Source organism: Aythya ferina (genome assembly GCF_964211825.1).
Source record: "Aythya ferina genome assembly, chromosome: 16".
In the NCBI taxonomy this organism is placed as follows: domain Eukaryota; kingdom Metazoa; phylum Chordata; class Aves; order Anseriformes; family Anatidae; genus Aythya; species Aythya ferina.
Window position 1 is genome coordinate 2,977,165 of NC_140315.1, and position 285,319 is coordinate 3,262,483.

The 285,319-nt window shown below is 44.6% G+C and overlaps 7 protein-coding genes and 8 long non-coding RNA genes across 21 annotated transcripts in view; 5 read left to right on the plus strand and 10 right to left on the minus strand.

Annotated features, from left to right (window-relative positions):
* The first annotated feature begins 8,936 nt into the window (after positions 1-8,936).
* On the plus strand, positions 8,937-23,013 carry LOC311445940 (death-inducer obliterator 1-like). The gene is made up of 10 exons (XM_084538554.1): positions 8,937-9,478; positions 10,379-10,538; positions 11,202-11,318; positions 11,533-11,639; positions 12,199-12,362; positions 12,491-13,034; positions 13,568-13,721; positions 14,753-14,842; positions 15,476-15,671; positions 18,768-23,013. Exons 1-10 carry the CDS (start codon positions 9,105-9,107, stop codon positions 21,884-21,886), a joined length of 5,025 nt encoding a protein of 1,674 aa, XP_084394680.1. The 5' UTR covers positions 8,937-9,104; the 3' UTR covers positions 21,887-23,013.
* LOC311445946 lies at positions 22,860-25,958 on the minus strand. The gene is made up of 3 exons (XR_014698680.1): positions 25,819-25,958; positions 24,277-24,382; positions 22,860-22,940 (listed from the first exon to the last, which is right to left on the minus strand). It is a non-coding gene; the product is annotated as an uncharacterized lncRNA (long non-coding RNA).
* On the plus strand, positions 24,781-31,900 carry TCFL5 (transcription factor like 5). Of its 2 annotated transcripts, none has more exons than XM_084538560.1 (7): positions 24,781-25,453; positions 25,571-26,356; positions 27,068-27,254; positions 27,865-28,027; positions 28,653-28,893; positions 29,349-29,490; positions 30,161-31,900. In XM_084538560.1, exons 2-7 carry the CDS (start codon positions 25,614-25,616, stop codon positions 30,272-30,274), a joined length of 1,590 nt encoding a protein of 529 aa, XP_084394686.1. In that variant the 5' UTR covers positions 24,781-25,453; positions 25,571-25,613; the 3' UTR covers positions 30,275-31,900. The 2 variants fall into 2 exon arrangements, with proteins under 2 accessions (XP_084394686.1, XP_084394685.1); XM_084538559.1 differs by having other exon boundaries at positions 24,782-25,453; positions 28,650-28,893.
* Positions 31,901-32,045: 145 nt separating this feature from the next.
* Positions 32,046-68,284, minus strand: COL9A3 (collagen type IX alpha 3 chain). The gene is made up of 32 exons (XM_084538558.1): positions 66,608-68,284; positions 65,303-65,371; positions 62,004-62,039; positions 61,444-61,515; positions 60,607-60,660; positions 56,703-56,738; positions 55,396-55,419; positions 54,813-54,866; positions 54,096-54,149; positions 52,953-52,994; positions 51,510-51,566; positions 49,966-50,019; positions 49,445-49,498; positions 48,869-48,922; positions 48,048-48,101; positions 46,905-46,958; positions 46,030-46,083; positions 45,673-45,726; positions 44,960-45,013; positions 44,228-44,272; positions 43,730-43,783; positions 43,293-43,346; positions 40,610-40,663; positions 39,845-39,916; positions 38,006-38,041; positions 37,162-37,206; positions 36,526-36,558; positions 36,157-36,303; positions 35,694-35,748; positions 34,661-34,843; positions 34,309-34,386; positions 32,046-32,283 (listed from the first exon to the last, which is right to left on the minus strand). The coding sequence occupies exons 1-32, from the start codon at positions 66,671-66,673 to the stop codon at positions 32,108-32,110; spliced, it is 2,028 nt and encodes a 675-aa protein (XP_084394684.1). The 5' UTR covers positions 66,674-68,284; the 3' UTR covers positions 32,046-32,107.
* A 142-nt stretch (positions 68,285-68,426) lies between these two features.
* On the minus strand, positions 68,427-80,351 carry OGFR (opioid growth factor receptor). 3 transcript variants are annotated; one of them, XM_084538555.1, is made up of 9 exons: positions 79,975-80,351; positions 78,042-78,095; positions 75,591-75,638; positions 74,824-74,886; positions 74,430-74,514; positions 73,978-74,056; positions 73,427-73,493; positions 73,004-73,152; positions 68,427-71,876 (listed from the first exon to the last, which is right to left on the minus strand). In XM_084538555.1, the coding sequence occupies exons 1-9, from the start codon at positions 80,182-80,184 to the stop codon at positions 70,523-70,525; spliced, it is 2,109 nt and encodes a 702-aa protein (XP_084394681.1). In that variant the 5' UTR covers positions 80,185-80,351; the 3' UTR covers positions 68,427-70,522. The 3 variants fall into 3 exon arrangements, with proteins under 3 accessions (XP_084394681.1, XP_084394683.1, XP_084394682.1); XM_084538557.1 differs by lacking the exon at positions 79,975-80,351 and adding an exon at positions 79,271-79,327; XM_084538556.1 differs by lacking the exon at positions 78,042-78,095 and having other exon boundaries at positions 79,975-80,341.
* A 428-nt stretch (positions 80,352-80,779) lies between these two features.
* On the minus strand, positions 80,780-84,840 carry MRGBP (MRG domain binding protein; the record flags this gene model as incomplete). Its single annotated transcript, XM_084538561.1, has 5 exons — positions 80,780-81,700; positions 82,486-82,560; positions 83,339-83,420; positions 83,991-84,112; positions 84,588-84,840. 5 exons carry the CDS (start codon positions 84,838-84,840, stop codon positions 81,510-81,512), a joined length of 723 nt encoding a protein of 240 aa, XP_084394687.1. The 3' UTR covers positions 80,780-81,509.
* Positions 84,841-84,974: 134 nt separating this feature from the next.
* Positions 84,975-97,607, plus strand: LOC311445593. The gene is made up of 5 exons (XR_014698527.1): positions 84,975-85,419; positions 87,656-87,774; positions 88,243-88,383; positions 92,127-92,240; positions 96,814-97,607. It is a non-coding gene; the product is annotated as an uncharacterized lncRNA (long non-coding RNA).
* Positions 97,608-111,757: 14,150 nt separating this feature from the next.
* On the minus strand, positions 111,758-124,794 carry LOC311445855. The gene is made up of 2 exons (XR_014698654.1): positions 124,640-124,794; positions 111,758-113,677 (listed from the first exon to the last, which is right to left on the minus strand). It is a non-coding gene; the product is annotated as an uncharacterized lncRNA (long non-coding RNA).
* Positions 124,795-135,048: 10,254 nt separating this feature from the next.
* Positions 135,049-186,972, minus strand: NTSR1 (neurotensin receptor 1). The gene is made up of 4 exons (XM_084537876.1): positions 185,732-186,972; positions 152,381-152,582; positions 142,873-142,963; positions 135,049-140,628 (listed from the first exon to the last, which is right to left on the minus strand). The coding sequence occupies exons 1-4, from the start codon at positions 186,392-186,394 to the stop codon at positions 140,379-140,381; spliced, it is 1,206 nt and encodes a 401-aa protein (XP_084394002.1). The 5' UTR covers positions 186,395-186,972; the 3' UTR covers positions 135,049-140,378.
* Positions 176,123-203,470, plus strand: LOC311445592. 2 transcript variants are annotated; one of them, XR_014698525.1, is made up of 4 exons: positions 176,123-176,922; positions 179,803-179,931; positions 200,813-200,901; positions 201,971-203,470. It is a non-coding gene; the product is annotated as an uncharacterized lncRNA (long non-coding RNA). The 2 variants fall into 2 exon arrangements; XR_014698526.1 differs by lacking the exon at positions 200,813-200,901.
* A 2,006-nt stretch (positions 203,471-205,476) lies between these two features.
* Positions 205,477-207,502, plus strand: LOC311445591. The gene is made up of 2 exons (XR_014698524.1): positions 205,477-206,910; positions 207,411-207,502. It is a non-coding gene; the product is annotated as an uncharacterized lncRNA (long non-coding RNA).
* LOC311445594 lies at positions 207,414-211,917 on the minus strand. The gene is made up of 2 exons (XR_014698528.1): positions 210,628-211,917; positions 207,414-208,148 (listed from the first exon to the last, which is right to left on the minus strand). It is a non-coding gene; the product is annotated as an uncharacterized lncRNA (long non-coding RNA).
* A 2,476-nt stretch (positions 211,918-214,393) lies between these two features.
* Positions 214,394-237,685, minus strand: SLCO4A1 (solute carrier organic anion transporter family member 4A1). 3 transcript variants are annotated; one of them, XM_084537873.1, is made up of 13 exons: positions 237,558-237,685; positions 229,376-229,463; positions 225,157-226,088; positions 223,956-224,046; positions 223,025-223,146; positions 222,642-222,753; positions 218,727-218,881; positions 217,846-218,041; positions 217,109-217,274; positions 216,309-216,475; positions 215,937-216,001; positions 215,242-215,390; positions 214,394-214,602 (listed from the first exon to the last, which is right to left on the minus strand). In XM_084537873.1, the coding sequence occupies exons 3-13, from the start codon at positions 225,953-225,955 to the stop codon at positions 214,453-214,455; spliced, it is 2,172 nt and encodes a 723-aa protein (XP_084393999.1). In that variant the 5' UTR covers positions 225,956-226,088; positions 229,376-229,463; positions 237,558-237,685; the 3' UTR covers positions 214,394-214,452. The 3 variants fall into 3 exon arrangements, with proteins under 3 accessions (XP_084393999.1, XP_084394001.1, XP_084394000.1); XM_084537875.1 differs by lacking the exon at positions 229,376-229,463 and having other exon boundaries at positions 237,558-237,577; XM_084537874.1 differs by lacking the exon at positions 237,558-237,685 and having other exon boundaries at positions 229,282-229,438.
* A 10,545-nt stretch (positions 237,686-248,230) lies between these two features.
* LOC311445559 lies at positions 248,231-250,341 on the minus strand. The gene is made up of 4 exons (XR_014698507.1): positions 250,023-250,341; positions 249,857-249,928; positions 249,476-249,626; positions 248,231-249,160 (listed from the first exon to the last, which is right to left on the minus strand). It is a non-coding gene; the product is annotated as an uncharacterized lncRNA (long non-coding RNA).
* Positions 250,342-278,831: 28,490 nt separating this feature from the next.
* The window catches only part of LOC311445595, a 23,884-nt gene continuing 17,396 nt past the window's right edge, over positions 278,832-285,319 (minus strand). The window contains exon 3 of the long non-coding RNA XR_014698529.1: positions 278,832-282,928. This is a non-coding gene — a long non-coding RNA (uncharacterized lncRNA). The remainder of the gene's footprint in view (positions 282,929-285,319) is intronic.

Consider the following 285,319-nt stretch of genomic DNA (forward strand, 5'->3'; position numbering starts at 1 on the left):
TTGGGAGATAATAGAAACAGAAGAGAAGTCAGTGTGAGTCCAGCTCAACATCCCCCTGGGTTTGTGTTCAGTTTGTCAGTACTTGAGACCAGTCCCTAGGGAAAAGTACGGGAACAGTGGGTGAACAAGAAGTTTAATCTATAGTAAGATCTTCACGCTCTTTGGAATGATTTAATGTAGTGTGTTTCATCTTACACTTCAGATAATTTTCACTCAGAAACCTTTGGCAAGGCATCCACTCACAGTGGATCCACATAGCTAGTGCTTCCGCATCCTCCACTTCACTTTGTATTCCAGGCAACGTTTAGCACCCGCTTCTCTGCCTAGCCTTATGAAAATTCAGGTACAGCATCGGTTTTATGGTTCATCTTAACCACCAGCTTGTGTATTGGTGGTGAAACATGCTGGCAGTAAGAGGCAGTGTAGTGCAGCTCGTTACAAGCTTGCGTGCTGCTGGAGGTGCCTACTACAAATGCTCAGCGTCTAACAGAATTTAACGACAGGCAAAGGTGGGAAGGCTGTTTCACTCAGAAATGAGTAGTTGCATTGTTTCTTAGGTAATCCAAATCTTCCCCTTTCTGAGGTGTATTTCTATTCAAGCTTTATGCTGTTAGAGGATTTCTTGAACTGGGCTTCAGAAGGGTGCTCCCTACCTTTGTCCCCCTCAAGTCTGAGGGAAATCGGTTGTTAGACCCTTCCTGATAATGTCTGCTCTCACTGTAGCAGGTATGGAAGACCAAAAGGGTCCGTTCGGTTTGTGGTGAAATTAACCAAAGTTAAATTTCTGCATCCTTCCCGGGAAGCACATAGCTCTCTGCAGACGGGGCTGTGGGACTAATTCTGATTACAAAACCTTGCTAGCTGAAAACATCAGATAATAATTAAAAAATAAAGAAGTCACTAACTGGTCAGTAGTCAAATGCAGATTTAGGAGGAGAGAAAAGACTTTTGGGGAAGTAACTTTAGCTTTCCTAATCAGAACAACTTCATCTCAGGAGTTGTTGGACTGGTGAGCTGCTGCCAGAAGAGGCAGTCATGCTACTTCCCCTGTGCTCTGCTGTGTGCTCCTGCCCTCCTGTGCATTGGATACAAGACCTGTGCAAGGACAGCGTGAGTTGGTGCAGCTGGATTGTCTGGCAGAACACTAATCCTGTCAGTAAACCAAAAAATCTGTCAGGGCCGATCCATTTTGTCATAGTCAAAATGGGATGTGAGGGTGTTTTCTTTTTTTTTTTTTTTTTTTTTTTTTTTTTGTTTAAGATGAGGTACCTCTGTCAAAGGTTGTTAACATATGTAGGATGTAAGTACCTTCGATACTTTGTCAAAACACACACACCACTTCACTATCCTTCAAATGTAGTGAGGTGTCGTGCAGATTTGAGAAAGTACTTCACAGGTGTTCTGAAGCACCGAATAGCCTATGTAGTGTAGGTATCTTTTACTACACGCAGAATCCCTGCCATCAAGTAGTTAGGTAGACAGTTGTAATTATAAAGTAGTATTTTAGTTTGTGAGACTGTTAGACTTCCACGAGGCTGAAATATCTGCACATTTTCTGTTGGCTAAAGAAGCATTGAGTTATGTGCTCTACTGTAGAAACATTTCAAAATAGCCATGACGTGAACTGTCAGAATAAAGGATGCTTGTGCATCTTTCTTCTTGAACCTGTACTGATGCTGCTGCCTATCAACCCTGGGAACTTCAATCTACCTTTGTGCTAGTGCCATTTATTTATTTATTTATTTTATGTGTATATAGTTTTACTGTGATATTGCCATTGAAACACAGGAAGGTTTGGGGCATGGATATCTTAACTGCTGTTCTTAGTTCTATCAGCGTGCTTGTTAACTAATTTGAACAGATGATCAAACTATAAGTATGGAATGTAAGCTTAGTATTTCATGTTTTGTACTTCTGCTGCGACCCAAAAGAACTAAAATCATAGCACCGAGGACCGAATTGTACTGTGGTCATTTTGAACCCTGAGCTGTGCTGTCCTGCCGCTCCGTAGTGAGACAGAGGTGCGCTGTCCCACCGGCCTGAAGAGACAAGTCTGGGCAGAAGATAAACCAGGAACCAGAAGTAGAGAAATTCTCACAACCTTATCGTACGCATATTTTGGATATTCATCTTCTAGCTTTTCGAGACTGTTAATTCAAAGTAGTTCAGCTTTTTACCTCAGTGTATTAAGTTCCAGGTGCCTCATTTGACCAAACTGAAAATGTCACTGATAGTTTCTGATCCCTGTTCTCCTTCCTGGGATAGCTCAATGCCTCCTGACAGATAGTGTAAGGTTTGTGGGGTAGGCTTTGGGAGATAATAGAAACAGAAGAGAAGTCAGTGTGAGTCCAGCTCAACATCCCCCTGGGTTTGTGTTCAGTTTGTCAGTACTTGAGACCAGTCCCTAGGGAAAAGTACGGGAACAGTGGGTGAACAAGAAGTTTAATCTATAGTAAGATCTTCACGCTCTTTGGAATGATTTAATGTAGTGTGTTTCATCTTACACTTCAGATAATTTTCACTCAGAAACCTTTGGCAAGGCATCCACTCACAGTGGATCCACATAGCTAGTGCTTCCGCATCCTCCACTTCACTTTGTATTCCAGGCAACGTTTAGCACCCGCTTCTCTGCCTAGCCTTATGAAAATTCAGGTACAGCATCGGTTTTATGGTTCATCTTAACCACCAGCTTGTGTATTGGTGGTGAAACATGCTGGCAGTAAGAGGCAGTGTAGTGCAGCTCGTTACAAGCTTGCGTGCTGCTGGAGGTGCCTACTACAAATGCTCAGCGTCTAACAGAATTTAACGACAGGCAAAGGTGGGAAGGCTGTTTCACTCAGAAATGAGTAGTTGCATTGTTTCTTAGGTAATCCAAATCTTCCCCTTTCTGAGGTGTATTTCTATTCAAGCTTTATGCTGTTAGAGGATTTCTTGAACTGGGCTTCAGAAGGGTGCTCCCTACCTTTGTCCCCCTCAAGTCTGAGGGAAATCGGTTGTTAGACCCTTCCTGATAATGTCTGCTCTCACTGTAGCAGGTATGGAAGACCAAAAGGGTCCGTTCGGTTTGTGGTGAAATTAACCAAAGTTAAATTTCTGCATCCTTCCCGGGAAGCACATAGCTCTCTGCAGACGGGGCTGTGGGACTAATTCTGATTACAAAACCTTGCTAGCTGAAAACATCAGATAATAATTAAAAAATAAAGAAGTCACTAACTGGTCAGTAGTCAAATGCAGATTTAGGAGGAGAAAAAAGACTTTTGGGGAAGTAACTTTAGCTTTCCTAATCAGAACAACTTCATCTCAGGAGTTGTTGGACTGGTGAGCTGCTGCCAGAAGAGGCAGTCATGCTACTTCCCCTGTGCTCTGCTGTGTGCTCCTGCCCTCCTGTGCATTGGATACAAGACCTGTGCAAGGACAGCGTGAGTTGGTGCAGCTGGATTGTCTGGCAGAACACTAATCCTGTCAGTAAACCAAAAAATCTGTCAGGGCCGATCCATTTTGTCATAGTCAAAATGGGATGTGAGGGTGTTTTCTTTTTTTTTTTTTTTTTTTTTTGTTTAAGATGAGGTACCTCTGTCAAAGGTTGTTAACATATGTAGGATGTAAGTACCTTCGATACTTTGTCAAAACACACACACCACTTCACTATCCTTCAAATGTAGTGAGGTGTCGTGCAGATTTGAGAAAGTACTTCACAGGTGTTCTGAAGCACCGAATAGCCTATGTAGTGTAGGTATCTTTTACTACACGCAGAATCCCTGCCATCAAGTAGTTAGGTAGACAGTTGTAATTATAAAGTAGTATTTTAGTTTGTGAGACTGTTAGACTTCCACGAGGCTGAAATATCTGCACATTTTCTGTTGGCTAAAGAAGCATTGAGTTATGTGCTCTACTGTAGAAACATTTCAAAATAGCCATGACGTGAACTGTCAGAATAAAGGATGCTTGTGCATCTTTCTTCTTGAACCTGTACTGATGCTGCTGCCTATCAACCCTGGGAACTTCAATCTACCTTTGTGCTAGTGCCATTTATTTATTTATTTATTTTATGTGTATATAGTTTTACTGTGATATTGCCATTGAAACACAGGAAGGTTTGGGGCATGGATATCTTAACTGCTGTTCTTAGTTCTATCAGCGTGCTTGTTAACTAATTTGAACAGATGATCAAACTATAAGTATGGAATGTAAGCTTAGTATTTCATGTTTTGTACTTCTGCTGCGACCCAAAAGAACTAAAATCATAGCACCGAGGACCGAATTGTACTGTGGTCATTTTGAACCCTGAGCTGTGCTGTCCTGCCGCTCCGTAGTGAGACAGAGGTGCGCTGTCCCACCGGCCTGAAGAGACAAGTCTGGGCAGAAGATAAACCAGGAACCAGAAGTAGAGAAATTCTCACAACCTTATCGTACGCATATTTTGGATATTCATCTTCTAGCTTTTCGAGACTGTTAATTCAAAGTAGTTCAGCTTTTTACCTCAGTGTATTAAGTTCCAGGTGCCTCATTTGACCAAACTGAAAATGTCACTGATAGTTTCTGATCCCTGTTCTCCTTCCTGGGATAGCTCAATGCCTCCTGACAGATAGTGTAAGGTTTGTGGGGTAGGCTTTGGGAGATAATAGAAACAGAAGAGAAGTCAGTGTGAGTCCAGCTCAACATCCCCCTGGGTTTGTGTTCAGTTTGTCAGTACTTGAGACCAGTCCCTAGGGAAAAGTACGGGAACAGTGGGTGAACAAGAAGTTTAATCTATAGTAAGATCTTCACGCTCTTTGGAATGATTTAATGTAGTGTGTTTCATCTTACACTTCAGATAATTTTCACTCAGAAACCTTTGGCAAGGCATCCACTCACAGTGGATCCACATAGCTAGTGCTTCCGCATCCTCCACTTCACTTTGTATTCCAGGCAACGTTTAGCACCCGCTTCTCTGCCTAGCCTTATGAAAATTCAGGTACAGCATCGGTTTTATGGTTCATCTTAACCACCAGCTTGTGTATTGGTGGTGAAACATGCTGGCAGTAAGAGGCAGTGTAGTGCAGCTCGTTACAAGCTTGCGTGCTGCTGGAGGTGCCTACTACAAATGCTCAGCGTCTAACAGAATTTAACGACAGGCAAAGGTGGGAAGGCTGTTTCACTCAGAAATGAGTAGTTGCATTGTTTCTTAGGTAATCCAAATCTTCCCCTTTCTGAGGTGTATTTCTATTCAAGCTTTATGCTGTTAGAGGATTTCTTGAACTGGGCTTCAGAAGGGTGCTCCCTACCTTTGTCCCCCTCAAGTCTGAGGGAAATCGGTTGTTAGACCCTTCCTGATAATGTCTGCTCTCACTGTAGCAGGTATGGAAGACCAAAAGGGTCCGTTCGGTTTGTGGTGAAATTAACCAAAGTTAAATTTCTGCATCCTTCCCGGGAAGCACATAGCTCTCTGCAGACGGGGCTGTGGGACTAATTCTGATTACAAAACCTTGCTAGCTGAAAACATCAGATAATAATTAAAAAATAAAGAAGTCACTAACTGGTCAGTAGTCAAATGCAGATTTAGGAGGAGAGAAAAGACTTTTGGGGAAGTAACTTTAGCTTTCCTAATCAGAACAACTTCATCTCAGGAGTTGTTGGACTGGTGAGCTGCTGCCAGAAGAGGCAGTCATGCTACTTCCCCTGTGCTCTGCTGTGTGCTCCTGCCCTCCTGTGCATTGGATACAAGACCTGTGCAAGGACAGCGTGAGTTGGTGCAGCTGGATTGTCTGGCAGAACACTAATCCTGTCAGTAAACCAAAAAATCTGTCAGGGCCGATCCATTTTGTCATAGTCAAAATGGGATGTGAGGGTGTTTTCTTTTTTTTTTTTTTTTTTTTTTTTTTTTTTTGTTTAAGATGAGGTACCTCTGTCAAAGGTTGTTAACATATGTAGGATGTAAGTACCTTCGATACTTTGTCAAAACACACACACCACTTCACTATCCTTCAAATGTAGTGAGGTGTCGTGCAGATTTGAGAAAGTACTTCACAGGTGTTCTGAAGCACCGAATAGCCTATGTAGTGTAGGTATCTTTTACTACACGCAGAATCCCTGCCATCAAGTAGTTAGGTAGACAGTTGTAATTATAAAGTAGTATTTTAGTTTGTGAGACTGTTAGACTTCCACGAGGCTGAAATATCTGCACATTTTCTGTTGGCTAAAGAAGCATTGAGTTATGTGCTCTACTGTAGAAACATTTCAAAATAGCCATGACGTGAACTGTCAGAATAAAGGATGCTTGTGCATCTTTCTTCTTGAACCTGTACTGATGCTGCTGCCTATCAACCCTGGGAACTTCAATCTACCTTTGTGCTAGTGCCATTTATTTATTTATTTATTTTATGTGTATATAGTTTTACTGTGATATTGCCATTGAAACACAGGAAGGTTTGGGGCATGGATATCTTAACTGCTGTTCTTAGTTCTATCAGCGTGCTTGTTAACTAATTTGAACAGATGATCAAACTATAAGTATGGAATGTAAGCTTAGTATTTCATGTTTTGTACTTCTGCTGCGACCCAAAAGAACTAAAATCATAGCACCGAGGACCGAATTGTACTGTGGTCATTTTGAACCCTGAGCTGTGCTGTCCTGCCGCTCCGTAGTGAGACAGAGGTGCGCTGTCCCACCGGCCTGAAGAGACAAGTCTGGGCAGAAGATAAACCAGGAACCAGAAGTAGAGAAATTCTCACAACCTTATCGTACGCATATTTTGGATATTCATCTTCTAGCTTTTCGAGACTGTTAATTCAAAGTAGTTCAGCTTTTTACCTCAGTGTATTAAGTTCCAGGTGCCTCATTTGACCAAACTGAAAATGTCACTGATAGTTTCTGATCCCTGTTCTCCTTCCTGGGATAGCTCAATGCCTCCTGACAGATAGTGTAAGGTTTGTGGGGTAGGCTTTGGGAGATAATAGAAACAGAAGAGAAGTCAGTGTGAGTCCAGCTCAACATCCCCCTGGGTTTGTGTTCAGTTTGTCAGTACTTGAGACCAGTCCCTAGGGAAAAGTACGGGAACAGTGGGTGAACAAGAAGTTTAATCTATAGTAAGATCTTCACGCTCTTTGGAATGATTTAATGTAGTGTGTTTCATCTTACACTTCAGATAATTTTCACTCAGAAACCTTTGGCAAGGCATCCACTCACAGTGGATCCACATAGCTAGTGCTTCCGCATCCTCCACTTCACTTTGTATTCCAGGCAACGTTTAGCACCCGCTTCTCTGCCTAGCCTTATGAAAATTCAGGTACAGCATCGGTTTTATGGTTCATCTTAACCACCAGCTTGTGTATTGGTGGTGAAACATGCTGGCAGTAAGAGGCAGTGTAGTGCAGCTCGTTACAAGCTTGCGTGCTGCTGGAGGTGCCTACTACAAATGCTCAGCGTCTAACAGAATTTAACGACAGGCAAAGGTGGGAAGGCTGTTTCACTCAGAAATGAGTAGTTGCATTGTTTCTTAGGTAATCCAAATCTTCCCCTTTCTGAGGTGTATTTCTATTCAAGCTTTATGCTGTTAGAGGATTTCTTGAACTGGGCTTCAGAAGGGTGCTCCCTACCTTTGTCCCCCTCAAGTCTGAGGGAAATCGGTTGTTAGACCCTTCCTGATAATGTCTGCTCTCACTGTAGCAGGTATGGAAGACCAAAAGGGTCCGTTCGGTTTGTGGTGAAATTAACCGAAGTTAAATTTCTGCATCCTTCCCGGGAAGCACATAGCTCTCTGCAGACGGGGCTGTGGGACTAATTCTGATTACAAAACCTTGCTAGCTGAAAACATCAGATAATAATTAAAAAATAAAGAAGTCACTAACTGGTCAGTAGTCAAATGCAGATTTAGGAGGAGAGAAAAGACTTTTGGGGAAGTAACTTTAGCTTTCCTAATCAGAACAACTTCATCTCAGGAGTTGTTTCTTGGTTTCCCTCGGAACCTTTGCGCTGTCACAATGAATGTGTCACGGTAACTCTGCCCACGGCAACTCTGATCTGTAAACGATGCTTCTGGCAAACTGAAGTGGAGCACATTGCGTTTGCTGGTTGGAGAATGTGTTTTGGCTTATTATGTTTTGCTGAATTGTTCCTGTCAGTGCCAAAATGTGGACAGGTGAAATGCAACCTACAGAAATGCTTGTTTTTAAAGTCCTGTGCAATTATAACTTCATTATATGGAGCCTTCGCTTGTAATTTGTAAATTTTCTTGTGCATTATGTGTATTGTCAATATATTGATGTTAGAAAAAACATTAAATGGCAGTTTTGGATATTGTGAATGGAATAGTTGGTGGGAATTAAATAGCCGCAGTTTGAGCAGTGGTTTTAATATTCAATTATTAAATATTATAGTATTAAATCTAGAGTTGAACTGGGAAGTAAATGAGAAGATCTGATAGTTTATAGCGACAGTGTGATACTCATACTAGCAACCAAATGGCTTGAATGTACGTTTAAAATTTTAAGCAATTGATTTGTTGTTTAACTTGACTCTCTTTGCTTGCTCCTTAAAGTAGAAAGTTTGGAGTGAGGATTTCTGCTTAAATGTGAGATATGGGTTGTGTTGCTTTTTTTTTTAAAGACTTTGTGAAAATGTGTTTTTTTTTTTTGTTTGTTTGTTTGTTTGTTTGTTTTTGTTTTGTTTTTGAAGCTTAATCATGAAGTCCAACTCAGGAATCTTTGAAGGTGGTGTCTTTTTTTTTTTTCAAATTTCTTGCATAGCTTGTGACTAAGATTTTCAACCTTTACAACCAAAATGCAACTCTTTTAAACTCTTCAGACAGTCTCTGAGAAGTGCTCTCTGCAGGATCAAAGGCAAATTTCTTCTTAAAAAAGTCAACTTTTACACATTTTTTAAAAAGGCTTTTAAAAAGGCTTTAAAAATGAATGGCTTAAATTATATACTTGGTAGTTCTCCAGAGGTATTTCACAGACTTCCTTATAGATTGACAGCTGGTCTTCATAAACAGGAAGTTACAATGTTAAGTATTTAATACTGCATTTTCTTCTTTGTTTTAACAGCTCAAAAGGAAGAGAAGAGAAAGAAAGATAAAGCGACAGAGTTTATAGGGGCATCAAAGAAAGCTATTGCTTCAGCATCTATGGTGGAGAAACATGCATCTTCCCTCACTAAAAATCTTCCAACAAAGAAGTCCCCTTCCAATTCTAGCACATCACTAATGAAGCAGACACTGAAACCTGCTGGGAGTTTCAAAGGTGTAATTCCCAAGAAACCATGGCCTTCAACAGGCGGCGTTCCTTCAAAACAAGCAGCTTTTTCTCATGACTCGCCAGTTTCCAAAAAACCAGCTGCATCCAGTTTGGCTGGAGGACTCAAAAGGCCTTCGCTGTCTTCCGTTTCTACTGCATCTGGAAGTAGTCAAGCAAAAACACAAGCTAGCCCTATCCAGTCGCAGCCCAACTCACAGATTCGACAAAATATTCGTCAGTCCCTAAAAGAAATTTTATGGAAGAGGTGGGTGGGAATTCAAAGCACTTATTTTATATAGGAAGCTACAACTAGAAGCAAAGGGTTAGCCTGCAGAGCTTTGTTTCTTTCTTGCTAAGTGATACTAAGGGATTTAATTTGTGCTAGAAATTACTACAAGTATTTTTAGCATTAGAGCTTTATTAAAAATAAAAAATCTGATGTCAAATAATTGGGCATGTGAAAAAGCCTTTAAAAAAACGTCACTATCCCATTTGTAGTGAGAGACAATGACAGTTGAAGAATTAAATCACAACATAGAAATGTTTATAATGCAGGTGACCTGAAGCTGATATCTGGCAATGGTGGTGTTTGGAGATGTAGGGGTTGTACGAAGCATAGTGTAGGGCTTGCTGAGGCAGAGGTTCCTTCTTCTCCCAAAGTTAGCAACTGTATTTCATTTTTTTTTTTTTTTTTTTAAAAAAAAAAAAGCTGAAACATTGTCCCACAAATATTAAAGCTCTTGTCAGCTGTCAAGGCTTAGGCCACTGTGCTCTGGTAGTGTCTCTGAAGTAGAAATGCTGTTCACAGTGGAGGGTCTAAGATTAAAACTGAAGTGTTTTAGCTCCCTCAGTAGCTCCTGACAAAAAAACAACAACAAAAAACTAATTACAGTGTCATGAGTAGGAGTATTTGTAAGGACTGACCTGACTTGAGTTCATTAAGGCTGTCTTCCGTGGTCTTCTGTAGACAGTAGCAAAAGGTTGCCATAGTTGACATTTTGAGGTCCTGAGATAGACTTTGGCTTTGAAATGTGTTTTAAGGAAGTCCTCACTGAGTGAATAAAAGCGTGGTTAACTCCTTCCTCTGAAAATTTAATTTTTATGAATGCTGCCTGAAGAATTCGTGCCTAACGTAAATGCGCATACCCTTTCTTGTTTTTAACAGAGTCAATGATAGTGATGATCTGGTCATGACAGAGAGTGAAGTAGGGAAAGTAGCACTCAATATTGAAAAGGAGATGTTTAATTTGTTTCAAGTTACGGACAACCGATACAAGAGTAAATACCGTAGCATCATGTTCAATCTCAAGGACCCAAAAAATCAGGTTTGGAATTTACTTATACAGTAAACGTACTGAAATATATTCTGTTTTTTAAATAATACATCAAAATCTATCCTCAATATGTAGTTTCAAGAGAGAGACTTATGAATTATGCTACAAAAAATTGTTTTAAAGCCATTCAAATATTAAATAATCCAGTTGGAATGGAAGTCCAGTTGGATCGCGTGTATTTATTAAGATTGGCCTTTGTAGTGAAATATTTGTTTATTGAGTGGCATTCTTAGGAAAAAAAAAATGTTTTCTTCTGTGACGTTCTGTAGTTTGTATGGGATACTACTTGTGTACATGATAATTTATCTTTTAAAGGAAAAAGAAGCTGGTGCAGATGGAAATAGTGACTAGACAACGTAATTTTTTTAAAAAAAATCTACTATAGATAAGAAACGGGAGTGGCAGTTCATCTCTCGAAATTCCTGTTCAGTAGAATTGATAGTATATTTTATGGTAATATGGAAAATTCATACTTCATGATGATTTCATCATTAGTTTCTGGTTACTGCACCATTCTAAGTTTTCTTAAGATTAACTTGCATTTTTAATAGGGAATTAAGAAACCTGAAAGGGTTTTGACAGTTCAGCACTGCAAAACATGTTAGTTGCTTAAGCTATTCAGCATGGCAACAAAGTGTGGTTTGTTTTTTTTAGGGACTTTTTCATCGTGTTCTTCTTGAAGAAATCTCACTGTCAAAACTAGTGAGAATGAAACCCGAAGAACTTTCATCTAAAGAACTGTCTGTATGGAAAGAGAAACCAGCCAAAGCGGTAAGCAATACAATTCTCCAGTGTGTCCTTAGATATAAACTAACAGTAACTTCACCAGCCCTTACCACCCATAATTAATATATGGTTTTCTTCCTAATGAAATATGAATAACGTAAGCTGTTTCTCTTCCACTAGCCAACTGATAAGAAAATACAAAATAAAATTATAAAATCAGTATGCAGACTTCTTACTAAAGTGTTTTTGTTTCTCTCAGATGTTAGAGTCAAGAACCAAATCACACGAGATCAAGAAAGCAGCTGTAAAACGGGAACAAGTGCCAGATGTAAATATGGAAGATTCTCCCCCGGTGTCTGATTCTAAGTATTAGCTATTGCTTTAGCGTGGAGGTGCCAAGGGAGATAAATGCTAACTAGAGCCTCAAATTTTGTATCAGAAATGCAGGTTGTTTCAATGAGCTGTGAGAATATCACCTAGTAGGTGTGCTATGAGCATTTTCCTTTTGGTTTGAAGGAATGCAACAGCCTAGTATCAGGCATATATATAAGCATGTGCTTCTAAAATATCAGATGATGCGTGTTTTTCAGACCTTTGTCTCAGTTTACAGCAAAATCTTAGCCAATTGTTTTCCCCCCCAAAAATGTAATCAGTATTACAATTCCGTATTCTCAGGAAGCAGTTAATGTGATAGTATCTACTTCAGAATTACATGAAATGAAATGAGGACAAATACTATTTGAGAACTCTGTTTGACATGATATTCTTGAACAAATGACAAAAGGGGAAGAATATTTCAAAATTCTATCTTTTTATAAGTGCTGCTCAGAGCAGTAGTTCTGCACAGCCCTTAATATCTTTTTAAAGAACTGGAATTAACGGTTTCAAAAGTATTTTTTTATGATTGAATTTAGCAATCAACCAGAATGTTTTCTGTGTTTGTTCACTTCCAGGAGAAGCAGAAGTCAACCCGAACTGTACAAAATGTAAATAGTGCTCCTTCTCTAGATGTTTTTAGCAGTGTGTTGAAGGATACAACAAATCAACATCGAGCCCATCTTTTTGACCTGAACTGCAAAATCTGTACAGGTATCTACTGTGTTGACTTTGTCTGAAGTAAAAGAATTGTTAAGAGCATTGCTTACTTACTTGTTTTTCTCTTCAGACCTTTTCATTGTTAAAAAGTAATCAAAAACACTTTAAAATTAATTTTGTAGGTCAGATTTCAGCATCTGAAGATGAACTACCACCGAAGAAGATAAAATTAATGGCTTCTGCTAAAAAAGCAGAGTCAAAATCTAAACCAGAAGTTCAGCCGAAATATGAAAGTTCTGCACCATCAGCAGCAGCGGAGCCTGCTAAAGAGGCAGCCTCTGAAAACACAGAGGAAACCGAAGTTGGACCTGCAGCAGAAGCAGTTTCCCAGTCAAGCTTAGAAAGAACTTACATTCCTACAACCCAAGGCCATAACAACACAGATTCTTCATCTGAAGAACCTTCGACTTTTCCTGCCTCTTGCACTGGTGCAGTTGTCACAACTGTAACAGTTTCTGGCCGAGACTCTAGAACAGCAATGAGCGGCTCCTCTGGTACTACGACGACAGCCCTGCGCTCTGGTACTGCATCTGATAAAGTTTCAACAGGGGAGACAAAGCAGGAAATGTCAAAACCAGTTATGACTGTCCCCAAATCAATATTGACAAAACCATCATCCTCACCAGATCCAAGATACTTAGCTGTTCATCAGTCACCCAATATCAGGTGTGTATATTTAATAGTAAGCTAAGCCACTGAATCTTTAGTCTCGCTATGTTCAGTTTGTTTGTCCCCCTTTGCTTCTTACCCTCCCCTACCAATAATCAAAAGGCATGTTCAACTTTAAATCCGATTACCTGAACTTTAAATTTTTAATTCATCATCTCCTTGTTTACCTTCTCTAGTTGGTAAAATTTTCTGAGCATCGTTAGATATTGACAGTAAAAATTCTTCAATGTGTTGAAGAATTAAAACTTGCAAGATATTTGAAGAAATAAAACTTGCAAGATATTTGACTTTAAATCTGCACGTGCATTCAAATATATTAAGTGTTTGTGAGGGTTGGTTTAAAGCTGCTCCAGACTTTCATCCTATATTGGATGAAAGTGGAAAACATTAACAAAGCACTTACTAAGGCTTCTGTTACTTTATTTTAAAAAAAAGCAAGTAATTGATCAATAAAAGGTGGGAAGAAAAGAAGAAGAAGGAAGCATTCTTACTGTGCTCTATAACGTTTCTCTTTTGGATTTGTTTTGCAGTGTTGCCGAGCCACGCTCACCTCAAGGCAGCGATACTTCTCTCTTCCTCTCTCGCCTCAACACCATTTGGAAAGGATTTATTAATATGCAGAGTGTGGGCAAATTTGTCACTAAAGCATATCCTGTCTCCGGGTGCTTTGATTATTTTAGTGAGGTTAGCACTGACACGTTTATGCGTTTAGATTATATTGCAGTTCCTGTTGTTAGAAAGGCTGGGGTCACTGCGTATGTTGTTATATTGGAAGTGTAACAAAAAAAAAAAAATTGCATCCCTTTAGTAATCTCCTTTAGTAATAGGAACAGTAGCCCAAGGCGGGGGGAAGGAGAGAGAGCCTTTTAAAAAAAATTCCTCACATATTTGTGAAGAATTCTCACGTCTGTTAATATGTTTATATATATGTTAGTATCTAACATAGAATAATAGCTTGATTTCAAGATCAGTTTTTGACGAGAAGTTCTAGAGCAAGTGTTTTGAAATAGATGCCTTGTTCTGCTCACAAACAGATGGATCACTGATGTGATCTATTAGAAAAGTTTGGCCATTTATTAAAAATATCATCCTTTGATTAACTTTGATGCAACTGCTTTTATATTTTGGGAGGGTGTACATTCAACTAATTAGGTAGTATGACAGCTTGTGATGAAACAACTGAGCAGTTATTTAACTTCTCTGAAGAAGTGTATTTGTTGTGACTGGGGGTTTCAGGCGTGTGGTTTAGGTCTTTTCTTAGGAGGGTTGGTGGCTCTCTTGTTGTTTTTGCTAAAACAGGTTTCACTGTCATCATGACAGGAAGCTAACTAGAATTCATATGGGTGCAAAAATTTCAGATAAATTGAAAGTGTAGGTAAAAGCTATACTACATATAACAGGTTCCCTGTAAAAGCAAAGCTAACAAATATAATCGGCTGATAGGCATACAAAAGTATTTGACCTTCCACTGCTATCTTCGTCAGGCAGTGCTTTTTCTGTTTTGTGTGTACTGCCAGCCTTCCAGTAATATGCCATAATGAACGCCTTGCATTTTGGAAATAGCCCATCTGAAATTAGGAATGTATATGTGCAAGTTTAGTAAAATATAGTACTGCATTATCGCCTAAGCTACTGGGATGGGGCAATCTGTGCTGGTTCGAAACTGTAGCCTCTCTTTCCTTTTCTTATACGACCATGTAATGCTTCTTGTTTAGGATTTACCAGACACGATTCATATTGGTGGGAGGATCTCACCGAAGATGGTCTGGGATTATGTTGGCAAACTCAAATATTCACTTTCTAAGGTATTTACTTAAAATCCTTTGGAAAACCAGGAAGAAACATACAGCAGCTTTTAATAGAATTTCCTTTTTACTAATTTATATTGATGTTGATCATACCTAGAAAACTACTGCTACCACTTATTCCATTGAAATTTTTGATTTATTGAAGAAACTGGTTTGCCTGTTGAGCTGCCAATCATCTTTTCCCTGTGTAGTAGTTAAACATTCATACAACCTATTGTTTTTTAATGATTGAATATAAACCATCTATTTATTCAGTTACTGAAGATAGAAATTCAATTTTAAAAGACGAGGAAATTATTAGTAAGTGTATGTAATAAGTTTTACTACTTAAACCCTTATGGATTTAGTAAAAATGAAGCACAGTATGCAAACATAATCTAAGAATTTTCCATTTCTTTCATAATTATTTGAATATTCTGAACCTAAAGAGGTGTAGCTTGATGTGAGATACGTAAATAGTTGGTATTTCTGAAAATGACAAAATTAATTCTGGTTTAATATTACCGATTGAATGACAGTATTTTCTTAAATCTTGAGTATTGTGTTGGAAAACAATAGTTGAGTACTTTTACGATTTTATTTGCTGATATGTTACAGGTTGAATTTTTCCACTTTGATTTTGTATTTCAGAAATTGTGTTTGATTCGTTTCCATCCTGCCACAGAAGAAGAAGAACTTGTCTATATCTCTCTCTACTCCTATTTTAGCAGTCGTGGTCGTTTTGGTGTTGTAACTAATAACAAAAGACATGTCAAGGATCTCTACCTGATCCCACTGAGTTCTAAGGACCCAATTCCTTCCAAACTCTTGCCCTTTGAGGGACCAGGTAAGCACAAAATTTAGGGGAGGTTAACTGCTAGGTAAAATTACAAAACGAGTAAATCAGAGTCCAATTGGTTTTGAATGTTTAATGTAAGCATAATTAAAAAAATATAATTTTATAAAAACATTTTAAAAGTATGCGTATAGGAAAAAATTGCAAAGTCAATCATCTCAAGGTGACATGGTCTGAAACTCACATAGCCTTTCCAACAAGATAAATATCTGCTGTTAGGAGGATTTGTTTACCCATAAAATGGAGTACATAGAACAGCCACTATATTGAGACAAACAAGCAAACATTACCAGAACATTAAACCGACCCTACTTTCAACAACCCATAAATCCACCAAGTTTTAGGTCCCTACAAGCCATGTGCTGTCCCTTATATCACGTAGGAGACTCTTATCCCACGGAGCAGTCAAGAAATCTGTGAAGACAAAGGTAACGTTTATGGTTTCACTACATTGTTGTTATCTCATGGTGTGTATTACGCTGTGCATGCAATATGCATGTACACGGGGTCTGAAATATTCTGTGCTACCTGGATCAAGTTCCAGACAAATCCCTGACTTCAGAACATTGGTTTTGCCTGGGAGTAGGCAAATTCCTTTTGCGTAGGTGGCAGACAGTAGGTGGTATAGGTTGGTATATATTACAATCTTCTATTTTTAGTTAGTTATCAGCAGTAATGTATGGCTTGAATTTGCTCCATCTTTGTGCGTTGAACATGGAAACAGAAGAAATGAGAACAAATTCAGACGTGAAACACCTTTATATTACAAAATTTGAAGTCATCTTCATCTGAGGATGGAGGCGGTGCATATGCTTAGTTTCCAAATAAGTACCTTTTTTCATATAGAGTAACAGGTTGAGGAGCTTAAGAGCTACAGGTTACAATGAAGGCAAAACTTCATTGTTGTAAGGATGGTTTGCAAAATACTAAACAGTGCAAAATAATTACACATTAAAACACGTAAGGAGCTGACCTTTCTGACAAGCTGACTGTCCTCTACTACCCAAATACAAGTTTAGGACTAAACTCAATAAAGCATTCTCAGGGCTTATATTCATAAACAGATGTGTGTTCTGCCTGGCCAGGTTTTCACATGTTAATGGCATGCAACTTAAAAAACAATAACAAAAAAGCACCACCAACAAGCAATGTAATGCTAGGAAAATACTCTTCTTTCCTGCATGAAATTGCAAAGGGCGCTTGCTTTGTGTTCTTGGACAAGATTTTTCTCATACACTCTGAGCCTGTCTTATCCATCCCTGAACAGTGCACAGTCTACGTCATTGTTTTTAGGCTACAGCTAAAAAGGCAGGCTTGTTGCTACCTCAAGTCATCATGTAGTCTCTATAAACTGAACGTAAGCACCTGGTAGTCTTTAATTTACCCAGTTCTTGAAAAGTAGGCAAAAACTATTATTCCTGTTTCATAACCAAAAAACAAGAACATGCAAGTGTTAACACTTGGCACAGGGAGGCAGACAGAGTCCTAAACTGTGGGCTAGATTTTCCAGCCCGAATAAATGAACTACATTCCTTTCTGGACAGTAACATATAAGAATGAGTTTGCCATTGAATTGGCTACGTCTGCAGTCTTCCGCTGTGCTTTTAACCTGCTCTAGGGAAGCATTTAAGTGATCTTCCCCTCCTTGCATTCTTGAGCAAACATAGGCTGTCCTTTTATTAGCGATGATCTCTGTCTCTTACAGGGATTCAGAACAGTTTTTTTTTTTTTTTACTGTTAATTTTAGATACACATCTTTTTTTACTGTTAATTTTAGATACACAGTCCAATAGATTTTTGAAACCTGCTCGTTTCAATTATTCAGTGTTTGAGATGCATGTTGTGACTAGTTGGATAAATCACAGGTCTCTGCAGAAGAGCAGATAACCAATACGTTAATGACAGAAGAACAGTGAATGCTTATGAGGAGTTTTAGGGTGAACACAGATTTGAGAGATACTCTGCACGGGTCAATGCTGACCAAATGTGGAGTCATTACTCACATGCTGATAAAGAAAAAATGTAAAGCAGTCACTCAGAGTGAATCATACCTAACTATTGAGTCTCTTCAGAGTGTACACAGTCTTCCCAAGTAAGCTGTCTTTTGAGCTATGCCCTGATGTTATGTATTAATGTAATTTCATCTGGGGTAGTAAACTATAGTGATCAGAATTGCTAGGATTGCTTTTAGGCAATGGGTTGAAAGGAGTTTTTAATTGGGTGAATCAAGGATTTTTGATCCTTTCCAAATAATCTTAGATTCACCAAAGATAATTACATGTTTAGTTCCTGTCCTGCCTCCTTTTGTTGTACATCTTGCCGTCCCTGCCCTCTCACAATGGAGTAATTCTGCTCACATTTCTTACTTAGGGAAGGGTCTGTGGCATCAAACTCAATTCTACAACAGTGTTAAAAGTCACCTTGATGGAATGGTGTAAATGTCAGTCCGGTGTTTTAGCACAGATTAGAACAGAAATGTAATTATTAAGTTTAACAATGCCTTGTGCTTTTTTTGTAACAGAAAGTGAAGTGTTTGTATTTTGTTGTTGTTGTTTGTTTGTTTGTTTGTTTGTTTTAATAGCATTAGTTTTTTTCTCTTTATTTCTGGTTCTTCAATTCCAACATAGCCCTACAGAAAGTTAGATTGCTTGTCCAGGTTTTCTCACTTATCAGTATCTCTGTGTATATAAGGTATTTGCAAAGTATTTTGAAAGGCAATATTTGATTGGGGGGGAAGTGGACAACAATAAGTAGAAAGTAATAATACAAAAATAGGAAAACTTTAATTTTTGAACATTAGAGACATTTGCAAGGACATCTTTCAGTAATCATACCTGTTACTGCAATATTAAAGAATATCAAGGGAAAGAATTAAAATATTTTTTAGTTACTGTATACAAATTTATATAAATAGTAAATAAATATAGATACATATGCTTATGAATTAATGTCACTGCGTGAAATTTAGAAGAACTGTTACTGTTATGACTCTCATAGCTGCCATTATATAAAATGATAAGTTCCTATTGAAAACACAGATAAAAAATAGTAGTTTTTTACATATACAATCTTTGTGTTTCCTTTCAGGTCTGGAGTCTTCACGTCCAAATTTAATTCTTGGATTGGTTATCTGTCAGAAAGGGAAGCGTCTTGCTACTAGCATGGATACAGTCAAAATAGAGGAAAAGCGCAGCCGAATTCAGGTGCAAAAGGGAACAGAAACATCGCTGTACTCTAAGGGGCCAGCAGCTTCTTCACAAGAAAAGAAAACTCCAAAATACACACTGTATTCGGGAGATTCAGCTGTAAGTACAACACCACCTGGATTTCCTCCACCTCCACCCCCACTTCCCGTTCCAGAAACCTCATCAGTTACACCTTCAGTAATACTGTCCTCAATTAAGAGTGGAACCACAAGTACCGTAACGCCACCAGTTTCCGCTACTGCTTCTACAAGTGCTACTGCTACACATTCTTCATCCTCAAAAACTGCCACACCTCTTGAGCACATCCTCCAGATACTTTTTGGTAAAAAGAAGACTTTTGAACCTCTTGCTAAGGAGACTGAAACTGTCCAGTCTTCAAATCAGGAAGCTCAAGCAGCTGTGGATGGAGGTGTGTCAGCTGTTCCTTTGCTAGATCCCATTGTACAACAGTTCGGACAGATGTCAAAAGACAAAGCTATAGAAGATGAGGAGGATGACAGGCCATACGATCCCAAAGAAGAATATGATCCAGAGAAAGCTTTTGAAATGCAGACTGGTGAAAGCAAAAAACTGTATAGTGTGGAGAAGCCCAGTAACACAGCAGAACTAGAGGTTGAGGCCTATGATCCGGAAGACAAAACTATCTTGGAATCTATCTTGGAATCAAAAGTTACTGTTGATGATTTACCTAACAAAATGTATACAGACACTAAAAACACTTCTGTGGAAACACCTGCTTTGTATGTGCCAGATTTATTTGTGCCTTCATCCTTGGTGGAACAGCAAAAAATGTTAGAAGAATTAGACAGACAAATAGAAGAGCAGAAACGACAAATAGAGGAGCAAGAAGAAGCCCTCAGACAACAACGAGCAGCTGTTGGTGTTTCAATGGCTCACTTCTCGGTGTCTGATGCTTTAATGTCACCTCCACCAAAATCTTCCCTACTAAAGACTGAATTGTTCCATCAGGACCAACAGGCTGCGCAAAAAGTAGATTTACCTTCCAATCAGCAAGAACAAGTTTTAAACCAGAGCTGTGACACTCAAGCGAGTTTTCCAAACACTTTGCAGACTTCACTTGGTAAGGAAGATAAAACTTTAATTCCTGCTACTCAGCTTAATTACGGTGGTGATAATTGGGTTTCCAGTGAAAAGGCTCCTGCAGTGCTGCAGGAAGAGGCACCTAATAGCAAATTTGAAAATACTGTTCAAGTTACTTTGGAAAATGTGAGTCAAGCAGTTTCTGCAGAACCTTCTACATCCAAGCCTTTACGTAAAGTGCTGCTTCCGACACCTCCAAGTACGTCTTTTCAGCCTAATTTCTCCACATCTAATGACGGTCAGTCTTTGCAAGATATGCACAAAGTATCCTGGTCAAATGAGGCAAATCCAATGTTTACTTCTCAGGAAAAGGGACCTGGTCACTTTGAACCAGACAGGGGTCTTTCTGCGGTGCAATACGAAGAACAGAGAAACCCTCAGCCTCATCAATTTGTAGAACAAACTGAATCTCCACCAGTTCAGGGTGAGGGTGGACCTCTCCCACAGCACTTTGAGGAGAACCGAGCTGGAGGTCCGTTTCCTTTGTCTGGGCAGAAAGGAGGACCTCCAGCACCACTGATGCTCAACGCACCCGGAGGACCTCATGGACCTAATTTTAGAGGCCCAGCGCCACAGTTCTCAGAAGAGCATGGTTCTCCAAATAACGATGGACAAAGAGGATCTGCCCCTGGAAGATTTGGAAGTCAAAAGGGTCCCATTCCTTCCTTGTTTTCTACACAGCATGGACCACCATCTCTGTTTGGTGATAACAGGGGCCCTGCTCCGTCTTATCACGGTGTTCCAAGAGGAATGTCACCATCTCAGTTTGAAGATCATAGGGAGCCTCACATGGAACAAAGGGAATTCTCAGATTCCCAATATAACGAGATGATCAGGCCTCCGGGACAGTTTGAAGGCCCTGATCAACCTCAGTTCATGGGAAACAGAGGACCTTCGCCTTTTCCTTTTGGAGGTCAAAGGCGACCCCCACCAGCTCAGTTTAAAGGACAGAGAGGAGGTCCGCAGTTCGGAGGGCCTAGAGGTCCAGCCCCTAGTCATTTTGGGGGACCAAGAGGGCCTCACCCAAATCAATTTGAAGGGCAAAGAGGTCCGGCTCCAAACCATATACCCGGCCCACGAGGACTTTTGCCACAGCCATTTGAAGAACGGAGAGGAGGGAGTCCACCACCCAGGTTTGCCAACCAGAGAGGTCCAGCTCCGCTTCAGTTTGGAGGACCAAGAGGAGCCACACCTCCAATGTTTCCAGAACAAAACAAACCTCCCCTTTCCAGATTTCATTTCCAAGGTCAGTCGCCACAAAACATGAAGCCAACCCCAAGACCACTCCTGGACCTTCCCAGTCATCCACCAGGCCACAGAAAGGAGATGTGGGAGGAAGCTGGGCCGTCTGCACCTCTTTCTGGTATTCCTGGGCAAGGGCCTGAGTCAGAAGGACAGTGGTCAGGATCTGACTTCCGAGAAGGCAAAAATCTTGAATTTAGAGGCCAGACATTTGAAGGGAGACAGAGAGAGAGATACGAAGGAGGAAATAAAGACAAGGTTTTAGATCAGCCAGAGCCTCAGCAAGCAGATAATCGACAAAGCAGACCCTTTGAGGAAAGACGAAGGGATCGAGAACATGGCAGACCTTGGGAAAGAGACCGTGGCAGAAACTGGAACAGAGACAGGGACTGGGAGAGACACAGAGACAACACCTACAGGAGACGTGACAGAGAACGATCAAGAAGCAGAGACAGCGATCGTGACAGAGACCGAGACCGGGATCGAAGCAGGGAGAAAGAAAGAGATCGAGACAGAGATCAAGATCGTGAAAGAGGAAAAGATCGGAAAGATCGGAGTCAAAGTAGGGAGATCGGTAAAGAGATGAAGCCAGAAACACCTAAGGAAGGTCAGAAACCAACAGAAGCAGAAGCTTCATCTTCCACTAATCAGTCATAGAACTATAACTGCTGTTATATTTCCCATAGATAATATACAACACTGCAAGGACTGAGTCAATGTCTTCTGTATATACTGTATATTCTCACCTTTACAAAAATGCTGTTGTAAATCTAGCCTTACAAAATGTACTGACAAATTAGCAATTTTTGAACAACTGTGAATGAAAATATTCAGGTAGGTAAAAGGCAAGAACATACTGGACTTTCACTTGCTGCATTTTGTGCATAATGTTTTTCTTATAAAAATTCACAGCGTTACCTGTTCTGAGATTTTGTTTTTTCTACTTGCATCTTTATCTTAAAATTTCCATTTACAGTACAGAAATAGAAAAAGTCTAAGAAGAGCATATTGCTTTTTAAAATTATAAGGTTATGTTTTCCAGTAACTTGAATTGTAATTTTATAAGAGAATTTAATCAAGACCTTAGGAGCCATACCTTTACATCTCATGTATGTGATATTTTGGTGTCAAAGTTGTTCCTACAGCACACGCTTTAAAAAAGGAGTCAAATATTGCTGTCTTGTTTATTTTACAATGGAAGGGTCATGCGTATTTAGGAGAAGGCTGCAGAAGAACAGTGTTACTGATTATTGGATGGAGGATTTGAAAACGGAATGTTATAAGCTTAAAGTGCACTATCTTCCTTTTTATATACAGGTATTTTGTGTTTTGAAATCCATCTGTTAAGTGTACAACAACGAAACGAACCGTACCTAGTTTTTCATGTGGATGAGGGGTTTTTAATTTCACATTTTTACAAACCTGCAATTAAAGAGTATATAAAAGTAGCACCTTTATAACCAGCAAAAAATTTTAAAAATCAGACATCTATTGGCAAAGAGCTAAGACTACAAATGAATTGGTATACCAAAGGAAAGAAAAAGAAGTTTGTTAAATAAAAGAAGTTTATTAAATGGGCCATTGAATTTATTTCTTCGATTGAAATTAATTATGTGGAGCATTTCTTGGGTTTTCTTTCGGCAGAACTTTGCTGGAAATTTAAGAAATGTCTCCATTTTCCTGTACTTTCGATTCTAAAAGTGTTTTTCTCCTAAAAAAAAAAAAAAAAAAAAAAAAAAAGTGTCACTGTTGTCAGACCCTGCTTATGCTGGTAGTGTATATAAGACTGTCCACTGAAAAAGGTATAAAACTGCACTAAGTTTGAAAAGAAGATTGGTAATACTTAATGTGATTCAAGAGGGAAATTTTTCACTGTGAAATACATTACTCTGCTACTTTTCATGTATTCTTCAAGTATGTAACTCTAAAGAATGAAATAAAGAAAACCCTGCTGGTTTACATTTTGACCATGTAAATTACAGCTGCAGAAGTATTTTGATATTTTTATAAAATAGTTTTGCAAATGTAAAATTAGATTCCTATAAACATTTGCATCTTGAAGTCTACATTACAAGTAGCAAGTATGTCATGTATCTCACTACAGATTTTACAGTTCACATTGGTGCGTCTTACAAGTCCTTATACATCGAGGATTTGCTGGTTGAAATGATCGTCTGTATTCTGAACCTGTAGACAAAATGTTAAAATGCAAAGAGGCGGTATTAAATGCAAACATCTACTATGGCGTAAGATTTTTCTTAATGAGATGTTTCTAATTTAAAGACACATAAAAGTATGCAAAAAGCAAGTGTGTTTGTTTAGGTTTACTTGATAGAAATTTCTGTAAATTGTATTTTATATGACAAAACATATCACTGTACATTAAAATATGGGACTTCACAGGTTTTTGTTACTCTAAGTAGAATAAACATCTACAGTGAAACGTTGTCCATTTCTTAAATCTGTACATGTGTATTATTTTCTAACTAGCTTTGCTACTTCTCAACATGCCACCACAAGAGGCTGATGGCACACAAGTTTCATTTCCATCTGTTTAACAAAAGATATTTTACACGATGCCACCACGCCCAACTGATACTTACTTGTAGGTGTTCTGAAAAACATGTGAAAGTCTGTTCTTGTGATTTTTTCTCTCAGTTCTAACACGTGCCCTAATTTATTCGGAAGATTTTGTTGTTTGAGTTACTTTCAGATTTTACACCAAAAAGATCTGGAGAAATGAATAATTAAGTAATTTATTTTGGCTTTGAGCTATGGAAATACTAGATTCCCGGACCTTTCATTGTTGTGAAATAGATGGGTGAAAGTTTTCTTTTTCCTTATAGGAAACACTCTTTTATCACAGATTAGTTTGGAGAATCTGTTCACCATTAAGGAACCGTAAATGCACCTCGCTCATTTTCATGGCATGATGCAGTAATACCACTTGACAACTTCGGAAGACTGGAAAGGGGCTTTTGAGTCGGTTTACATCAGAAAAGTTTTTACACACAGGTGCATTACCAAGGCGTTTACCTCCACCGTACCTGCGTGTAGCAGGCTCCTGCCTCCAGTGCTGCGGAGACGTGCTCCTCGGGGGGGGGGGGGGGGGGGGGGGGGGGGGAGAAAGGCAGAAAGGGAGGAGAGAGCATCCTGCGACAAAGAAACAAAACACACGTGTTAATTTCAAAACATCCTGGCTTTTTTCTCCCACGATTTCCCCTCCTGATGGCTGGTGCGCGGGTGGGCAGCTGAGGCAGCCCCGGGGCCGTGTGTGTAGCCCCAGCTGGGGCCGCTGAGCTCCCATACGGCTTTTTTTTTCTTTCTTTCTTTCTTTTTTTTTTTTTTTTAAATAATTTTATTTTTATTTTGGCTTTATTTTGGCTTTATTTTTAGGCACCGGGAGCGGCTGAGGCCACACAGCCGCCGAAATGAGCGAGCTTCGTTGTGCTCAGCAGCTGAGGTTCCCTCAGCGAAGGCTTTGACGTTCTCCGACTCGTGTTAGGCGATGCGTTCCTGCACCGTTCGCATCGAATGGGGAGGCTTGACGCAGAAAAACAAAAACGAACAAAAAAAAAAACCTTAAAACCTTTGCAGCCCTTTCTCCCCTCAGCGCTCCCCTGCCTTCCCCTCGCCGTTCCCTCACAGACCGCGCTCTGCGCGCCCACCCCGCCACTTTCTCCACAGCCTAAACTGAAACAAAACGCAAAGCCCTCGAAGCCGGGACCAGCAAGGAGGGCTCAGCACCCGTCCCTGCGGGGCTCGGAGCCCGATGGTGCCCGGCAGGACAGCGAGGGGCCGAGCCGCCGCCTCATGGCGGTTGGCGAAGCCGCCCTCAGGCCGCAGGCGCCGGGAGGGCGGCGGTTGAGGGGCGGTTGGCGGCGGCTCTTTGGTCGGCCGGGTGGGCTTGGAGCTGCCCCGGGGGAGCCTTCGGTCCCCTCAGCGCTAGAGTGGGCTGAGGGGGCGGCGGGGACCCTCCTGGACCGAGCCCGGGGGTTCCTCGACCCCTCTCCGTCCCTCCACCGAGGGGCTCCCCCCGGCTGTCCTCAGCCGGAGCCCGTCTCTTGGCGTCCCCCAAGGGTCCCGGAGCGGGGGCTGCTGTGAGGGGGCTGCGGGCGAGCAGGCATCCCGGAGCCCCCCCGGGTGCTGGCAGGTGAAATCCCTCCCGTGAGCAGCGGTGTCTGGAGCTGGGGGTGCTCGGAGCTGGAGCCTTGAGTCCTCGTGGTACTGGAGTTACAGAATCTGTATTACGTTTATGTATTGCTATTATTGCTTTTTTTTTTTTTTTTTTTTTTTTTTTTATGGCTGTTATTGATAATTTTTACGGGTTTTACGGTTTAGCGTTTGAAAAAGGTGTTGGTAACTGGTTAGGCGCGCTGTAGGCATGTCAGGATCAGGATCGGCCCCAGAGGAGCCTCGGACCTCCAGTCCTCCCAGCACGGCCAGCGCTCCCCAGCGCGCTCCGGCTGCTGGCGGACCTGGAGGCTCAAGCAACGTTGCCTTTGGTGAGCAAAACCTTAGCTTTACCACCACAGACCTCAGCCTGGTGGAGATGACAGAAATAGAGTACACCCAGCTCCAGCACATACTTTACTCACATGCGGAGGGACAAGCTGCTGAAGGTGAAGTAGAAGCCAGGGTCGGTTCTGCTTTCTTAGCTGGCAGCTCTGCAGAGCTGCCTCTGCCCCAGGCCTCGGCGAACCCCGGTCAGGATGGGTGTTCCTCAAACAGCTCTGGGAGCCGGGCGGTTTTCCCGGTTATCTGCCAGTCAGCATTACCCCCCGACGGCAATTTGCTAAGTTCAAACCCGTGTGTGGGCCACGTTGACTTCCAGGAGCTCAGAATGATGTTATTCAGTGAGTCCAACCCCCCTGCGAACCAAGCAGATAAAACGCCCAAGGGTAGTAGCTCTGCAGAAGTCGCAGGACACAGTTTAGTAAAGGTTAAACATGGTGACAGTTCTGTTGGGACGAATAAAGAAAACATTCCTGTCGAAAATTCGGCACTGCCGTCAGAGTCTAGATCTAAATCTGCAGTCAGAGTTCGATTGGAAGACAGATTCAACAGCATCCAGACAGAAAACCCCAGATGCCAAGAACCCCAAGAATCTGGAGTAACTCTTAACAAGTGTGTTGTAATTAATTTTAGCTTATGTTATTAAGATACGTATTTTCATAGAGTTGAAAACTGTTTTTCTAACTAAAAGTACTTCAGTACTTCTTTAATACACGAGCTGATGAGTTGGGCTTTTGTAAACTGTGCCAGTCACACGTGGCTGCAACTCCACTGACCTCTGACTACTTCCTTCCCTATATTGCATAAATGGCACAGAATGTGGTTACAAAATTAGTTAATTTACAACTTTATTCTTGATAACAACACGTATCATAAATAGAGGCGAGAGAAGAACATGACCTACTTTAACTTGCACCTTTATGAAAGCAAGGTAGCTTTTGATCCTAATAAAACGAGGAGAAGTTGGTTGTTATAATTAATGATATAACTTGGAGGCCTCACTGTGAGGAAAAATTTCCAGCAATAATACTGCCCTGTAACTGTATTAGTGTGCTGATAAAGTGTTTTATTGAGCCATAAAGCAGAATAAGATACCTTGCACAGAATAAAATGCCTTGTCAGCTGATTTTATTTTTTTTTGTCGGTGAGGTAGGAGATACAACAGCAGTAATGATTTCTTTTTACAGTAAATGGAAGTGGGTTCTAGGTGATAGTTACTAGACCATGTGTAGCTATAAACTTTTCTATGCACCTTGTTTTTCAAGTAATCAGTCTTGTATGTTTTTTTTGTTTGTTTGTTTGTTTGTTTGTTTGTTTTTTAAGTTTAGTAACATTGATTCGACAGCCAACAGAACTGATAGGTGTTCCTCTTCATCAGCATCAAAACAAGTGTGCTACATTGGTGAAAAATAAGACCGTACCTACCGCACCTTCTTTACAGTTCACGTATCCATTGTTTACTATGAACACGTGTTCTGCTTCTGGGAGTGCTAATCCTTCACAAGCACAGGTAGGTAGATAATATATTCTGCACTGGTTGTACTCTCCTGATTTCCAATGCTAATAGTGTTAATCTTTTGAATGTCATAGACTTCTAAAGTCTTGTGTTAAAGTGTGCCTTGGTTTCAATAGGCATGAGTAGTATGATCTATAATTTAATTAATTTATTAATGTGTTAATCTGTAATGCTATCTAAAGTAATTCAAGCCATTGTGTGGTAGTGTCATTTGTAAGTGTGCATCGGATATTAATCAGTAGGCCATTAGATTTCTTAAGATCTTAAGAGAAAGATTTTATTTTAGTATATTGGCTTCACTTATTCAAGAGGAGAAGATGTTTAAAAAGTACTTTTTTTTTAAATAAAAAAAATAGAAAAATACTTTTTTTTTTCCCCCCAAACTCACAGTAAGCTCTGAAGCAAGAATGATAGTATGGCACTCAGGAAATCTCAGAGTTGTATTAAAAAAAATAAATCATTCTGTTAAAATCCCATGCAGAAGTAATTGAGATTTCTCATACGCCATTGAATCAGGAAGCCAAAACTTAAGAAATTCACATGAAGATATCAAAATTCTCCTTTTTATGTAATCCTCTAAATATTTCATTTTTGGTTTTCACAGACCTCTGGAACATCTTGCACTATCTTGGAAGCTGCCAAACATCAGGACCTTGGGATACCCAGAACGTTTTCTTTCTGTTACCATCAGGAAATTGAATCCACAAAGCAGACAGTAGGTGCTATGAATAAAGCTTTGCCTGAGGAAGTTTGGATTAAAGTTGGAGGTAAAACATTTGTCTTCTTTATACTTAGGTTTCTCTGTCCTCCAAATCTGTATTTTTTTTCCCGAATTTGTGTATTTTCCACGTTTAATGTGATTGTAGTTATTCACATGTGCTGTGGTCTTTGTCTGAAATGTACTGTAGGCAATATGGAACTAGATTTCTCCCCACCCAAAAAAGTTCAACACCTGTAATTTTAGCTATACTTCCAAAATCGTGTAGCACTTCTAGCTTGAAATGAGAAAACTTGAGGCTCTAAAGTATCTCTGAAAGGCTTGGCCTAGAGTATGTAATTGGATTCTTTCTGCATTTTTGGCCCCAAAGTTGATATAACAGGTCCAGTTACCCAACTAAAGAACAGTTAAATTACTTCTTTAGGTGCTAATCCAAAGGCAGGCATGATCTCAGGAGGTTGGCTGAGAAAACAGAAGCTAGGTGGATTTTGGAACAGCAAGCAGTGCTTTGGGGCATAGGACACGTGTTACTGTAAGAGGCAGTCTAGGTTAGCCATAAAGCTTCGGAGATTATTCCACATAAAACAAAAAAATAAATCTTCAATGATCAATATTTTCCATGATCAATAGGAGGGTTTTCAATGGGGTCTTTTCCTCTTTGTTTTGCAAAGAAGACACGTTATGCAAGCAAGCACTAAGCAAAAGAAGTTGCAGCCGAGTAAGCCCACTGGAAGCAAACGTAGATCGCAAACCTCTTAGTGACATTCAAAATATGTGTGATAGCCAGAGCGCTGCGCCTGCACAGGGCTCCTGGCAGTCAGCACAGTCCAACCCAAGCGTGCAGGTGCAGAGTGGTCCACAGGAAGGAGTTGCTCAGCGAAGAGAAAGACATAACCGCATGGAGAGAGACAGAAGGTAATTTCTATGAGAGGCTGCAATACAAAGTTTTTGAAGGCTAAAATACTGATACTGTAATACTCCCATCTTTATCCAGAGGTAGAGGTAAATCTGACACATTTGTTTTACTCACAAGAAAAGCGATGCAAGTGGTGAGGGTTTGGTGTCAGAGGAAAGAAAAATTATGTTTAATTGTGGGCTGCTTTGTTGTTTTTTTGCTCTATAAACAAAAAGAGTATTTTAAAACATTTAACCAGCTCTAGAATGATAAGGAAACTAACATGCACATAACATGACTAATTTACAAATGTAAAGTTTGTAGTGAACAAAAGATAGCTAGATTAAAATAGAACAAAATGCAGTCCCCAAAGTTTGTGGCTTGTGGCAGATGCGAGTAGTCTTCCTTCTTTATTTTTTATTTTTTTCCTTCCTTCTCTCCCATCTGGATGATAACCTCTTGTATTTGTCTTTAGGCGCAGAATCCGGATTTGCTGTGATGAACTGAATCTGCTGGTTCCATTCTGTACCGCTGATACTGATAAAGCAACAACATTACAATGGACAACAGCATTTCTCAAGTACATTCAGGAAAAGCATGGCGATTCGCTGAAACAGGTTCGAATCCAGTTTCTTTTTTGTTATTGATAGAACTGTGAAGCATTTTAAAGTTATTGTAATGTAGCTCATAGTATATGGGATGCTTCTGTTGGATGCTATTTGTGAAGGATCATTGAGCTCTCCTTTTTGGTTTGTTTTTGACCAGCTGCCCTCAGAACAGTTTCAGTACAGTAGTGTGGTGTCCTCAGGGTTTTCAAATTTGATTATTTTTTAGCTAGTGTCACGCTTAGGAATTGTGCTGTCTGGACGTTGTAGAATTAGGGTCTTGAGTCCTTTCTTTTTTTCGCCCCTCCCTTTTTCTCTATTCCCCTTTTGTTCACAGAGGTATCATCTAGCTAGCTTGCATGAACAGGTAGCTACATGGTGGGGTTCGGGAGCTGAATACCAATGGTATCTCAGAATGGATGAGAGTAGGAAAGGGTTATATGCACTATAAGATTTCATGTTCCTACTGCAGTACTTGCAGCCCATGAGTAATTCTGCCTCTGCCAAGTATCTTAAGAGAGTAGCTGGACTGTGTATAGGAAAACCTTGTCAAGATACTGGCATAGCCGCTCAGCAAAGAAGGTGTATCTGGGTCTTTTCAAGACACTAGTGAAACAAAAACATGCGTCTCAAGTAAATACTTACGTTAAGCATAATTATTTTTTATTATTTTGATTTTTAGGAATTTGAGACTGTGTTCTGTGGTAAAACAGGCAGGAGACTAAAAATAGCAAGTTCAGACTCGTTTGTAACGTGTCCACTGCAGGAAAACATGCATGGAGACCAAGTAGCTTGAACTGACTGCTTTGAACTGTATGGAAAGCGTGGATAAATAAGTGACCCCCGTTTTTTTTTTCATGTTTACATGCTGGGATTCATCTGATTGTGATGAATTTGATATGCTCCAGGAGTGACTTTCAAAATATAACTTGTAAAAATGCATAAATAGAGCTTAACAGAAAACAGTCTTCATTCAAAATGGAAATGAAAATTGACTGCCAGCAATATAAATCAGTGTTCTGTTAAAGGGGCTTTGGGACTAGAGGCAATAAGAAATTGTCGTGATGCCTTATTTTTCTCTTTTTGCTCTTTTTCTGTTTGTGGTTGTGCTCTTCTTCCTTTATTTCTTTTAAGCTGATACATTACAGTTAGGACTTGTAGAACATCAACCTATTCTGTTATTTTAATGACTAGAGGCAAATGTATTCTTTAAATGTAAAAAGGAATTAAAGGTACCATATTATAATGCCCTTTTTTTTCTGATTAAAAGTTTAAAGGTTATGTTGGTTAATCGAGTAAGTGCATAGTTACAACTGTGCTGCTATTATGGGGTTCATGTTTGCCATGCATAATTTAACATTCATCACTCCAAAGAGTAATGTAAAGCTATTACCATTGTTTTTATAGTGGTGCATTACTTTAATGCCTCTCACACAACTGCCCAGCAGTTTCTTGTACTGGTAAGTCCAAAAATGGCACATTGTAACCAGCAGATTATTAAATGCACAAACTATTTTAGTATTTAAAGATTAATATGTCTCTATTGTTCATAAGCTTCAGCATTTAGGGCAGAGATAGACTATTGTGTGAGCTGAAAGTGGCTTTATTAATTTTGGTGATAATAGATGATGCCAGCAGGTTTTAAAGTACAAAAAGATCTCAAAATAAATACTATTTTAAATCACGGATATTGACAATTTTGCAGCATTTTATTTCCAAACAGTCCTAGTAAAACCAGTTTTGTAATATAGAGTTCATCTGAGCATTTGATGTGTATAACGACACTTATAACAGCACAAAGAAAAGGTTAAAAAAAATCTCCTTTTATTTTTACAACAGTTCATACAGTTGTTTTTTTTGGCTGAACTTTAGAAGAGCATCCTTTCTTATTTGGGGTTTTATTCACAATTACTGTGCAAATAGCTTACGTAGAGGTCGTGAAAATGCTGTTACTTAACTTCCTTTATTATTATATGGAAATGTACAAAAGCTCTCCCCTGTAAGTTAAAATATATACATTGCACCTTTTGCAGAATTTGATTGCAAGGGCTTAGTATTTGCTATGTGAGATGCAGTCTGAAAACAGACAGCGTATCCATAAGCTATGTTCTTTGCCCAGAATATTAAGATATTCAAATACTGGCTATTTAAATGCCTAACTGCCACTGATGTAAGTAGCAGCCAGGTGCTTGAATACCTTAATGGTGCAGACGTAGTGCACAAACCTGTGTAACTGAAGTCAGTAGGAGCAGCACCAAGAATTCAATTGCCAAGGCTCAAACTTTTATGCAGAATAGCCATGGTGATCTTTAGGACAGCTAGGGAGATGATGGTGGAAAGGAATGCTTCCTCTCGCAGGTCTCTTCAGCAAAGGGAGAAAGGGAAGGTGAGGTTGTTTAGCAATAAAAATTCTGGAAAATAATCGGGGGAGGAAAAAATACTCATAAAGCATCTTTAATTACAGTTGTCATCTGATGCTTTCTTTTTCATAGAACTGAATGACTGTGTCAAAGTCTCCACTTAATATAATAGAAGGAACATCTGTCCATTTATCACTAGGAAGATTCTGTTTTCTTACAATGCACTCTTTATTTAAATATTCAGTCACTTCTCCACTTCTTGTACTGTTTTATGATTTTTTGGAAGTTGATGCTCCAACAGCTCCCATGCAAGCCGATGTGTCGCATATTCCTGGAGTTCCCTGAGCCCCAATAGCACCAGGAGTACCAGGATCCCCTGGAAGACCGGGTTCACCCTGAGCACCGTCACGACCATTTTTACTAATTCCAGGTACACCAGGAAGTCCTAAACAAGAAGGGGAAAAACATTAAATGAAATATTTCCTGCCTTTCATCTAAAAAAAGATATATACATACATATATAATTATATAAACTTATATATACATATGTAAAAGTAGTATAAATATATATTACTTTTAGAGTTCTTAATATACTTGGAGTGTCTGTTTATCAGACTTGTTACAGCCTGTTGAGTGCAAGGTGTTGAATAAATTTGGCCTGAATCTGGAGTACATGTGTTGGATTTTTTCAGGGTATCTTTTGGTTTACTGGAATTACCCGAGTACAGCTGAAGGCAGATGTTTAGCATTGCACTTTTGTCACTGCATGTGTCTGTTTTGACTTTTGCTGACCAGTGTGTTTACCTTAGTGTGTGACTTCATGAATGACAATGGTTAATTTGTAATCAGAATTATTTTGCAGGGTCTCTGAAAAGTTAGCTCAAGGGATGCTCCCGCTGTGTGAGCTCACAGCTTGCTGACTGTGCCAATAGGAGCGCTCGTGTCTATCCCTACTTCCCAGTCCCTAGTAGGAGGCAGCGGCATTTTGCTGCTTCAGTTCATTGCACCTCTCAAAGTCTAATCATAATTAAGACTCTGAATAAGGGAAAGAGAGTAGTGAGTGATGATACAGAACCTCCTTGGTACTACAGATAAGTAACTTCCTGTATACCTGTGTCTAATTTCAAAAATTTTCTTAGGGTGAAATACATTTTGTTTATTGGCAAAAACTAGTTTTGCTTTGGGAAAACTTGAGCTATTTTTTTTTTTTTGACAAGTTATTTCTATAACAAGAAGCTACTGAAACTTTTTTCAATACTGTAAAATAAGATTCTGTTTCCTCAAAGGACAGCTATATGAACAGATGATCTATAAACCTGCATTCTCATCTTAATTGCGATAAAGAAATGGTGCCTGACTGTTCCTTAATTGCATCTACTATTCTTATACTACATCTTACATTTCATGAATAGGACAAATGCTCTCAATATCTAATATATAAAAATAGCATCTTTTTACTCGCTTTGGAAAAGAAGATATTTATGTATTAATGCAATTATTCTATGGAAAAATCTGAGAGAAATGAATATATATATTCTGTTTTTATGAAAGTATATGGATGCAGAGCCTGGTTTTGGTGCTTGTAACTTATTCATTGCGAAGATGTAATCACAATTAGAAAAACTGCTTTAATAGGCAAGCAAAATAAAAAATATACTTTCAAACTTTCTAATAGATATTCATTAATTTGCAGAAATGAATCTTTGAGTCCTCTGATAAAGGATTTATGGGACTATAGCCAAATACAGAGCAGTAACACCACTGTACTCTACAGCTGTAGACTAAGAAGTTATATTTATTTTTGGCAAAATGAAGTAACATCCCTGATTTCTCTGAAGAACTTGTTTAAGCCAGAGACATGAATTCAGTTTTGCAGGACTATTGCTGCTAGTCCTGCATGCTGTTTTCACTGCAGGCAGTCTGTATCAGAGCATTGCAAAGACAAATGTCCCTCTAGACCCAGAGTGCAGGAAACAGGCAGCAGGAATGATTCTAATCTGAAGCCAGAACCTCGCTGGTGTTACACACCTTTAAACCAGATGATAAGTAGTATATCAGCTAAGTGATTATTATGTATGAAGTGCCACTGACAATAATAACCTGCTGATACTGGCAACCACTTGAGAGTAGTTCTGAAAGGTCCTGACCTTCAAATCTATAAAAGCTCCTGACCTTTCACAGCCATTAGTGGAAGGAACCAAGAACAAATGAGGAGTCTGGTTGTCCCAGCTGCCTTTTTTCTAAAACATTCTCCAAAACATTTAGGACTAGATGGGAATGGTGCAGAGAGGGGATGTACTAGTTAAATTCCACTGTTCAAATTGTGTGCACCTGCTGTACCCAGAGGAAAACAACCCTACTGTAACCGTTACATGGACAAAGGGACTACAACATAGTGCCAAAAACATGCAGACCTGTTCTTTTGCCTTTACTTTAGTTATGGTTCATTAAATTATTTGCACAGCCTTACCTTGAAGTCCTTGATCGCCGTCGGGTCCATCGATACCTTGTCCAACGGGTCCTTTATCTCCCTTTTCACCAGTGTCACCTTTAATCACAAACAGACAATTTCAGCAAAGAGTTGTATACAGCAGCCAGATCTGAGGACAGGGAGGGAAAAGATGAAGAGGAACTCAAAATCCTCAGGATACTACTAAGATCTCTGCTCGCATTGCATCCTAAAAGGTGCGAGCAGAACTGCCCTCCAGAACTCAGGCTGCCAAAGGCCTGATTCATTCCTCTCCACTGCTGCAATCAGTACAAGTTTGTCATTTTGTTTCAGTGGGCATCAAAGAGAAAGGGCTTGGTTCAGCCTCACTTACCTCTGGGACCAGGATCCCCGAGCTCTCCTGTTGGCCCCCTGTAGCCAGGAGGCCCACGAGCACCAGGATGCCCAACGCTTCCCATCGCCCCAGGAGGACCGGGGGGCCCAGCCGGGCCAGGCCGACCCGTCATTCCTGGAGACAAGGGCTTCCTCAGGTTAGCAGCTAACTGGGCAATTTGATCTGAAAAAGGAAAAAAAAAAAACAAAACACACCTAAATTAAAAACTGCATGTCCAACATTTTCACCCTTTGCTCAGCTAATTATCATTTACCCTCAAATGTGCTTAATTGAGGGAGCAGTTGAGAACTGGATATCTGGCAACAAAGCAGAGCTGCACGCTTGTGCAGATCTTGCCCCCTGCCACTCCTCCACACTTGGAGCTTCTGGCAGAAAGCAACTAAACACTGCAGAATCTGTCCTGTCAGCTCATCTGTAACATTTTAATATCCACTGAGGGAGATTTTGGTCAGAAATCTCTAGGTGTTTTAAGCCATTAATATTTTCCTGGTTCCTAAACCACTTAAAAAGATAATGAGTGTTCTGGAAAAAAATACTCAAAACAAATTTTCTGAAACAAGCAATGCTGAATGTAACCTCTAAAAGAAATACATTAAATTCAAAGAAAGAAGGCCTCTTCTTGGGAGCTGGCACCTGCCTGGTGCCTGCTCCAGGGAGGCACAGTGGTGCCAGGGAGAGGCAAGCTGGAAGGAGAAGGTAGGAGCTGAAGTGCAGAATGATGCAGGCTGGGGGACACACTTGCCCACATGTACTGCCAGCTCTGTCAAAGATTCTTTCAGCATGCTTTGTGTATTGCCCTGATGAATCATTTAAAAAACACTAATTTCAGAATAATGAGACAACCCAGACAAATGGTGACCTCCTGAATAATTTCTCTACATTAAACATCAGCACATTTTTCCTAATTAAAGTAGAAAAAATAACAGATCTCAGCAGCTGTCTTATGTTTGGGATCTCCTCATCTTCAGCTAAATATGGTAATTGAAGTGAGTTTTCTCCCAGTAATACTCACCATTTATCATCTCCCCGCAGAGTTCTCTTATATGTTGTTCACTGGCCTCTTTGCCCTGCAATTAACAGAAGAATGTTGCCTTATAAAAAGCACATTGTTGATAATTATCACTGCCAGAAGCTTCAGGACATGAAACTCATTTCCAGCAGCTCAATAAGAAGCGTAGGATCCTGCATGAAGATGAGTTTTTGTTCCTCCTCTTCAAAAGATGATGGCTTCAATTTAGGAGCTTTGTCACAACATTAATGGCAGAAATTAATTTTAATGTTTAAGGCCAGATATTTAATCTGAGGCTTACTTGGCCTTTCCTGAGTAATTAAACATGCTCTGGACTGAGACAGAAGCCTAACATTTGAAGTACTGGTTAGGAATTGTATATTTAAACTTCTAATTCACTTTTGCAATGACCACTGTGACTTGCAGCCCCTTCCAATGGACGCAAATAACACAAAACAATACTTACAGGAGGCCCAGGTTTTCCCGTGATGCCAGGAACGCCTTGCTCCCCCTGATGGCCCATGGGCCCTGGGTGTCCTGGAATCCCTGGAACTCCAGCTGTCCCGTTAGGTCCCTGGACACCTTTGGGACCAAGTTCTCCTCTTTTTCCTGGCTGTAATAAAGAAGAAGAATAAAATTAAACAACGCAACATGAGACATGGCCCATTATTTTCTCATGGGGATTAATTAAGCCTTTCTTCAAGTCTCTCTAACTGATCAGGCTGACCATGTGTGTTTAGAAGATAGTTTGTGGAGATACATCACGGAAAGATACAATAACCATGTTTATAAACAAAATGTTACTGGGCGCAAGTCTGCAAGGCATGATACATACCTCTCCTTTTTGGCCGGGGGGACCATAGGGACCCTGTTAGAAAGGAAAGGGAGATATGAAAGAACAATCCTGCAGAAAACATGCACCCAAAGTCAAATCTCCCGCTCTGCAAGATGCAGGAAGCAGCGATGATGATACACACGTGCTGGTCCCTAGCAAAGGGGCCAGGAGGCCTGATCCAGCCCTTACACGACTGGACCCGGCACCCTGACACTAACAGGCTGCCCTGGGTGGCAGCACTGAACGCAGCCTGGCCACTTCTCCAGATGGACAAAACCTCCCAGGGACAGAGCAGTGCCCATGGTGCCCTGTGGCTTTGAGGAGCAAAATGACAAAAAGTGCTGATGTGCCGCAGCTCGGCGAAGGCCACACCATCTGGCTACCCAGCCAGTTCCTCCTGAAGGGACTAGGGGAGCTGACGTGCCCAGAATATTATGGCAGGAAAAATCATAAAATCATAGAATATCCCGAGTTGAAAGGGACCCACAGGGTTGGGTTGCCTTCTTTTTGCAGTCAGTGGTCTGATGATGGTGGTTGGAGCTCTTGGATGGTTAATTCTAACTGATCTTATTGGTTCTTGAGCCACGGTTCTCCAGACCCCTCTATTATTTGAGAATTCAATGCAAGGACACCTACCAGTTCTCCTTTGTCACCTGGGAGGCCGTCTGCTCCAGCAATGCCCTGAAAGGGAGATAAAAGAATTAACGTGGTGACAGCAGCACGTGCAAGTCAGGCGTCAGTGGAGGCAACACAAACCACTGCACTCTCCTTATTACACGGCAATTAGAGCAGATGATGAACATCGTTATGGCGACTATATGGCTTTAGAGAGGAAGTTATTTCAAGACAAACAGAGGTCAGCTTGGTCTTTGCCTTAGCAACACAACAGACCTCACAGGCACTGAAGCTGGTAAACAAAACACGCAACGCTTGTTGGCAAAGCACTTGTTTTCTGCAAAAACAACATCAGGCATTGCTAAAACAACGTCAGACATAAGCTATACATTTGATGAAAACTGTCTCAAAAGCTCATCACTGAGATGGATCCAGCTGTGGAAGCTAAGCAGCACAAAATAAAAGATTAAATTAGTCTATTAGCCTGCCAAGCTCCGAGGCTAGGACAAATCCTCTCCATTAGTCACAGGAACAGCCCTGGTGAAAAGCTGAGCTTCCAAACTTAACTCAGGAGGAACACTAACGTGAGGAGCTTATATACGGCGTGCCTTGTGGTTACAAAATAAACAAGAGTCCAGCATTTTTATTGCTGCATTTTCTTATGTCTCCATCAGAACAGACTATATCTCTCTTGCCAGCATCAAAAAAATAGAACAAAAAGTGTTTTATTGGTGTCTGCTCCTGAATACTTTAGTTTGAGGGAAGGAAAAGCAGGCTGTGGTCTCAAAGGCTGCACCTCAGCTATGGTTTGAATGTCTCTGTTGACTGCAGCATGAAATTCATCACAAAGATCAGCTACACTTACCTGGTTACCTTTGGGACCAGTAACACCGGTAGGGCCCTGAGAATAAGTAAAAGACGACAAATGAGCTCAAAGTGCTTTTCTCCTCACCCTTCACACATTCATTCACACAGCAAGGGGCTGGGAAGGAGCCTGCTAACTGAAGTAGAAGGGATCAAATCTCATTCATACTTCTCAGAAATAAAGGGATCGTGAGCATCCCTGTTAGCCTTGTAGCGCACTCTGCAGTCACCAGTGCGTGCTGTAGGGCAGGTCCTCAGCCTCATCCCACCGCAGCCCAGGCAGGATCCCACTCAGGCCTGGTGCTCCTCTCCTCCCTGAGTCCTCATCCTTCCAGGCCCTTCCTGAAGTGTTTTGGCAATGCACTGCTCCCCCTTGCCTAGCGTGGGTTATCCACACTGACCTTTTTTCATACCATCTTCCTCCGTTTCCTAAATGAAGCTAAAATTAATTCTGTGCTTTACATCATAGTCTTTTACACCCATTTCACAAAACTAATCTTTCTTATCCATCCTGGGGCAGGAATTCCGTTTTTCTTCTGCCCTTCTGTTTTTCATCATTGTCATCTTGCTATCACGACTGAAATAGCAACTTTACAAATCTGCATATTAAAAAGTGAGGTCCCGAATGGTGCTGGTGGGTGACTGATCTCTGCCTTCCACACTGGATGATGTCAGAAGGAAAGTGAATTTACTCATGGTATGAAATAAATGAGAACATTCATTTTATATTGAGAACATTCATATTATGTTTTCTGGGGTTATCCTAACTTGCTGCAGCATGTTTTCCTGGGGAAAACTGTTAAAGAACTGGGGGCTTAAGAAACAATGAAGAATTACATCTTAGAGTAATTACATTTAACTTCAGAGCCAGAAATAAAGCCTAGATTTTTATTTGCTCCTGGCCCCCCTTTTTTTTAGGCATAAAATGTTCTCTCCCTGTGCTCGAAGCAGCTTTCTGGATAACTGGCAGCTCTGTGCAGGGGCCTCTGACCCTCTGAACACACATTTTTCACCACAGCAAAGCTATGAATTTGGGCAGGACCCCACGGCTCCACAATGACCCTCCTGTTTTACACTTCTAGGCTCACAGTCCCTCCGACTAAGGGGCTTTTTTAAACCTGCCCGGAGCCTGCACAGAAGGGTCTTTGTGAAATCCCCGTGGTGCCGCAGCGATCGTTTACACAGAAACTTCACCTTAAAGCTGGAGTCAAGGCTGCTGACGAACACACAGCTACTGTTCTCCTGCAAGCCCTGAACAAATGCCATTCACTCTGCTCTGCTGGCTTCTTTTAAATGAGAATGAATTCATTTAAATAAAAAGTTGGATTTATTCTGAGGTGTGGGGCCCAGGTGTGTTGCTGTTTAGAACAAAATCTCTGAGCAAAACGTAATTTAAAAAAATCCAGAAACCCTAATCAAGCATCTGAAAAACAAAAATGCGTGAATCAGCTCTCATATGTCCATGTGGAGCTAGTCGTTGGTGAAATAAGCACACAGAGCAGAAAAAACAATTGTCTTTTCTGGCTAGGATAGGATTCCAGAGTCTCTTTTAAGCAATCCATCCTGTCTAAAAATAGTGGGAGTTCCTGAGCTTAATTGGAAACAAGGACAGGAATATGAAGTGAGACAAAAGAGGGGATGCATGAATTCTGTTCCCTGCCATCTTGGTCTGCCTTGGGCATTCAGCAGTTAAAGGGTGGGCTGGGATGCCCCCAGTGGACCAGCCTTTTACCAAGTCTACTTGTGCATGATGTAATGACACCAGCTACATCGTGTCTGTTATGCTCTGATTTCACATCACCCACACAGGAATTAGGTACAGATATTATCTTCTCCTTACCCTGTCACCAAACTCTCCCCGAATTCCAGTTGGACCAGGAAGGCCAGGTTCCCCACTGGCACCTTTAGGACCCTGTTAGGAAAACAACAAAAAAGAGAGTTAGAGCTTAAAGTGACGGGAAACCCTGCACATCTTGACATCCCTGAGTTCAGCAGTACCCATAAAAGGTCTGAAAGGGTTGTTTGTCTCAGTTCTTCCCTCTCCTTGATTCCCCAGGACCTAGGGACTGCTTGCATGGTTGGTACAACTTTGACTTCTGCCCCACCATGCGTCGCAACTGGTCGACCACACTGACAAGGTGCTCCAGCCTTCTGCTGGTAACTTCACACCTGTAACCCCTGATTGAGATGATCTCAGATGCAAACACCATTTCTGAGCCTGTTCACAGGGGAATGGAGAGTGGTTGTGAACACTCCTTTGGAGAGGGCACGAGGAAATAGAGCCCCCAGAGCAACAGAGGGGGAAAGGAGTTCACTGAAGAAATACAGGCTGAGGGTGGAGAAGACAGTAAGGTGTCCTCACGTAGATCAAGCTCAAACCCTTCTTATATAAAAATACTAAATATCACTGGTTCCAGCAGGCAGCTTATCTGGTCGTGTTCTTTCTACTGCACGTGTTACAAAGGTGGTAACCTGGTCCTGGCAAGGTGAGACATTTCTTCCCATCAGCTGTTGCCACCAAATAATTGCCTTGCCAAATGTTTGCAGGAAGCAGCAGCCCACCAGAAAGGGATGCACGGCAAATTGCCCTGGTCAGCATACCAACCTGGAAGCCTCGGACACCAGGAGCTCCTATCGGGCCTTGGAGACCAAGTGGGCCCTGCAAAGAGAAGGATAAGCTTTGGTAAGGAGCCATTCAGGGCCAGATGTGTCAATTGTGCAGTTAAATTGGCTCAGTTCTACCAGACAGAAAGCATGCTGTGACGTACTGCAGAACACTCTTCCCAGTGGCGTTGCTGATACAGCCATTACAGTGGTGTTGGTGTGAACTGAAATTTGTATTTTACTAAATAAAAATAATGCTGTTAGTAAAAATATGATTTTGTTACTAAATAAAAATGCTTGTCTATATATATGCTAATGATTAGGAACATACCATACACCTGAATAGTACAGATCAGTGTCAGCAAAAGATGTAGGCACGACAGAGCACAAACAATATACATTAAAGGGGATCTGCTATCCCAATGTTCTGCTTTTGGTCGATCCAGTTCTGTAAGGAACTGCTGTAAAATGGGCTGCATGCACTTAGACATGAAAAATGACAATTGCATCCACTTGCTTGGACCATTTCACAGCCATCTCTGCAGTGTGAAGGGACACAAATCAATTCCAAACTGGCTGCTGCAGATGGAGGATCAGTCAGCACAGCCTGTCCACTGTACCCAAGAACCCAGCCTTCTACTGGATTGCAGCAAAGGTGTGCCCTGTGCAAAATGGCATCGGTATTTTTTCCCTAAGTATTTTTTCTCTGATTGTTAGCCCTACAAATTCACACTGGTATCTGAACACCCAGTGTTTCACATAATTTTTTTTTCTGGTCATCACCAAGAGGAAGAGGAAATCCTCTTGTGATGTGTGACTCGATGTACAACCTAACCCAGTTGCCCTTATCCCTGCCTGGGTCTTGAGACCAACTGTGGTTGTAGCTGTGTACAAAAAGCAGGGTTTGTCCAGAAGGAGCCCATCTGCTGGAACAGCACAGCATCATCTTCAATGAGCCAGACAACTGCTCAGGTATGTCTGTGGCTGCTTCTGTTTTCTGCTTGTAGTTTAAAGACAAACTTTAAGAATTATAGACAGAGCTCTAAGACAGTTACATTAAATTATGTCAGAAATGACTCTCTTGTACTCCTGCTTTAAAGTTGTGGTACCGGATAAAATCTGACAGCCTCTGAATGGGAAGAAACCCTTGATTTGCTCTGACAGATTCAAATTGTTCTGAGCCAGACAGTCTTAACACAACACTGGACAAATCCTGCATCTCTCTTAGAACAGCCTAGGCTTAACGACATTTCGTATAAATTAGAACTCTACCAACACAAATCAGAAATTAGAAAGAAGCATGGCTCAAATGCTATTGCATCCATGTCAGAAGCCTGCACCAATGTAATCAGCTCAATTGCATTTGTTCTTTAGCTATAACAATCCAATACCTTGTGTGGGGCTGGTGATTTTGATGAAAAATTGCCAACATAAAAGCAAACATTATTAATTGAGTTTATTTCTAAGGCTGATTTTTTCCCTCTCCCTGGCCATCTAAAGAGCAACTGCTCACAAACCATAAATCATTATACTGTTCAATTTCTTTCAAGTGGCACATACCAGAAATCACGTTAGACCTGCTGTAGGCTTCTGGATTTCAAAATGAGATTAATGAATGAAAATAAAATAAAAAAAAAAGCCCAACAAAACCACTGGAAGGTCAGGTCCAACCACAATGGCAGCACTAGCTGGGGAATGAGAAAATAAATGGTACCCTCGAATCTTCAGTATTATGAACAAAATCAAGTTTTTATCATCCTTATATCACTTTTTTATGATCCTTGCTGTTCAGATGGGACACAACAGGCAGCCATGCAGTTATTTTCAGGTTTACATTGCAACTCCCGTGGCTTTTTATTTCTTTAGCTCTGGGTTGATGCAAGAAACGCAATGAATGTGGGAACAAAATGCTCCATTGAGGACCACACTGGTTTCTAGCCCAGAAGTTTCACAAAGCTGTCAGTTCAGAGAGTAAACACAAAAATTGCTAGAGCTGTACATGGGTTGGTTTCCTAGTGGCTCACACCTACAGGCTCTCAGCAAGATAAAGCTGCTGCAGTATTGGGGGTGGGTGATGAAATGTGTGAGCAGATTCCCACCTGAAAACTGTTTTGGCTTTGCACCGTATGTTTGAGAGCTTCAGGGTGTTTTCAAGCAGTTGTGAAAAGCTTTGCAGCTATGTGCCTTTCTGGCAAGAGATTCCCAGCAGGTCTACCAACTTTTTAACATGTTTTAAGCTCCTGTCATTCAGGGTGGCAATTTGCAGGCTTTCCAGTGCTTGCATGGGTTTTGGTTTTGCCATACACCTCTACTGCTCCAAGGAAAGTGATACGGGAATGGGACAGATTTCATATGTTGGTGGCTACGTACATTGAAATAGCTTAACAGTTTTGCTTCATTAGCAACTGGCATTCAGCTCAGGCTGAACTTCATTATCACTGTTTAATCAGGGATCTGCTCACTGCTCAGTGTCTCCTCACTAACTGCTTGGGCAGCTTCAGCTTTCTTTGCCAAAGGAAATTGAAGGAATCGCTTTGCATTTGCACAGGGCTGTCAGCAAGAGCAGAATCTGACCCTTTTACAGGATCATAATTCCTCTGCTGCTGAAAGTCCCCAGGGACAATACAATTAAAGAATGTGGCTCCTTTAGTATCTGTTTGGTTTACAAGCAGCGTTGTACTTACAGTTGCTCCTCTGGGTCCCGGCAGACCTCTCTCACCAGGAATACCGACATCACCCTGTCAACCAACACCAAAGTCAGACGTGTCATTTGGGAGCAGCAAATCCACCTTCCCCATCCCATTGAAGAGCCTCAACGTGAAATCTTGGATCCCAATTATTTCAATCCAGTAGGTTACACCACCTGCCTTGGTGGGCTTTGACCTCAGTGTAGTATCTGTGCATGGAGGTGACCACGCGTGCTGGGTAGCTCCTTGCAAGCATAAAACTGCCTGCGAGTGCCCATCACCATGGACCTGCATGGGTTATAAGCAGCACAGCACCTTTCTTGTCACTAAAAGCTTTCTTTCTGCAGAGCAGCAGTGTGTCAGCTCCAGCTTCACAGTTTGCTTTAGAACACTCAGCCGAGCTCATGATAAATGTAAGCGATGGGGATACGTACAGGGATGCCTGGCTCTCCAGAGGGACCTGCCTCTCCCATCTCTCCAGGACTGCCCTGCAGAGGAGAAAGCAATCACTCTGTTAGGGAACAGCTTCAGAGATTCATTTCTGTTCTACCTACAGCAACAAGCTGGAAAACAGAGAAGTTAAAATGTGAGTCAGGAAACAAGAAAAGCTTTAAGCTTTTACAGTTTCAGGACAAGAAGAGAAAATTAAACAATGAGCATTTAAAGAACAGGTGACCAGTATGTCCTGTCCTGGGACCAGCGGCCAGGGAGGGCTGTGAGCTCCAGGACAGTGCAACCATACCCCATCTCAGGCTGATGTGGTCCAGTGAGACAGGGATGCTCTTTTGGAGCCACGTTTAGGGTGCCCATTTAAGTCATTGCTGTGTCACCTTTACGCAAGGTTCCTGGTATTCCTGTGGGCTCCGATCCCCCTTGCTGTGACAGGCTAATGGCTTCCCCACCAGAACCCATCATTAGAGACATTCACTTACTGGTTCACCCTTTGAGCCTTTAATACCTGCTCTTCCAGGCAGTCCCTGAAAGAAAAAAATGAAAGAAAAAATAAAAAAGTAGTGTCAGAAGAAGTAAAGTTATTAAATTTGTTATTCTGGTCTGACTTGACACACAAGAAGCAATGTTTGCTTGAAGCAATGGAGGATTTACATTTCTGCAGCTTTCACCATGAAAATGATGCCTTCAATTTTCGTCTTGTTCACTGTCCTAGCTGCTCTACATACACTGCTCCTTGACAATCAGAGCAAAGAGGAAGAATATACAAATAAAACAACAGCAATAACATTCTCCACAGTGGAAACCTCCCTCGAGGGGTGTTCAAAATATTCTGTAAGACAGGAAGAAAGGAATACTTTACCTCTGTTTAAATAGTTGAAAGATAAGAGACATTAAATATTTTGCCAATAAGCACTAGTAAGTCAGGGGCAGAGCTCAGCATACTCTTGAATCATGGTCACTTGTGCCCCAAATTTTATCTCCCTGCATAAGGGATGCACATCACTGGGACGGGAAAGAGAAAATCCCATTCAGACTTAGATTTTAAATTGGCCCAGAGTGGCCAGAAGCCAGGGTATTACTATTTGATGCTACTCCAGATTTTTCCATCCTGTCTTGTACACTGCTCCCCATCCGTATGGTGGGGAATGCACATTTCCTCTTGGTTTAAAAGGGGCCCTTTGAAAAGATGACCATCGAGGTGCCATACTCACAGGAAGTCCGTTTGGCCCCTTCTCTCCAGGAGCACCCATGCGAGCTGCATCACCCTGTGGATATCGAGAAGTTAGCAGGGACCCTCTGCTACTGGAAAGTGGTCTGACACAGGCAGGGAACAGATTCCTATAGAGACATTTGTAATCTTCTCCCTCCCTGTATGTGCAGGACCTGTTGTGCCTACAGGAGGTGGACACCCACTGGACACAAAGGCTGTTGGGTGCTCAGAGCTCCCAGGTGTTTCCCAAGTCCCCTCGCAGCTCCCAGCCTCAATAATCCCAGAACTTTCATTCCTCTGCAGCACATGGTGCACGTTCCTGTGGGATCGCTGTTCAAAACCCAGGCAACTAGTACCTGACAGCACTTTGTCTACAGGCAATTAAAATAAACAGATGCCTCTGCAGACAGCTCTGAAAGGCATCTCTGAAGGCCCAAAGTCAGCCAATGGGAACCATGAAGTATAGGGGCAAAACTGAGTTTAGATCATATGTTTGTGGCCCATATGTGCATCTTCTTTCTTTAGGGAATTTCCTTGGGATTAATTAGTATAAGCAACTTCACTCTTCTTCACTAGTTACACTGTTGGAAAACTCTCTAGAAGCAAAAGCTTTCCAGCAGTGCTTTTTCTTGACAAGCATCAGAAGCTTTGCAACTCACATGGGACATTAACAGAAACCTTTCCTGCACAGTGTGTAAGTAGGATTTTACAAACCTTCTCACCATCGAGTCCAGGAGCTCCATCCCGTCCATCCTTGCCTGGTATGCCCTGCAACCATACACAATGCAGGTTAAGGTTACAAGGCAGATACTGGTTTGCAAAACACATTCACAAAAAAAGAAGCTTTTGGCACTGGGTCCATCTCCAATTGTACTGGGAAATGGGGAAATTTTTCATTAAGAGCAGTGCACCTAGAGCTCATTCCAATCAGGATTATTCTGAAGGTTACATAGACCCACGGAGCAGAACCTTGATAACAAAGACTTTATGATGCAAGATTTCTCCTATCATGTTTTATCTTGTCATCTGCAAGCAAGAGAGTGAGATTTACATCCTGCTTAATTGACTTACAGGTTCTCCTATGAGTCCACGTGCCCCTGGGTTTCCTTTTGGTCCAGGTCTACCCTAGAAATCAACAATAAAGCTTGTGTTATCCAGGACACAACCCTTACGAACAATCAGTAGACAAAAATAATACTCAAACTCCTCAGGGACATTTCATTCACTTTGCACAGTCCCCTGTCCTGTTCATATAAGTACAGTGGTTCCTTCAGCACGCACCAGAAAACTGAGCCCTGGTGGGGCTGCGGCACCTGGGAAAATTCTTGATTGTTTCTAGTGATGGGGATGAAAGATCTGATCTCTGTGCTCAGGGCTGTAAGAAGCACTTAGGCATCTTACTGCTTAGACATCTTTAGTAAGACTTAAATATCTCATTTCTGCGAGGAATACTTTCATCTCTTTTACCCAGGCTGTTCTTGAGAGGAAATATCTAAGATTAAATATCAGCCAACTAAAAGAATGAATTAAAGGATCTTCTATTTTGAAGAAAAATAACAATTCATTTTACAAATGTAATACATGTAGGAATATCATTACCACTATTTAATTTTTCCTGTTTAAAGTGCCCCCAGTACTTTAGAAGGATACATAAGAAAAATTAGTCCCTGTTTACAGAGAGATAAAATATCAGAAAACACAAAACACTGAGCACAAAACAATCTCCTAGCTACGACTCCAGTTAGCCCCTGCCAACATCATCTCCCTGCACCAACTTCTCAGCCAATAACAAGTTTTCAAATTTTATCATGCTTTAAGAACAGACACTGCAAAGTGCTAAAAAAAAACCAACAAAATAAGGGGGACAAGTCATAAGGAAGTGCCAGACAGACTGCTTTGAATGCCACATCCAACACTGCAGCAGACGGATGTTTTACTGCACTTACAGTGTCACCTTTGGGTCCTCTGAATCCTTGAGGTCCTTTGTTTCCTTGGTCTCCCTAGGACAAAAGGGGAAAAGCCATCAAGCATCTTCATCACAGCGACAAAGACAAATGTTTCAAGAGTGTACATGATGAAGTTTTTTGTGCTGTTTGCTGGCATAAGCAGAAGAGTGATCGAACACATTCCCCTAGGAGCTCGGCTACACTTTCTCAGTTACACTCTGTAATTCCTGACACTCGGATGAATTGCAGCAACGGCCTTGCAAGCAATCCCACAGGGCAGAGACCATCTTCCCCTTCAATTACTGAAGCATTTTCTTTTACCAGAAACAGGGCAGGAGAAAAACTTTCACGTTTGCTGTCTAGATTCTGCCTGTTGTAATTAAATGTTCAATGGACAGTAAGCTCCTCATTTTCTTTCAGTTCAGATGAATTTCCTCCATAATTGCCAAGACTAGGGAACGGTCCCCAGGGGGTGGTACTGCTTTTGGGTCAATACAGATTGCAGCGTTGGCTGCTATAAATAGGTGAAGGTGACTGGTGTGAAGTGGATGTCACATTATCCGTGCTGAAGAAAAACTAGGTGACAGGCCAGTGGTAAATGTTCTTAGGCCATAATTCTGGAGCTGCAGCCAGTATTTGGGCACTCTAAGGAGGGTACCGGGGTCTAACCATAGGTAAGTCTACAGATTGTGTTCTCTTGTGCTTCCTCCCAGAGCTTTGCAAAAGGATGAGGACTGCATCTTTAATACACGACTGACTAATTCTGGCTGTGGCAAAAGTTCTTGTGAGCTGTGGGTACCTAAGCATGGACCAGGCCCAAAGGGGGTAAACTCAGGATAATTCTTACTGATTCTTCCTCACTACTCTTCTGCAGCTGCTGATGCTCAGGGAAGAAAAGAGAGCAATGGAAATGTGGTGAACTTATTCTAGCAGAATTAGCATGGGGAAAGTGGAAAGACATCATGAAATCTGGGTCAGGTGAAATATCATTGCTTTAACTGGGGGGGGGGGGAAATGTGACAGCAATAATCTGATGGAACTGGTATATATTCTTCCTGTTCATTGGCAGTGAAGGGTTTAGTGCAGGAAGGATCAACTTTAGGCTTTGGTTGTGGAAGGTGGGGCCGCAAAGCAGATACATACAGCTTTCCCTGGAGGTCCTGGGATTCCAGGTGGCCCTCTGAATCCAATGTCACCCTGCGAAGAATAATACATCACTGTAAGGCTGGTGTTGGCAGAGGGTAAAGTAACAGTATCCCTACCTTATACCGCAGTCTAAGAAAGCACACAAAACCCTGGAAAGATGGCCCATATTTCTTGATAGTTTGTAATACAGTCCTGCAAAAAGATCCCCCTCCGAACAAGCAGGTTTTTACTCTGGATCTCCCCACCATTATGTCTGCAATACACTGATATCATTCACAGGCTTGATATCTTGCTAACACACTTGTTCCTAAATAAATGCACGACTTTATCAAACTCAAAACCATTCAGTCTCTAGGCCAATGGTCAAGGGAACCTGGCAAATGTCCAGAACCATAATGAGACAGAGATTGACCCTGTTCTCACTGATGAGGCTTTCCATGTCCTGAAAATCTTTGTACATCAGTTCTTTGGCTTTTGGTTGTAAAGAGACAAAACAAAAAGTGAAATATTCATGATATATTTCTCTTTTTTTTTTTTTTTTCAAGATTCTTTAGCACTGTCAGTCCTGCAAGGACAGAATGTTGTCCTTATCTGAATGTTTAAATCAACACTGGGCTTGACCCTGTCAATTCCTCAGGTCTGTAGACTCATCCTGCCTTTGGATGGTTGTTTTGTTTAGTGGGTGTGCAGGAAAGAGACTGAACTTTGCATCTCTACAAGTTCCCCAATGCTCTTCATTCAGGACAAATGGACACCTGCCATCTGGACAGGACAAATTGGTGGTGGAGGGAGAGAAATAAGAAGAAAGTTTTTCTTACCCTGTCACCAGCTGGACCCATTGGGCCAGGGAGGCCTCTTAGTCCTCTTGGGCCCTAATTAAGAAAACAAATCAGTTAAAACATAATCACTGTTATAACACAAAATGGTGGAACAGAATGATACAGCTACTCATCAACACACAAAACCTTAAGACACATGGAGGTGTAGCAGAAAGTTCAGCTTTCCCCCCTCACTGATGATCTTGGAGCAAGTGACACTGGTGAGATACTCCACGTGGACATGCTTTCAGCATTCCTCTTCTCTCAAGCCCACTTGCCAGGCTGTCAAGCCAACCCAGAGCTCAGCCTCAGACCCAACCAGAAGTGTCCAGGGCTCTACCAGAGTACCAAGACAGTGGCTATTGTTCAGATGTTTCATCCAAGGTGAGGTGCCAAAAGCAAGACCTGAATTAAAGCTCAGCGAATCTACTATGATTTTACTCTTTTATCAGCAACAAATTTCACATATGTTTTAATGGAGAGGCAAGAGTTGTTTGTGCAATGCAAAATGATCGATGGCAGCATTCAATTTCATAGCAAAAAGGTCATGGGAACCAGTCTTAAAATAGGTGTTACCTGCAGGCCAACACTGCCAGGAATGCCTGGAGGACCTGGAGGGCCAGGGTTACCCTGTGAGAGAAAAATTAATTAGACAAGAAGAGAAACAGCATCAGCCTGCCAACCTGAAGCCAGGTTCCTTCTCATCTTATTCCTTCTTGAGCTCCCTCCCATCCAGATTTCTGCTTCAGTTTTTTCTTCTACATGATATGCAATTTCTTTTACGTGCAAGAACACTGGATCAGTCAGGAATTTACCTGAGTGATTAACGCAGGGTTTTTTTCCTGAGCTGACACCACTGCATATGAAACAATAGGAGTTAACTTGTTGAACTGATCTTAACATTATTATTAATGGGAATGTTCTTGAAGCATTAGCACACAGACATACATGCAGAGCAATGGAAGCAAGTACATTTTAGTCACAGCTTCCCTTCCCAGTTCAGCCAAGTGCCTTACATCTCCCTGTCTTCTGAAGAAACCATTTAGTACGGTGCTTTTAAAGAGAAAAGTCCCCCCACCCCTTAGATTGAAGTTTACCTTCTCTCCTTCTTTTCCTATCTCACCAGGTTCTCCTTTGTGACCAGTGTGTCCCTAGAAATAAGAGCTCAGATTATCCACGTGCCAGTACAGACTTGTCTCAAAATTTAGATTTTGTTAGATAACTGCAAGACCTAAACCCACATGACATAAAGGACTAGGAAAATAATCTATATACGTGCTGTAAATATGTGAATCAAGGTCAATTCTAGTCACGCACCATTCCTGTTCATCCCTTTAAATATAAGTGGGTCCGAATTTATCTTGTTTCAGAAAATACCCAGATTTGGTTTTCAAGAATGCAATGCCTTGAGAATAGGGTCAGGTCTCTGGATGCAATCCTCAATTACAGGTCAGCCTCCAGAACCCAGTTTCTATCACTTTTGAAAATGGGGCTGCGACATTTCTGAAAATCGTGTTCTGCATCTTTAGCCTCTCTTTTTGTTAAAGGCATCTTTAATGTTGGCATCATCAGGCTTGCAATGAAATCTACGTCCCACTGAAATCTTTTATATAAGCCCAGATTCAATTTGCTTCTTGGCTCCCTTCCTATTATTGTTGGGAGAGACCCAGACTAATTTCAGCCACAGTAGATGTTATTCCTCACTGTGCAGGAGGTCCTGTGCATCATTTGCATCATAATTGGAGAGTTTCACATATTTTTTTCCATTTCATAAGCTATGAATTTTGAATAGTTATACTCTAAACGTTGTGTGCTTGTAATGAAATCAATGACTCAACGAAGAGGCCAAACAGACATTCAAAAGCTCAGTTCACGGGGAATTGAGACTAAGTCCCAGGTGTTCCAACTTCTGCTAAAACCCGATAAAAAACCCTAGTAACTACTACTTCAGCTGGAGTGTATCTGCTGTACGGAATTCATAGGAATCATGACACAGGGTGCAGAAAAGAGAGGTTTAAGTGCTGAGTGAGGTTTCCTGAGGGCTAGAATTTATGTACTGGAATCAAACAACAGAAAGCTGACTGGTGCTACACTGGGTATAAAATGACAACTAGGTTTTACTTAATCATATAAGTTATATCTTGCTACAGTAAATTTAATTTTTAGGAATGAATGTCAGTAGTCCAAATCAGTAGTCATAACCCATGTCTAACAAAGGCTTGTGGTCCTGCAGTGGATGGAGCCACAAAACAACTCATCCTGTAAGCACACGCAGGTACTTTGAGGATATAAAACCTCTTGCTGAAGGAAGAGCACTCACAAACTTGTTGGGCCTTAGCACTTTGCAGGATTTATTTTGGTGGCAGAGCATCTATTGTTATGAGTGAGGGAACAGCATGAAAAAAGGACAGGATCAGGCGCCCTCATCCTCTTGCTACACACCCGGTTGCTTTAGGGGTTTTCTGCTTTGACACCATAAAACCAAGCAAATGCATGGCTGGTTTGGAGAGGTGTGGAGTCTACAGGAGACATGTACAGCATGTAAAATAATTTTATCCCAGGAGATATATTTGATAATATAATTTTATCCCATTTATTTTGGGAGGTAGACCCTTGTATCTGCAGATGGCATTTTTCTTACCTTGAACCCTGGCATTCCCGGAGGACCTGGAGGACCCGGTGGGCACAGGGCTGGGCACTGCAAGAAACAGAAACAATCTGGTTTGTCAAATACACACAGTGCATCCATGGAAGCTGGTTTTGTTGCTAAGAAGGGAAAAGGCCATGTCTGGAAACAAACATTAGTGGGTTTTGGCTCTAAATCCACTAATTCATTCATAGGATAACATATTCACTGGCATTTCCCTATGGTAAGGGGATCCTAAACAGGTCCTCAGGCCCCTCATAACCCAAAAAATCATGATTTATGCTTGGTCAGCTTCACTTTGAGCATGCTTGCATGGACAGTGAGAAATTCTGAAGGCTGACAGTTGTCCACAGGCCAAGAATTCCCCAGTAAAGCTGGATGGGTACCTTGCAAATCATCAGGAACACATTTAATTCTGTGCACACATTGACCCCTATTGATTTCCACGAGGTCACTCACCTAACCAAAACAAGGGCAAGTATTAGAGCCTATCAGAAGGGGACCTATAGAAAATTAACCCAAGTACCAAGATACTGGTGTCTGCAAATGTCTAGGGCTGGTTGAGCGCCTGGTGGGAACTCTAATTTAACTAGAAACAAATCAGAGCATGCAAGGAAATTTAATGGGGGTTCCAAAGGCTGAATAAATAGGGAACAAGATTTTCTTCTGCAGCTTTTCTTTCACTTGTTTATTTTTTTCTTTTAATAAAACTTCAGGCTACATGTCTGTAGCAAGAATTTAATTTTCTAGTATATTCCACAGGGTAACATAAATTAAAATTGCAGAAGTGGTATCCTTTTCTATTAACTTTCATGTGACTTGCCATAAGGTAGCCTAAACCAACTCTGAGTTTTTTTGGGGCACGCCAATTAGAAAACCAAAGATGCTGTCACAACAACAGCTGCGAAATCTGGAAATGTCATTTCCATCGTTCATGGACTTAACGCTCCCTTCTCTCCCTTGGAAGAAAGGAATCAAGACATTCTCATAAGGAAGGAAGTCTAAACAAAGCATATGCCCACAGGAACCCAGTGCCACCATCCATGGAAATAAACAGTGCCACACGCATGACCTTTTCTCTTGCAAAGCAGGATTGGAAACAGATGCGTGAAAAGCTGTTGTCACTTGCCAACTGCTAAAGTTGTTTTGTAGATGCAGAATGTACGCAAAACCTGCACTTTAGGAAGCAAACCGGAAAGCAAAGATCAAGCAAAAATTCAACACTAGCATGGCTACCTTCTTGAAAGGACATTTCAGTCTTGCAAACACCTACTCATGCAACACTTCTGCATCCTGTGATATGGCAGTTTAGACCCTTGTCTGCAGGGCTGAACAGTGCACGTTAAGAGCTCTGACCTTCACCCAAGTATGTCAATGAAAAGCCACATCAGGGATTATAACAAAAAATATTCTCATGTTACATAAAGAAAAGCCTACCTGGATGTCCCCACCGCCATCAGGAAAGATGCCTGGAAGGCCCTGAAATTCATAAAATGTGGTCTTTTAAATATATCTAGACAACCACAAGGAAGAAATATTATCTCTAGAAAATGCAGTTTGCAAACCCAGATCAGCTGAATCAGCACAAGGCAGGTACCTAATCACGTGGTGTAAAATGCAGTCCCAGAACTGTTATGAGCTGCACTGGTCCTCAAAATGGTCAGACATTAACTATCCCCTGGAAATGCACAGATGAGCTTGGGAAAGATCCTTGAGCCTCATGCCAACAATTCGAGGAGAGCAGCTGTGCCTGGCCCTCCTTTGGGTTTGGGGGCAAACCCTCCTGATCCTATTTGGCCCTCCAAAGAAACTCCTGGAAATCCAAAACAGAAATTTGCTATTTTCCAGACCCCTTAGTAAGGCACTGCAAGAAAACACCTATGAACACACCTACAGGCTCCTGGTGGAGTCTGTACCTGTAGCAGGGGCTCCCAGTCAGGGATGTCTCAGGCACACAAGTTACCTCTAAGGGACATGCCAGCAATAAATATTTCCCTGTTTGTCCTCTGAAGGACATGGGAAACTAGGCTACAAATGCTGCCCAGATGGCTGAATGTCTGTCCAGAGCCCAGCATCATCAGCACAGTGGGACTACACAATACCGCTCTAGGATAGCAATTTACAAGCTATCTAGGCTTAGATAGTACTAAACTGGCAGATACATGACCTTTTGAGAGTGTGGAATAGGTCACTACATTAAATGTGGTCCCAGGACCTGATATTTTGAAAGGAGGTAAAGATAAATCCCATAATGATCCAAGCAACCATATAAATTTTACTTGAGAGAACTAAAAGGCTATCCTGTGATCTCCCTATGCCATAAAGCCTGGACATCATTGGGTTCCTCCACCCCTTACAGAACAAATAATAAACAGGAGATAACCCACACACCGAAGTGCAGCCAGTGAAGTATCAGTACTCTCCTTGAGGCTTAGTGTTTAGAGACTGCTGAAACTTAGCCCAGAGAGGGAGTGCTTGTGGCAATTTCAGCAAATGAAACACACACATGCTGGCAGCAAGGTGAAAATTTTGGATTCCCCATGGCAAGTTTCTCATATTTATTTGTAAGTCTCAACTTACGGGAGGTCCGGGTGGTCCAGGAGGCCCTGGGAATCCTGGAAGGCCATAAGGACCCTAAAAAAGAAAAAGAGAAAGAATTTATTTTCTTAAACATTTAGATAAAAATGTGAAAGAAGAGGAAGGATAGCTACCAAATACCACTGCATACTTGTGAATGTGAGGCAAGCTATTTCTAATTGGACTAAATTGTACCCTTTAGTCTGCAGAGGCTTTCACAGCTGTGAAGAGAATAGCAAATAGAAGTATACAGAGGAGGACGGAAAAGCATATTGTGTACCTACATCCCAGCTTCTACTGTCTCTGTACCTCTCCAGTGGAGCTGTGAGCATACAAAAATGATGGTATCCTTCTGCAGAATGGGTTCCCTCAGACCAGACCCATTCTGCTCAACAGCTTCTTACTGAGGATGCTGAAAGCACACAGCAGTGGTGACTGACCTCTGTTCTCATGACATTGGCTGCTCTTTTGCTGTTACTCATCGTTGATAAAAGAAGACAGGGCTGCAAGCAGCTGCGTGTCTTTGGCACGGCACTGGTTGACTGGAGTGACACCGCACAAGCTCGTACAAGGAATAGCATCGCCTGTGGGCATATGCAGAGCTCGCAATGCCTTGTGCTTCATGCTTCCAGATCAGTGGAAGTAACCTGAAATGAACCTTATTCCTCTGTGTTTGTGCTATGTTCAGTGAATGGGGATCAAACGGTGGGAGAAACTCACAGGAGGACCCCGAAATCCATTTCCACCTGGAAGCCCACTGGGTCCTGGAGGCCCCTGTTGAACAGAGAAAAAAGCCTTACACCATTGGCGACCTCACAGCTGCCAAAGCCCAGCAAACAGTCTGGCTGTATCCATTTTTCTAATCCCCCAGAGGAGCCCGCACCCACACAACCGGTTTGCCAATGCACATCTTTCTTTTTACCCCACCTTTCCATGGGACATGCTACTGTCATTGTCATACATTGCCAGCATCTATCCCCACTGACTCAGGGCAGCCCTGAGACACCCCAGCAGAACAAAAGCTGCTCCAGAAAAGGCCACTTACAGCAATAACAAGGCTGCTCTGCCTTGAATTAACATCAGTGGCCAGCTGCCTTGGGGTTAAAGTACATATAACAAGCCCACAAGGCTGCCAACGTGCATGACTTCATATCCTGCTGCCCAGCAGAAAAAAGGGACCCAAGACCTGGGATGGGTTTGTAACATTCAGATTAAAAAATAAAATAAAATAAAATCAGAGTATCCAATAAAGCTAGTATAGTAATTTAAATATCTTTTTTTAAAAAATAGACTCATTACTTACTGGAGGTCCTGGTAGTCCTTTACCCTGGAAAGGATATTTGAAACAGTAAAAGATCACTTAGAAACTGAACATACAGGAAGAAAAGCAGCATCTCAGAAAATGCTTCTTATTTTTTTTCCTTCAGATTTCATAGCACTCTCTTGCCTCCCAATTAATGTAATTTGCAATCAGAGCATAGCTAAAGTCTTAATGTATCCTTTTGTTACCTCTAATAATTTGTATTCCCTTTACATCCTCGTTACCTATGAGACATCTATAAAGAAAGCCACATATGGTGGCATGATAGTGGGACACAGACATTTGTCTGCTTTTCCCGTTTTCACGCATTTTTTTGTTTCCTGAGACCTCATCTCAGCTGACACCCCCAGAAGTCGTGCAATGCAAGATCCATGCGTGGTGACAAGGAAGCGGGCTGCCGAGTCAGCCGTGGCCAGGCTTCTAACAGAATAGATGCCTGGACATGCCATGGCACCACGCTGGTGAAGGACTTGTGAGGCTCTCCCTCCTGCTCTGTTCCTCTGCCTGAAGAGCACATTTATACTAGCAAGAAACAAGATGTGGTGACATCTGCTCATGGCAGCAGAGGAATGTGAGTATTTAAATCAGCACAGCAAGCTCTGCAACTGAGCTCAGCTTCATGAAGAAACAGGGGTGTTAATAATTGTTGGAGAAGACTGTCAGCTTGTTTAGCATTAATTGAAGATCTTTTTAGATGCAACACTAAAAAAAGATTTAGCAGAGCAGTTGTATTCAGAAATCCCTAGGCTTGATGTTGAATGTGGATATTCAGTCATCGTTCAATTTGATGGAAAGGATTTAAGAGGGGCTTTCTTTACAGAGACATCCGTTCTGGTCATTATGAACCTAACATGGTATTCTATTATTCCATCAATACAGACATCAAAGACTAAATGTGACTTGCCAATAGCTAATGAGATGTTTAACAAAGCAACATGGATTTCAAAATGAGCACAGAATGGCTAGTAATGTCTCTGCAGCCAAATAGCTTAATATACAAAACAGTCTATTCCTTTTTCTTACACAGCACAAAAGACATCAGCTAATAGAAGGAAGGTTTGATATGTGAGTATCTCAAGCTAGTTTGCTTTATAGCATCTCAGAGACTAAGAGCAGACTCTGTGTTACCAGAGCAGCTCAAGCATACATATTTAAATACTTAAACAGTATTTTCACTCATTCAGGCTTTGATCTCTTTGTTTGGGATAGGCTTCCCATCTTCTCTCAGTGCAGGTTCAGGCATGGTCGCACACACCACCTCTACAAATGCAGTTCCAGGAGTTACTTACAGCTTGTCCAGGTGGCCCGGCAGGTCCTAATGCACCCTACAGGAACAAAACCACAGACTGCAAATTAGCAGGTCAATCAGAAGTAAAACTGAAGCTTCCATTTGATAAGACATCAGTGTCTGCTCTGCTTGGAAGCTCCAGCAGTGTCTTATACAAACAGTACACAACTGGAGATGCTCAGCTGCATTAAATAATATAAGGACAGAAACTTATGGATCATGATTCTGTCATTCCCAATTAATTACTTGATGGAAGAACATTGTAAAATAGTAGGGATGGATGCTCCAAACTGGCCCCAACAACTTGCTTCGCTGTTTGCGGGACAAGATAGAATAGGGCTTACAACACGAGCTGCTCCTAGAAGACTAAATAGACACCTCTGCAAGTTGCAGCAGGCCTCAGATGAGCCTCCATGAATATCTAAACATTCATAAAATGAATTTAATTAATTGGAAATATTCCCATTCATAGTACTTTCATGATGTAGATACAGTGACTGAATTATCTGGAATTATTTGCAAGATTTGGATTTGTTCTAGTGAATTTTATTAATTCATACATTTCCCTTCAGTCTTGGCAGCTTCTGCCTTTTCACTTAATTTCCTTGGCAAATCTCAGATCTCCTTTTCCCATTTGTATTTTCTCTCTTTAGCTTGACTAGAGTTTGGTGTTCTTAAGTCTTAGACTAGAATTAAGTAAGTCCTGAAATTGCTAAATTCCTGCTTAACCAAAGACAATAAGCCAGCCAGAACTCCTTAATCCCTTTGTTGCACCATAAAGCCTTTCTCAGCCTCTTACCAGCTGGAATGACCAAACTTGTTTCCTAAAAGTTCTCAAAATGCTCTACCAAAACATCCTGAGAATGATTTCCTGAGCTGGAAATAAATTCTATCTATCCCTAGGGCCACAAGAGCCAGGCAGATGGGCAGAGCTGGAAAGTTGCCGATTCCAGTGATGACTCCAGCCCTTTCCTAGTGTTGTGCACACCAAATGAGATTAGAAACGTTTTCCCTTGTTAAATCTAACGAGAAAGATACCGAGGACCCAACTGCCTCATTAAGAATAGTCTCGTGGGGAAAGAACGATAATCCAATAAAAATCAACTCTGTTCAGAATGTCAGCTCATTCATTTTTCTTGCTGCGAGTTACTCTGGTTTTTCTTCCAGTCACTTTTATCTTTAGGCTGAAGTCTTTATAACCGCTGATGCCTATGGGACAAGCTGAGATCTCTTCCTGTAAAAACACAGAATTCCCAGCACCTACTGGTTTACACCCTAATCCTGCACTCCCCACCCCAAAAGAGCTGCATTTCTCCCTTTTGCTTTGGCCCACGTGCCAAAAGGTTGGCAGCGTACCCAAAGCGCCAAGTGTTGGCACTTTGCTCTCCTTAATTTTGATATATTTTAGGTCGTAGGGTGGAATATTCAGCAGTGAAAAGTTTTGCTACAATAACAGATCACTGCGTCCCCAAGCAAGCTGCTGTGACTCCATTAAGTTTCAATGAGAAACTCTCTAATTTACACCTCTATTTTAATAACAGTCTGACTCAACTCATTCTCCTGATAACAATGTTCTTTCTCTTCTGATTAGAAAACAGTCTTACCATAATTTTCCACTTTAATATGTTTTATGAATATACAACGATTGAGCACAGGAAATACTTGATTAATATGGCATTATGAGTTCATAAATAAATATGAGCAATTATGTGATTTTAGAGCACCAGCACTGCCAGTTGCTTTGAAAGCCACTGATTTGTTGATGTTTGCCTCATTGTTCTTAGTGTAAAGCATCAAACTTCAAAATGGCTTTTGAAAACTTTCCAATGAAAGCCATCAGGATCTAGCAGCGAGGTTAAAACCTAGCTCATTCCTGGCTGACAATGAAGCATTTTTTAATTGCAAACAAAACAAAACACCAAAAAAAAACAAATAGGCCTGATCTGCTCAGTCTGTAAACAGCACCATGAGAAAAGCTAATGCATGCTGTGAATGACAGGAATATCTAAGATTAAAGCCATTTTGTTATGCCAGCTGCACAATACTTTGTCCCTGGACAGTCATGAATCACTGACGGACTGAAGCGTGGCATGCAGAGGAAGGAAAATGCTTAGCAATAATATATTACTAAACCCTGTCTTCTAGGAGCCCACTTCCATATGCCAAATACCTTCTGTCTCTTTCTGTCTCCAGTTCAGAAATACTTATCAGAAGAAGTCATAGCGTTAAGTGTGAATTCAATCCCACAACAGTCAGTAGACACCTGCTTATTTCAGCAATTCCTGCAAGACCTAAATACGTTCTTAAACTTGGGCAAAAGGAAGTCACTCAGGATAATGATGCTGCCCTTTTAGAGTGCTAGAGCTTTTAGAGCTTCTTTTCTTTTTCCAGGCTTTTATTAGACCAATTAAAATAATTTTCCAGATGGACCGTTGACCTTGAAAAGCTCCCATAAATGACAAGTCCCAAATTTGCCCCATGCTGACAGATTGAGTTACAGGACAAGGGAAAGCATGTCAAATCAGAGCACACAGCTACATTAACTCTGTGTGCTAAAGCAGCGTTTGTGTGCTTTCACTAAAGAGTTGAAGAGGAAGTTCTTGTACCCAGAAATTATCTGCTCCATTACCCTGCAAACTAGGAGTTTGTGTGCTAAAGTGGGCATGGGCAATTATTACCACCGAACATGAAACGAGCACAGAACTCCTCAGTTTTCTGCGTGTGGTCCCAAATCATTCTGTTTCAAAAATCAAAAATCAGTTCCCAGAAGATACTGGACTCTTGCCACAGACAGTCTGAGGCATCGGGGTCTGGCAGCCCTGGATCTCTGGGAAGAAAGGTGGGCCTAAGGAGAAGTGCAGGAGATGGTTTTCAGTGCAGTGCTGACGGGTGGAGGCTCAGAGCTGTGACCAAGACGTTTGGGTTTGACTTCCCCAGTGGCCAAGCAAACAGCCTTTCACATGGGAAAGGAAGCAGTGTATCAAAGAAACGTGGCTCTACCACACATTCCTTCAACTAAATGAGATAATTTCACAGTTTTGAACTTTGGGTGACTCCCCTGGGGGAAAAAAAAAAAAAAAAAAAAAAAAAAAAAAGAGAGAGAGAGAGAGATTTTGTCAGCCCATCACTACAGCCCCAAGTTCAAGAGGACCAGCACTGGATGCAACCCTTATCTCCCTGAGCTGGGAGACAAGCAGATAACCATGCTGGATAACACCTGTGCTGAATGGCTCACTTAGGTTTTGTTCTCAGTGTCATAACAGAGGCCTAAGTGTCCTCCTTGTAATGTCCCATCATAGATGATCTGAAGGACATCTTTAGCATCTCAGGCAGGCAGTTTATCTCTGTGGTGTTCCCTCAGCAGAGCTGTAATGTGCAGAAAGCAAGCAAAACCTCTTCTTGCCGTGCTGGCTAGGGAAGTCTGTGCCAAAGGAACTAAAAATGTCAACCATATCGACAGCCCCAGAATTAATGAAAGGTAGAAGTTCAAACAGTAATACACAGCAGCAGTAACTATAATCATAACAGAGCTGCATACTCAGACTGAAAATAAAGGCCAGAATAGCTTCACTTTGGTAAACTTTTAATTAAGTCTATCGACTACTTCAAGGAAATTTTTAGATGCTCAAAATACCACAAGAGCTGTTCTGCATCAGTATTTCCACCGAGGCTATCCAAGCACATTCAAAACCACATGAAAGGAAGATGGCTATCATGCCCTGCCTAGAGAAAAGCCACCTGGGGCTTCATTTCAAGGGTCCAAGCATTCTGTGAGGGTTTACAGATAAAGAAGCCACTGTCATCAACACCCAAAAGTCACCAATTCACAAAGGAATTAGAAGTCATCAACACAGGCAATGACAATGTTTCATTTAAAGAGACTTGAGATCTACTGTGGTACTCACACGGTCTCCCGGAGGCCCATTTGGGCCAGGTGGGCCATCAGTTCCTGTTAAACCCTGTGGAAATGAAAGAAAATGTCAAGGTGGAGAAGCACAGCAATAAGAGCTGTAGCAAATCCCTGTCACTATCACAAATCACCCATATGCCAAGCTCTCAGCTAAGCCTTACCACTTTATTTCTCTCTGTAATTAAGCACAAGGGAGAGGACTAGAAGCAAATTATCTGTACCTTTCCCTACGTACTTTAAGCGTGGATCAGCACTACTAAGTGCTCTTGTTACTGGAGTTTATTGAGCTGTTGTCCTCCAGCTTAGCTGTGGAAGCTGCCTAAACGCTTTCTCCCAGCCTGTGTACTACAGAAAGTGTACTAAAATCTCACCCATACTCAGTTACCATGGCAGTAAGTTAATAAGCTGTGAAAATTTCACTGTGTGCAGTCACCTGTCCAGATCCTTAGGGAAAAACCCAGGGCAGTGACCAGCGAGCCTCAAACCTATAAGCAAGACTGCATTTCTAAAATGAGGCTCAATAGTTTTGCTCCAAAAACACCATCAAAAACCCATGTTTCTACAGACCTGCACAGTGTACCTCTGAAAACTGCAATATTTCATTGTAACAGTGCCGTCCTAGCAGTTATATATCACGTAATTGTTCTCACGCTGCTTATTTAAATCTAGAGATGCTTTCAACTCTTAACATTTCTCCTGATACATAAGACATGTAAACCTAGTACCCACTTTGCTTCTCCAGTAGACACAGAGAAAGTTGATGAGACACTTTAGGACAACATCTGTGCCTATATGAAATATTTACACTAAGAGAAGATGACAAAATACTCACATCTACTCCAGGAAGGCCAGGCAATCCAGCTTCACCAGCTGCTCCAGGCTTTCCTGGTGCACCCTTTGGCCCCTGAATCAGAAAACAGGCAATTCTTATATCATAGCAATGGAAAGGTGGCATATATTGATTAATTTTACACCAAATAACACAGAAAAATGTCTCCAGAGAAGTGAAACTTGTTATGAATCCATATCCAAATCCTAAATGCATTTCAGTGCTTTGGCTTAGGTCTCTGCAACCCTATTGATCATTTACACACACTGTTGCCCGTAAGCTGTTCCTAGTAGAGAGGTAGAAAGAGATGGGATACAAGGCCCAAGGCAAAGAGCTGTGGCGCATGGCACACCTTTCAGTATCACTCAACAGATCGAGGAGCTAAAGCAGATTCAAAACGATGCCAAAAAAGTCCCCAGGACCAGTGCTGAGTACCTCTTCTCCTATCCGTTATGGAAATTCTGCTGTAGCTGAAGAGGAAAGCAAACCACTAAGTCTTAGCTCTTGTGCAGTATTACTCTTTAAAAGGATGAATGCGATGATATCAACCAGATAATACTTACTGGTGGGCCTGGCAAACCAGGAGGGCCCGGCTCGCCCTAAACAAAAGAGAAAAGACGTCAGTGTTAGCAATGATCCTCTCCTTTCTGATGACTTCTTGCAACCGCGGTACTCCCAACTGTACACAATTTCTCCCCTTCATGCCCAGTCCAAGCTTTACCACACTCAGTGGGATAAAGGTGATATTCTGAATCCTGTCACTTCCTAGAGCAGGATGAACCTGGATTGCCTTTTCCACATCCACAATAGCAGATTAGTGAGACCCACAGCCCCAGTTACTAACTGAGCCAGGCTAGAAATAACACCATCCCCACTGGAGGGCTGATAATTAGAAGTTAAAAGGCAGAAAGCAAAGTTGTGGAATTTATAGCAGGTTTCTGCATTTACTGTGTTGGCAACTGCGAAATCTGTGGGCTCCCCACAAGACTGGCTGCCTTGATTTGCTCAGGCAAGGATTTACACACGGCGTAGGTAACTGATCAGTGCTCAGACCAGAGGGCCACCGCACAGAGGGAGTGTTGTCCTCTGCCTTGATGAAGAAACTCTTTTGCTGTCCATTACCCACAGGGTTTCCATAAATAACTATCAAGATCGTGGGTTGGGAAGGTGCCTTGCCAAGGAAATGAAAGGAGCATTTCTTTTGCAATGAATGGCTTGTGATGGCAGCTAGAAATGGCAGCATAGGTGGTTCGCCCCCTCCTTCACCACGTTACATTTCCAGCCCTTTGCATTTTTCCTCGCTGATGTGATGGCAATCCATACAGCGAGGTCACAGCATTAGCAAATGCTGTTTGGGACCATCTTAAACCTTGATCCTGCCGTCGTGGACCCCTGCAGCACTCGGCAGGAGCCCCAGAACTTCAGTCAAATGAATCAAAAGCCTAATAAGTGTTTATATCCCTAATGCCACATCACTGGGAATTAGAGGCAAAGACCATCAGCAAAAGGAAGCGTTCCCCTGGGTGCTTGGGAAGGAAGTTTACTCTTTCTTAGCAAGTTTGCGTTAAAGTCAAGCCAGGAGATGAAAACCGGAAAAAAAAAATAAAGCTTGATTTTTCAAAAGTGACAATTGCTTATTAGCAATTTGGAGAATTACATTCTCAGAAATAATTCACAGGAACTTGTCGCTAATTCTTTTGATCACAACAAGCTGTTTCTATTCTTAGGAGGGAGAGATTTTGCTTGTGAAGCATGTTAAAGGCTATAATTATAAAAGATTTCATGTTGCAGCTCCTACTGAAAGGCAGGAATGAGAGCAGCAGCTTCTAGAAATTGTTCTTACGGGGTTCATCCAAGGTTTGTTCAGAGAGCTCCTGAATAATTCAGCTGCGTGTTATGCACCACTTAATGTCTCAAGGCCCATGGTAAGGGACTGCTGAGCACCTCGGCAGCATTTATCACTCTCAGAGACCATTCAGTGACTCTTCCCACACAGCATTCATTCAAAACCATCTGTGAAGACAATCCAGCTGGAGTTGGTTACAGAATTTAGAAAATTTGCATAGATAGGATCCAGAAAATTTGATTAAAAAAAAAAAAAAAAAGGCTCACCACTGATAGTTTCATTCTTTGCAGTGGTAGAATTGACATTATTGCTTGGGCTCCACATGTTCCTCTCCATTCAGTGCTGGATTATATATATTGTAATTTTTTGGAAGGTACTGCCAGAAAAACAGTATCCCTCAATGAAGAAGGCTGCCTGAATGTGCTCAACACTAGCCACAGCTCTCAATCTCTTCTCCTGTGTAATTCCTTACGGGTCTAACTGTGAACTTTGAACCATCCCTAACAGCTCACACTAACAGGGCACCTGAACTGACCTACAGCTGTGGGAGGGATGTAGTTTGGGTCTGTTCAAATGGCAGACAGCTCCCATGGAGTCCAAACTTCAAATCTTAAATACTTTACTCAGCAGTTTGATTTATTAGGAGTAGGTTCTTCATGATAATTAGGTGTTATTTGATCCTTTCCCACAGGGAGCTTTCCGAAGCTTTAGCAGTGGATAAAAAGGTGTAGATTCACATTACCAACATTTCCCTGGGTTCCTGTTTCCAAAAGCAGTCAGAAGTGACATTGATGCAGTTCCAGAATAAGATGTAAATATTCTGTAGAAAAGAGCTGCTGAACAACACAATCACGGGGATTTGTTTCTTTCCAGTTGCTGTTACCTAAAAGTTGGTCACAACCTGAAGTCTGAAGAGCTTCATCCCTCCCATAATTCCTCTTTTTCTCTTGGTATACCAAACCAGCCACCCTGTCCTGAAGTCCGCTGGCCACACTGATGTCCTGCTGCAGTAACTCCATAGGCTCCCTGCATTTAATGGGAATGTGACTCTTTTGCCCTCCTCCAGGGTATCCCCCTTAGGCTTTTTATCATGAAAAACAGTGGAGAGAAACTGTTGAGGTACCAGATCTGAACGACTACAAAACCAGAGTAAGATTTCCAGAAAAAATATCTCCTTCAGTTGAAAGGACACTTCAGAGGGAATAGCTGCAAATCAGTGGTTTTCCCTGCAGCCCAGCCTTGCTCACACAGCCACCATGAAAGCTCACCACTGCGGACAAAAAACCTCCTTGTTCACCATTTACCAGGGAGCTAATATATCTTTTTTACCTTCTTATCCAAAAGAAAATGACCTGCATGGAATGAATAGGATTTTTCAAGGCTGCCTAAAGGCCTAAGTGCAAGAAATTTACTTCGGATGAACTTAAAAAAAACCCACCCTGATGTAGTCCATAAGCAGCTTACAGAGACAAGCACTGCTCAAATTGAATAATAAAATGGAAATCTGGTCTTTTGTATTTGTTATGTTGAAGATTCATCTGATGCCCTTATCCATTGCCGTCTACAGAACACAACACAGTTCTTCTCCAACAGATGCACAGAATTTCTATGGAAATATGGAAATTTTCTTTTTCCCCTCCAGTATCTCCTGTGGGACAGTCTTCTACCTATGCAGGACACGTACATCTAAAGAATTGCCCACTGAAATAAACGTTTCATGTGCTGTTTGGGCCACTATAGGCCTCTCGTGTCTGGAAGCATGAGTCAGATTCTGGCCTCTTCTATGTCAACATAAATTAGCTTTTGAGGCCGCTCAGCACCCCTGTTCGCTGTTCTGACCCGTGCAGAACAAGGTCTCTCGCAGGTGGGGCTGGTTCTCCAGGTCCATCTACCTGTGCCGGATGGCCCAAAGGCTGGGGATCAGATGAACAAGAAGCCCTTCTCTGTTCAGCTCGCTCTGCTCTGCTCCACCCCTCGCTCACCCGCCCTCAGCTGAGCCTGCCCTCTGGCACTCACATCTATGCCGTCCTTGCCAGATGGTCCAGGGGGTCCTCGGGGTCCAGGAGGGCCTTGTGGTCCTACTCTCTGGAAGGATTGGGGGGGGTGAAGAGAAAGAGAAGAGTGTTTTTGCATCAGAAAAAACATACAGACTAAATCAGAAAGCGATGTCTGAGTCCCACAGCCACCCCATCCCGCAGGGTCCCCCCAGCATCCCGGGTGGACTTGGAGGAGCTCAGGACCCAAACAAGGCTCTCTGGAAAAACCTTTTGACTGAGCACATCCTCAGGGTTCCCAGCACATTTACCCAGCACATTTACTGTGTTGGGAATAAGACTTGCTTGCTGGGAAGCAAACTAGTTTGGTTGTTCAGGCTTTGGTCCTCGCTGCCTATGGGAATGCTTTATTTTGGGCAGGGGAGGAAAGGCAAAGTCCATGAAAAATAGGTGCAAAGTGCGTGGCATTAAAAATGCATTGAGACCCAGTCTGATGGGCTGATAGGGTGATGGAGCCAGCCAGACACTGCTCAAGACAGAATGAGAAAGGGAAAATCTCCTCTCTGAGCAGGATGTCACTCGAAAATCTCAGATTTTGGAGGTCTGATGTAGGGGAAAGGAAATAAAGGTCCAACAAATGACTTCTGTATGGAGAGGGCTCCAGAGAGCAACTTGCTGTTGCTTTAGCGAACAAAGGTTCCATTGTGGAAGCAGCTCTGCTCGCAGCAGATGAAGGCAGCTCTGAATTCCCAAGCCAGACTGCAAAAATTCCTCACTAGCACAACGAAAAACCTCACCGAGGAGCTACTTCCCCAGGCAGTAACATTAACACCATTCAGGGAAGCTTAATATAGCTTCATGGATGAAGCGAATAAGAATTAAATATGCTATTTCATAAAGTTTTAAAATTGATTGAGGGAAGGAATAAGAAATTCTCTGGCTCATGAAGGACCAGATTAGGACATCCTAGTCTCGCTGGCAACACATTATTCATCGTAAAAGAAAATTGTTTCTCTTACACCAACAGGTCTCTCTTTCACCAAGCTTTATCTCGTGTAACAGCACTCCTGAATAGGAGGTCAGTACTTTTTAAACTTAAGCAGCAGATTCTGTACACAAGGATAAAAACTAAAAGCCTACCTGTGTGGGTATGAAAATAGCTGTTTTCATACACAGTGCCAAGCAACTTGCACATTTTAAATAAACCAATAGATTAATAATCTGCCTACTGCCACATTTCATCCTGCAGTTATACCATATGCGCATTGCAACTTATCTTTCCCTCAGACTCGTTTCTTGAGCATAAAACATAAAAGAAAATTCTTACCTGAGCTGAGGTGGTGGCTAACAGCTGACAAAGGACGAGGAGCCCAAGAGTGGGGAATGCAGTCATCGTGCCCACGCTGTTACTCCTGGGCAGCCAAACGGTTTCTCTCCTCCTGGGTCTCAGCTTACAAATGAAAGTCCTCGCCTCCAGATAAACCTGCGGCTCCAGCTGGAGGGGCAGAGCTCAGGAGCTCGGGCAAGAGGGGCTGAGCTCCGAGGCAAGAGGAGGTTTTGCAAGGAGGTGGGAGCAGGAGGGGGAGCAGCAGTCCCTCAGAAGAGAGGCTCTCATTCATGCCCTGCTGGGCAGCCCCAGCAAGCAGGGAGGGAGCCTAAGGAATGGCTGGACTTGCAGACACGCACAGGAGAAAAATTCAGCTGCTCCAGCTAGAGACATAAATACGTTCTTTAAGTCTCAGCTGGGGCATTTCTCAAAGCCCATCACCGCCTCAGTGCTGGGCAGATTAAAAAGTAACAGATGGAGAGTCATCCAGCGCCTGAGGCTACTCGATTTCACCAGAGGAATTAATATACCTGTAACAAGTGCAAGATGAATTACAGCTAAATGCACTCACTGCTTCGCAGGATGCTTTGTTAGCACTGGAAGTGTATTCACATCTGTGTTTTTTTTTTGCTGTGTGTGATTTTTTTTTGTTTGGTTGTTTTTCAGTTCTTTTTCTCTCCATGGAGATCCAAAGAAAGCCAAGGTGATTTCTTGAGGAAGCGATGAATCCTGACCAGAGGACAGATGATCACAGAGACGCGAGCAGGAAGAAAAAAGGAGAAATTCTTGGGAGCTGCAAGAAACTAAGAAAGAATTGCCTTTGAAATATTTGCAAGGAAGGAAGCGCGACAGTTACCAGCTAGCGGATTTGAAACAGAACAAAGAAACACCTCCTACAAATAGTTCCATACTTCATCTGTTAAAGACAACTTCATCCAAAGCAGTTTGCAAGCGGAGACAGTGGAAATACGCATCAGGACTGAAATAACGCAGCTCATTTGGTTAGCAAGAGAGCAGAAAAGGAAAAGCAAAGCTTTAAAAATGAAGTACCGGACTTCAGTTTGACATCCTTATGCCAGGAGGCTTGTATGAGCAAACACTGAGTGCCTGTCCAGCTCCCCAGCAGCCAATATTCCACCAGCTCTGATGGGGGACAGAGAGCTCAAACATTTACCTAGGCTCTGCAAGAATTTCTGGAACAGGCAGCTGGGGACAGAAAGGGAACGTGCATCTGTACATGTTCAGGTGGCTTTAAAGTAAATAAAAATGCTTTATTAGACACCACAAACCCCACTGAGGGAGAGCAGTGGTTGCGGGAACTGCTTCACGCAGAGCAAGAGGGAAGGCAAAGCAAATCACCTTCCCCAGCTCCACTCAGTGGCAACATGATTTTGTTGAGCAAGACGAGGGAAGGATGATGTTTTCAGCTTCGAAAAGGGTTACTGAAGTGACGACCCAGCATGAAGTGATGAGCACAAATTGATGTGTGCTCCCGCACCTTTGGTTGTTGTGCCTTGCTTGTAGTAAGCCAGGGCTTGGAGGGCTGCTGTGAGCTGAGCCTGCAAGGGAAAAGGTGTCTTTTCCCTACAAAGGCTCACTAGCCGTGTTTTATGGTAGTGGAGGAGGGCTGCTTACCACCTCCAGGTGGAATAAGGAGCAGGTTAATGTTAATGCAGCCCACCAGATCTCGGTGTTACCAGCTGTGCTTGGAAATGCTTGAGGTGCCCCAGCAGCAGCAGGCAGCTACAGGGTGGGCAGGCAGAGCAGGTCCATGGCCACATCCCGCCCTCAAAGGTGAAAAAACATAAGGAAACTGGTGTGCATTGAAGTCATGCTTTAATAGGTGACATTAATGTAACACTGCCATACAGCTCCGAGCGCTGGAGAACACAGCCCGGGAACTCGCTGCAAACATCTACAGCCAAAACTCAACTGGCCACAGCAGGGAACAGCTCGTTTTGAGTACTCCAGCCTAGAGGTCACAGTGAAACCCCATTAAACACAAAAACTGCACATCACCACACCAGATTTATGAGCTATGCCCCGACTGAGCATACATTCACATTGAAAACTTCATTAAATAACAAAGTTACTATAAATCTGTACAAAAGCCATGATTAACAATTTTTTTTTTTTTACTCATCTTTTATTAAAGAATTCTCACTCAACATCTTCAAGTATTTATACCTGTAGGTAAGTGTACTCTTATTGGCAATTTAACACCATCTTTTCATAAGAAAGTTGTTTAAAAAACATTAAAGCCTTTTTCCAGCATGTGTGTGACCACGAGCATTAAATAAAAAGCCTGCAGACTTTTTTTTTTTTTATCCCCACACGCATGGATGTGGCATGCTGCACCAGGGCCTACAGTCAGGGAAGGCCAATCACAGATCAAATTCCTTGAAAGATGAACTTCTGAAGAGCTGTAGCAGAGAGAGGAGAGACACTGACGTTGCACAGGCTACTGCATCTGCTCTCTGATGAGGCAAGCAAGCCTTTAGCCATCCCCTACACAAAACAAACAGCACCTGAAAAGCCCAAAACTAAAACAAACAATCTGAGCAAACCACGAGTCCAGACCTTCTGGCTGTTGAAAATGTTTCCTCTGCTTCATGAAACACGTCCTCTGTTGTAAATCTCCAGGAGCATAAGTGCTAAATTGTTCAGTGCTCCTTCAGACTCGGTTGAATCCTGCACAGGTCAGGCAGAACAGCTAGCAGAGAGGTCAGTAACATTAAGGCAGGCAAGGAGCTGGCAAGGGCTGAAAGTAAATTCTTAAGGGCTGTAAATGAATAAACCAGACAAGCGTACCCCCACCAATTAAAGCTTCAATTAACCAGCCCACAACAAAGCCCCAAGTGGTTAGCAGACATGCTGCACTCGAACGTGCCCTCGCTGTCTGACATGCTGATCATTAATGGTAGAATGATCCTGCCACAGCTAGGAAGCGGGTGAGATTTGAGACAGCTAGCTGCACTCAGCAGGCCTGCAGGAAGGATAGCCCCAGAGGTCATCTCAAAGCAACACCAAAATCTGAAGAGATGCAATGACAAAATATTTATTCCGTTTCAGCAATCGAGGAAGAAAGACCTTTGAACTAGCAGCGGGCATAAATAGCTGTGGAAGACTATCAAGCTCCGGAAATTGGTGGTGGAAAAAGATGGGGAAGAAGAGCTCCAGCCAGCTTTACACAAAGCCGGAAGGCTTCTCTTAGAAACCAATAGACAATTTGTATTCTTAACAAATCTAACAAGCACTAAGAAGCCAACTCCTGCTGAGGATCAAGGGAAGAGTTACCCAATGTTTCTGCTCCCTGGAGGACAGTATCTGGACTCAAAGGTTAATACTGGTCAGAGACACATTATGGCCTTACGTTTTATCCCAGTCTAAACTCAAACCTATTTTCTTACAGGAGGAAAGGCAACTACACTCCCACATGATGCAAAATGATAAAGAAGTGCCACGGTAATAGAAAGGTCTGGCAAATCAGGCATGCTATCTTACAGTAAAGTTTGTGTATTTAATAAATACTTTCCTAGTTCAAACAAGGAAACTGATTAATTTCCCTCTTCTTTAAAAAGGGACATACCAGAACCAAAGCAAAGTGCAAAAATCCCTGTTGCTCCACGATAGTTCTGAACATCAGATATAAAACAGGAACAGGACACAGCCTGTTTAGGATGACAAATCATTTAAAGTTTTCCTGTTTAGGGTAACCAAGAGCTCGTTCTCAATGAAATCACTACAGATGACTTAAAAAAAAAAGTGTGGAAGGGTGAAAGTGACACAGGGTCTAGCCTAGATCAGTCCAAAGTTTATTTTTCCATGTGTCTGTGGTGTACAAATCAGTAAAGCTGGCTCCCAGCAGTTAGGGCAATGTCATCTCTGCTTGCTCAAGTGTTTGCTGTGCCGGTCTCACTCCGCTACCTGTTCTTCATCAGGTTCTGCTGCATGCAGCTCAGAGCTACCAGTTTCCTGTATTGCAAGCTCAGCACTGTCTTGTTCAGGACAAGTAGTTGTCATATTCTGTTCAAGACTCCCTGGAACTTGTTTCTTGCTCGTGGCTTTTGCTTCCTCTTCTTCACTTGCATTTGCTGCCTTTTTATGCTGTTCTATCCCATCTGCCTCACTTTTCCTTCCCAGGAGCACGCTATCACAGTGGTGCTCGTCACTCTTTGCTGTGACTTGCTCTGCACCTGACTCCAAGCCATCACTTGGCGGAGACATCCAGCTAGTCTTAGGGAGCATGGAAGCAGCTGGGCAGCTCGGAGCCCCACCATTTGCGTCACCCCTATCCTTCTTACTAACCTCCTCCTCAATCATTTTTTTCTCAGCAGCTTTTTCCTCCTCAGCCTCTGCGTTTGAAACAGGTGGATGCAACTGGGCACTGCGGGCAGGCAGCCCCATGTTCAGGTTTATGGCCAAGTTGAATGTTTTGTTTCTTTGCGTTCTTTTATCCACTTTCCTGCGTTTTACCGTGGCATCAGCAGTCTCTGGCACTGTTAAGTCTTTGGCGTTTACATTGTCTTCTTTCAGTGTTTCCTGACCCTCTTCTGTTTGCAGGAGGGAGCTTGAGGGGGAGATTTCTGCATCAAGTGCACACTCACCCAGATTACGGGAAATTTTCTCAATATCAGGAGGGCTTTTCAATGGTCCACTCTTTATATTGTCTGCCACGTTTGCATCCAGTTTTCTCTTCTTGCTCTCCTTTGCACAATCATTCTCTGCGGTACCCTGTGCTTCAGACTTACTGCTGAAATCATTCTCTTCCTGCTGGGTAAACAAAGGTTCCTTCTCATCTTCACCATCTCCTCCCTCTGAAACACACTCACTTAACCTCTCTCTCGTGTCCTCTTCATTCGCTTTAGGCAACACTTCCTGGGCTTCCTCTAGAGATGGGTTCTGACTCTTTTCCACAGAATCATCACATTTTCTACCAGGTTCTTCCTCTTTACTTCCAACTGTTTGGTGCAGCTGGGACTTGGCAGAGCGGGGTCTGTACTTTGAGAGTTTGTCATGTGGCCCCCATACAAAGCTGTCTTGAGGTTTGTAGTGCTGCCAAGCATAGTGGACTAGTTCCCTTCTCTTCTGCTTGCTTCTGACAGTGAATAGAAAGTAATCCAAGGCACTTCTCTTGACATTTGGTAATGTCTCCTTAACAAGAGTTTCAGTTAGGAAAAACTTTACCAAGTGCACTTGATAGTGTTCGTATCCCATCTCCCCCAGGCACTTCAGAATGCGAGTGATCCGCAAATTGTTGTGGCTAAACCTGAGACAAACAGATGAGCAAAGTTAAGTGACAGCCTTACAAGCCTCAAGTCATAACGAACCTCTGGGGTACCTGCAGAATGCTTTGTGTGCTGTTGACAGGGATCTGTAAGAGGGCTACTTCACAGCACAGATGGGAGTACAGGCTGGCTTAATTTTAATGCATCTGTTGCAGCTGTCTACCTTCAACAGTACCTTCCTAGCCCTTCTGGGACTGCTTGGAATAAATGCCTCAACTGCTTGGAAATGTTTTGACATTCTGCATCATCCACCGGTAAATAAATCCCCCATATTGGGTCAGACAGACAAGCCCATGCAGCCCAATATCCTGTCCCTGACGGTGATCTACAGGGTAAGACTGTACAAAAGTTTAAGAACACAGCCATGTAAAGATGCTGCCAGAGATTCACGACTTCAGGACTTAAGCCAGACACAACAGCTTTTTTTTTTTTTTTTTTAAAATACCTGACACGCTTAAAATTGATTTTTCTTCTGAGTATACCCAGTCCTTTTAGACTTTAACACCACTAAAGATACTGGAATATTAAAGGCTAACACTACCTCTATGATAAGCCCTGCAATAATATAATGTTACCAATGATTTGCAGGGCACTTTTCAACCAAGAGTTCAAAGCTTTTCACACAGCTTAAGGCAGCTTTATAAACAATCAGGGAAGCACATAGTTACACTCCTATTTTGTAGCTTAAATGCTTAACACAAAGGCATCTTTGCTACCTTTAAAATTCTTCCAGTAGTAGTAGTTTCTGCTTAAAATATAGATTTAAACACAAGTACTTGCAGAGCAAATATCAGCATCTCCAAACCTGTATTTCATCCTTTAGGAAACCAACAAGAAAAATGCCTGCTGTTCACAGTTGCACCGAATTCAGAAGAAAAATCAGTCTCACCTGGTTTACTTATTGTACTTGCATCTTTATCAAGTGACAGAGTGTGACAACATACAGTCTTAGGCTGAGACAAGTTAAGTATATATTAACTAGCCAGCCTTCATATCAACAAAAGCCTCTATTTGCCAAAGGTTGAAGATTTTCTTGACTTTGACTTTTTTTCTTCTCATAAAAGTGCATGGCTGTAGTAAATGACCAGTAGTATAAACAGAGACTCACCGGTTCAAGTTTTGAAATCTTTCAGCCCAATTCTCTGCTCTCTTGAGTTCTCCAGTCTCCTGGTTAGTCAGAATTATTCCATAAAATCTCAACATGAGCTGGTAAGCGCGTATAAACCTTTCCATGACTTCCGTGGACTTCTTAAAAGCCTGAAAACAAGGGAAACCAATGAGTACAAGCTGCAACTCTCTAATTACCTGCATCGTTAAGTGGCATTTTGAATTTTAAACACAGATTAATTATATCACTCATCACTTCATTTGCTGCTAGCAACTGGCAGACATACACAAGACAGACAACTGCTTAACAGCACTTGAGCAAGCCCTGTTCACATTAGGTCCCCAAGGAAGTAAAGGAAAAGAAAAAAAGCTAGACTTCAAATATAAGGCATTCAGGGAAAAATTTTTAAAAAGCTTTAAGTACCTCAATTTCTTGAAGTGTTAGTGGTTTGGCACGCCAGTTCATCCCATGTTCACGTAAAGGGAATAGCCTAAGAGGAAAAAAGTTTTCAGCCCAGGTGATCAAAGATGACACTCAGCCCAGGGAACCCACTTTGTTAAATCTTTCCAATAATTGTGCTATCACAGGTGCCTCTTGGAGAGCTCATATACTTATGGACATGAAAGTACTTCAATTCATGACAAATCCATTACATAAAATAATTGTACACACAGGTTGTAACAACATACTTATTTGCATCTCTCACTGCCTTAATATTTTGTTCTGCAGTACGTCAAAAGACCATTCACAACTGAGATCTATTGTCACAGCTGCACTGGAAATCTGTCTTCAGGATTTCCAGAGCACTGCTTCCAAAAGAATTTGGGAAAAAAAATGAAATAAAAATAATACCCACAACCTGACAAGTTTCAGTCAAAAGCTCAAGAGTAACTCTTGGTCTATTGGGAAGCTAAATTCAGCAATGCACATACAACTGACTTAAAAGAGGCATTATATTCATGCAGGCACTTTACCACTGTATGTATGAATGGTTTTCTTCCAGAACTTCATAGTTGTCCCACCACAATTCAAGCAAAGTTTCAATATGCAAACCTGAAGAGAAAAAAAAATAAAGTGAGGCAAGACGAAATAACACCAAATGAAAATTAAAAGCTAGCCCATCATCTAAGGTGGCCCATTATCCATCAGCAGGCATTAGTATACAGACATCAGCTTCCCTACTAGACAACTATCCTGAGAAGTCAGGAAAAAAAACAACTAGTATTGTACTAGCAAACAAAAATTAAGGAACTTACAGCAGGAACAAAAACGTTTTTAGGGGATTTATTTTTTTTGGTGTGTCCGCACGTGTTTTTTTTTGTTTTTTTTTTTTAATAGTTGTCCCACATGGATCACACTAATCTTTCACCAACTTAAAACAGCTGCAGTAGAGCAGCACTGAGCAGTCATCAAGCAAGGTACTCACCCTGAGGCAAAAAAACAATTTCATTTTTGTAAAAGCTCAAGTTCCACATCTGTTCTTCCTCCTCATTTTCTGGTTCTGTCAAACCCTGGAGATGAGAATAAGAAATCAACAAGTAGCATTGTTTTCAAACGCAGTATTCACTTCAATGCTTCTTACTTTCCTTCCCTCTTGTTCTCAGCACAGGCTAAATCCTTTAAATGTTTTGGGAAATAACAGCTTGTTTCTGATGCACCCACATGCATGTTATCCCTTCCCCCTCACAAACTAATCCTTTAAAGGTCTGAGCCTGTCGATGTAAAGATAAGAGGGTGTCCTCAAACCTAGAACATGTTCCTAAACTTAGCATGCAATGAGGAAGAGCCACAAGAGAGGTGCATTATCATTTAGTCCATACCGGGTAACGATGCCTGTATCTCTGCAAGTCTCTTGCTGCATTCCAGTTGCGCCTGCCTGAGAACTAGAGAAAAGTGACAGATCAGACATCCAGAACAAAGTTGTCTTCTGAAAAAAAAAATATAAATGGAAAAAAAAACCTGAACTTAGCATCTCTCATGCGTGCTCCTCCCCTGCACCCTCCACCCTGCTGTCCCAGCACCCCAAGAACTGCCAGTTTCTACCATAGTTGTTCCCCTGTATTCCTGAGGGCTATTTAGGATTACAAGAAGTTAACACCATCTCCTTGAACCAAAATATTTGTTTGTATTTCCAGTCTTATTAATCAGGGTCTTCATGTTTTATGCTTATCTTTTACCCCAGACAGGTTTTCCTACAGAAATGGTCAGAATCAGCTGGAAAGTCTCTGAATGTTAAAATCTCATTTTGTTTGTTAACTCAGGTTTTAGTTCGTCTTTTAAAAACCTTTATCTGTTTGTCTCTGAGTCACTACATACCTTAGTCACGACAGAGATCATACTTTAAGTTGTTGAATTCAAGACACAGAAAGATCATTCAAGACTCCTTTTTCCTCTAGACACTATTAAAGTGAAACTTTCTTCATCTTTGCTTCCTCATCTAGAACAGCCTTGCTGATGTGGCATCATGATTTAGACAGTGAACAGTAACAGAGCCACATGGTCACATCACATATTTATTTTATTCCCGTAACAATCACCTTCATTACTGCTCATCTCTCCAAGTAACAAAACTTTATGCCAAGCCTACCTGAAAACCCATCTGAGACAACGGTAACAAATTTGAACTTCCTTGCTCCTATAAAGAGAAAGCATTTAGTAGGAAACACATTGAAACCAAATAAATAAATATATACCAGATGAAGATACCCAGAGCAGTAATTCGCATGATTCCTATTAGTTGCCAAGTGACAGATTTACCTAGTTACAGCTGAATTCACATGATTCATAATTGAAATTCCTATAGAAAAAAAACTGCAGAGCCACATTCACCTGACAATTCGGTATCAGGTTCTCCTTACTACACAGATAAGGTGGATTCAGTTCAGTTGTAGCATCTACACTGAAATCACAAAGAACAGCTTCCTTTCTTCCTCTGAACTTTGTGAAAGTTGCAAGCATGACATCACTTAAAACCCATTTTAACCGAATTATGTGTGTGTTTAGGTATATTTAAGTGGATTACTTCAGATTTTGTTACAATTCATAAGCAATACAGATTTAGTCTTGCTATGTGCTGAACCATCTGGTCTCAAACCATGAAAAACCACTGAAAAGCATTCTGAAATGTCAAGGCAGAGCTATCAAAATGAACGAGGCTGCTTGTGAACAGAAGTATCCTGCCAATGCAAAGCACACCAGAATCAGCGTTCAGCACCAGCCAACACTGGGAGCAGTTGTTGTGAAACAGGGATAAGCTGTGCACCATCTTGCAAAATCAGTGTTTTAAGAAACTTAGAAGAAAGAAGCAGCAAATGATCTCCTGAATTAATTTTAAACTTCATTGGATACTTCTCAGCCTCCTTCGCCTAGAGAAAAGTGAAAAAGAAAATCACTTCCTATCGAACAGCAAACACTGATCACTGGTTCTGTTAATTAATGTGGGAATGGGATTAGATTTTGTAACACCTCCTTGTAACGAAGTCATCCCTTCAACAGACCTGTTGATTGTTAAAATTTACGAAGCGTGCACAGCAGTAGAGAGATCAAAGCTTTATCTATAGAGGGAGGAATACAGAATTTCTAGTGTTACATTTTAAATATCTATTTACACGCTATGATTCCCCCATATTTTGGTGACAAGATTTTGAAAAACAATTTTTTATTTTTTTAAATGTATTAACCTGTGATGTCTTAAAATAACGCCTGTCTACACTGCAGTACATTTCCCAAAGGCACACGGCCCACACAAGATTAGCAATCCATGCACTAGTGCCCATCCCTGTGATCTGTTCTGCCAATATAATGGTTAGAAATGCACATAAGTATAAAAAGCTTTGCTACACAGTTAATGCTGGAAAAAAGAAATAAATATGCAGCTGCAAACTCGAGACTGAGAAATATGCTCAGCCAGAACGACAGTATTAATCTTTTGTTCAAGGTGTAAGCACAAACTAGGATTTAGCACTTCGAAATTCAATGCTTTTAATTGTAGGTTTTGAAATCCACAGATGAAATCCTGATACATGTGAAATTAATGAGAACTTTACTACCAATTACAGGGGAATCAATTTACAGACATTCTTTATGCTTAAGAGTTTAAAATGATGTCCTTTAACACAGTTAACTGGGAAAGACAATCAACTGCCTCCAATTTTGAGAAAGGAGTGGTTTGCTGAAGAATAAGCAGAGATACAGAAACAGCACCTTACAAAATTGTGTTACTTCTATCTAACTTGGCTTAGAAAGAAGATCCAGGAAGAAAGCAAGCTGGAGCACAGCAATCAAGATGTCTTTCCTCTCTTTACTTCCTCATCTGTCCATGGAGGTGTTGCTCCTGGGTCTCTATAAACTTCAATTCAAGCCACACAGAAACATAACCTGCCCTTTCTTTCCAGATCAGGGAGACAAACTTGTATGCATAAATCCAACCTCCTTATTTCTCTCACAACACTGTCAAGCAATTTTAGGTGGGTTTCCCTCTCCAGCAATGCCACGCAGCAATCAGAACTTGCACTGCTTTGTGGAGAGTGAGAGGAAAGCAGAGAACAAAGCTAGAGAGGGTAAGTGGACAGAATCAGCTGGAAACATGGACAATAATACACGGACAGCATTTGGCTGGAAACTAGAAACCAACTCCAACTGAAGGGGACGCGCAAAGCATCAACAAGACAAAGGAACAAGAAAGAAGACAAAATCCTTGAGAAGCAATTGAAGCCTTTTGTTGGTGGAGAGTTAGGAGAAGGCAGAACTACAGGGCTTGTTACGTGGCTCTGAGCAATGGAGCATGAACCCTGTGCACTACAGCAGACTAATAAGCAAACTTTTAAAATGAGCACAAACCCCAAGATTTTCTATACTTAATTTTAGAAGAAGCTAAAAGCACCGGAATGCAAAAGAGCTGAAATGATACACTTGCAGGAATTTCAGATTGCAAATCTGGAGCATTTGCAAGAGGCACAAGTGACATGCAAACACAGAAGTAAAATTTGAAGAAGGCTTTGAAAGTGTGTAGTGAAAAAGAATAATAAAAAACTCTAACCTCCTTATTGAGAAAACACTTTAGTAGCTTCTTGAATATAGCATACCAGCTAGACTGAGGGGAGAAGAATTAGAATTAGTGTAATACAAGCAGAAGTAGGAACTTATGTTGGAAACTGATTCATGCCTTAGGCAGGTTGTAAATGCATAACTGATAGCAGATATTTTTGTACTCGGCCTCACTCCCCTTAAAAAAAATAAATAAATCAGGCACTGAAAGATAAAGGTGATTACGCATTCACCACCGAAGGAAGAACTCTTTAAAGATGCAGAGCAATACTCCATAAGTCTCAGGGAGAACATCGTTCTTCGTAACGTAAAGTTTGAAAAGTCCACTCACTGGAGTAAAAAAAAATGCTCCTTGCTTTTTACTGTTGTCATAGTCCAGAAGTTGCTCTAGGAAAAAAAAATCTGAAGAACAAAACACATTCAAAAAGGATAATCTAAAAGTTTGAGGCATTTTATGAGGTTTTAGAGCTTGTACACAAAACCAGAGCTTTAACCATGAACAAAAGAAAAATGACAGTGTGCCATCAAACAACGCAAGTCACTTAAAGAAACTAGCAAGGATTCTCTGTGTAGTACCACAGCTATTCCATCTGAAACATCTGTGACCTTTCACAGATCCGCATACATAGCTAAGGCCTAACTATGTTCCCTGCAGTAAATCCCATGAAAATGTACACATACATCTGCATTAACATTTTGGTTTTGTTTGCAAAGTATAGAGGGCATGTTATGGTATGAAGTCACCGGTGTTTGGAAAACTATGTTTACCAGATATATATATATATATATATATATATATATATATATAAATAAATATGTTCTTGTAAGTGAGATTATTTTATTCACTTAATGTTTATAAAATAAGATTAAAGTTCAGTATTAAACTCCTTTAAGAATATATTAATTAGACAGCTTTATCTGCCTATTTCTATTCTGAGGACGATTTACTGAAACAAAACTAAAGTAAAAGATAAGTTTCGCTTTCCTTGAAAGGGGAGGAGTTAAATTAATGAACAGTAATGGGTTTCAGCTGAAGGCTGAAAAACAGAGAACAAGTTTTGCAATTGCAAAGCCATGTTGCAGAAGTTGATGACACTCAGAACACTGATGCTAAGTTTAGGAATTTTAGATAAAATCAACAAGTTCTTTTTACATCAAATTAACACTATTTTAAGGCAGTGGGAGAAGCGCTCGCACTTTTCATCACAACTGCACGCGTACCTGCAGTTTTTAGACCACCAGTGAATCTTTTCCACTTTCAGAGCTGCTCTATAACATGCTCCCTAGGAAAAAAAAAATGGCTACAAGAAATAAAACCTTACAGTTCGTTTTTTGTAAGTGAACAGATGTGATGGCTCTCGATGGCATGAAAGAGCGTAGGCAAGGACACTGTAGAAAGAGTAGAATACTAACAAAAAACGATTAAAACCAAAGAGCTGCTGAAAAACACTGATGTCTGAAAGTCAAAGTGCAGTCAGCCGGCTGGCACCCCCCAGGACACTGAACTTGTATTTACAACATAAAGAATAAACGAGAACCCAGCACATCGCAGCCTGCTGAAACCTGAAGCAGCTGCAGAGCCCCAGCACACCTCTGCCTTCACAACCTTTCCCTGCAGAGCTCGTTTCCAAACGGGCTGGATTTTTTTTGGGGGGGCTGAAGATTTGCTTCCCCAGCACGAAGCTGCAATTAAAAATAATTGCTCAGCGCCAGAACGGCGACCACAACCCAAACCACCTTCGGCTCCCTGCAAGCCGTTTAAGCTGCTCCGGTTGCTGACTGGAAATTCGAATATTAAAGAGAAAATAACCTAAAAACCCCGGCGGGAGGGCTCGGCAGGTGCAGGGAAGGGCTGTGAGGGGCTGAGGCCTCCGAGCCCCCCCCTATGGCACCCGCCGACCCCCCCCAAACCCACCGGGACCCACCTGGGCCTGCCCGGAGCCCTTCGCTGGCTCCTCCGCATCCTCCAGCCGGTCTTCATCGCCAGCCTCCTCCTTCTCTTTTTCCTCTTCTTCCTCCTCCTTCTCCTCCTCCTCCTCGTCGTCGTCCTCCTCCCAGGTGGAGTCGTACTGCCATGAGCGCGCCTCAGCCCCTGCCTCGGCCTCCTCCGGCCTGAAGCCGAGCCAGGCCGCCATGGGGGAGCGGGGCGGGGAAAGGGAAAGCGAAAGGGGCGGCGGGGCCGGCACAAAGCCCAGCACGTGGGGGGCGAGGAAGAGGAGGAGGAGGAAAGGAAAAGAGGAGGAGGAGGAGGAAGAGGAGGAGGAATCGCGGTGCTAAAGCCCGCCCCGGCCCTGCCCCTCACAGCCGGCAGCACTGCGGGGGGGGCCCGGGGACACGTTAGGAGAGGCGGGTGCTGGGCTCCTCGCCGCGAAAGCAATGCGGACAGATTAAGCGAGAATTCCTTTTATTAACGAACAGGTAACGCGGTGGAACAAATTCGGTAGTATTTCAGCCCGGTCACGTGGCGTTTTGGTGACCGCGGTCCATCTTTGCACCACTCAAAAATAGCGACTGCAATCCTAGTGTTCTAGCGTATAAAAAGTAAGCGTTACAACGTCAGTAAAAAATGAAACTGTTGAACAGGGTTAATGCTTTGCAGTACCAATTCCACTTAACATTTTATAAAACCGCTTTAAAAATAAATAACAAAGTACAAACCCCCCCGGTTTTATACTATTGTAGTACAAACGGATGAAGCAACACCCCCGGGTTTAGGCACAGCTCAACTGCTCCCTTTCAAAACCATGTGATGCTGCTGGATGCTTTATTTAGGACACATTAATTATTCTCTCTAGGGGCATTATTGTTTTCACTCTACTTACAGTATATAAAATTGTAAAAACAGAAAATATTTACATCACTAAAGGTAAAAGTTGACATTTCTCCAGCAAACAGTGTGAAAGAATACTTCAACACAGTAGTTATCTGTATTTAAAAGTATTTTAGTTTTACTGAACCAACAAATTCAGACATTTAATACAAACGCTATGTTTGCATAAATTAAAACGGCCAAACAACGTAGCCCATAGTGGGTCTGTAATATTCACAACAATAAAAAAGGCAAAAAACAAGCAATTCAAAAATTACAGAAATAACCCATACTTCTCATGAATTGAGGCTCTGTGTTATGACCGACACTTGTTTCATGAACTACGCCGAGACAGTGTGTGCTTCTGGTTGGAAATGCAAACACAGCAACTGTTACAAACGCATAAACCACTAAACGCTGCCAGCTTCCTTCCTGAACGCCCTGAGAAGGTAGCCATCGCTCGGCTACTCAGTGCCAACCAGCAAACAAATCAGGAAAGACTGGCAAAGTCTTGTACGCATAAAGCCAATGTGCAGATTCTTCGAGTACCTGGCTCAGGTATCTTCTCCTTTCTGAAAAAGTTGACGTAATGACTATCCTGCTATTTGTTTTTGAATGTCCCATCGTTAATTTCTTCTGCTTTTCACAGCTTTATGTTCTGCGTCGTTTTGCAGCACTCGGACTGGAAGGATTACTGTTTGCATTTAAGACCTTTTCAGTGACTCTGTTGCGCTTCCTTTTATCAGATCCTTCTTTGGACCCAGAATCTGATGAAGTTTTCTCTTTCTCTTTGCTGCTTGGCTTTTCAGTTGTTTTTCCTAAACTTCCAGAGGGTGCAAAAACTGAAATAGAATCAAAGTAATGATTCAAGATCAGACTTATAGGTAAACAAGAACTGATATCATATTTCTTTATATTACATAAAACTTTTCAAGCCAATCAATTCTTAGCATCTTTAAAGACACTTCAAGTATTATTCTCACTTTTTCAAAAGGCACAGCGTGCTTTTATTATTTACTTTAAAGACAGGCATGTATACTGACAAGCTAAAAGTGAAATAAAACAGTACTTAAAATACTAAATAGGAACACTTACACAACATAGGACCATTCTATGAAATTTATAATCAGAAATGGTAATTACATTTGGTATTATAGATACCAAACACACCTGAACATCCAGAATAAGAAATTTAATATACCTTTAAAATGTGTGTTTAGATCTTTTATTACACTCAATCTTAACACACCACTTTTTCTGTGATGTAAAGATTATGAAAATACATAGTTAACGGTTGGCTTGGCCTGTTATGGTAATAGCAGGATCACTACTGTTCATGTTTGACTTCATTCTATGCAAAATCTTAATAAGCTTCATTTAAAAGAAGCAAGACAATGCAAATAAAATGGAAAAAAAGAAGAAAAAACAACCACTTTTCCTTCCTTCCTAATTAAGCATACCATCTTGTAACCTTTTGTGTTTTTTTTTTGATTTATAGGCAGTAATTTCTCTCGTGAGATCCTATCACAGATTACTTTATGTTCGCTAAAACTGGGCTTAACTTTCTTTCAGAGTTTTTTTGTAGTTGTTTTTTCTCATACTATACAGTAGAGAAATATAAATCTACCTTCTTCTGGACCTGCATGTGTTTCCATTTCTTCTTTGATTTCCTCTTTCACTTCTTCTTCAATCATTACTTTTCCTACAGGAATGATCAGTACACAATGGTTAGATCATTTTGAGGTACCACATGTAGGTTTTCTGGATTAGTAGCCTCAGCATATGTGCACAATGTATACAAATATTCAGTTCAACATTCAGCATTAATTTAGAAATGTTCTTCAGTCCTGTGACAGAGAAATGTAGCTAACACTCCAGCCATACCAAGAGCAAGGCACATGTCACACAACATAAAAGTTCCACTGAAATTATAACAGGAACAAAGTAAAATGCTAATTAGGAAAAACTTATTGCAATTCTTAGATATGATTCTCTACTGCATTTTTAGTATAAAGTTTATTACACCTAATAATTGAGAAGCATTTCACTGTAGTTTAAAATATCTTTTGCCTACACCCAGAAAGAGAAGTTGAATCTAAATGGTATAAGCAGAACCAGTTTGTGCCATATTAACATCCCATTTATATTATATTTAAGAATAGGAGAAATATTGTATGGAATCTAACCAAAGGCCTATCTCCTACAGTGGAGAATCAAAGAGGCTTATAGGTGGGAAATATGAACCACACAGGCAGTGTGATCCTTTCTCTGATAGTTTTGTTCTGTCATCAGTTCACAAATTCAAGAGATATTGCTGTATCTGTTCAATACCTCTTTTTCATGAATACACCTAATACACCAGAATGAAAGAATAGCCATGTATTGGCATGTTATGTTCTTTTTTTGTTAGTTCCGTTAAACTACTTGTTCTAAGATGAGATTAGAAGAACAGAAAGCAAGAGACTGCTATCACATCTTACCTTCTCTCACTTCTTGAATCAATTCATCAGGAAGAACAAAATTCTTCTCTATATTAGGGAATGGAAGAATCTCAGATTCATGCTTAGAAAGAAAAGAAAGATTTTCATGAATGATTTTGGTAAAATAAATAATTTGGATGCAGAAATGCAATCCCAAACTATTTTAAGTGCAATTAGTAGCTAAATAATTCTTAACAAGTTACTCAGACACTAGAGAATCAGGATGCTCCTGATGTCAAACTGATTATTAAGGTCAACATAATTGAGATCATGACACCAGACCATAATCATGAGAGATCATTTCTGTAAACCGATCCTGGAAAATTCTTAATAAAAACACATATACCTCCCTGTTTGGTACTTAAATTAAGTACCTGTGTAAATGTTTGCTGGATCAGCATGTTGGCAATAAAAAAAAAAAAAACTCCCAAAAGTCACAACACAGTATAGGGAAAAAAAAACAAAAACAGAACACTTTACGCTTTACTGCTTTCCACCTAACACACTCTTATACAAGAAAAACTTCATCATCTCACTCTAACACGTAATTCTCAGTAACATGAAGGTTTGGTCAGGTCCAGTGATTAGGGCCTATCAAAACTCCTGAATGACAGGAGGTACGAGTGTGCCTGCGTCCCTCTTTTATACTCACAAGAGCCTGCATGTCATACATGGTGCTCAGATGGTCCCAAATCACTTTGGAAGAAATCTGCCGTCCGATGTTCTGACTGAACTTATCTCGGATACAAATCATGTGGAAATGGCGATTCACACCTGAGGTGAGAGTTCAGTGCAGTTAATGCTACTAATAATCTTATTTGTGACACAGAATTAAAAAAAAAACAAACACCAAAACTCAACCAACCAACCATATAAAATGTCATTACAGGGAAATCACACAGAAAAGGTGACGTGGGCAGCCCTGCCCGGCCGTTTTTTCACCCTACATTAGAGGTGCTATCTGAGGAGGGGCTGAGAACGCCTCGCTGGGTACCGCTTTCCCCACGCGGCCAGAACTTTTAGTGAGGCTGTGTGAAAAAAATAACCCCAAAAAACCGGGGCACCAAGGCCGGGAAGGGGAGGCTGGCTCCGAGAGGCCGCTAGGGGCAGCACCGCAGCGCGGCCGGGGCCGTGCCACCCCCAGAGGGGGGATCCCTCACACGCCCCCCGCCCATCCCCGCCGCCCTGCTCTCCTCCCCGGCCACCGCCGCTACTCGAGCCCGCGGCTTCACCGCGGCCTAGCTCTCACCTACGGGCTTGTGGCCCAGCATGGCGTGGAAGAGGCAAACCTCCACTTCGGGGCTCCACACCACCACCGCCTCCTCCGCCGCCGCCGCCGCTGCTGCCGGGGGCACGCCGGGCTCCGGGGCTGAGGCAGCCGCGGCGGCGGCGGCCGCGACGGCGGCGGCGGCGGCCGCGACGGCGGCGGCAGCCCCCGGGCCGGCCGAGGGCAGCGGCGGCTTCTCCACAGCGGCGGCCGAGCCGCCCTCCGCCTCCCCCATGGCCGCGCCGCAGCCGCCGGGCCCCCGGCGCCCCCTGCCGTTCCCCCGCCGCCCGCCGCCCGCAGCGGCTCCTGCCGGCCGGAGGGAGGAAGGGAAATGCCCCGCTTTGGGGTTTTTAGTGGACTTCAGGGAGTTTTTGAGGGGTTTTAGGTTAGTTTTGGAGGCGGAGAGCCGGGGGAGAAGGCAAGGCACGGAGATGTTCCTCTGAGGGGTGAAAACCCTGAGGGGTTTTGCTTTAGGGTGTGAAGTAATCCTAAGGCAGTGGTACTGCTTTTACTTCACGTTTACATGAGGAAAGCTCAAGAGAAGGCAGAGGTGCGCTAAGAGGCTCCGAATTAACCAGCCCAGGGAGCTGGGGATAGCCTAAGGGGGAAGGGGAAGCCCAGAGGTCGGAGAGGGGCCTGGGGCTCCGCCCTGCCACCAGCAAGGCCTCGGCCACCCTGGCGATCGCCATCCTCAGGAGCAAAGCTGCTGCCAAAATGGGAGATTTCTCTTGGGAAAGGTGCTCCAGCACCCCAAAATGCCCGTCATTGTTACAGCAGCATCGTTTCGTGTGAGCCTGGCACTGATGCAGAACAGGTAACTCTGCCTTAGGAGTTGAAAAAACACAGAACCTGCTTTGCCTGTCATTTAAGGCATTAAAAATGTTTAACTTGAGAAGAAAAAGAATGTGTCATTCTCTCTGTAGTACATTTTTTGGTTGTTTGATTGATTTTTGGACCTCTTAGGCATTATTGGGGTTACGGGCATGGTTGCTCAGGTGATCAAGTGTGCGATTGCTCACTCCTCACTTGAAATCGTAATCCTTTTGGTGGCATTAAAATGATTTCAATGGCAAATGACAATTACATCAAATGTAAAGAACAACTGTTTTGTTTGAAGTGAATAATAAAACCGTGGGGGCAGAAACTCGCAGGCAAAAACACATTATCTTCATGCAAATTGTCCAAATAATAAAAAGTGGGAAGGCAAAAATGCAATTTTCTGAAATTGAAATCTTTCTGTACGGTTGATACTCAAATAATTAACTAACACATGTCATTCTTTGGGGCCTGATGTGTTGCTCATATCTCAAACAGATTAAGCAAACACTTGAAATGAGTTAAACCCAAAGCATTGCGTGTGCTACCTTGGAAAGTTTGGTGGTAAGGATGCTGGATATGCATGCCTGAATACAAATTCTGGTTTCTACCAGGATTCAGGCTTCTCTCTCAAAATGGAGAAGAATCTCTCACTCCAGTCTGATTTAAATACTGCTGAAATTCTCCAAGAATGACTGTTTGTGTGAGAGCTCAATTAAGAGTGACAGAGATCTTGCAGGAATGGCTTTTCACATCAAGAGTACAGGATCCTCCACAAATATTTTTTCTGTCTGCTGTTAGCTTTGTACCTGTGTCCTGGTTGTGATAAATCTGCCTTTACACAGCTTAGGCTTTACAGTAGTTCCCTCATTTTGAGCAAAATTTATATATTGACTAGAATTTGCTGATCTCAAATACAAATCCGCATACTTTTCCCATTAAATCCAGCCTTAAATCCAATAAGGCTCTCAGACCTGTTTAATCTTCCAATGTTTATTTGGTCTATGCTGCTACCTAGTCTTAATCTGCTATCAAAAGAGATGGTTATGATTTCCTGTGATGACTGCACAGCAGGAGTAAATGAGTTCCCGAACAACTAAATTCCTGTTTTCATACATGTTTCTAGGCTTAGAAAAATGAAGGAAGAAAGAAAAGCAACTAAATTACAGAGTAGAAAATTTGTTTCCCCATAGAATAGTTTTCAAAGTTTTGCAGGAAGATTTTTTTTTTATATATTTTATTTTTAAGTCTGTGTGAAACACAGAGCTTCAGCACTCTCATCTGTCACATCATGCTTCTACTTAAAGACTATCATCAAGAGGGAATAACTGTGTCAGCTCAGATAGCAATTTTTATGTCATTAAGTTCTGATGATTAAAAAAAGTAGCATGTGAAACCGAATGTGAAAAACATATGGCTACCTCTGAAAGTACAATAGCATATGAAAATAATCTAATTCAGTAGAATAATGTTAATTCAACAGGAAGAGTATATGCATAAATTGGTTGGTATTTTCTTTCAATCACAAATAATTATATTTGCCTGCGTCTAAATTTCCTTTTTTTTTACAATGCCTCTAGGAAACATATGGAAGCATATAATTATGCCACAAACAGCCACTACATGGATTAGGACCAAAGTTAAATTTTTCTCTTTTTATATTTTAGATGATTTTTTTCCTCTAATTGAACAGATTTTTCAGATTCTAACAATTTTACCCTCCTCTTGTTCAGGTTTAAATCTTGCTTTTCTTTTTAATTAGGTATCAGCAATATGAGACATGCACAATTTAGTTTTTCTCCTTTTCTTCCCATTGTTTAGGCTGTTCTCAGCCTTAGAGACATGGCTGAGTATTATGTCAACTAAGGGTGCTCAGCCCTTTCTGGATCACGTTGTGGCCCCCCAGAGAGACGATGTGGTGTTTCTTAAGACATTGAAGCCTGAACGAGTGAGAAATATGCCTAGCTTTTGACAGTCTTCCTAGAAGCATCAAATTTCTCGGATAAGCAATATGGTTACAACTATTTCTGTCATTAATTTGGAACACCATGTGTTAGAGTCTGTAACAAAATAAAAACTTCATTCAGAATACTTGGTAATTTTTGGTATGTCACATGAACATTTATAAAACAAATATCATCTGCACAATTTTGCATTAAAACCAGTTACTTAACCTTTGCTAGCTGTTTTTAGTACATCTTTAGTATAGAATCTAAGGAATTTTTCTCACATAGGTGAATGAAACCTCCTGAGAGCCTTAAAGAGCATTGCCAGCTTTATTCTACAGAAATTGAGAAGCAGAAATGTTGCATCTTGCTCCAGACCATGGACAGGACTCACTGCTAAAGCTGAGGTACGTGCTTAGAAGTCACTGTTGTCTAATGTTGAGTGTGTCACTGGCCATAGCTGTATTTAATTGTTGGCAGAGTGGGAAGGTATCTACAGTATTATGCCATTTGCATTGCACACATGGTTTTTACATGCAGAAATACATGCACTTGGGGCCCAGTCCTGCACCAAATCAGTCTGAGGTCAGTAAACCCTCCTACAAGATAAGTTATCTCGGTGCCTTGACATATTTCAGTATCTCCAAGTATCATATCCTTACTGACTGATGAGGACCTCTGGAAAAGAATTCTGATCTGATTTGTAACCTTTATCTGTACCTTCAAAATCTGTCATTTCAGTTTGAAATCTGTGGCAAATTTTGTTTTAACAGAGCTGGACAGGGAGTTGGAACTTGATCCTTTTACACAGCTTTTAATAAATCAGTGACGGTAGTTTTTAATAGATCTGTTTTTCTCCCATGAAATCTGTCAAGGAGGAAGAACCAAAAAGATGAGAAGCCTCTGCGTTCTTAGAGTCCTGTCACACAGCCCTTTGAAGCAGCACTGCTTCTTCCAGACAAGAGGCAAGGAGACTCCCCAGCTTTCTTCCAGCTATCCAAGTTCCTAGCAAAAAGGTGTGTTTGATCGTTTCAGACGGGAACCTGGAACAGGGAGTACTCTCTCTGACTGGGCCTGCCTGGCTTCTTACAGGGGCAAAAATACAGCATTTGATTCTAAATAAGATGAGGGGGGGAGCAGCAAAAAAGAGGGAAGCGGGAGGATACACTCAGTTTGCTCAAACATATGTTCTTCAGCTGAACTTTTCCCTTGTGATCTGATGTGCTCATTCTCCCAGCAGAGAGAGGCTACATATTAGATGGGCATCAGATGGCAAGCCTTAGAAAAATAAATTGAAAACAGTGCAAATAATTGTTTCAAAGCATGCACAAAGGCGTTCATTAGTGCTGCTGTTACGCTTCAAAACATTGCGGTGCAGAGTGGGGAATGGGGAAGGAAAAGTCATCTTACTGATTTTGCAGTTTAATAAATACATCATGTCCCAGGCTTACAAAGGAGCAAAAAAGAACCAATGAATTTAATGAGCCAATTCCAGGTGAGTACAAGAATCAGTTCATGAATGCCTGGCTGTCCCAAACCACCATCAGAAGACTTCATGGCACACCTTATTGAGGGTGATTTTTACTGACAGTGCCTAAATTGTCCACCAAACCAAACTCACACTGACCCATCTGGTCCGTATAAATTTACAAGAGATTTGCTTTCTTGAGAGTTGCATTGTTGTGATCAGGATTGTTCAGATCATCATTTTCTTCTCTGAGGCTTTATTTCTTAATCATCTTTCAAAACAAAATTGCTACTTTTAAAATAAAAAAAGAGCTTGCATAAACATAAAGAAATTCTTCAGAAGGGCTGCAGACAAGCTCTGAACCCGACTAGCTCGCAATGAAATGACAACAGCACTTCCTTCTCAGCCTTACACTGTGGCGGAGGGTGGCAGCAGATTTTCACAAAGTACATGTACTCCTTTAAGCACATACAAACCTTGATGGAAATATTCAAGTCAGGGATTTAGAGGATTATGCTAGGGCCCTTTTTTGCATTTCAACTTTGAATACTTGAGGTTATTCACACGTATCCTGCAGCAGCATCTGTTAGGTTACAACATCTGGGTGATGTTTAAGGGTGCTTCCTGGAATGGATCATATGTATTGGCAAACAATAACATATTAGGAACAAACTAGCTGCAGCAGGCCAGGCAATTCTATTCTTACAGAAATCTGTGGAAATTGTGGGTTAGTTTGAAATTTGGTTTGCAATGATAATGTCAGTAGCACCATTAAGGATGAGTCAGTTTGTCAAAGAAAGTCTGAATCTGTCTGATGTGTAGAAATGTCTCTAGATCCAGCGTGTCAGAAACAAGAGAGTCCACAAACTGCTGGTAGCAGGATCTTTGTTCCCCATTAGTCATGGAAAACAAGCCTCTCTTCTCTCCTATTTTGTTTTACAACCATTTCTGTGACAATTCCAAAATTTCAAGCCTGTGTTTGATTTACAGAAACAAACCAGAGCTGTATAATTCTTGGTTCATTGTCATGTGCGAAGAATACAGCTGCTCACAGAAGAGAATGCTTGCTGAATCAGCATTTCCAGTGATAGAGCTTACCTGTTCAACCAAGTTTGTCACTGGGCATAGAGTGAAGTCCATCATATGGAGAAGGAATTAGATTCCTTCTGTTGGTAGGAGATGCTCTTAACATAGGTCAGAACTTGCTTTCAAGCAGACAGACGCTACTGCTCAGGATCAGGAGAAGCTTCACTTGGAATTGCCTGAAGTCTGAGTTTAGTTCTTCACCATTTTCAATTATCCACTGGTCTTTTATGAATCCTAAAACAGACCGGCTGCAAAGGATACACTTAAGTGTTAGTCAAGGGGGAAAAAAAGTCCATTGATACCAACAAAGGAGGAATTTCTTAAAGACTGTATTCTGGTACCTGCTTATTTTGCAGCTAAGGAGATGTCTGTAAGGGGAGACACAAGGCAGTTGGTTACTATATTGCAGGCCTGCAACTCCTACTTTTTTGTTGTTGCAATTTACAGCACATATTTCAAAGTCAGTCTTTCCTTCTAAAACAGCACAGAAATGCCAGAGAAACCATAGCAATAATTTCAAGTACTTGGATTAGATTTGAAGCATGGAAGTGTTTCCATCTTCACAGCCAATGTAGTGTCAGTTTACACCATGTGCATGCCTGGGGCATCTCAGGAAGGGAAAAAAAAAAACTCAAATAAATAAACAGGTTTAACGAAAAGCTGCAGACAACATTGTCGTGATTGATAATCGTTGTATGAAAATATTACTTAAATACAAGGAGTTCAGTTTTAGATCCTATCTTTCAAAGCCAAGATAGTCTGTCATCGAATTCGTTCTCTGGTTGTCATTGGTAGAAGAAACCTGCAGCTATCACAGGCTCTATGTGCCTGTGATGCCATGGCACCTCCTAAGGCTGGAAGACCTTGGGTGACTAACAATATTAGCACGGTAATAATTCATGCAATTCATTTTGTTATGGGGTGAAACACTTATCGAATTTTTGTTTTCTGATGCATCAGGCAAAATCAGAACTTTATTGCAGTGTGTTGCTGCTTGTATACAAAAACTCGGTGATTTCATAAACTGTATGTAGATGATATAAGTTGATGTAAATGTCAATGATGCCAATAAGCTATTGCTTAAAAAGTTTGACAAATTATGCATGTTACCTTCATGAGAGACTTAATTGCACAAGCCTGTTCACTGGATAAGTAGTTTTCTACTTCCCTCCCCAAATTTCAATTACCAGCTTCTGCACTGTTACCTACTACAAGAAGGACTATGTAATTAAACTCTGTCCTTGATCTTGGAAGGATTTGTAGGGGATTGATAAATGCTGACTTGACCAATGTGCTCAACTGCTTTGTTATGAGGACTGTCCATCTTCAAATGGATAGTGGTCCTGTTTTATCAATTATTTATTTTGAGGTAGGGGATACCTAGCTATTTAAAGCCAGCAGCAATGAGCATTAGCTCCAAACTCCAACTCAGATTCATACCAAATTCTTTTTTTTTTGCTGGATCAGGTCTGTAAGCCTGGTATAACATATATATCATAATTCCCATCTGAACACATACGTTAGAATATTCTGAGGCCAGCTGTGATTTACAGACTTCTTCTTTAGAATAGCCTCAATTTTTGTCAGGAATGGAAGTAACTGAAAACTTGCACATTTAAATCCATTTTATCTTTCTGCATTTTTGGAATAATCTTCCTTCCTTTGCATAATGGATAGCAGTCTTAACACTTCATGTTCCTTCAACTGCATCAGTTGCTTAGAATAAGGATCTCATTTTCACATGAATTCTATGGCAGGGCAACCTGGCGGACCTAAATTCAATGAAAATTACATAAAATTGAAAGAGAGCAGATGTCATTGTAAGTGATGGCAGGGTAGCACTATTACTATCATCTACTTTGCATAATCATGTTAGCGACAAAGCCAGTTAGCACATTTGACAGCTTTTCCCAGCAAGCTGCGACAGTAAGCTTTTTGGAAGGAGACAGAGCTTCTTCTCCTATTTAGGATTTCTCAATTGCCTCAGCCATTCACGCTGGTTTTATGCTCCTTGACACAATATCACAGGTAAAGTATCACATTTAAGCAATTTTCTAAGTGGTAGGAAGGCCCCATTTTTTTTCATAGTAGGTAACTTCATTGTTTATCTACGTGAGAAATTTATAAAAGAAAATACCTCTTTGATTTTACAATGTGTGTGTGTGGGGGCATACTTTTAAAAGCTCACTAACTGTTTCTTTATAGATTGGAACAATAATGTGAGGCATGGGAGACTGATACTCACGTGTATACAATGCTTAGGCTGGCTTTGGATCCCACCTCCACATCCTGGTGCTACTGACTCATCCTCCAGTTCAGGTAAGAGTAATCAAATATCTCTTGCTCTTATCCCATTCTTAAAACTGTCTCTAGTGATGATGTGAATTACTCGCACTTTTCTTACATTCCCATTAGAAAAGGACCTCCACTGTCCAAAGGAATTGCTGATACAGAATGTACTGATGCCTGTGAGAGTCTTTCTCTTGGCTTCAGAAGACTTTAGATCAGCCCTTAGGAAGCCATTAGGAATGGAGAATAAAGACCTACTGTTTGCTACATATTGTCCTCTTAAAGTTGGAGAAGAGAAGTAATTTAAGAATTACCTAGGCAACATCGAGCTTTGTGATTCCCCCAACCACTTTGTATTTAGCTGTAAATCTGAGGCCCTGGAGGTCATTTAGCATACAAGAGATGCTGCTGTATGGGCAAAGAATTGGAGAGGACAAAAATCTCCTTTTTCCTAATCTTCCTTCACTGGCTAGTCTTCATATTGGCCAAAGTCCCTCTGTCTGTCTGGGTAGGATAATGACAAAGCTGACCTTTCTTTCACACAAAATCAGTGCATTTGCTAACTACTAATGTCATTCTGGTTGAGGGATGTTTTGTTAAGTCACGTGCCTCGAAACAGGTATCTGCATACTTTGTATTTGAGAGACTGCATACCCATGAAGGAAAATTTGATGTCTTTCATTTATATTTGCCAAAGTTACTATACATTCAGAACTAATTCAAAGTATTTCAGAACACCTCTCATTTTCCAGCACTCTTTGCTGCTAAGATATATCAAAACCTAAAATATATGTATATATATTGTTTGCAGCAACTTCAGAGATGCTAAATTAGGCCCTAGATTTACTAGCACTCCTGAGATGGGAATTATTCAATCAATTTCTGACTTTCAAAAGTTTTAAGTTTTTTATTCACCATTAGAAGCAGATGAAACTTTTTTTTTTTTGAATCTCTGCACATCTTGCTACATAATAGAGTACAATGTACTTCAAGAAAATAAAAAAATAAGTCCATTTGGCTTTAACAGTAGGGAATTTGGGGCTCAGGTGAACTATAATGGGTCCTATTACCATTGCACAACAGAATTCTGAATTTCTCATGCAATGATGATAAATATTTACAAGATGAAAAGGATGGCTTTCTTCCCAGTGTTTTATCTCCCCTCCCTGGAAGCCGTTACCTGAAGTGTTTCCTACTTTTGGTGATGTTAAACATAATCACTACAATTTTTCAATTGAATGACTAAGTCTCCACTAGAAAATATTTACAATTGTGATAAGTTTAGAAAAGGACTTGCATCTGCCAGTGGATTTTTGATGCTTTAAAAGGAAGAGTTGTGTGACCTTAGAAGAACCACCTGACCTTGGTCAGAGTGCAAAATCATCCAGCTCTGCTGAGTGCCAGAGCCTTCAACCAAATCTGCTTATCGACTGAATTTCTCAGAAATGTCCTTTTTTGCTGGCCTTTCTCATGCTATCATTTTTTTCCTGTATCTGGCTCTGCAGCTGTTCGTTTTACTTCTTAGCCTGAAGGCCAAATGTTGAATAGCCAAAAAGGAGAAAGATCTAAAATGAGGGGTGGAAAAAACAATGTTTGTGGCAAATTTAAAATGCTGGGTAATTTACTGCCTTTGTTAAATGATCCCCTTTAAACTGCTCTCATAATTGTTTTTTGTAAGGGAAGAATTTCCATCAGTGATAGAACACAAATGAGTTAGCCCTGGGACTAACATGACTGCTGTCCTGTTACAGCTGCCTGGCTTTCATCCTCAGAGGTGATTGTGATGTTATTCTCACTTCAGGAGCTGTAGGCTTCTGTAGGACAACATTTAATCTGTCACTGCCTTTCTGACAGTGTCCAGCTGTGGTGTTCTGCAGTGACTTTCATACATGGGCACAGCAAGAAAAGTGGCAGTTTCTCCTCATTTTGTGTATAGCTGTTTCTAAAATTGTTATAAGGAGGCTTACTGCTACATTCATTTAACTTCTATTGACAGAGAGTCTCATTAATTCCATCTGAATATTCTCCCTGATAAAGGTGGGTTGAAATGGGCACCTTTCCACCCTGAGAAAATATCTTCAGGTAAAATGTGTGTAGCTGCTTGTGCACCCATATGCGGCAATGTCCTTTATCTTCCATGTAGGCAGGAATTTTAGGGAGCACTGAGTAATTTGCCCCTACATCTGTAGTCTGTTGTGGAAGAGGAACCCAAGAACAAAATAAGCTGTATTCACCACTTTGATTTTTTAAAAAGTAATTCTTCTAAGGTCAACTTAGCTGAATTGTTAAGAAAAATAATCTGCTTTCATTTTTCGTTTTATTTTTTATTGCATCCATTCAGTTTGGTATAATAACTTACCTCTGTGTCCTGATGGGCTTGTTTCTGAATTGTTCAAATTCAGAATGGTTTCTATTTGGTCTCACTGTGACCAAAGGCAGACACATGCAAAGCTGTGCTCTTCTGATCAGTTTTATTAGACAGGATTGCTGATCAGGTGGCTTTGTACTTCTCTTCCAGGCCAATTTATAAAACTCATTCTGACAACAGATGTTGGAAACTCTTGATTCTAGCGCAAATAATCTTCAGGCTAGTAATAGAAATGTTGTCGACAAATATGGTTCTAGAAAATAAATTAAAAAAAACCCACAAATTTATTGGAACAATGAATATACAATACATGCTGCTCCCTTTGCTCTTGCATTACAAACATGGAGTACTTTTAACAGACAATTAAACATGATGATGGTATTGTGCATTATGACACTGGACTAAATCTACTAAGTGCAGTCACTGGATTTACTGTGAATCACACTGGTGCAAACAGAAAAAGGTGCTGCATCTACATGGCAGTGCAGTTCATGCCACAGAGGTACTCGTTTTACAGAATGCTTTTTTTCTTTTCAGTTTGGAATAAGAATTGCTGTTTACATTGAAAAAAACCCAACAACAACAAAAAAAACACTGTTCATTTAAGCTAATGTAATTTTAAAACTTCGTGACCTATTATAACTAGAGGGCAGCTGAGGGAAGAAGCTTTTCATTATGACTATTATTGCATTGCGAGTCTGATTTTTTTCCTCAATTTACTCTTGAATTGAGTCTTCTGCCGAGAGATACTATATTATACTTGTTTTTCTCCTTAGACAGTTAATGAAAGGTTATAACTAAAGTAACTGGGATCAAGCTTCAGAGGGCAAACTGGTGGAGTTTGATGGAAGCAGATGTCTTTTTGCTGCTTTGTGAGCTCTGTTAGTGTCAACAACTAGAAACCAGAATATTCCTCAGAATCATCAATTACATTTTTGTGCATTTGCATCCAGCCTCAGAATGAAAACTCTCTAATCCACATGACTTGACCCTGTAGTTACGTGGATTTCTGAGCTCACACGACTTACAAATTCAGGTCCTCTTAGGGAATGAGGGCAACCAAAGCTTAATGCAAACTGATTACTTGTCTTTTTATGTTGTGACATTTTCTGCCTTCTTTCAAAATTCATTGTAATTTAGCAAGTAATTATACATAGCTCTGACTTCATGATGTAAAAGTGGTTTTCTTTTAAGAATGGTCAAGAATTTAAGTGCAGCCCTGGTGATTATAATGTGTGGTTGGATACTTGCATTGTACCGCCTTACATTCAGTATATTTTAAAGTTCTTGGAGCATTTATTTTCTTTCCTTTCCATTTCTCTCATGGCTGGGGAATTAGCACTGGTAACAGCGATTGCATGTCTTTGAATTTATCTGTACCTGTTCCCTCTGTTATCACTGTATATGATTGAGCATAGTATTTTGTAGCCTGAATGTTTTGGTTCTCTCCATGTCGTCAGTCTCCATCCAGTGTGGTTTACATACACAAATATGATTGTTCACTGATCTTAAGGAATGAGACTGAAGTGCAAAGAGTAATCAGGGGTTTAAATCCAAATGCCTAGTTTGCTGGAGTTGTACTTGGTTTATATTCTTGCTTGGATAGATTTTAGTCATGCAGGTTGAATTTGGACTCAACTTTCTTCAGTATCAGGAAAGATTTGATGTTAATCCTCATGCTTAAATCTACCTCCAGGAAGAAATACCAGCTCAGAGATAACACTTATATTGCTGAAAAAGTTTGGAGTGAAACTTTCTAAGCCCCAAAAATATGTTAAAAATAGAGAAACTCTTTCAAAAAGGAGCTTGGATTGAGATTTTAGTCTGTACATATTTTTCTTAAGCTTCTCAAAAAGCCAAGGAGCTTTGGAGCCAAGGACCAAAAAAAGCCAAGGACCTTTGACAGGAAAAAAGCAATATTGTTTGAGTTTTAGAAGTAGCAGCAATAATGGTTCTGGGTTAGTTTAAGATGGCAGGGGTGAATTTGTCCATCAGCTCTGTAATATATGCAGGGTTACATGAGGAAATAGAAGCTGCAAGGGAGGTGCTAGTGTCAACCTTCTTGGCATTGATGAAGAGCAGTAAAAATAATGATTACCTGGTATCCTTCCCTACTGTAATGAAAACAATTTATCTGATTTTCTGTGATTTTCTTCTTGCCATAATACCCCAAGCCTCCTACTCCCGATGTACAACTTTTCGTATATAATTAATCCCACACATTCTTAATTGTAGGTCTGTGACCAGATTTGTCAGAAATCTTGTCTGAATGACTAAGAAAATAATATTGTGTTTCTCTGAGCTGCATGAGGAAGGGCACAGCAAGACGAAGAGGAGCAGCAAAGTCACACTGGAGGTGGGCTCCTGTCTGGTTTCTTGGGAAGGAGAGCAGGCTATTCAGGGAACCGCACAGCATAAATGATTTCCAGCAAATCACTGGACTTCAGGCTTTGCTGGGACTACCCTGCTCACCTTTCGTTTGTGTCAGCAGCACAGTAAGGTACTTCAGGAAATGGCATTACGGGCTATAATCATAACTGGAAAATATTTGGCTTCACAGCATTTAAGTGGAACTGCCTGTGACTGCTGTTTTACATACAAGCCACTTATTTTTAGTGTCCTTTATTGCATTAGCAGTCATTTGGAAACAGCCCCCAGAGGTGCAATTGTTTCTATAGCAGCAGGCTCTCCAGTGCTGAGTGCTGCCTGCCTCCAGACAGGCTCCTCACACCTCGCCAGGCTGACAGATGCCGTGGGGGCTCTCTCAAGTTCAGAGGTGACACTTGCACCCTCCTTTTCTTGCATTCTGAGCAGAACTGGGTAATGGACAGCAGGTGCTGTGCTCTCACTGTTGCTCTGTGGTGCCGTATCAAAAAGGGCATCAGAACTTCTTGTAACTGCTTTATCTGAGAGCTACAGGGATTTTCCAAATGAACATCCCCAGGAGGTGAACAACCTGCTTGGAGATTTGTTTTAGGAACACCTCTACTGGAAGGAGCAGGATCTGGATACTGATTTGTGTTATTTGGTACAAATTGTGCCAGCACAATGAATCGTGTTTCTGATCCTGCTGGACTGTTACTGGTAGGAAGTCTGTTCTAAAACACCTCCAGTTTTTATCACAAGTTGTAGACAATGAAGTCTCCTTACAGGATTTGAAAATAAATTGCAATAATTAAAAATTCATAACAGAATAATAACAGAGGTGATTCAAATACTTCATGGAAAAGAACATCTCAGTCTTTTATAAATGAGCAATCCAAAGAAAACACATAACAGCCTTTTCTAATACTGCGCTAAGTATTCAAGTGAGGCAGGATTCAGGTATTCCCACAACCCCCATTTCCATTCTTGCATCTCCTCGCTTCCTTTGCCAAGAACATAGTGTTTCTGTTTCGGTTATAAAGGCCTCATGCACATTGGTTTTGCATTTTCTGTTCCGATGGCTAACAAACCATACACCACTGTTCACGTGAATCAGACAGACACGGAGCACGGAGTAACAAGTTCAGTATACAGAGGGAAATGACAACGTGCTGTTTGGAGATGTGTTGTGAAAATAGCAGGCTTTAATGGTAGCAGCTTTTCACTGGAACCGGCTCAGTAGGCAAATCTAAAGCCCTGGCATGGCAACAGTGGTTCTGCATTTGCTTTCTTACATCTGAATGGATGGTACTGGGTGCAATTGGTGACAGCAGCTCTGTGATGCCTGCAGTGCCTATGTGAGTGTGGCAGGGGGATCCCGGCGGGCAGCAGGATGGTGAATGGGAGAAGTGTTCCCAGTTCAGGTGCCTGGAGATAAACACGAGGAGGAGACTTTGCTCAGGCCAGGCACCTGGGCTCTGACAACAACAGTTGCTGAGCTCACATAACACGCCTGGTTTTGGCAGGCAACCTGTAAAAATCATCAAATCCAAATCTACTTGATTATTCCCTTAATCAGGAAGATAAGTACTGCTCATCAGGCTTAATGGGCAGTTAACATCCCTTGTTTTTATTGTGTTGTCTGAGACTGCTGATTTGGATCTGCGTTTACGCTGCAGTAAGGGCTGCTACAGAAACGCTGGTGATACATCGGGCAGCTGACGGTGGTATCAGCACAGCATGCTAAATTCCAGAAGCAGCAGCCACGTCACATCCTTGGGATCAAAACTGTAGTGAAATTGTTGAAGACTTTCCACAGATGTCTGCGAACTGTTGATCATGCTGTTTACAAGGAAGGGGGCTGCAGATTAGGTGGTTTTATTTACCAGCCAGATGGCAGCAGGCATTTTTGCGTCTCTCTCTGAAAGCAGGCACAGTAAGGTACCTGCTAATTTGGGCACTTCCCTTCAGAAAATCGTGCTAATTTTGGTCCTAATAGTTACTGGGATGGGTCAGTGATGTGGCCCTGATCAGGAGGGACCCATGCTGATTTGGAGAGGGGAGTTTATTTGGTCATTTCCTTCTTTTTTTGAGTCCTTTAGGTAGAAGAAAGAGCAGTGTCTAAGAGGGCAAGATATTTTGTTAAGCACACAGGTTCCCTGAAACCAGAAGGTTTGAAAATAAACTGAAGGTTGCCCATAATCTGAGTGGTACTTAACTGAGCAAGCCAGGGGCCTGCAGACAGCAAACCTTAGATGGAGAGATTTTCTGTTTTTCAGATGAAAATCAAAGCCTGTAAACATGGCAGTAGCCTGCATTATATCTTCTGGGGTTATACTTATTAATTCAATCTTTAAGTCTGGATGTTTTTCAAAGCAAACGCTTATTAGGGTATAAGAGGCATAGATGTATAATTTTTTGGGTAGCAAAACTTGGCAAGAACTATAATTTCAGAGGAAAAAAAATCCAAGCAAACATTGCCAGTCACTGTTCCTGTTCTGCTTCTATAGTTAGCCTAATCCTATGTTTCATTACATAGCCACATGGGTGCTTGAATCATTGTATGGAGTAGAGGCACAAAAAATTAATCACACTGCCAATTAATTTTCAAAGAAACTTATTCAGAAGGTTGCTAAGTGCAAGAAGTTTTGTAAATCTAATATAGCAGCTCACTGGGTGTCCATTATTTAAATCTGAAGGACTGTAATGAAATCTGGTGAGTTGATTCTGCAGTGAAGTTTCCATGCTGAATATCAAGGCCGTCAGCAATCAATAAAGCTGTAATATTTTGTTTCATTAGACCACTGAGGTAGGATATGTTTGGAAAACTGAATTAAACAGACTGAAAACCTCTGCTCAAATGCCCTGGCAGGAACTAGAAAATTGTCTATTATGTAAAATGTACATTCATCCATAGTTCTGCTTTTCCAACAGCAGAGTGATGGCTCACTGCATCTGCCTGTGACACATAGGAGACGGCGAGTGTATTTAATACTGTCCCTGTCAGCTCTCCTAATCCTTATTCCTTTTTGTCCTGGGTCTTTCTAAACACACTCAACTCCCCAACAAGCTGGGGTGCTGGGATACTGCTCTGGATTGCCAGCATCCTTTTCCCACCTGCATATCAGAACCCTGGAACCCATTTCTACTCAATGAATCCCTTTTAATCAAGCAATATTAAATGAAGAAATAGTAATATCTAAAAATAAAATTGAAAACAAATAAATAAAAAGGTACTCTAGTAAGCCTTACCCCAGTGTGCGAGAAATGCAAAGAATTGGCTGAAGTTTGCATTTGCACTCAGTTTCTGTGGGGGAAATGCTCAGATACTTTGCTGATGACGGGTGATATAAAATGGTTGCATTTTATCAAAGAATTCAGAAATGAGAAGAGTGTACAAAGCCAGTTCAAAGAAGCATGACCTTTGAGGAAATTTAGTTATAATTTATCTGGATAAGAACACAGAAGGATCTGGTATAAAGTCCTGTGACCAGAGACTGAGAATCTTAGCAAAACTTCTCTTTCTCCTTAGAAAAAAATAAAAGAAAAACCTTTGAGCAGACCATGACCTTAAATACTGTGAGCATCCACACAGTAAATTTTTGCAAGGATGATCACTTAGAGGAAAGGAATTAGAAAAATGCTTTAAGAACATTTAATATTCAGCTGCAGTGGTTTATCAGGATAGACAGATGTTTCTAGGCAGGCAGTAAGCCTTCACCTTTGTCCTTTCTACAGAGCAACACTTGCTGGGATAGCTGCTAAATGTGTTTTTTAATACAAAAATTGTGTGAGACAAAAACTGAGTATGATATCCGAGTGAGGAGAAGCCTCATGCAACAGATCTGAAGCTTCAGATCTGAAGCTTTTCAATGGAAAACTCAGGAAACTCGTGTTTTTGATTATTTTTTTTCTTCCCAATTTGTGAATTAACTCCTAGAAAAGCTGTCTTACAGTCTTGGAAAACACAACCATTTCTATTAGGGCAGGAAACCAACTGGAAGGACAGGAACATTCAGACAGTAAGGCAGATGATGCCTTCCCAGATCGGAGGGCCTGGAATACTCCAGGCATTTTTCTCACCTTCTTCCAAAGCATCTGGTGCCACCACTGTTGGAGAAAGTGTGGAGCAAAATGGGCTTGGGGGGGATCCAAGCTGGCAGTTTCCACGTTTTTGAGAGATACAAATCAGTGCACAGGTGTCAGGGAAAGGGCTGTGTTGCTCTACCTACATCTTTAAAACATACACACTTGGAAGGGTTTCCTCCATCCAGGAGGCCAGGCAGGGGTGGGTGCCACCCATGACCAACAAACCAGCAGATGATGTGTGGTGGGAACTCCATGGAAACCCATCAGCCTTGGAAAATAGACCACAGCTGCATCCTCTATGTCACTGTCATCCCCGGCTTTTGAGGCTTTAGAATACGTCCCTCTACATCCCCCTCCTCTGCAAGAGACAGAAAAGATGCTCCTCTGCATTGATTTCGCACTGTGCCAAGATCCTGAAGTGTCTGGTGTGCTAGAAACACTTAATAGCGCGGAGCAGAGCCGGCTGATTTCCATTCTCTCAACATGCTGCCAGCTCACTTCTGAGTTTGAACAGTGATTTGTCTGCGATTTTTGATTATTATTTTCATTATTCAGTCTTTGAGGGGGATTCGCAGTAAAAAAGTGGTTGAGAGGTAGAGGCTCAGGAGGAAATGGGGATTTTCTGTGGACTTAGCAGAGCATCTATGTCTTGTGCTGAGCTGATATTGCCCAGCTGGCCCCACTCATCTGGCTGGTACCAGGGGGCAGGGTGGCAGTAACCTGCTTGCACCCCATGCCAGTGGGTCACTAATTAATTCAGTTAGCAGAGATACCACCAGGCAAACAGCAAATAGCACGTACCAGGGCAGAGAGGAGCTTCAGGGAGAGGCTTCCCGATCCCCTCCATTGAAGCTGAGACATCTGAGATGCTGCTTAGCAGCTGGCTGGCAACATCCCTCTCTCTTGGAAGCAGCATTTGCCCCTTTCTAGCTGAGATTCCTGCAAGGCATTGAAATTTGGATGTCAGAAAGAACATGCTGGTGAATACACTGCTCTTGAAAGTGTCCCACATCCACCGAGCTGCCTGCATGGAGGAATACCATTGGCAGTGGCCAGTTGGCATGAAACAAATAGGAGTTTAAATCTAAGGATTATTAATTATACATTTTTTTTCAGATTGATAGTTGCCAATTTTGCTGTGGAAATGCGGGTTAGATCACACAGGCCTGCCAACCATCCTCCCCAGAGCCCCTGCTGTAGAACTGGAGTACCACAGCCTTTCACACTTCACTAGGAAAGACTCGGAGATCGTCGTGGAAAACCTAGGCAGAGCCAACAAGTATGAGACTAGGGGAACAGGGTGATCTGGGGAAGGTCTTCTAGTGCAGTGTCGTGTCCTCCCGAGTCCGAGGAGAGCTGTGGCATGCCCAGAGATGGTCATGTAGATAAACTTTGCCTTCCTGCTCAAACCTAGGGCTCCTATCGACTGCAGAGCTTTGGAAGATCAGGACTTCAAGAGCAGACAGGTTGGTGCTGTGCCATCATTTGTGATGTGCAGAGGAAGGCTTTTATTCCAGAGCACTTCCCCCAGCAGCCGCTGCAGACGTTTCATTTTTATTTTTATTTTTTCCCAGAAAAAGATTTTTTTTTGGGTGCTTTTAGCCAGCTTCCCCTCCCGTTCCCACCCTCCTTCCCACACGGTTGTCAGCTGGTTGGTTTGTGCAGGGGGAAGTTTCTGTTCGTGTGGTTCAATTTGTCATAACAGTTGCGGCAGGAGGAAATTGTTTGTTCTTTTCTTTCTTTTTTTTTTTTTTTTCTTTTTTTTTTTTCTTTTTTTTTCTTTTTTTTTAAACCATGCATATTTCAAGTGTAATTTTGAGGGAGACAGCCCAGGGAATGGTACCTGCAAAATGAACTGAGGATGTTCAGCTGACTGGTGGCCCTTCTAAGATGGAAATAACCTCTTCGAGGGAATGTACTGCTCCTAATCAGAGACTAACAGCTAGTGGATCACTGGATACAAAGCTGGGGGCTGCAAAGGATGTTTGTGAACTGGCTCCTGCCCCTGTCTGTCTGCAAATGGGCCCAGCTTTGGCTTTTATTTCATTATTTAATGTGATTTGCAGCCTAGCAATAATCTGCCTCTCTCTTTGCTATGTATCCTGGCAAAAGCAAGGGGCGATCTGCATTGGCACCGTAACTCAGGGTAATGCCTGAGCTGCAGGGCTGGAGTGGCAGGTGGGAGAGAGCCTGGAAGTACTTGGGATGGCAGGTAGGATTGTGCCCCGTGCTGTTCAGAGCTCAGGATGAGATAAAATAACCTGATACACCTCTCCCTGGTACAGGGGCTGAGCTATTCTGGGTCTCTGCTGCAATCCCAACCCATGGCAACAACCCGTTATCATAGTAAAATCCAGGCAGAATGGTAGGATTAGCAAAACCCATGACTAAATGCATGACTTCAAGCTCAAGTTCAAGTCATGAATTTGTGCAAGGCGATGGGACCTGTGCTAGTGGCTGGAGCTGAATCATAGCTGAGCTGAGCAGTGTTGGTTTCCCTGCTCCTTTCTCAGGGACTGGACCCTCTTTTCTGGGTTTCAAGCTTCTGTAAACTACAGATTCAGCATTTTTTCTGTTCTTAGGGGGACAAAAGTTCCTCCTTCAGCTCAGTCTCTGATCCCTGGGCTTGTGACCTTTTATGTTGTATGACAAATTCAATCAATGCGATGTTCTTTCCAGCTACTGCATTTCTGTCTCCTCTGCCTCTGCCATTGATATTTGGGGTAGATTTTGCAGAGGGCTGAAGATACCCTTTTCCCCGTATATTTTTCATCTTCCTGCTTTCTCCAGCTCCACAAAACACCCTGATGATGTTTCTCCCTTCTCCTTTGCCATTAACAGCTATATTTTGTGACAAGAGCTATAGTTGCACTCGGCATGCCGAATTTTGCCGTTATTTTAAATAACCATCTGCTCTCCCCACAGTCTGCTACCTCGCCCTTAATTTCTTTATTTTTTGGATGTTTATTTTGATTAGCCTTGTCACATGGTTTTAAGGAGACCTTGCTTTGCTTCATGCGCTGCTGCCATCTTGATACAGAAAACTGGCTTACAATCAAAACGATGTTATTTTTTCCATCTTTCTCCTCCCCCCCTCTTTTTTTTTTTCCAGAAAAATAGGCTTTATGTAACAAAGTGTTGTGTAAGGAGGAGAACAGCAGGATGTGCACAGCACTTATGGATTTTCTTTTCATCTGTGCCACAAATCCACTCTGACACATTGGGCAAGTCCGTACAGTCCAGATCTTATTGGGATCAATGCAATAGCTGCAGAAGTTGCTTAAGTAGATCCGTCGTCACACCTGTGTAACTAAGATTAAACTCTGACCTAGAGCAAAAATAAAATCTTGCAGGAGCCATCTATTATCAGGGAAGAGCTGATGCGCTAAAGTAGGTCACCTTTGTTTGTTTTCATTAAAATTCCTGGGACAGACGGGGCCTGAATTTCAGACCAACGTGCATATTTGCATGGCATGTTTAAGATTTATAATACATATGCTGCTTCCCTGTTAGATGAGTAACTGAACTGTGTGCATACGGCTGTGGTATTTAACAGAAACAATTCTGAGAGGGGAATTTGTGCCTGTGATGGAAACGTGACACACCATAAGAAATCTGTCTTGGAGGAGCAAAAAATCACGGAGAAATTGGTACTCATTTTGCAAATACAAATGTAACTAGTCTGGGTTGAATAAAGAAATGTGATTTGGCTTCCTGGGAGAAACATTTTCAGAGGAAATATGGTCCCACTGAGTGCTTCCTCTGCATAAATTCTAATTCCTGTGTGTCCGTGGAGAACACACTAAAGCGTGGTAATATTATAACTATTCCTGTGCTGCATTTCAGGTGTGCTGCAATTCTTCTTGGGACTCACCTTGGTGTTGGCTCTGCTGGTATATGACAAACGCAGCTCTGACCTTGGCTCTGCTGGTCTAGACGCAGGGAGGTGAGGCTGGAATCAGGCCCCTGCAAACAACCCACAGTTAACTTAATAAATCTTGACCAGCGTTAGCCTACAACCTGGGCAGATTAATTCTTATCTCCTTCATCAGTCTAAATTGCGAGTAATTCTACTAGGAGAAATGGAGGGAAAATAAGGTCTTTTGGCTCCATCAGGGATTTCAGAAGTTCACTGAAGGTGTAATTTTTATGTTACAAAACACAAGGTATTCCTTCAGAAGCTTTAAAAAGGTATCTTAGACTGTTTTAACACCACACACTGCTTTCAGCGGTGTATGTCAAGAGCAACCCTACTGAAATCAAAACAGTTCTTAAGTTTCTTTCTGAATTAATGATATACCAATCTCATTATGGAGTATTTTTTGGAGATAAATTTGAATACATTTTCAATGCTTTTTTTTTTTTTTTTCTTTTTTTTCTGGGGCTAGGCTAACTCATACTATTGCACAGTTTCTGCAAACTCAACACCAGCATAGGTAGTTAGCAAATCTGTTCCATGTGTGTCTGCGTCCAGAACTGTAATATTACCAAGTCCCATCAGAAAACAGGAGGAGGAATGTCCTTAGAATGTAATTTTCTTTTTCCTTACCTTTACTTATCCTAAACTCCATTCTGTACTGACTTCTGCCAATATTTATTCAGCCTACCCACTCTGTTAAGTTTTTCTGAAACAAACCAAACCCAAACCAAACCCAAACCCCAAAACTAAACCAAAAAAGCCCAACAACTAAAACCCAGAGGTTCTTCGTGGAGGTACTAACACTGATGCTGGCTTGCAGAAAAGAGAACCTTCATTACTGTTGAAGGCTAACTAAGCAATGCTTATATTATCTGCACAGTGCAGCCATTGATTCAACACAAGAAACGTCCTTTTCTATACAGTCGTCCTTTGTCTAAGCTGCTATTGACTACCCTTGAGTGCCTATGGGAATTCATTAAGTTTATCTGGTGAATTAACACCGTGAAAGACTGGAAAGTGCATTATTTCTTCGAGCACAAGGATACGCACTGCTGCTGCTCGCACTACTCAATGAAAAGCAGTGATGAATGATCAAAAGAGGCTCATCTGTCCAAGACGAGTGAAAGCCACATAAATCTTGTCAATGCAGAGCCACAGAAGGGGAGGCTGAAAACACTGGTTTGGAAAGGATGGATTGAGAGATGTCCTGGGGAAAGTTTCCTGAGCTCATTTGCAGAATGCTCTGTTCTGGTTTTACTAACCTCAGGCAATAGCAGGCACTTCTCAAGCAACCAGAAGAAGAGAAACTTTCCAAAGTCTTCGGGTGATTTTATTTTTTTAAAGGGGTAGTGGTGGTGGCAGGGAAGTAGCAAAAAATTAACCCCTCTAGCCCTCTTGGCTTGTACGAGATGCCCGTCCCTGCATCTCCTGCCCTGGGGGGGATCCTTACAGCATCTCCTTTTTTATCTTGAGATGGCACCTACCAACCAGCATTTCTGTCCACAACAGGATTATACTAAGGACAGCCTCAAGAACCTGTGAATGTATTTAGCTGCAGCAGAACTGGCAAGACTTGAAAAGTAAACACTGGATGAACTGGAGAATGAAATTTCAATGTGCTGCAGAGATGAGTGCATAATGGAGAGGAAACAGCAAGTGTGAAGGAGAGATTAAAGGACTGATTGACATCAGCTGCCCTCTTCTTATTCAGAATGGGCTTAACTGATACCTATGTTTAAATCATACTTACCAGCTGACATCTTTTCCTAATTATGCCTAATTAAATTTAGACTATGAAAATTGTCAGGTCATGCAGTTCTAGTCAGATTACTTTGTAACTAGCTAAATCAGGAGTAATTGGAGGCATTGCCCCAATATATAATTTACTTGACAGCTCAAATTCTTACTTAATTTCCATGGGGAGTTCTCCCAGACCCCACTGAACTCTGCAGTGCTCGTTGGGCTGGAGGTTTTAAACCAGTCGAGCCTTCCTGCAGCATGTTCATGAATGGTGCCCACCCTCAGCAGGAAGGGCAGCAGCTCCCCTCTGTCTGTCTGTCCATCTGTCTGTCTGCAGATGGATCTGCCTCTTCTCTGTCACCTGTGTTTGAAGGCTGTCAGCCAGAGTATTGCTTAGAATCGAGGAATTCAGATTCTGATCAAGACTTTCTGTAGTTGTGATTAATTAGAATACCTGCAGATGACCTAGTGCTGCGTGGGACTGCAGCTCCAGGGAGCTTTCTGGTGGCTGTGCTCAACGTTTTCACTTACAGTTTAAACTCCTACAAAGTTCTCAGCATCCCAAGTCTGGGCAGAGAGTTGGAGGTACCATTTTTTTGTCAGAACAATCTCATGACATTCTTATCAGGGTCTAGTTGGTGATCCCATTTCCTTATTGATGAGATGGCAATGCAGGCACCTGCCGTACAAGAGAATTTGAGAAGATGAGAGGGAAAAAGGTAACTGTCTCCATTGGAAATCTCTCACCCACTAGTAAAGGTGGCCAAACTGCCTGCTCTAGTGGTCGTACTGCAAAAATTGCAAGGCACTGAGGTTGACAAGACCCCTAGAACACATGTAAGAGAACTGAGGCTCTGAAGTTCCCCTGCGTGACAAGGTGGGACATGAGGTGCTGCTGATGGCCATCCTCCTACAGCTTGCAGGTTTGGCTTGCCTGGCAGCCCCCATTAAACAGCCTAAGCCTGGGACTGTGTGTCACCCACCGTGTCCTATTAACAAGTCACTCTTGGACAGAATGATGGTGAGGTGAGAGAGTTTCTAGCTAAAGCTGTAATCTATGGGCAATAAAATATGATAAAAGTTCTTTGGGAGATGTGCTGGTTTGTCTGAGTGGCTCCAGCACAGGATCCAGGATGGAGAAGGGCAGGCAGCCTTAGTGCTAGTAGAAAATGTTTCCACAGATTGCTTTGCCTGTGCCCGTGTGGTTGTTGTGGCACTGGGTGTCCCTGAAAGCTGGGTGTCATGGAGAGTGCCCTGACTTTGGGACAACATTCGCACACACAAGATGAGTTGCATTTTCTGCTATTTTACTCTGTTCAGAGCAGTGGTTTGCCAAGCTGTACTTGAGGATCTAGCCTATTATTTTTGATTAGCATCTTCAGTTTTTGGTTGTGCTCACCTGTCCCAATCAGAGATCTTTCAGTTCTGCGTGGAGAATATTTAAAATAAAGGCACATCTGACTTGGCTGGAACAGCCCTCTTTCCCTAACAGCTTGGTACGTTATCTGCTGCTGTCATTTCTGATTACATAATTTTAGCATTTCATAACCTTAATCCTGAACTGGGGCTGGACCTGATCACAACATAAGAAGTTTAAATGCTCTTGGATTTGAGGCAGACCTCAAATCAGCACTGTTCTCCAGCCCCGCACATCTCTGAGGTAACAGAATTTATCATTCAGCACAGAGTTTGTTCCCTGGTTTAGAAGACTCTTGATTGCTATTGAAAAGGATCAGAGTACAGATCTTTTGTACAAATAAAGAATGAGGCTGCAAGTTCCAACAGAATATAAAAAATCCCAAATTCAACTCTTTTTTTGATGCATTTACCCAATGTGGATTTGATAACTTCAGTATTTGTAATTTTCTTCTGCTTCCATTATATAATGAACATAATATAATAAATATAATATAAGGAAAGACTGAAGGTAAAGGTAAGATAACCTGTGATCAGATACTTATACCTGGCCATTTCCTTAAACACTCCAAGACAGATTTCTGCAGGTCCTACCAAACTGAACACTTTATTACATATTCTTTAATCGATAGGTGGCCTGTACTTCACACTGTCTGTGAAAGTAGTGAACCATGTGCCTCATTTCACCTTAATTTTAGTGCAGGTATGGCAAAGCAGGTATGAAATATTTCAACCTTCTTTCACTTCATCTATAATTTGATCTTCTTTTGCTGTAATAGATCCATACATCTCTGTGCTTGGTTATCCCATGTATCTAGATGTTTTTGTGATAAAGGTTGGAATAATATTTTCAAGTAATTAAATACAAGAGTGAAAATGCATCACCAAAGTCTATAGGAACCAGCTTCTGATGCTTCTGAAATTTTTTCCTAGTATTTTATCCTGATATCTCCCAATAATAATTTCTTAATAGCATTCCAAAAACCATCAGTATGTTAATAATTTAATAAGGCAATGCCTCTCTAATAGCAACATCGTGTCTCTTCATCTGCGTGTCAGCCCCTGGTACACTGGCTGTTAAAGGAGATCAGAAACGACAGAGATGAGGACAACATGGGCAGGATGACTGCATTTTGCCTTTTCCATGGTGTGGACACTTTGGGATACATTCTCTTTAGGTATCTGTAAACAGTGCTTCAGTTGGAAGCCTAACCATAAATTTCTTAAAAAAATTGAAAGATTTTTCCCTAGCCCAGTTGGGGTTAAACCTAACCAGGAGACTTTCCCTGCAGCTCATCTTCGGGAGAGGTTTAGCTCTTCCCACCGACTGAGAGCCCTGCAGCAGTGAGCTGATTGCTGGAGGTGTTTGGGACGGGCAGTCAGTCTTACCCCATCTGTACATGGTGTCGGTGTGTACTGCACTGCAGTGGTGAAGCCTCTACAGACTTGTTACAGAATATTGCACTCAAGGAACGTCAATTACAGCACTTGTTATTGAGAGCAAGATTTTAAGCTTACTTTCCTGATGGTCTTTAATGACCTATTTAAAAAATGCAGCTTTAAACAGGCTTCCTACACCAGCAATTCGAAGGTTCGTGGCAAAATTCAAGGATGCTCAGAGCTCTTGCCCTGCATTACCTACCGGTTACCTATTTTGTTGTTGTTACCTTGTTTGTTTTGTGCTATTTAGTGGGTTGCTGACCAAGCTGCAGAGGGAAATTGTCATTAATTATTGAAGAATTGTGTCTAATCCATCAGGACATCACTACTGCTATAATGGTTCCACCGAGGAGACAAAAAGAGCCTTGAGTGAGGAGTTGGAGGTATTCCAGTGAGGACGAGCAGCCCCAAAAAGCAGCCTTCTTAAGTTTGTTAAGTGAAATTTCTGTATGCTTCCTTCCTTCTCCACATTACATGCCAGAAAGGAAGGGCAGTTATATTTTAGAAAATGAAATTTGTTTTCTGGAAAAGAAGAGTTCCTGAGCAGGAGCTAACAAACCTGATCTCAAGGAGCTGAATTCCTCTGTCAAGACAAATTCCTCATGTTTGTGGTAACCCTTTGGTTACCACCGTGGCATTACACTAAAAACTTTGACCCAGAACTGCTTTATAGTCACAGTACCACAGTACAATTCTATTGAGTTTAAAGCCACAAGGAACATTAAATCTGCTCTTGTTTATTTCCAGGTATATCACAGACATGAATCTTCATCTATTTACCTTGCATTTAACCCATTTATGTTTGGCTGATACATGTTTAAGAGTACATCCAGTTTTGATATGAAGATGACAAAATCTTATTTACTAGTATGAAGCAGGTGTCATAGCTGGCAGAGCACAACCCACCGTGGTCACCCTCAAATTGGGTTTTGGACAATTCCACTTTTCCTATGCCAGTAATTCCCTATTTTGTAGCAAAAGAAGACAAGTGCACAGGTCCTAAATCTGTGTCTCTCAGGTCTCAGTCTTTACACTCCGGTAGAAAGCATCTGTCTACTGTCTTATGCTACCTACTGGCATTTTACTTGACAGGTGGAACCAGGAAAATCCTATATCATATGGTAGACATGAATCACTTGAATTTAAGAAGGGATTTTCATTTTACCTCCTGTTTCCAACCTCTTTTCTCCTGTCTTCTGCTGAAGTCCTGAATTAGGATTGAAAGGCCCACGAGCTTCTGCCTGGAGTAATAACAATGCCTTCTGTCACCTGCCGAAAAGGCTTGTTTTTTAACCATGAAAGCAATCATGCAAGCCTGTGGCAGGGCTCTTCATGCTTAAATCGGGCAGTTTCCCTCTTTGCCAGTCCTAGGTGGCCGTGATTCATCTCTTAACCCTGGAATAGCTGGGGTATTTTAGGGTGCTCTGCATCTGGGTGACAGATTGAGCTGTAGATGTTGTTTGTTTTTTTTCACCTGTGGCATCCCCTGGCTTCTTTAAACACATCTGGGACATGATTGTGAGCAGAGGCTGGTCAAAGTTTGTTCTTGTTGGGAAATGCAGGTTCTTTGTAAAGAAATCCTTCACAGGAAGAGAGAAACAAACAAACAACAACAACAAAATCACAAGAGTTTTAATAAAGCTTTTGTCAGAGATTGTTTCTAGGCCCCTGAAAAATTTAATTTCTAGTTAAAATGAAAGAGCACCTGAGTAAACCCCACTGTCCCTTCATGATCTTCAGTGCAGCCTGGAATTACATTAGTCACCCTCGGGGTTTAATATATATCCCAGGCTTTCAGAAAAATATTGTTTCTGTTTATCCGGGCATCAGCATTTGGTGAATAAGTTTGCGAATAATACAGCAATCCTTGTCTACAGTAAAGACTCTGCTCAACTAGGGTGAGAAGCTTGCAGTGGCAAATATTATCCTGACACACTGAACCAACTTTACAAGGAAAATGATTTCTGAAGGGGTTTTGACTGTTCTGTGCTGCAGTATCCAGTAAGTTTACCAATAATTAAATACACTGCAATTTAACTAATTGTTTGATGAAGGGCAATTCTCCAGACATTATAACGTGTCTGTTTTTCAGTGACAGGGCTGACAGATTAGTCTCAATTTTTTCTGATGCCATAAATCACAGAGTATGACTAGCTAACAAATCTGACGTATGGAAATGAGATGCAATGAAAAGCACAACCACACAGAGACTTTGGTGTTTACATTTTATTCAAAGCAATAAAGCCAAAGAAAATAGCTAAGACACAGAGAGCCTTTGTGTGCAAATGGATCTCTTACAGGCAAAAGCAAAGCTGGCTCAATTATGGCACAATTATGTAGAGGCACAATTGTGGAGAATAAACATAGACATTTACATGTTTTTGTATGTGTTCAGTGAAAACAGTTTGCTTCACAAGGGGTTCATAATAAGAGAGTGATGGCAAAGGAAGGGAAGGTAAAAGAGGTTGTATATGAGGGTGAAGGAAATGGATGTGAACAGGACAGCAACAACATACCTGAAGGGATGGATCTGCATTTCACATATTGCTATTATGAGATGTTCTTGAGCATCTCTCATGCAGAGAAGTGGTTCATACAAACAGAAATGACTATTGCTATTTTATTAAGCCATTTATTATCAAGGCATAAGCTGTATTAGAGGAAGCTGATGATCGTTGTGCTGTTCTGCAAGGTACCATCCAAATTTTCATGAATCTGAGACACAGCATGGGAACTTTTTTTTTTGGAAACTACCAAAAATCATATTAAAAATGTTTAATCTGAACTTTTTCATCAAGGCGATGAACATAACCCCACCCTATCCCTGTAAAATCCTAACAGAAGGAGCACCAGGAATGGATGATTTCCTGGCAGAGTTTCAGGTAAAACCGTTCATGCCACATGCATGGCTAAAAACTGAAACGCAGCCCTCCTGCCAGAGCTCAGCAGAGCCCAGTGGTCTTTTTAATGCCTGCATGGTGCACAAAGCTGTCCTGGTCTAGCTAAACAAGTGATTTAAGTGTGGCTCAGTAAAAGTGGGACGTGTGGATATCCAGAGAAACCTTTACATGAGTGTAGCTTGCGCTTCTGATTTTCCGAGGAGAGCAAAAACGACTACAAACTACATTAAAGCCAGCATATGGGCATCTGCATTTTGAACTCGTCTAGTGAAAGCATTTTCTGAAGTGATCAAGATCAGCCCAGCACTGCTTCCATGCATGGAGAGGCCCCGCTGCACATCGGGTCCCCGTACTCCAGGCCACGCCGTCACAGCCTCTGCTCAGATTTCTCGCTTGGCTTCCACCCTCAGATGTTGGCTGCAGAGCATGGCTGGTTTTTTGGAAAAGAAAACAGCACTTGCTCACTGCTCCTTGCTCCCTGCTCAGCAAACCCCAAAGCAACACAGAGCCCTCAGCAAAGGCCAGGAGAAAGATGATGGTGGGAATTCACTGCTTGCCCACGTAAGGGGGATCTGTCCCTCTCCTCTCCCTGTCCTGCAGGTATAAAGGACATAACGGGCTTTCCTACCAGAGTCAGGGAAGAAGAAGTGTGTTTTTCAGTGCCTTTGTCAGGGGACTGCTCCGTGGTGAGAGGCTGGGTTTCCTGTTTCAGGTAAATGACTGTCTCTGCTTTTGTGAGCACAGCTACATAAGCTGGCTTCAAAAAGTTCAAAGATCTTTGCTAGTAAAACCACTGCTTTCAAGAACGGTTCCCATTTTCTACAGGAAATTTGACGCTGTCTTTGTTTAAAACCCTGGTCTTATTGTGCTTCCATCAATCAGCCCTCTTTCACCGTGCAAGCATGCTGGGTAGCTCCCGATCCGTTTCTTTTCATGGATGTCAATGCATTTGCCAGTGCCCTGATGGCTCTCAATTCCTGGAATTTCACTGTTTCCTTGCATCTGAAGTCCTTGAGATGCAGATCTGCTCTTTAAAGAGAATTGGAGCATCAGTCAAGTGGATTACAGCGAGGCTGGCAGGTTCCAAAAGCTTTATGAAAAATACACTCCTCTTTGGCAGGCAAATCGTCCCTTGAAAAGGGAGTTCTTTAAGCTGAACTTGCCCAGATCTGAGAGTTTTGGATTGTTTATGGAAAACATGCGTACTTCTTTTTGCCCACAACATGGACACCTGTGACGAGAAGAAATTATTTCTTTTTACCATTCTTTTAATGTCCCATAAATTAGGAAAGAGCACTAAATAAAATGAGAGTCCATTATCACTTATTATTCCATAACATTTCCATTCAGACAGAGCCTTTGAAAAACTAATTAAGCAACTAGTGGTGGCTAATGCATGCACTCCAAATAATGCACATTCATACCCTATTTTCAGCAAGAGAAGCTGAGGTTCATTAACATTATACAGTAGCAAATGAATTCAGTTTGGGATAATGCCACCCGATTAAACTTTCCACAGCCCACTTAACTGGAGCTTTGGTGTGTATTTGACAGACACTTTAAACTCTCCAGAGATCCTGTGTTTTCCCATTTTCATTCCATCCCCTTCTAAAGGCCACATTCTGTCTTTGCTCTCTAGCTGATTAGTGATTTGCTCTTTGTGTAGAGCTGCCTGGGTTTAAATGAGATGATTTACAGAGCTAAATGTTGTCCGATGTAGGGAAAGGTAACAGAATGTGGTCCAAAATGATGAAGTTACCAAAACAGTAGTGTTTCAATTATCCTTTCACAACCACAGCTCAGAAAATGGGTTTCAAATAAGACCCTTGGCTAGTATTTGAGAAATATTTTAGGAATGAGCTTAATTCTTAAATTTGCATGGGATAATAGACCCCGTTTCCCAACCCCAGTTCTCCGCTCACAAAATGAAGATAATGAGCATTCCCTCTTCCTATCTACCACCTGCCTTTAGCTTGCAAACTGTTTTCTGGGGGTCCTGCCCCTCAGCAAATGTTTGTGCTGTGCCTATTACTAGGGGACTTAATGGAGAATGCAGTGCAAGCAGCAAGTAATGCAAAGGTCGGTTATTTTGCTATTCCCTGGAGGCATCCGAAACTACCCCCAGAGCCCTTCTCAGCTGGACTGGGAGTTGCCAGATCTGCAGCAAGCACAAAAGATCACAGAGAATAATGCTGGGAGCATACTGCCCAGAGACAAGTGCTGCCTTGGAGCTCAGGTTCTGGTGAGAGGAAGGTTAGAAGAGTCAAGGCCTGGAAAGATGCAAATTGACCAAGTTGCACAAATCTGTGCTGTCAGAAGCAGAGCGGCTGACCGGGTCTTGTAGCCTCAGACAGATGGTGGTAGCAGGATGGGATTGTCCTCATCTCACCAGGATGACAAGTTAAAATAACCCAATCAAGCAGCCAGCCAAGCGTCCTGCAGATGAAGCTGTTGCAACCACCAGGTGTTTAGAAATGGAACCAGCTGAAGTGGTTGCCAGACACCCGTGTAGTGCAGGATGGGTATCACTGCATATCGTGTGGGTTTTCTTGAAATGAGATGCAGGCAAGGACTTTGTGTGTTGGAGGTGGCAGATCTATACAAATTTAAAAAATTAGTCTCGATAAATACACGCTTAGAGCTTGCTTTTATCATGCATCTTGATTTTACCATAGTGTTATGCAGTGGTTCCTCAGAAGAGTGGAGAAACAATGACTGTGATAATAATTAATGGCTTCGCTGATGGAGTTGCTGCCCTTTTCACTTGTGCGACTAGCTAATATTCACAGCTTTCTAAAGTTCTTTCCACTAAGATGAGGAGTGTTCGATGCCTGCCTTGTATATTCCCTGACATTAATTTATCAAGAACATGCACAAAGTTCCAGTGAACGCAGCAGAAACACAGCAGACAGTTCCCTTGAGGAGAAACTCCATCTGCCCCTCCTGTGCGAGCTCTCTGCGGTGCGATATACCTCCCTGTGTACTATAGTTAGAAACCACAGAAAACTGAAGAGCCTAAGAGAGCCGTGCTTCATACAGTGACCCAGTACAATGTGAAAACTAGGTGTGAAGTGGCAGTAGCAAGAGGTTCTTTGAGATAGTGTTGTTAAACCCAGCACACGGTGCTACTTCTGGCAAGATGTTATTATCACGTTTAGAAGCAGAGAAGCTCCTCAAGCCCCTCAGACCATTTCCAATTTACCCCGTACCCTTGGTAGTCCATTCAGTGTCTGTAGCCATATGAGCAACCTGAAAGGTCTCGACTGCACCGTTCACCTCATGGCTCAGGAGCACAGAGCCCATCCATAGCCCTCGTGGTCCTGCAAGGAAACCATCAGAAATCATCAGCAACTCCAAATATTGTATGAAAAAGTCCCTTGGGAGTAGTGAAGGGTATTTGGGGATTCCAAATCTGTTGAGTGAATGTTGTCTATTACTCTCTATTTTATTTTATTTTATTTCATTTTATTTTTCAAATTGGTGTACTTTACAGCATTTTCTTATAATCCAATCACTTTGATACAGTGCCCTGTTTGCTCCTTAGGTTGATTTGAGTGGATGTGGGCAAACACACACACAAAAGCAACCACCTGCATATGTATGCGTGTGTGTCAGTGTGTAATACATATCCATGTGCCTAAACAAAACTGAATAAAACTCTTTGATTTCAGTGCCAACAGCTGGACAGGACAGGAACCACATTTTCACTTTGGAGGTGTGTGGTAGGGTCCCCTGGGTTATGAAACGTCCCCTTTTACCCGTCGGTTAGCGTGTGCTCCCCAGCACAGAGATAATGTGCCCAGTGACCTGAGCTGGGCATGTATGTTTGTGGCAGTGAATTAATTTGGACTGAGACAGCTCAGATGGCAAAAATCCTTGACTTATCTGCCAAGAAAACTGAAAATGTGCTTCAGCTGAGATCTGTCAACATGAGAGGAGCAGAGGGTTGCCCAGTCAGCCAGAAGATGAATTTATGCTTGTACTGTCAACTGCTGGAGATTGGAATGTCAATATAGAGCCTGATAAACTTCTCTTTCCTAAAGAATTAACTGCTCTGAGATCATATTTAATAACAATCTGGGCTACCTAAGGTTGTGCAGCCATCTGCAGCATTGTCTCCAGGCTGGTAACGTTGCCAGTACTCTGGCTTATCAGCTCTGTTTAGGTGCACGATCCACCCAAATTAAATTTCAGCCTCTGGTGGCCTCACCTCTCATATGATGTGCAAAGTGAAGGAGATAAAGAAAAACAAAAGGTAGGGACTGAGAGATTAATATATTTCATTAGATGGTTTCAGAGAAACTGAAGCAGAGACTGGGTACTGAGAACACACAAACATCCTCGTGAGAAGGGTGCAGCACCCCAGGCTTGGTGGGGCCTTAACAAAGTGCTGATAAAACATTTGTAACTATTCAGACTCTTCAATTACTAGAACCTGACAGCCTGAGATTTATAAAGATAGGTCAATATGCCCTCTGTGGGGCAGAAAACTATTTCCTATGTCAGTCACTTGACACGTGGGGGGCTTACAAGGCACTCGGAAGGGTAGTGCAGAATTAGAGGGAGTGCAGACAGATGTCTGGGTGCCAAAATACCTCCCTGTGCTCCCCTCCCCAGAGTTCATTTCTGTGGCATACACAACGCTCAAAGAAGATATTGAATGCAGAGATTTCTTCCCTTTGCTTTGGTCTTGGCTGGATTAATTAGAGATGTCATTGATCCTGACAGGTGCCTTGGGGTAGCACGGCTGATGCTGTGCTTGCTACAAATAGTGGCTGATGGGGGCAGACATAATGATCTTTTTGTGCTGTATTATTCCATTTGAGGCTACTTGAGTTCCATTTAAACATTTCTCTCTAAACTATTATGTTCCCCCTCCATTTAGTGACAATGCATGGTAACTTATTCCATTACGCTGGAAATGAAATTGGTTGTTGATGACTGCAGGGTTTTCATTTGAATATTCCTTAGATGCAAAGCAATAATTTAGACAGAGTTAAAGAGAAGAAAGGAGACACTTCCCACCCTGCTACGCTGATATCTGAGCACTGCTGAATTAGAATAGTGCTATTCCTGCAGCTATCACAAAGCAGTTTCCTAAATATTTCTCATCAAAGCTGAGATTCAGTTGTCAAACGCTGGCAGGTCGGAGCTTGTGAAGATGGGGAAGGATGAAATAAATGGATTTGTGGTCAGAGGCTGGGTGACAGGGGTGAAAACACATGACAGATCCATATCTCCAACAGCTCTGCAATTTATCGTGCGACTGCCACTTCCATTTATAGGGTACAAATTGACTTGGTGCCCCTTGGGTGAGTGATGGGCCAAAGCATGGAACATCTGTCTTGGCTGTAATATGGCTGTAGTCATGGCATTAGTTTGGTGCCTTAGAGGCAGGAATGCATTTATCATTATAGTACCCTTCGGAGATCAGGAAATAATATTAAGATTTTTCTTATTTTATTTATTTTGAAGACAGGAGGAAAACAAATGAGATATTAAAGGTTTCAGGGAGCATTTCTTGCAGACAGGGACTAAAGCATATTGTTCTAACTCATACTATAATATCCTTACCACAAGACTCCCTTGACAAGTAGCATCCTAAAAAGCTGTTGTATTTTCTCAGCCCCTCCAGAGTCTTCTGAATATATACATGTTGAACATATATCTGCAGAAGACAGAGTTTAATGTTTTTTTGCTGCTTCTCCAAGTGAGATAACTTTAAAATCAGCTGTGCCCTGTTTTCAGTATTGCAAATTATCTCTGAAAAAAATATCAGCTGCACATTGGCTTTTCCTCTGTGTCCATTTATGCTTGGTATCTCTCGATATCAGTGATGCCTAAATTACAGGTGACTCACAGACAATGATCAAGCACTAAATCCAGTTTTGTTCCTCTGATGAGAAGCATAGGAGACACAGGAGAAATAAGGTGGTTGAAACTTTAGAACTTTACCAAGAAACACCGTGTTCTTCCTATTATCCCAATAAAAGCTTGTCTGTTAGCAGGAACAGAGCTTCTCAATAAGGCTATTTCCAAGGAGCATCACCATGAATAGTTATTTACTCAGTGGCGTGTCATTGCATGGAGAAAGTTAGGGCCCTTCCTAACTTAAGAAGAAAAGTTGTCCACCCAGTCCCAACTTCTGGTGGAAATAAAGATTTGCCTCAACCTGAATTCCCCTAATTGATCCTTCCGTGCCATGTTCAGGCTGTACACGCCACTCCCTGAGCCCCAGTAGACCTATAACAAGGACTAGGAAATGTAATTATTCCCACTCTCTCTGTTTTCATTATGTCTGTATTAATAGTCTTCCTCTTTCAAACAACCGTTGCTGACAGCAAACCATTACCATATGATGCACACACACACCAAGTACAAATTCAAGCTAATACACTGTGATGCTGTGTAAGACACTGTCCTGCAGCTGAGCTTAATCTAATACAACGTGATGTAGGAGGCACCATGACACAGCTCAGTTAGCTCATACCGGGATGCATCATCCTGGAAAACCTTGCAGAGGGCTGGTTTAAAAGCTCTCATTCTCCACCAAAAGCTCCGAAGGCGTTGCACAGAAGCTGTCTGTGGCCTGCAGGACTGATATTGGCACCTGCTGGTATCAGCTGGGTAGCTGCTGGCTTCTGTGTCACCCTCTTTCGCTGCCATCTATGAGGATGGCATCAAGGGAAGAAGGGCTTTCAGAAGGGAAGCCCCAAATATCACCAACCCAGCCCTCTGCCAGCAAGCCCAATAAATTTCTTCTCTCTTTACCTCTTTTACATCAAAATGGGCTGCCTGGGTCAGAGGGCATGAAGGATGGCAGCAGAGGAGAGAAAGGAGAGATCTTGTGGCCTTAGGCAGTCACCCAAACAAGATTAAATGAGGGGTGTGAGCACAGCTTCTTTGTGGATCCTGCCAAGAAGTTTAATTAAAGCCACTTGCTGTAGCAGAGTGACCCAGTTTTACTCTCAGCTATCACATCCGATGTGATATTTTATGAGATGGGCTACAACAGCAGAACAGCATTTCTGTCTTTTTACTCTTTTTCTCCTCATGCAGAGGAAATAACAAACTTGTATTGCGGGCACCATCACATCCCTCTATGGTGGGGGATTTCCCCCTCATCTGCCTTGGTCTTCTGACAGAGGAGCCAGGAAGAAGTGATTCACTGCATCTGGGAAATTGTTCCAAGCACCCTCTTAGAGCTACACAAACAGTCATCTTTCAGCCTGTTCTTCCTCCTAAGAATAAGGACCACAAGCCATAAGAAATAGCAAGGTGGAAATAGTTTGGCTGGTTATTTTAGGGTTGCAGTAGAGGATTTGTATCCTCTTACCAAGGCTGTTATAGCTGTTTAATTCATTGGACCTCAGCATAGCTCCATTTGGCATACTGTACACTGGTGTGAGACCCAGATCTACCATCTGCAAATCAGCAGCAAATCTCACTTTTCTTCTCAGAGACAGATTTATGACAGCTGCTGCAATCTCTCCATTTTTATAGCAAACTGTTAATTTAGACTTTTCACTCAATTCAAATCCAGAGAAAATGCCAGTCCACAGCAGCACTGACAATCACTCCTTCTCTAGAAACAATGACACTGCCTAAACAATAGGATATTCACTGTGAAGTCTCAATAAAAGTTATGCTGACACTTCAGATAAAAATTGACTTATCTTCAGACGGTGGCAGAAGAACCACCTGCCTGTCATCGTGATGAAAATAAAATGAAAGTTGGATCTGATGCTCCTGGATCTCTGTATCTCGGGGACAAGAAAATGCAGATGTTCCAAATGTAGGCAAGGGACTGTCCAGCTTAGAGCAACATCAAACCCAGAGGCACTCAGCTGTCTCCCAGCACTATTGTAATCTAAATAATCCTGGCAAGCAATAACTCCTACCAGCAAGTGGATGTCTATAGCATCAGAATTACTTTAGCTTTTCTTATTAATTAGGTGTGCCAGGAAATCCATCATACTTCCACAGCTTATATGTATTTCAAGTCTCTGCAAAGCCAACAGCAGTGCTTTCATCTCTGAGAGAGACGCTAGCTTTACATTGAACAGAGCCAAGAAACAATCTACTCCTAGAAAAACATCCCCCCAGTAGTGGGGAAGAAAACCAGTGCCAGGAGACCCAGCCATTTAGCCAAAAGACTCAAGCAAAGTTGCTGAAAAAAAGGTACAAGAACCCAGAGAGATTACGTTTCCTCCAAAGAACACTTTTGCTTGACCTCTCTTCACATTTACATCATTTTGCACATCTCTGCCCTTACTGCATATCACGCACGCTGTCATTGTTGAAATGCAGAGAAAAGCAAAACCACAGAAATAAAAGAATATCCCACTTCACCTTTATCTTCCTTCCAAAAAGGAGCAAGGAGAAGGAGCTGTATTAAAAAACCAACAGCAACCAACAAAAAAACAAACAAACAAACCAATCTCCTTCCAGCCACCTCCACACAGCTACTTAAGTTTAAATGGTTTCATTGCTGTAGTGGGTCAATTGCTAATTGCTTCCCTGCTCTCCACTCTCCCCCAGATTTGTCTAATTCAACCAATTCGTGTCAGAAGAAGAAGGTGAATGGCAGAAAGCTCAGGGGTTGAGCAGCTCCTGCTGCAGATGTCAGTACAAATCTGGGAGAGGCAAGAACCCAGGGAGACAGGACTAACAGATGAGAGAAATTGCAAAGGGCAGCCTATTGCCCTGATGCAATCTGCCACTACAGCCAACCTGCCTCTTTATAATTATGTCCGAGGACCTTTGTGAAATGAAGCAAGTCTTCCAGAGTATTCAGCAATCAATTCTTTTGGCTTTGTGCCTGTGCTCTTTAATAAATATAACTGAAGCTGGAGTAGCTGCAGGTGCCATTGATATAATAGCAGTTGGTAACCACATAGCTAACATCAGTATAGACCATTTGCACTAAGTCTCTATGCATATTAACAGGAGCTTGACATTTTGCTCTCATATTTGAAGCCTGCTCTATGGGACCAGATTCAACAAGAGAATTGCTTTCAAAGGCTCTTGAAACAGGCTTGGTAAGTCCGGTAGCATTGTTCCACATGAGAGATTAATAACAGCATGAAAGGTTTTATTACAGTCAGATTACCAACCAGAAATGAGAGAAACTATTGGTGTCATTGAGAAGGAAGAGGCTGTGAAAACCAAAGATATACATGAAATAGAGGGAGTAGTAGGGAGAGCCTTTTCTAACTAGGATCCAGGGGATTTTATACATTACATACCTTGTACCACATTGTTGACCCAAACTGGATTCTCTAGATGAGTGCCAGGGGTTTTATGCTTACATTTGTTTCTATGCATGATCATCCCAGCATGAAAAATGCAAGTGCAGATCAGTGATGCACAAACTAAGATGTGAGCGTCTTGACAGTACAGGGCTTGATCCCTCCTGTACCAGAGCTGTGCAGTTTAGTTTCCAGCACTCCAATAAAACAGCAGCAGCCGAGGAACTGTTTGAACATCCAACATTTAGAATAAATGCAATAGCCAAGCCCTGAAGCTGGCAGAGCGTGGTGGAAGAGCAGTGTAAGGTCAGGATCCTCTCAGCGTGCAGGTGTCTCTGATTATCAGGTGAGCCGAGACCATATATACTGTAGTCCAGCTGGCAACATCTCTTGCATGACCAAGGTGAACATTTTTCTGTGACAATTAGGTCGTGCAAGTGCATGGTCAGTTTTCCAAGGGCTGAGCAGAAACCAGGTTTCAAATGAATAGACAAATCTCTGACAGATCTTTAATATAAATAAAACACTGGCTAATTTCACGCAGGGGTGATTGCTCCCACCTACCCGAGCTTGCTCTGGAACAGATTTTCTCTCTTCCCTTCTCAGAAAATCACTCCAACATTCTTCAAGTTCTGTAATTTTCTATTATTTTCTGCTTCTTTTTCTTTTTCATTATTTTTAAAAAGCGAACTTCTTTTGCCCTTTTCCTTTAAATACATGGCTTTTGAAAAATATAAATCAATACACTTAATGGAAAATGCACTTCTTCAAGGAGTTTAAAGAAGTAGCAACAGCCATCAGGAAACATGCACAGAGCATCTATAATAGAGTTGTGTCTTGTGAATCTATCTGAAAACAATTTATCATCCAGGGACAAAACTATAGCCAAGGAAGAATATTACGTGAGAACTTTCTATAACATATTGCTGCTAGCATAAGTGGAAACCCACAAACTATGAAATCTTTTAGTTTATTTAGGATAGGACACGTGGGAATGGCCCAAAGCTGTGCCAGGGGAGGTTCAGACTAAATATCAGAAAAAATTTCTGTACCATGATGGTGCTCAAACAACAGAACAGGCTTCCTGGAGAGGAGGTTCATGCCCTGTGCCTCTCAGTGGTGATAGGAAATCATCCTTTGAGTTCAGCTGGCTCTGACCCAAAATGACAAGCTGGTCTCTCACAATAATGTTTGTAGCACATAAAGTTTAGGCTGTCATTGCTAACACTTACGGGGAGTCGTTAGTAAAGATTCCTTGTGTGTCTGGCCTTGGTTTTCAGTATGAACTTGTAGCACTAGTGCTATTTTGAGGCTTCACTTTGGAATTAATATGCTTGAAATGGTGCGGGGAAAGGAACTCATTACATAATTGTGTGTTACAAAATCTTGTTGTCACTATCATTTGTTTCCAGCCCATGATAAGAACTCCAGAAAGGGGATTGTAAGGCTACAGAGAGAAAAAAGAAACAACCACAACAGAACAATTGGATAGTGTATAGGCAGCAAAACAGGGAGGCTAAGGAAGTACATAATGGAGCTCACTGTGATAAATAGGCAAAAATAAAGATCTGTAGGCAAAAGTGGGTAAACAAAATAGGCAATCATTTCCCCAGACTGACTTCTCAGTAGCAGATCCCGTGTTAAAATCCTTCTGTGCTTAAATCCTCACTGTACTACCCCGTGATGTTAGGACTTGCTCTTCTTTCAGCCACAACATCCTCTTATTTAATATGGCTACAATATGGAATTTTTTAACTAGATGGACGTTTTTGTTCAGCTTCATTTAAGCAGGTCTCTGGCATCTCGGCAACCATTGATGCTGCCCTGAAAACCGGTGCTTTGTAAAGAACCGCTGAAATAACAGGGGAAAGCTAATTCGTGTTCTTCTGTGTGTGTCTGGAGTCTGATGAAGGGAATGAACAGAGCTGATAAAGGATGCTCACAATTAAATCCTGGACACATAATAAAATCAGGTGAAGCACAGACCTTTGCCCTGAAGCTTTAATTCTTATTGGCAAAGAAAAGAGAGCATTAATACAACTTAATGTACTGCTGCCTTGACTCACTTCTCTTTTTCACTGACAAGTACACTTGTGTACCTGTACACATCAAAGTTAAGATTCTGGGAAAGGTAATTCAAAATCTCTCATCTCCATTTCTAACTTTGGAAGCTTGGCTTTAGATCCCATCTCACTGAAAATTGCTTCAGCTGGTTGTTATGGCAGTATCTACATCACAAAGAAAGTCTAGCACAACTAAAAGGAGGGAGAAAGAGGCGAGGTCCCATTAAAGTGAATTTTTCAGAGTGGGAACTTGGAGGGGAGCCGAACTCTTTGTCACCGTGGACACAAAACAAAGCTGCACAGGTGCCATGTTCTTGCTCTTGGTTCATTAGGCAGCATATTGCTCTCTGTTTTCAATGTCACCATCATCCAACGATGATGGCTGCAGGTTGGGCTGCTTCCAGGGACGCTGTAATAGATGCTTGGATATGCTTGCTAACCATGCTAGCCATGATGGTTGAAGTTAATGCATTATTATCCGTGGCTGCAGAGCATACATCATCTCATCAGCCACCTAGTGTGCTCATCCAAACCCCTTAATTAGCCAATGCTCATTGGATTATTCCTCCTCTGCTCCTTCTGCTGCCAGTAGTTTCTAGAGCAGGTTCTGGATCTGTTACATTTCTGTTAATGCTGTTGCTTCTTTCTGTTTCTGCTAATGCCAGGGTATCTCTGTCTGCTTAAGGAGATGACAGAAAGATGAGAAATGAGTATTGACAAGAGTAATCCCTCCAGCACAGGAATAGGAACCTCTACTAAATCAAACGTGGATACAGTGCCCAAACAGTCAGATTAACACAGCTTCACCCTGTGTGGTGTTTAACTGAAAATTAATCAGACATATTCTTTATCCAAAGGTGTTGATTCTGCTGTACTTACTTTGATAGAAGACTGCTGACTTCAGCTTCTGGTTTTAAAATACTGCCAAGGAGGTGGGATTTGCATAGACCTAAGGTAGGCAGCAGTCCTCCTTCATACAATGCAGTCTGTAGTTTTAGCTCTTTGGTGTGTACAGGGAGAGGCAGAAAGAGTCTGTGTCTGGTGACTACCAGCAGAAATACATGTTGCAGCATGAAGAGGTTTTGTTTCCTCTGCAAATTGCATCAGTTCCACTTCCCTAAGTAAAAAGCCAGCAACAGAATTAGCTACAATGCTAAATGAGAAATGGAGTTGAAAGAGAATAATGTCAAATAGTTGAACAGAAAGAAAGGAAATACGTGTGTAGCAGACCTGAAACAGAGACAGAGGGCTAATTAAACATAGTGCAATGAATTTCACGCAGTGTCCTTCACATGCAGCATCATAAAATGTCTTGCTGAATGAGTTCACCTAGAATCAGCTGAAATTTAAGAAACTTTTCCCATCTCTTCTGCTCTGGTTTACTCTTACCAGACAGATGCAGAACGCTGTCATGAGAATAAAACATCACAGCTCAGCTTTCTGAAACTGAGCTGAAATTCTACCATCTCGAGCAAAGAATGCTAAACTGGGCAGCACCAAGAGCCCAAAGCTCTGGCATGGGCCGTAGGTCAGAAGGGTGATCTGCCCTGTGCATTTGCAAGAACCACGCACATTTATTGAAAAATGTGTGAAACCTGTACCATGATACCACAGAATGCCTGTATGAGTACACACCACGGGGCTTGTTGCAGTGTGTGCACATGTGAAAGTGTCTCATGGTCTCCTTGGAGCTTGCTACCACAGGTTGCAGGAAGGATTTCCGTGTTCCTAATACAATTTTATTTCCTTGTTTGTGGCATTTTGGCTGTGCTATGCCAGGGAACTGAGTCTGAGGACCAGCTGTAGACCCCTTAACCATTTCTTGCTCTCAAATGGCAGGAGCCTGCTCCGTGTCAGGTTCCAAGAGTGCTATTAGAATGTGCTGCAAATTGAAGGATAATGAAAAGAGCATATATTTCATTACTGTTAGAGTAAAAAATGGCTGGAGCAAGCTGAGAGTCACTGGAGAATGATGGGGATGAAGGGAAGAAATGAAGTATGTGAGAGTTCTTTTATGATACCAGCAGCTCAGTACCAGTGGCTTTGTGCAAAAGGCAGAGCTCGTGAGTGATAATGCTTCCTGCCTCTAGTCTCCACTGCCTGACTTTCTTCCTTCTAACAACATTTCCAGCAATTTATGCTGTGCTTGGAGCACGAACTGCAGAAATTCCTGGGAGCTGCGGTGCAGCTAAGTGCCTGATCAACACAGTTGAAGTAATTGGGCACACAACTCACACACACAGGGAACCAGCTCCTCTATTACCTGCACTGCTGGTAAATGATGCCCATCTTAGAGAGGCAGATGTTGTGGGCGGAATTCTTCTCTTTGGCCTCAGATAACTTTTCAGCAACAGTAACTTGGAGTCTCACAAAGGCAGGCTTTTCCTTGGCCATGGAGGAGATTCCCCTGTTGGCATTATCCATTAGTTAACAGCCCATCTCCAGGAATAAATCAGAATAACAAGTTAGAGCAAGCCACTTTCCTCATTCCCTATCTTAGGAGGACATCTTCAGCGGGGAGATGCTCTCCAGTGTGTTTTTGCTGCTATCCTAATTTCTCCTTTGTTGCCCATATGGGGAATAATTGAATCATAACATAATTTGAATGTCAGTGCTAACCTCCTGGGTCATCCACTGTATGTGGGACATAATGAGTGGAAGTAGAGCTATAGCTGCTGACATTACAGCCTGTGGCTTAGGAAGGTATCCTTTTGCTCATCAGTGAGCTTGAGGTTGCTGCATTATATAGTTTTCGGGATGGAAAAAATAAGCAATTATTATAAGGCACTGTCATCTCCTGTCACATGCAATAAAATCAGTTTGGCTTTCTGAAAGCCCTGTGAGGAAGGCAACAGGATAAAAATTGGTGAGTGCAGATGAAGAGACGTTGGTGAATAAGACCTTGTGTCAGTCATTACTCTGCAGATCCTTTTAAAGGGAAGGAATGAGTAAGCTGGGGTTAGGGGGCCTTGCGGTGTGATTTGCTGGGCATTTCAAAATGTCAACCCTCCATGTAATGGGCAGTGATGAATGCAGGTTGCATTAATGAGTTTTGTACCGCAGCGAGGCGGGGGCATGATAAGAATCCAACTCTGCCCGGGGTGATGGATGTTGGCTGCAGTCACCAGGCCACGGTGGCTCCTTGCAGAGAAGAAGTGGTTCTCATTACGGCGGAGACCTTCTGAAAGGTGTCACAGCATGAGATCTCTCATGGGCTCACGTGTGGGCAAGGATGAGCGAGCAACATCCTCAGAGGCCCAGGTGAGCATCCCTGAACAAACCCTAAGTAAACCCTACGAGCTTGTGACAACGCCATGGGAGGGAGAGAAGAAGCCTCCTGTGCTTGAGTCCAGACTGCTTCACCGAGGTGAGATCTCTGTTGTGGGCCAGCCAGTGGCTTCTTTCTTTGTTGCTGTTGATTGTGGTAAAACTGCTTCTATGAGCTGCTCAGAATCGTTGATGTGGATGCCAGGAATATGTGTGTTTAAATCCAGACTTGACACTGGAAGGGAAAGGACTCATCTTCTGCTCTGATGTCAAGGCTCTCTGTTGACAAACTGGCAGGGCTTGCCTTTCTGACACAGACATTGTCACTTGGATCCTTTTGACCATGGGCTAGAAAATGAAATTCTGAAGTCAAATGACCCGTATTAATGGGCTGGTCCTTGTCTTTGGTGAATTCCTGGCTGGAATAGCTTAGATCCTTCGGAGGTACTTCGTTAGTGTCCCAAGGGAAAAGGGGAACAAGAGGCTGCAAGCAGCCTTTCTGCAGCCCCATTCCAGCGGCGGTGGGTAGCAGAGTCGCTGATGTGTCCTCCCACCAGGTGTGCAAGCAGAGGGGCTGCGACCACCTTACCCCATTAGCTGACAAGGACCTCGGCAGAGTCCCCGTGTAAGCAAGAGGTGACACTGGGGAGGCGAGGCTGCTGTGGCTCACTGGCCCTGTGTCAGCACCCAGCGATTTCTCCAAAGGGGTGGTGAGAACTGAGGAAGTTCACAGCACCTACAAGCAGGGCTTTTTTGCTTTTAATTGGTTTCCATCTGTCAGACTTGTCAGTGGTGAAACTGGATGTTTGCAAAGAGAAAAAAAAATCCTTCCCCTTCATCCGCCCCCACACCTCCTCCCTTCCCGCTGCTCTGTCTCCAAGCTCCAGTGCAATATCTGAGCAAGTTTATTCCAGCACCTGCAGGCAGCAGGAGTGGAGGAGTTTGTGAGAAGAGGCAGCCCACAGCCCTGATTGCTGGCGGATATTTTGCATCCTGTGTTTGGGAATCAGTTCCTTTGGGCCTCTGAGGGTCTGCCATGATCCGTGCCCTGGCCTTCAGGCTCAAGTAGCTTCTGGGACGCGCTGGTGCTTTGGCAGCTTCGTAGGTCTGCGAGGGTGGGGTGATCAGGATGATCTGTCCATCCTGAGGAAGTCCCAGGTGCCATGATAATGGTTTGTGCATGGCAGTTACGAGATAGAAAAGAGGACCAGACGTGGTGTTTACTAAAATAATGAATACGAGGGGAAGTGGGAAACCTCATATGATAACTGATGCTGTTCTCAGCATCAGCTGCCACAAAGCTGTCGTGTTGAATTAGCAGTTCTTAAGGGACAAGAAGTCCCTCAGTGAATCACAACTGCGACATCACCTGCACAAATAATTGTATTAGGTTTGGATCAACAATGAAAATAAAGGATAAACAATTATCTAGTTAAGTTCTTCATCGTTTTTGGTGACATCATTGTGCAGAGTAACTGAATTACCTTCGTCTTCCCGTTTGTCAGAGGGTTTATAAGACACCCTTTCTTCCTTTTCCTCTCCTCTTGTTGTGAGCAATGAAACTGAGTGGGATCTGCCCCAGCCAGCTCCGAGATGAGCTGAAAACCTTAGATCCCCACAGGGCTGCTCATGATCCCCATGATGGAGCTAGAATATCTGGCTGTAAATCTGTTTCTTCACCTAATCCTGGCTGTGCAATCCCAGTTTTGGATGTCTCAGATTTGCTTTCTGTGTTAATGCATACATTTCATGCATTAACTCCCAGTATAAGGTATTGCTTCCACCCCACTTCACGATTTGTTTGAGATTAAATCCACTTTTCTGCATCACAGTTTTTCTGGGTATATCTGGTTGTGATGAGCTCTCAGTGTTTGACTTCTGAAACATTACATTTCCTAGTAGCACGGAACAGTCTAAGGGAAAATAAGGACTTGTTGCTATGAATATTTATGGTTAGAATTGAATTGTATTGTAGATTGCAATTCATTATTACTGGTGCAATAGTATGATAGAAGCTAACACTTAATTTAATTGATAAATTTTCTCTTTTGTGCCTTGACCAGTGAACGGATTTATCTGAAACCTGTACGCTGTTAGTCTCAGTATTTAAATCTGTTTAAAGTAACAGCCATACTAAAGAAAACTAAGGTAGGAGTAAATCTGTCCATAATGCCAATAAGCCAGAAATATTTCTGCTCACAAAGAGTAAAAATGTAAAATTGACTCAATTTATTTTATAGAGCAGATATTCACTATGAACAGAAACACAAATTATCCTCAATTTAAACATCCTTGGGGTGTAACAACACCTGGTGAAGTGAAAAAAAAAAAGGAACTCTCTCCAAAAAGAACAGCAATTTTGGGAGCAGGCATTTGCTGGGTGATGTAAACAAATGTAACTGCTTCAATGCTTTACCATGATGCTGGGTGAGGGAATGCTTCACTGAGCAGGTGAATGGGATGGTACCCAAGCCGTGCCTTCAGCCCCCTGCACTGGGTGCAGAGCATCCCTCTTCCCCCTCCAGTTCATTTTGACCATTGTCCCAGTCTGGGTTTCTCTGTCTTGGCACAATTGAACAGCTTCCTGAGAAGCTCCAGTTTATCCCTCCCAAGAAACAGGCTCAGTTTCAAATAAATATCCGAGATCCTCAGGTTTATTGTTTGTTACCCCAACAAAACTTCTTTCCCATCCTATTTCATTTCAGTCCTCTAGCTCCTAATTCTCCATTACTCCGGTGCCAGCTGCTAAGGAAGTCTTTTGGGCTCATCAAAGTCTTGCTGTGACTCACAGCCCCTTCGTACATCAAACAGCCTTGTCGTGGTGAGCAAGACAACCGAGCTGCAAACCCTATGGTGCCTCCCGGAGAGCTGGTTAGAAAAAATGGGCAGACCCTGAGCCCCGAGGCAATCTGTGAGGAAAATGAATAGCACGGGGGGGGTGAATTGTTGTAAACAAGTAGCAGTGATATTCTGCTTGAAGAGAAAAGCTTTTGACTGATTTGTGAATATGTGAAAATCAGATGGGAGCAGAATGTTGGTTGTTGTTTTTTCCCCTTTTCCTTTTCCAGTGTTTTTCGCTATATGATGGTGTTGCTAACACAACTGTCTCCTCTCCGGAAAAAGTCTGCAAATCCTTTTGATGACATGATGTATGTGAAGACACAGAAAGCAAATAGAATTTGCATTGTATATTCATTTCTCCCACGCCTTCTGATGACAGTTGGAATTCTTTGTCCCTTTTATCCTACACCTTAAGCTGAAATAGCAGCTTAAATCTTCCTTAAAGCTGAGCTTTGAAAAATGGGTAGTTTTGGGGCCGGCAGGAGTTTCAACTGGGGGCCAAAATGAGATCTTCCTTCAGAAAACTTTTCAGCCTTTGTCTCCCTGTACAGAAGTTCACTGATTTTGTGTTTGCCTTCCAGAACAGCGGGTGGAGCACAGACAGCCCTTCGTGATTTCTGGTTTGGTGTTCACCCATGAGTAGCTTTGACTTTCCTGTTCACCAAGGGTGCAAAGTTCCCCCTCACAGTTAGCCCTGTTCTTTCTCAAGCTTGGTGCTGAGAGCTCTCCCAGCAGAAGCCAGCCCTTCTTCCACAGGAATCAGCTGATAACAAAGAAAATCAGTGGGGGCTGATGTCTGAGAGCTCTCCTGGCACCAGATCTGGAGGTAAAATCGCTGGTGATAGAATGAGTGGGTGGCCAAGGGATTAGAAGAGAGCCCACCGAGGATGAAGTGCAGGACTGCCATTCAATGCAGCACTGTATATATCCTATAAACATCTGCAAAGTGCATTTCTAATGCACTAAGTGCAAATTTACAGATTCCTGTAAGCCAAGTGAAGGTCAGCAGTCTGATCGGGCTCCCCACTGGGTGCGGGCCCGCCGTGGTGCTAGCACCGGCGTGGGTGTCCGTGCACCTTGGCCACTCCTGCACCCCTGAGTCAGGGCAGCTCTTTGGCAAGTTTCCTGTGACTGCCAGCACCGCTCAGCCACTCCCATGAAAAGTTTTGTTCTAGATTGTCAAATTTCAGATTTTAAAATATTTTCTCAAATTGTTTTCTTCCGTGACTGAACGCAGAGATCAATACCACCCTAGGGCAAAGGGAGGGGGATTTCTACCAGTTAGTTCTAATATTTTTCTCCTTTACCGGGCACTGCAAAGAACCCTATTTCTTGCAAAAAAAAAAAAAGATGTGTCTGAATCTTAGTGCTCAAAATGCACACTGGTTTTGTAGCAGTGACAGCAGCCACCAGAAGGGGTGGTGCACAATGACCCGTGTCTTTCTTCCACTGAACTGACTGTGGTTGTTTGGTAAAGGACATCCCTCTTGCTTTGGTGAGGAGCTGGTTTTGACTGCATGTGAAAGGAATAAGAGTGGCAGCATGGAAACAATGAGTATTTGTCTCCCAAAGTCCATGAAAACTTATTAAGATACAAAGTGAAATCTGTAAGGGTGCTTTGCAAATGCCAGTGAGCTCTATATGATAAACAGTATATTAAAAAGCACTGAAGCATGCCATGATAAACAGTCTCCTTCTTTGCAGTTGTAATATATACAATGAGCAAGAGATATCATCCTGTATTCAATCAAAATCAGGATTGGAGTCTTTGTTCCTTCCAGACATCAGCTATGAAATGTGATTTCTTTTTTTAATCTGATCAGCGCCTCTGGCATTTAAGATTGGCTGTGGAGCTGCTAACATAATGAACTGCTTTATTTTTCCCCTGCTAAATGATATTTAGAAAAAAAAAATAAAAATAAGCCTTAGAAACGAGAATCAAACAAAGCTAGAGTGGGTCACTTAAAAACACAAAGGGTGTTTGTAGGTGAAAACTGATTTATACCAGTTGTGCATGTGGCCTTCACCTGGCTGTAGCATCTTCCCCTGCAGTTTTACAAACCTCCCTTGTAGCTCTGGCTCTGGGATTCTGCAGATTTGTCCCTGGCAGGGAGACTAACCATGGACCTATGTGACCTAGTGCAGACACTGCTCAATCCTGAGACATCTGTGAGAAAAAAATTGTATGTGAATGCTTTCCTTGGAGATTACATAGGTGGGGAGCGGTGACGAGTTGCAGAGCAATCAGACCTCTTTATTAATTACAGTGTGTTTGAGTGCCTGAGGCTGAAAGCTGCACTGCAGTTGTGGTAGACACATCTTTCCTAATAAATAGCTTCCAAAGACGGGAGAAAGGACGAGTAAAGAAAGGAACAAAGAAACTCCAGGCTAACTGGTTCAGCCTTTAATGTGACTGAAGCTGATGCAGTGGCAAAGTACGGTGTGTCCGTCTTCATGCTGCGTTTTATTGGGATGAAGGAGGGCGAAACAGTGCATCCAAGATGCTGACGTTACTCACAAGTGAGGAGTCAAGGGATCTTGAAGCAGATCTTCCAGGCTATACATTCACACTCATTCTTTTTTGTAACGTCAGCTTACAATGAAGCTGAGATGTCCACACCGCCCATGTCAGCTGCGCACAGCAGAGCAGCAGCAGCGTGAAAGCAGACGAAGTGGGCTGCTCCTGCTTTACAGGGTGGTTTTACATTTTTGTGTTAAAAAGGTGGAGGATATTGCTTCCCATTTCTTCAGGATTTCATAGAGAAGCATCTAAGAGTAATTAAGTGTCCTGTCCATGGTGATACAAGCCAGCTGGGCCAGACAGTGCCTTCAGGTAAGAGGAAGAGCTCTGCACTGGAAGGACCGAAAGCTTGCAGTGAGGTGTGCATGGGCAAGAGTTGCACTCACACCTGTGATATCTATTTCAAAGACAGCCATAATTTTTCTGGACTCTTCCTATTTATTTTCTGCTGCCAGGAATGAATTAGCTGTGCTCTCTTTGTAGTCACAGTCCCTGAGGGATGCAGGTGAGCTGTCCCAAACTTGCTATCACCATCCTGTCCCTGGGCATTCAGTCTCTGACCGGTGTGTGCTCACCCCACAGGGCTGCCTGCCCCCCCTAGAAGCAACCCCAGCATTTTATTTGGTGCTTGGGGCTGTATCAGTGCTTGTGCACTGCAGGAAGGGTTTTGCACTTGAGTGCCCACCGTCTCTTCATGCTTTCCTTCAAACTTAACAGCCCACATGAGACTTGTAATAATAACCAGGATGCGCTGCCTTATTGCTTGAATACCCTCGTGGATATGCTCAACCTGATCTACAGTTCAAATAAATTCAATAAGGCAGAGGAGGGTTTAAAGACATTTTAAATAAATTAACTTCTGGATGGATGTTTATTAAGTTTTATGAAGCCATTTGCTAAAACGCAATGTTTGGTTCAAAAGGCATCTTAAATATTCCTCCTGTGAACTATGGAAATTACTTTTGTAATTGAAATGAGAAATATGGGCCAAATTGAAAGCGTTTCTCCTTGCTTGAGTCTTTGCCTTTCTAAAAGGAAAAGAAACAAGGAAACTCATTGACTCACAGTTTTTTGCTTTCCTTTTCATGGTGGGGCATGATGTGAGGCCTCATTGCATGAGATAGGTGGGAGGGGTGCATGGGTGGACTGAGGCTCTCTGGTTCCCAGGAGTTTTTGAAGAAATTGGTCCTGAGCTAGAGAATTCATGGGCAAAGGGCAACATTTTTCACCCCAGCACAAACCTGGTCTGGGTTTCTGCATGAGCACTGGAGACTCCACCGGGAGCATCCTGCCCTGCAGAAAAATCCCATGCAGCCAGAAGACGAGGCCATGGCTGCATGGTGTGGGTTTTCTCTGCTGAGGGCAGTCACTGCAGCTCTGTGGGCAGCAAAATGAAAATACGCCCTCTAACAGAGCAAGGCTAAATACCAAATAAAAGGATCCATCAGATAAATGATTTGATTCTTCAATAATTGGTCGTGTAGGAGCAATAGTGGCTCCTGCTCTTCTCATCTAGAAGCAGCACCGAAATGCTTTTGGAGAGGCAGAAAATCTCAGCTAGGATTTAAAAGACGAATTTTGTGGCCGTGAATGACTCCAAACATTTAAACTTTATTTTGTTGTTGCTTTCCAAGCAACCTTTCATGCTGCCAGAAATCAAAACGGTTGGGCTGAATGGCTGAAAACTGTGAAGATTTTGTGGGTTTTCCTGGAGATCAGCTGAGCTATTTCATGACAGAACTTTACCTGGGAGCTGCGGGGGGAATGGAGCTGACTGATTTATGCTCATTATGTGTAAAGACACTTTAATCTAGTCGGCAATACCTAAGCGTCCTGTTCTTACGAAATTACATCTGTGTTAGAAAAATCAGTGCCGGGAGGAAATGAGCCATGCAAAAGAGAGAGGAAGGTAGGAGGGAAAGGCTCACAGTTAGGGCACAGTAAATAAACCTGCTTTGTCTTTCAGCAGCAGATTATTTGGGGCCAGGGCTGTCTCCTTTGCTGTGTACCTGCAGCTCCAAGTGCAAAAAAGCCCCAATCTGCTCAGTGTCCTACGCGGAGCTACTGTAGAAGTAATGGCTGAGACGGAACGGTTTTAGTGCTTGCTCTACAACAGGGGAGAGCAAGCAGGCAAGGAAAGCAAAGCAGGACTTTGGAAAGCAGCAAAACTCGTGTATTCCCACCTGGATCTGTGCAGCACAGGTCTTTCTTGAAGGCTGGAAGATCTCCACTCCTGTACTTCAGCCTTGTGCCACACTCTCAGAGCCCAGGAGTTCAACCCAGGATGCTCTCTGCTGCTGCTCCTAACACCACAGCAGGCTGGACTCGGAACCAGCACGGACTCTCTGATTTTGCCAGGTCTCGGGAGGAATTTCTCAGGTTGATCTTCACTGATCAGTGTCTCCCTCAGCCCAAGCCAGGCTTTTCACCTTTTTGTGTGCACCTTGCAGGTGCACACACGAGCTGGCATTTGGACACAGCATTGGTGCCAAAGAGCCAGAGCTTGCTATGGGACAGGAGAGCTCAGGACCCTTCTGCAGAGGGGTTGCAGTGGTCGGTTGGAGGTCGATGTGATTTCACAGGTCAGGATGGGCAGTCAGATAGCCTGCTGTGGTAAGCAGTCTGTACGATCCAAGCACAGCTACCAGGTCAAGCATAATCAGCCCAAAGCCTTAAATTCAGATATTTATTTCTTAGGATCAATAAACGACAAAATAAAATAAAATGAAGTAAAATACCATACAGTACAAAGGCTAATATCAGGAAGTAACCATTTCATTACTGTTTGATCAGTAAATACAGTATCAATAATATCATGTTACATTGAAAGAGTGTTTCCCATTGCTATATAAAAGGATTTCACACCCTCTTCCTTCCCTTTGTCACAGAAACTCATACAAAAGAGACTCACACACTTTTAACATTCATTTTTTTCCCATTGCACAACAGGCCACAGAAAATAAAGCACATCAACATTTTGTATTTCAGAAAAAAAAATAATAAAAAAAAGGTGCACTTCAAAAAATGTTTACCATAGATACAGTATGTGCAGGACTATCAGGTGGCACAGCTGGGGAAGGACTCTTGATCACAAAGCCAGGACACAGCACCATGGATTTTAGCAATTTCTGGTTCTCTACTGAATGGATCCAAACTGAAAACAGAAGGTTCGTCTGTGATGTCAAGAATCAGACAGAGCTCCAGCAGGTACAGCTTTGTTGAAACAGCCACCAAACAACACAGTCAGGAAGATACCCGACTAACATCTCCCTAAATGTTTGATGCTAGAAATGCAAAGGTCCTGTGACTCTTGCCTGTGTCCTGCTAACCCTCCTCACCAACCTTTCCGTTTAGGTTTCTTCTTTACTGGTGCCGCCGCTGAAGCGAGATCTCGTGCACTTTACCAAAAGACAAGCTCAGCAGAGCGTTCGGTCTCTGATGCACACTGGGCCTTTGGTTAGAAAGTCCTGTCTGGGGAAAATTTCTGAATAGCATAACGACTTGGGAAATCTGATTTCACACACTGCCAAATGGATGGCCCTGCCTAGAATGCTGTCAAGATAAACGAAAGCTGAAAATAATATCTGGAGAGGTCACTTGGTAGTCTCTCTTCAGATGGGAATCCCTCCGAATCCATCTGGCAGCACTTCACATCTGTGGGTTCAACAGATTTTTTTACTTGAAACAAACAGTTCAAAACACTTAGAGGAAATTTGCATAGATTAACAGCGTGCTGCATGAATGCTCACCCCTCTGCCCCAGCAGACAAGGCAGGAATACAAAGGATGAGAGAATGCATTTTGTCTAATGGCAAAAGCCACTTGTACTCGATCAGGTTTAAAGCCAAACCTTGTTGGGTTAGTTGTTCAACCATCGTTAAAAGGCATGGAAAGAAAGAGAACCATTTTTCTGACAGATGCCCTTGGTATATACCAGGCTTTTTGTACCTTCTTCCCTTGAGTACCGTGCGTTCATCTACAAAACCGCGGGGCCTTGTACTGAGTTATCCTCACTTCTTTGAGCTCAGGGACACTAAAATTCTATGCTGGATACAGCAAAACTAGGTGGGGAGGAGGAATAGGGTGAAACCAGCTGTAACTCCCATTTCTCTACTCAGGTAGTCAGATTTGCCCTGTGGAAGAGGTAGCTTTGAGCTGCACTCTCAGGTTAAGGCCATAGGCTTAGGTCTGCACCCACTAAAATTGCAGGAGCAGAGCTTTAGAAGCCAGTAAACTGCTCGGATAAATCTCCCAACATGAGCAGCTCTGCAGGACTTGTGTAGCCCAACAAACATTGCAGAAGTTCATTTCATTTTCACTCCAGCTCGTTCCCATTTTCATGTTAAACCCAAAATAAACCTACCACTCTCTCAGAGCTGTGATCAAAAATTCTGTAAACCGCCGGTGTGTCTCAGCAATGAAAATCAAAGCCAAACAGCTTATGTGAGACAACATTTTTTGTACAGTGTTTTCTAAGCTAATCAAGTGCATTTCAGCAGGTTGGTGTTTAACAAGCATAGTAGTAACTTTAAATGTTTCAAAGGTGGATATTTCAAAAGCAACCAAGACATGCAGGATGTTAAATCCTAACAAAAGTCAAAGCAATGCACAGTTGGAGCTTCCACAGGAGGCTTCCGACATCACCTCCCAGCTGTTGACTCTTTTTAGATGTGAAGTTAAAAAGTGTGGGTCCTCTCCAGAGCCATTTAAACGTTGTCTTGCCTTGAAGGCCAGTAGTAAGCGTGTGACATTAAGACTCTTCTTCCTCTGCTCCTTGTACCTGGACTCCTGTAGCACAGGAGCAGTGAGGGCAGTGGAGATGAGTGGCTTTGTAGGGTCTGTTACAGATGATGCCCACACCACGTTATTTGCTGTGTGGCCACCTCAACCTCCTTGTCTTATTCAGCTGGAAGCTGCCAAGCTGCCATGAGTGCTGCATCTCCCCCGTGCCTGTACAAACCTGCCTCTTTTAGGGCTGCTGCTCGCAGCTGCAGTCCCCCATAAAAGTCAAAATTGACTGAGCTTCAATGGACAGACATAGATGAAGGCAGCAACAGTGAGTAAACCAGGAGTACACAAGTAAGTCTGCCCATGGTTCTGCAGTTCCTACACGTAGTACATAGCCCACAAGGCAGCACGTAAGGTCTATAGCTTCTTCCTTCAGCCTGCCCAAGCCATTTCTAACACACACACGATATTAAACACCAACATGATAGCATTTGCTGGTTTCTCACAGATTTCCTTCCAAGGAGAGACCAGTCTCCTTTTTGCCTCTCTTATTTATTTGTCCCATTACCAGTTTTTCTTACCAAAGAGGAGTCGACTGCAAACGAGCAACAAAAGTGCTTTGTCAATTGTAAACTCTGCCCTCTGTTTCGTGCAACCAGGGCAAGAAATTAAGAGAAGGCATGGCAGGACAAAGCCTGTAGTTTGGCTGAATCAGAGGGAACTAAGGCCCTGCTGATTCCTATTTGGAGCCCTTTCTTTTGGAGTGGTTCTGTACTAGGCGTTAAAATAATTTCCCCATCCCTGCTAGGTGCGGTTGTAAGTCACGGCTGGTTGTAGCCAGATCCACGTGGTAGTAGCCAGCTCTGTACAATGGCTATAAATGCCTCAGGAGCAGATAGCCATCGCTCCCAACTCACAGCAAACACCACAACGTACTACATCTGGAGTAGGAAATGTCACTGGTACCTGCTGGAGGTGACTGCTCCCCACAGCTGTGTGATGCTGCTCTGCAAGGGCTCACGTAGTTGCCTGCGGGGTCAGAGCCATGTATCCAGCACTGGGACCAGTGTCACGGGCTGTGGGTGCTCCTCAGTTGCAGGGTGACAGGGGATGGGCAAAGCCTGCAAGCTGGATGGAGCCAAGGGGCTCTTTTAGTCTTTATAGTCTTTAGTCATTATAGAGGGAAGCTAGTGACACGTGCCAAGGGGCTGGGGCAGCTCCTGCACGGAGCCTCCTGCCACCAGAGCTCAGCATTGTGCCCTACCCCTGGATCTCCCTTCTTACAGAGCCTTTCTGTGCTTCTGACCAGGAGCGATCCACAGCCACTGGCTTTCCCACAGCTGCTCTGAGCAGCAGAAAGGAACAGCAATGTGTGTCACCGCCAGAGAACAGCCTTTCTCGCAGCTAAAAGCCAGCTTTAGCAGTGCTCTCCGGTCTGCCCTTTGCCCTGACACTGCTCGCCTCTTTTTTGGAGTCTGTCTGAATGCCTAGCAATGGTTTGTCACTGTCTCCCTTTGTCAAAGCCAGACCTTTAACAAAATGTGAGGTTTTCCTGATAGGATGTCTTCGGCTCACCTTAGTGTGAGCGTAACTGGAGGCTCGCTGGGTGGGTTTCTGACTCTGCCCAGGGTGTGAGATGTAGGTGGAGTGCACCGGCAAGGAGCATGTGGGCAGGGACCAACCCGATGTAGTTTCTGCCTTGGTGTGAAGAGGGACACAAGGTTCCTAACAGCAAATCAAGCACGGGCTGCACAGGATGATGGTTTTGTTCCCAGGTTTGTGCAGGTCACAGCACCATGCTGTGACCACAGGGAAGGCCCTTTGGCTTTGTCCCAGAGACCCGTGACTTCTGGTGCTAAAGGCTCGAGAGAATTTGTTGCATCTCCCAGTTGGCTGTTAGAGGTGGGACCGTATGGGTGAAAACCTCATGCTACCCATCCTGGCCAGCTGAGAAATTTCAAATTCAAAGGAAAAATCAAGGTGAAGAAAGAAGGGGAAGAGAAGATAAGCTTTATATTCTCTTATTTTGATCCCCCTTTTTTTTTTTTTTTTAGAGTATGCTCATAGTCATGGTGCAGCACAACCTCTGGCTGTCCCAAACTTGGATTTGCTGCAAACAGCTCTCGCTGCTGCTCCTCTGACTTGTTAAAGTTGTTTTAGAGCTAAGACTCCCCAGCTTAGACTGTCCTGTGTTCTTCATTTGCACTATCTGAAGATGTGTATGTGCAGATCAGTAAGCCAGCAGGTTTGGTAGCAAAAAGAAATAAAAGAAAAGGTAGAAAAAGAGGCCCTACCACCTACAACTGATAACCCATGAAATGTCAGCCGTGTGAAAATAGTGCAGAAACAAGCAAAACTGGAATCAGATTGTGAAAAATCTGAGAGTCCCACAGAAATGGGGCAGGTTGCTCTTCTCTCAGCAGACTGGAGCCTGGGAAAAAAAAATTATAAATAAAAAAAGCAGGGTTTGGCTGTGTGGCATAAGGAAGATTTTCCATTTCTGTTCATTTGCAGCAGTCCAGCTGGGTACAGTTTCTGCATTCCTGGCTTTGCTAGAGACTCTGTTACTTACTGGTGTTGCAATACCCAAAGCAGGGTGTGCAGGGCTCGCTGTGCCAGGCACTATACATGCCCTAAAGTGAACGATGATCCCAGGCTACTCCCAGCCCAATCTAAGTAAGGCATCATCTGTTGGTATTTAAGTTCAAGGAACCATCGTGGCTCGACTGAGCACCCAGGTCATATTCATAAGAATTTAGATCTATTTCTAAACCCACCACCTGGCTCTCTGAGGTTTCACTCCTTGCTCATTGAACATCCCATAGATGAGCACGTCCCTTCTCCAAAAACATCCCTCCCTGTTCAAAACTGCTTTCTCCTCGTCAGACTCTGCTCGCTGCCACCAAGAGATGTGATCTCGAACCCTTGGACATGGAAATGGCATCTCTGCCTTGAGAAAAGGATGAAATGCAGTATGAATTTGCTTACGTTTAACATATATTGGCTTCCCAGTTAGCACTGCACCTGGATTTATGCCAGACCGAAGTTACAAAATGTGTAGACATTACTCACAAAGAGGCAAGGCCAACGCGTTAAAATAACCTCAAAGTTACTGGCAGAACGAAGCCTATTTTTCCCAACAAAAATGACTTTGCTAAACACGCTTGTGTTACGTGAATTTGGAGACCATGCCTGAAAGTCACAGAGGCCTCTCTCAAGTTATGACTCCACGATGAAATGCATTTCCCTTCCTCCTTTGGCTTCAGTACGTTGTTTCCCTTGTGACCTGGCTGGAAAACGTGTGGTTGCTGGAGATGCTGTTGGATTTCCTGGTGAAGGCCAGTCGTTTTTTCTTCTTCCTCCACGGCAGGCACAGGAGCGTGAGGGTGGAGAGGAAGATCTGTCGGAAGTTTGCAGACACCAGGTTGTACAGGATGGGGTTGATGGCCGAGCTGACGTAGAAGAGGACGTTGGTCAGCATGTAGAAGTAGTGGTAGAAGTTGTAGAGGAAACTGGAAGGACAGATGAAAGACAGAAGTCTGAGTGTGGAGAACTGAAAGAATTCAAAATCACAAGGGTGAAAAAAGTGTAAGTTGTTCTTCCAGCTAAGCTTTCTCTGCTATGTGCCCTGTGTTGTCAGCTGCCACTGGACAGATGTAGGTCAAATAGCTTTACAGAGCTCTTGCCCCCGTTGTTATCAGTTCAAAACTCATTTATGCCCTGGGACTGGATGGGATATTTACCTCACATACTTATTTTGCCTTTGAAAATAGACTCGCTTGAAATTGAGAAACCACTTGGAGATTTGCTTCCGTGTCACGCATATACATGAGCTCGACTTTCTGGCTGCAATTCTGGTAGACAGAGCCTGCGGAGGAGCCAAGACCCTGTAAGAGAAGCAGCGATCTCCTCCCCAGGCAGCGAGAGCTGCGCCAGCTCCTTCGGTGGGTCCCCATGTTGGGATTTGTCTGTGCTCTGGGATGGTTTTCTCTATTCTGGGGGCAGGCTGATGACAGCATGCTTTTAAACACATCCTGACCACCACAAGATAATGTTTTCAGCTAGAATTGGTTGAAAACACTTAGTTATTTTTGTTTCTTTCTGAAATAGCTTTCTTTGGGAAAGCTATTTCCCAAATAAAAAAAGAAAGGAAAACTGAGATCAACATCTCAGAGATGGTAAAGGGTTTATAAACAACGTGGGTCTCATTTTCAGGAAAATGTTCCTCGGGATCATTTATCTCAGTGGAAACCACAGACCTTGCTGTTAGTCTGAGCACTGTCTAACAAAAGATAAATAGCCGTGTGCTGGAGTACATCACCACTCCCCCATGGCCCCCTCAGCCCTGCCAAGTACTGCCCGGCCCATCCAGCTCTTAGGAGCAGAGTTTCTCAATGTAGTTGTGAAGAATTAATTTAACGCAGATTTATCTTCTTCAGGGGCAGGCACATGCATTTCATTTATAAATGATTATGTCAAGCTGCTGCGAGCTCTTGATTAGCTACCGTACTGATAGCTCAGCATTCATAACATGCCTGTAAATTCAACATTTTCCTAAAATCACTCATGGCTTTTAATAGAAGAGAAAAAAAAAAGAAAAAAAAAGTGAATGCAACCACAATGCATAAATTCACACTAACTGCTGATGGGATTCTCTACCCCTTTTGCTCATAGTAAACGCGGGCACTACAGAATTGATTGCTGCTTTAAGTACTTTACTTATAGGAAAGCAAACAAGACACCACAGTTGGCCCCAGTGTGTGCCTCGAGCTCCGTTGTTTTCGTGATTAAAGATAGGGTTTGGCTTTTACTACGGATGGATGTACAATCCCATTCAGGAGGCTGCTGTATCATAAATTACTATTATTTGCTTTTGGCGTTTATGAAATTTTAATGTCTCCTTGTTGCTCGGCTTCTAGGTACCGAGGATTTTTACATTTCCTGGACATTGCAGGAAGCAGAGCTGGTTCCAGAGGGAAGAGGGATGCAGCGCTGTGGGAGGAGGGAAACATCTCTCACCGAGCACCTCTCATGCCATCTCTCTGCCAGGCTAAACTAGGTTTATATCCCTGGACATAATGAGCTCTTAATTGCGTATTTGAAATGAATAAACAGTTCTGTGGCTGCTTTGCCAAGGGACCTGGCCTGATGTGGCAGAAAGGCTGCCAGCAGCCATCTGTGAGCACCGCACGTGCGTTCAGTGTAGGTGTGCAATGCGTGTAGGTACCTGTCCCTCAGTGACAACTACTGGTATTTAATTTTGATCCACTCGCTTTAAAACCCAGTAAATACCCTCAGTGAGCAGCCCGGTTATTTTCTCATCTGCATAATCTCTCCTGTCACTAAGGGAAGGTGGCGTTGGGGAATGAAACTGCGCTGACAGGAGCTGCCTGGTCCTGGGGCCGGTGATCGATATCTCCACCACGGGGACAGCGATCCACTTCGGATGCATAAATGCCTCTGCCAAGTATCATCTCATCAAGGGCTGTCAAAGGTGAATATCCATCAGCGTTGCCAGCGGGGGCGATTCTGTGGCCGCAGCCACGGCAGGAAGGGCTGCTGATGCATTTCAGGGCAAGCTGATGCTTTCCCCTCCCACACCTGGGGGATTTAGGTGATAAAGCGAGGACTCCTAATTTTGTCTGGCAATCACGGCAAGAAATCCATAATAAAGAACAAACCAATTAAGAGGTTGAGGCTTTGACCCCGTGGTCACACCTCTGCTCCCCAGGCCCCACTAGGCCCTGATCACTCACTCTGTCCAGTGGCTGGAGGGGACGTAGCAAAACATGAGGCGCCGTATGTGGTAGGGGAGCCAGCACACCACAAAGGCGATCACCACAGCACCTGCAAAGAATGAAAAAAGTTAACTTTTTGCGAGCAATTCTTCATCGTGGGTGAGAAAGGGACCTGTGTGGGGAGGTGCTTATCAGCATAAACTGATTTCCTAAAGCCCCGCTTTGTTCTTACCTTGCTGCTGTGCCAAGAATTAATAACCCGGAGGGAAAAACAGCCTGAAAATGTCCGTAAAAACAGGCATAACAGAAATAATAGAAAATATCTATAAGCATGGAAGTAGTGACATTATGAACAAAAGATACAGCACAGATAAGGGATGGTTGATGCCTAGTTCAGACGCAGGCTAAATGAAACTGCTCTGCATTTGCACCTGTCCTTGTGTTTTATGCCCTCAAAAGCACCAGGTATTTTGTCTACAGTGCTCAGAGAAGCAGTTAGTGGATGTTTTTCATGCAGGTAGACAGGGAAGCAGGGACGCCGTAATCCCATTAGTTGGTTATGCGGAGCCACTGGCCGCAGTCCCCATGGTGCTTGGGATCATTAAACAGCCTCGGGAGCTGCTTTGTGGTGGCAGAGCTCGGCCTTTTGTTCTATATTTGTGCAGTACCTGAGACAGTGATTACGAGATGCTTGGGTCTGGACATTGCCATCATACAACTCATTAATTAAAGAGCAAAAAGAGAAGGATGAGAGTTTTTCTTCCTCTCCACATTCTCGCCAAGGACCATCAACCAATGAGAAACAAAATGCAAAAACTCTGAAGGATAAAAGCTCTTCTGGTGCTGAGCGTTCGTCAATATAGATTAAAAAGCAGATATATCAGGCAATCAAGGGAAAGACTTGTTTCCTTTTGTAATATGTATTTCATCCTCTGTATGAAATGACGGGATTCTGGCAGAATCCCAGCAGGAAACAAAGAAATCTCAGTTAAAACATAACACAATAAAACCCAAGAAGAAAATCAAGACTAAATAAAATGATTATGTTAATTTTTTTTATCCCAAATTTGCTCTACAGACAATAAGGGCCACATTTTTCTTGTCCTTTATGTGACCTGTAAAGGGCTAGGAAGTAGCAGAGCTCTTATCAAGCTACTTGGCACTTGGAGGCCAAAGTCTCTCTGCCTTGGGACTGAAAATATTTATGTGACTACATAGAAGTGATGTGTATCCCTTGAAAAACAGTCCATGAGGAGCAAGACTGCCTATGGCTGCATCTTCCCATTGCCATTACACAGCCAAGGAGCACAGGGGAGGCTCAAGTAAATGCAATGAATTTCCACCCCTCCAGTGGGGCAGGGGTGGGGAGACAAATGTCTGTGCCCTCTTTCTGGGAGTGTTATCAAGGCTGGAGTCACCGAGCAATTTGTACAGAAATCCAATAGTTCTTGGTGTCCATCTCTGTACTCACAGCTTTATTTCAAGCCCACGTTATCGCGTTTATTAAACGTGTTACTAACAGTGGAGATGGGGAAATTCTCTTAGCATCAGCCCGTGTGATGTAGGAAAGCATCTTCCAGGAATGCTGAAAAAGCCATTTAATCAGTAAAGTTTTAGGCATTGGGAAGGACAGGTTTGGGAAAGAAGGCTAGAGAGTTTGTTCTTATTCTCTAGAATAAGAATTCATTATGATATATAATTATCTATTATATAATTATATATTATTATTATATTATTATATATTATTATAGTCCAGTTGAATTCATTATTTCAATCTGAGTAGTTTTGGCTGCTATATGGCTGTTGCGATCGCAGATGTAATCCATCACTACAGCCCCTGCAGCTCTTCAGCAGTCCAAAAAGACACCACTAAGGGGATGGATTTGGGCCGTTTCTGAGATTTCATGCCTCAGTTTTTTGAACTAAAAAATTCAAGAAACCTGTGACTCGTTTGCCTCTGTGCAGAGAGCACGGCTGCTCCCCTGCTCTGCTGGACAGGTAGAGGTGCATGCCTTGCATCAGAACCAGGCCCTTCCCTCGCTTCTAATTAATTCAATTGCCACGTGGAAATGTGGTTTGCAGAGGAGCAGAGCTGCTCCATTAACTCCTGATATTTCCCACATTTGAGCAAACGAGGTGCCAAACCTGTGAGGCTGGGAGCAGAGGGGGGAACCTGGGCAAGCCAACCAGGCTGCGTCTTCATTTCCCTTTGAACTCAGACTCCTAATTTAAAAGCGTATTTAAACCTGAATTATTGCATCCTATAATTCTCTATTTGGTCTTGTTGTGGCTCAGTTCTCTGCCTGTTTGAACCACATCCCAAGGAGGAAGGGCAGGGAGGAAGGAGGCGCGGCGGCACGGCGAGCCCCTGTTTATCACGCAGGAAACATAAATTTTGAGCGACAGCTTTTATATTGTGCAAGAGAAGATTTAAACCGTGCCAGTCTTGACTTTCAGACTAAACTGAATGTGGAAGCAGTCCGGGAAGTTAAATTGCATTAAATTGCAGTGAGTATTTTGTTTTACCGTGTGTATCCTGGGGCTCTGGCTGGGAGGCAGCCCTTGTCCGGGGCCAATGTCTCAGAAAACTGTCATGGTGTTAGCATGAACCTGGAGCAATGCCTGACATGTACAAAGCTCTGGCAGTGCCCAGTGGAGGGAGAGAAGAGAGATGCTGCTCATGCTTTCAGCTACCTCTGCAGTTGGTAAGACTTGCAGAGAAGCTCCAACCCAGCCTCCCTGATAGCTTTGTTGCAGCAATTTTGGCCAATTTACCACTTTTCCTTTGTGTTTCGAGGGGAGCTGAAATACGTGCAGCATATCAGAACTTGTGGGCAAAGGCAGGAGCTGTTTGGGTAGGGACAGATCTATCGGAGCAAAATCTCTCAGCCTTTCCTGAGGTTCAGCACATCAGCAGTGTCACATCTCCAGTGATGCTCAAGGAATGCACTCTCCATCTGAATAACCTATAAGGCAGTGTAATGGGGCTCACAGCAGGGATTTGCATTAATTTTGGTTTCTGGAGAAACAGCCCCTGTGTATTTGAAGCTCCTTGGGTCTGTGCTCTTATTTAGTTGGTGCCGTTACAAGAGAATCTATCCCAAAGGGAACACGTCACCGTGCGGTTTGATGTGAAAGATGGAGAGAGCTGGGCCAAGTGCAGATGTGGCTGGCAGTGCCTCGCTAAAGCTGCAGGCGCTGTTTATGTTAACATGATGCAGTACCTGACAGGTCGTCGGCAATATTTATTCCAGCAGGCCCCAGACGAGGGGTTGTGGTAGTTACAACGTGGGCATGAGCCTAGTAAAATGAAAACTGCTTATGCTGGTATTTGGGTCAGAAGGCTGCAGAAGAAAGGATTTCCATAAAAGTCGATCCCCACCAGTGGAGACTGGAGACCACCAATATGCACCAATAGTGCCTGAGAGAGCAAAAACGAAGAAAAACTGGGAACAAGAAAGGGTCTGGGAAGCCCTCAGCTCCTTTAGAAACTGGTGAAGATGCAGCGTTTGCGGGATGCAATCCCCCTGTGCTCTTGTAATCATTACTGAGCAGTGTAAACATGAGATTTGACTTCTTGATTTCCATTCCAGTGCAGCCAGAGGTCTGCTTTTATCTTTCCATATTATTTTCAGATAGCAGAATAAATAGAAAAACTTTTTAAAAGGTTTCAAAAAACAAAGTTTCATACTCAGGCTCCAGTACTGATTTTCAGTGGCTTCAGCTGACGGGTTTGAAAATGGATGTGAATTCCTGGCTCTGCTCACACTGGTGGTTAAAACATCCCCTGGCACCAACAAGACCTGGTTTTATCCAAAAAGAGCAAGGCAAAATAGGAAGGTTAAAAGCTAAGCAAAGAACCGGGCCCAGCGAGCAGCATGCCCATGCCAGCGCTGTGCAGACCAGGGCCTCTTCCAAAGTTCCCTTGTAAAGCAGTCTTTGTGAAAAGAAAGAAGGTGCTGCATTCAATTTGAGCTTTGTTCATGTCATTTCCTCCAGGGATGTCAGGGTGTTTGAAGGAGAAGAAAGAAAGACAGAAAAATTCCCTTTTGAGGGACAGATGAGGGCTCTCGCCTTCTCCTCACCAGGTTCAAGGCTCTTTCTCTTTGCTAATATCTGCTATAACCCAAGCTGACATCCTTTGCAGCCTCTCTTAATTCCCCCCATGTTGTCTCATGTGTCTTTTATTCCTCCCTGAGCTGTTTCAGCTTGCAAGGGGGGCTCTGAGGATGTGTTTGCTGCGTCCTTCTGCAGTGACCAAGGCTTCAGAGCTGCAGCCACGAGAGCCTGAACTGCAACGCTGGCTCAGCAGGAGCAGGAGCAGGGTGGAGGTAAGAAGGGCTCTGCCCATTGTTCTCCTGTGTTCTCCTCAAAGTGAGAGCTCAGACTTGGAACAGCCAAGAAGAGGAATGCATGAATTCTTCAGGACTTTAATTCAGGAGGGGAATTACTCACACACAAAGGAATGAAACATGTGGGCTGCACGCATGCTTCCTTAACACTTGGCATTTGCCTGGTATTACTTGAAGAAGTGAAGAGGCCCCAGAATCACAATTTAGAAATTCTCAGATTTTCAATAAAAAAACATGGTTTAATTTCCTCTCCTAAGAAGCACCTCACTGAAGCATCACCCAGCCAACGGTGGGAGACTGAAGGATATTGTTTCAATTGCTTAAACCTCTCTAAGTGCTTTCTGACTGCTTTCATTAAGCAGCTCCTTTAACGGAGCAAATGCTACCTGGAACTGATCACACTAATAGGCTTAGCCAGTGTCCACCCGGGGACGTGCAAAGCCTCCCCTTGACGTCCATCAATTTGCCTCAACGTTGTTCTCCGTGCTCAGCTTTGCCATTCAGCGACTCCTCCTTCCAGTTGCTGCAGGAACCAGCCTGGTGTGTGGATGGGGACAATAAGTCCATGTCACAAAACTGTCCCCATTCGAGAAGAGGATGTTGGCCAAACAGTGCTTTCAGCCTGAGCCAAGCTCAAGTATGCCCTGATTTTTCAGCAGCTGTACATGTAAAAATGAGACCAAAAATGTTTGTATTGCCTCTGGATTTGGTATGCAATAGTCTGGACAGTGTGTACGGGGTTTAGCTGCTGAAAGGTGCTTGTTATGAAGGGTGAGTGCGTGCCTGTATGTGTTTAAGACTTAGTGCTGTAGTTCAGATTAATTTAGGAAGTTTTATGCCTTCTTAAATGGTTGGTGTGTCAGGATAAGCAATCAGATTCACCCTTCCATGCAGTATCACACAGCACCCAAGAGACTCAGCTCCCCAGCACCCCTCCAATACAACCAACGAATAACAACACAACAACAGAAGTCCAAAAAAAAAACAAAAAAAAAACACACAAAAAGTGGAGGTGGCTTATTTTTGGAGACCTGGAAGCTGTATTGGCTGGGTGAGGGAGGGTTGAAATCCCTTGGTGGGAGGTATCGTTAGCGGCAGCACTGCATTGCCCAAACATTGCCCAGTTATCCTCAGAAAAGAGCTGGAGAGCTGCCAGATCCTGGAGCTCTCTGAATTGGGATCCTCACACCTGGAGAATGCTGACAGCAGAGAGGGAATTGCAATCAGGAATCACACGCTTAGCGAATTAACGAGCTGGCTTACAGGCAGCTGGGCTGACAGTTCCCTGATCCTGAGCTCCCTAATTATTTTGTGCACGACCAAAGTCAGACAGAGCCAAGAAAACACTATCAAAGAGGAGGAAAATGATGCTGTGGACATTTTGAATGAAGCTGTTAGCCTGACCATTATAATGTAAATAAGTACATTCTCTCAGTAGATGTGGAAGAAGGAAGAAGGGCTTTTGCTGCTCCTATCTCATCAAACCATTCTGCACACCATGAACTGCAAAAATTTCTTTTCTGAGCGCTAGTTTGATGTGTTCTGAAACATTTCACCCTTAAGACAAAAACAAGCTTTCTGTACTTCAGGCCAAAGTTTACCTTTGGAAATGGAAAATGCTTTGACCCTCATAAAGCCTGATTTTGTGCCAACAGTTTTATTAGTGTGGACAAGTGCCATTTTTCTTTCTCCACTGCCTTCCATAAACTTGTCCAGTCTGGGTAGATGGTTTTGGATGCCATGGAGGCCAGGATAAATCATGTGTCCCCGTGTTTGGTTTTGCTGCTTTTCAGACAGCTCAGATGTTAAAAAAAAAAAAAAAAAAAAAAAAAAGAAAGAAAGTTGTGAGGAAGAGGTGACAAAAGTAAATGTGAATCAAGCACCTCCAGTAGTCAAGTGCATCTGAAAAATGAAACAAAGCAACACTTGCTGGATAAAAAGAGCCTTTTTGCGTGATGTGGTGAGACACAGGCAAAACTGACAATGGATTTATTTGCTGCTTCTTCCTCAGTCCAGAAAGGGCACAAGCAGCTGCTCTGCCCTTCCTGCAGGGAGGGGACCACAAAGATGCACACAATGTCTGCGCATCGCTGCCCAGCGCCCCGCAGTGCCACCTCTGACCCGTTGCCACACCAACTCAGACCTTCAGGACCAAAGCCCTCACCTCTGCAGACTTCTCTAAACTTTGCAATACATAACAAAAGCAAAAATTGGCCTGGAGAAGAAGAAAAGAAGCTTATCTTTCAGAGCAAGAAGGGCTGGTTTTCAGTGCCGAGGAGGAAACAAGGTGCGGGATGCTCTCCCACCACCACCAAGCAGTGCCCGGGGAATGACAGCCGAAGATGTAGGTCTCTCTGTTATTATCCACAACAAGTCTCCCTTCTTGATGTTAGATAAGTGTACAACACTGAAAGGAGAGAGTCAGGTGTGAGCTGTTGGAGCAGAGGTGAGAAAAGGCAGCTGCTCACTTGCCAGCAGGAGGCAGGAGCACAAGAGGAGGGCAGGGAAGCACAGCCCCGTCCTGGGAGCACTGAGGCTTGGTCCTAAAGCAAGATGCAGGAGAGGAAACCCCTCAGCCTAATAGGATCCGATGTTTTCAGGGGTTCTGACTCCTTTTCTCAACAGGCATGGTGTTTGAAGCCGTGGTGTACCCGGTGGATTGCCTGTGGCACAGGCACAGTGCGCTGCATGGGATGCATCCCGTGGGAAAAAGAGCTGGAAAAATCTGGAGGAAAATCTAATGGGGGTTTTTGGTGGCTTCTCTAGAGCCAGGATTTCTTTCCTTATGGAAACTGGGGCCAAAGCACTGCAGCCACCAAGAGCCTTGCAATGAGAACTGCTGGTCAGAAAGCTTTCAGCTAGCAAAAACCATTTCATGCTCACGAGGGCTCTCCCAGTGTAAATCCAGAGCTGGTGTATTTTATTAGATATCTTAGCGTGCTATTTTTGAACAGCTTTTGCTTTATCATCTGTCAGACGATAAAGCTACCAGATTCTTTGGTCTTTTCCTCAGCTTACTTAATTAAGGCATCCAGTATTTCACAGCACAGCTCAATTCCTGGGTGCAGGATCTTTCATTTAACCTTTGTCTGAACCTGAGCTCTGCGGAAAAAAAGAAAGGAATAAAGCCATATATTCAAGTCTTAAGTTGCTGCTGACAGAATCATTGAAATGCTGGGCCAGTTTTGCTTTTGAATTCCTTCAAAAGCTCTTCCTTGGAGAGTCTGTGTGTGCGAGCAGGTCTGCTCTGTAGCTTTACATATCCGCAAACAAATGCAAAAGAAAAAGATTATTTGTGATTACTCTAATTGTGGCTGTCTGGAAGAATAAACAAATATTGAAGCTCTTTCTGCCTTCTTGCAGAGAAATGATGATTGTGCCTCGTCTCTCTGCGAAGTTACGAGTGCTCATCCAAGCAGTTCATAAATGGCCATTTGTGCTCACAGCTATAAATGTTGTTTGAAACACTGCAGTAATTACAAGTGCAAAGGTGAACCCTTTATTGCATGTGAAATATGGAGAAAGGCATTTTCAATAACAGGGCATAGGAATTCATCCAAAATATATTTAGATACCCAGCTCTCAAAGCTCAGCAAAATTTAATAACATTCATATAAGAGGAAGTTCCTTTTTCCTTCTCTTCTCTTCTCTTCTCTTCTCTTCTCTTCTCTTCTCTTCTCTTCTCTTCTCTTCTCTTCTCTTCTCTTCTCTTCTCTTCTCTTCTCTTCTCTTCTCTTCTCTTCTCTTCTCTTCTCTTCTCTTCTCTTCTCTTCTCTTCTCTTCTCTTCTCTTTTCTCTTTTTTCCCTCTGCTGCATGCAAATTTGGCTTAGGACAGAGAAAACATCTTTATTGTGATATTGTGTATGGCTGGGTCAGAGTTTGCAAAACATTGGTTGCAGAGTTTGGTGAGAGCAGAAAAAACACAGCTCACAAAAAGGTGATGTGCAGCCCCCAGGAAGGCACGGGGGAATGATGATGATGCACAGTCTGCTGCTGTAAGACACCGAGTACCAGCACAGATTTGCTTGACCCTGGTTACGTGCAGCACAGGGACGGGGGAATTCTCTGCCGCTGCCGACAGAGCCGTTGCCCGTCACTGCCTTGCCTCAGGCAAGGATTGTGTGAAAAATGTTTTGCTATCAAATCAACAGAAATGGTGACATTTTAACATTGTTTCACTTCGGAATTGGAAGTCAGCGTTCTGAAGAGGAAAAACAATCTGATTTGATCAATTATTATTATTTTTTTTTCTGTCAGGAAGACAGAAATGGAAATCTGAATCAAAGCTGTGAAGGTTTGTGAGAAACTCATTTCTGTGTGTGTATCTTCAGGGCAAAACTGATTTTCTGTACCCTCTGGTGAAGCAGAGAACTCCTTCGGAGCAGGAGCTTTTGCCTGGGGAGCAGGGGAAGGAACCCCCAGCAGCGTGGGGCCACCGAGTGGGATCTGCAGCCGTAAGTGACCATGGGCAGCACCAGTGGAGCTGCCCATCCTGTGCCTTGTGGCCACTCGGGCTGATCTGTTGAAACCCAACCCCACGAAATATCTTTGGTTTTAAATCTGCATCAGTTCCCCCATCACACTCGGAGCCCCAGGCCAGCACCAGCTGAAAGGGAGATGTTCGAGCTGGAGCTGCCCAGTGACAGAAGGAGGAGCAGAAATTGGTAATACCAAGTTGTTTCTGTCTCACAGAACACAAAGTATATTTTTCCTTAAATTTGCAATTTTCATTTCTCAACTTCTCCTTCATTGAGCACAATGAATTAAACACTACTTAAATCCCTAGCTTGCTTTCTCCATAATGAATTTTTGTATGCTTTAAGGGAAGATTAGGACTCAGAAAACAGTCTCTGAGAGAAAAAGAAAATAAAGGGAAATAGAGGATAAAATTCCCTAGAAGACTCTTGGTGTCTAAGCAAGAAATAGATGAAGAACGAAGAGACCAAGAGAAGAAACAAATACAATTTCTAGAATGTGGAGCTTTGAGATGAGAACTGGACAATTATGGCAAATGTCAAAGCATTTGTTGGAAGCAATTTGGATTAAAAAAAAAAAAAAAAAGTTACTTTCCATTTAAGATGTTTCGGATGAAAGCATTTACCAATTTCTACCTATTCACCTTCAGATCAGATTTACACAGACAAGTTCAGTGCCAAAATGTGTTGCTACTCACGCAGGACCCTGACGCCGTGCTTCAGGGCTTGCACGCGGCCGGGCTCCATGGACATGCTGAGCATCGTCTGCTGCCCGCCGATGGTGCACACCTGGTTTTCCTGGGCTGCCTGCTTGAACATGACCAGGAGCTGGTTGGCGATGATGGTGTTGAGCACGGAAATGACAACCATGGGGAACACGAAGGAGATGAAAGTGTTGACCTGCAGGAGAGAGACGTGGCACAGTCAGGCAGGAGGAACGATCAGTGAAGCGGATTGTGCTTCATTTCTCACAGCAGCAGAGGAGCAGCCTGCAGTGGAAATCTTTTCCTTCCTTACTCTGCTGCCTTTGGTTTTAGAGACTTATTGAGCACAGGGAAAGCTCAGTCTCCACTGACATACGTTCATTCAGGTGGGTCAATGCTCATGAAAGTCAAATTCACACGCACCCAATTACATTTCCTTCCCCTTTTCGGTGTAGTTCATTGCCACAAATGTCATGACCAAAACATGCTGTTAGCTTCCTATCTTGCAAGCAGTAGGATGCTTCTTAGCTTTCACTGTGCGTAGCATGACTTCTAAATAACAGCATGTTATTTTCTTATTTTTTTTTCTTTATTATGAGCTCTACTTGGGATGTTTTTAACTTTCAGTTTGTGCTCTGGCCTTCCCTTGTAGATTTAATGACAGCTTTTCCTTATCCAGTAATCAAATTATCCAATAGCCCTTGTGCCTTAACGAATTAAAATTGATCAGAATAAACAAGTGGAAGTTATAATGGTTTTAGTACAAATTATTTGATTACTGCAGTTTTGATAAAATTAAATGGAGGATCAAATTAAGCCGTGATTGAATCAAGTGGAAGTCGCTGTTCGTGTCAAATAAAAGCAGGAAGCCTTTGTGAGGGCCTCCTGCACTGCCGAGGAACCTGCTGGAGCCGAGTTTAACAAGCAGCAGCCTGGGGAAAAAGATTTGCTCGGCACCTGCAGGGCTCGTCCTTGCTCTTCAGCGGTTCAGGAGGAGGCACAGCACATCCCTGAGATGAGTATGTGACAGATCAAAAGCCTCTCAAAGTTTAAAATTTCAAAATATTAACAAGAATTGAACTGCATGCTGCAAATTGCTATGGAAGCAATTTTATTAAAAGCAAGGAAACACCAACAAAAGGACAAAACTACAAAAAGTAATAGGGAACTTTGCCCTGTGGTGGGGTTACGAGGCATGCTAACTTCTTCCGCCCAGATAGACCCATCTCCTGAAGCTCAGTGCTTTAAAATACAGAAGCAACCTTGCACCCTGAGCCAACCCCATGTCCCTCTGCAGCCCCAAACCCAGGAAAGCCTCATCTACCAACATCTCAAATGGAGATGTCCCCTCTCCACCACCACACACAGCATGATCACCATGGTGTCCAGGCACGTGCTGTATACCCGATACCTTGTTCGGATATACATTCTCTTTGCCTTGGAGGGATTCAGAAATACTAGAGATGAATGGAAAAATGAAGAATGAACAAAAATCAAACCAAACCAAACTAAAACCCAACAAACAACAACCCAGAATGCAACAGAGGATCCCTAAAACAAAGAAATAAGAAGCACGTAATCATGTGTGTAGCAGGTGCAGTGCAATCAGAAGCACTTCAGTTTCTTTGTCCATAAATTTAAGCACGACACAGCTCCTCTTTTGGTGAGGACAGGCAGGTTGCTGCTGCCAAAGTTTTCTTTAGTTAGCTCAAGTCTCTGTACAGCCTTGTGCTGCAGAGCTCGATGCATGCAGTAGAAGTACCAGCTGGGTTTTGTCTCTAGCAGCCCACATTGTGAGAACATCGTCTCTTGGTTTATGCTTGTAATAATAACAGAGCTCCACTGTGGACAATTTCCCAAGGAAATTCCTAGATATACCCCACCGCTGCAAGCTGTTAACGGTCTCTGTTGTTAAATAGATGACACTTTTCTAAGCTTGTGTTGTCTTCTAAAACCTAACACGTCTCACAGCCTCCTGTATACAAAGAAGTTATCTTCTGGAGTTCCTTCAAGATGCTGAGAAAGATCATTAAGCGGCAGGGACCAAGTTCTCAGCTGGCACAAGATGACAGGCTTTCACTCAGAGTAATGTGCTTGTCAAGGACCAGCTTTATTTATTTAACCTTCACAATTTAGCCTCAGCTGTGCTGAGCTGGGGCACACAGGTGAAGAGGCTTTGCTCAGGCTCACCCAAAAAAAGCGATGAAATTCTATATTATATATAGAATATGTATTTTTTTGACTACGAAAAAAGCCCTGTGGTCCCACTGCTGTTTGTGCTGCTTCAGCTGCTGAGCCTCCTTCTGTCCTACCATTTTGCAAATAAGCAAAAGGAAATGCTTCATGCTGTCACCTGGGATTCAGAGCTCATTGGATTTCACTCAATAGCATCGTCCAAGTTAAAAATTACTCTTGCCTAATATAATTATGCAGAACCTGAAAAGTCTTTTCTGAGTTTTCTTTAAAGTCTTGATTCATTCCCTAATTGTGTTGGGAAGTCTTTTTAAAGCTTGAGAAGCTGTCTCATACATTGCATACATTCTATGAAAGGATTTATTTAAAGATTTCTGTCCTGTCTTGGTTTGTACCAAAACTCTCCTATAGTTAAGAAAGCCCAGCTTGTAACATGGCCACCAAAGGTGCTGAATTTCCAATTTCCATGAGCCTCACAGGCAGCAGAATTTGGCCCTGGGCAAGGCTGCCCTACACTGACCCCAACCTCTCTTCTCTGGATGCGCTCTGCAAAACGGGGACACCACAGATGCCAGCGGAGGGTGAAACCCCAGCAGAAACCTCTGCCCAGATGCTGGACCCATAAAAACATGCCTTTTGTCTCCTGGGGGCCCAACGGCAGCACACTTTCCATCCTGGCTTTCTCTTAGCCCTCTGTTTTCATAGATTTTAATCCCAGCCAAAGCACGAAGCACTGCAGTTAGGTGAGGACACCGCAGAGGGAGCGTGTCTGGGGATGGGGCTCCATCAGCTTGTGAGAAGACCAATGGAAATTCAGGAAAATGAAATCACACTTCTGGAGGGGAAAAATGCAGCTAGCAGCCTCTCCTGGTCAGCTCAACACAACCCGATTTGCGCTGATAGCTGAGCAGCAGAGCGCAGAACTCGGCAGGATGCGAGCTTGGGGCCTCCCAGACGAGCGCGTGGGAGAGGCACAGGGGAAGGGACTGGTGAAATCGAGTGAAACAAAAGAAGAACTGCTGGCATTCGTGCCTCTTTCTAAACCTTTTGTCCAGAAAACTGCTCCCTCGGCCCTGCGGAGCTTCGTGCTGACGTGCTCTGCTCCTGCCGAGCCGTCCCTCGCGTTACTCGGCCCCGCCGTTTCCCTGGGTTACTGCTGGAAGCAGCCAGCAGCGTTCGCCACGCTGATGGGGAAGATGGACATGTAACTTGGCCTGGTGGCTCCCCAGAGGGCTGAAACGAGCCCTGTAAGCCAGAAGTTCTGGGAAGGATCGTTCGCTTGTGCTGCAGGGTGGCTCCTGGAGGAGCACGGTTCCCCAGGCCCCTTCGGAAGGAAGTTTTATCCCAGTCTCCTGACTTTACCCTTCATATATCTGGAGGGGAAGCGTTACATCTATTACACACATTTTATACAGATGCAGACTGAAGGTGCAGCTGGTTCTGTGCCTCACCCAAAGCAAAAGGAACCCCAAGTGTGCCTCACTGGAAGCCGCCCCAAGAAGCATCCCTGAGGATGCAACACGGGGATCAGTTCCACCCCTCAGAGTGTCCTTTCCTATATTATTGTGCCAAAGCAATCTTAATTAATTTAATATTAAGGCTTCTTGCACCTAGGACAGAATCTTTCCCTAAGGGATCACATCTTCCAATAAACACACTGAGCAGTTTTGGGGTTTCAGTTAAACTCCTATGATTTTTTCCCTCTAATAAGCACAGCAACAGAATCTCCTTACCGGCAGCCCCACACTTGAAGCATCTTTTCCCCAGAAGCATCATAAGGGAGCTCAAAGCTGCTATTGCCAGTGAGGAGAAGGCTTCGCAGAGTCACTTTCTATTTCCTCTATTTCTGTGACATTACTGACATTTACTTTCAAGGTGCATAAAATCAATGGCGAGTTCTGCGAGCAGGACCTACTTATCCCATCCGAGGAAACCCAAAATGAAGGCTCTGCTCCAGCTACAGGTCACCTCTGCTGCCAGCAAATCCAGCTGGCTGAGTTACCAGTGTGCCGAATACTGGCTGCTTCCATGGCCTGTCAGTGCATGGTTTTGGAGACCCCAAAGGAGCTGGAAAGCATCTCAGGAGATTTGTCCTTGCTGGTTTCCTGGAAGTGATGATGGAGAGGGCTGAGGACGCAGGGTGTCGTGCTTTTGAGCAAATCAATTAAACCACATAGCTGGGTTTTAACAATCTACCACATTCTGGTTCACCTCATTTCCAATGGAAATGAAAAGTAAATTATCCTCCCCCTGGCTGGGGAGGTAGTACTGTTAGCATATGCCAATCAGAAAAGCACATCCTGCTACATCAACATTTGGCTGCCAAAAAATCCTTTTTGACTACACGTCCTCGACAAAATTACCAGTTTTCGCACCCGGTGGCTGGAATTAGCTTTTTTTTTTTAACGACCCAGTGGATAATTCCTGCTGTTAATAAGCACACTGCCACATTCCTGGGCATGCAACCGGTGGCAGACAAAGCAGGGCAGGGAAGAGCACACGCTGCTGGCACGCCACAAGGAACGCTTGGCATTGGCACTCGTGTTTGATGTTCACAGGATGTATCTGATGAAATACCCAAAGTTGGTTTTTTTTTTTTTTCTCCTCAGGAAGTAAATTACCATCTAATTAAACCCCATCTTTGCATAGCTTTCCAAACGTCCATGCCAAGCACTTAGCAGTTATCAGCTAAATGCCATTCCTTAGATGCAACGGGGCAGGAGAGATCATATTTGTAGGTGAGGAAAGAGAGCAACAACTGCTTTCGTAGCCAGTGCCTGGCACAGGGAGGAATGGGGAAACTGAAAAGCAGCCTAGGAAGGATTTCCTAGGAAGGAAGGCTGCTAGGAAGGATTTCTGCTCTTCTGAAAAACATTGAGGCATTTAAGTAATTTCAGTTCGGCTTGGTTCAGAGCATATTATCCAGTACAAAGTCTTTCTGATCTTCCCTCTTTTGGATCATTCATTCGATACATATCTAAGTTAAATCTACGGACTAAAGAGGAAGCCTAAAAGAGTACAGAAGTGAGAGAATAAGGAATTGGAAGAGCTTGAGTGGGTGCCTAACACCTGTGGGGACTTGTACTGTGATGTGGGGCCCCTCGTCCTTATCTCAGATGAGCTCAACCTGGCGTGGAAACACAAATAATGGGTAGATAGGAGCAAGGCCAGGTGCCAAAGCACGTGTTTGTAGGTTTGGGGTTCTAAGAAGGAGCTTGAGCAGAAGTTTGATGTTGCACATTAATCTCTTAACTCACAGAGACACATTTTGTTTCTGGTGCAGCAATGAAGTAGCCGTGGTGGCGTGCTGAGATGGATCTGATTGATGCTGCCAAGTAAGGGACCAAGTCCTGTCCCTATGTTGCTATTGCTCTGCACCCGCTAATATCAATGAGACTGATGGTTAATTAATTGCATGGCAAGGACACGTGAGTCTCTGTTATGGACACATCCATTACTGGCCTTATTCTGTTCACAAGAGGAAACCACTCGAAAGACAGCTCAGACAAAAGCCTTGCGGATGAGCTGGGGCTGCTTGCTTCTATTAAGTTGTTGTAGGTTTTATACTGGTAGATATTTAAGATCAGAAGAAAATGCCTGTTACTGCAAGGCCAACTGTGGCAGCATGCACAGTTTTTGGGCTGTACTGAACCTTGATCCACCTGAACTTCATTGTCATTAGCTTGCTCCGAGTAGTGATGTTTTCCTGGTAACATGCCTTCTCTCTTTAGACCCAGGGACATCACGAAAGAATGACCAGCCAGCGTGGATTTGGACATTAAGAATAATCAGTGTAACATTTTTAAGCCTGTGTGTGGTCCTGCGCTGATGAACTATAACGGGAATGCAGAGCAGCTAATGATCTTGAGGAGTTAAGTTAATCACACACTCCGCAGGAGTTAATCAGAGACAGAACAGATGGAAATAAATTGCATACTGGCAAAAAATCCATCATATCTCTATGGCAAAAACATTCCCCCAGCTTTCCCATTCATAAATCTCTCTCCATGGAGAAATCAGTTGTTCATAAAAAACAGCATCTGATGCAGAACAACTTAAATGTGTCTCCTGCTTATGATGGGATAGCAAAGATGTCAGAGCACTGAATAATGGTGGCATTCCTGAGCTTGACTGGGTACCAGATGAGATCATTTAACCTCATTTCTATGCATACTTAGAATCTTGTGGCCCAAGTTATTTTCAGAGTTATCGTAGGTAATAGCAAAAAGGTATGATTCATGTTTGATATAAGGCGTATTATTCCTAATTGTACACAAGGGTAATACCTAAGCATCAAACTCCCTGGGGACCTCGGAGCTCCTCATTACCTTGCTAAATGTCAGAATAGTTTCTTCATTATAAATATTCATACGAGAAAACTTCCTCCTCTCCTGATCTTAAGGCCACCGGTCTCAGACTTGAATGGCTCTTCTGATTCTAGCTCCTGAAGGTAGAGAAAAGCTGTGAAATTGAGGAAATCCTGGACATAATGTGCGAGAGAACTGGGCAAATGGGAAAACTTTAAGGTTTGTCATGGCGTGATGCAGAATGCCTTGTGGTGCCTCATGGATACTCAGCTTCACATCTCCATAAAACTGAAGAATGTTTCTTTAGAAAAATGAGAGAGTAAAACAATTATTAAAAAAAAAAAAAAAAAGGCAAGCAACTAAAAAGCCCACCTCACTGGGATTACACTTGATGGTGAAAATAGGTTTGGGGCACTTGTACATCTCACCTCATTTAATCTGGAGTCTCCTGCTACTGACCTGGGGGATGTGTGGTAGCTAAAATGTTGGGGTTTTGGTCCAGGATGACTCCTGCCTCCCTGTTCCTGGTGATGCAGGGAGGAAGAAGTGCCAGAGCAGCACTACTGATCCTCCATCACATCATCCTTAACCTGAAAGATTCAAATCCTGTCTCCTTCGTGTTGGACTTGATGATCTTAGAGGTCTTTTCCAACCTGAGTGATGCTCTGATTCTATTATTCCTCCTTCAGGAAATCTGCCTTCTTAGTTTCCAGCAATTGGGTACATTGTGCTACAAGGTAAATTAATTAAATTTACTCCGTTTTGCTTGCAAACAAGAATGAAGTCAATTTGTCTGCTGTCAGAATGTTTACTGGCCTCGGCTTTGCTTCTGAGATCTAGTTATCCATAACACTATTTAGGGCAATATTTTTGGTTGAACAAAAGCTCAGTGAATAATGTTTTCGATTTTCCCTTTGAATGTGCAGGGCTCTGTTACTCCTTCCCCCTCACCCTCCTCACCAGCTATATTCTACTGAAGGGGAAGTAATAGTTTAGCTTCAAATGACAGGTTGGAAATATGCTTTAAATAATTTACTTGTGCAGTTGGGTTTCAGTTCTCAGTGTCTGTCAGTATTTGGGTTCCTCCTTGCTTCCGCCAAAGGGATATTGCCCAACACCTATCACAAAGTATTTCCTTTCCTCCAGCTCTGCTGCTTGTCAGCCCTCTAAATATTTTAATGTTCATGCTCCTGACATCTGTGTAATCCTAACCCAGGTTTTGCAGTTATTTTGCTCCATCCTCCTGCCTGTCTGCAGTGCACACCCAGCGGGGGCTCCTTCTGGGGACATTCATCCATGGAAAGTGTCTCCACGGCTTGGTGCTTCCCTGGTGCGGGCTGCTGCTCCCCATTGAGGGTAGTTGATGATATCCTTGTCAAAACCCAAAAAAATCATCCTCTCTCCTATGCTTTTAGACACAACTGCAAACTCTCAATGCATCTGATGCTCCTGCTTCTGCTGCGTGGGGTTTTCTGCCTGGGGTGGGTGCAGAAGAAACCGTTTCAGACTACTCCTGTGCCTCGGTGGTTTATCACCATGTAAATAAAGCACAGCAGCTGTTCTTGCGAGCCGTGCTGCTCTGATATCTGCTTGTTATTCTGCACTTCTTCGGTTCACGCTTGGGATGTTGTTGTAATGAATGAGACTATTATACTTGGATATTCTCTCGCAGAGCATGTCAGAAAGAAGCAAACCGCGGTGACAGTCGATTATCCCCCAACTTTTCTTCTTCTGTCATTTGGTAATATTGAGTCATTTCGGCCGTGATAATCAAAATGGATTGATTTTGTAGGCTTTTGCCTACGTGTGTATTAAATCGCTTAAAGGGACCAGGCCAGCTTGGGAATTTCTAGCAAAGAGTTTGGGGTTTCAGGAGTAAGCAAAAGGCACAAGCATGGGAGTGCCTGTAGGAGGCAAAGATTTCTAGCTGTGAAGATTGGTAAAGAGTTAAATCGAGTGGTGACTTCTTTCTTTCTTCCCACACTCTCTTGGCAATGCATGGGAGATGGCTCGTGGGTCTGCTCTGCTCCCCTGGTGGCTGTCGGAGCTGTGCCAAAGGGGTGCTGGGGGTGAAGCAGAGACCTGGGGGTGCTGGCTGGGTGAAACGAGCCAGGCTGCAGGCAAACAGGCATCCTCAGGGACAGCGAGAGCGAAAGGCAATTAATAAATCAGCTCCGACCCCCAGGATGATGCTGAAGATTTGAGGCAGAGCCCGCACTATAAAACCTTCAGCCTGATGCATGAGGCACACGGGCTGCGGGAGGATTCAAAGGAGAGCTAATTTGAAATGAAATGGAAAGAACAAATCATTCTCCTCCTGAAACACATGGGACCTGCTTCGGGTTTCGTACTTTCTGCCGGGTGAGAAGGAGGTAGAGAAGGGCAAGAGATGTTATAGGTGCCTGAGAGACAAGTGAGATCATGGCAGAGAATAGTTTATCTGTTGAATTATGATTCGGGATCAAAATTTCTGCAGCTATTTGTAATATTTCACATATGCTGAGAAGTCACATTTAATATAGCCGGTGAAATAACAGCTTGTCTGCTTAAAATAATTAATAGTTGACAAATGGGTTGAATTTTAAATCCACGAGGAGCTTTGGTTAGCACTAATAAATGTTGATTAAGGTAGCAATTAAAATCTAACAACCTCTCTGGGGGTCTGAACTTTAAAGCTGAAGTTTGGAACATTCCTCAGCATACTGAGAAAATGCCGCAGTTCTGCCCAAGTTGCGTTATTAAGCCGTGGCAGCCCAGATCTTCTGTCTTTATTTTTTCCAGTTTCCACAAATTAATTGTGGTCAGAAGGCGTGTCCCCAGCCGGGGGCAGAAACCAACACCCAATCCACATAAAAAACAGGTTTTTGTACAGTGACAGCATTGAGCCATGTGAGTTTTAGCGTTGCTGTAATGGCCAAACTTCCCGTGAAGCCTTTCCAGCAGAAAGGGTTTGTGTCGAAGGAATTACTTAATTTCTGAAGGTTTTGGGAGAGGGTGGTCAGGGAAGGAAGCTGGCCAGGCCTGGAGGCACCGAGGTTGAGGAAGGTGCAGGAGGATGAGGTGGGTACTGGGCTAAGCACCACGGGGGCTTTGGCTGTGAAGAGATGCAAGGCCAGGGGACTTTGAGATGGTGCTTGAGGAATGGCTGTGATTTTGCACAGTGTTTCTGCCAGCAGCTTCGTGGTTTTGCCCCATCAGAGATGGTTTCCAGACAGAAGCCCAGAAAACCCATGAAACTACCACAGATCCCACTGCCCACCAGCAAGCACCTGCAGAGAAACCAATTCCTCAGGCTGCGCTTCAATCATTACACCCAGCACAGCACCGGGCTGTTTCTCGACTACGCTAATGCCATAAGACCCTCTTCAAGTCCCTATTTCCATGGCAGTCCTTCCCAGGAGGCAGTACCTGTCCCTCTTCTCGTCAGGCGTTGAAGAGGGCTGGAGAGATCTCCATCTCCCCTCCATGATGCTCTGCCGCGGGGCTGTAGCTGACCTCTCCAAACCAAGCACGGTCGAGTGGCACCGAGTGAGGACACAGCTCTGCTGAATCTCTCCCTGCTGCTCCCAGGGAGCCGGCTCTGCATCTCTTAATCAGGGGGATTGGATGAGCTACCAAAAAAAGACATCGACCAGGTAGTGTCTTGAGGGAGACCGAAATTATCTCCCTCTGCTGCGCTCGAACAGCATGACCAAGGCAAATCAAGAAGCACAATGCTGTTTGCAGGCTTATTTCACTGATTTATGGTCATGGGACTGTTCAAGAAGGGCTCAAGGCTTTTAGGATCTTACTGAACCTGAGAAGATTTCAGTCATTTCTCAGCAGTTTCTATTTTTGAAGGAGGAAAGAGCATTTGTATTTCACAGAGCACCTTTTATGCTGGCCAAATACTTTTTTTTTTCTTTTTTTTTTTTCCACTCTGGCTGTGGGCAAGGCATAAATATAACACACCGCCAGATTTGTCTTCCTTTGTCACACTCTAGCTGTGTGCCCTCCATTAATTACATTTCCTCCCCCAGATCAGAAGCTGAATGCCAGCAGGCCAGAAACAGGAGTGCGCTGTGAGCTGGGAGCGACTCGGTTCCCGGTTCCTGGCGTGCAGGGGGGGACGTTGGCACGTCTGCCTTTGTCGGGCAGCCTTCATCACCAGACGTCTCGTTATGTTGTTATGTTACAGTCCATTTTTTCAAGTCTCTTCCCGCTGACTTTGGGAGCAGCTGAAATAAGGTGCATTTCTTCTCGGCTATGTGCAGAGCTTGCTGAATGAGTGGACCAGCACGGAGTTTGTCCATGCGCATTGCAGTCACCATGCTCAAATCTGGGAATCCAGGCACTGTTCTGGGGGGAATCAGGACCAGGAGGAAGCCTTGTCCCCTTCACTGGTGGCCCTGGTGGCTCTCAGTCCTCCTCTTGGCCCAGAATAGGAGATTGTAGTTTAATGGGGACCTCCAGCCTCTGTCCTGGACAGCTTCTTGCTCTGGGAAGGCCCTTTAATAATCTGTTGGTGCTTTCTTAGCCCAGCTTGTGCAGTCTGAGCGTGGCTGGTGGTTTCTGCACAGCTTTGCGTGCTCCTCAGGGCACTTGTAGGGTCCATCCATTGCTGAGGATATTTTCAGCAAGAGAGAGAGAGCTGAGGATGTGAAGTGCTGGAGGAGGAAGAGGAAGAAATCTGTCCATTGGGTGCGAAAAACCCTATTCACTCTCATTCAATGTGTATGTCACTTTTTTTTAATTTTTTTTTTATTTTTATTTTTTTCTCCTTTTTTTTTTCTGTGTTGGAAGGATGAAACACAAACGGCTCAGTTAAAGGCAGGAAGGGACAAAAACGAAAGCAGAAACTGGAGATGCTCAGAGCTATATTTTTTCGAAGGAGGCTGGAGAACCGAGCACCGCCATGCATTGACATATCAGCCAGCAGTTTCCATGCCTGAAGTTTTGGACAGGTCACTCAGGCTGGACACAAGGCTTGGCCCAACTCCTGTGCTGGGCACAAGAGACCATGGGGAGCGATGCCTTGGCTAGCTCCGCACTGCCAGAGCCAGGCTTTCAAGGAAAAGAGCACTTGCAAGAGGTCCCCAACTGGACATGATCATCTTGGGTGTCTCCACCCGCACAATCCCTCCTTCCACAAGTAGGTGCATTAAATCTGGCTGAGATGGGTCTACCTGTGCAGCAGGGGGTGCTCAGGGCTGCTGTGGCAATGGTACCTGGGGTCTTGAAGCAGCATTGCATGGAAAAACATGAGCTGCCAGAGGGACACTGGGGTGTTTACTCACCCACAGCCTTCCAGACTACTTAAAAGGCCCCACTTGGTATTTTTACAGTAACACTATGCACTCTGCTGCCCTTACTGTAGAATTACAGGTGTCACCCTGAGGAGGGGCCCCGACTTTGGAGAAAAGCCATTTTGCCAGGGCGATGAGACAAGGCGAGGAGCTGCAGGGGGACCTGACGTCTCCCAGGATCTCAGAGGATCTGCTGGTTTCAGAGTGCTGCCCTCCCACCTCAGCAAACCCTGGGGGTAAATAAACCAGCAGGTAAATATGGGAATAGCAGAGGGAGAATGGAAGTACCCCATGGCTCAGTGGGGAGCAAGGAAGGTGGTAGCAGAGAGAGCAATTGCAAACCTAATGTGGCTGGAGAGGAGAGCAGATATGAGCCATCCTTGCCTGGTGCCAGCACCTCTGTTGGCTAATTAAAGCCCCCGTGGTGAACAGATGAGGTTCCAGTTTACCCCAGCAGGGTTTTGGAGCTGCAGGTGCCAAACCTAAGTGGACAGCCACAAGGCCACAATAACCCCAAATCCACACAGTGCTTCAGGAAACGATCCCAAGGCAGAACATGCCCAGGTCATGGTGCTCTATGTAAACCACAACAAAGACAAGTCCTGGTGCATGTCCATTTCTCAGAATTGATTGTTTTTCTAATTTATTTTATTTTATTTTTTTAAGTAAAGTGCAAAATGAACACATGGAACTAATTGCCAGAGGATAAGACTGCAAATGAGACCGACAGGCCAAGTGTCAGATGTGTTTCTGGTGTGGCTGCTGAGGAGTCAGTCCTGAACACAGACTTCATGTAACCTCTGCTTTGAGGTTTAATCCAGCCCCCAGGTGACTGGCACAAGGAAGATGTTTTGCCTGTGAGCTGCTTTCTTTTCTGTTCTAAATTTCTTCAGACCTTGCCCCAAATCAGCTGGCTGTGGCCAGCATTGGAGATGGGCCAAAAGTCCGATGGGTGAGGCAAGTGTGAGGTGCCGGGTGAATGGACTCCTTGGATCCTGTACAGGGCTTGGCTGCCTGCAAAGACATACGTTGCTATTCCTTGCATTCAGATTCTGATTACAGGTTAGAAAAATCTCTATTTTTCCATGGCATTTCAGCCTCCTGCATGGCAATTTGCAGCCAGTTCACAGGAGGGCTGTTTTTCAGAATTGCCTCTCTCAAAACCCCAAAGGTCTGTGGAGGAATGGCTAAAAATGCTGACATAGGAGCTGGAGCAGAAACTAGCTCTGACACCCTGACTTTAGCAGTGCAAGAAGTAGGAGCAAAATCCCTGCAGACAGGGAAAATCCCTGCAAGCCCTTGGTCCTGTTCAAGGGTCTGAGCTTGGCTGCAAAGGTTGACGGCAGCAGCGTCCTCCGCTTGCAGAGATGCTGCTTACACTGACCTTTGCTATGCATTAACTAAAATCATTTCCTTTTTTAAGCACAAGAAACTCATTGTAAAAATCACTACGTTTATCCCTAAGGCAGGTCTCCCAGACACAAGAAGAGTCAGTCTCAGGTAGAAACTTCTCCTCTCCAAACAGCTGTGGAGGCAGAGTCCTTGCAGAAGAGGAGGCGGTTTAGCACGATGAAATAATCACAGTGTCATGCATGCAACCAGGATTTCCCTGTTAATTACCTAACTGGTTAATTAAGGGGTGATTTTTTTATTAAAATTAATTCTTATCTTCGTAAAGTACATGGCTTATAAAGAGGATAGTACAGAAGTGTTTATCACTGATGCCCTAAGATGCTAATTTCCCTATGTTATGACTTGTAATCAAGATTAATTTTCTCTGACTTATCCTCCAAAGGAAAGACTTTACACCGGTTTTGACATTTAAATTATCTTACATTTGCAAGTCCAATATTGCCATAAATATTCATAGCCAAGAATTGAGTATCTAGTCCTTAATTTCTTTTAAATTCACTTCTCAAAACCGGTTTCAGAAGAAGCCCAGGGAGATGGAGTCTGTTTCATTTGGAGCACCTGGCTTTGCTACCAAGCAGCGGGCTGACAGCCCACGTTCCTGTTTGATGCCATCTAACGGTAAGGAAGGAGCCTCCAGCTGAAGGCTGGCTGTGATATATGTGTATAGTATATATATATAAATTTATATTACATGTATTCATGTATATCCACATATATACATATGTGTATTTACCCATGGCTGGCTGTGCTCGCAGCCCCCAGCTGAAGGCACATACCTGCACACGTCTGCCTCAAGAACGAGTGAATTGGCTTGCTCAGGAAACATTCTCCTCCTTTCCGTGACCGATGACTTTTTGTATCTGCTACCTTGAAATGCAATTACTTTGTCCAGGCTTTTTTTTTTTTTTTTTCTCCCTTCAACAGCAAGGCAGGGCTGGAGAAACGGCGGTATCACTATTCACTTCGCAAAAACGTCTCTATTTGCAAAAGGCTAATGAAAAAGGAAAAAAAAAAAATCCGCCAAGCTTTCCAGTGACCTCTCCTACCCTTAAACCAAGAAATGTATTTAAGCAGCTACATCTGAGAAGAGCCACTGCCAATGCTTTAACTAACTCAAGACTGACCACGGCAAATACTGTTCTTATGGCATGTGAGGATGTTCTTCAGCTCCCCCGCACCCCAAGGCCTTAGGGTGCCTCTCCTGCTGCCAGGGGCCCACGGGTGACGGCATCCTTACCTTCCTTAGCGACTTTGCACCACAAGAACCAAGCTGACTCACTCTTGCTGACCAGTTAGCAGGCGAGTCACACTCACATCGATTTTCTGATGTATAACTGAGGTGTCTGCTCCTCCGTGCAATAAAAGAAGGACCTGCTAGCCAATATTTTTTGTTTGCTTGCGTGCTTCTCAGTTCATTATTCTAACAACGTGTGTTTTCTCTGCAGGCGAAATCCTGCCTCACAATGGATTACAGAATCACTTCGAATATTTTCCTCTTCCGGTCGAAAAGAAATTCTGATGCAGCCCAAAGTTACAACGAAGGTGAATTATTCAGCTGGCATAAGACTGCCCTTATAAAATGAACCCCCAAGTTTTGAGGATGTGAGCAGGGACATAAAAGATCTGGGATGTCAAGTTCAGGCTTGTCTCTGCCGGAAATACTGAAAAGCGTAATTATTTAATTACTTGGTGGGGTGGTGTTCCCCTAAATTCAGTGTCAGGACAATACATCTCAGTCTTTCTAGGTTCACCCCCCATGAAAGACTGGTCATGAAAAGGATGAGCATCAAATCTGATGAGGATGAAGCTCTGCAGCTCTGAAGTGTTTCGAGAGACTCCACTTGAGCTAGAGTGGATAAAGAAGGTGCCAGAAATCTTGGGCTCTGCTCTCCCAAACAACTCCCTGCAAGGAAGAGAAGCTCCCATGTCAGGCGGGTAGAAAAAAAATATGACAACAGCCTTAAACTTCTTGATTTCTGAATCAGTAAAAAACGAGCCTCTTTTAAGTGACAAGTTCTCATAAATAATTCCATCTAATGGAAGATACTTCGGTAATTGCGATATTTTAATTTCAGCCCTTTAAGTGCAGAGAATTCTCATTAGCTCTCAGCGTTCAGGTACGGCAATGAATTTTCATGGAGAGAGAGCAGCGTACATAGCACTGAAATGGCGGAAGGAAGTCAAATTTATTCAGCGTTTTATGGACAAAGACATTATGTGGTTCATTAAGCAAAACCATCCGTTCCCTTCTGGGTACGAGAAAGTTTTTATTATTCCTTTTTTTCAGGTTAATAAACTGAGGCAGAAAATAACTAGATCTGATCTAAACCTCTTCTTCGCAAGCATTTTCACAATGCCTTCCTCTGTTTTCTAGCAAGATTTATTATTAAATAAAGCCTTAAAGTGACCCGGAAAGTCTGACTTTCCATACCTCAATCTAAGTCCTGCATAATATTGCTTTGACTAAAGGCAATAAAAAAATCCACGAGGGAGCTGAAATGCCAGGCTGGCAGGCTGAATACATGGATATTATAAATGAATAAAGCAATATGTAGACTTCAGGAAAAGAGGTGTGCCATTGCACCAATACAGAGGGAATTTGGCCTGTTAGCCAAGCCTGTAGTTGTTGAAATGAATTTGCAGTACCTCGGAAAAGCAACTCTTCTAATTGCTATATGGTGCTCACTCTGAAACCAAGCCGTGGAAATTAAAACAACGGTGTCCTTAAAGGAAAAAAAAAAAAAAAAAAAGAGAGAGAGAGGAAAAAAGAAAAGGAGAAGCAGGGGTGCTGGAGCAGGGGGAGCAAGGATGAAGGCAAATACTTGCTACATACTGACCCTGGATCCTGTGAAGCTGTGGATCACAGCATCTCAGCCAAGCGGGGCTCAGCAAGGGGCACTGTGGGCAAAGCAACACGAGTGGCAGCACATTTCCCTTCTGATTCTTGCCTTCTACGTGTCTTCAAAGCCAGGTGTAAGCAAGGACGTAAATACTGCTTCCTTCATGTCTGATGCACTCCATGGAGCAGGCAAAGGTAAAGCTCTGCAGGTAAAGCCGGTGGCAATGGGAGCCACTGATGTGAGTCACTGCATTGAATTACCAGCTCCGAGAGGCATCGCTTGATTTTAAGGTAGAAATTAAATGTTTGCAAGACCCAACTCCCTGCTGGGCTGCTGTTTACCATCAACATGTGAGTGATCGTCAGCGAAAAGGACAAGCGCTAGAGCAGTGCCAGACCTCAGCCAGCCTGGAGGATTTGCTCTGCATCCCTTTACCACTGCTGCAAATGTTTTCCTTTGGGGATTTTTTAGACACGCTGCTGCCTCCGTGCTCACCCAGACAAGGCATCGGTCACCTGCATCCAGACGTCCCCACACCGAGGTGTGCTTCTCCTGCCTTCTCTCGTTGTCTTTCTTGATCACCCAAATCTTACAGGGTTTGCTGCTGGTTACCTCCATTTCTCTCTAATCTTGATATTACTTCTACTTGATATTCTCCTTTTTATTTGTTGGTATAGGAACTTTTCTATCCCCAAACCCAACCATGCTGTCATCTTCCTTTGATTACACCCAGCTTATTACTGAAAATAGCTCTTCTTTACTTACACATCTTACTCCTTTTACCTTCCTACATTAATTTGGATAAGCACAGCCCCAAGGACAAGGTTATGCAGCTCTGACCACTTTACCAGGGTCACGAGGAGAGCTGAGAAGGGTAGGTTGCTCCACACTCAACCTCGACCTGGGTTTCTTTGCAGATTTAGTTACCACAAGCAGCCAGCCCTGCAATGGCTCTTTCAGTTTAATTTCGAAACCACCTTCTCTGATCTTTCCTCCTTTTGCATGAAGAAATGGCTTTTTGCTCAAAACGCATGCATCTAATACCAGGGACGGCTTTAATTCTGAAGGCAGGGCTCAAACCCGATGGAGCGCACCGAAACGTCGCACAGGTGGGGACCTGTCTGGGGCTCATCCAAAAGGCACGCAGAGGTTCTGCTCTGCTGCTCAGCCCTTGGCAAAGCAGGGATCGTGCAGATGAAAAAGGGGATTTGTCTGATGGTTCACGATACGGTCAGAGTTCTTGCACAACCTATGAGCAAAAATAAAGAGCCCGAACCAAACGTAAAGAGAGAGAGGCACCAGCCAGTTGAGTGCTATTTGGATTATTATATTTAGAGCCTATTAGGGAGCTTATTAAAGACTCTTCATGCAGGATCTCTCTGGTATAAACCTGGCACAGACGAGGGAAAACATTTGATCTTCAGCAGGGGAGGAACATGAGCAGGCTAAAAAAAGGCTACGCTAGAAAACAAATACTTTAAACAAAATGAATCAAGAGACAATGCCAAGAAGGCTGCGCCTAACTTTTAGGGGAAAATTTATGTTTTTGTTTACTTATTTATTATGCATTAATTGAAATGCTTAAAAGAAGTGGAACCTGGCTCAGTGTTTGATGAAGCTGAGGCAGAAATGCTTTGACTCTGCAGCGAGACACTGAAAGCCGTATGAAAAATATAACCAGGATGATCTGCTTGTATAATTTAAAAGCTTTGTGCGTTTAAGGCTATATCGTGTGCTGTCACAAGGCAAAGAGAAGCTGAAAAAAAGACTGAGCAAATTGCAGGTATGCTCATTACAAAAACACCTAAAAAATGTCATTCTCCTATGAGAAGGTGCAAATAATGGACTGCCCTTAGTTGCCAGGATTAAGTGAAAGGGCAAACCTTGTGCCCCTTGACGCCTGCTGTCCCTGTGTTGGCGGCTGTGGGTAGCTGCTCGGTGCACCCTTGCTGCAAAAGCTGTGTCTTTTTGCCCCCTCCCATTGAAAGCAGTTGATGAAATGAGATGCAGCACATGGGGAGCCTCAGCAGGACACGCAGGGCGAAGGCTGATGCCAAGGGATGGGGAGTCCCAAGCCGAAGGCGCACGGCTCTGCCCTTGCTCGAGGATCAGGAGGTACAGGCAGCTCATCTTCTCTGGAGACTGGTGAATTTGATGAACAGCGAATTTTTGGAAGGAGACCAAAAGCTGCTTGAGGATTCAGGTTAAATTCAAGGAACAGAATTGACAAGAAAAAAAGGGGGGAAATGTTGAACTCTTGCAGTGTTTTGAGATAAATGTTAACACATTTCATTTCAGTGTATTAAGTGAAAAAACACGCTGAACTTCTGCTTTATTTCAGAACTGTCCTAAGCTAAATAAAAAAGGAGGAAGGGTTAGAAGCCAAATAGGAAGAAAAGTATTTCACCTCAGCTCAAATTAAATGCTTTATTCACAAACAAAGTACTGTAGGTCAACCCCAAACTAATTGCTTTGTTTCTCTCATCTCTGCTAAATTTCTGAAGTCTTTCTTCTTGGTTTGATCCAAACACATTATTTTTTTCCTTTTATCATGAATTATTTCACTCCAAAGCCACAAAACCCAAGTGAAGGAAGAACATCTCCAGTGGAGAGAGGGGATGAAGGAGAATGAGTGGCAGGAGTGCTGCTCTTGCCATGGGCAGCTGCATCTCTGCAGTCTTTGAGCCTGGTTTTCCTGTGACAAGCACTGAAAATGGCTAAGGGCAAGGGAGGATCAACTTCTCCTGCCACAGCAGCCTGGAGACACCACGCCAGCATCTGGGGAAAGCCAGGGCCAAGCTGTGACACCTCTCAGTGCACCCCAGGGCTGTTTCTGTGTCCTGCAGCAATGCTGTGCAGGGCTGGTTCATTAGAATTAGGCAGAGACATCTCCATGAGTACATCTGTGCCAGTGACAGCTGACTCCTCGGTAATGACACCTTTAGAGACAATTATGACAGACAATTGTTTAATGAGAAGTGGCATTTTTTGTAAAAAATAATTCTATCGATGAAGCACGAGGGCATTTTAGCTTCAAATCTCTGTTGTTTCAGCCAAGCCCATCTTGGTGGTTGACAGCCTTAACTGCGTTGCCCTGGCCAACTGGCTCTGGACTGTTCATACAGCAAGCACTGTTTGATGGAACACCAAAATCTAAGCACCGAAATCAAGCTGGCATCCTCCTGAGCACCAGTGCAGGCAGAAAACCCACCGCCAGGCTTCAGGACTTCTTTGGGCATTGCAGTGGGTGCTGCAGGTCTGCACGGCCCCCTGCCTTCACCTCCCTCCAGCTCTTCATATCTTCTTCCTAGTGTGACACTGAGAGGCATCCTCCTGCTCTTTCTCTGCAGGGAGCACCAAATATCTTCATTTTCCAGGCATCACCTGGGCTGACATTAGTCATTCCTGACACGGGCATTTCCAGCTAACAGATTAAGTTTCTCCTACTGGGTACAAAGTATGGGACATCGTCTTGCAAATTTAATTCATTGCTTGACATTTACTGTGCTCTCAGGCTCTTTTACTCCTTCAAGAAGGGGCTGTTGGTGCAGCTCAGGAGAGATGGAAAGGAAACTGGGAACTGCTGGGGTTGGCGAGATGCTGCCCTCCTGCCAGCCCACCTCCCAGGGTGGAAGGTGGAGCTAGAGCCAAAGCACCAGAAAATCGGTGAAAGTGAGCACTGCATTAACAACCCAAGGCTTGCACAGCCTCTGGGAATTGCTGCAGCCAATGGTTTATCCAGCACTCTTCATGCTTTGAAAAATAATTTCCTCTCCCTCCTTTTTGGCCAGAGCAGTGTCTGCTGTTCGCTGGTTCAGACAGTGAAAGCGTGGAGTATTTTGGAAAGAATGACAAAAAAGTAATAATCCGCAAACATTTCCAGTTCCACCAGATCTTGCTTAATAAGCCTTTAGATTTTATTAAGAAGGCAAAGTTGTTGACAGTGAAATTATTTGCCTGTGCTGGGAGTGGCAAAGCAGATTGTTAGACGTGGAGAGAAGGGAGCTGGCTGCGCTCATAAATAAGTCAATGTGTTACTCCTGCTAGACTGGAAGCGGGATGACAGCTCCTCCACACACTGATGCTCTACTTCTCTGCGCCCTTCGCTAAACTGACGTTTGCTAAAAATACCCTGCAGAGGCACACGTGAAGCTTCAGGGCTACGGACACACCTGGAGCAGGGGAGACTTTAAATGGGCAGGTTCCAGCTCGCAGCCTCGAAACTCAGCCACGTTGCCTGTTGCACCTCCACCTCCATTTCATGTGCCCAGCTCTTGGCTGTGGCTTTGCCTCCCTGCAGCTGGGGATGAAGGTTCCCCTCTTCCTCAAAATGCTGCTCACTTGCAGCCAGCAACCACCCTAGAGCCAGCCTGGGCACATCACCATCCCTCCACGAGACCCAAGGGAAAAAACACATCGGGTGTCACTGACACCCAGGCTTCTCCCCCTTTATCTGCAATTCAACATCAGAGAGGCATAAGAAAAGAGAAAGAAGGAGTGTGACAGCGTGATTCATGCTCATCTTTACCTCTGCAGACAACGAGTTACCAAACAGCTGCTCTCTCCATCCCTATCTCCTTATTCAGCATGCAAACGAATGAAAGAATAACATTTTAATTGGATGGAAATGGAAAAGCTAGAGGACAACAGTGTTGTCGCAGCAGCCTGAAGTTCCTGAGCCACGTGTCCTTGCTTGGGGAGGTAACACCCAAAAGGGCAAGCCCAACAGCAGAGCTGCCACGAACAACTCCTTTGAGAAAGGACTTTCCGTGCAGCACAGCAAGGACCGCCTTCGGGGCAGGGACCCAAGCTCCTACCCTTCCTGCTCCATACCTGTCCTGCATTAAAAATAATAATAAAAGAATCCCACATCTCCAATTAGGAGGTGCTTTAATCAAAGAGAGGTAATGAAAGACATCCCTGCTCAGCTCTGATGCTGACTTGTACCTGAAATCACTGCAAGGTGAGCAGTGAGATGTCTCCCATGTGGTGCAGGGATCGGGTCCTTGCAGACGGTTCCCCAAGGCTCACTGCAGCTGCAAGCCCAAATTTTGGAGAGGCGCAGCCTGGACTGCATGGTGCATCGAGGCTTTTGGGATGGGGCCGTGTGCCAGCACAGGATGTGTCACCGTGAATCATCTGGTTTCAACGCGCAGAACCGTTCCCTGAATCGTGGCGAAAAGCACAAATGTTCTGCGCTGAAAAAGGAAATTCGCTGCCTCCTTTTTGAGCCAAAAATAGGGAAAAAGGTTGTGTAATTCATTTGCTTGGAATAATAAGCTTTTCAAAGTTATCTAAACAGTATTAATAACGGGGAAATCTCTGTTTATTTTATCAGTGCATTTGATACTGGTGCTCCAGGCAAGCTTGGCTCCTTCACCTTCAAGCCCAGAACTGCACCCAGCAGCTGGCAGAGGCTGGGCAGCAACCCCGTGCTGCCCCAAAACCAGCCCACTTCTCTTGAATGCTGTCTTGTAAGCAGGAGGAAAAGCTGAAGCATTTTGTGGGTGAGTCCTGGAAAAATTTGATTTTTTTTAGGGGTCACCAGTGCACATTTCATCCCCGAGTCGCCCCCTTTTCCATCCTGAGCAGCTCTGCAGGAGCCGCGTTCCTGAGGAGCTGCAGCTAGAACTGTTAATGGCAACCCCAATCGCTAATGACAAAGCCACGCTCATTTTCAGCTGAATTTCTTGTCTCCCTGGATAATAACTCTGCTTTCTTCAGCAGTCTTTGCAATTCATTCTTTGTGACAGGACACAAAAGGCCTGTTTGCTGGATCCCTTATCTCCAACAGAACTTTACCGGAATATCAAATGAAGGTGTGAAAGCTCCATCAAAACAACCGCTGTCCCAGGCTGGCAAGTCACAACTCACAGCTCAGTGTTTGCTGATAACAATTTTCAGGCTGTTCTCTCCCAGGAAAGGCAGAAGAAATAGCTGGCCAGAGGCTGTGCATCCCTGCACCCCATGGAGCTCACAGCAGGGCTTAAACAGCCCCTAGGTGACACCAGAGAGGGAAATTTGTAGGATGGAAATAGAGAGAAACACCTCTTGCCCTGAATGTCAAGGTATTCCTTTGGTGCAAGGCGTGGGGCTGTGGATCAGCCTCCCAGAGGGGAAAGAAAATCTACTGCTGGAAAGGAATTAGTGCCCAGCAAATCTGTGGCTGGGCTTCGGGATTGTATCGGCGGTACCCGCAGGGTGTGAGTCGAAATAATCCCTACAGCTGGATCGATAGACGTGGCCTTAAAAGCAAGCTGCTCTCTGCTGCCATGAGGACCACTCAGGATGGTGCCAGCCCCGCGGTGTCATCCTGCAGGGAAAGTCAGGGACTGACCTCTGCCAGGCACTGCCGCCGGCCCCAGAGCCACCAGTCCCTGCCCCGTAAAACTGGGAAACGGGAAAAGCCCCATAAATCACTCCAACCAGCCCCTACTCATGGGATTAGTGAAAAACCACCCTGCAGGGTGTTTTGGCTGGATTTGAAGGCACAGCTGTGATTTGTGGCACTGGTGAGCACCGTCCCTGCCTGTGCTGGGCCAGGTGATCCCGCACAGGGTGCAGAGCAGGCGTGCGGCTGCTGGGCTGTGCTCCAGCCACGGCTGTGCAGGACGGGGCAGGAGCTGCTCTGAGAGAGATCCAGCCTTGTTTTACAGGCAGAAAGGCCTCTTCTGCACAGCAGGAGGTCTATAAAACTGTCATTTCTTGCCCTGTTCCTGCCCTTGTCTCTTTACTTTTGTTTTTTACAGGCTGCCAAAGGACTTCTTATTGCCTTTTTTTTTTTTTTTAAATTGAAACTTGGTAAGTTACTTTTTTTCACTTAAGTAGTCAATGAGTTTAACAACGGTTTCCATTATTGCATGGAGGAGAAACCAGCAACCTTCCCATCAGGAAATAGAGAGGTAATTTGGACTTTTTTGTGCGTGAGCAGGGGACATAACCTCACAACAGGAAGGGCAGTCCCAGAGAGCCCTTAAAAGCAATTTTTGCCTGGGTGATATTTAAGGGATGGAATTTGGCACGGCAATACATGATACGATAAAAACCTCTAGCGTATGCTCTGAAATTTTCCCTTTCCCAACCAGACTCGTTTGAAAGGACTGAAGAAGCCAGGCAGCATTTTCCCTGGGTCTCCATACGCCCAGACATGGCTCTTTAGCTGCTCAGCAGCGTGTTCTTCTCTAAGACCTGTGCTTGCAGTAGCCAACGGAGCCCGAAGCAGTTTCTCTGCAGAACTGGAGCACACAACACATCCACGGCCAAAAGCAACCCCAAATTGATTCCTGTCCTGGCAGCTGCTCTTGGGTTTGGCCACATTTCTCCTCCGTGACGCATGAACGTGCTCAGGAGTGATGGGACAAGGAGAGAGCTGGGCAGGGTGGTCACTTCTCTGGAGGGTGGGAGGGACCCAGAAGGACCCAGGTGCAAGGAAAGACACAATCCTATTAATAGAGTCCCTAACGAGGTGCTGAGCCCACAGCATTACACCTGACAAATTCATCACACGAATGTATAAGGGAATAAAACAGCTCCGGATAATTGCAGAGCACGAGAATGTGTTCGATGGCATCCGAAACTTGGCGAGATTAATTTTCCTGACAGCTCGCCTAAAATGGAAATGGGCTACGTAATTAAAAGGAATAAAACCCCCACAGATGGCACGTTGCATGATCAGTGGAATTTACCTTTGCAGGTCCCTGTCACTGGCATTGCTGGGGGAGGTGAGGGTGTAGGGCTGGGGGGGCCTGGCCCCTTCCCCTGGCTTAGGGGGCCCTTTGTAAAATAATATTCACCCTCGTTTGTGCAATACCCATCTGCTTTCTTCTCTTTCTCTCCTGCTTTTCTGGATGTCAGCATGTCCCAGAGGTTTTTATACCTTTCCTTGGGCTGTGGATCCTATAGCAGGATGTCAAGCACTGATTTTTTTTGCAGAATGGCAGCCTTAGATGTAGGTTACTCGATTCCACTATCCTAGCACATGTCTAAAAAGCACCAAGTGCAAATCAGCGCCGTATAAACCGGAGTAATAGAAAAGCCAGGCTGTTAATCTTCATAATGTGCCTCTCAGTGGGGATTTCGCTTGAATGTTATTTGCATTAACTATGATACCAACTGCTGGATATGCAGTTATAAATAAATTAAAGGCCAAGTTAAGTCAAAAAGCGTCCCAGTGCTGACTGCAGACTCCAGTGTGAGCGCTGTTCCCAATGCAGTGGGCAGATGCAGTCTGGTGCCCTGGAAAACTCATTTTGGGGTCAGGTAACCCCTTAACGGGGCTTACGGTGTCAGCCCAGGCTCTGGTGGTGGGCACTGCATGGCAGGAAAGAGGAGGGGTTTGCTGGAGCTGACGTTCAGCAAAATACCTCAAGCACGTGGTTGTTTTCATTTGATATACGACTATTTTATTTATAGTGACACGGCCAGTCCTGCTCTGCTGGCGAAAAGGAAAACAAAGCTGGTGCTAAACGGCGCGGAGATGAATTCATCGGATATTTTAGGTAAGGAACTGCAGAAACTGCTCTTGGCCTGAGAGTGGAGAAACTAATAGATGGGTTCGGCTGCATAGATGTCCAAGCAGAGCTGAAGCCCTTGGTGATGGCAGTCAAAGCCCCGGCGCAAGGCTGGGTGCTGCTGCAGGAGGTTCAGCCCTGGGAGGTGCTGGTGCTCCCCACAAAGCCTGCTGCACCATCACAGCTGCCAGCACAGGGGTTTTGCAGGGCCAGGCAGTGTGCAGGGCATGAAGCAAAGGGATTTGTTTGGCCCCCTTCTTTCTGGGGCAGCAGGAAGGAGGCTGCAGGATTCAGGTGCTGGGCTGGAGGAGCACAGGCTGGGATCAACCATCTGGAGCCCAGAGCAGGACAGGAGGGCCTGGGGCTCTTCTGGCTTGCTTTAGGCTCTGGGAACAGCCTTGGTGCCCCGTGGTGAGCCTGGCTTGATGGCACCAACACAAAGGCAGGAGAGCACCAGCGTGGGATGAAGGCAACCGGTGGCTGTGCTGTCACGCCACATCCCTCTGCCCTCCTGGCTGCTGCTGCTGCCCTGCCTGCTAAGCCCTCTCTAATTCCCTCAGCAGCTTTCGGAGCCTGCCAGCTTATTTTTTTACCAACCTGCTGCAAAAACACGAAACCCAGGCCCTCTGCTTTCTCCATGCACTCGTTAGGGATTTTCCTCAGGAAAACCACGCAGCCACGAGGCAACGAGCCTACCTCCTCTTGTGCTGCTGGGAACAGGAGCAAAGAAAATTCAATTCAATTTTAGGGAAAAAAAAAAAAAGGCATATCTCAAAGGAGCCTGTGAACTTATCAGTTACTTTCTTTGTTGCTGCTTTTTCCCAACATCTCTCCCTGACTCTTCTGCCTCTCGGAGCCTCTGCTGCTAAAGGATTTGTCTCCTGGCACTGCTTTGTCTCGGGCTGGACCAGGGTGAACAGACGGGCTGTGTGTCCCACTCCTCTCCACACTGACATGCTTTCTAGCCACATGCCTGCAGAAATTTTTGCCCTTTGAAGGGATTTTTTTTATCCCCAGCTCCATTGGGCTGCTCTGGAGCTGTATTTCCCTTCGCTCCTCCAGTGCTTTATCACACACTTGGAGTTAAAGGACATGGAAGCATGACAGTCATAAGGCCATAACTGAGAGTAGTAAAAAAAATTAACTGTGGGCTTTGGGGAGGGAAAGCCATTCCTATGAGTGTCTCTTTCGAATGAAAAGAGTAAATTAAATGTATAAATTGTCCCCTTAAGGATAAAATGGAAGGAGCAATCGATAGGATGATGCAAGCAACGAGCTAAACTTTCCCAGTGGCTGCGTGCATTTCATTCTTATAAGGTGGTTTTGAAAAATTCACAGAATAGCAGCGAAACGCAAGTGAATATTAAATTGGTATTGAACACGCTCAGGTACTTAGGGACTCATTAAACAAGTTCTCCGAGGGAGCAGTCCCACCAAGTACTGAGACCACGGTTACTCAGCTCAGCCTGCGAGGGCAGAAAACCCACCAGCCCGGGCTGGGAAGGCAACCACAAATTCATTGCAGGCTTCACCCTTTTGCACAGGCAACCCTCCTGCTTGCTCATCTCCTTCCTTTCAGTGCAGACTGCGATAGAGGAGCTCCCCGAAGGAGGGACACTTCTCTCAAAGCCAGGTGAAGCATTTGCTTCAAGAGCACACGCTGGCTCTAGCAGCAGCAACCCTAAATTTATTCTTTATTATCTAGAGGGAGTAGTAGTTGGCAGGAAGCACCAGCAGGCATTTGCAAAGAGAAGGGAGCACGGTGCTGAAATCAGATGATATTCCCAGCCCTGTCTGGTCTTCTATATATTTAGAAATGCACTTGGCAGAGGGACAACTGGAAGGTTTTATAAAGGGAGATTTACAGCACCGGGTGCAGCATCTGGGGAGATGTAAATCCGCAGGCTGGGTGCAAACTCTGGGCGAGGAGCCGGCGGGCACAGGGACGAGGGGTGGCTCTGCTGGAGCCAGCACCACTGCCACCAGCCCCAGCACTGAGCCTGGGGCACGTCTCTTGAGGTGCTTCCAGGTTTTTCATGAGCACTTTTCATAAAAGAGAGAGAGTTTTTTTTCCTTTCAGATATGAAAGGCTTTTTTTTTTTTCCCCCACTAGGAAAATCTCATCTCTGTGACTGCTGTCTTCAGCTGACAGTCAGCTCTGGTCCCTGAGAAATTAAAAGTTTCAGAGAAACCTCACTGAACTTTCTCAATCAAAAGTTCTGTTAAAAAAGATTTTGTTCGTTCTATTTTTGTTTTTCCTGGGAGAAAAGGAGCCCCCGTGGGGCCAAGCCCAGCAGCACACTTTCTGCGCTGAGAAATATTGAAATACGGACAGGTTCCTGGTGGCCCAGGGAGGGAGGAGGATGGACGTGCACACAGATGTGCCAGGCAGGAGTTTGAGTACAGGGATATGAAAGTGTCTCCCTGTTATTTTCCTCCCATCTGCAGAAGATTTAACAACAAATACCGTGAATGCAGGAAAACACTGGAAAACAGCAGCTCAAAAACTCCTGCTCCCCAGAGATGGTCAGCGCCCCATCACCACCACCTTGCCTGAACCATCTCCAAGCATGTTTTTCCTGAATAACACATCAGCTTGACCGATTTATCGTCAGCTTGTTTTATAATCCCACACCTACGATGCTTTGAAATAGGATTGAAGAAACGGCACCTACAGGAGGCAAAGAGCGGGGGCAGCTCCACGCGAGACCCTCGGCTCAGATGTGTCCTTGCAGGGGGCAGCAGCCAAGGCAGGGCTGGCCTCAGGTCACACCAGAAAAGGGTCCGCAGGGTGCTCACCTGGTGTGAAGGCAGGAAAAAGGCTGGGAAAGGTGAGAATTTGTAACCCTCTTTTCTCTGCCATGCCAGCCTGAGCTGTGAGAGGGAAGATGAGCGCTGCAAGCACCTCCAGCTTCACGTGGGGTGAGTGGCTGATACCAGAGAGCAACCAGCCGGGTCAGGGGTGTAATAACCAAGCTCCACCTGCTTAGAGCAAAGGTAAGGAGGGACGTCAGCACTGGGGCTTTCGGTATCACCACCTCACCACGCCTGATTTAGGGCTAGATGGCCACCAAACTCCATCTCATCACTGCCACCCCCTCCGCAGAGCAGCACCCATCCTGCCACGGCCCTCGGCAGCTTCACAGCTGGACAAGGTGACGGTGGCAGCCGCGATGCCCAGACCCTGCTCTGCACCCACCTGGGGGTCCCAGGGCAGGACGATGCCACCACGGGTGCCTTGGGCAGGACACAGAAGTGTTTCTGAACATCAGGGAGTGAGGGTGCCATCTGCGAGCCTTCAGCAGATGCGACACAGAGCTGAGTGCGAGCCTTCAAGGGGAAGGAGGGAGGAAGGAGGGAGAAGACAATTAAATAGCTGTTTTAAATGATTTGGAAGAAGATTAAAGGCAGCTGCAGGTTTTTCTTTTTTTTTTCTTTTCTTTTCTTTTTTTCTTTTTTCTTCTCTGGCAAGAGGAACCACCAGATTACCTTCATCTCTGCTGCCTTTACAAACTGCTGTTAAGAGGAAACCTAAAAGCTAAATTGATGGGCCGCATTTCTTCACTTTTTATTCCCTCCAGCTGACATCTCAGGAAGAGGGGGGGGGGGGGAGGGAGGGAGGAGGAAAAAAGAAATCAAGTGAATAAAAAAAAAAAAAAAAAAGAAATTATGTAAGAACTGGCAAAACCCAGCAGGCCAAGTGGTTATGTAAAGCAATGAACACAGCAGCTTATTTAATTCAGATCTGGCTGTAAGACAGACCATGGTGTAAATGGCTGGGGATTAGTGGGGCTGAATTAAAGCCCCTGGGTCCCTGGGCAGCCTGTGGGAAGAGGCAGCTCCTTAGGGATGCTCAAACCACCAGAGATGGGCATCACCCCGGGCCAGGTGTCTCTCTCCATCACTGCAGGGATGGATCCAGACACACTCCAGCACCAGCACCTTCATTTTCTCCTCTGTCTGGCAGCACCCACAGGAGCACCGTGCCCTGGTGGGACACCTTGCATCGGACACAGCCCTGCCACCAAGGTGCTGACCCGTGCTGCTGCCTCTGCAGGGGCTAACGGCACCCGGGGGGGCTTGCCTGGTGGGCAAAGACCCTTTGTGGGGTCTCTGTGGCCAAAATAGTTCTGTCAGCTTGGCTCAAATTGGGGGGGGATTATCTCTGTGCGGAGCTGTAGCGAGTGACTGAAAACAGGACTGTTATTAAAAGCCATAGCAGGAATTTGGCTGTGACTGAAGGAAAAGAGGCCGACTTCAGCTCCTGCAGCCCCGCTGGTATAAACGCAGCATTCCTGGGCTGAGGCCATCGCCTAACCCTGGATACGATGTGCTCAGAGAGAGCTCAGCCCTTGGGCTTTACGCATGGCTGTTTTTTGTGTACTACGAGCAGAGCCCTGCCAGATTGACCCGCACGGCCCCTCTGGGTGTCCTGTGGGGACGCGGGAGGTGGCGGGCACAGCCCCACTGCCCACACCACCCATGGGGCAGGGGGCTCCCCATGCGTCCCAAGGGTGCTCCTTGTCAGAGGAAGGCATACAGAGGGGTTTGTGGCACCGTGCACGGGATTAAAAACTTTCTGGGCCTCTCAGATAATGGGATTTGAATAGATGTCCTTGGAAGAGTGTGTAGGCAGCGAAGCATCAAGGCCAGGCAGCAGATGACCACAGAAGGGGCTACTCCAGGCAGCCAAGGCACAGGTCACATCATGGGAACAGATTTGGGACACCTCGCATCCCCCAGCTCCAGCACCCAGTCCTTCCTCCCATCCCCTCCAGGTCTGAGGCTCTTCAGCACACTCCTTCAAAGGCATCGCAAGAAGAAAGCAAGCAGAGGACCTCCGTGGGCAGGCAGTTGTTTCATGTGTGGTGCTATTTACTCTACAAATCAGCAGAAGTGGGAGCAGGCTCCATCAAACGTAACCAACGGGAGCTGCAGGGTGGGCTGATGCAGAGCAGAACTGCAGCAAAAAAACCTGCAGCCCACCAAAACCGGTGAGGAGGGCCACAAAAGCTCCCAGGGTGCTTGCCAAGAAGTTCCCCTATGGAACAAGCCACCTGGAGCCAGTGGGGCTGTGATGGTTTGTGGAGGCTGCTGCCACGTGTTTTAATAAATGGGTTCACACCAGCTGGCCGTGCCAACAAAGCACCAGCGTGTGTCAGACACTCTGCCCAGGCACCGTAAACAGCAGGTCTTCTGAAAGGAAGGAGGAAATGCTTTCCTGCTGAGACTGAAAGGTTGCAAATGGCCCTGACGTGGTGTAGGGGATGTTCTGCAGCAATGCCACCCGAGCTGAGGCTGTGCCGTGCTGTGAATTGAGTTAGGGGCTGGCAGGGAGCTGCCCACACCCCATCTCCACTGCCTCTGTAACCAGGATTCATTAAAATCCTCAAATTTTAGGTCAAGGAATTGCCTGGCTTTGTGCTGGGTGCTGGGAGCTGCACCAGGATCGCGGGGACTTCTTTAAACTTCCTCTGTTACCCCAGGTTCACTGAGGACCTCTCTGGAAAAGATCTGTCAAGGTAAAGTAAGAAGCACTACAGGAAAATGGTATTTGCGCTCTGGCCATTCGAATTCACACCTTTTTTAAAGAGAGGATGGAGAGTGCATGGTGCTAGCAGCACGTGGGGCAGCCGCTCAGCTGTCCCCTGCTCCGGGGAGCAGCCCCAGAGCCAAGAGCAAAACCACAACAGCCAAAACCACAGGTACCGACCTGCAAAGGAACAGGGCACTGATCTCCTTCTGTCTTGGAGCTCTTTTATCTGGTGCTGCCACAACGAGTAGCTTTTACAGCCTCCTCCAGTTGAAGTGGCATGAAAACAGTAATTTGCTTGTATGGAAATGGCTTTGAGAAGTGCTTAATTTGTGTGGGAAAAAAAGAAAAACACCATCAAATTGGCTGCAGCGTACGGGAGAGGACGTCTGCCAGTTCAAGTGTTAACTAGACCTAAATGATGCAGCTATAATGGACTTATTCCTGCCACCGTACCCCAAACCGATGCCAATATTCAAAGCAGACATCCCTAACCAAGAGAAGTAGCAGGCAGGCTTGGCGCTGAGGAGCACAGAGTAAACCAGGTTTGCAGCCTGATTTAGGATGCTGCAAGGATGGTGATAACCAAAGCCGGGGCTTCTTCCAGTGGCCGTGCAGTTTTAGTGGTACAAGCTAAGTAATATGAGCAAAAATCTAATATGCCAAGTGCTGTTTGAATAGTTACTCTTCTTTTTCTCACTGTAAAGGAACCTAATTGTCTGCACAGCCTAGCTTTCCTTGGGGTTGTCCTTTAAAACCTAAAAATTCAAAGCCAATAGTGAGGAATCTTTTCAAAGAGAGACTTAAATTAATACCCTCAAATATTCATCCTGGGAAGGCTGTTCCAGTCCAGGGAGGAGCGTGCTCCTGGGCTTATCTGAGCTCTCAGTGGGCTCCGAGTCTATAAATGGCTACATTCGCTCTGTTTGGGGACTGGCTTGCAGTCAGTCACCAAATAAAACCTCTCGGAGAACTGATGGTTTCCAAAAACATCCCCGTTTGCTTTAGACAGTATGCCAAACAGGAAGAGTGAAATATGTTGAGTGAGTTATTACCAGAGATTTACCAGCTTGAGCAAGTGTATCACTGCTCTGCCTAATTTAAGGACAGAAAATGAACACAGAGATGTAGAGACCTGCTCGAAAGCAGCTTCAGTCCTCTGCAAAAGTCAAGGGCTCCGACTTTCAAGCTGCAGGACCTTTGTGCATCACTCTCCCACATCACCACTGCCATTTCTCACAGGTCTTCCATTATTTGCCTTTTTTTAAACCTCTGCACAGCGTACCAGGTGCAAATGCCTGGCCACACGCTGTGCGATGGTTCCCATTAGTGCACTTCAGCCCTGACTTGCAGCTGCTTTGCTTATTCACTCCGGAGCCCTCCCCGGCCCGGGCCCTGCTTCTCACTGTGTGTGTGCTCCTTCAGAGTCTGGAGGAACGAGCCCAAGCCCTTAAATAACCTTCCCATCTTAGCAAAGCCCCATTTCAGATCCCCTGAAAAGGAAAGGCATGGTGTTCACCCCCCAGTCCCCGATAGCTCCCCCCAAAAATTGCCTCCTTTTTACTTTTAAATTAAGTCACAAGTGAACTTCAAATGAAACACACAAGGAAAAGCCCCCAGGCAAAGTTCACATTCACGTCTGCCTGCTTCTTCTTGGGCAGCAGGACAAGGTAGATCCTGAATAATAGCAAGACTGTAAAATATGTTGAGAATTGTTTAAACTGTAATCTCCGAAGACGTAGCTAGGAAATAATCCGCTCTCTTTAGCCCTATCATGTTAACACAGAGCAGGAGTCTAATCCTAAAAGGAAGATGAGTGGAAATAATGCATTTCAACCACATTGTTCTCAAATCAGACGGCTCACGTCTCCTCAGAGAATAGAGAATTTGGGTTAAGCACACTGGCCTGCCACTGGCAAAAGCTACAGAGCATGTACAGGAGAAATACAGCCTCCAGGATCTCAAGGTAGAAGTTAGGTACCAGGACGACATTCAGGGGGAAGTCAGTGCTTTTGGTTATGGGGGCAGAGGTGGGAAACTTGGAGAGACATGATTAAACATCTAACTGCTCCAGGCTTAAACCTACCCGCTTGTACCCTCGCCCCCTTTTAGCAGGAGAAAGGATTCTGGTTTGTTTCCATTCGCGTTCCCTCCCTTTGGCTGCAGGAACATCTCCAAGGCGTCAGTACACTTGCAGTTTTAAACTCTAATTGGCTACTGATTAAACCCACCTAAAATTCATGTTCCAAATAAAAGATTGAGGAGCTCTCACATGTAAGCCTGGCAGCGGAGGAGCTGTGGAGATCGGCGTCTTGCTCTTTCCGCCTCTCCTTCCGCTCCTCTTACATTTTTCAAGCCTAATGCTCCAGTGAACAAATGCTTCGAGCCCTCAGAGCACCGGAGCACTGCAAGTGTTGAGGCTGAAATCCTTCCCACGCCTGGGAGTGTTCGATTTAGCAGCGCGTGGAGACCAGCAAAGCCTTCCCGAACTCGGGAAGGGGACTGCTGGCTAAACCAGCTACGGATTGCCCTGAAACAGCCAAAATACCAGCTGCTGGCTTTCAAGGTGCCGTTTCCTTTCGGAAGCCTGTGCTTGTACCCAAAACTTTCTGACATCGGGGTCTGGTGCTACACAGAGGAAAGGAGCCGTGGATCAACCCAAGGAGCTGGGAGGGGGAGGAGAGGCGGTTTTATTTCCCCTGTTCCTGCTGGCCCCTTTCCAGCTGGAGGAGAGGAGCTGCAGGCGATGCTGGGGGGGGAGATCTGTGCATTTTTCTGGCAATGAGCTGCCACATTTCGGGGGAACCCGAGTGCTCCTGCTCCGCTGCTGTCAGAGCAGTGGCTGCACAGTGGAGCAGGGCTGGGGTACCCCGGGGTGTGCGGCTCAGGGGGGTCCTGCTCCGGGACTGGGTGGGCTCCATGCACTGGGACAGCTGCTCTGGGGGGGCTGCACTGTCTCGGGTTGGTTTCAACCCCATGCAAGATTTATCCCAGTGTGGGATTAACCCCTGAGCAGGCTCACAGCGAGCAGAGTCACCCTCTGACCCCTTAGCCCTTCTGCCACCCCAACCCTTAGCCCTGCTGCCACCCCAAGCCAGGCTGTCCCATCAGGGCTGCTGGGATCCCCCCTTGCCAAGCCAGCTCCCCCTGTCCCAGATCCCCATTCCCCTCCTGACTCCAACAAATTTGGGCTATCAGAGCCTGGGAAAGGAGGCAGCTGCCCGACCCCAACCACTCGGGATCCCCGTCCGCCTGGCTTCTCACCTGGATGACCATCTTCAGCGTGGAGGCATCCAGGATGGTGGTGCAGATGAGTGAGTCCGGATCGTGGTCCTTGGCGTAGATCTGCCCCATGGTGAAGATCATGGGGATGGCGAGGAGGAAGGAGGCGATCCAGATGCAGCTGATGAACTTCTTGGTGCGGCTGCGGGACATGATGCTCTTGGCTTTGAAGGGGTGGCAGATGGCCATGTAGCGCTCCACGCTCAGGCTGGCGATGTTGAGCGCCGTGGCGTAGGTGCAGGCGTCCCGCAGGAAATAGTAACCCTTACAGACGGCCCCCCCGAAAGCCCAGGGGTGGTGGACCCAGATGAAGTTGTAGAGCTCGATGGGCATGCAGAGGAGGAAGATGAGGAGGTCGGAGAAGGCGAGGCTGGCCAGGTGGTAGTGCACGGTGCTCTGCAGGTTCTGCAGCGACTTTTTGCGCACCAGCGTGTACGCCGTGATGGAGTTGCCCACCGTGCCCACCAAGAAGAGCGCCAGGTAGATGACGGTCACCATGACTTTGGAGTAGATGTCGGTGTTGACGTCCAGGTCCTCCTCGTCGGGCCCTTTGGGGAGCAGCGGGTCGGAGCGATTGGAGGCGTTGGTAAAGGCGCTGGGCTGAGGTCCGGGGGTGCCTCCGGGGGTTGAACCGTTTGGGTGCATCCCGGGGCAGCGTCGCCCCGTCGGGGGCTGCAGCTCGCCGGGAGCCTCCGCTGCGCCCCGCCGGGGGGACTCGGCCGGTTTTAAGGCTGCTGGGAGGAGGCGCCTGCCCCTCCCGGGCTGCCGTGCGTGTGTGCGTGTGCCCGTGGGGGTGTGTGTGTGTGTGTGTGGCAGCGGGGGACACGCACTCACCCCCTCCCCTTCTCGTGTCCCCCTCCCGGTTCCCCCTCCCCTACCACCACAGCATCCTTCCCCTGGCTGCCCGGCTGCGCGCAGCCCGGCAGCTCCGGAGCTCTCCTCCTCCTCCTTCTCCCCGCAGCTCCCCGGCTTCCAGATGTGCCCTGGCAGGGCAGGAGCCTCCCTGCACACGCACACATGCACACGCACAGCCTCGCCGGGAGGCTCCGCTCTGCAGCTGCCTTCCTTCCCCCCCCAACCCTCCCCCGGTCCGGGGCCGTCCCCTCCGCTCGCCTCCCTCCTCCCCAGCCCCGCCGCCGCCCCAGGGTTTCGCAGCCCCAACCCCAAACGGAGCCGATGGGGAGGAGCAGAACGCCCCCCCCGGCAGCTGGGTTGGGGGAGAGGAGGTGTAGAGCCCCCTCTGCCCAAACCGGACCCCACCCTCTACCCCCTGCTCCCTCCTGTATCCCCTCTTCTGCATCCCGTGCAAAGCCAGGCACAGGCGGGGCTGCAAGCTGGGGGCTGGCAGGGGGGTCCAGAGGGGTCCCAGCACTGCTTACACCCCCTCTTCTTGGCCTCTGGGAGGTGAGAGGCACCAGGGATGCTCCATCCCCCCTGGACATCCCCCCTGCTAGCCCCCATTTGAGGGCATCCCCCCCACCCTGCTGCTTCTAGGATAAATGCAATTTAAAAGGGGAAAAAATAAACACCTACAGATATCTCCCTCTGCCCTGGGACCTCTCAGCCCCATAGCACAGTGACAGCACCGAGCTGCTTTGCTTTGGTTCCCCTCCCCATGACTTTTCCCTTCTCCCACATGCTCAGCTTTGGGGTGTGTAATCTCTCTGAACTGTCCCGTTGCAGGGGCAGTGATGCGGAAGAGATGCTGAGGGTCAAAGGGGGATCCTCCACACCAAAGAGCCCCCAGGATGGGCATGGCTGAGTGGTCTGCTGGGGGCTGCTCCCTGTAACACCCCAGCGAGCTGCTCACTCAGCTGTCTCCACAATAAATCTTGTTGCTACTGCACAGAAGCTATCTAGGAAAATCCCATCCAGGGAATCCGTGATTTGGTCAAAGACGACCATAATTTTTCCCATGTATTCATGGACAGATGCTGGGTTCCCAAACACCAGTGGGCTCCGAGTGCACCTGTGGACTGCTTATCCATTTGATGCAAGAAGGGCTCTAAACCTGCAGTCAAACAAATAATGGCTGCATGAACACAGTGGCCTTCACACAACCATCCACCAAGAGCCAATATTCCTCCAAACTTTCCTTCTCTTAAATCTGGCTGACAGGGTCACCATGGAAGGCTGACCAAAACCAGATTTATTTAGTCATGTGTAGTCATACAAATACGGAGGGAGATGTTTTCTAGCCCTCATCCCACACTGGTTTAAAGAATGACTAATAATCTCTTAAAACCAATGTTCCTTTCATTTAAAAGCCTCTGCTATGAAATGTCTGTTAGCAGAGAGCAGTTTGCCAGGGCTGGTGTTCCCAGCTGGTCTCACCCCTTGCTCCTGGTCCTTGGACGGGTTCTGGGGATGGATCAAGAATATCCCGAAGAAGGGAAGTGGGACATGAAACGTGGTGGGTTGTGCTCACCTACTCTTTCCAGGGGAGAGCTGCAGCTGGGGTGTGTGCCCAGCATCCCTATTCCTGGACCCCCCAGCTGGGGGGAGCTTCTGGCCCCATGATCCAAGCCCAAACCCACGCTCCTGCACTAAAGCTCTTCTCCCCCAGAGGCAACGAGAGAGTTCCTTTGGGATCCTTGTCTATAACGAAGAGTTATTGTCTCTTCCTGGCCCTGTAACTTCATTTTGGCCTTGTGGAAAGCAATTGCTATCCCCACAAACAAGCTACCCATCTGCTGGTCTAATTTTACAGTGTGTGTGTGCACGTTTATATCAATTGCTGTCTGTAGAAAGGCTCTGTTTTGGATCCTGTTGCCTCATGTTGCTGCACGCAGACAATGCAGGCACGGCTGCTTATGAGGAGGATGTGACATCTCCTTGCTCTGTCCCAGCAGCTGTCCCCGGGTGCTCAGTGAACCACCTCCTCCATGCCAAGTGCTGGCAGGCAATATCAAGAAATATAATTAAAAGAAAATCTCAATTACGCTCTGAAATATCAGCTACCTGGAATCAATGCAGCTGTTGATTTACAGTCAACGCTCTACCAGGCTGGTACAGTTTGTGTCTGTTGCCAAATCTCTCCTTTCTTAAAAGCTCGTTGGAAGGGTACCTACCACCTAACAAACAGGCTGAGGGCTCCAATCAGTAAAGGCTTCAGCAGGATGTTTCTGGGAGTTAATTAATTTAGTACATCCTATTAATTCCTTGGCAAGTTTGGCTCAGCCACACATGAAGCATTCCCACTAGCATGGGCATGTGCATCTGCTCTGTTCTTTTTTCTTGTGGATCTGGGTTTATCTCATGGTCTGGGATAAAAGACATAAAAGACTCAATCATACAAGATCCCAAGACCAGTCTCATGGCTGCTGAAGGTGTCCTGTGGTTACAGGTGCCTTGTAGTACGCTGGGTGTCTGGGGTCAGGCAGACAGGGCTAGGCTGGCTCTTTTTCGGGTGTCCTTAGCAGATGAGGATACCAAGATGTTGCTCCTCTCTCACCACAACTAGTTAGCCTGCACCTCTGGTAGAGACCATCTGAGGGCATGGGCACACGACTAGATGTGAAATCATGATGTGGTTCTCAAATGTAAACCAGCATTGGAAAAATTACCACCAGCTTATCCCAGCTGAGATGGAGTTTGCTGGCTTCCCAGAGTCTGACTTCCGAAATGCAACCCTGCTGTTCTCCATGCTAGAAGTGTGCTCCCCTGTAAAGAAGAAAGTAAAAGAAAGTCTTGGTCTTTCTCCAGACGGAAGGGGGTCAGCCTCTCCCCTGTCTTTTCAGAAAGTTTTTGTCCTGCCTTCTGTCCAGGCAGAGGTGATGCTGTGCCAAGGGAAGACACCAGCCCTGTTCCTGCCTCTCCGTGGAAAACATCTTCCCAATGCACCTTCAGTCTCCCCATTGCTCGTGTGTGGTCTGAGGGATATGTGCACTCCCTTCCTTGTGTGGGATATTGAAACGAATGCCAAAACTCTCTTCACAACTTTGCCTCTGCTCCCTGCAAGGGTTTCATCGGCATTCTCCTTCAAGTAAAAGCAGAGCCAGAGGTGCATCGCCCTCTTCTTGTGCACCAAAGCCTCCAACCTAAATCCCCGCTGTTTGTTTCTGAACTAGCCGACCTTTTAGCTAAGCTGGGCTCGTTTTAATATATTTTGTATGTGTGTGTCTGTGGCTTAAAAAGGAAAAGTATCGTGGAAACCAACGGGAGCCTGATCTCAAATGTTACAGCAAGGCATTTACTTAAAATCTTGCAGGAAAATGTCACCCAAAGACCTTGTCTATTAAAACTTCCTGGACTTTGAGCTGAGGGTCCCACAGTGCCCAGGATATGAGGCCAACAGGTTGCCTCACTCCCTTTTATGTTGACCCAAGTGTTTTTCTTCTTTGCTTTTCCTGTTGCAACTGGGGACCCCTAGGAATTTTTCACATTAACCCTATTGCAGTCTGATTTCTCCAGGTGGGATTTTTCTGAAGGACACAGAAAGCAGCAGACAGAAAGCTCTGCGAGAAGCAGGTGCTAAAAGACAGCATCAGCCCTTTCCCTTGCTGAGGTGCCAGGTCCCAGTCCTAAATACCTGTTAGAGCAGGTTCCTGAGTAAAACAGTGCGGGGCTGATTCAAGCCTTTCAAAGCAGATCCCAGTGGATTCACTGGGACAGGTAGTCCCTTCTTCAAACATCTCTAGAAGCCATGAGCATGTAAGGTGGGTTAGGAAGGTAAAATACTGGGCATCACAAGGCTGTTTTAAGCATGCTGCTCATGAAAAAAAAAAAAAAAAAAAAAAAAAAAAAAAAAAAAAACAAGAAAGAGAGGGAGAAAGGGGTGATAGAAAAATTGACATATATCAGCTTTGTTGATGACAATATCGAATGCATCATTACTGACAGGCATGGGAGTGCATCCTTTCCTGAACTGATATTGCAAAATAAAGCATTGCTAGTTTGGATGAGCAATAAAAGATCCCCAACTGCTGCATATTATTTAGTGTGTTTGGCTGGACTGATTTCAGGAGAGTATTTTAAATCAAAGCAGTTGATACATGGGATATTTATTGCTTCTGATTTTTGTAGCAGAGGAACCTGCTGAGACTTCTCAGTGTGAGAACGGTGGTGTGTGGGTCGGCAAAAGGACAGACCATACTCAGAACAGAGCAATAATCACACATCCCAGCATTGTGTCCCTGGGCAGATTTAAAAGAAAATAGGAAACTGGAAAACAGGACACACTGGGATGTGTATGATGATGTTGGCAAGAGAATTACTCGGAAGAAGGGTCAGTCTCTGGGAATGGACAGCTGGGAAATGAGGTGTCCAGTTACCTTGTATGGGTCTTATCTTCTGCGTGTTGGATGTTCGCATTCATCCCTCTACTTTGGCAAAGCTCCTTTAAAATTAACAGATGTACTGGCTGATAGACCTTGTAATATTTGTCTCAGACAGAGCCAGATATGTCATCTGGACATACACAGGAGATACCAACCGCTTTAGTGTAGAGATAAAAGCATATTTTGAGTCCCTCGAGTTGTTACTGCAACAAGCTCAGACCAGATTCCTTGTGGCAATAAATGCACTTTATCTTCATATACAATTTAAGTGCTCAACACGTGGGCAGACATGCTCACACACTGCCACACTGGCTTTCCCTCCAAAAATCCTGGTTTACCCCAGGAAAAAATATAACTCAAAGAGATAGAGTTTGAGTTTGCTGCAGCCGGGAACCTCCACCGCAGCCCTTGAGGCCTGAGCATGGTGCTGGTATCCACAGGGCAAGTGGATTCCTCTGGTTCCTCTGGTTCTCGCTTATCAGAGACGTCATCCACTATCATAGCCCCGGTTTTCTGGGGGGCAGCGGCTCAGTTTCCAAAAGATCTGCTCCACGAGGCACAGTGCTCACCGCTGCTTGCAGCCCCTGGCTCAGGCCCTGGCCCACATGCTGTGCCGAGATTTTTCAGGAAATGTGACCTTGTTTTCTGACACCCCACAATAATTGAAGGCAGATGGCTATTATTAAGGATCCTAAGGAGGGCTACGAGGATAGTGAAGGGTCTGGAGGGCGAGGCATATGAAGAAGAGTGGCTGAGGGCCCTGGGTTTGTTCAGCCCAGAGCAGAGCAGGCCGAGGGGAGGCCCCATGGCGGCCTGCAGCTTCCTTCTGAGGGGATCAGAGGGGGAGGCCCCTGATCACCCCAGGACTGGTTTCTGAAAAGTTCCCAGTGGGAATTTTCCTGGGACACATTACACTGCTTTCAAGTCACTCTGTGCCACTTCAGCAGGCACAAAAATTTGGCACTTTGTGCCTTCCAAAGCACACTGTGACCTGCTGTAAATGTGTCTTATTTGTGCTGTGCAATCTGGCTCGTTCCTGCTATTCTTCCCCGTAAGAGCCCACATCCTCCCATTTTTTTACAGCACGCTGGTTTTGCCTGAGTCTGGGCTCCTTCCGAGCCAGCTCTGGAGTCCCTCTCGCTGTTAGAGGAGGCAGGAGAGGATGTTGGTGCTGGTCTGCAGCCTCCCTGAGTGATGAGAAGGTCCCTCACGGTTATTACCAGGAAGAGGAATGAGAGGCTGCAGGGGACATTTATTCCCTGAACTCCATTCCTGCCATTACAGGCGATGGCATCATGCAGCTGCCTGGGCACAGAAAAGTCACGTTTCTGTCCTGCTGCTCTCTCTGTGACGCTGCTGCAGGACCTGATGCGGAACACAAGCCTAAGAGGAAGGCTTTATTCATGTAGTGAACTGCCTGAAACATTGCTCTGTGGACCCACCTGGGGATATTTCACCCCTAATGCACTTGCTGAGCTGTCCACAGATCGAAGCGGATCTGCAGGGACACCAGCTCACAGCCTCCCCGAAACACAACCTCACCCCTAAGCACAGTTCACTTTTTGCTGCTGCTTCTCTTCCTCCTCATGGCCAGACTTACCTGGATGATTTCTCAGTCAGAGGATCTTGGCCTAGAGACAGCACAAATATTTTAACCTGGTTGGAGTGGACAGAGGGTCCCTGAAGAGGGATTTTCTTCTGTTATGGCTTGATGGATGGTGCAGCCACCCCTAGGGAAAGGGTTCCCAGGGTTAGGTAGCAGCTCAGACCATAATGTAGAGCAGCCCTGGGACTGCTCTAAGCTAAACTGAATGAGAACAGCCAGAGGAGGCAGGCAGGAAGCTGAAAGAAAACAAAAACTGACAAACAAATGGTCAGGAAGGTTAATCAGTTCAGCCTGAATTAGACAGGGAGCTCATTCAGTGCCTTTCAGTGTGATACTGGGGCTTGACTGTGGCTGCATTCACTGCCTGAGAGTTTTTGAAAGTCTGATCAGAGCTGTTTGGGGAACTACAGGTATAGAAACAGTCTGGAAAATAACTACAATAACAAAACAGTTTATATGAAATAAAACTTTGGTTGATTTGACAAGGTGTTTACTGAGCACAGGAACTCTCTGGACAACAGCAATTTTTCTTAACTTTCTCATAAATCACAAACAAACTGTTTTGGCTCCTAGGGCAAATTTTGACAAATCCTAATAGAGAAGCAAACAGGTGATTCTATGATATCTTTGCCAAAATTGATCTAGCACTGCTATAGCTATGAAATAAGGGAAGGTTTATTTCATGGAAGCCTCCAGGAATACTACAAAGAAAATGCAGTGCAAGATTATTCTTCCTGAATAACTTTTAAAGACAATAATCCACCTCTTCTGTTGAAATAAGGACCCCTTCACTGGTGCAAAGAACTTTTAAAAGAACGGCTTATTTCTAGCTCAGACTTCACAACACCCAGAAGAGGAGCCTTAACCAGCCCTTGCATGGTCCTGAAAAGCCACAGGGATGGATTCAGTGTAATACAGTATTCAGGTTTACTTTGGGAGGAAGGGAAGGAAAATACATGCACCTATTTTTCATCCTAAAATGTTCTTTGTTAACAACAGTTAATTACTGGCCTTGTATTCCTCCAAACACATGGAAATATGGACACCTTGTCATACTGAGTGAGTTTTTAAGGGGAGCATAGCAGGGCAATATGGTTATAACTGGGGAAATTTTGAGAGGTTGTTACAGTGAGACAGCCTATACATGTACAAGCAAGCCATATTCCCAGTTCATATATACAGGAATCCAGGCTGCATTGTTTCACTTTTTCTCACAAAGACCATGTATGGATTTTGAAACCAAAATCAGTTCTCTTTCAGTGCAGTACAAGATTTTCTGTCAGTGCCCAAAATAGAAGAACTGCACACCCAGCTTTGAATCCAGGGCTGAATGCTGGAGGAAAAAGTCTAGAAAATGATTTGGGTGGAAGGGTGCATTCATACAAGAAATTGCTAAACATCAGCAGAGCCAGACTAATGACAGGGGATGAGAAATAGGTTAGAAAAATTAGATGGAGTCCTTCTTACTCAGTAATGACCATTTCATGAAAGAAAGTTGTATTTCACTACATGGTGAACACAGAGGTAATAATGAAGATAACTGCCACAAAGTAGATGTGAGATGAACTGGAAGATAGTGGAACAGAGTTCAATTAACAAAAAGATTTCTTGAAATGATTTGATTCTCCAGAATTTGCTCTGATTCTTCAGGCAATCAATCAATCTTTCAGCAAGTTTTGCAGCCACCAGACAGCTTGGTGTGGATGTGTAGGGTGATGGTGCAGAAACAGTTACAGCCTTTGCCTTTCCTGGAGCTACATGGGCTTAGCCTTGGTGCAAGATGAATGCTCTTCTGCCAGCAAGGAACTAGGAGGAATGGAATCTGCAAAAATCAAAAATTAAAAACCAAAAACCAAGCTGAACTCACAGTGGCAGAATCTGTCCCCAGTTTTGCTTGTATATGTTATAATTTTGAAGTACAGAGGAATATAGGCACCACTTTCTTTCACCTTTACAATTTAATTTGTAAAGCAAAACCAATGTTCTGAAATACTTCCCTAATGTTTGAGACATATAATAGTATGAGCCATATAATAAAATGTGAGGTTATTGAACATAACTGTCAGGAGTTACTTAGAAAGATTTCTAGGAATTCTTCATCTGCTGTCTCTAAACAGCTTGTCTCCAGGGGTGTCTCATTCAGGTATCTTGCTAGAGAAACAGAGGCACTGGAGATGTTTCAGTGGTGTATCATGACTGGGAGAGTAACTTAAACATTATTTTGTGGGCCTCTGAAACAAGTGGCAAGTGATCTGAAAAAGCAGCAAGTCATACAAGCTTCTGCAGAGACTTGTATTTTGATGCTTTAGGAAGCTATGTATTTCCCATTTGCTTGTATGTATACTTTGATGGAGATCTTCACTTATCCAGAATCCCCTTCAAGCAGCTTAGAAATATGCCAATGCCCTCAGGCTGTCCGCTTTCCTTGATAAGAATGCATATGGTTTTTATTATGAACTCAATATACCAGTTAGAATAAGAAACTGATAGACTTGAGAATATGCTTGGAAAAGGGCAGACTTGAGGAATGAAATACAAACCTGTTGCAATATAAGGAGGCCACTTTTTTCCATTCATCTTTTATTGGAATAAAAGGGCATTTGTAGATATTGAGTTAGCTGCATGGCATGGCTCAGTTTATACTCTAAGCAGTATAAAAAGAAACATTTTTCGCAAATACTTTCTTACTTCAAGTTTTAAAATGGATTATGTTAAGAGACAATTTAGCATATTTAAACAAAACTAGTTTACAGCAGATTTTTGACAGCAGATAAAAGCAGCAGGTGTGCAAATCCTGCTCTCACTAACCTGTTGTCCATCCATAAAACTAAATTGCAGGGGTCCTGTCATGGCAGGTCCTTTTCCTGCTGCTGCAGATGATGAGAACTAATCCAAGATATTTAGCACATAACTCTGCTTTAGCCTCAGGAGTGGCAGCTCACAGCTTTATCTTGGCCTTGTCTCACCTCAAAGGATGCTCAAAGAAGAGAACAGAAGATGGGGAGTCCAAGTAGCCCCTTTTTGCTCCAGGGCTGAATCCTATTCCTGTCTGTGGCTTCTGAATTCAACCACAGAGTATCTGCGAGAAAGCGATGTTCCTAATATGCAAGAGGTGCAATAGAATCATGCTCATTTACTGAAGGGTTGAATTTATTATTCTAGTGCTAAGAGTCAACTAGAGATGTTAAAGGAAAATTTCTCTATAGGTTCTTAATTTGCCTAATTGCTGACTTCCTTACAAGTGCTCACAGAGGACTCAAGAGCGAGAAGCTATTTTCACTCTTCATTTAACTCTTCAAAGCCATTAGCAACCGAGAAGTTGTGATTAGTGCTGCAAGTTCTTCTGTAAAATGGTTACCCAATGAATCACACTTCACTGACGAGCTCTGCTCACCCTCCCACCAGCCTCACCGTGTGATAGCCTACTATTAGTACTCCTCTGGGGACTGCTTATAGAGCAGGGACAACCCTTTTCTCCCTCTCCTATCTGAGACGGATCTGCTCCATGGCAAACAGTGGCTGCTGATGGAGTTGTTTTATTTTCATGGAGGGTGGAGGGAAACACAGCCCTAATGGGCAACTTGTCCCCACTGTATCCTGGATTTGTGGTGGGTTGAACCCCATACTACCTCCCTGGCCATACAGACCCGCTCCAGAAATGAGGATTTTCTGAGTTTTGCCACCTCCCAGATGACTCTGGGAGCTAACCAACACCACCACCAACAGGTTTCAACCTTCCCATGCCACCACCTAAATCAAAATGAGCCAAGAAATGTCAGGGCCTAAATCCATACACTCCCTCTAACTCAATGCACATGCATATCTTGGAATCTTGAACTAATTATTACAGCTTGTGTTTATTTATTTATTTATTTATTTTTATTTTATTTTATTTTTTATTTTTTGCCAACCTAGAAAATAACAGCAGATCTTCATGCTTGGTTTTGGCTTTGAACTTAGTTTGGCCAGCAAACACCTCAAACACAGTCTCCCTTGAAATGGCCTGGTTTCTGCAGCTCCTGGGTTTGCTGGCAGTGCTGCAGTAATGTTTGGTCCTCTATGGCTTAAATGGTGTTAAGTGATTTTATGATGGTTTTCCTGTGGCTCAGACAGCAGCCTTCATTCTGGAGTGTAATCGCTACCCTGGCACAAATGAGTGAAGGAAATTTTGTGCGATCAAATGCAAAGAAATGCTCTTGCCTTGGAATAAAGCACAGAGAGAGCTAACAGCTCAGTTTGCAATAAAACTCCAGGTAACCTGCTATTACTGCTCCAAGCTGCTGTTGTCGGAGCTGGGCTCAGCACCAGCAGTGCAATAAGGCATGTAATTACCTGTCTCTGTGCCCGTTCTTTGGGTACAGCCCCCTATCTGCAGCTGATCCAAACAGCACATCCAACTTGCATTGCACACATCGCCTCATTATTTCATAGATATAATTGAACCCTTTTGTACACAAGCTTAGGTTTAGTTCAGCAAGTTGAAAACACGATATGCATAATGGATTTAAATAGTGTAGATAATATGGGGTGGACTGGATGTGTGAACTTGGGTTCGTGGGAGAAACCATAACCTTAACTTACTTTCCCCATTTCTGCCCACTGAAGATTTTCTTCTGCAGAAAGAAGATACAAATCCCTACATTTATAATCTATTCTGAATGTGGGATGGGAGGAAGTTAAATGCTAACCATTTAAATTAAACACAACAACTTCTGCTTTTCAGACAGAAACCCTCTCCCCTGAGATGCTCTTTAGTAGGTGTGTTCAGCAGGACCACTGTCAGACCCAGCAATGCTGACTGCTAGACACAAACTCGGGGCTGCAGCCCAAAGCAGGGTAGCTCACAGGTTTTGTTTTGGGGTGCCAGCTCTGCCTGTGCCAAGTTGATGTGTATGTGTTCCCAGAAGCAAGTGTTCTCCAAGGCAGCAAGTTTTCTGAAGTACTTTGCTGTAATTACATGCTTCCTTTAAATTAAATGCTTGAATAATTCCAGAAATTGGCCTGAATTATAAAATAGTTCACCTAAAACTACAATTTGCTAGGAAACAGGGAAAAAAAAAAAAAAAAAAAGCTCAAGGAAGAGCAACTAGTTTGAGCATAGAGAGTGTTGGGAGAGAAGAGTTAATAGTGAATATTTATTACCAATAACTTCAGTTTATGTCATTCTGACAGAAGGGAGAATTTTGAAAATAAAATCCATGAACCAACTGTGATAAATACTAAGTTTGCATTTATGTTCTCCTTCACCTCATGAATGCAAATATTTAAACTTGCTAAAGAAGATTAAGTGATGCCCCTAAAGTGCCCCAAAGCATCAAAAGGATGGTATGTCTATGTCTTAGGAACACAAGTCCCATTTAATGTCTGTAGCAAATTTAGTGCCTCTGGTACAATCAGAAATTAAAGCATAGAAGGAAAAGGAGTTGTTGGGAACAGATCTGATGCCAGAGCCTTTGGCAAGTATAACTCTTTGGTCAATGGTGTATTTCACTGACAGATGGAGCAGAGCCCATCCTGGAGCACACCTTCTCTCTTTGTAAGCGGTAGCTGAGGGCTGACTTAGCCACCACTTCCCTGTTACTCAGAGTTTTAGCATGTGCTGTCAAATTTGATTGAAGTTGGTGAACATACTTGGCTGTTACACATACATACACAGCTTACTAAGCTTCACATCCAACCTAAAAAGCAAGGCATTTTTAAGCAGCAGACTTGAAATGGGATCCATACAATCTTCTCACATTTGCTCTGGAAGTTGGAACAAAAAAGAGGCTCTGCAGGAACCTCAGGAAGGATTGCACCTGACTGATACATCTGACCAAGGAAGGAGCTGATTGCTGGAGCAACTCCTTGGCCACATGTAGAATTAATTTAATTTAATTTAATTTAATTTAATTTAATTTAATTTAATTTATTTGTTTTGTTTTGTTTATTTTTGTTTATTTTTGCTTTGGGAATAAAGAAAAAGCCTGGAAATCTTCAGGCATGAGCAAGCAAGACTTGCAATGGGGAGATACAGACCCAGCCATGGATGCGTATATCTGATGTAAACTAAAACAGAGGTGGAAAGCCAAAATGTTTTTCTTTAACATGAGAATGACATATTACATCACCATTTCTGTGTGGTTTGGCCTGTTGTTTTTTAATCATTGCTCTCCGAATAACGTCAGAACCAATGATTCATTGAAATAAACTCTCCCTTAGTGCATCTCAGATGTGCACCCACAAAGTTGGGAAGAAAAATGACACTTCCAGATCCACAGGTCGCTGAAAATTACTGCTGACGCCCAGGAACATGCAGATAATGCAGCTGGGCCCCCTGCTTAGATGCATCTGATGATATTGGATCTTTTTTTTTAGTAAAATCAATGCACAGTAGCATGACAGAATCATGAAATTGTCCATGTTACAAAGGCAGGAACAATTGGTAGGAAGGAAAAAAAGATCTGCACAACAGATGGCGTGTCTCTGCTTCCATTCGTAAATGAGTAAAAATACCCCCAGGCTCACAAAATCTCTTGCTTTGCTGCCGACTGACACTTATTTGAGGCTAACACGAAGATTTGGTAATCGGCCTTGAAGAGGAGAACAGAGGGAATGGCTGAGTGAGTGAAGGGGACAGGCTGCCAGCACCTGCACAGCACCAATTCCTCCCCCGGCCTGGACCTGAGGCACAGGCAGGGCCGGATCCAGAGCCCAGGAGAATGGCTCGGGGTTGTCTTCTTGCTTCTGCAGCTCTGGTGGCTGCCAGGGATGCTTTAGGCCTGCAGGCAGCCCAGAGGGTGGAAATGGTGGGGTTGGGCTCTGATGGGAACGCAGCCGCTGTGGCCTGGTGTTTGGCTGCTCCCCAGCGCTGCTCCTGGGCCGGGCCTGGTGTCCCTGGCTCCGGCACCATCTCAGCTGCCCCTTTTCTCCAGGAATCGGCTCCTGCACATAGAGAAAGGCAGGAGGAAGGCAGCCAGGTTCTGAAGTGAAGGCTGAATTTGCTGTGTGGGGAAGAATGAGGGTATACATGTAACCTGTGATGAAGCAGTGATGGGAGCACTCAGCCCTTCCCTGCAGATGAACCACACTTTCCTTGCCCCACACACCCAAAGCCCCAGCTCCAACCTGACACATTTCTGTGTTGATTCATTTGAGGAAATCAAGTGTGACCCAGAGCTGGAGGCACAGCAGCTGCTAAAAGGCTTGTGATGTTGAGACTGCCGAGCTGGAGGGTGTTGAGAGCTGCCTGCGAGGGTGTCCTGAAAGGAGACAAATCTCCCGAGGCAGCAGCCAGCACTGTTCCTGCCTGGGGTGTGCGTGCACAATAACTCCACGAAAGCACAGGTGTGTTTGTGCTGATTTCTGCAGCTCTGTCTCCCCAGAAGCCCCCACCTCTGGCTGTCCCAATGCTGTGGTGACAGCACCATCACCCTGCACAAGGACTCGGTCCAGCTGGACACTTGCCCTGTGCAAAGTAAGTGCTGGTGCAGGAAAACAAGGATCATCTGGAGCCGTGGACTGTTTTACATTCAAAACAAGATTTAGATGAATTTCTCCCTAAATGGGGTCACATTGTACTGTGTGCTCAGGTGGCTTCAGCACAGCTTGAGCACAGGGTGCACGTCCACCAAGGCTCGGTCTTCAGTTTCTGGAGATGGGAAGATGTGGCAGCATTAGGCTTGACCGGGATGTTGAGATGTTTATCGCTGTTTAATTTTCAGATCTGCAAAAGTGGTACCAAACTTGAAACTTTGTTTGACTCGTGACTAAAAGCAACATATGATTACTATAACATTTGGACCAAAGCATCAGTAAAAAAGAAAAGCAGCATATGACGCAACATATGGTAAATATGTATTTAGAAGAACAGAAAGTAGACAAACTCATTTGGGTCAAGATTTAATCAGATAATGTTTGGTTTAGATTCAGCGCTAATGCTACTTAGGAAGCACATTACATTGGAATCAGTATTTAAAACTCAGTAAATAGCAAATGAAAATAAAAAGCAAGACCAAAAAAAAAAAGAAAAGGTTTATGCCATGGCAAATTTCTATTTCTTTGGCTACCAAAAACTCAAGTCTAATTAATCTGTACGTATCAACTTTTTCCAAATTGCTTGCATATGTAATGTGGTTAATAACTGATTTCCTTTTGTTTTTTTTTTGTTTTTTTTTTTTTTTCTTCTCTATTCCTCAGAAGAAGCTCCTGAAATGAAAAAAGGCCATGACAATACTGGAACCCCTTCCATGTGTTAATGAAAGTCCTTGTGGTTCAAAAGGGGTTGGGTAGGTCCTGCAGGTTTTTAAGCACAAATTTTCCCCCCAAACCAAAGAGTTACAAGATGCAATTAGTATTGGCTTGGCTTGGAGTAGTGCTTTAAGAACCCTGTGGCCCTGGAGACATGGTATCATCTAATGTTTCTCCAGTGCCTTGCTAATTTCCCAATTCCACCACTGCTTCCCACATGTCCTTTGACAGTCTCCATAAGCACGTCATTCCAGCATGCAAAATACATTGGCCTCATTCAGATCTCTGTTACTCAAGTGAAGACAATAGAGTGGCACTGCTATCCATAGAGTGTAAACCAAAGCAGGATTCATCCACAAAGTTTTCTTCAGCCAAATAGCTATAGCTTCTAGCCATGAATAATATAAAATGTGTGGGCTACCAAACATAAGCATGCATGAGACTCGCAATACATGTAAAGTGTCTCTGTGTCCTGATGGATGGGGTGATTCAGCTCTGTTTTCCATCACTCCTTCCCCCCAGGACCACAGATGGCCCATCTTGGTACCAGAGCTGCAGCACTCCCTCACCACAACACAAGTCCAGCCGCCAGCAGAGCCTCGCACGCCTGCTTTCCATCACCTCCTGCTTGATAGAGCACATGCTTCGTGACTTTTCATGGTTCCTCTGTTTGGCCTCAGCCAGGACATGATGAAATATTCACAAAATCTCTCTCCTGTTTGGTACGGGATACTGAGCCCAACTTGCACTAACAGGAATGATTTCATTCATTTAGTGCAAACCCAAGTGAGAGCTTAAGGGCATGATACAGATCATGGGAAAGGCCATGGACTACACAATGGTTAGGGCACAAGAAAAGGGATTTGTGAACAGGAATTTCTTTTTTTTTTGGGAATCAGGTTTCATTTAAGATAAGGCACCTGATGCCTCCCTTCTTCTGGGGTCAGTGAGCCCAAGCTCACTGTGTTTGATAGAGGGTTGCTGAATTTCCTGCATATTCATGATTTTACACATGAAAAAGTTAATTTTTATCCCTAGAAATGAAATGAGGACAGTTTTAGATTTACTCTTTTTTTTTTATTATTTTTTTATTTTTTTTTAACAAAGGCACCAGGTGGCTGGCAACAAAACTGCAGTGCTTAATTAGCAGAAAGTGGAGCAGAAGGCTGCATGTGAACGAGCTCTAGCGCAGCAGAGCTCTCGCTGAAGGAAGCCAAGCAGATGAAGCTGCAGGATGGAGCCCTTCCAAGAGCGGATCAGAGAAAGGAAGAGGGGCCAAGCCACTGAGGAAACCCTGGCACCTCTTCCAGGCAGCCACGGAGTCCTTACACACCCCCTTGTTACAACTGCAAACTCATCCCCTGTCAAGACACATGTTTTGCCTCAGCCTCTGTTATCTTTCCTAACAAGGGCTGCTGTCCGTAGGAGAATGATTGCAGTAATCCCCCAGGAACCATAACCCATTAAAACATATGGCACTGCTCCTCTGCATCTGCTCAGCTGCGGTAGCATCAGTTGTCACGTAAGATCCTCCGCAAAGATGGAGATGTGCACTAGCAGCTCTGGGGTACCCAGGGCTTTTGGGGAAAAAATTCCATTCTCCTGGTTTTTGAACCTTCTTTCCTAATTCCATCAGATTATGGAGTTAGGGGGTAGGGGAGGCAATAAACTAATGCATTTCCTTTCAGGTTCAGGGTGATTTTCTACCCTCCTTCTCCTTATATCACAGAGATGCATTGCCACTTGGCACGGATATTGAGAACCAGCCCTAAGTTTGCGTGCAAGAAGATTTTCCTAAGTCTTGGGAGAAATTAATGGGTCCATCCATTTTAAAAAGACAAATGAAGCAGCCTTCTGGAGGGTTTGTGACTTTTGTTATGATGGTTATCAACAGGTATTAAAAAGTATATGGCTTTGCTGCCTGCACAGGTGGTCAGTCAAATGAGAGGGGAATATTTCCAATTTTAACCAAACAGACAACTCAGGTAAAGGATCACAAACCTCTCAGACACTGCATATTGCCTCAGAGAGTGCTGTCAATAGCCACAAGCTGGTAAAAGCAATTACTAGAACATTTTCCCTTTTCTTCTTGCTGGTGATTCAGACAAATCCCCACAGCACAAGTGATTGCTTCCATTTACATTAATAGCAATGAAGTTCGAACACAGTTCTTGGGGCTTCGCTTTTTTTTTCTGAACACACCAGAAAAGACAGGTTTTTCCCCCACAATTGCAATCCCCGTGAGCTCCACAGGAGATCCAGAAGCTCAGTTTATCCCATGATTTCTCCTAGTTTTGCTCTGGTTAGGATAGTGGCAATCAAGACCTGGCTGCAGAGCTTTCCCTCCCCGGGGCAGTCGCTCTCCCGGCAGGCCCTCAGTGCTCTCTGCTCTCTGCTGCCAGCTTAGTGGTGATCTTCTGCTTATCCGGTGCCCGTACATCTGCTGTGCTCACCCTTCGGAGCTGCCATCTCAGACGGGGTAATCCTCTTTTGGTGCTTCCAACTTTAATCTAAAGGTCACCTTCAAAAAGCAAGTGAGAGGAGCCGGGTGGTCCCTGCTGCTGCGCTCCCTAAACACAGCAGCCGTGGAGTTTGGGGTGGAAATTCAGCAGCTCTCAGCAATGATGGTAATTAATCACCACTTCAGTTTAAAGGACTCTCTCCATGACAGCAGGAGCAAGAAAAAGGAAAAAGGCTGAGGAACTGTGAAAGATGATCTCAAACACAATGGTGTTATTGACAAGTCAAAGGAGCCTTGAAAGCAGGTTAACAGGCAGCCAAATTCTGCCAGTTTTAACTGACATGATCAAAAGGAGAATACTTTTCTTACCTTATAACTCATGTAGCTCTTTTTGAGCAGGTTGCTTTGAGAGCCACACTTTATGTGTTCAGGGACCACATGAGCTGGCTTTGTGAGTGAACACAATGCAGGCAGCGCCTCCTTCAGCAAAATATCCTGATTCCTTTTCTCCTCCCTGTGTGCCACCACTCACGACATCTCAAAGGCAATGCCCCAGCCCAAGGCACAGCAATCAGCAAGTGGGGTGCTGGTGGAATAAAGCAGAAATAAAAACTAAGTGCCAACAAATAAGGCAAAATGAGCAGCTAAAGCCACAGGGACAATTTCATAATGCCTCTGGTAATTTGTTGCTGCTCGCTAGAGTTTTCCCTCACTGCTATTTCACAATGCTGGCTGATTAAATTTTGCTGTCTGGTATTGAGTCTAAATAATAATTAATAACTTATGAGGAGGCCTTCTAACGAAGCGCACACTGTTCCTGTGATTCACTCGGTGCAAAGCACTGGGATCTCCACCCACCAGACCCAGGAGCTTTGGATGAATGCGGTGCAGGGCCCCAGCCAGTTTTCTGTAAATTTGGGTCCTGATGAAGTGAGTGGCTGCTGCCAGCACATCCCTCTGTGGAGAACACAAAATGAAAATCCACCAGCTGTCCTGGAAGCATTCATCCCATGCCACGAGCTAGTTCCTCTTACCCAGCTTTTGATTGATTTTTTGTTTGATTTTCCTTTTCTGCTTAAGGCAAATCTGCACCAGAATGAAGTGCTACAGTAAGCTTTAGCTCTCTCAGTTCCCATGCCTGGTGGAGGAAGATTTTGCCCAGAAATGGTGCAAAAATCGACCTGTTGAACCAGCAGGAGCTCCCATCACAGCAGGGTCAGGAGTGGATCATCAGCACCAACACATCACCAAACAAACCAGGCAGTGGGTTCCCAAAGGCAGCGCTGCCTTCCCAGCCTGAAATGCACTTCAGCAGCTTTTGCATAACTTTAGGTCTGATGATCCATGATCAGACGGGTAATGCGAAGTGTCTGCTTCTCCTCCAGACTGCGAGGCAGCTCTTTTCTCAATTGAAGTGCCGTGCGTGTGTATGATATGCATGAAGAGCTGTCTAAGTATCAGTTGCCAGAGCCTGCCAAACAAGAAATAGATTTGCTTTCCATACTCAAGTGAATTTTTAGTTTTGTCAATCTTGCCTCGCTTATAACATGTCCCCCTGTGAAATGTGTTGAACAGAGATAACCAAGCATAATATATCCTCGGGGATTTGCAGTGGCAAGAAAACAATCTTGATATTCACAATGAAAAATGTCAAAGAGTTTTCTGCCACTTACAGCATCAAATGATGATGTTTTTAATATTCTGTCTATGGAGGGTATGCTTTGCAAAAAGCTAGACTATTAGAATTTATGTACGTGTGTGTTTATTTACTGTAACCACTGATCAGATAGAGAAAACAATGCGAAATGACAAACAAGCCCCATCATTTTCCCTTCACACCCCAGGACTTCCTTTCTTTCCATGTTTTTTTCCCCTTCTAATTACAGAGACGATATTTCCCAAATTAGCAGGTGAGAACACAGCTCGCAGAGCTGCACACAAACACCCGGGAAAACCTTTGCAGGGCCAGGTGTGATGGCAGTGAGACAAGTGCCACCAAGAACCTGAGAGGTGCTGTCAAAAGGCACGGGATGTGGGAATTCTCCCCTCTTCTCTGCAGTTAAGGGATCCCCTAAATATTTAGTTCTTTCTTTCTTTGTTCTTTCTAGAACATAATTTGAGGTTTATCCAGCAAAGGGCATTAATTAGAAAAGCAGCATGTGATGAATAGGAACTTAAGAGTGTATGGTTTGGTTTGTTTGTTTGTTTTCCTGGTATCTGGCAGCTTCTTCAGCTGGGATAGTGCTTAAAAACCCAAGTCAGTAAAATGAAGCCCATTTTCCAAATGTGTTATTGGCCTAGAGGAATGGCTTGTGTTAACTGTGTCTCTTTCCCATGCTGCCTTTTTAAAAGGCAGTGTTTCAGTTCAGACCTTGTGCTCTTAAAATCAAGCAAATGCACAAATGTTTGTGTAATCTGATCTGAATTCATATCTGAACCTGTCAAGGTTTGGCAGTGATTGTGTCTGCTGCAGATTTTTAACTTAATATACTTGGTCTTCGTGTTATATTAAGACAAAATTTAGCTTTGATCTCACTTTGACCTTTTCCAAAGCTCAGGTGATGGCACCCTGGGCCCATTCACTGTCACCACCCAGCTTCTTAACACCCAGTTAGCTGTGGGCTAGCACTGGGTGCAGTTCTAGGCTTCCTACTGCCAATGGCTATATAAACGGGGCTACGGGAAGCTGCATGAAATGCTTTTACCTACAGAGATGTCAGCAAGTGCACTACCCACATTTCAAGCTTTATCTTTGTAAAAAAAAAAAAAAAAAAAAAAAAAATCCAACCCCTTCAGGCTGTGAGATGGGGAGTTCTGGAGAGCAGAGAAAGGCAAGGAAAGCCAGTAACATTACTGCTGTCAGAGCAGTGCACAGGGAAAAGGTTAGCATGAATGATCTCTCCCTCATGTCTTATAAATTGCCTGCTTTCAATTCTAGCTTTCGATCAGCTGCAGGTAGGAAAGGATGTGTTTTCACTTCTTCAAACAGCTGCTTAGGAGTTTTAATTACCTCTGACACGTTAAGAGAATCCTGAATCAAATCACTTGGCATGGTGTGTGTGGGCTAAGTTTTGCTTGTTTAAAACTATGTATTGTGTTTAGATTTATCTATATAAACAGGATATTACAAAGGCAAATGTGGTAATGCTCAGTGAGCGCTTCCTGCTTAATCCATTTTAGCATTTGCATGCTCTCAGTTGGTTTCTACAGTAATTACATTTCCATTTACTTCAATTCATGACTTGATCTTCCATTTTCAGATTTTTCTTTGTTCCGTTATATGTGCGTATGCATATTCCTGCTCATGTTTCTTGCAATACACAATAAGAGGCAAAACCCTAATGCCAGAAGGAAAGGAAGGAGGATTTCTGCAGGGTGAAATTTCCACAAGAGGCTGGCATTCGGGGAAGGATCCAGGTGCCTGAATGTACAACATGTTGCTTTGGACTCTCCTGCCCCATGGTATCTGAAATGTCCCCAAAAGGGATGGAAGACGTGACAGAAGACCTATGGGACACCCAGAACCTCGTGGGACCATGGCCCCAAGGCTTGTTTAATGGAGCACAGCGCTCATCATGCTGTCATGGTAATTATTCCTGATGCTGAACAGAACCAGGGATGATGAATACCTCCTGTCTTTCTTCTCTCAGGGATTTCAATGAGGTGAGGGTGAGCCCTCGTCACCCCCTTTGCAGTGTGCATGGGGCAGATGCTTGGGGAGGGGCTCGAGGGGGGAACTCCTCGCTCTGGGTGCTGTGGGCTGTAAGCTGCTCAGACCCGTTATTAATCCAGCTACAGGGTTTTAATAAGAATTCCATGAAAGCCAGTAACTCAATCTCTCAAGTGGTAGAGGATTTGCTGTGAACCCATGTAGGATAAGCTATGACGGGGTTTGTTTAAAAACCAAAGCTGACATCGATGCAGGCAGGAACCCCCAAATCTGTAGCAGCTCCATCACGTTGGAAGCAAGGTGTCCGAAAAATAAAAAGGAAACCTCAATGCCCATGCAGCTACTTCCTGGGATGGGGTAGCTTGCAGCAGGGTTTCTCTTTAACCCATTGAGCTCTTGGTTTCTCTGTCCCACAGCAATGAACAGTGCCGGTGATGCCAGCAAGGCGGGTGCCGAAGAGGAAATGTGCAAAATGAAAGCAAAAAAATAAACAAATGTCAAACTAAAATAGCAGCGGTCTAGGAAATGGATCCATTGAGCAGTTTATCTGTGAGTCAGATCAGAATGTACCAAGCCCTGGTGCCTTTCCCACTGCTTCCCCTTAGAGCTGATGAATGCAAAAATAATTCTGTAAATACAATTATTTGCAAATATGTCTTGGAGGAACTCTTTTTCCTCAATGAAACACAAACAAAATTCAACAGCAATTACGCAGGAAGTGAGCATACAACTCAACTGATTGAATTACTCTGCTTTGCAAATCCTTCTCAGCGTACATTCCTGAGGAACAAACCCATTTCTCACATCCTGAAGAGGGCCTGGCTGCAAGAGGAACTTGCAGCACACAGCCCCTGTGCTGCTTCCTTGTCACTGTCCCAGTGTGACCCACACTCATATGGGATTTGCCACCATTCCCGGTGATGAACCTAAACATGATGCTCAGACTGTGAAGGCAGCGCCTGTGCTCAGTTATGGGGCTTCTCCCATTGCTGGCTTCACTCTGGGCTTTTATTTGCGCAGTCCTGGAGCTGGGCAATTTCTTATTTGGGGTTCACCAAATAACGTGGCCCCAGGAGAGGCAGGGGCCAGCACGGTGCTGGCAGTGAAGAGCAGTTGGGGAATGGCCAGCTCCCCTCTGTCTGGGTTTGTGGAGCCTGGGAAAACGAGGGAAAAGAAATCACGTAAGGAAAGCTGGGTTTATTATCAGGCAGCGATGGCATCAGTCTGATTAATCTGTCTGATAACAGTCTGCCCTAGTAGCAGCTCAGCTGTGAGCAGGGAGCAGGCACGTGCAAGGCAGAGATGGCTCCAAATAATCCATGGGATGGGATGGGATGGGATGGGATGGGATCAGTGCTCTGCACTCCAAAGCAGAGCAGGCACTGGACAGCACTGTGAAATGTCTGGGAGCATTTCAAATCAAAATAACACCTCTGTGATGTTATGCAAATCTGCATCTGAACCAGTCATCTTCATACATAGTAAAATAAATAAATGAATGCGTAAGAGCATTCCTGGGACACTGGTCATGTCAACCTAAGGCAGAAATTCATTCTGATGCCAGCCTTTGCCCGAGATGAGTCATGCCTTGGGAATACCCCTGCTTGCCCAGCATAGAGGAGGGCAGGACGGCTCTGCAGGCACCGGTGTCTTAGACTTCAGCAAACAATAAATCTCACATTCTCACATTTAATGTCTTATCAACAGCTAAAATATATATATAAAACTGAAAAAAAAAATGCAGAAAAGTGATTAATTTTGGTAAAAATGAGTTGTGTGTTTCCAGGTTTTCAGCTCATTAAATCTTCAAAGATTTTATTTTTTTTTCCCATGCAGAAGGGAAAACTTACAGTTATTATGGGATAGGAAAAAAAAAAATCTCACTCTCTTTTACTGCTAATGAGACACAAGAAGTAGCAAACCCACACTTTCCAAGACTCTTTGCTTGTTCCATATGTAGGGCTTTTCTCCTACCTCCTCCTGTTCCCTTCATCACTAAGAGTCAGGTAAAAATGCTAAGTATTTTATAAAGGCAGAAACAAGACATGCCTTCTGGATAACACAACATATTTGCAACTTCAGGCAAAGCGGCGTTCACAGACAACGAAGCCCTGCTAATGAGAGCAACCTTGTGCTTAGTGGGAATGTTAATCAATTAGACACGCAGAGCATTAATGATGTTTTTTTTGCCTAATTAGATTAGCAAAACATGAGCACAGACATTTCTTTTCCCCGTTGAAGCCATCCAGCTCGTGCCTCCTGAGGAGTACCACCCATCTGGCTCCGGGTGCTCTGTGGGGAGAGGTTTTCCTGGGTACCCACGCAGCTGGGAGCAGCTGGGCAAGGCAGGAGGATGGGGCTGGGACAGCCAGGTCCTGCTGTGGTCAGGGGATCTGGGAAAGTTTCTGTTTTTTTGCAGGGACCCCCAGGGCTGGATCACGTCCTTTAGGTAAGTCTCGGGGAGGCCCAGGTGCTCTCTTGCTTATTGAGTGCTAGCAGGATTCCCAGGCAGCACTACTGAGATCTCCAAGGTAATGATAATAACAGGGCTATGAAAAATGAGATGAGGCTTATCTCTAGAAGAAGAGCATCATTTGATTCAGGGCAAGAGGTGAAGCAGATAAGAGGCTGGAAACACTCACAGGTCCAGAACAGTAGTGACCTGCAAAGTGTGGGATTCATGAAAAACGCAGATAAACTCTCCGGAGTTTTCATCAATTTTCTTCCAGTTATCTGATTTACTCAAATGCAGGTAACGCACTGCTTAGTGCCTGGCTCCCCGGAGAAGAGAGGAAACGAAGGAAATGCTGCACTGTTTTAACGAGGGAGTATTCTTACAGCAGATCCAAGTGTGGTGTTAAAACAATTGCATCAAACCAAATAACCTCCCCAACTGCTGCTTGAGAATTGTGGATTATCACACAAAGAAAAGAGGAAATAGTGTTTTAACGTGTTGTCAAACAAAGATTAACCATGCACCAGCAAGCCCCAGGCTGGGTTTCTTTGGCAATTTTGGCTGCTTCTCAGGAGATGCTGGCTCCTTGCCTGCACCCCATGCAGCCTTAGGGCCGGTCCCTGCTCCGGGGGAGCAGCTCTGCATGGGGAGCAGGAGGTGTTTACAGAGAGACTTAGACAGAAACCCCCTAAATGATCCCAAACAACACAAAAAGATGCAAGCTTAACAGCACCCGACTGTCTTTTGCTAAGGGTCTCAATGTTTCGGTGTCATTCTCCGCATTTCCAGGTAATGGCAGCTATCAGCCTGCAAGGGCAGAAGGGCACGGACTGAACCGCCTTGCCTGGCTTCTGCTTCCAGCGGGTCCTGCAAGCAGTGAGCACCGCAGCCTGTACTTTAGCTGCCACAGACTCATTGCTCAGCGAAGGAAGTTAATTGCCATTAGCTGGGAGATCACAGAAGGTCAGGAGCTTGGTAGAAAAGATGACAGCAAAAGTATGGCCTTTTCAGTGCATCAAGCTAGGCCCTAGTGCTTTTTTTTTTTTTTTTTTTTTTTTTTTCCCTTCTTCATTTTTTTTTTCCAGAATAAACACAACAATTAGCCTGTATTTCCCACATCTTTCAGCAAACTCACCACTCCCCCCAGTGCAGGCTGAGCCATGTTGCAGAAGTCTCACCTGCGTGCAGAGCTGGCCAGGCTGCCCTCAACTCCTGCTCTACTCTTACCCCTGAGCTTTTAGATGCTCAGTCTGTGAGGAACACACTCAGCACTCCTCCCCTTGCTGCATCAGATCCAGATGTAGACACTGAAGGACAATTACAGTGACCTACATCAGCTGAGAATCTGCCCTGTACTCACTAGCAGCAAAAAGTCACAGATTTGTCTCCGTCCTTAAGAATGAAGGCAAGCAGTGATCACAGGTAGTTTAGTCTTCCTGCTAAATGTGTTTTTCATTGATGTTGCTTAGGTGACTTGATTTAAGTACTCGGAAGATTTTATCTGTGATGCCATAAGGTCTTAGAGCTCACGATTTTTAATTCTTACCTCTGCTGAGGTGGAAGGCTTCATCTGTGCTTTTGTGGGTTTCCAAAACTCCTCTCAGAACAGATTTTGCATTTTTAACCAGGTGCTGGAATAGTAAGAGACCACATTTTTCATATTAGTTTGGACCAGGGCAGATTAGTATGTCAAACATTCATGTCTAGAGCTACAGTTTCTATAGTTACTAGTGAATTAGCGTTTCACTGAAGTATATTCATTTTATAGTAGCCTTGCTTCACCCTTACTAGGAGGGTAGGTCTGTTATGAGGGATTTCGGTGGAGCTATCCCATTGCATGCACTTTTAGGAGGACTCAGGACTGTCTATTAACTAGCAGGGTGTTCCTTGGTAATGAAGGAGGTGGGATTTGGCACAACTGATATTCTTAAGTTAACATGAGATTTAGTCTTCTAGGACACTGGATTGAGGTTCCCCAGCTAGAAGATAAACTCAGTGCCCCATTCCCAAGGGAGCAAAATGAACTCATTTTCACCTTTTAAAACTGTTGCTTGCAGAACAAGATTAAAACTTGCAGGAAAGACAAGGGAATTTGGGCATTTATTATTTAGGCTTCGAATGCAAACGAATCCACTTCCATAAAAATAATACCGCTGCTCTGTTTGCACCCTCATGTGCTAAATCACTTTCTGCTTACAAATGATACCTAGCAGATCCATCCCCTGGACAGAGCTCTGATTTCTGATGCTGAAGCAAACCCGGCCGTGCTGCTGTCTCCATTGCCATCTAGCGGCACCCCGAGGTTTCTTTCCTCCAGGAAACTCAACAAACTTGGCTGGAGAAAAAGGCTCAGTGACTGCCTTGGGCTGTGTCTCCAACAAGCGCCAGGCAGCTCTTCCTGCTTGGGCTCCTTTGTGCGCACTCATTTGTTTTAATTCCCCGTGGCTTTTCCTCAATACCGACCGCTGTTTGTTTGTGTTCTCGATCAGCATGAGTCACTCCTTGAGCAAACCGTACAGGACGCAGGACTTTGACCTCATTTGCATCGTGCAGTTCTGGGAGAATCTGGCTGGCTTTGAGGGGGTCACTCCGGTGACGGATGCGGGCCGCACCTTTTCCTCTTCATTCTTCTTCCTCACCAACCAAAAAACTCATTTTGCCTTCAAAAGCAATAGTCCCCCTTGAGGAGGAGAGGGTACATCGGTATGAGACACAGAGCCACAGGGTCTCCTTGGCACCTGCTGTCCCACCCGTTGGGCAGTGCTGCTGCAGCTCCCACAGCCACGAGTGCTCTGTGAGCACTGCTATCTGAGCATAACCCCAAATCCTAGCTCTCCTCCCTGGTGGATTGCAGACCCTTGGGGACACCTTGATGATGTGCAGCAAAGCCCAGGCCCCCAGGATGTGGCCCTGCCCCATGTTAGCAGGATGGCTGATGGAAAACACACACAGGCACCCTGTGAAATACTCATTGCATTTTTGTGCTTTTTATAGCAATATAGTACTTTATTTGAGACTGGGAAACACATTCTCAAATATTCTGTTTTAAATTACCTGTACACATACAGAGCCTGCTTATGGAATGGGAGCACCTTGTTACTACTTAAATCCATCAGTCACCAGTCCTACACCACCAAAATAAACCCCCCAAAGTTTCCTTTTGCTCTGGAAATAACACATTCAGATAAACCTCATTTTATAAACATAAGAATTACATCACCATACCAATATATATATTTATATATTAAAAAAAAAATCTACCTTCCATAAATACATCATACATAAAATATGTTCCCAAAATACATTCATGCATGTTCCCCTTTTGAGATCCCTGCTTGTACCCCAAACATCTGTAAGCTGGGAAGGGCAATCTCTGGGCAAGGACTGGAGACAGGCTCATGTTTGCAGGTGGCACAAAGACCAGGCCGGGTTGTGAAGAAGCCTTTGGTGTTCGGATGGTGTCGGGGTCAATTCCTGCATCCACGAGGTCTAATCCTGCCCCTTCAGGACAGCGGGGCTCTCCTGCATGTGGTGCTTGCTGGGCCCTTGCTCATGAAACTGCACCAGCTGCCAATGCTTAAGCAGCCAAAGGAAACAAATGCCCATTCCGTGTCTGCTTAGGAAAGCATAAATACACAAAATATACAAATAATTCTAAGTAGCACCTGGCACAAGGTGTTTGCCAGCTTTGCAGCTCAGTAACACACACCCTGTTCCTGTGAATGTGTTTGATTCAATGTAGGACCGCCGGGGCTGGCCACAGCCCTGCCCAGACTTTATCACCCTGGGGCTGTGCCTGGACCTCGTGGCTGTGTGAGTACAGGCAGCTGGGCACCCCTCTCTCCTGGTGGGGCCGTGAGGGAAGCAGGACAACCACCTGCTGGATGCTGAAATTCCACCCTTAACCCCTGGTCAATACTGCAAGTGCACGCTTACAAGCCGCTTGGGGAACGCTGCCCTCTCTACTTGCAAGCACTGGCCTGGAAACAAGTCAGCATCCCCTTTCCACAAAGCAGGCTGACATTATGGCAAGCTCTCCCTTAGGTTCGCAGTCTAGAGAAAAAATAAATTCATTCTGACTTCTCACACATAGCCAAAACCAGCATCTTTACAGAGCAACTGAAGAGAAGCATTGCATAGATCCGTATCTCACGTCCTCCCGCATCCAACAAACAACAGCAAGAAATGAGTTCAAGTTTTGCACAGGACATTATAAAAGGCATCACCGTTAAACAACACAACAAAAAATGAGGTGTCACCATGGTGTAAACTCTGCGAGGAAACTAGGCAGCAAAGTACAGTGCTCAGCAGCTCTCGGGGACTGCTGCCTGTAGTGTACTGATGCATTTACTAGACAAATCTCACCCCAAACCTATCTCCCATGGCACAGGAATATGAACTTGCATAATTAGATGCTCTGCTCCTGAACAAAAGGGCTGGAGAGCGCCGGCATGAATGACGAGCAATGCTGTGTGTCGTGGGAAGGAAGACAACACTGCCTGGGCTGTCTGCTTTGCATACAGGAGTTCAAGGGCCAGTTGCCCTCTTTGCAATGCAGATTGCAGGACAGCAGGTGTCTTTGCAGGCTTGGAAGGTCTCAACAGAAGTTTTGCTACAGTTGGCTTTATCATTGAGATATGAGGGAACAGATCCTCCGGTGGCTTAAACCCCACGCACTCCATTGGAGTTATTGGTGCCTATTTCCACTCATGGAGAACGTGGTCCTTGCGTGTCACAGACATGGAATAAAGCTACGGTAGCCCTTTCTTTAAATAAAATTAAATAACTGCATATGACATCAGCACACAACTTTGAATGTGCTTCTGCTGTTAAGAAAATAGCAAGCACACCAGTGATTGATTAAATTATTTCTCTTAAACTAAAAAAAAAAAAAAAAAGTGAGAACATTACTAATAATTAAATAATAATAAAAAACCTAGGGACTGTATAATGTCTTCTTTTTATATTTTGACACTGAGAAAGTCACTGGCATGCGTATAGCTTCATATATCCTCTGCAGCAGGAAGAGAAGGTTTGGTTTCCTGGAGGTCACTGTTGCCATTTTCAGATGTGTCCGAGCTGCCCTGAGCTGATTCTGCTGGCGGTGGTTTGTACAGCACACAGGCGACCATAAAGAAAGTTGTCCCAAGCACCTGCAGACACCAAGACACCCCATTACTCCCTGTTCTGCCCCAAAACAAGTGTCCAGTTGTCAGCAGGTGTAAACCAGCAAAGCAAGTGGGAACCAGCAGCGCTTTAGAGAGTGTGAAGGATTTTAGAAACCTCTTTTTCATGGTAACTGCTAAACACAGCTCTCTACATCAAGTGCCTGTCTGGGAGCAGTTAAAATGATGGTTTCCAGCTAATAAATAGGAAACGCACAGCTAAGGTCTCGTATTTTCTAGTGGTGATCAGGGAACGGTTATTTACAGCTGGCCTGCAATGACATTGCTCACTCTCACTAACACACTGTCGTCTTACATTTTATTCCATTTCAAGCAAAAATCACTTCAGTAACTGTTGGGAGAAGAGGGGATTTTTCTTATGGTGTAACAGAAGCTGTAAGCCTGGAAAGTAATGGGATTTTAAGAGAATGATGGTGCCTGGAGCACCATTACCTGGCAAGAAGCAAATGGAGCTTTTGCCCTCACTGAGAACATTTCATGTCTTAAGGTCTAATTTGGGTTTGGAGGAGGCAGATCGGCATAACACGAGTTTGTAAAACTGTCTCCCAGTGCAAACTGCTGCCTCCTAAAGAGCTGCTTGAGTGGAGAGCGAAACACCAGCCTCACCTTGTAGACCAGCCCAGTGATCAGGGTGTAGAGGCTCATGGCTGAGTTCTCGTAAACGTAGCAAGAGCCTTGCTCGCCGCACTGGTCCTGCCAGAGCAGGCAGGATTTATCGATCATCGACCCAAAGGCAATGGGGCCGGGGATGCTTCCTGCAGGAAGACAAAGCAGACCCGCAGTTAGGGCAGGACCTATGCACTCGCAAGATGCTTTGGGACTACACTTGCAGGAACGCATCAGGCACTGGGGTTACCTTGATTAAACAAAGCCACCCTGCAAAATCCAGAGCTGTGCCCAGAGCAACAAGGCACCCAAACCATGCTGAATTTAAAAAAACCTGAGAGTCCAGCGTGTTGTCTTTTGACTCTGGCCTGCTTACTGTACAAGCACCAAAAGACATACACAGGAGCTTCAATGCACCTGCCCCTTTTTTCTTATAATAAGTACCTGTTGCCAGGACATTGCTCCTCTGCCCCATCTGCACCATGTTACACAACCCTTCATTCATTTTTCAAACTCTATGCAAACAGAATTAGATTTTTTCTTGCAAACAAGGGAAAGCATCCTCCTTTCACCATCCCGCGTCCTGCCCCCTTCTCTTCCAACTCAACTTGTTTTGTTCTTAGGTAAAACACCGTGGTGCATGCTCTGCACAGCCAGCAGAGCATGAGGACACACAAAGTCACTTTGTACTATACCTAGTGTTCGTACGACGATCCACTGGATCCCGAGTGCAAACGACCTTTGCCTGTCAGGGACACACCTGGGGAAGAAGAAGGGGATGTTCAGCAGCGCTGCCAGGCTGCACAGCACCTCCCTGCATGCCAAGCTTTGTCCCAGTGCAACGTCCACCCTTGATGCTGCAAACTGGGACACACACACAGCCACGCCTGATGTCAGAGGAAAGAGCTGCCACTGATAAGATTTGCTCTCCCAGCTAGACAGCGAAGGGAATTAGTCCCTCTCTTTCCAGGCTGGTGGTTCCTGTTGCACTTTCCCTAGGGCTTGAGCCCTGGGATAAAAAGGAGATGGAGGTATTTGGGGCTTCTTGCAGAGGACCCTGTGCTTACCGCAGAGTCGCAGTCAGTGCAGGAATGCTGCTCAGGAAGGTGAAGAGGATCACTATGAACATGAAGAAGAGGAGCAGGGTCCTTTTCTCACAAGAGGAGGTGCATTTGCCTGCCTCTGCCTCACCAGGGAAAGTATTTTTCTCAAAACAGCTACACTCCTTATAGACCTGGGAAAGAAATGCTGGTGAGTTGTTTGTTAGGAAGAGCACTGAGAGTCGGAGCTGGGCTTTAAAAAGAAATAAATTCAAAGAGGGCAGAAAACAGCTGGTTTTGCTCCCCGAGCAGAGTGAAGCAGAAATCAAGCTGCATTCTTGACATACACATGTTTCAAAACAGATTATTAAATAAGAGAAACGAACTTTGCCAGGCATCCCTTGAGCACTGTATGCCATCATTACCCATTTGAGCCTTTGCCTGTGTCTATGAGCAGTATGCTGGAAGGTTGAGGAGGTGGATCATGTGCACTGAGGACCCAAAAGAAGCCTCATAAGCACTGGCACAAGAATCAGGTGCCCACTGAGTTCCTGAGCCTGCCTTGGTGATATCCTATGCATTTCAGTGCAGTCTGACCCAGAATGAGGCAAAATCAAAGTTGGGCACTTTGAGGGGAGCACTATGAGTGTGGCTTCAGTGTACCTTCTACCATCCTCCCAGGTGGTGCCTGAGAGCATCCTACACCTGCTGCAGGCTGTCACCGACTTGCAGCAAAGCCCAGACCTGCAGATGCTTTTTCAGAGCCAGCCAAACCACTTGATATAAGATGCCACTGTGTTGTTAATGCATGGTGCTTTGGGACGTACCTTCTTGCCATTCCTGAGTTTCTCAGACACTCTTTTGCACCCGGCGTGGCAAGGAGAATAATACGTAAGGTTATTGCTTCCGCAGACAGGGCTGTAGGTTTCCCGCAGGCAGCCACACGCGGCGTTGCACGGTGCTGTCAAGTTAACGTGGCCACCAGACAGAACACTAAAGGAAACACAGGAGTAGTCAGTGGGGAGCCCCTGAATGGTTTTCCAAAGGAAAAGTGGAAGAGTAAGAGAAGGAGAAGAGGGGATGGTAGGAGATGCACAGGATCCCCAGAGAGTACATGCCAGGCTTGGGAAAGGTCTCAGCTCAGCTCACCTACTTTTAACCATGAAACAGGAATTGTGCCTTGAGCTACAAAGGATGTTTAAATGACCAGCTCATGGGGACACTTCTCCATTTGGATAGGAGATCCCCACTTTTAGTCTAAATGAGTAACCCCCAATATTTGTACAGCCACTGGACAGAGGAGGAACCTGTGAAGGCAGCTGAAGAGTGGAGTGACACACACTTGGTGATGATCCCTTCCAGCAGGAGCCTTTTCCATAAACTCTATTAAACAAAAAAAATCGGGCATCTGCATTCTGGGGACATGGCTCTCACCTTCATCACCTCCCTGTAAGACTGACTGGACATTATCTTCCATCTCCAGCACTAACAGATGTCCAACATCAGCACCATGTATTTGCAGTTACCCTTATTGCAGTACAAGACATGGGATCATCGTTATTACCTTCCTGTGTATGTATGGGTTACTCCTGCCATCGGCACGTTAGGGCAACGAATGAAAAAAACGAAAATAGCCATCAGACTTGTCAATGTGCAAAGCAAACACAGTTTGATGATTCCTGAGCAGCGGAGTTTAAATTTATTCACAAGGAATCCTCCCAGGAATGTGCCTCCCCCTCCAGCCGGCACGACCAGATAACCTGAAAAAGGGAGAGAAAAAAAAAAAAAAGAAAAAGGTTAGAAACAACAGCAAGGAGTTTCTGTGTCTGAATACATGAAGTGCATGGTATCTGCATGAGAATAACCCTTTGGTTGCTGTGTTGCTTTTTGGTAGGAGTTCAGTGGACTCTGCTTCAATAGGTGGTCCTCCACAGCAGCCAGGTAACATGGCATGAACCTGGTTGGGCAATTTCTTCTCCCCAGAGATCTCAAAGCAGATTGTTTTAGGAGCATATCATGAGTATTAATGCCTGTTGGACCCCACAGAACTCAGATTAAACTTTTTAAGTCTGGGACATGAGAATTAAGTGAGGCTCTTCCCATTGACAAAGTGTCTGCAATTCAGACATTTCTTGTTCGAAGTTGTTATCATGTTTTCTGGTAATGCCCAAGAAGGAACAGACTACAGTTATTTTCCTTTCCTCTAGAGGGTAACAGATGGCTGCAGGAGCAACACATTTCTTACTGATGTATGTAGATGGAGTTCTGAAAACACATTCGGTACAGATGTGCTGATAGGAAACGATCCTGACTATCTAATAGCTGAGGATGATAACGTTTCTGTAAATGAACAGCAACGCAGGTTTGTCTCATTCTACATGAGCTACAGTCCTCTTGTATTTGTAGGAGAAAAGCAAAAAATGTTGCAAAACCAGGTTTCCTTACCAAAAAGGGTAGCAGCTTCAGAGGCACTTAAACTGAACTGAGACTCCAGGAACTTGGGTCCAAAGGTGGACATCCCAGCAATGAGCGTGGCTTCAGTTGCTCCCGCTAAGCAGAGGAAGATGAAGGTGGGGTTCTTCAGAAGCAGCAGTACTGATCTGGGAAGGATAAATATACTGGGATCGAGTCACTGTGGCACATTTCAATTTCAGGTGTGTTCAAGTATCTTCCATTCCTAAGTGGAAGGACTCTATTTGTCACCAAATCTCAGTCATTCCAAGGTTGTATTTGTTCCTGATGGCACTTAAAATGGGACTCTTGACTCAAACAGTCAAGAGCAAGGAACAAAGTTGTGTTATATACATGTACACATGCTCCTCACGTGCACCCATGTTCTCATGAGAATAACTACCACTTATAACCATGGATGTTTTGCAGCTTATGGGAAATACCAAGCAAGCCTTTCTGTATGGAGGAAGAACCTCCAATATACCTGATATCCCACTGGAAAACAGAAATTAATCTTTCTCCCGCAACCTAAGCATAGTTTTACATGTAGATTATCATGTAAATTAAGCAAATACATTTTATTTTTGACCCACTGGGATTTAGGAAAGAGCAATAGATATTCCTGAAAAAATGCCATGTGTCATTTATATGCAGAAAGATGATCCAGCAACAATTGCATCTCCGAGACACAGAAATGCCCTCAGGCACGAGGGATGGTCCCAATTATCTCCCACTATCTCGGATATTGGACTAAGAGGGCTGACACTGCTTTGCAGGGAGCATTTTGTAACAAGTTTGAAATTCTGCCACGTAGGTTCCCCTAGGTTTAGCCTGGACCTGTAGAAAATCACTATTTTGGGGCCTGGCATGTCCCGCAGTGACAGAAGCAACTGGGACACAGTGGGATGGCTCATTGAATTGAAAGGCACTGACAGTCAACAGCTACAGCTTGGGCAGAAATGTGAAAAAGAAGAAAAATCTAATGAATTACGATGAAATGTGAGAGTGTGAGGCTCAGCATCAGATACACCAGGAATTTAGAGTGATTTTAGCCATGTGAAGCAGACAACTTCATTATAGCAAAAGAACAAAGAGTTTGAAAGACAGAAATACCACAGATTCTTACACTTTGATTTCAGAGGGCTTTATAATAACCATTGTCTAGCTGTTGGGATTAGCTTAATTTACTAACCTATTTTCCAGGAACGGTCTTTTCAACTTGGAAGAATGAAGCCTAATCTCTTAGCTAGGAAACAGTCCTTGTGGGCCTTGTGACTAATGTTGAAATCTTACAATGCCTTCACCTCTCCCAGTTCAAGAGAAAAGAGAAGAGTTGTTCCTGGCACCAGCATTACTGTGTGTTTGTCAGACAAAGGCTGCAGGTAGGAAAATGCAGAGGAACAACTTTCAGCGCTAATAGTAAGGGCATGTGTCATTCCTTGTTTGCAGACTGAAGATGTAGTTGTGAGAAGCTAATGCGTATAAAACCTCAAGTCAACACAGATCTTTTCATTGCTGCCAGCAGGACTTTAATCACACCCAGAAACCACATAACTCTCCAGAAGTCTTGGCTGTCCTCGGTTCTTGCAGCCAAAGGGATTTCGGGGAGCTCAGCATTGCCAGGAGAGGAATCCTACCACATCTAAAAGCCTTATCCTACAAGCCTTTACTCACACAGGCACACGTGGGCACTTTTTCCTCTTGTAATAGTCCTACTGAGGAAGCTGGGAGCTTGTCTGAGGAACACTGGCATGCCCAGGACAAGAGGCTGCCAGGCTGTAACAGCGCAGTGCCACGTGCTAACGAGTCAATAGTGACAGATGGCTACTTGTGCAATCTTGCAGCCCGTGAATGGGGATTTTTTTCAGCATGCAAAAATGACACCTGCTGTAACCACCACCAAGGGAATGGAAGGCAGTATTCCCATCCTGGAGGAATGCAAAACATCCTCCCTTCACAACACACACAAGCTGTAGTAAAGCTGTGACACACACCACAGACCCACCCTGCCAAGTAATCCGAGAGGGACAAATGAAGTATTGACCATTGTATTTTTTTCCCGAAGATGTGGGCTTGGCAGATCAAATGTGCAGCTAGTAAGGAGCAAGCCTCCTGTCCTGTTTTTACACAGCTCTACGTGTCTTTTCTTTGAGCCTGCACTGACATCAGAGGATATTTCATGTGAGAAATCATATGGAAGCAGAGGAAGGAAAATGCTATTTTATCAGGCCTTTTCAACCCAAGAATTAATACAGAAATCTCTTCAGGGCAGAGGCTTAAGCTGTCTGGGCTGCATTCCTGTACACTCCTGCTTTTAGGTAGCACTGTGAAAACAGTAACTCAGTAAGCTCTCTTAGAAAAGAGCTGATAGCATGGAATAGTATTTTATTTATCAGCATTTCTGCTTATCTTTGGGGGACTCTTACTGCCCGTACTGTGAGGAAAAGTGTAGATCCCTCATGGAAACAAAAGCAACAGTGTTGTCCCTTGGCCTTGCTCTCCACACGTACCCGAGAGCTGCGCACAGATGCGGTCTCCTCTTTAATGCAAGTCTCTGGAACAGCCAGCCTTGAAGGCACTTCCCTTTAATAATCAAAATCAGGGAAGCCAGGAGTCTGCTGGGTTTTTGCTTTCAAAAGGGAAGAACTTTCTGATGTTTTAAAACAATGACAACCACACTAAAATCTGGACTGATCTGAATGGCCTGAGGTGAGCAGAGCTGCCTGCCTTCAGTACCCATTCCTCAGGAACGAGAGGCAAAGGAAGATGCTCCCAGAGCAGGACACCTCTACCTATTGCTTTCACTGAGACTGCTTTCACTGAGAAATAGGGGGAGTTTTGTTCAAGATAAGCAAGAGAAGCATAAAACACTGAACTTCATTCCTCTCTGCTGCACAGTTTGTGTTGGTTTTAGTCATAACCTCATTATCATTTAAATGCAGGTTTGAATTTAATTTCCGTGTGTAGAGTAAGTCGTGACCTCGGCAAATGGCACCCAGTCAAGAATGCCATTTAATAACAGAATTGAAATCTGTTCAATGTAATATTCTTCGCAAAGCTGCCTTAACCCCTGGTAAACCACTCATGACGTCCCCTATGTTTTCTAACTCATCCTTGCTCCGTGAGCTGACACTCCAGGGATGGACGGCAGCTGAGCACTCCTGCACCGAGCACCAAGGCAGGTGCAAGTGTGCTTGCCCACACAATGGGGCCAAGCAGCGGCCCCGGGATTACGTGCACTGCTGTACCACTGCCATGCAGGGGAGGTAAGAGTACGAACACAAAAACGGGGCTGGAAGATGCAAAAACACACACACACACACACACACACACAAAAAAAAAAAAAAAAAAGTAGGGGGGGAATGAAGGATAAAACAGAACAGGAACTGAAAACTACTGTGAAGGATATTGTGTTCCCTGAATTTGGAATGGAGCAATAGGAGTTTTTTGTTTTGTTTTGGTTTTGTTTCCTCTCTTTTCTCATTAAAAAAACAAAACAAGAGTCTAACATGAGACGACAACAGAGGAAAGGAAGGAAAGCGCAGAGCAGACATTGCACAATGCCCAGCTGGGACAGGTGAAGCCAGACATGAGCAGACAGGAAGAAATGAAATATGAAATAATGGAGAATGAAATGGCAGTGCTGGTACATCTCACAACACCTGAAGACTGGCACTGAGCCACTCGTGGTTAAATTCAGTGCATTGCACGTGCCCTCATGTGGTTCACACATGGCCATGACCTTCTGCAAACTGGAGACAGGACTGGACCCTCATCCCTGGTCTCCCAGATCATCCCCAGCACAGTTTCTACTTCACCCATTTGCCCAGTTTGAACCTGAGAGGAGCTAATCACCCCTATCCAAAGGATCTGTCTCCCTGAACATCCCTCCTGGGGCATTTTTCTCACCGAGGTAGATCTTTAACTGTTTTCCCAAAGTCTGGATCTGATGCTTTTTTGTGGCTCCCATCCTTCAGCTGATGAGCCTCCGACACCCTCATAACAATATAGCGCTGGGATCCTGCAAACAAGAGGGAAATAGAAACAAAGAGCACGTGAGATGCTACCAAAACAGGGAATTTGCAGGAGGCAAAAACAACACAACACTCTGCACCAGCCCCAGCTGCTTGGCTCCAAGAGAAGAGCAGGGAAATAAGCAGCTGGAGAACCAAGGGGTGCAAATAATATTTTAATTACAATTTTAACACTGGAAACTTGTTCCCCACCACTGCCCTGGTGTCCCCAGCTATAGGAGGATGCAAGCACAGCTCCAGCCTCGTGGTGCCACGTACCTGGGAGGCGCTGGGGGTAGCCCAGGATGGGGATGGAGATGAGGAGTGAGGCTGCTCCGGCCCCCAGGAAGCCGATCCACCATGCCCCCACCCACAGCGTGTTTTCTGGGGAGATGTCAGTCCTGTAAGACACAAACCCAAAACGACACAAGGGAGAGAGGCGGTGGTTTGAAACGGAGGGGGAAAGTCGGGCACTGCTCTCACTAAAGCTGGCAGGGTCTGGAGGACACTGGGGGGCATCAGTGAAGGAAACCACCTCTCCCACCATCCATCCTGCCACAGCACACACTGCCTCCTTACTTGAGAGCGCAGCACTTAATGAGCCGAGGAAACTACATCGTTTAATTCTCTTTTAATCTCTAGCTTGCATGTTCACCTCTTCCCATTTCATTTGTGCTTTGGGGGTGGCTGTGATTTTTACTCCATCCCAGAGCCACCCTTTCTGTGAGAAAGCTGGAGGAAATAACCCATTCCTTCCCAAGAAACCCGCTCCCCCCTTTTATCCCGTTCATCTGCCAAAAAGCCTGTAAGGTAACAGGGGATACAATAAATTAGAAACACTAAAAAGCGAGGAGGGACCAGGAGTTGTGGCTGGATAACTGTGAGGAAAAGCAGCAGTGCTGGCAGCGGTGCCTGATCAGGGAACTCATTCAAAAAATTCACCTGCTGCTCCTGGCCTCATTAGAGCAGGCAGTGCAGCATGAGGAAGGATTTAGGCTGACAGGTTTGTGAGCAATTTTCTTCCAGTGACAACATTAATGCAAGCAATCATTCCAGCCTCGGCCCCCCTGCAGAAACGTTACTGAACATGGCAGGCACGTTTCCACCCAGCCACCAGGTCGTTTTTCTGGATTTTTATTTATTTTTTTTAACCCCAAAGGAAACATACAGCATTAAGGAAAAGGAACAAGATTATTTTTTAACAACTTACTCTCTGTGTATTTCAGTATAAATATTTAGAAACATTCCTCCTACCAGATAACCCGCTGCAGGCCCAAGGATTGCAGCAGTGTAGAAAACAGCTGAAAGGGAAAACAAGCAGTGTTAGAGAACCTGCAGCACTTCTGTGGATGTGCTGCTGATGGGGAGCTCTAATGCCCATGACTTCAACTCCAGGTACACACAGACCACCACGGAGTGACATTTGGTATCTCCTGAGGTTCAAAAGGACACCGAGGTGGAAAATACCGTGCATGGCTGGCTCTATCTGTGAGAGACACAAAGCCAGAGAGCTGCAGCAAGTTTCATCTCCCTCTTGTGCCCCAGGGAAACTTCTGCATCCAACCAGGGAATGTTTATAACATGGGGTACACAAAAATGGTTCAGGGGACAAAACCTATCCACGTGGTTACTGGTTTGTTATTTACCAGGGCTGCATCTAACCCTGCTGCCACATCCTCACTGCTGTTGCAATGAGCAGAGGCGCTGCCTTGGCACTGACAATGCACAACCTCTATATGATGTGTTGCAGCACTGCCATTTATTGTGGTTTGCTGCCATGGAAAGTTCACTGGCTTATCAATCCCAGCCCTGTCCCTGCCTCCTCTCCCTGCAGCCTTCTGATATAACCATACAGGCGACCAAAGGCCAGGGCTGCAGGATGGGCCTTCCCCTGGTGGGGAAAGGTCAGTCCTGTCACCAGTTTCACCAAGTAGGCTGGAGCAGAGGGGAGAGCTGAGCCCCAACCTCTCGGTGAAGCTGTGCCGTACTTTGCACCAGCAGCATCTGAGCAAACATCCCTCCTGTGCTATGGCACTAATGGGGCACCGCCTCGCATCGACAGGGTATGGCCTCGTGGTCTTTGGCCGCACTAAGCTTAAAGTTGGTGCCATGCACACACCAGAGGGCTGTCCCCAGCTGACTCCCATGCTGGGGACAGAGACACCTCCTGGCCTGCAGGAGCGAAAATCCCCAGCTGCACTTGCAGGCCCTGCCTGCCAATAACTGCAAGGGGGGAAAAAAAAAATAATCAAAACCTCCCAAACAGCTGCTGCTGCTTCTCTCCGATTATCATCTTGTCTGTCATCAGGAACAAAAGGCTTGGAGGAACTCTCAGAAAAGCGCTCAGGGCTGCCTCATTGGTGCCAAGGCAGATGGGCTGGGTCCCCCTCCTACCCCCCGAGGCCACTCACCAATGTACACAGGGGAGTAGTTGGTCTTGACGTTCTCGTCTAAATAGGTGACGCCGAGCGTGTAGAGCGGCGTGGCTCCCATCCCGTGCAGGAACTGCCCCAGCATGAAGACGAACCTGTAGCTGGAGAGGCTGGAGGTGGCTGGGGCGCACGACTGGCTCTGGTTCGCCGCGCAGACACCCACATCGGCCGACGAGTGCACCTTGTACAGGCCTGTGGTGAAGTGGGGCAGGGCGAAGACCAAGGAGCCCAGGCCCATCACCATCACACCCCAGCCCAGCCACCGCGGCTTGTGGCCGTTCCCCCCGAAATAGCTGACGAAGGTGAGGCAGAGGCAGGCCGCGATGTCGTAGGAGCTGGCGATCAGCCCGCTCTGGTAGCTGCGGAGGTCGAAGCGGCGCTCAATGGAGGTGATGACTGTGTTGATGAAGCCGTTCACCGTCATGCCTTGCAGGAAGGAGGCCACGCAGAGGAAGAACAAGACGCCCTTGGAAGTGTTGAAGAGCTGCAAGCAGCCAGGCGTAAACCCCCCCCAGCCACATGCCAGCTCCTTTCCATCGGTCGAGACGTATTTAATCCCCTCGCCAAACCGGGTGCTGTCCCTGGCCTCGCAGAGGGGCTGGGCGCAGGACTCAGCAGGGCTGGGGGTGCCGCAGCACCCCGTGCCATTGCTCAGCGGCGTGCCCCCAGGAGTGTCGAAGGCCGCACTGTCCTCGCCCGAGGGAGACGGGCTGGGGAAGACGATCGCCTGAGGGAAGTGGAAGCCATTCTCTCCCGTCAAGCTAGGGGGCTTGGCCATGAACGGCACGGCACGGCCAGGTGCAGTCGTGGCAGGGGTGGCTTTGTGGGGTACCGAGGATGTGCCTACTTGGGGGCTGCGATTTTTGGCGCATACATCAGATGGTGAAGGTTTGAGCCAGGACCATTGCAACCTGCGAAAAAAAGAAGTTTTACACACACTTTTGAATATAACCATAGCAAAACCCATAATTATTTTTCTTTTTGTAGGATACTTATTCTTTCTGTACTGCATTTTGCTGTGCAGGGCAGCTGGATGCGTGCCCTCCACCACAGTGTGCTTGTACGTCAGGTACTGGGGCACCACTAATAGTACAGAAAAGAACATTACCTTCAAGAGTATTAAAAAAAAAAAACAAACACACACCACACAAAACAACCACACTAAAGGCAGTCTCCCTGCCTGTTGAAGCACCTTATCCTTTCCTAAGAGAAGAGCTGACCCTTCCCCTGCTAGGCACAGCCTCTTTTATTTCCCTTTCTCCTGCAGAGAACAGTGTGGAAAGCTTCACATTTCCCACTGTTAAAAGTCCTTTGCTCTCTTTCACTCCATGCTTATAACAGTTTATAACTATCCTGAGAAGTTTCCACAGTTAGACTGATTTTATTCCAGGTCCTCAGATCTGTTTACAACTATTAAGTAAAATCCTTTCTATAACTAATTGGACTACATGCCATTGCAGAGCAAGCTGCAGGGCCCAGGCTCTAACCTGATTATTGCTGCAGACTGCCTTCTTTCAAGCAGTTCCTGTGCTGAGCTGTCCTAGCATCTCAGCACCTCATCATGGAAGAAAAAAAAAATATGTATTTTTTTAATTGTTTTTATCATTTATAGTTCAGCCAATGCATTTAAGTTCTCCTTTGAATGCTGGTCTCAAATACACAACAAATGCTAGACAAGAACTACATTATTACAGGTTATTTTCAAAGCATCCCATTTTCCCAATTATTGTTTTTAATATTTGTTCAAGAGGCTCCTGTAAAAATACTCCTTTTCAGCTTGCAACCATAGCCCATCAATAGGGTTATGGGAGAAAATGGGAGGCTGTTTTCCCAATAAAATGAACCATGTTCTGATTGCTGTAACCTGGGAATATTTCAGCCTTTGGCAAATAAACCAATACTCATCTGTGCATTGCTGCAAATTTTATTGATATTTCCTTTGTAGATTATGGATTGCATGAGTGCTGATGTGCTTCCCTATACTGGTGGTTCCTGAAGGCACTGGAGCATGGGAATTGCAGAATTTGATGCTTAGAAGACCCTAGGGATTCTGCTTCCATCCCAGAAGGGGAGAGGACATAACCACATATGTAAGCGTATGACTTGAAAGACGCAGGTCAGTAGTGCTCCAACTGCACCGGTCCTTAAGATAAGTTTAGCAAATGAGAGACAGCCAGCAGCACATGCGACCTTTCATTTGCAAATAATTCTGTAATCTTAATGATCCTGTCTGGGGACCAGAGTGCGCAGAATATGGTGGGGGCCCGATTTTAGCAGGAATTTGCTGAAAACACAGAGGCAGTGTGCCAAGAAACACACTTGCAGCCACACCTGTGCCCAGTGTTCTGTGGGTGCTGTCAGCGCAGAAACCTCCACTGTTAACATGGGGAAATGCAAAAACTATTTTTACTCTATTTAAACCAAGAAGGGATTACTGGATAATGGATCAGGCTTTAAGGAGCAGAACTGGTTGTCTTACCCCAGTGTGAATCAACAGAGGCTCCCGCAAGGCCGCTGACTGACATCAGCTGCACGCTTCCCCACGTCACACACATTTGACTTAATGTTTGAATGCACTCATAAAGAAGGCTACTGAGCTGGGGACTGATTTTGCTAGCACTGATTTCAGTAGATAAAAAAATGCCCATCTCAGTTAGTTAAATTATTAGACTGAGCTGCCAAAGTGGCACACCTTCCCCCAGGGGAACTGCTCGTACTGCCTCTATCAGCACCGGGATGTCTCCATCAGTAGGTTTTTCATGAGTCAGGAAAAAGATTATCACTTTGCGTTACAGTTTTCCCATCCTTGAAGCAGCAGGAGCCTTGCCACTGGATCCAAGTGATTGCAGCATCCTCCCCCTCGACTTTTGTTACTCTTAATCCTGCTTAGTTACCAGTGAACATGGGGTTTTTCAAGAAAGCAACAAATCTTTCCCCAAGGCAGCAGATGTCTCCCCCCACTCCCAAAAGCCCCACACTGCCCCCAGGCCCACGTCCTGGCCCCCTCCTCCTGGAGCAGCACTGCCAGGCTGCACCCAGATGCTCTGGGCAGCAAGCCCGATTGCTACCTGCTGCTCTCCACCAAGCTGCTTGTTATCTCTCCAAGTGTTTCCAAACTGGAACTGACACATTCACTGGGAAGATTAGCTTCCACGTAAGCCATATGCCACTTTAGAGGACAAAAATATAATTTTTAGGAAAAAAAATAAAAAATAAAAATAAAACACAACAACAAATCAACCAGCTACGTGCACTTCCTAATCATTTTTTATTCATCTGAGCCATCCATCTATTGCTTCTCATTCATCTCTGTTTTTAATGACTCAGATGGTGAGGTCTTGCTTCCTTTGAACCAGGCCCAATGCTATTATTTCTATAGATTTATTCATTTCACTGCAAGAGTTTAACTCCTTTTTTTTTTTTGAAGATGCACAGCTTGTTCCAGACAGTCAACACTACCGAGTCAACACAGCAGAAGGAGCAAGGCAATGAAAATGTGATTTGTATTTCATGGTGAAAGTTGTAAATATCCCCACATCACCAATATTTACTATTAAATCAATAGCAAAACTTTCAACCTTTTATCAGGTGATGATTTAGAAAGTCACAGGACGGATAAAAAATATGTTGTGTCTCTGCTGAGACCTGTGATTAGATTAATGTTACTTATTAACTCCTAACTGATATGCAGAATAATCCCATTTCCCCAAGAATGCCCAATAGTAGTTAATTTTCCCTTTCACTCTATGATTTTTAACTTTCACAGCATATTGACGTGGCAAATAACATCTACTCATAATATCTGCTTCCCATAGCCAAGCACAGTTTATGGGCAGACTTAATCACTTCTTCATTCCTATGGCATGTATGGAGATACTTGCTAAGGTAATGGGAATGGGGGAAAAAATGAAATATAACGTGAACTGGAGGGGAGCAGCCCCATACAATGCTCAGAGTTATTCTCTCTGATATCTGCAAGAGAGCCTGACCTTGCTGTATGGACAGCCTGGTTTGGGAGTGCCCCGATCACAAAGGATCCCAGGCTCAGCTGTTAGTCCAGCCAGGGACAAAGTCATCTACTCAGTTTCTCTTAGTAACACCTACTGGATTTTTCTCGGGCAGTTTTGCTTGGAGGATTATCAGTATTACTTCTGCTGCAGCTGATGAACACCGCATGGATCAAGCATAATCCACTCACTGGTTTACGAGGGGAAAGCCTCCCAGAAGTGTGACAAATCCACGCTGAGGTCCTGTGAATGGGGCTCGTCCTCCAAGTGCTGCTTGAGCTGGAAGGGAGAGAACGGACAGCGTGTGGTGACTGGGCTGTTCTTTGGGGATACAACACCAATTTTTTTTCCTAGCAGCCAGGCTTTTACGAAGCTCCGCAAGGATGTGAAAACTGCCTTCTTTTCACATGTTGCAACGTGTCCCTTTGGTTCAGCAATATGGGGGAGACTGCTATTGCCAGGAGCAGCCCCTTTGTAAGCAATGACTATAGGAACAGCACCTTCCTGCACACACACAAGTGTTTCAGGAAGGAGAAATGCACCTAAAGAGCACCCAGTACTAAATATCTGAATAAATAAATATCTAAACAAATATCTAAAGCTGTGCTTGCCACCAGTGACAGTGCTGCGGCTGCACCAGAGGTGTGCTTTCAGTCCCTCTGGGGTCTGAGGCATGGAACACAGCAGCAGAAGCTGGCTTTATATTATCACATGAGCAAGGACACATTTATAATTAAATAACTCCTAAATAGTAAAGCTTAGCACTCCCCAAATCCTTTCTTTGCCAAGCACTCTTCCACTCACTGGCAAATTAGTGGAATAATACGCAAGAAATCAGGAAGGTGGCTTTGATAATTTTCAATTAGCTGCCTGAAAATGCTTTGAAGATAAATCTAGCCAGATTTTCTCAGCTTACTTATTTGTTCCAGCTTATCTGTGCAAATGCAATTGGCTGCAGCTGCCTTCGACCATCTTTAAAAACTCGCAATGCCAATACACAAAGCAGATTTAACCAGGCAACTATATTCTGCTTCAGCCAAGATTAGCCAGACAAAAGGCTGTTTTATGCTGTAAATCCTAACTCCCTCTCTCTCACATCACTCTTGCTTTAATGTCTTTTTTCCTTCCTGTAAGCTTGATCAATGACTAGAAGGTTTCCATGCTAGTACCATACGGTTTTCACCTGCTCATGGAGCCAGGTGTTCCTGCAGCTCTCACAACACAGATACGACACTGACATTTTCCTTACACATAGCACAGCATTATTTTCCTGAATTTGTCTTCTCACTACCCATTTAAAGAAGTCCAACATTCAGGGTAATGTTTCTGCATGAAGCATTAGTCAGCTTTTCCCAATGGTTACCAGTTAGTCCCTATACACATCCCTTTGCTTCCATGCAAAAGATGCACATTCAGGCAAATCCTGTATGATGTGAGAGACAACCAAAAAGAGCATAAGCCAAATGATGAACATCAAACATGATTTGCTGCTTCTAAAGATAAGACCAATAAAAATGAAAAAAAAAAAAAAAAGAGGGCAAAAAAACCCAAACCAAACAAACCAAAAGCACAAGAGGATGTTGCTTTTTTACAATCACTATGCAAAGATGCTGAGCATTGGCTAAATATAACAGCATAATGCCAACATCTACCATAGTTTTCTAGAACTTTTTTTTTTTCATCTTCCTGGTTAGATCACGATGAAGATAAAAATGAAAAGCAGGCACCCCGACAACGTTCACCATCCTCACATGGGGATGTGTCTGAGCACATGGGCACGAGTCTGTGAGATGGGCTGAGAGAGGGGTGGAAACTGTGTCAAGTGGGAGCATGAGAGACAGTAAATGCAGGACGAAGGCAGCTGGGAGAAGAGTATTTCCCACACAAGCCCACTTTTTTCCGGATCAGCAAGTAACAGCTTCCCCAAACATTCCCCAGAGCACAAGCTCACTGGTGCACACCGCTTAACCTGGATCTTGTTTAACATCCAGCGATGCTCTCTAATCCTCCTAGGTATTAGTCTTGAGATTCCTGCCAAGCAGAGGAACAGCACAACTGCCCAGACAGCACTTAAATGAACTTGCTGTTTGCAGTGGGCCATTTCGCATGCTACCCTACAACTCCAGCTGCTCATTTTTTTGGTTATCCTCAGATCAGCACCTAGGAAGCCAGTATGGCATGCAAAATACACAGTTAAATAACCCTGGTTCCTATGTCTCAGATGACTCCCTGGGAAGTCGTTCTGCATAAAGAGTGGGATTTCTCTCTCTTAATTACTTGTTAAAAGTTAGGTATCTAATTGGAGTTAGACATTCCTATTGTCTCTGCTGCCCACTGCACAGAGATCATCACGTCCAGGTTGTTTACGGCTCTCAGGCCATGTCTCCACCGTCACTATTTTGTGTGTTACTAAATCACCCATTAGAGCAGATCTGGAGCAGGAATGGGCACATAATCATATTTCTGTTGGATTAGCCAAGCACATTATACTGAGTATACTCTGGTCTCATGTCAGCTACAACAACAGAAACAATATTTGATCTAGCACAAAGCCAGATGGTGCAAAATTAACCCTTCAACACAAATCTGACATGGCACAGGGGAGCTTGGACCAGGGTTGTATAGCTGTAGGGCTTCTGACTCGGTGTTTGCTGTCTCCAAGTCTCCTGACACCATGCACTCTATCTGCCCTCCAACAATGAACTAAACAAAAACGTCATGTTTCATCCCCTTAAAATAAACACCAAGTCAGAGTGGGTTAATTTCTGTTTGATCATGCAACACCCCAGATCCTGACACACTGTGGTTTGGGGATTTCTTTGAAGAAGGCATATTCCTATTGTGCAATTGAGAGGAAATGATGACCCGTTTGAAGGGAATGACTTCTCTTCCGTCTCTGACTGAAAATCTCAAACCAAAACCCCAACTACAAATACAGCAGTGATGAGATGAAGGATAAGAACCCAGACCCAAAGGGAACAGGTCAGAGCATGAGGGCAGCATGCTGGCAGTGTGATGATGCTGATCACTGCCACCAAGGACAGGCAGAAGCTACATGGTGAATAGCATGGCCTGGGGATTTTAGGAGGCTCTGAGAATCTGAAATTATCACTTCCTTAGAAAGCTCCAGCACGTTTCAACAGTGAATCCTCACAAATGTCTCTGCTGCGAGCTCCTATAGTGGCTACAGCAAATGGCTTAATGTGGAAGGCACTGACAGTCTCAGGGATGTGTTATCCTCAGTGGCCTGCCGCTTCCATGTGACTGGTGAATAAATAAAAACCTCTGCTGGTCAGAGGTAAGATTCCATCAAGAGATGCTGGTGGAAAAATGCTCGGAGCAATGCAATTCTGTATTAAGTGGCCTCTAGAAGAAATCCAGCTCCATATGAAACAGCAATCCCATACCAGCACAGATCAATGCACACACTGATGTAGACGCAGAGGAAGGTGCACAGACAGGTGCACGTGTGCTCTGCCACCACAAACACAGCCGGGTTTGTGAACTGCACCCCTTGCAGGATGGCATTTCTTTCATCTCACAGTGCCCGAGCGGGTCAGTAATTCATTCCTACTGCCAGGGAACAAATTGCTGCCAAATGGTATTTCTTCCTGAGATAAAGGAATAAACAGGCATATAATGTTCCCTTTGTCAACCCAAAACATCTGCTGGAAGTCAGAGGGGTTTGCTGTCTGTGCACACTGTGGGCACAGCTTCTACTTTGCACGCTCCGTTCTCTCGTGTATGAGAACTCGCAGCCTTACACAGCAGCTGCTGGAGGACAGATTTACTTGGAAATCTGAAAACTGCCTTCAAGGATCCCTGCCTCCGTGCAGCAGCACGGTGTGGTTTTCATTCCTGACTTGAAAACTCTTTTGTTTGCCTTGCTAAGGACCTGCCTGCATCCTACAGCCCCTGCAAAGGACCTTTGAGGAATGAACACAAGAGAAATAAATAAACTTGTTTTCTGTTACCAGCTTGAGTGAGGGTAACTGAGAATGAATTTTTGATCGGTATTCCCTAAGAACTATGGGTCTGAAGTTATTTTAACACATTTGGGACAGATAATCAGTGTACCACAGGTTGCTTACCTACTTGTCGCTCTTTTTAATTCAATTTCTTCAGCATCTTAAAATCCTCCTTTCAAGCTTTTCTGCCAAATAAGCGGCAAATGCCCAGCACTAAAGGGATCACAGGCTGATCAGGGCTATGGGGTGGCTGCAGAAAAGGCCGATTCTGCCTTAAGCAAAACCCACATCTGACTTGAAGGGTCTAAATCCTCCTCGAGATTGAACCCACTCCAGCCATACAAAGAAAACCATAAAGCTGCTTTGAAAGCACCTCGAGGCAATCCCTTTTGGGGGGAATTCTTATGCTAACATAAAGCTCCAGGGCATTTGCCCTGTCGCAGATTATGCAGAAGGGGTGCAGGAGCAGATCGGTCATGCAGGGATGGTGCTGAGCCCTAGCATCCAGCCACGGTGAGGCAGAGCAGGATGGACCAACAGCTTGCCTTATGATTTGTATGGGGCTTGGGAAGTTAAAAAAAAAAAAAAATTGCATTTTCCAATCTGTTTTATTTGGACTATGTTAAGCCAAAAAGATTGATGCAGTTTTCCAAGAAGAAGATATGAGGGAACAGAAAATCCAGCAGAGCCCATGCTCTTTTGGTGATGTTTTGAGGAAATTTTTATTTTTGTGTCACAGGCTAGGATCATTTACTAAAGATCCATAATCTAGATGTACTTTTGTTTTTAATCTCTCAATGCCATCAAGAAAATTAACTTCTATCTCATTGTCATAGTATATTTAAAGCACTCAAGTTCACAAATAAGAAACTATATAAAAATGCGAAAGAGTACTTGGATTTTTTTTTCAGACATAATATTGAAAAATCAAGTATTTCAGATGAAAAAAAAAATGTTTGGCCTTGCTTTCTCAACATGAAAATGAGTCCCTAACTCCTTCACACCACTGGACAATAGTTAAACAGGGCTTGCCAGTGTTTTATTTTCTTTCTTGGAAGATCCAAGCCAAGCTCTGGGAATTCAAATGACTGAAGACTATGGACACCATGCAGCAATATATTTTATGCATTAAAAATCAGAATTAAATTTAGTTTGAGCGTAACTACATGTACAGCAGTGGCACAGCAGAAGAGGAGAAATTGGCCTAATGTCTCTGTTACACCAGGAATCCAAAAGCTGCCCTAAGGCTCACCACATTGCTGAACACTGAACAGGGGAACAAGAATAACACAGAGCGTTTCCCTCCACTGACAAACTCCCATTGCTCATAAATTCATTTACAGTCTGGAATTTGAATGACTTTATTTTTGATACCAGTAATGCAGCAACTGCCCAGATCCCGCATTATTTCTGCCTGAAGAGAGCTTTAAGGTTAGAATAACATCATTCTGTTAAAATTAAACACTGCACTCCCTCATTTCATGCTCTCTGCTGTACTAATGAGAGGTCTGACGCAAAAGCTGCCAAAGTTAGTGGTCCTCTCTGAGCTCTCATCTACAATCACTCGTCACTACTACTGAAGTGGGGCGGACAGTTTTATCTGGGATTCATAAACCAGATGAAGTCCTTCACCTCTCTCTGAGCATTTTTCACAGAAAGCATTTGCAGAATCTCTTTGTTCTTAACTGACCTGGTTCAGCATCACTATTCACACGCTGGGAGGTCACTCGAGGCCAAGACGGTACAAACCTATGTATATCATGGGGAGGTCTAGCAATAAAGCAGATTTGAAAAGGGAAAGGAGAGTAGCAGCTCTCAGGGGCAGCTGGGGGAGCTGCTGAAGCTTCCCTGCTGGGCACGGGGCAGGCAAAGCCTCAGACCCTGCATCCCAGTGCAGCCAGAGCTGTTCCTGCTCCTCTGCACAAAGATCAGCCCCTCGCTGGGCCCAGATAATGTGGTTTTTAAGAGTATTAGAAAAGTAGAATGCATTTCAGAGCAGGCACTGAAAGCCAAATCTGGACACCAAAGCACCTGAGGGCAGCCCACATCCAAACCACGCTGGGGAACGGCTCTTGCACGCCCCTTTAACGCCAGCCACCTCGTGTTATTGAGTGTGAAATCCAAGGGGGGAACCTTGCCCCTGAAACCGTGCTCAACATCTCCCCAGCCCATCAGGCCAGTGCCTTAGCTCTGCTAAGTGCTTGTGGAAATCTAGCAAAGCATTTCCACCACTCACCATCACACTAATGGGATTCTGCAAGGCGAGGAAGACCAGAAACCCAAATGGCAAAGCAAAGCATATAACTCCTCACCTAAGGGTTGTGACCAAGTCCTTAGGAAAGGCAGGTTGCTGGGCTAGGTACGCTTAATTAAAATAAACAGAAGCAGAAGTGCTCAGGGTGGAATGAGCAGAACGGTCAGTGCGAAGCAGAGCCACAGTTCACTTCTGTGCTACTGCAGGGTGAAAAACCCAAAGCAGAGAGCGGGACCCCAGCAGGCTGGGAAGGCACACACAAAAAGATTAGGGCTGCCTTCAGGAGTTTGCATCAGGCACAAAGCAGCTGGATGCTGATCTCCCTAAGCCGGTGGATATTCCTTTTGTTAGCTGCTGATCTTGTCTTCCCTCTTGCCTGTAAATCTCTAAGTTCTGCAAATATTTCTAGTAAGCCCTTGCGCAGGTAGTTCCTGCTTTCTGAAGCCCAGAAACTGCCAACATTGGCAGCCACGGGGATCCCAGGGGTGGATCCACGCACGGGGCAGTGCAGGGCAGGATGCGTGCAGCGTGTAGCAGCTACTCCGCGGTGCCACGGGGCTCCCAGTGAACCTGGCACACCCATGCCTACCCAAGAACACCCTTACACACCCGTGCACACCCAAGCACACCCTTACACACCCGTGCACAACCATTCACACCCACCACTGGTTCCGGCTGAGCTGCAGAGGGCAGGTGGCTGCGGTTGGCCCCTCTGCAGAGGGCTGCTAACAGCAGCCTCATATCATTTTCGGTAGCCCGCAGGCTGGACCTCTTTGCATATAAATAGCTTCACTTTTTTTTTTTTTTTCTTCTCTTTCATTATTTTTTTTTCCTTTTCATTATTTGACTCACCCTCTCTCTACCCGCCGTTTCATGCTTTCTCACATTTACATCAGCTCAAGGCATGCGTCTCTAAAGATCTCTCCTTTGTGTTTGCTCCCCCTCGGATGCTGGTTTAATGTGTGATTTTACAACCAAGTGATGCTATAAAAAGTAGAAGCCCAGAAAAAGGAAGAAATAAAAAAAAAGGAGGAGGGAGGAGAGAGGAGGAAAGAAAAAAAGAAAAAAAAAAGGGAGGTGCCAGACTGGGATAACTTCACATTTGTGGTGTGTTGCTTGATACAATCGAGCAGCCTATAAAACGGTAATAAAATGACACACAGCAAGCTCATATGATTAATGTCCACGAGAGCACTTTGAGCTCGCAGAACAGAAAGCATGTTTTTTAGGCAACAATGCTTTTGATTCCTATCACCTCAGCAAATAGGTTAGTGAAAATAATATAGGTCAGACAATGAAAATGCTCTGAATTTGGCTCAGCACGCTGCCTGTGCCTTCCTTCCCTAACTTCAGTTACTGTTCTCTTGCAACGAGGCTCGCAGTGTTATTCACATCCCTTTTGCTTGCTGCAGGCATCATTTTGCCGTGCCGCCTCGCTAGCTTTTCTTACTTTCTGCCCCTTCTCTGCCCCTTTTTAATTTCCCATCGAGATTTGCTAAATGGAAAAAAAAAAAAAAAAAAAAAGCCATGCTTCAGCTGTGACGAATGCAGCTATACAGGGCGGTAAAAAATATCGTTCTCGGAGCATCACCCGAGGTCTAATGGAAAATCTCCACGCGCTTGGCCACTCCGGGTTTTTTTTTCCCCTCTTGAAGCAAGACACGCGTGTCCCTACATGGATGAGCACCGAGATTGTGGACCCCCCTTAAAATCCCTGCACTCCCTGGCTGCAGCACAGCCCCCCCCCGGCCGCCCCCAGCCCCATTTCGGGGCTGTCCCGGCTCTGCGGCTCCCCCCGCGCCCATCCCCGCAGCTCGTGGGCAGCGGGGGCTCAGCGGGGACCCCGCCGCCCTTTTCCCTGACCCCACCGGAGCCTCTCCGCCGGGCTCCCGGTGCTCGCCCGGCATCACGGAGCTGCCACCGGCGTGCAGAGCCCACCCCGAGCCCCGGCATCCCTCCCGCATCCCTCCAGCATCCTCCCGGTCCCCTCCAGGTCCCCATCCCAGTCCCACCCCGGTCCCTGTTCCTATCCCGGTCCCCTCCAGGTCCCCATCCCGGTCCCATCCCGGTCCCCCCCCGGTCCCTGTCCCCATCCCGGTCCCCTCCCGGTCCCCATCCCGGTCCCGTCGCGGTCCCCCCCCGGTCCCGTACCTGCCGCCGGCCGCCGCCGCCGCCCTCTCGCCGCCGCCCCCCCCGCGCACCCCGGCCCCCGCCGCGGGGGCGGGCACTGAGCCCTGACGGACGGGGCTTTCCTCCAATCGGCGGCGGAATCCGGAGGAGGCCGGGCCAATGGCGAGGGGGGAGAGGGGAGGCCAAAGCGAAAGTGGGGGGAGAGGGTCGGGGGGGGAGGGAGTTGGAGGGAGGGAGGGAGGGAGGGAGGGAGGGAGGGAGGGAGGGATGGATGGATGGATGGATGGATGGATGGATGAAGGGAGGGGGGAGAAGGGGAGAGGGAGGGGGCCAGGAGGGGAGAGGGGCGAGGGGAGGATGTGAGAAAAGGATGGAGAAGGGGTAGGGAGAGAGCAGGTGCAGGAGCAGGTGCAGGGCAGGATGCCCGTTGCCCTCCCCCTGGCCCTGTGCAGCCCTCCCAGGGGGATCCCAGCCTTCCCATCCCCGAGGAGGCAGTGTGGGGTAGGGCTGGGGGAGACCCCGCAGGGGAAAACCCCCTGCGAGGGGCCGCAGCTGTGGTGGGAGAGAGAGGCAGGAATATAACCGTGGCTTCCTGCTCTTGCAACCAGCCGAGCCCACGTAAAAGGAGGAAAAAGCGTCTGCGAACAGATGCGTGGGTATATTGTACCAGGGGCACAAACACAGCAATCTCGGCGCTATCTTTATCGGGGTGATGCGGTGCCAAATGCTACCAGGGATAGGCCCGGCTGGGTTAATGATTGCAGGGCGAGCTCTGCTCCGGAGCTGAGGCTTAGAGGAGAGCTGCAGAAGCCGTGCTGCAACGCTGCGGGCACGCAGCCCGAGCCCTGCCGTCTGCACAAACACGGCCGTCTGGGCCTTTTCCTCCTCTGCCCGGTGACTTGCTGCCACCACGGTTGGTGGCACAGGGACAGGGGTGGCGCTTGAGCATGGGTGAGTCCTGGGGCAGCACCCGCACCCTGAAGGATGGAAAGCACCTGGGGAGAAATAATCCCAGCAGAATTGACATGGGCACGGCAAGAGGCTCTAAGCATGCAGCTCCTGCATGCCTACTGGTGCAGCTCCTGCAGCGACTCTGCATTAACTGGCAGAGCTCTTCCACATCCCTTGGGAATTTGGCCTGTTTCTGCATGTTAAAAGCTGAATAATTCAGGCGCTGCATGTTTGGCTCTTTAAAGCACAATCAGTTCTCCATTACCCAGCGTGCGCAGGATTGCCAGGGTAATGGAAAACCCCAGTGAACGCTGCGTGTGGTGGCAAGGAGGGCGAGGGAAAGGCATGGCCAGAGGCTGGTGGGGCTGCCTCCTCCTCATCCTCCAAGGCACTGACACCAGCCTGGAGCTGGAGGCTGCTGCCTTTTTGCCCCATCCTTCTTGCTGTGCCCAGTGGAGGGGAATGCGGATGTACTTGCAGTTTTTTTTTTTTTTTTACTTTCAATGAACGGGCTAAATTGGGAGCTGCTGAATAAGCTTGTACAGGAAAATTAAATGTAGGAGATCCTGCTGCTTCTGATGTGCTGTGGTCAGGAAAAAACAGGAGTTGTTTGCTCCATGGACACACACTGATACTAGTTTATTATACAGGAATAGTTTGATGAGCCATGTGCTGAAATTAGGACCTTGTTTTGTCTGCTGCTCTAAATCACTGATGAATAAGACCCTGTTTTAAACCGTTTATGTTTCAAATAAACAGGGAGAAAAGGACAGCAGATGTGCAAAAGTGAAATGGTGCGTCAAAAGCATCCGAGCTGGGGAAACCCCCCCGCGTTTCCTGCTCAGCCCCATCACCCAGACTCTGCTCATCTCTGGCTCCAGCTTCAAGGTGGTGCATCCCCGCTCCTCACCCCCCTGGGTCTCTGCTCCCATCTCCAGCTGTGTTTGGTCCATCAGAGGTGCAGAGGAATTCTTTGTCTTAATTTCTGGAGAATTTTTGATACAGCATCTTAAAATGTTTTAGCTCTTAAGTGAAGGAGATGTAAAGATGTGGAGCTTGTCCTATGGATTTGCCTGAGCTGATAACGGATTTGATAACGTGCCAAAGGGAGAAGGTATGGAAAAAAAGGACAGAGGTGGCCTGGAAGAAATCAGTCTGCCATCTCTGCTTCCCCGTCTCAAGGTGTCTGTCCCAGGAGCACGTTAGTTGTAGTGTAGCAGCACACCCCCCACCACATCCACAGCCAAGCATCCTCCCAGAAGGACCAGGCTCATCCACAGGGACCTGTGTAACAGTCTCAGGGGATAGGAGAAGCCCGAAATTCATTCACCACAGCTACAGAAAGACATGAGGTGTGTACGAGGCAATGAAGTGTGTGTGGGTAAAGGTGCGTTGCAGAAGAGATGCAAAAATCCTTACCAGACCATGGTTCCTGTCCTGGTGCGAGCCACTGATGCCTCCTCAAAAAGAGACCTGCCTTCACACCATGGTGAGGAAGGGTGGCCCGGGGGACACAGCCCTGTCCCCTGCACGACCAGGGCTCTGTGCAGCTGAGATCATTCTCCTTGGCAGCATCTGGTGTAAATCTCCCTCATCTCTGCTCACCTCTCATCTGGGGCCATCTCCTTTTGCTCCCACCTCTGTTGAGCTCGGCCAGCCTGGATCAGGAGCTCTGCAAGCAGCTGATGCTGCTGGTGGCTTTTCTTGTCAAATCAAAGGGCACCAGGATTGTGCTTGGCTGGGGCTCATTGGTGGGCACAAGGTTGTTTCTGAAAGGCTGAGGCCACCTATGCCTCCATCCATCATCAGAGCTGAGAATTACCATGGCAATGACAGTAATAGACAATGACAAGGAGGTTGGTAATCATATTAGTGTTATTATTAACTAACATTATCATCATTACAGCATTCCTGTTATATGGATTACTATTTCCTTGGGTTTGCAGGCTGTGATCACTTTAGTTTGTCTGAAATCCTGATTTTACAGGTCATGTTAACACTCACAGATATACCTGCAATGATTTTGTGTGTATGCTAGCTGGCCATTTAATATTTCACACCAGGATGGATTTACGATGTGTTGCCTCTCTGTCGGGAGCTGTGGGAGTGTTCAGACACATACTTCTGGGCTGCTCGCTTTTATCAATCTACATAAATCATTAAAACTCGGGGTTTAATGAATGCAAATGCAGTGCCACAGAAGGGAAGTCAGTTGGCTGGAGGCACTCTGTGAGCTGGAATCGCTCCATCGACCGAGACTGCTGAAAGATGTTTCTTCAAGTTCAGTCCTGTAAGTCACCTGGGACGTGAGATGATCACGATGATCTTTGGGCTAAATCTGTGCAGACACAAACCTCATTAACACCGATCAAACGAAACTGCCCTTGTTTCTCCAAGATCCATGCGGCTGACTAGGAAAGCAGGGAAGTTGTGGTACATCCATCATGGGAAGTCCGGTTCTGGCAACATGTAAATTTTTAATATCGTTAAGTGTGCATGCACTTATGAGATTGGGTTAGCATAGTCATAAACAATTTATTTAAAGACACGCTGTCTGACAGATTTCTGGTGCCTTAATGATCATTTCCTAATATTGCTCTTATAAATACTTCCATGATTCACATCTCCTGTTGCAGAACAAGCAACAAATCTCTAGGAAGGAAGTTCAGAACTGGATTTTTTTTCCTAAAAGATGCTCTTTAGAGTTGTATTATAACTCTAATTTGAGCCAGAAACTCATTCACAGGAAACATAACAAACAGCCAATACGGATGTTTTTTCAAGTGCTCGTTTGCAGTGGGAAATGTACTTCTGAAAGTCTCCTCGGTGATTTTTACCAGACCTTGTGTTGCTCTACCTCTGTAAGATCCCATTGGTTTTGCAAAGTAGAGCATCAGTATCCATCCTGCTCAGCTTTGCCAGGTGTATTTATCATTACAAGAGCAAGGGATCCCTTAAATGAAAGGATCAGGTAGGAAGCTGAAAGCAAACTCTTGCCCAGCTCCTGATTAAACAGTGGCAAATCGTTTCCAGAGGACTTTGCAGAGCCTGAAAGTATAACCGTGTTCAAAGAGGGATTAGACAAATTCCTGAATGACATATGCCTCGGCGGCTGTTAAACCCGATAATCTCAATGCAAACCTCTTGTTCGGGATGTCCCTGAGCCGGGGATTGCCAGCAGCCAGGGGAACATTGTGGAGGGAGCGATTGCTGCCCTGTGTGTCCTGCTCGCCTCTCCATAGTGCAGCCACTGCGCCTGTACCAGCACCACAGTGCGTGGCCATAGCTCTGCACTGCCAGGAAATAAAACCAGGAGCTCTGCTGCTGAGGATGTACCAAGTGTGATGTGGTACTATTAAAAGAGCAAAGGAAGAGCTGTAGCTTCTCTTTCAACTGTTTCCTGAAGGATTTCTGGAGGCTCTGAGCTCTTTTTTATCGAGCCCTTGCCATTAGGTGATGCACTGCAATTTCTTCCTAAAATGGAGAGAAACAAAGTGATTTCTTGCACTCCACTCGAGTTTTATTTGAAAGAAAAGTGACATTACATGGGAAAAAAGAAATCATAGGAAAGCCCAAAGACTTCATTATCCAAGGAGATCAGTTGCTGAAGCTCAGTGCAGCAGCCATAGGCACCTTCTCAGTCTGAACAGCCCCCGGCAGCCGACCGGGCTGAGGGAGCACCAAGGGCACTTCAAGCTGAGTAGGCAGGAGAAGAGTTGTGCCTGTGGTGAAGATATGCACACTATTTTTCTCTTTCAGCTGCTTTTTGGCAGCCCAGATTGGTAGAGCAACACCAGGGGGTGCACATTGTGGACACAGCTGTCACCAAATTCGGGTAAATGCCTCCTCAGGCAGGCTGTCAGCAGCCCACAGCTCTCCTTTCTGCGTGTCACTGGGCTGCAGCTCCCCAGCCGGACAGGGAGTCCTGCAGAAATGTGAGCAGTAATTAATAGCAACCATAATTACAATCCAGATCATTGCATAGCTGCAAAATTTAAGTTCTTTGAGCGTAACTATCCTGTTCAGTTCTTACTTACAAGCAACAGTTCTTCTCTTCTCAGTTCTTCTTAGAAGGGACCACAGCCCCTGGCCTGTGAGGCTCAGAGATGAGCTTCAGAGATGAGGTGAGGCTCACAACACCTTACCTGCACTGGGTGCTGGACCTGGATTTCTGCTCTGGGACAGGCTCCGGCACTGCACAGCATTGCAGTGAGGAGCTAAGGGAATAATCCAGCCTGGGGTAGCATGCTCTCCCCTGGTCCCATTTTTCATCTGCTCCATTCACTGCAGGGAAAAAGCTAATCAGAATAATCAGAAAAAAAAGCTTACGAAATGCTGGCTAATATCTCACAGTAGCACAACAGCTCAGAATTCATTGCTGTGGTGCACGGAGCAGCAGCACAAAGAGGAGCATGGGGAAAATCACCTGCACCATGGGCTTTGCTTCTTCTCCACCTGCTGTGTTTTTGGCACCATGTCTGATGGGAATATTTACGCCTCAGTCAGTGACAGTGTGAATGCCACCGTGCCGAGGAAGAGCAGGTCGAGCTCACTGAGCTCTCACAGGGTACAAGTGAGGCTGGAGCATCACGCACCGCATCCCAGCACCGCATCCCAGCACCGCTCATCCAGGGGCCATGGGGCAGAGCCTTGGCACAGGGCTTTGGGCTTTGGCTGGAAGTGAGTTGCCATGGTCAGCACTGCGTGTTTATACAGCAAGGGTAGATCGTATCATCAGAGCAACACCCTTCCTCTGTGCTCGTGTTTTTAAAGGGCGATTGCACTATTGAACCACCCACTTGTGCTTCTCCCTTGCTAGGAGACCAGGGAAAGAGGTTATGTTCAGTCACTGAAGGTTTTCACTTTTTTTTTTTTTTAAATAAAGTCTGAAGAAAAAAAGCAATATAACTGAGGCTTGAACTTTTAATGACTTTGTTTCATAATCTTTTCAAAGAAAGATTCCTGTTAAACTGACCAAGCCTTTTAACTCTTTTTGTTGTTGGCTTAAAGCCTTGGCTTTTATGAGTGTTGCCGCAGCCCTCACACACTGTGCTATTCTCTCTGCCCAGATTCCCCTTTGGATTTTAGTAAAAGTTGGCACTGCAGCGTAGCAAAGTACAGACACTTACTGACAGCGATCTCATCTGCCCGTATGATCTGGGAGATAATCAGGAATATCACGTGTATGTGAAGGATATATTGCAGCATGATATGTAGCGTGCTTAGTTAGCTGTATTGGAAAGATTTCCAGATAGTTATTGATTTTCCAGCCCTGTAATTAGTTCAGAGATTACTAGCATAGAAAATATTGCTCTAGAAATTGATTTTTTTAATTGTTCATTGCACCAAAACTACAGTATCACTGCATAGTATGGCAAATGTTTTCTGCAGAGGAAGACTTTGAACTTTGGAAAAATATTGCCACTGTAAACATGGGGAAGAAATCACATGGCTGATTATTTTGCTATCTTAGATAAGGCCCAGATCTCGCCAGCTCTATCTGATTTCTAAAATCCATCCTTATAGTGCTCCTTGCGGGATCAAGGTCTAAAGGAGAGATTGGACCCGATAGTGAAATCCAAAGCGCCTGCAAGTCTGTGTGCACCAGGATCCGAGCAAATATCAGCTCTACCCCTTGGTGCAGAGCTCCCACCCAGGGGATGTCACAGTGTGCTGGGGCAGGTGCTCACCATGGAGCATTTTTCACTTGATTTATGCCTGTCCACCAGCACGGGCAGCCTCTGTACTTGGCTGGGAGCTGTGTGTGTCCCTGGGGAAGAAGAAAACTCCTCTGTCTCCTTTCCCACTCGATGGAGTTGCCCTTGATCACCGTCATGAGAATCCACGCAGATGCTGTGATGCTGGCAGACAGCTACCAAAGGGCTCTGGCTGCAGCCTGCAGCAACACACTTTTTTTTTTTTTTTTTTTTTTGTGTGTGTGTGTCTTCTACTCCATCTTGGTCTCGGTGCTGATGCTTTATAAGTTCAAAGTTTGCACCCTTTCTGTCGCTGCCAGGGCTGTTTATGAGTGCAGTAAATGCCACGAATGCAGACCAGTCACCCTGGACTCTGCCCCATCCATATGGCCAGGCTTGGGTTTCACAGGTAGCTGAGCACTCCTGAAACAAGCCCCACTAACCACAGCTTGGGCCATGCTCAAACCCTTTTTCCTCTCCTAGCCCTGCAGCAGAGCAAACTGAAGGCTCAGTGCCATTCACCAGAAAGGTTGATGGGATACAGCCAGGAGCAGCTCTATCTTGGCAGCTGCCACGTCTTTCTCATCTGAAGCCGTCCTTGCACGTGCCGCTTCCTTGTTCTAATTAAAACCTTAATCAGCTCAACATCTCGTTGCTGAGGAATGACTTGGCATTTGGCACGCTGGCAGCTATCAGACAGTGACAAGCTGTGGCATCTCCAGCACTCAGCAGAGGTCAGAAGTCGGCCCCTTGGGTCCTGGGTGCACATCGCACACCGTTTTAGCAGGTTCTCTCCCCGGTTAGTGCTCTTTTTTTGTCTTCCAGGATGGTAAGGGGAGATGATAGGAAAAGGATGTAAAGATTGGGACCAGAGAAAAGCAGAGCAGTGTTATGGCAGTGGTCCTGACCACAGGAGCTTTCATATGTCCTCCTGCTCACCCAACGCTTTACAAATGAGGATCACAGGGAGCAATAGGCACTTGGCTAAGGGCGGTGACTTCTCACACAAGAATACATGGCCAGAGGTAGATATATGAATAACTGTCCATTAGAAACACCCCATGGATGCTCCTCATCCCCATCCCAAGTCCCACATGTGCCCAGATCTCTGTGACCCCAGCCACACCTTTAGCCAGGACTGTTCCTGTACTGCCATGAACCCCGCAGCAAGAAGCTGCATCTGCACAAGCAAGCGTGCCCTGAACCTGCCAGAGCTGGAATTTCAATTGGTTTATTGCTTCCAGGCAACATTTTTTCATCTGTATTTATCAGCTTCTTTGGGGGAGTTTGTCCTCCCCATCCCGAGCAGGATGCTTGCTCCGTGCTGGGTGACTCAGCAGCAGCATTGCACGCACGGAGTGGGAGGTGGTTTGTGGAAAACAGGAGTAACTGCATCCAGTAAGAACCCAGCTTCCTCTTCCAACGAACCTGGTATTTCTCTCTAGCATGATAACGGCAGATGTTTCCTATAGGAGAACAACCAGGAAACCCCAAAAGAGGCAACGAGGGCATTGCAGTTTGGGAGGTTTATCAGGATTATTTAATTTCAGGGCACAACTGGCCCAGACATTAAACCAAGCAGGTGCGTCACTTCTCTAAAAAGCTTGTGAACTGAGGATGTTGGGTAGGCAGCAAAACACCCAAAAGATGATTTTCAAATTACAGGGATTGCGTATTCTGCACTAGTCATGCAGGCAGTCAGAAAATTTGGCTGTTATAAGATTTCTTCCAGAATCTGTGAAATCCCAGGAAGAAAGAAGACATGGTCATGCTTGTAAACCCCAAACCATATAATAACAAAAAATAGGCCAATTGGGCAATCTTTGGTTTGGTGGAGAAAGTGCTTCTGCAACTCTGTAATTCCCAAACACACCCAATCCTGGAAAAAAAAAAAAAAAAAAAAAACACAAAACAAAACAAAAAACTTAGGAAATGTCTCAGAGGATGGGAAGTGTTTCAGTAAAAGTAAATTTAGCAGAGCCTGAATGCCCCTGGCACCCTCCCCATGCCTGCCCCTGGCAGCCCCCGAGGCAGGCGGCGGCAGCTGGCGGTGTCAGACCAGGCCCCAAATTCCCTTCCTTCACCTGCAGTCGTTGCACCAGCACATTTTTAACCTCTGCAGAAAAATGGTATCACTGCGTGCATCATTACACAATAGTCCTGTAGGGAAGGGCTGTAGAAGAAAAGGAGGAGAAAATGCAGCTTTATTCTGTGCCTCCCTAGGCAATTTGGGGGGCTCATTTGACTCCATGGGGCATAGGTATGGGGAGTGAATTGCAAGTGCCTTTGTCAACACCCCCTGCTCCAGGACAGGAGCAAAAGTGAAGTGTTTTGTAGAGCTTAGGGATATGGTTTAGTGGGGACTGCTAGCGTTAGGTCAGAGGTTGGACTCGATGATCTTGAGGTCTCTTCCAACCTAGAAATTCTGTGATTCTGTGATTCTGTTTTGCCCATATTTCACCCACATCTAGTCTTTGTGTACCTGATTCCTCCTCTCATGAGGGCAGAGGAGCTGCCACAGAGACCCGCAAGCATCGGTGCTGCCACAGCCATGCACTTTTGGCCCATAACACAGCCCAACATGCATTTTGGGGGTTTACCCACTCCGTTCCCGAGGTCAGAAAATGTGCAGGATGTGTCCTCAGTTCTGCCCCTGGCACCAGAGAATTGACTTGAGTGTATTTCTCAATTCCCAACTCCCCTCTGAATTCCTGCTGGGATAAAGACGGGAGAGGCTGCGTTAGACCAGTCTCACTCTCCCATCTAGTGGTAAAACAAGGAAAGTTGGTCAAGATTAAAGAAAAAAAAAAAAAAAAAAAAAGACCTATGAAACTTTATATTTCTGTGGATTTTGGGATGGGGGATAATGATACTATTAGGGCTGTGGGTTCAGTTAAATTCCTCCTCCTCAGAAGGACTGTCCCAGACCTGATCCAGAGGAAAACACAGCTCTGATTCCTGCAGGGCCTAGGGGAGCCCTGCTCTAGCAATAAGCCAAGAAGGAGAGAGACCTGCACATGGATGACTATGCCCTGTGTGAAGCACCAACAGCTTGGGTCTAAAAGCGTGCACTTGAGCAAACGGAGCTCTCGATGAGTGGGCGGTAGAAAGCAGCACAGCACGAGCTGCGCCTTCCCACACGTAGTTCCTACCTTCAGTCACCCCTCAGGGCTGCTCAGGCCCCATGTGGTGAGCAGCACGACACGTTCCAGTTCCCTCTCCGGCCCCTGCAAACCTTCAGCACAACCACGGGTCCCCCGAAATAGCTGGGGAGGTGAAAACCGCGAGGGCTGGCGGCACGGACACGGAAGGAAGCCGCAGCATCCTGCTCAGGAAATGCGGTGGGGAAAGCAACAGGGCTGTTACACTATGCAAGGCCTCTCACCATGTCCACTCCACCTGCAGAGCCCAAAATTTCAGCTTTGCAATGGCTTTCACGAGCCTGCTGCTCCCCAGAGATGACTGAGGATATGGGGCAGGGCAGTGTGTGTTGTTTCAGCCCAAGCTGGGAGGGAAGGGTCCCACTTAACTTTAACAGGATCAGAGTGATTCAGACCCCCAAATCCCATTTTTTTTCCCATGAATAACTGATGGAAAACCAGCTCAGCCCAAAGGCAACGACCAGTCCCATGAGACTGCTGCTCTCTGGACAGGAGAGGTGTGTGGCTCAGGTCCTGCTGGCCCTGGTTTGGGATGCCCAGATCCCGCTCAGTTCCAGCTGAGCCCTGAGCTGCTGTGCACTTAGGGAAGATTTATGTTCTTCTGTCAGATCGAAGAATCGTGGCATTTCCTGGAAGGTTAGATGATGTTTCATTTTCAGCAAATAAGGTCAAAAGCATAAAGAAAAAAAAAAAAAAAAGTAATCTCTCCTAGATCAGCTGTTTGCAAACTCTGGAGGTGCAAGTGCTTGCTTGTGGGTTGCTGCTCATAGAAAAATGCTTTCCTGGAGCAGCACACAAACAAACGTGACTTTGCTTCTTTGTCACCCCACTGTCTCCAGCACTTACAGACTCAGCTGGAAAATAGCTCACACAGATGAGTACGTTGCTCACTCACACACTGTCAGATTTTTATTTTATTTTATTTTTACAAAGGTGCTGGGCACACCTGGGAGGGCAGGAATGGGGCAGGTGAGACGGCAACCCTGTGCAGAAGAGATGCAGTGAGTGGGGTGGTTTCCCAAGCAGCTCCCACACGATGCTGGAGGAGGGATGCAGGCTGGATCCTGAAGCTGGTGTGGGGGCCAGGACACCTTGGGGACACATGGGGTTGTGTTGGGCTCACCAGACAGGGACACCTCTGGGCCCTGCAGGGTGTGGATGGGAGCAGGGTGGGTGCTGGCCGAGGGTGGTGGGTGCAGCTCAGCCGCTGCCTCGCTCCTCGTGTCGGGAGAGGGCAGCCTTCCCCGCGGATGGATGCTCCAGGGAGGGGAGAAGCATCCTCCAAAGAGCCAGCCCCTGTCCCAGCACACAGAGAAATGCAGCTTTTACAGAAAGCCGAAAGGAGAAAGTTCAAACACAGCTCACCAGCGGGCACACAGGGCTGCAGAGGGGTCCCTTTGGCTGCAGCTGGATGGGGTGCCCTGGCCTTGCATTGCCACCCACAGCCCTGCAAACCCTCCGAGCAGAACAGCCCCTGCTCTTACCCTGGAAATCTGTTTGCACAGCCACAGCCAAAAAAACAGTCAATGAAAAGACACGTTGGAAACGTGGAAGCAAACTTAATGCTACTGCTGTGATGCTCCATTTGAGCTGCGAGGGGAAGATAAAGTTCTGCCTCCCACTAGAGGTGTCATCAGGGAAAATTATTTCTTCCCTCACTAAATGGCATCACATGGTTTCTTCTTTTCAGCCTGCTGCCAGCTTGGTGTCACGATCTATTTTTTTCCAGGAAAATACTCGGGTTACCTGACAGTGGTGGTAATCCTCCATCCACCCCCCGGGTGGATATAGTAAAGATATTCAAATATAGATCCACCTAGGAGAGAAGAACAAATAAAGATGGCTCTTAGCATGTGAATAGCTAATGAGGACCCACTTAGCAGTCTTGGCATATTCATCAGCTCCAGCAGATTATCGTTGATTGTGTGTCTGCAGCTACTTTCTTCTCCTTTGCTCATTATACCCGGGTCAAATGAAACACACACAGAACCGTGGCAGAAATGATAAGAGCCAATGGAGATGGCCGCAACGATGACCCATCCCAACTGGAAAATTACCAGTTAGGATTTTTTATAGCCCGTCAAATGGAGCTATTTCATCTTGCGGCAAGAGGTAGGTCACTTCTAATTACCAGGGTGAAATCCAGCTCCGCACACCATCCTGCGTCTCTCATTAGTGGTCCTGGATGGGAGACCCCTTGGAGGAGCAGCTGAGCAGCGTTTCAGGGTTGTTTTGGGTTCACCATCATGCTGATGTTGCCCAGTGACTCGGGGCTGTCTGTGCTAGGAGGTGAGGACAACAGAGCCACTCAGTGCCCCGCTCACAGCAGCAGCTCTGGAGATGAGCACCATGCACCCCAGCACCGCACCCTTGGCCCAGATTTTTCCCTGTTAGCAGGAGATTTTTCAACCAGTGGTTAGAGTCCCATGAAATCAGAGTGAATGGCATACAGACATACATATAAACTATAAAAATATGAAGAATCCTCTAACAGGGGGTTCTTCCAAAGCACCTTAGGATGCTGGTTTCTCCCCCTCCAGAAACCAAATTTGGCTGCAAGGTGAATAAAGTTGTTGTCAATGACCTGTGAAAAAAACAAAAATGGACAAAAAAATAAGAAAGGAAGAGTGCAGGTCGGATCCTGCCTCACCATCAGTGCCATCTCCGGATCAGTTTACCACCACTCTTCTTTTCTTTGCGGTGCAGCAGGTGTTGGAGAGGGGATGCTCGGGGCTTGGTGAGGGAATGGCCAGGCAATGGAAAGAGCTGGGAGAGGGCTGCTGTAATGTGGTGCCATCGGCAGAGGACTCAGATGCAATCTGGGTTACACGGGTGTAAATCTGCTCCATTTATCCTTGTCTGATCCAGCCCTGACACCTCACGCACCGTGGTTGCTTCCAGGCGCTTCGGTCTCGGCTCCTTTTTGGCCCTGACCCAGCAAACCAAAGCATCCTTTTCTCTCCAGTTCTGGGTCAGAGGAAAAGGCTGTTATTAGGCTACTTCTGCTTTGTGGTCTTTTAATTATTTCCACCTCTGTGATTACACTAATTAGCTAACTGGTTTGTAATGGCTGTATGGTAGCTCTCATTACATTTTCATTAATCACAGCATCAGCTAGTCTCATTACATGATTTTTTTTTTCTTGCTTTATGATTTGAAACTATTCAAAGCAAAAGTAATCTGAAGGGGGAAGAGAAGTCAATAGGAACAGACAGAGTATTCGTCAGCAGCTTGGCAGAGAGACTCTCAGGTATATTTAGAAATGTTATAATTTACAGGAGCCCACCAGCCATTTACTTAGCTTCTAGAAAAAAAAAAAAAAAAAAAAAAAAAAAAAAAAAGAAAGAAAAAAGGTAAGTTTGAAGTTTCTGATCACAACTGTTTAAGGCACCTTCTCACTTTCTTTGATTCAAGACAGCTGAGTGACACATTCAAATGGGATCAAAAATAAAACAACTGACGGCGTGTCTTCTTTATCCTGATGGCTGCAGCTGAGCATTGCCTCAGCCACAGCATCTCTTCATCACATGGCAAGCAGGGGACAAAGCAGAAAAAAAGATCTAAGAGAAGGTTAAGAGTTTGCTGCTGGAAAAAACATTACTTTGACAGCTCTCAAGATTTTCCTATAAATCTTCATCCACCTAGACTATTTCATATGCTAAACGACTTCTTAAAATAATCAAAATTAAGAACAAAGCCCATGTTGGATAGCTTAAATACATGCACAAGGGAGTGTTCATCACTGTGGCTATGACAGAAGATAATAATAATAATAACAGCAAGAATTAACACCTATTTAACAGGAGAAATCCAAAAGCCTTAACAAACACCAGTCAATTAATTCTGCCAGCCAGCTATGTGTTGGGCAGGGAAAGGATGGTGGGTGAGAAGAAAATTGTCCAGAAAGGTGCAAACTGTGAGCAGAGAAGGCAAAATTGGTCCTGCTGCTCACTCCCTGCTCTGCAGCCACCATGGGAGCCCTTGTAAGGCACCGCTGCCTGCACTGCCTGCACTGCTGCTGCCTGCACCAGCACCACGTGAATCCTCCAAGGAAAGGTGTGCAGGAGGGCACGGCTCTGTCCATCAGAGCACAAATGCCTTGAACTCTTTGCAAGGTGTCAGAGACACAAATTAGAAAGAAAGCAAAGGTGGACTTTATAAATCAGATCTGTTTTAGCTTCTGAGAGTTGAAGATTGGTCATGCGCTCTATGGATGGAGATGCTATAGATCCCCAGGACCGGTCATTCTTGTGCTTTCACCTATCCCTAGACCAATCCTGCCCATCAGCAGTTTCCCAGGACAGCAATCACCAGCGGCATAGCATCCCCCAGCCTGCTCCTGCAGCTGGTGCTGAGCCACCCAGACCCACTCAGCATCAGGCAGAGGAGGAAGAAAAAGCTCCTCATGGCTGCTTTGCACAGGCAGGGAGAGCAATGGGCTCCTGTGGCCAAAAGAAAAGCTTTGTGCTTACCGGCAGTGTGTCTCCAATATGTGAGCAACAGGCACAGAGATGCAGAGCGAGCACCCACAGCCCCCTGGTGCTGAAACCATTGCTTGGTTTTGCTTGGTGCCAGCAGCAGTGGCGGTGAGCTGGCCTGGAAAAGCAGTTTCCAAATTAAAAGGTGCAGGTGACGAGTCAGGGCAAACGCAGGAGGCGTTGCCCTAGCAAAATAACAGCACTTAAATGCTCTTCCCAGGCAGAATTCTCCACTTCACTCAATTTTTGGGGCCTCCATCAGCTGCAGCTTGGGGAGAGCCAGAAAAAAATCAGGGATGTCCAAATGCTTCTCCACTTTCACAGCATCATCTGCACAGGTCTTCTGATAGCTCTGGTGAGCTCCCCATTGCCCCCAGGATCCTCATCTAGTTTCTGGAAGAGGACAAACTTTGTCCATCCTGCTTGATGAGGACGAGGATGGGATAAGAGCAACGCACAGGGATGAGCTAAACCAGACCTCGAGCAGCATCTGCAGCATCTCAGCTGCCCTGGGAGGGTAACCATTGCCTCATGGGGATTTTTTTTTTTTTAACAGCAACCTCTCTATTTAATTGTCTTTTCAGCTCTTCAGTCTCCAGCCTGTTTTCTTTGGCTTCTGCATAGCTATCAGGTGTGGCTGTGGTGTGTGGCCTTCCTTCTGTGCCTGGACATGATAACCTGGGCTGTGCGTGATGAAGAAGAAGGTGGCCAAGCACCAGTGAACGAGGTGTTGCAGTGCCATATAAATTTACCAGTCACTAAGAAACACTTGTAACTTTTTTAGCACAAGGGACAAAAGCTAATGGTGTAATTAATTGACCCAAGGCAATTCCCTGACCTTCAGGCACTGTGAGGATGGAAAGGAGCCGTGTCCATGTGCTCACTGCCGGCAGGGCTCTCCCCTGCCTGGGCTGGCTATGGCAAGGAGGAGAGCAGGAGCCTGAATTTCCTGAGAGTAAGAGGCTGAGGAGCCCCCATCACAAGCAAAGCATTAAAAAGAAAAAGTAACAATAATACCGAGCAAAATGTTGCTTCAGGGAAAAATTTGTGCTTGGTTTTAGCATGGATGTTGATATTGTACGCTCAGATATAGCTGTGTGGAAACAGTTTTGCAGCATGTTATGAGGTGGTGCATGGAAACAATGAGCTGCACTTGCAAGGGAGGAATTAAAGCATTTGAAAATTAAAAGACATTAAAAAAAATCCCTTATGAGGAGATGGAGTTTCCCTGAAACACAGACCCCTAAAGCCAGAGTCTGTGATTGCCTTGAAGCACTTGTCCGACACTTCTCCACTCCTGCAGAAAGGGGCTCTGGCAGGCAGCAGCCAGCTCGCCTGCAAACAACGTGTGTGAGCTCCTTGGCTCTGGGCAAGGCTGTGCCTGGCTCGAGCATGCCAGATTTCTCAAGGGCAAGCCCTTCACACGCTGAGAACAGGGAGAATAGGCACCCATCCTGCCAGATGCCTGCCAGCGGAGGTGTTCTGTGTGTAACAAACAAAAGCGTCTCCATTCAGTGCCCTCGGTGCTTCCACAGGCAGACCTCACAAACCACAGGGGGATGCTTTTCAAATGATGAATTTCCTAATTTCCAGCCCTGGAGCACTCAGGAGGAGGGCCTCGTTGTGTCTTTGGGATGAGGGAGGCGCAGGTTGCTGCTGAGCGCAATTTTGGGGGCATCACGCACCCAAAGACAGCGCAGAGCAAGGCTCGGGCACTGCATGGAGGTGATTGCTCTGCACTTTGCATATTCCCTCTGTGCACTGGGCTGGGATTTTTCATTGCATCCATAATTCATATCTTGCTGCAGTGATTCTACAGAGGCAGCACGGGACCTCAGCACAGGCGATTGCCGGGGAGGGATGCTTCCAACGCCAGGCATCAAACTGAAGAGCCTGAGTCCAGCGAGCACCTCCACTTTACACCATCTTACCCACAGGCAAAGGTGCAAAGAGACAATGAAATAAGAGAGTAGTTTTGTCGAGAGGGAGGACAAGTCACCCATCCTTGCACAGCTTTTTCAGTGCCATGAGTGACTGTGCAGGGCAGATGGCAGCGCAGCTCTGCTTGTCTGTCCAGCCCAGCTCTGCTCTACATGTGCAGAGGGCGTCCCTGAACAAGCTCAGCACCCGATGCCCATGCACCATTAATTTTTGGGGTGAGGTTGCTTTCCTGCTTGCAGCAGCTGAAGAGTGACAGTCTTTGCTGTCGCTGTGGATGTGGAGGTCACCGTGCTGCTCCAGCCGTAACCACATTTGCAAAGCTGCCTGTGCTCCCTTCCAGCTTGTGTAGCTTTCTCCTGCAACCCCACTGCCTTTCCTCTCTGTAACACATGCACTGAAAAACCCCGTTTGTCAGAAACTAAAGTGTTTTGTGAGATTAAAATGTAAATGTTGCGCTCGGCTTTTCAGAGGGGGGTTGATATTTCACTTGTGACTGTGCAGGAAATAGATTTTTGATAACTCTGCGGAACTGCTGCTGCCCAGCCACTGCTGCAAACAGCTAAAACCTTAATAAATAAATCCTCCACCAGCCAGCTCGGAAAACCAACTTGCTGGTGGTTCAGAGAAATATTGGGAATTTCCAAGCAGCCTTGCACAAGGGGACCTGTAATTGCAGCAGCCTCTCCTGCATTGCCTGCCCTTCCTTCTGTGGGCTTGAAGGAGCTGCAGAAGAGCCTGGTTGGCACTGCTGCCTATAAACACTGCATGTTCACTTTTTATTGTGTTTATGGACTTGAAAATGTGGGGAAAGGTCCTTGGCAGGTGTCATGCATCTCGCTGCTTAAGCATGGCCCATAAACACCAGAATGGGACATTGAAAGGGAGGGTGAGAGTAGTTCACATGGAATTGCTGCTTGGCTGGTCTCTGGTGTGCCGCCTCATCTGCTGTAGGAAACCTGCAAAAAGTCTGCCTGAGCCCCAGCCTAGGTCCCTCACCATCAATCTTGCTCCTCATCTCTCCAGGTCTCTTCTCCTCTGCACCCTGTGATGCTGCAGAAGCCTGCGCCGCTCTCAGCCTGCACTGCTGTGCATGGCTTTGGCCACGTGCTAACAAATGCACGGCACTGCAGCTTGTGCATAATCCAGGCACCTTGGTGATCTATAGCCTCATAAACACTGGTGAGTTTAAGAGAAAAAAAATATCAGGCTTTTCCTGACCTTCCGCTGCCCACCAAAGCTCTCCACCACCCTCCAGTGTGTTTGGAAGGGAATTGCCTAGATTTTGGCATCCCCATTTAGCAGCCATTTAAATATCTGAACCTTGGTATAAGAAGCTCTCGGATCACAGCTCTCAATTGAAAACTATGCTCAATGTCAATATTCATAGCTTTAGTACCAAAAAGGATCATGAGGCTAAATTAACCTCACTCACATAGTACGTGTAATACCCTGAATGCAACTGCTGCATAACTCGACCTGCTGCGCTCAGATACGATCAGTGAGACAAAAATCACTTGTAGCGATAATATGGAAAATAACTTCAAACAATCAAGATATATATGAAAAAGAACAGACCCCTGTTAACAGAGCCTGAGCCTGATCTGTAAACTTGGCTACTCACTTTTTATCCCTTAAGTAAACTAGGAAGAGTAGTGTATTTATAGCCTCTTGATGTGAGTATCCTTGGTGAAATATTGGATGTAATAAATATTCTGCTATCGCAGAAAGCCTACAGGACCAAACGCCACCAAGGTATTGCTCAGCCAAACCCTATGCAGCTAACGAGTCTTGGTGAGCTGCCAGCCAGCTGAAAACATCGCAAATGAGGGAAAGCAGGGAAAAGAAAGTCTTACTGTTAATGTGGGTAGGGTTTTATTGACACAATTGCACTGCAAGGTCACTGAATAAGGTCTTCAGTCCTTTCATCTCTCCGTGGCACCTTCAAACATCCCTTCCAACCCTGGGGTTCAGCCAGCTTTATCCCAACATTTGGTTGTTTGTCAATCATTTTCTTCATTTTTGTTTTCTCTTTCCTTTATGATGGAAAGATAAGATCCAGGCCCTTTTTTCCTGCCCCATGCTTCCAGCATTACTTTTTATGGAATTACAAGTTACGCAGCGCTTCCGCATTAAAACAAAAGGAGTTCATCACCATTTTTAAATAAGGATGTTGTTTGTAAATGCTTTATTCATAATTAATGGAATTATTGCTGGGTGTAGCCACATTCTTCATCCATGTACTATAAGATCTGTTGTAAAGTGCATTAGTAAAAGGCTTTATAGATGAGGCTATGACAAGCCGAGTGCAAAGCACATTATGCGATAGATATTGTAGATATTGTAACAATCTTTATGCAAGATTTTAAGCTATCAGTCAGCCAGGGACTGATTGATAGTATAAATGTTAATAATTAATAATAGGATAATGTTGATAACTAATTAATAGTAAATGATGAGTATGGATTTTTTTAGTTAGCCTTATGCTAATATGCATTATTCACTGAATCATAAAATCACGGCAGAGATGAGGAAGTCTCACTAGCTGTCTCCGGCTGTGTCACTGATGAGTCAATGTTTCTCTTCCAAAGCATTTCCAAAACAGCAATTTTCCTCCAGCTTTCTGGCTCAAATCAATTGGCTAAGAAGCATTTTTTTTTTCCCCAACAAATTCAGAACTCTGTATACGTGTGCACCAGAGTAAAGTGTAAAGTCATGGCCTTTGGGACATGCGTGCAACAAACCTGCCTGCCCTAAGAACAGCAACAGGAGCCACAGGACCTCAGGGGGACTCTGTTGCATTTACAAGGAAATAGTCTAAAATGAAGGAATTGGCACTGCAGATTTCTTTTACTCCTGTGTGGCCTCCTCCAGTGATTTAAAGCCATTAGGCATGCTTCCCTTTTAGCGTAAGGGAAGGTAAGGGAAGGTCCTTGGGCTGAGGAGCGAAGGCACCGTAGGGGGTGCATAAAGGTGGTGATGCAGGGGGAGTTTAGTGGAGAGCTTTAAGGACAGTTCAACACCGTTTTCAATTTTTTTTTCAGCTGACATTATCTTTTTTTATAAGTGCTAGACAGGATCAAAGCCGGCATTACATCATGCCGGCTGAAGTGAATGTCTGCTTGCCGCAGGGCACAGACTGCTCAGAGGACGTGAAATGCCAATAGCAGCCTCAAAATCAGGATTTAGAGACCGATGCAGCACAATGGCCCCTGGGAGGCTCCCAGCAGGGAAATCCCCTGCTCTAGCTCCAGCCACCCATCGCCCGCGGAGGTTTCCAGCACACCAGCTCATGCCAAACCTCTCTGGACCAGATAGAGAAATTTTCCATCTCCAATTTGCAAGACTGAGATGCAGAATAGCTTCTTCCTAGTACTCAGCAATTTTATAGATAACCTATGCCAAAGGCATAGAATGGCTTGCTGGCATTTTCCTGTCCCCGATGAGGAGGGTGCACTCGCTCTGCCACACACCCCCTTCACGAAATGCTGGTTCCTTAAATCCTGCCCATACCCCTCGAGCTTCCAACGCTCTGGCAATGCATGGGCACAGCTGATTGACTCGTGTGACAGCAGCATTTACCAAGAGCTAAAAAGTGATAAAGAATGCCGACGTTCTCTTGTAAAAGGAATTAATATTGGGAGTTTTTCCTAGAAAGATGGGAGTCCTGTGAGCTCATTCACAAATTACCTTTTCCTATCCCTTGTCTGCCATTTCAAAGTTTTCATTTCAGCCAAACCTGCAAGCACATTTTCGGGTGGATGTCACCAGGATCCACTTCCTCCTGGCCCACAGACAGTCTGTCTCTTATCTCACTTACATTAGTATCAATTATTTACAACAGGGATGCTAAATCATGAAAATGAAGTTGCAGCAAAGCTCTGCCTTGGCTAAGTACCCCCGATGCTTGCAGCTATTGGAGCCCCCGTGCTCTTTGTATTTGGCCTTGCAGAGCTGTGACCCCAAATTTATGCTACATTTCACAGCTGCAGGTAGGAGCAGTGGCCGGGCACCCACAGCCCATGTCCTTCATAGCCATTTCTCTCCTCTTCCCTCCCGTGGGTGTCCTATCACTCCTCAGAGCCTATCATTTTGGGGGAAGAAGCTCCTTCCCTGTTTGCATCCAGCACCACGGGCTTTGAATGGGGCTCTTGCCCTGGCACACAGTCACTTACACATTCCTTCGACAAACAACTGCGTAAGGGATTTTTTTTTGATGAATAGTATTTAAACATGAATAATTAAAATCTCAGTTAAATAAGGATGTTATGCAGCTTAGGACAACATAAATACAAATGTCTCGGCTCTGCTTATAGCTTTACTCTTTGGATCCAGAACAGCACAAGTGCTTTACCTCCACTGGTAAGTGCACCACTAAGTGAGGTGATGCTCAGCCCCCTGACCTTGGAACAGTGCCTACGTTTAAATTTACAGTAATTCCCAATATTTTTTAGCTAAATCCCTGCTTGCACCAGAGAAGCTGTCCTTCCTTAGCTGTGCTTCTGCTGCTGAACCAGCTTATTCCCACCCTGAGGAGGTAAAAAGAACAATGAAAAAAAAAAAAAAAGGTTTGAAACTTGGATGTAGAGACTATGAGGAAAGCAAGAAGACCCTTAAGTACAGCCCTTTGTGTGGTCCCAGCAAGGAGCTGAGGGCTGGGCTTGCACTAGCCAGACCATTCCCAGTACTTGGAGGATGATTCTGGGGAACCCTGGCCCCAAGGATCAGGCTCGAATTTAGTGGGTGCTCTGCTGAGACCCACACTTGGGACTGTGGGGAGATGCAGAGGCGCCTCTCAGAGGGATGATGGAGAAAAGGAAGGTTGTTTTAATTTTGAGGTCCTCTGAGTCACTTTGTTAGCCCTGACCCTGCTTGACCCTTTTACTGTTATATCAGCCTAACTGTTTATTTTCCTCATAAAACTAAAACGAGATCGATTGCCTTTGTCTCAAAGCCCTTTATGTGTCTTGGCGCCCATCACAGCCCTGCTGTTAGTAGCAGGCCTAATGCAAATTGAATCTTTGGGAAGCAGGGGCAGTTTGGGGCTCCACATCTTCCTCTTTTTCCCTGCTTAAGTTTCATCTATTGCATTTAAAAGAGAAACTTTATCTATTTATTGTAAACATAAATATGCAATTCTCTCATTCTATATATGTGCAAGACGTGTCTCTGTTGTAGACTCATATATACAATCAATAACCATGTCTTGCTGGGGATTTAAATACCAGTCTTCAAAATCCAGTCTAGAGGACCAGATTTATTTGTATGAAAATATACCATTCCTTGCTTAAGGAGGGATATTAATTATAGATGCAAACCCATAAATCTTCAGGCTTTAGGTGAGATATTTGCTGGATTATAAATATGAATTGAAAATGAAGGTCCTGCTCTTCCTATTATTACTATTATTATTACTTACTGGTTATTATTTTCGGTATGATCAGTATCTTCGGGTGGGTCAAACTTTGCTGGGGAATGGGGAGCTAAGCCCTCGAAGGGTGCACATGTTGAATTCATTAAAAGGTTTTCTATTCCAGCTTTGCTCTCTAGTGCATTTTGCAGTCTGGAGAGTCATTAAACACCCTGTTCAGCTCTCTCCCCCTTTTCTCTGTCCTTCTTTTGGTACCTGTTTTCATTGTACTGCTTTTGCCAGATCGTATCAAGCTCCCTAATGTTTATTAATAATGTCCAGCATCCTATCAACAATGTGCTATTGTTTCCAGAGTTCTGCTTCAACACCAGGCTTGGAAATCAGCAAAACCAGGAGCCACCAGGGACCCCAATATCACCCAGGGCTTTGTCGCAGGTGACAATTTTCTTCTCTGTCATTTATTATTGCAGATCTGGAAACATCAGTGATGAGCCACGAGGGCTTGATCCTCAGAGGTAGCCAAGCACCCAGAATACCAAGAGGAAGACTTGCTTTAGGCAGATGGGACAACTTTGATGTGACAATTTTGATGTGACAACCATGGGCAGATTCAGGGGTGCTCAGCACCTCCCAGGGCTTGCTTGGTGGAACCATAAATCACCCCAGGAATGGAACATGGGGCTTTGGGCAACCTGGTCTTGTAGAAGGTGTCTCATTCCATGGCAAGGGGGTTGGAACTAGATGATTTTTAAGGTCCCTTCCAACCCAAACCATTCTGTGATTCTGTGATAATTGCATGTAGTTAATTCAGTACCAACCGAGACAGGAGTAAGTTGCAGTGACTCTCCCAGACTTCACCAAGTGCTCCAGAGCCTTGAAGCATTTTAAACCCCAGTTTAAAGGAGTTAAATTGAAGAATTCACTGAGGACCTCAGGGCTTGCTGCATTTGCTGCCATTCCCCTGCTGGTCTCTCAGCCATGGCTGTGGCTCTGCAGCTCATCAAGCTCCAAACAAAGCCAGATGCCAAATGCAATGGGCTAGCTGCTCGGGGACATTAATAGGAGTAAAAGGTGTGTAGCTGGGCTGGTGTGCACCAAGAGGGGTTCCTGCAGGTATCTCTGGCAGGCACAGCAATGCAACGGGCTGCTGACCAAAGGAAAGCACATGATGGGATCTCAAGCTCAATTTATGTAACACCCTATCCTGAAATTAATCGGACCACGTATGCCAGGACTGGAAAGACAGGGCACTGTGTAAGGTCTGCTTTTTTAAATTAGAGTCCTGTGCTTAAATAAATTAAGTGAGCTGTCACTGTATTAAATGATTTAATGCCTTCTACGGTTTTGCAGTGGAATCCTAATGAAAATACTCTTCAATATAAAACGCTGGATAAATTAAATGGTGAAGTGTTTTAATAAATGGGCTGTTGTTATGGTGAACCACATTAAAGTAGCGTTTATCTCTATGGTAATGATGTTGCACTGGCTTTAAAACAGTTTCTGCTGGTTCAGGCTTCTTCAGATAAAATATAAGCACTGTGCTCAAGAAGTCTAGTTTTAAGCATCTACAAAGCTCCTGGACCAAAACTTGAATTCAATGGGAACCATGTTGGCTGGCTAATACAGAGCTGGATTAAATGGTACATGGAGCGGAGGGCTTTTGCAGATGAACTTGGAGATGCTGAAGAAATCCTTTGCTCCAGCAGGAGCTGCAGAAGCCTGGATGGGTGAGCTCCTGCAGCCTCCAGTTTGTACCTAAACCTGGTACAGCTCCAGAGCTGGAGTCCTTGGTGGAGCTCAGCACCAGCAGTGAGCTCTGTGGTGTGGGCAGCAGGGATGAGACAACCTCCAAGCTTCAGGAATGAGGCCCTAAATGTACAGGTGAATATTAAAGAACCACAGTGAAATCACAAATAGGTTGTGGAGGTGCTAAAACTCTTTCTTTGCTGAGCTCATTAAAAGTTAAGATAACATTGGATCTATTTTATATCCTTTATATAAGGTAAAAGCCTGCTTTTAAAGGTAAAGACCAGAAGATAAAGTCCCTTATATAGAAATCAATTACATATAAAACAACTCTAGTTTTTCTACTGTTGGATATCAGTTCTTATCTAACCTCCTGTACCCATCACAGTGTTTCTTTGGCAGCAAAACTCTTTCTTGCCACTATTTTCAGAGCCTGAATCCCCAGAATTAATGTCCCAGTGCCCAAATCAATAACAAAGAAGAAGTAGAAGATACCTGTTTTGTCTCCAGTGCATCTGGATGCACTGTAAGGTGTCAGCAGGGGCTTACAAACCAGTCCAGGTGAATTCAGTGGGTAGTTCCTGGAGCTGCTCGAGTGAGGGTTGTGTACCAAGGGCTTTGGGAGGAATTTCCATGAACAGAGAAATTTCAGCAGGTGCTGAACTCATTCCTCTGGCAAAGATGAGGCTTGAATAATCCTGAAGTGCCTGCATGAGTCTCCAGTGAGGTCAGACCATGATCCAAGGGAATTGGCCCACTCAGTGCTTGCAGATGACAGCATAAATACTTATTATTAAGGACATTGAGAAACCAAAGAAGGACCACCCCACCCATGCAGTGTGGGTGTCTGCATGTTGATTCACAGAGCACTCTTTGGTGGATCCAAGATATAGATAAAAACAAAATAAGGGCCAAAGATGGTGAAACCACTTGTTGGGAAGTTGTGCTGATGTTAATTCTGGCAGTTTCAGAAGTGCACCCATCCCAGTATGAATTTAGCAATGTCAGCTTCCAGTCACCAGTTTTTTTTATAGCTGTGTCTATTAGATTAAAGAGCTCTCCTTTTCTGTCTTTCTGTACCCTGTCTGAACACATCCAGGTTGTCATTAAGCCATCCTTTAACCTTCCCTTTGTTAAGCTAAGCGTATTGGGGTCCTTGAATCTGTCACTATAAGGCATGTCTCGCAACGCTTCAGTCATTCTCGTGTGCCTTCTCGGAGCCCTCTCCCATTCATCAACTTCTTCCTTGAGTCACAGACACCAGAAATAGCTGCAGTGTCCCACTAGGTGTTACACCCGAGATATTTCACTCCACTATTTGTTCACAATTCCAGTGCTGTGTGATGGATTCCTTCCTCCCCCCGAACACCATGAAATCCCAATTCTCCAGCGTGGCTTTGTATGTGCCCACATCAAACTGGCTGGTTCTTGCTTCTCTCTGGCTCAGGAAGGATCAAGGTCTGAGGAAGCGACCGATCCCCCTCCCTACCACTGTCCTAATCTAAATCTCATCAGCGAACTTTGATTGTAATTAGTTTTGATTTTCTACCATTTTGCTAAAAGTGATGAACTGAAACAGCCACTTGTGATGAGTGTCTGCACGCAGTTGTACATTTAAACATATCAGCAGGGTTTTCATCCGTTTAGTGTGTGCCGTGTTGATTTTACATTGTTTTAGCTTCCTAATAAATGAGATAGCATTAAGTCAAATGCCTTGCAGAAGTCAAACTTAGCAGTGTTGATGAAATGTTCCAAATCAATCAAATCTATAATCACATTCTTGAAAAATTATATCAATTTCATTTAATAAGATCTATTTTCCATTAACTCATGTTGATTGTAATTAATTATTCTCCTTAAATTGTTATTAATCAAGTCCCTTATCAGCTCTTCCATTATTTCTCACAAAATCAACATCAGACAATCAGATTGATAATTACAAGCCATCCCCCCCAGTGCCCCGGCACGAAGTCAGCGCGGTGCTGGGTTCCTGCAGCTCCTTGGTGCTGGCGGTGCACTCAGTGGCTGCCGAGCATCCCAAGGTGGAACTGAAGGTATTTCACAGCACGGCATTGCATTGCTACTCTATTTCACTTTTTCCTCCCCAAATAGAGAAATTAAAAATGTAGTGTCTGCCTTTTACATATTTTTTTCTTAATATCTGCTGTTCTGTCTAGACGACTGCTCACAGTCTCTTATATCTAAAAAACTCATCCCTACTGCCCTCAGCTCCTCTGGCAGAGGTTTCCCCTATCTGCCTTCTGCTTGCTGCTGGTTTACTCCTCATTTCTCATTTTCCCTTTCCGTGAATGTACCTCCCTCCTCTCTGAGCTGCTGTTTTTAACCAGAGCAACCTTCTCCCTCTCAGCTCTGAGATGTCACTAGAAGTCAGAGAGCTTTTAAACAGAGTTGCCAAATATCATTCGCATTTTCTGTTCAAAATCTTCCAAGTGACCTGGCTTAGAGTGCTGAAAAGAAAAGGTGCCTGCTATATTGGCTCGGGCTTTATTCTGTCTGTGCCCCGTGTGTAGGATCAAAACGGGGTCACCTTGATGTTGGCTGTGACTGGTTTTTAGGCCTGTGAGTGGTTCTTCAGCTGTCGAGATGATCCTGCAAAAGATCCTCCTGGTTTTGGTTAACAAAGTCCGTGACATTTAGATATTCCAAAAACTCGCAGCGTGAGCCCTCCAGCTCACATTCTCGAAGTCCAGGTTCTCCAGAGCAATGTAGGGGAATTCTCTTTAAATATTGCAGATATGTGACAAAGGGGCCTGTTTTCCAGTGAGATTTGAGATGTATCATCTGCTGGCTTTTATTTGTATTTGAGGTCACTTTCTCTTGAGTTTCTAGTGGCTTGGACCACAGCAATGTCACTTCTGATATCGATTGCCTGTCCTACACCTTCTTTGCCCACTCAAACCTTTCTAAATAGGTTACAGCTATTGATTTTAATATTCCAGGCACATGGATTTTCTCCCCAAGTTTAAGCCATGCTCTCCAGATAGAATTTGTACTCATAAATTAGTCATTCCCATTCTTTTTTATTGCTCAGACTCCCCGCACTGCTGTACAGGCAATTAAAGCTCTTCCCTTCACATCCCTTGGTGTGTTCATTAGCTCGCTCCTGAACATCTTCATTTTCTTCCTTGGGCAAGGGGTGGGGATGGATGCTGAATGGTTTCATCCAGCCCGAGTCCCTCCATCCAGAGGAACTACCAGCCCAAAAAGCAAGCATGGGGGTGGGCACAAAACATCCCATTTGGGGGTATTTCTCTTGCATTTATGTCCATAGGGGATTCCTAGGGGGTTTGCAAACCACAGGGACTGGGAGCTAAGCAAACAGAGAGAGGAAGACCTATGCTTAGAGCACCTGCATGTGCTTCTGCAAATTCCCACTGGCCAACCCGCACGCTTACAGCTTCACTTGGGGCTTGAGATTTGCAGGTTTCCTTTCACCTGCTCCTCTCCTGCCTTTGGCATGTGCTTCAAGGTTATGTTGGCTTGAGTCCAGCCTGGCCAAGCTGTGCTGACCTTGGAACATGCTTGTGCTCGTTTTGACTGGCTCTGTTGGAAAGAAAAAAGGAAAAAAAAAAAAAAAAAAAAAAGGAAAAAAAAAGAAAAAAGAAAAAGGAAAGAAAAAAGAAATCCATCCCTGCACTTGCAGGTTCTAAACTGTATGCAGCCAAGGGCTGGAACAGAGACTTCTGGAGATTGTGAAAGGTCTTCTGTCTGTAAGGATTTATTTACAGCTGATGCATGTTAATGCTTTATGGACAGAGAACTGCTGTTTCAGAGCAGTTAAAGCCCAGCAGTTCTGATCCGGCCCTTGCTCGGTGACTGGGATGTGCCTGTCCCCCCTGCTCAGGGTAACCCCCTCCACCTCCTTTAATCCAGCAAAGAGTTTAGGGGAAAATCTGCAAGTAGAGCACTACAAGAGAAGGAAGCATAACACCTGTAAAATAAACAAGCTACAAAGTGCCTCCAGGTTGCTCTAAATTATACATTCGTCCTGTTGGGAAATGTTCAAGGTTGTCTTCTGTGAGCGGCTCTCCTCCTGGGTGCTCGTCTCCATTTTCTGGGATGTCTCTGCTCCGCTTTTGCGTTTACTCCTCCTTCCCTTTCACTGCCTTTTCAACAATTTCTTTGCTATGTTTTAAAAATCAGAACATGACGAGTGAAGTTTCCCCTTGGCTGAGTGGTCAGATGATGGGAAGGGGATAAATGGTCTCTGGTACCAGCTCGGTACTGGCTGCACTGCGAGCATCAATCACCACCAGCCCTTCACAGAGGTTCCCCCCGTTGAAGCACAGGACAGACGGTGTGGTGTCTGCAGGTCCTGATGTCCACAGCCCTGGTCCCTGGCTCGTGCAGAGCTGGGAGCATCGATGGGGCAAGCCAGGGCTCGTTGCCTATTGCCAAAAACACGGGGACTCTTCTGGGAAAACGCCTCAGCTGCTCGTCTCCCTAATGCAATTGGCTTGGTTATGAGTTTCGTTTCCAAATGGGAGCTTCTACTCTTTTTATTAAAACCTCTAAATTTCATTAGTTTGCACTTACCAAAATAAAACTGGCATCGCTAGTGAGCTCTCCCACGCGGGTGTCATCGATCTGGAGCCGCCCCGTGTCACGCCTGGCAGGGTGACAGCCACCTCCTCAGCTCTGCCATGGACTGCAGCTCCTGCAAGCCGAGGAGCATGTCCATGGGCTTCTGCCACGAGGAACTTCAGTTCCAAGGGTTTTTTTTTTTTTTTTTTTTTTTTTGAGGGTGGAGGTAAGGAAGCCGATTGTAAATTTAATTCCTGCATCTTAGTCATTTCTGGACCATGGGTCATTAAGCACACATTAGTGCTGCTAGGCGGTGTGCACAGGGGTTGTGCTGGCAGCACAGAGTCCGGCTGCTTGCTCCAGCACAGCCCAGGCATTTTGCAGACCCACGGGCTGCTCACACCAGGCACAGCCCAGAGATGCTGCAGTCCTGAGCACAAGCATGGCAAATAACATATAAGCATCCTAGGAGCGCTGACTTCTGCTGTATTTTACATGAAAACACCTCGTTGTCTTATAAAGCTTCCCGGATTAATTTCTTATCCTCTCCCCACACTCCTGTTCATTTTTAACCCCTGCAGCCAGGCGGAGGTTGAACTCCTTCAAGCTCCAGAAGTGTGCTCAAGGACTGCTTAAAAGAACAAGCGCTGGTTGTTGCCAGTACAAAACGAGGTTTCTTTTAAGGGAAAAGTGCCGTGTGTCTCGGGGCATGAAGGATGTGCGTGTGAAAGGCTCAGCCCAGCCGTGTGGGGAAGTTCCCCCCAAACACTCACGGTGTCAGTCTGTCCGTGGGCTTGACAAACAGCCCGAGGAGGCAGGCTCCTTTAACGGGCTTCAGGCTTTTATTTATAGCCCCTTCGAATAAGTGCAGCTGATACTTAAGATCGGCAGATTTAATGACAGCAAGCTGGCAAAAGGCCAGCTCTGCAAATAGTGCTGCTAAAAGTCTTCTCCGCCATAAAATTTGTTTAATGCAAGAAATCATACTGTGCAGGTTTTTGCCTGGCATTTTTATAATTAGCGGGAGAAATCTCCATTCCGTTCCTAAGAGCAGCCAGCGCTTTATGGGATAGGGCTGTCTCTCGGTGCTGGTTTGGAGATTTATCTTTGCATTTGCAGGGACTCTGGTGCTCAGCAGCCAGGCGAAGGGGAGCTTTCCCACTCCTCATCACCTTGCACGTCCCCAGGGGCTCCCTGTACATGCCCACCCCCAGGACTCTTCCTTTTCCCAGGACCCATCAGGCCGTGCAGTGACCAAAACCCCATCGAACTAAATGGCAAGGCAGCTCCTGGGCTGAGCAGAGGAGATCTGAGACCTTTGTGATTTATATACATACAAAATGCACTGAAACCAGCACACATTGCTGACGTTTGATAACTTTGCAGCACTTTTCACTGAAGGGCCTGCAGGTGAGCATCTGCCATGGGGTGGCAGAAGAAGGGAGACATCTCCACATCTCCTTTTTCAGCCCAGCCCACAGCCCATTCTGGCTCACAAAAGGCTTTTTTTTTTTTTTTTGGTGTCATACACTTTTGCCTTTTCTAAGGGAGCCGTGCCTTAAAATATTATGTATTATTTGGGATAATAAAAGGGAAACAAAATGCTAGGAATAATCAAAGGTTCGGAAAGCCCACTGGGTTGTGCATTTAGATGTGCAGCTGCATTCAGGATGTGATACAGACACAGTACAAAGCCAGCAGGTCGCCCACTTCTCTTCGCTGTGGTCAGCCATCCAGCCTCCTCTGTGAGCGGGAGAGCTGGGAATTAGGTCGCTGGTTGCTTCATTCCCTGAAGGGCCCCCTCGGGACCTGTCCCCTGCCTGCACAGCTCCTGCTCTGCCATCAGCAGAACATCTGCTTCTCTGGGGAATCTGGAGGAGGTGGGATTAGCCTGGACATCTTGGTGGGAATACTTTTTCCTGTTGTTTGCACTGTGCTCTGATGTCCTCTAGACCTCCTGCCGTCTCTGCTGTGCATAGATTGTGGTCCAGCTCCCTTCCATTACAGAGCTTAGCCATGGGCGAGCCCTGGCCAGCTCCGTGATGTAGGTTGCCCATTGCTGTAATGGACACGGCACTCTCCTGGCTGTGAGCTGGGCTGATATTTAGGGATGAGTTCTGGATCCTAAATAAAATACTGCATCTTCCATTGAAGGTGCGGGAGGTGAGGAATGTCCTTTCTGTGGGATGGGGTTTAAAATTGTGGCACTTCTGGCACGCTTTCAGTGTTCAAGGCCTCAGCACCTTGCTGAACCGGGACCTAATTCCACAGGGGGTATTAAAATGAAAATTTTAGAATTAAAAAACGCAAAGGAAAGAAAATAATCAGGTGGATTGTGCCCTTACAAGACACCACATCCTATTCCCAGGTAATAGCCACGTGTAAAGGAAGCACCGTGTCGGCTGAGCATGTGTCCAGACCATGTGAGATTTTGGAAGGGACTGCCAGCCCCCGGGAGAGCTGGCCCCCAAGGCACTGAGGGTTTGCACCAGAGCAGCCCTCAGCTCAGCTCACTGGCTCGTTCTCCTGCTCTTATTAAATGCCACAAATGCAGAGGCTTTTCCCAGAAGTGTATGCATGGAAAGGAACTATGTACATGGAGGGCATGGAATAGCCTGAGCTTTTCTGGCCCAAATTACTAATTGCAAATTATTCACCCAGTTCTGGTAAAATGTCCTGTTTCTGCTGAACTAAACCCAACTATTTAATACCCTCTTAACCTGCTGAGCTCATCTGCAGAGCTCAAAGCTGTTCAGTTTCCTTGCCTCTCTTCTCTCTCTCATTTATTCTTCTAATCGATATATACTAAAAGAAAAAAAATAATTACAAAAAAAAAAAGGGGGGGATATTTAAACCAGAATAGGACAGAAGTTTTCCTTTGCAGTGCATGGTTTGCTGGGGAATAGGGGAAAAGCTGGAGAACCTGAACTATTGTCAGGAATGCCACTCAAATTACAATAGAATTGTCTGAAAAAAATCTGGCAGCTAATTCTGATTGCAGTGCACATTTCTGTGCCTGTGACAAACGATTTCTAAAGTTAGACTCAAGGACACCAAGCTTCCAAGAGGTCACTCATCCACAGTGTTTGTTTTACTTGCCATACCAAAAGAAAATTTTAAAAAGTTAAATTGTTGGAGGGGAGTGGGCTGGGAAGGAGGGAGCATGGATGATCTGAAAAAGATTGAAGTGTTTGGTTTTAAAAGGACTGATGCTCTGAGCCATAAAGTATGAAATACAAGAGGGAAAGCAGATTTGGGGCTAACCTACAATATCACATTAGGCTTTAAAGTCGTTCCAACAGACTAAGCATTTGAGAAGGAATCGGAGCTGTTTGTGATAAGTTGCTCCTCTTATCGGCAAACTGTCATCTGTCTTGAGCGAGAACATTTTGTCCACCCTACCAAAACAAGTCAGAAAAATTGGATAAAAACAAAAATATAAATCAGAATGGGAGCTGGGAGCCGAGCTGAAATGATGGCAATTTCCTGGCAAGGCTCGCTGTACGGCTAAATGTCAGCCGTGACAGCAAGAATTATCCCCGCGACGCGGGGTCAGGAATTATGTGCGAGCATGTGGTGGCCACAGCCCGGCCACCGCGGGACTGTGCGGCCACCTCGGGCACAAAGTCACCGCCAGCTCCGTCCCACTGCTGCCTTGCCAAAACCTTTGCTCTTCCAGACCACCGACGGCACGCAGGCTGCTTGCATCCTGCCAGTAGCCCAGCTTGGTGGCCACGGTGGCACGACCCTGCCATTGATTTCCGAATCAGAGCTTTCTGCTCGCAGCCTGCGGCAGAAGCCAGCAGTGCCTGCAGCTTCCAGGTTTCCAGGTAATCTTTGCTGGGAGAGCAGCTCGAGCTAAGTGCTGCCGGAGCCGCCCTGCCCCACGCCTGGCTCCCTGCAGACACTTTTCCGTGGGATAAGTGGCTGGTAGATAATCAGGAATTAAGTGCCTGCTGGCCTGTTTCGAAATCTAATCATTTCGGTGCGTTCCCAAAGCACCCCCAGAGCCACTGCTGCAGGTGGAGGATGGAGGGATGGGTGAGCAGGGAAAGATGCAGTGGGCAGCTGCAGCCCAGCTGCAGGGTTGCTCTCATTGGGGTTTCCATGAGCATCACCCCCAGGGGATGGGAAGGCAGCAGGGTACAGCTGCTGCTCTCTGGGGCTGCCTGTGCAGAGCCCTGATGCCCACCCTCCCCATCTGGGGGCAAGGCACCTTGCTGCACCTGAGGTTATTTGTTCTTCACGGCCTCAGGGTGTGCAAAGCATTTAGAAATGCAGCAGAAGGAGGTGCAGGGACCTTGCTGTGGGTGCAGCCAGGGAGCCAAGCCTGTCAGCCCTGCCCCACGCTGCACCTGATGTTCCCAAGGGCTCTTCTCCTTCACACAAGCACGCTGAGCACCGTGTTCCCGTCCAGCAGCCAGTCTGGCATCACCGGAGACAGGACCTGAATCAGACGCTGAGAAATCAGCTTTCAGGTGCGCCAGAGCTGCTGTGCTCCCGTCGGCACTTAGAGCCCGAGACATCCAACTGCAGTTTGGAGACAGAAGTACAGCGAGGGGAGGTGTGGGGACATTGTTCTGCACGGTCACCTAATGGGAAAGGACAGATCCTGAGCAGAAGTGAGTGGTAAAGACGTGACAAAGTCCAAGGCTCTCACAGCCCAGTGCTGCAGCAGCACCTACAAAAGGATGCCAAGGGAGAGATGCTGCCCCTGGTAAAGGAGCAGCTGAAGAACTGCTCTCCTGTACTTTGGATCTGAAAACTTTTTTTGTTAGTTATTAATTTTGCATTGGTTTGGTGTGCATGGCACCAGACAGGAGAGATGCACCCTCATTTTGTAGGAGGTTTATGACCGCAAGTGCTTGTGCAAATCCAAGTGAACAAGCAATATGCAAGCCTTCGCTTCAACCCAGCTGGGAGAGAACTGTCCTAGCACACGAGGGCTGGCTTGCCAGGTGCTGGGAACCCTGGTACATGTGTGCAGCAAGTGCCCTTCTCAGAAAGACCAAGCAGTGTGTAAGAGGGAGACTTGGAGAAGGGACAACAATTTGTTCCCTTTTGCAAATATCCCAAGAGCAAGGATATCAAAGCTGCCCTTCATGCAGAAGCTGGCAAGAAGCTGCTGCAGACTCTTCTCTTAACAGTGTCATTTTATGCACATTTTGTTGCAACAGCCGCTGTGACCCAGGTGAGGATTAACCCAGCCTGTGCTGTGCACCTAGTGCGCACAAACCATATTTGCAGCAGTGTGGGGGCATATATATAAACATCTATCAAATACACAGGTATTTATTTATCTGTGGCATGTGTGCTGGGGAGCAGACAGGCTCTCCTCTCACCACGGTGGGGTGTGGGATGCCACACAAATTCTCTCCATTTTTTTCTCAGGAAATCTTGGCAAGCCAGGGGAGCCTGCAGTCCATCAGTGCCAAGTCACTCCGCGGGACACGTCCCTGCAGCATCTCGGGGAGCCCTGTGGCACCTGGGGATGGAGCAAGGACACCTTTCAGCCCCATTTAGAAGCATTTTATTGACTTTTTTTTTTTTTTTTTTTTTTTTTTTTTTTTTTTTTTTCAATGTTGCAATGCCCTAACGTCATCACTGGTAGGAAAGAGCTGGAACACCAGGCAGGCCCTGGCCAGCCCCTCTCTGCCATTGGGTGCACAGCACAACTGGACTTCTGCTTTAGTTGCATTTGGCTGTGCTGTTTGTTTGTTTGCGAGGATTATCGTATTCTCTGCCTGTATTGTGCCACTGACAATAAATCCAGAGCAACCAGGACCCGAATTTTTAAAGAGGTTTCCCGAAGGGAATGTCAATTACCTTCCCCTTCCAGCACCACGGACCTCCTCTGGCACTTACAAATCCCGGTTTTATTTTGAGAAATGCAGCCACTTGCTCCAATTATTCAGCCTTCACTCTGAGGTGAGCAAAAAAAGAATATTTCAGAGGTAAACCTCAAAAGGTCGGGTTTAAATCAGAATGGCTGGGACTCCAGCCCCAAAGCACAGCCCCTCACAGACAATGTGTACACACAGCAGTTTGATGGAGGGGACAGACAATGGTGTAGACCAACCCTGGAGGTCTCAGTGAGGGTGAAATCCCCACCTGAGGCAGCTGGGATTGCTTTGGTTGCTGAGGATTTACTTGGAGAAAATAAATAGTGCATGGATCAAAGCAGCACACCTGGATGAATTACTGCATTCAAGGCCATTGAGAGCCACGCCAGGGCTGGTGGATGTGACATCTTCAGCTTTGGAAGGGGAAACTCAGGACCCTTTGGGTACAGGGGAGGGCAGAGGAGAGAAGCGTTTCTTCCCTTGCTCTGCCTTCGCTGCAGGGCCCAGGGGTCCTCCCAGTGCTGGAACAGAAATGCAGAAAATTGCCTAGGGAAAGAATTGCCTTTGGGTGATGTTTTCCCATCTCAGCACTTGTCCTCCATGTGCTTCGTCTCGCCGCTTCCCCATACTTCCCCAGCTCTCTTCATGGCTGCCACGTTCCTTCCACATTTAGATGCTGGTCTGTCCTTGCTCATTTCTATTCCCCACCCATCCTCTTAGCTCAGCCTGGTCTCGAGCGCGGATGTCTTGTCAAGGTGCCAGGACGCCCCAGGAGAAGTGCAGGTTGGTAAAGCGGTGCCAGGAGTGCCTGCTGTGAGCATCTCTGCACGTCTTGTGTCTGGGGAGCAGCCCCAGGGCTCTGATCTGACAAGAACACTTCCTGGGCTCATCAGGGCTCTTTGGGAACCAGCAGCTTTATATCTGTTTTAAATCCCAGTCCTCTTTCCTATGATCCCCTCTTTGTGCCTCCTCCCAGACCCCTCTGTGCCTGCAGGTAGAGGGGAGCTTAAACACCTGCCTGCAATTTCTCACATCACTGCCACATTCCCAGACAGTCCGAACATGAGCCACATAGGATTTCCATCTGAATCACCCCCAAAAAGAGGCCAAAGTCCAAAGTTCATCACTTGAATCACACTCAGAACACCAGCCGTGGTACCAGCTGAAGAAGATGCAAAAGCTTCTGTAGAAATACCTCTGCGAAGAGCAAGCCCTGCTGCTGACAGAGAGTTCGAGGCTTTCCTGGTCCCAGGGTGGGAGAACAAAGCGCTGCTATCCTGTGACAGAAAATCTGGATTTTGTGATTTGTGTTTTTTGTAAGGAAAATGTCCCTGCTTGTCTCAGACTGGCTCATTCTGAACCCTCAGAAGTTCGGTGTCATTGCTCTGCAGTGCACAGGCATATCTAGCCAGCAGCCCAGCTAGCTGCAGAGACACGAGGAGGATAATTTGATTCCATCTTTGGAAATGTCAGACTTTATGGGTGAATAAAATACATTCCATTTTCTTCTGTTTATCAATATTGGGTGAAAACAGACTAGATATTGCTCATAAATGGGTAGCATCGGGAGAGAGGAAATCTATTTGTTATCCCTTGCATATTCCCAGCACTGATCCTACAGTGGCAGCCACAGCCCAGCTCTGTGTAGTATTCAAGAAGCGGGCAAAGTGGAAAATAAAGTCACAAACAGCAGAAAGAGCTACCTCTGGTACTCCTCCATTCAGCTGATTGTCCTGGCCACCCAAAATGTTCAGCACCTGGTGCTGCTGAATATTGGCCTGTCCATAAGATGGTCCCAAAGCCATCGTATATTTGGGGTATTGATTGGAAATATGTGGTGCCTTGTGAGGATGGGCTCGCCCGAGCTCCCAGCCAAAGGGAAATCAGAGCCCTGGGACTGAATACACCGAATCCCCTGGGGCAGGTCCAGCCAAACGCTGGGCATCCCTCTGCTTGAACTGGTCTGGCTCTGGGTGTGCTGGGAAGATGCAGTGCCCGACAGCACGATAACGATCAAGGGAGTGATTTCAGGAGGGAGAATGGAACAGCAGTGAATGAACTTTCCAGATAAATTATAGCTAAAGAGGAATGAAACATTATAGTTTCAATTACTGCTGTGCCCAGCCACGCAGGTAGTAATTCAAACAAGAAACAATTGGTGGATTGTCACCCTCAAATCAGACACATACCATTTAATTCCATTTACTGAGGGTTCACTGACTGTATTTTGAATCAAATACAGCCATTAATGTGCAAAGATCTGAAAAATGCATCTGTCCCTTTTACAAATGTGACAGCGAGACACTAATTCCTGCAAAACCCTTTTTCTTCAGGTTGGGCTGCTCCTATTGCCTTTAGTTATGCAGATATTAGTTATTAAGAGTTTTAGTATGTCAAGCGACTTTTTTTGAAATAGCTTGGGCTTTTTTGTTCGGGGCACACAGAAAGCACAGCTAAATCCATTCTTATATTCCCTCATCCAAACTTAGTAAATTGATTCAAATGCAGAAAAAGCTACTTTCACTAAAACAATTAAATCCTTCCTATTATTGCTATATCTGACTATTACGGCACAAATATAAATCATCAGTTACTGGAGCTAAAAGCTTTTGGATAGAATTGCTTGAATGTCTGCCCCGTGCAATGGGCAGGGAGGAAGGATGACGTGCACCTGGCTTCTTCACGGGCGATGCTGCTGCCTAAATAAAAAAAAAATAATCAGGGCCATAAAGTGAACTCTATTGTGCTGATCTCTTTTGATCCAGCAGCATGGCCAGAGCAAAGGGGAGGAACGGTAGGTGCTGTGAGCAGTGCTGGCACCTTCTCCAGGCAATGCCTCCTCCCCTGCATGGCCATCACAGGGTGCTGGTGGTCCTGGTTGGGCTTTGCATCATTTGAACCAAGCGATGACACTGCACAAAGCTCACTGTTCCCCTTCCTCCTTCATGCCATGGGTGCAAATGTCCTGTTCAATACAAGCTGGGGGGATGTTTTGGAAATGGCACAAAGGTTTTGGGGAAGCTGAGTGCTTTTGTTTTCCACTTTACACTAAACCCCGTGTCTGCACCGTGGGATCCCAAAGTGTGCTGCAGCATAAAAATGGAATTTTCCATGAAACTGCACTTGCCCTTCTGATCTGGTTGGGATTGCATCAAAGGTTGTTTAAATATAATTTCCCTGGTTAGTGAGTTGGTCAGCCGAATGGGATATGAAATGCAGAGGCTTTTCTCCTGCTCTTGGTAGCATTCCAGGTCACACCTTGCTACAGATGCTCCCTGTAGGCCCCAGGACACTTCCAGGCGGCAGAATATCAAAGGGATGGACAGGCCAGTTCATCCTCCACATTTTAAATTGCTTTGAAAGAGCCAGAAACCCTTTTGTAAAGAGAATCTGAGGCAGGGACAGAAATCAGTGCTCAGCATGTGGCTTAGGCAAACAGAGTGGTCATTAGCGACTATTGTCATTGTCACACCGGCACAGACTGTTAATTCAGCCCAGGAGTCATTAAAACAAGCCTCAGCGGAGAGAGGGTTTTGTGTAAATGCTAGATGACTTGGCAGAAAATGAAGAAGACCCCTGATATCCTACACTGCTCTGGCTGTAAATTCAGAATGAAAACTCCCGGGAATTTGCTGGGGAAAGGATTAGGCACTCATTATTTTCTTCTGTGGAGAACTGTTTAAACCCAGCCCTGCTTTTCCTCACCCCCATAACCAAGCTGAGCTCAGCACCCTTTCAAGAAGCCGCTCTCTCCCAGGATGATGTTGCCTCTTTCAGGAAGCTTTCACCCTGTTTTTTTTTTTTTTTTTTTTTTTTCTCCTGGGTCCAGTTGTGACAGTGCTGTTGCTGTCCCCAAGTGTTTTTGCCAAATCTGCCCTTAGCTTGGGGGTCACCAGACCCAAGCAGCCCCCACTGAAGTGGTGAGAGGGGGAAAAGCACCCAGTCCCCTCCATCCTGACCCCCAGCAGCTTTGCAATCCCTCAATTACAAAGCAGCCTTTGTGTGGCATGGGTGTCCCTCCACTGGAGTTCCTCCTACCATGTGCCTTTAATTTATTTGTATTTCCAGCAGCGATAATTGAGTTATCAATTTTGTGCTCTTTTGGGCCAGAAGCAAAGAGATCAGAGAGCTGTTTTATACACCTAATTATAGATTATTTCCCATAGCTATAAAGCCACGGAGAGACAGATCCAAAGAGGATGTCACAAGCTCTGCATCCTCTTCATTTCTCCCCATTGCTCCCTTCGACTCCTCTTGGAATGGCCTCCAGACAAAACACTTGTCAGAAGCAAGGGATGCTTATCTCCTCGTAGGACAAAGTCTCTCTCCACCCCAGCAGAGAGCACAGCTGATTAAAAATAATTCAACTTAAATGGTATGCTTAAGCATCAAATTCAACTTATGCTTAAACGATCTGCTTAAGCCTTTAGCACCTCTGTGAGTCATGCTGAGATTTATTCAATTTCTGCGCAGTTTGGCCATAATCTGGCTCATAAGAGTGGCTGGGGGGCATGCTGAGGATGGGAAAGTTTGCTTTTCTTTGCCGTTTGTGGGTTTTGTGGGCTTCCATATGGCACAGCCTCTCATGTCCTCGCTTTCTCCCCATGCCTGGGCTGCCTCCTCTCCCTGCCCCAGGCAGACCCGAGCATCCTGCAGCACCCGCAGATCCCGCAGAGCTGCCTGGAGCACGCTGCAGTGCCAAGCAGGGGCTGAGGGCCAGCAGAGCCTATTTTTGTATTTACGGAAAGAGATGGGATTTGTCCGTGTGTCGGTATTAGGTTTCTGGTGGTGACATGAAGAGGCCATCCAAGATGTATGACCTAGCAAATGTACTGTAATGCACACATCACATTTGTTCTCTGAGTAAATAGATATTGTCTAGGGTACATTACATCTGTGCTTTCATGTTTAATTTAATGTAAGTGAACTGCCTTAATTTCTCTAAATTGTAGTAATAAACATAATGCTAACAGTGATATTGCTAATAATTTATTTTGCAAGTGATTAATCAACAATGAACTATTTTAATTACCTGTTCTGAAATGCCAAACTCTAAATTAATTATGTGTCATTATATGAATTCATGTACATATATATATGCATACATATGAATTCCAAGGGTAATTAAAATGAATAAACCATTGGATTTGGTGAATTCCTACAGCTGAGGGGAGCCTGCTCTCCTCTGCTCTTCTGTCTCTGCATTTCATCTTCAGCACAAAGGGAAATAGGATCCAGAGCTTTAAGTAAGACATTTGTGCTTCCCAAAAATATTACCTAGAGATAGTGGCAAGCCCCCCAGTTCCTGTACTGCAGGGAGAAACGCTGCTTCATGGTGCAAGGAAGGGAGGACAAAAGATTTGTGTTGCTCTGCCAGAGGAGGGTTCAGGGCATGGGGCTCACCCAGGCACCCTCTGTGCTGGATCCTGGAGGTGAAGCCAAGCAGAGGGGAAGCGGATGGTGCAGAGATGTTGGGTATGAATTTAACAGATTTGGGGCACAACCGAAGAGTTTTTCATTTTGCCTCCTTGGAGCGTCTCTAAACACAAGCACGAATCAGGGCCCTTTGCAGCAGGAGCATCCCCAGGTGCTCCCAGGTTGGGGAGATGGCTTTTGGCACTGGGACTCCAGCCAAAAGGCCCCCAGCAATGTAGGGCTGGACCCCAGGAGCTCCCCAGGGTGTGGGGAGGGATGGAAACCACCAGCCTGGAGGGGCAGGGGACACAACCTCTAATTGAGGGGTGTGCACCAAGGCAGTCCCAACGGCTTCTAGCAAGGGCTTGAAGAACAGGATGATTAATGAGAGCAACGGCACGAAGGAACCAGCAACTAAATAATGAGAGCTTTATTTGATACATAATACCAGCGGGAGCTTCTATAAAGAGAATATCAGGAGTAGGGCTAAGTTTTGCAGGTTTGGGAGTGCATCAGGAAGGGGGAAAGTTTTGCTGAGTTGGCAGCCAGACGCCTGGGCCGTCACGCAGGGCTGCAGTGCTGTTCAAAGTGAGCTTGGGACGTGTTAATTTGGCCATATATTTTCAGGTGGTGGAAAGATGCCCTGACTTTTGATTTACCATGCTGAGTGGGCCTGCGTGATGCTGTGGGTTTAATAATAGGTGTCCAGAGCCTGATTCAGTCACCTGATCATCAAATTCCAGCTGGGAGATGAAGAAGCCATTATACACATAACAAGAACTTCCAGCCAAAAATTACTTATGGTTTCAATTGAAGGAGAAGTTGCTGATAGTTTAGGTACGGGTGTCAGAAACACAGCACTTAACAGCAGAGATGAATGAGAGATTGTGAGGTGATAACTTAGATAAATTGGTGTCTCATCCATATTAAGGAGACAGCTCATCCTCCGGTGCTGCCGGATGACATGAAGAGTGGAGTGTATATGGATACTAAAATACATTGGTCTTAAAGTTAAATCCCCAAGAACCATCAGAAATAAGTCTCAGCAGCAAAAGTGAGATCTGATGCGTGCTGCAAAAATATGCAGTCTGTCAGAGAACGCTGCTCCCTCCATATAACTTCCACCGTTTGTGGGACAATTACAGAGAAAACGATACTGTGATCTGTAAAGCAGTTCCTGGAGTGGTTTTATTCACTAACTTGATGCTACGCATAATCATTGCCAGCAACATCTCCAGAGGTGTGTGCATAATGGAGAGACATCAAATCAATGAGTCAAAACATCAGAAAATAAAATTCAGATGAACACCACATTCAGAAATTATATCATCTGTCATTTAACGCTGTCTGAAGACCTCCTTATTGAAATAATACATCTAAACCCAAAGTTACCCCAGGCAGTAATACCGCATTGCACTGTGCTCGGGATCTGTGAGGAACTGGGGGTTTCTGCAAGTTGAGCTGGCTGCCAGAAGGGCTTTAAGTCCTATCCTATCATGATATTCAAATCAAAGCTCTCAAAACCACTTGTTGAGGGGCAGGGCAGGGTGCAGAGGGTCTGATCCTCTCGTATGCCCCCTTCGAAGCCCACCAAGGTCAGTGTTGCCCCACCAGCAGCTGCTGCCATGAGCAGGGTTGTTCCAGGATCACTCCTAAGGCTATTTGCAGCTCTTGCAGATGCCCTTTCAATACCAGATCCTGAAGCTTTTCATGCGGGGAAGCTTGCAGGATGACAGATTGCACCTTAAAAACACGTAGTAATAGCTCTTAGGACCAGATCTGTTCTCAGGAGTAGATGCACTGCAGAAGAAGTGTTTCTGCACAACTGCATAATGCCTCAAAGTGGCATTTTACAATCTTTAAATTCCAACAGAGATCAAGCCTTCCACTTTAACCTACTGCACCAGCCTAGCCCCCTTTATTTACAAGTAATAGGTTTTTCATTTAAATTCAACTACAGAGCTGGGTAGTTTGCATGTGCCAGGGCTCAGAGACACACCGGTGTAACATAAGATGATAATGTTATTTCCACAGTCACTCAAGATTCCCAATAAAACTATTTGTTTGATTTTAATATACATATAATGTGTGTTTTATATACATATATACATGTATTTCCTTTAAATAAAATTAAATTAAATTAAAAAAAAAAAAACACAGCTTTTGTTCAAGGCTTGATTTTCCCTTAAGACATATGAAATAAAGCCCATCCTGTCATTCTAAAAGATGACCCCAAATTGCCAATTTGCTGGTAATTTCCCACAAGTTCCTAGCTGCAGGTACAGAAAAAGCGTTGCTTTTGCTTCTTCCTAGCTGTCCCATGCACTTTGGGATGCCTGCAGCAGCAGCTGCAGTGGTTTTGGTCTTGCTCCACATTCCAGGAGGTGCAGGTGGGAGCAGTGAACAGTGCTTACCGAGCCCAAGCTGCTTCGGTGAGCAAAGAGCATCTCTGCTGGAGGCAGAATCAGGAGCTTGGGTGAGCTTTGCCACTTAACAAATCGCTGGGGGTGCCTGGAGGCTCATTTTTCACTGGGAACCTGCAGTGAAACAAGTGCTCGGCTGCTTATCTCCTTTTTGCTCATCAGTGCTTCCCAGCACCTCTCTGCCCTTTGTTTCTTGGGAAAGGCACGGTGCTTAAGTGGGTCGAAGGGTGGATTTTTGTGAAAGAACTAAGCCACGTCTTTAATCCCAAAGGCTTCATAAAGGCTTCATTTTTCTCTCTGGGAAAATCTCCGTCCTCCCTGCTCACTCACAGCCCTCTCTCTCCCCTCTGTCTAAGTTGCCTCCTCTGTATCTGAAGGAACGCTTGCCATCCTTTGAAGAGGTAGTCTCCTCTAAAAAATCAATAGTCAACATTGTCTTTAAATAGTCTGACATTTACCTTTGCTGCAGTTTTCATTTCTTTCCCGGACTGCTCAGTCTTTTGTATTACCCACGTACGCTCCCAAATTCGCTGCCCACAGCTGCCAGCCCACGGCTTTTTGGGGCTGGTGCCACCAGTAAGGAGGCTTTAGCAAGATAATTAAAAGGACGGGAACTCCCTAATAGAAGCATCTTTAACTAATTTATGGACGACATCAAGTGAGAATAATTAGAAGCAAAAGGGTATTGCAAATCCCTGAAGAAAATACACTTTGAGTGCAGTTTTCCCAATAAGCAAATCTGAATGCTGGCCCAAAGGTCAAAAATAAAAAGGCCGTGAGCTTCAGCTTCCCCAGCCAGCCACCTTTCCTATCCCCTCTTGTCAAGAAATCGTCTAGGGGTTCATTTAGAAAGCTGCTTGTTCAGGGCCAGGCTGTTTGCAATCTGGGCAAGTTAAGCAAATTAGCAGAATTATTAGGTACGAGGCAATTCTCCACAGCCTGCGAAGCAACCGCGTGGTAAATGAGCTCACACGAGAGAGTTGCGCCGATCGAACGACGGCTGCGGTGTTTGCAGAGACAAGGCTGTGCAGGCATTTCCTTTGAAATAACACTGCCGTACTCCAACAGAAGAATAAGAAGGGGAGTTTGTGCAGATTGCCTGGCAGGCTGAACGGGAAGGTGCCTTTGTCTTTTATGCACATTCCCGCTACCCAGCTCCTTCTGCGATAATAAATATAATAATTGTAATAAATGAATAAAGGGGAAAAAAAAACAACACCTTTTACCATAGCTGCTTCTAAAAGCAGGAGTGCTGGTGCCACGAGGACCCTGGCGCAGGTGGCTTTGCACCCGCTGTCCCCTGGGACTTGCAAGGACAGCTGCAGCACTGCAGCCTCAGGACGATTTTGGGAGCAGGCTTCGGGCAGCAGGAACACAAACCTGAGTCCTGCAAGAAGCCAACCAAAAGGTGGCCCACGCAGGGTTTCTGATCACTTGTTTGTATATACTCCTTGACTATTGATTTGATATTTTTATACCTTATGTTGTGCACTTAGGACAGAGGGGGAAAAAAATGGATTAACCAAGTAAATGTGCTTTATTAGCAGATCTCTGATGGAAAATTACGTCGGTTTTCCATTTAAAAGATGCATCAGATTTATCCACTCATGAATCAATTCGTTCATGCTTGAAAACCTACTAACACAGCACATAAAAGTTTCCAATGTCAAAGAGCTTGCTGGATTTAACAAAGGTTTAAAGTGAAGAAAATGTGTTACTGGGAAGCCTTCGGCACTCCCAAATCAGGTGAGAGGGAAAGGCACATCCCCAGCGTGACGCCAGGTCGTCACAGCAGGCTCAGCTCCAGGAGACCAAGTTGTCCTAGGGAAAGGATGGGATCACATTCATCAGCATCCACGCCAACAGCAGCCCCCTGGGCATTTTCAGCCTCCCCCTGCCTATTCAGAAGAGCCAAAAAAAGCAACCACAGCTGCAAGCTGAAAAGCTCTGGTGACCAATTTTGCCTAAACCAGGGGCCAGACACCTGCCAGCTCCCTCCTAAGGGTGCTGGAGCCCTGGATGAGCCCAGGGCAGCGTTGAGCAATGCTGCAGTGATGCTGTTAGCAGATCAATGGTGAGGCTTCAGCCGTGAGCACCAGCATTTCTGCAGCCCTGCTCCCGCCAGCATCAGGGGGGCAGTTACCCACAGGGAATCTGCAAAGTCAGGCTGAGCGAATTTACCAGACAAATCCTCTGTGATTGCCAGCCATGGACCTGAGCCACAATGCAGAAACTCTGGATCCGGATTTAATTTTTTCTCCCAGGTTTAGGAAGTTTAAGTCTCTGCCTGGCTGTTAGTTAACAGCTATTTTCTGGCTATCCCTTGCTTTTTTAAAATCCCTTCTATTTATTTATTTATTTATTTATCTATTTATTTATTTATCTATTTATTTATTTATTATATATTTTTTTCTTCTATTGACAGCTTTACACTCCATCCTATGCTTTAAAGTGAAGATGGATACAAATCATAAACTTCTACAATGATAGTTTGGAGGTCAGGATTCTTAAACTTGGAAAGTGCTGGCTATTACACACTGCTATGCCACAAATGACATGGTTATATTTTGTTTTGTTTTGTATATTATTTTCCTGCCTTTTTTTTTTTTTTTTTTTTTTTTTTCTGGAATTGACAAATCTCCGCAGGGCTGTCCTTGTTTTTGTCTTTCCTGCAGGTTAAGGGCTCACTGGGCCATGCTCCTCACCATGGGAAGATGGTTGCACAGAGCTCAGACCACGCAAGCAGTTGCACAGCTCAGTGGGGCTGGGCAGCAGAGGAGCAGCCCATGTGTGAGAGCATCCTTCTGCTGCTCCCGCTGGACTGTACAGAAGATGCCATCACCCAGCCCCTTACGCTTTTGAAAACCATGAGCAGCACAGCTCGCTGCTTACATTTAATCCAAACTGATGTCCTACGGCTATCGTATGCATGATTATGGCAGTCGGTTTTAATTAGTGATTGCGTCAATAGTATTGACATTTTCATCACTTCTGGGGGAAGTAAAGAATATTTTCCAGCAGGTGAAGTCCCCTCTTTGCAGTTCTTTTTCCCTCCAGCTGCACCCACTGTATAAACTGTGAATCTTATTTAAAAAGTGCAAGAATATTAAGTCCATTCTCTGTGCGAGTGCATTACAGAAACTTAGGCAGCACCAAACTCAAGAAATGCAGAAAAGCAAATTCCCTCCATCCTGTGTCAACAGTTGCAGTCTTATTCTCAGTGCAATATTTATTATACAGCTTAACAGGAGCCCTGGCAGGACCTGGGAAATGCTGGCGGCCCTGCGACGAAGAGGAGCCGTTCAATAGCTTGCTGGGAAGTGGAGTCAGACACGAATGGATCAAGCCAGCCATTACGCTCGGTGATAAACACTCTGTAGGAGCTATGATTCACCCGGAAAGAAAGAGGAAGGCAGATCATTACATATATTGGCCATTGTTTTTAAAGAGCCAATAAAGACCCACAAGAAAAGGCATGGTTAGGAGTAGGAATGTATATATATATAAATTTCGTCCATCTTGAAACTACCTTTAGCTCACTTTGCTTTCTGCACAATATGTCAGGATGAATCTTCCTCCTGGATGATGGTCCTGGTGTAGATGGTGCTCACATTGTACAGTTTTTAATGTCTTTAACCATCTTTAGCTTTGTATCCTGATAGCCCCTCCAGGCTATATGTCAATGCCATCTGGGAGTAAAGGAAGAGACTTCTGCTCAAGTGCTGCAGTAACGTAGATCTCGATGAAAAATGTGCTTCCTTCGTCTGACAAACTGTCAGCACAGAACAATTATCTACCTGTTGGTTTGCTTGTCCTTTCTTTTTCCTTTTCTCAGAAAAATAAAAAATAAAAAAAAAAATTAAAAAAAAGAAAAAAAGAAAAAAAAAGAAAAAAAAAATGGAATGAAAAGGAAGTGCACAGTAAAATTCCATGGGCAGAATCCAGCTAATCTGGTTGCTGGACCCAGAGATGCATTTGCAGATCATCAAAGGTAAAAGTGGGTCTAAGCCTAAAATAGAGAGACAGTCTCTAACTTCTTTGTGGGAATTTCCAGAGAGGACATCGCTAAATGGGATATCAGAGAGGAAGAGTAGGAGGGTTCGGACCCCTTGCTGAAAGAGTCCAAAGCTCATGGCTGCTCAGCAAACTGAAGAGACCTTTTCATTTTTCTCTTGGAATGAAAAAGATGGGGATGACACATTTAGGGAAGAGCAAATATGATTTTTGTTAGCCATCTTGGTGTTAATTGGACTATACGGTTCTTTTGGAGAACACACACAATGCATGTGTAGAGCCCTAGGGAGAGTAATCCAAATTAGTAGATAAATTTGGTTATATACTTTGGTTTTTACTATCTTAGTTTTCTCCTTCCCTTCTTTACTGCCTCTTTTGCCACCTTCTCTTCCTACATGTGACTGTTGAATGCTCTCAGATCTGTGGGATATATAAGATGTCTGGTTTTATCTCACTTAAAAGTCCTGTACAAATACTACGGATATTAAAGTACAGGTGTATTTAGCCCGATGTGTTTAGCAGGTCTGGATTATGAATTGCTGCTCAAAATAACATTTGCATCTGCTGACAAAGGTCTTTATTATGGAAGAGGTCAAGAAGAAAGGATTATTCCTGCTAATTATTCACTGCTATTTCATATTTGCACAAAATGTTTGAAGGACAGAATCCTCAGCATTGCCTTGTTTGAGGAGCTAATAGGGTTTCTTTTTTTTTCAGGAAACCAGCAGGGTCTGGTGGGCCATCAGAGCAGCCTCTAAGTGGCTATGGCTTATGGTGACTAAGCCAGGGCCTGATGCTGGGGTTTTTCAAAGACAGTGGTAAAACTTTGGCTCAGAGCTGTGCTTTATGGGAAACCAACTTGAAGAGGATCCAATTCTCAGTCTGTGGGCAGATCCACGGTCTGGGCAGCTCCTGGCTGAAAGGGAGCTGGCTCCATTTGCTCTGAAACAGAGCATCAGAAGGGATTGGGGAGTGAGCTGAGCTGAAGGACAGACTGTTGGGAGGGATACCTGCAATTTTTTTGGCCCAGATCTTAGATTAGTCCCTATATGTTAGCAGTCCCTGGAGAGTTTCCCCAGAGCCTACCAGCTGCCTTCTGCTTGGGCCTCGCATTGCCTTGATTAGACCATAATAATCTGTATTGTTATAGAAATTCCTTGTTAAGTGAATTGAATTCCCTATCCCATAAAGATAGAATTAAACAATAAAATTACTGGCAGAAATTTTCAAGCATGGGTGCCTGAAGGTGGGACCCACATTTAAGCCTTGGAATACATGGCCTGACTTTTGTAAGCCCCACATAGTCGTTTCTCCTCTGGCTTCAGGAGAGCTGGATGATTCCCGCTATTCAGGGCTCAGATGGCTCTGGGGATACCTAAATATGGCCCAAGGTGAAGTTTTGGCACCAGATTTGTAGAGTGGCCAGTGTGTCTAGACACTGGAGTGTGACATCATTGTAGGAAAACCACACTGGATAATAAAATATCGTGTACTCCTGTATAAAGTGACCCTGTGAGAGCTGCTGTCCCCACACATATCCAGAACTCTTCCAGTGGGAACGGATTTGGGGGGCAACAAATGCTTTCAGGGTTGCCTGTAGAGGAACACGTGTGTCTGGGCTCTGTGTAGGTGCTGACAGCCGGAGCCTGGCAGCCCCGTTAGGAAGACAAATCACCCCAAGCCACTGCAGCAGGTGGGCCCTTATCCACCCACGCTTCTTGCAGGGGAAAACATTTTCATTTACATTCCGAGGTTTTGTTCCAATTGCAGTGCCTCCAGCTTCCCCATTTGACAACTTTTAGTAACTTAATTATCATTACTGAGAAGGAATTTTAATAACAGTGTTGTTTACAATGGATGCAGCCCTGGGGAAAGAGGGAGAATAACCCAGGCTGCAGGAGCAGGAGGGAGGAGCGTGGTATTATGGAAACCCAGGCCCCAGCCTGCTGGAAGCATCTGTTTCTACCCAACCTGTTCCTCTGGAGTCCTGATATCACACACAGCCCAGACTGACAGCAACAAGGGACTTGTGCTGAGGGTTCCTTTTCCCTCGTGCTTTCATCCCCATCCTTCCTTGGGTATGGATCTTGGGTTTGACAGCATTAGGGTGAGATTTGCTCAGCTGCTGCTGCTCACATGCTCCTTCCTGCTTCCCGTGATGCTTTTACTTGATGCTTCTGAGATGTCTTTGCCTTTAACACC

What these genes read in the sequence shown, in the direction of transcription:
- LOC311445940 (XM_084538554.1), top strand. Translation starts at nt 9,105, where the DNA reads ATGGTGGAGAAACATGCATCTTCCCTCACTAAAAATCTTCCAACAAAG. An exon ending in GAACTGCAAAATCTGTACAG is followed by an intron (nt 12,363 to 12,490) that starts GTATCTACTGTG and finishes TTAATTTTGTAG; the next exon opens with GTCAGATTTCAGCATCTGAA. An exon ending in GCTTTGATTATTTTAGTGAG is followed by an intron (nt 13,722 to 14,752) that starts GTTAGCACTGAC and finishes CTTCTTGTTTAG; the next exon opens with GATTTACCAGACACGATTCA.
- TCFL5 (XM_084538559.1), top strand. Translation starts at nt 25,614, where the DNA reads ATGTCAGGATCAGGATCGGCCCCAGAGGAGCCTCGGACCTCCAGTCCT. An exon ending in TCTGGAGTAACTCTTAACAA is followed by an intron (nt 26,357 to 27,067) that starts GTGTGTTGTAAT and finishes TTGTTTTTTAAG; the next exon opens with TTTAGTAACATTGATTCGAC. An exon ending in CGCATGGAGAGAGACAGAAG is followed by an intron (nt 28,894 to 29,348) that starts GTAATTTCTATG and finishes ATTTGTCTTTAG; the next exon opens with GCGCAGAATCCGGATTTGCT.
- COL9A3 (XM_084538558.1), bottom strand. Translation starts at nt 66,673, where the DNA reads ATGACTGCATTCCCCACTCTTGGGCTCCTCGTCCTTTGTCAGCTGTTA. An exon ending in CCGGGCCACCTGGACAAGCT is followed by an intron (nt 55,420 to 56,702) that starts GTAAGTAACTCC and finishes TATCCTTTCCAG; the next exon opens with GGTAAAGGACTACCAGGACC. An exon ending in CTGGCAGTGTTGGCCTGCAG is followed by an intron (nt 48,923 to 49,444) that starts GTAACACCTATT and finishes TTTCTTAATTAG; the next exon opens with GGCCCAAGAGGACTAAGAGG.
- OGFR (XM_084538555.1), bottom strand. Translation starts at nt 80,184, where the DNA reads ATGGCGGCCTGGCTCGGCTTCAGGCCGGAGGAGGCCGAGGCAGGGGCT. An exon ending in TGTCTCAGATGGGTTTTCAG is followed by an intron (nt 74,887 to 75,590) that starts GTAGGCTTGGCA and finishes ACTTTTCTCTAG; the next exon opens with TTCTCAGGCAGGCGCAACTG. An exon ending in AACCATTCATACATACAGTG is followed by an intron (nt 73,494 to 73,977) that starts GTAAAGTGCCTG and finishes TTTTCCTCTTAG; the next exon opens with GCTATTCCCTTTACGTGAAC.
- NTSR1 (XM_084537876.1), bottom strand. Translation starts at nt 186,394, where the DNA reads ATGCACCCAAACGGTTCAACCCCCGGAGGCACCCCCGGACCTCAGCCC. An exon ending in GCACGGCGTCAGGGTCCTGC is followed by an intron (nt 142,964 to 152,380) that starts GTGAGTAGCAAC and finishes CATTCTTTGCAG; the next exon opens with GTGCTGTGGTGATCGCCTTT. An exon ending in CCCTCCAGCCACTGGACAGA is followed by an intron (nt 140,629 to 142,872) that starts GTGAGTGATCAG and finishes CTGTCCTTCCAG; the next exon opens with TTTCCTCTACAACTTCTACC.
- SLCO4A1 (XM_084537873.1), bottom strand. Translation starts at nt 225,955, where the DNA reads ATGGCCAAGCCCCCTAGCTTGACGGGAGAGAATGGCTTCCACTTCCCT. An exon ending in TGAAGCTGCTACCCTTTTTG is followed by an intron (nt 218,042 to 218,726) that starts GTAAGGAAACCT and finishes TCCCTTTTTCAG; the next exon opens with GTTATCTGGTCGTGCCGGCT. An exon ending in AACTCAGGAATGGCAAGAAG is followed by an intron (nt 216,476 to 217,108) that starts GTACGTCCCAAA and finishes TTTCTTTCCCAG; the next exon opens with GTCTATAAGGAGTGTAGCTG.